The sequence below is a fragment of the Ursus maritimus genome, unplaced genomic scaffold, assembly GCF_017311325.1.
Source record: "Ursus maritimus isolate PB19 unplaced genomic scaffold, ASM1731132v1 scaffold_22, whole genome shotgun sequence".
Taxonomy (NCBI): Eukaryota; Metazoa; Chordata; class Mammalia; order Carnivora; family Ursidae; genus Ursus; species Ursus maritimus.
Window position 1 is genome coordinate 3,422,987 of NW_024424675.1, and position 256,207 is coordinate 3,679,193.

General features: G+C 39.8%; 2 protein-coding genes across 3 annotated transcripts in view; both read right to left on the bottom strand.

Annotated features, from left to right (window-relative positions):
- The window catches only part of XRN2 (5'-3' exoribonuclease 2), an 82,737-nt gene extending 8,400 nt beyond the window's left edge, over positions 1-74,337 (bottom strand). Inside the window, exons 1-29 of one of the 2 annotated variants that reach the window (XM_040637897.1) lie at positions 73,807-74,337; positions 58,716-58,891; positions 52,675-52,802; positions 52,481-52,592; positions 50,457-50,568; positions 48,646-48,704; positions 48,480-48,569; positions 47,277-47,349; positions 47,083-47,133; positions 46,482-46,639; positions 45,400-45,474; positions 45,180-45,313; positions 45,023-45,080; positions 44,832-44,939; positions 40,640-40,684; positions 39,064-39,195; positions 35,268-35,386; positions 33,036-33,171; positions 31,667-31,774; positions 31,488-31,577; positions 30,744-30,816; positions 24,788-24,871; positions 23,406-23,503; positions 22,486-22,565; positions 21,210-21,266; positions 13,236-13,304; positions 13,007-13,138; positions 11,893-12,020; positions 136-199 (exon numbers count right to left, since the gene is read on the bottom strand). In XM_040637897.1, coding sequence (XP_040493831.1) covers positions 136-199; positions 11,893-12,020; positions 13,007-13,138; positions 13,236-13,304; positions 21,210-21,266; positions 22,486-22,565; positions 23,406-23,503; positions 24,788-24,871; positions 30,744-30,816; positions 31,488-31,577; positions 31,667-31,774; positions 33,036-33,171; positions 35,268-35,386; positions 39,064-39,195; positions 40,640-40,684; positions 44,832-44,939; positions 45,023-45,080; positions 45,180-45,313; positions 45,400-45,474; positions 46,482-46,639; positions 47,083-47,133; positions 47,277-47,349; positions 48,480-48,569; positions 48,646-48,704; positions 50,457-50,568; positions 52,481-52,592; positions 52,675-52,802; positions 58,716-58,868 — 2,726 coding nt within the window. In that variant the 5' untranslated portion in view covers positions 58,869-58,891; positions 73,807-74,337. The remainder of the gene's footprint in view (positions 1-135; positions 200-11,892; positions 12,021-13,006; positions 13,139-13,235; positions 13,305-21,209; positions 21,267-22,485; positions 22,566-23,405; positions 23,504-24,787; positions 24,872-30,743; positions 30,817-31,487; positions 31,578-31,666; positions 31,775-33,035; positions 33,172-35,267; positions 35,387-39,063; positions 39,196-40,639; positions 40,685-44,831; positions 44,940-45,022; positions 45,081-45,179; positions 45,314-45,399; positions 45,475-46,481; positions 46,640-47,082; positions 47,134-47,276; positions 47,350-48,479; positions 48,570-48,645; positions 48,705-50,456; positions 50,569-52,480; positions 52,593-52,674; positions 52,803-58,715; positions 58,892-73,806) is intronic. The other variant, XM_040637898.1, reaches the window with a different exon arrangement.
- Positions 74,338-115,747: 41,410 nt separating this feature from the next.
- KIZ (kizuna centrosomal protein) lies at positions 115,748-242,088 on the bottom strand. Its single transcript, XM_040637899.1, has 14 exons — positions 241,865-242,088; positions 233,335-233,397; positions 229,622-229,784; positions 221,283-221,378; positions 199,234-199,879; positions 198,541-198,865; positions 162,500-162,604; positions 155,534-155,681; positions 147,469-147,634; positions 146,100-146,165; positions 131,156-131,260; positions 128,318-128,414; positions 118,258-118,301; positions 115,748-115,897 (listed from the first exon to the last, which is right to left on the bottom strand). The coding sequence occupies exons 1-14, from the start codon at positions 241,951-241,953 to the stop codon at positions 115,794-115,796; spliced, it is 2,217 nt and encodes a 738-aa protein (XP_040493833.1). The 5' UTR covers positions 241,954-242,088; the 3' UTR covers positions 115,748-115,793.
- Positions 242,089-256,207: the final 14,119 nt, after the last annotated feature.

Here is a 256,207-nt window from a genome sequence, read left to right on the forward strand (position 1 = left end):
GCATCTATTTTCCTAAGGGACAAGTACAAGAGAAACTGTTTAGAGAGAAGAAAGTACATTTCGAACAATGGAGAAAGCCCAAACCTCAAATGTTGATGTGGAAAAATATTTAAAAGTCATGCTTGCTTTTATTACCTGTCAAATCTTTGCTGCTGGAAGAGGGGAGGAGGACCCCGCCAAGAATCCTGTGGCCTCATATCTGGAAAACAAACAGGGAAGGGTTAACAGAAGATTTTAAATAATCACAATCATAAAAATCCTAGAAGAGAGCACAGGCAGTAATTTCTCTGACATAGGACTTTTTTCTATGTTGCTATGACATAGCAACTTTTTTCTATATAGGTCTCCTGAGGCAAAGGAAACAAAAGCAAAAATAAACTAGTGGGACTACATCAAAATAAAAAGCTCCTGCAGAGTGAAAAACACAATCATAACTAAAAGACAACCCACAGAATGGAAGGAGATATTTGCAAATGACATAGCTGATAAAGGGTTAGTATCCAAAATATATAAAGAACTGATACAACTCAACACCAAAAAACCCCCACAATTCAATTAAGAAGTAATCACTATTCAGCTATCCATGATTTTTATAATTAAAAATTCTTGAAAAAAAATCGGAGACCGAACACAAACCAAATAAACTAGGGTAATTACACAAACTGCAAATGTAAAAGACACAAAATCAACAGGGTCAGTAAATTTTTCATTATTTTTCCTTTGATAATGAAACATAGTTTTAGGAGTCTTAGTCATTAAACTCCCACTTTTCTCTCTTACTGCCTATGTATGTGTGCATGAGTATGTAAAGGTATATGTTTTTCACATTTTTATTTTAAATGCTGTGCAAAAGAAAGGGATTTAGGTTCTTTTCCATAAATACTACTGAATGAATAGTAACCTCAAAAGAAATCCTGAGAATTTCCCCCTAAGCACGGAAACTGGAAGGAACCCTGGCTTACTTAGCTATAGTTAACAAAGTGGAGGGCACACATCTCTCCAACACAGGCCAGGAAGATGCTAATAAAGGGACTACCCACTTTTCCATTGCTTTCTGAGAGTCAAACCTCCTCCCCTAACACAAAGCTGAACTGGCAACATATGACTCCAAGAAACAATTAAATGGCTGCTGCTCCTGCACATAACCAGGCTGAAAGCAGCAGCCCCAAACACCGGTCAGGGGGGCGCTCAGCAGCTCAGCAGGTCGTGTTAACCAACTGCCGCTCTGATCCAGTCTCCAGTCTTGCAGTCTCACCTTGGCCACCCTTCAGCAGGGTCCGTGTGTGACCTAATTAAAACAGCTGGTTCCAGTTGTCGTCTAATGAGTTCACTGTGTGAGGACAGTAACCTCCTCCAGACTCCCGAGACCCAAGGACAACAAGGCTTACCATAATGTATTCAGGCTCACATTTTAATGGAAACACAAACTAGAAACATGCTTTTCAAAATTACTTTCTCAAAGGAAAGAAGAAACGAAAGCTTATCTCTGGTTAGGAACCAAAAAAACGCAATCTGGATTCACTTAAAAAAAAGCAGGGCGTGGGGAGAAAAGTGGAATTGTGCTTAAAAGAAAGCCTCACAAAGGAGAATATGGAACAAGCAGAGGATCTAGCTGTTCACATGATTCCAGTGTGAACAACCCACTACTACTGCTTTGGGCTCCCCCCACCTCGACAAGGCTAACAATGCCCCCTGAAGACAGTTTCCTAAAAAGACAACCACCCTTGGCCAGGGCAGAGGGGCAGCCATAGCGCACTGCCCCTCGGCCACCACCACGTGCCCAGCAGCCAAACCCACAATAGACGCTTCTCTTGGGAAGGAGTAGGAAGCCTTCACCACCATTACTTTCATGAAGAAACCCATTCTGAATTGAAAGGTGGCACCCCTAGTCAATTTCAATTAAGTCTCTTCCCTTCTCTTAAAAGTCAGACTAGTGGTGGTCAAACTGAGGAACACTGCTGAGGAGTTTTCATGGCGTCATAAGATATTCCAAATCTGAAAGGGGACGCACAAGAGTTATCACCACATAACCCACAGCAAACAGGGCAAGAGGGATCCCTACAGGCCCAGAATGACCTCTGAATCATTACTACAGACTATGTACAATCAGGAAATCTTAATCATGAAATGTAAAACCAGAAGTTCCTATAAAAACAGCAATGATCATCTGTGTGGTTTATTCCTATGGAAAAACATGTGATACACTTACCTCAATACATACATGATTTTCAACACGTTACTATTCATGAGAAAGCAATCTACTGAAAGTAAAATCAACTTTTGGGCCACTTTTTCTTCTTTTTAAGATTTATATGAGAAAGAGAGAGCAAGAGTGAGAACGAGAGAGAGAACATGTGTGTGTGTGGGGGGGGACAGAAGGCAAGGGAGAATCAGACTCCTTGCTGAGCAGGGAGCCTGATTTGGGGCTCTATCCCAGGAACCTGGGACCATGACCTGAGCTGAAGGCAGACACTTAACCGACTGAGCCACCCAGGCGCCCCTCTCATCATTCCTTTGTTAAACATGGAAGTCCACTGGTCTATTCAGATATTGTATACAAGTTAGTTTCATGAGAACTGGTTAAAAGGTTTCCAGAAGTGTATTTTATTTTAGTGTCTTACATATATAAAATTAGCTAATATAACCAAAGTAGAAAGAAATACAGTGAATTTCATTTGGACCTGCCTAGCTCTGTATTTCACATGTCCCAGAATCACTGCAGTCACCCTGGAAACATGCCCCTTTTTACCATGAAAACTTAATTCTGTGATTCTGGTTCCATGGTGTCTCTATATACACGGTATCATCATAGAATACACATTCTACATGGTACTTGCAGAAGCTTCCACACAAGATCCCTAATAAATTTAAAATAAAGCGAAAATAATAAGATACATCTAAATCAAGAAAAACCTTCAGAAATGTTTATCCTAATGTATCATGAAAAATAAAGGCAGAAAAAAACCTTGTATATTTCCTCCTAGAAACAGTACAAATGGAGGGAAAGTCACCATCATCCAAAATACATATTCATTAGATTCAAATACGCTTCACGTTAGATTAAGCACAACAATATTTCTAAATGGAACCGAAATGTAAAGTTCATTAAGTACAAATACTTTCTTTGGAGAGAAGGAATCCTTCTTAAAGTCTACCTCTACACCTGCCTAGACAAATGGCTAAAGTTCCTATTTCCATCATTTTTAGTATGCCAGGTAACTTCGCACTCTATTTTGCTCTTACTATTTCTCACTCGCAGAACAATTATTTTCACATAAACTTAGCACATGCAAAAACTATAGTTTTTTGTTAAAACCTAAGCAAATTTTCTATGACGTAAAAATTCTGTCAATTACTAAAACATCTCTTGCTTTCAACCAATAAAAGAAAAATAAAAAGGATCAAAGAAAACCTTCAAGGCTACTTTTTAAACAAATCTCTTCATGTGGCTCTGAGAAATATATATAACTCTTAAGTACTCATAAAGCAGAAATATTTCCTGGCTGATAAATAATGAAGTAGAAGGTAAAACAAACTTATTATCATTCATTTGTATGGCTCTAACAGAAGATCCATTGAGAGGGAGAAAAAAAATTCTGAGGTAGTGAATTGCACTTCAGAAAGGTACCAGCGAGACAGGAAAAATGACAGTTAATTTTTTCCTTCGGTCTTTAAAAACTTATCCCTTTTCTAAAGCTCTAAGGCCATATAAACCAAGGCTTCGCCAATAGCTCCTCAAGTGACAATTTACCTAATCAGCGTGGCAATCACAGGAAAGATTCCATGTTTACTGATTGCACTAATCAAAAATCACTTTCCAAATGCGGCTAATTGACAAGTTTACCAACTGAAATGAAGAGAAGTGACATACTGGGTTCTCTGGGTTGCAAAAATGAAATGCTTTATTCACATGAAGTACTCAAGGCTGTACTTGACTCCAGCAAGTTATCAGTACCCAGACAATTACTCATCAACCAAAACTGACACATCAAAGACAAGTCAAAAACCAACAGTGAAAAACACCTACAGCAGAGAGTTTGACCAAATGGCCTGTCTTGAGTGTTATTTTGTACCACATGAAGAAAATAGCTATGATGCTACAACATTTAAAAAAATTAAATGGCTTAGATCTTAATTTTACTATAACTATTTCTGACCAAAGATTCTATAAAGAAGAAAGCTAATCTTTTAACATTTATTTAACGCTTTCATAGTATTTACTGTGGCTAGGCACCATTTCCAGTGCTGAATAACTTAACTCCTTTACTATGGATATTCTGTGAGAGGGGTATTCCCAGTACCATTTTAGAAATGAGTCAATAGGAGTACTGACAAAAACCTAGGGTCATAGGGCTCCTAAGTGGCAGAGTAAAAGGGGCTGTTTTCTCTTAACCACTCTACACTATGCTCCACAATGCTACTCCAAGGTTCACAGGAACTTGTGCTGTTGGTAGAGGAGACTCTCCAGGTTACTTCAGGAAGATCAGAGGAGAATCACTACCTTAACCAGGAGGCTCACAAGCTCCCGTGTCAAGAAGGCAGGATTAGGGATTTAAAAACTACTTTCAACATTTCAAAAGTTTAGAATTAACATTATTCCACACATCTAATTAAGAAAGGAAGGAAAAATAAATGTACTTTAACACATGCACTTTGGTTACTATCTTGACACACACAGATTCACGGGGAGAACATAAGGAAAATTTTGGTTAAAACATTTCCCATTTTTTTTTCTAAGTAATCTGCATACCCAATGGGGGCTTGAACTCACAACTCCGAGATCAAGAGCTGCATACTCTCCCAACTGAGCCAGCCATATGCCCCATAATCAGCTCTTTTTAAAAAGGTAATACTACCCTAAAAGATTTAGTATTCAAAAGAAAATATAAAGTATCAAAAATTAGAGTAGGAAAGAGAGAGAAACGGATGGATGGCTGAGTTAACTGACAGGTAAGCAGGGATTAGTTCTGTTTGCATAAATATGGAATCTAGAGGTTACAAGAGACCATGAAATAAATATGCTAAAAAAGTGTTAACAACGATAAACTAAAAGAAAACAAAAACTGAATTATATGCTGAACTACGTATAAAGACTATTGAAGCAAACATCACAGAACATGAGATTTCCTTTCCTGATAGTAGGCAGCATTTGTCTGGGCTCATCATATAATTGTGATCAATATACTACCCTGCAATGACCATTCTAGATTAGGCCAATGATTTGTCCAACACACCTACAAAGGCAGCAGGGAACAACTTATGAAATGACATGGCTGCCTTCAAGGAAGTCTACCCTCACAACCCCAAGCTTTCTGGGTTCTCTTACAACCAAGGGCAATTAAAATTCATGAACTTATCCAAATCTTTCCTGAGCTTTTATAGTTCCGGCTCATACTCAGAAGACTTCCAGTTTTCTCTCTCCAACCCTTTCTTCTCTGCTGAGCAAGAATCAAGACCCATTTTACTAACTGCTGGCAGATAACTGCAAGGTCTTCAGGCATTTCAACCTGCACAAAATTCAGACTCGGCATATTCTTCCATATTCCTTCACCCTTCTGGGTTTCCAATTCTCATTAGCCACCCAGCTGTCCACAGTACACACGTGAGCCTCATCTTCTCTCCCTCAAGTAACATATTCAATTATCCAGTCCTTCAGTTCCCCCTCTCCTATCTTCTCCACTTTCAATTCACTTTGCCACAGATCAGTTCAGACCTTCATTATCCCTCCCTAACTAGAACAACCACCAAATCTTTTCCAAAACCAACAGAGCTGTGGTTCTAGAAAGGAGACGTAACTGTGCACTCTTCTACTCAGAAAGAGTTTTAAAGAGCTCTTATAAATAAAGAGAAAGACTTGCACATAAATTAATAAATCAGCAAGGGACAAGAACAAGCAATTTATTAAGGAAAAACTGGTTAGTAAAAAATATGACTGAAGCAGCAGTTTTAAAAAGTATACCTTAAAACAAGATACATTATTCCTTGCTTATCAAATTAGCAGGAACATTAAAAAAATGGTAAAAATGTGGTCTTGGTGGGAGTTGAGATATTAGAAATTCTCATCTGCTGCTATAGGAAGTGTAAATTGGTATACTCTTACCTGGAGGTTAATGTCGTGATATTCACCAAAGTCGAGTCAGCATACCTTTTGACCCAGCAATACAATTTGTAGAAATCTAGCTTCAGTTAAATTAAGAAAGAACTCTATTTTAAAAGATTATTAGGAAAAGCATACATGCTTAAAAATTAAGCAATCTGCTTCTAAATAATCCATGAGTATATTAGAAAACAAAATGGAGGGGTGCCTGGGTGGCTGTTGTTAAGCGTCTGCCTTAGGCTCAGGGCGTGATCCCAGGGTCCTGGGATTGAGCCCCACATCGGGCTCCCTGCTGGGCGGGAAGCCTGCTTCTCCCTCTCCTGATCCCCCTGCTTGTGTTCCCTCTCTCGCTGTGTCTATCAAATAAATAAACAAATAAAAATCTTAAAAAAAAAAAAAAGAAATCAAAGTCATAAACTAATTTCTCATAGTACACAGATAAAAATACCCCACATACTGACACACAGAAGGTAGTGGCATATAAAAAGGAACGCTATTATCACACTGAATTAGGTTTATTCCAGTAATGCCAGGTTGGTTTAACCACATAACAGAAGGAAAGAAAAACAAAACACTATTACCATCTCAACAGATAGAGGAAACGCATTTGATAAAACTTAATACCCACTAGAAACAAGAAACAGAAGGAAACTTCCCCAGTGTTTCTTATCTAAAAGAAAAAAACCTACAGCAACCTTTTTTTTTTTTTTTTATTAAAGATTTTATTTATTTGACAGAGAGACAGCCACCCAGAGAGGAAACACAAGCAGGGGGGAGTGTGAGAGGAAGAAGCAGGCTCCCAGCAGAGGAGCCTGATGTGGGGCTCGATCCCAGAACGCCGGGATCATGCCCTGAGCCGAAGGCAGACGCTTAACAACTGCACCACCCAGGTGCCCCTATAGCAAACTTCTTATTTAATGGTGAAGTATTACAAGTTTTCTCCTTAAGACTAGGAATGAAACAAGCATGTCCACCATCACCCTTCTATCCAATCACATCAGAGGTCCTAGTCAGTGCAATAAAGCAAAAGAAGACCAAAGGGCATTAGAGTCAGAAAGTCAATAAACAAAACTGTCATCACTTGCAAGATGACATGGCTATGTAGGCAAAAAGTTCAGAACACACAAACTTTCAGAATAAATGAATTTAGTAAGGCTGTTAGATACGAAGTCAATATGAAAAAATCTATTTCTACATACAAGAAAGCAACTGGAAAATGACATTTAAAATACTACTTAAAAACATCAACACACATCAAATATCGATGAATATTTTTGTCCTCAATTTTTTATTGTGATAATTTCAAGACTTAAGAAAAGCTACAAGAAAAGCACAAAGAATTCCCACATGCTCTTCACCCACAGTCCCCAAATGTCGGCATAAACCTCTGTTCCTCACATGGCACCAATTAAAGCGAAAATGCAAGCTATCAAGTGGAAAAAGGAAAGGAAAAGGTACTTTCAATTAAAAAAAAAAATCTCATAACCAGCATTCTTTTGTAGAACCCCTAAGAGACAACCCAATAGAAAAATGGACGTAAGGCTCAAACAGGCACACCACAAAAAAATGTTAAAGGATCAATAAACATGAAAAAAGCTCAATCAGAGCATCAAGAAAATGTTAATTAAATGTCAGCAGGAGACCACTACCCATCCAGTAGAATGGCTAGAAGTGTAAAGACTGACAATACCAAGGGTTGGTGAGAATGTGGAGCAACTGGACCTTCCCTGTACTGCTAAAGGAATGTGAATTGGTATAAACTGAATTTAACTTGGGAAATGCGTCTGGCACTTCTATTCACAAAAGCTGAATATGCCCACAACCCTAGCCTTGCAGTTCTACTACTGATAGATACATACCTACCCGTCAGAGATGTTTACTTATGTGTGCCCAAAGACACATGAATTTCACAGCAGTACTACTCCAAAAGCCCAAACTGGGAACCAACGCAGACACAACTCCAATGAGAGAAATGATGACATAGTCACTGATGGAGCAGGGGAAGCGTGAGAATGAGTGAACTACTACTGCTGCAGCAACAATGAGGATAAATCTCAGAAACAAAATATCAAACAAAAGAGGTTAAATTTTCAAAAAGGTCAATCGTGTTAAGAGTCCATTAAACAAACAGATGAAACAAATCAATGACACTGAGGTCAGGAGAGTAATTACCTTTAATGGGCTGGAGTGGCACCTGGGAAAGAACATAATGGGGAGCTTCCGGGGACTGGTCACTTTCTACTTTTTGGTCAGAGTAGTGGTTACATGAATGTGTTCATTTCATAAAAATTAATTAAACTTTACACTTATGACTCAGAACTTTATATATGCTGCATTTTAATAAAAAGTATATGTGAAAATACATGTATAATAATCAAATTTTCAAAAATTGCACATAGGAATATAATGAAAGAAACTACTGCTTTATTGCAGGACTGTGGGACTATGGGTGTTTATGTTTTATTATCTGCCATGTTTTATTTAATTAACATGTACTACAGTTAAAATCCATTTAAAATGTCACTAAAAATATGGAGGGAAAAAAAAATCAGCTTTCCCACTCTCATAACCAGTTCCCATTTACACTCCCAGAATTTTGTACCAGTTATTCTAAGCTTAATACCACCTGACTTTTGCCGTATACTTCAAACTCTTTTTTTCTCAGCCCAAAGTATCCCAAATTCCCATCTGTAGGCTCAATTTGAATAGCACATTCTTGCTGTTTTTTTCCCATAAACTTTCATTCCTACCATTCCCATCCCCTTTGGAAGTCCCAGCACTAATGCTCAGGTGGCTCAATGTTTACAAGTCACCACACAGAGATGGACACATTTCTTGCTCTAAGTCAATCCCTACTTTACAAAACGTATTTCCTATTTTTTAATGATGTAAATTAAAACAGAGACTCTGACTGGAATAGATAGATTCTAATTAAAGTCACTCATATGACCTGTAACAGCAAATGAGTTACTCAAGGCAATAAAAAGGGAGAGGTGACCCCACTATTTGAAATAAAATGCACAGATACTGATTAAGAGTTGACTGTTTACAAAAAAGACAAACTAAGAATTATAAAATTACAGGCCGTGAAAGACATGAAATTCTTTTTTTTTTAAAGATTTTATTTATTGGACAGAGAAAGACACAGCGAGAGAAGGAACACCAGTGGCAGGGGTGGGGGGGGCGAGAGGGAGAAGCAGGCTTCCCACTGAGCAGGGAGCCTGATACGAGGCTCGATCCCAGGACCGTGAGATCATGACCTGAGCCGAAGGCAGACGCTTAACAACTGAGCCACCCAGTCACCCCACCCAGTCACCCCAAGACATGAAATTCTTTACCTCTGGTGTGACCTTGATAAATAAAAGACCTTCCTGACTTCCTTCTTACTCTTAGTGTTGGAGACGGATCCTGCAGGAGGGAAGGGGATCTAAGAATGAGGCACTTGGATTTACATGAATGCCACATTGAGTGAGTGATTTTCTGTGAAGGCAGTCCGTGGTTTTTACAGATTCTCATATGGGCCTATGATTCCCTAAAAGATCTAGGGAACATTTCCCAAAGTGTGGTATACATACCACAAACTGTACATAAGATCAATTTCTGGAGATTGTGAACAACACTTATCTTCATAGTTAAGTATTCTTATGTATATTTGAAAAAATACAACAAGCACATCAAACTCATAACATCATATACTTTTGATATAATCTTATGTTTAAAATAAATCAATTTAAGTGGAAAACAAAGATTTTAAGTAGCTGTCTGGGTGATAATCTGGATAGATTATGGTGGCAGCAGGCCCAGTGACTGGGCCTTAGGAAATATGAAATGGAAGGAGAACACATGCTTTTTTCACCTTTGCTGCTCAAACCTCTTTCCAAATTTCTCAAAGTTTATTCAATGCAACAACCTCAGAAAAGCCTCATAACCATCATCTTGAGAAATACTAGCTAACCTAAGCCACAAAGATAATACTTGGTTCTAGCATCTTCATCTCAATTTTTTTTCTTCCTATTTGGAAGCTGTGATACCATTATGGATAGAAGTACATATGGATAGAAGTATGGTGAAGAGCCATAAAAAAGGAACTGATAAGGAATGTGTCAATAAACAGCTAGCTTTATCAATAAGCTGGATATACTTTCATCATTTACTAGTAAAATATCAGGGTATAGGTAGCTCTTTCAAAGTGATTAGACTCTTCTGTTGTATGTGGCATGGCTTGATATTATATATATGGAAATACTGAGAAATGTTATTTGCCAAATCTTGGGGGAAAAGCAGCTAAGTAAACTACTGCACCAAGCAGATCCCCATAAGGCCCATTAAACCGTGCCCTTTCTGTGTTTCACTAAATAGAATAAAACTGCTGAACTCCATAGTTTTCGTGGAGTCTTAATAATGCTCCATTCAATGTCATAAAGCCACAGAGAGAAAAAGAGAGACAGACAGAGAAAATACACTGAAAAGAGAGGGCTCTGAGAGAGAATGAGACTTTCAGAGCCCATTTCCTCCTGGGTACTATACCAGGAAAATCTGGGGTGGACTTCAGGTAAAAAAAAAAAAAGGGGGGGGAGTTGTAACTTAATTAGCATGAAAACAGTGGTAGCCGCATAGGATAAATACTTCCCAACAATCTTCACATTAATCTGGTATTTCTTTGACAACTACAACTTTGGTTCAAAAAGATTTCTCAGAGCAGCCCCCTCTGTTTTTGTTAATTTAATTTGCATGAAATATTTCCAAAAATCAGAAGGAAACTTAATAAAATAACACTCAGATTTAACAAATGTTTGGCATCTTGCCACAGTCACGTGTCGTGTCTCCCCCAATGCCATGCTGTCCTGGTTTGGTCCAGGAATGAAGAAGCAAAGGCTTTAGGAAGAAGATGGTTTTGGAACCTGGCACATGACTTGAACACAGCCATAGAGCTCAAAAAATAACAAAATGGGGACACAATTGAAAATTAATACAAAATCTATGAGAAGTCTAACATTTAATTTTTTTCTTCTCCTTTTCCACTGTAAAACAAATGTCATGTAATTATTTTCAATGGGTAACATTTCTGACCCACTTTTTTTTTTTTTTTTTTTTTAAGATTTTATTTATTTGACAGAGAGAGACACAGCGAGAGAGGAAACGCAAGCAGGGGGAGTGGGAGAGGGAGAAGCAGGCTTCCCTGCTGAGCAGGGAGCCCGATGCGGGGCTCGATCCCAAGATCCAGGAATCATGTCCTGAGCCGAAGGCAGATGCTTAACGACCGAGCCACCCAGATGCCCCTTCTGAACCACTTCTATCCACAAAACAGGTTACAAGGGGTCAGGGAAAGGCCAAGATTTTCACAGAACCACAGAGTTAAAGGAGTATTCCTACCTAAAGCAATGCCTGGCTTTATCTTAAGTAGTCCTGAGCTACAATGTGCATCACGAAAGGGATACTACTGTCTTTGAACTGATTAAGAGGTTGCAATTCCTCATCTACTGCACCTGATTTAATTGCCCCAATACTTGTATTAATGGAATAAATAGCAGTTCACTCCACACACCTCCTTCTGCATATGTTCACTGTAGATTTATAGATGAAAATAAGAAATCCAATTCACATTATTCAATTAACTATATACAGCCAAGATAAAAGTATCTGAAAGACTTTACATTCACTTACAATTCTTCTAAATTATGTTTTTAAGTCCACTATCTCTGCCCTGATAAATCATTTTAGCAATGAGATTAGAAACCAACCTTTGTTGTAATATTTAATTTAGCATGTCAAATAATCAATTTGTAAAAACTTACTTGACATAAGTTTTGGAATCTGGGCTTGTCCTCTCAACAGCGGCCTATATAAGTTCCCCTGATACGTTGCAGGTGGTGGTGCAGGGTTGCCGTAAACGCCAGCCCCCGAGCCTCTTGGCATAACATGGCTGTAAAAGAGCCCCACCAACAGAAAAAAATTTATAGACAGATCCATCACATGACAGCTGATATAAATTAAATAAATGCTAGTAGTTGTCTCTTTACTACTAGATCTGATTAAGATAATATAAACTTCAAAGATTTATGATTAACAAAATTGAAAACAGTGCCAATGTAAGGGTGATAGCGTATGTTCGTTTGCCAAAGATTCTTTACTGATAATTATTTAAGTATTAATTAATTACTTCATGTAAAGAGTGAGTCTACTTTTCTTTTTTGTATATTTCAGTTTTGCCCTCAAGGACCCATGCTGTTGCTGTCACTATATATACTTCTGCTCTATACCTTGCTGTTTTCAATTCTATTAAACATTTCCCTATATTTTTCATAGTCTTCATAATTATAGTATGTATACTTATAGAGTACTTTACCACAGTGATGTCTCCTATTAAACCATTCCTCTCATTTAGTACTACTATTATTGATAACAATGCACTACAGATTTGGGCATATAACTTTATGCTCCTCTAAAATTATATTCTCAAGATAAATTCCAAGAAGTAGGAATATGGATCAAAGTTAAGAGTTATCTTCATGTACTGATCATATATTGTATTATGTACTTGTTATGTATTATGTGTCATATATTGTAAAGTACTGATTAACACTTTAAACAAGATTCTGCCATATATTAATTCAGCTAAAACTCTCTTGAAAGTAAAGAGAATGTTTTATTCCTTTGAAAGATCTGTCAGAAAGATAGGAAAACCTTTTAACAGAAGATAACAGAATTCTCAAACACATTAAGCATAAACCACAGAAACAGAAGTGAATTTTAAAAATGAAGAGCACAAGAGTATCAAAATCATTAAAATATTTGCCAAATAGTTTCATTTAATGGTCTCGTAAGTATTTGTAACATAAATTCTGACTTAATGCTTGTGAATGATTCAGAAAAAGCAAAACATACAAAGGATAGCAACCTACCACTCACCCCAAAGTCCTGAATGCAGCCTGATCCAGGTGGACAGGCCGCCGGTCCCGATTAAAGCCAAGCTGGGGCTTCCACTGCCGCCCATTGCTGGACTTTTCCCAGTCACTAGGTTTCAGTACTGGTGCTGGTTTTCTGACCATTTGAAAATACAGTATTTAGTATTGAGATAAGCATTGTGCATACAAAATAAAACTAGATAGTTCATATTTTATAGCCACATTATTGTTACCTTGCTCCTGGAAGCATTACAGCTTTAAAAATGTAGTCTTCAGCAAACTGTGGGTCTTTAAAATTAATACTAGAAGAGAGCAACATACAATTTAATGACTTTATTATATTACCTTGGCTCAATTATTATGTAAACTGAGGTACTTTTCATGTTTAAAAAAAATAACTAAAATTCAAGTCTTCTCCAAAAATTATTTTATTCAATAATTTCACCAAATAGCTAAATATCTTTTTCACCAAACTGCTGCTAATTCCTAGTACACAGCCTTCATGTAACTTTCTCTGTGGGAAAAGCCATGCTTTAGCTAACAGTGGGTGATCAGAGAGAAGCAACAGAAACTGCTTCAAATCTCAAGAAATTCCAACAGGATACTGGAGACAGATGGAAGAGGTTTAAAGAACAAAAAAGAAAAAAAAAAAAACTTTCATTTTGTTTAGTGTGGGGCAAAGACTTACCCTCCAGCATCTTAGGGAAAATTAGTTGTTCTTGAAAGAAAGAAAAGATGCAAACACACTTGCAAAATCAGAAAGTGAATACAAATAATCTATGGGGAAAAACATTAAATTTCCCAGTTGGAGCTCTGTATCGTGCTCTCTTTATGTTTCTCTTATATCAGGAACAGTCACAATTTGAAAACTTCACAAAGGCTCATTTTATTTTATAAGTCTGTACACTCAGACTGTTGAGTATAACCTGGATCAAGCTTCCTTTCTGGTGGGGTTTGTGTGTCCCAAAGGCTGGTAGGTATTTAAGTTTTCCTTCTGATATAGCAATGCCTCTTCTACAACTCTGGATCTGTACCAGGTTTCTACCTAAAGATGCTCACAGCATTTGTATTAACGCTAAAAAACTAAAACCTAAGTGTATGATTAATAGTGGATTGGTTAAAGAAACTATGGTTCTCCCTAAAAACGGAATCCTCAATTGACATTTCAAAAAATTTAGTAATAGAATACCTACTGACATGAGGAAAATACATACACAACAGACTAGACATATATTCATCAAAAAGTTATCAGTGAAATTCTTTGTAACATTGTCTCCTTTCCTTCTTTGTGCTTTTTAAATATTTTCTGAAATTCCTCCATGATTACAGTTGAAAAGTTTAATTCAAGAAGGTTTTATTGAACTGGTTAACATTTTAGATAGCTAATTTTTTCTCTTCAAATACTGCCACTTTAAATTATTAGGGCCTATTTTCATTCCACTGGGATTTAACTATATATTTTAAGTACACAAAAATAACTTCACTTATAATAAAAATGCAGATCCCAAGAGCAGCTGAACAATACTTCATTTACTGAATCCATTCCTCCTATATCTCACTCTTCACTGGCAACCATCTTTATCTCAAATCTCTACTAGGCAAAGTGGCTTAGGGCAGTGTTTACAGGTTTAATAGGGTGACAGAGAAAATGGCAGTTAAGTACAGGGGTTCGTTAGGGCCTTCCAGATACAAAGTAAAGAGAGAAATCAGTAATAAAGCAAGACTTGGAACTAGAACGTCTCAAAGCAGTTATCTTTGTGTCAGCAGGGCTTTTCAGCAGTTTACCAAACAAACTTTAAGAGTTCCCACGGCATACACAGTTTCAGGGTGGACATGGGGGTACAAATGCTAGCCAGGCATCAAGCTTGCCTCCCCTTCTGATAAAGGAAATAGGAAATATTTAATAACATTGGCATAAGCAAGTGGAAAAGACAACAATAGACACAGAAAAGACGCTGAGTCAAAGCATGTGTGTGCACATCTTTCCACACATCTTTGTGAACGTGGGATAAAAGCATATGTGTATGGGGGAGAAAGAAGATTCTTTCACCTGGGCCCAAGGAAAACATAATCCAAGAGGCCATGATATAAAGTGGGACAGGACTGGTTACAGAATGGGAGAGGAAATAAATGTAACCAAGACATGGAAAGGGGTTCCAGGACCAAGGAATAGCTCAGTTTAATTGGAGTAGCCTTCTCAATGTGGATCTGGGAGAGAAGTAAGCCCTATAAAAATGATCTGAGTGTTTACAACCTCAACTCTCCCAAGGAAGATACATAACTAGTCCCATTCTAAAGGAGTAGGACACAAACCGACTGGTTATATGCAATGAATGCTTTAAGTTCTCCGGTCTTTTTAAAAATTTATTTATTTAAAAGATTTTATTTATTTATTTGAGAGAGAGCGCGCACAAGAGGAGGGAGGGTTAGGGGGACAAGCAGACTCCCCGCCGAGCAGGGAGCCCAATGTGGGACCCAATCCTGGGACTCTGGGATTGTGACCTGAGCAGAAGGCAGACCGCTCCACTGACTGAGCCACCCAAACACCCAGGCTTTTTTTTTTTTTTTTTCCTTTTTCTTTTTTTAAATTTAAGTGGAGTTGGGTGTGGAGTTGGGTGTGGAGCCCAAACACAGGAGCTGAACTCACGACCCTGAGATGAAGATCCCAGGCTAGATCAAGAGTTGGGTCGCTCAACCGAGCCACCCAAGCACCCCAAGTTCTCAAGCCTTAACTCCCAAGTGGGACCTCGGTTGAGAAGAGCTAGATCGGAGCAAGCAAGTTTGTGAATACAAGTGGGCAGGAACACAGGCTGGTTGAACTGGGTTAATGTCATTGAGGGCCTGTTCTGACCACAATGTGAAATCGCTTCAGGCAGTCAGTGAAGGAGTAAACAAGATCAAGAATGCAATTCAAAAAGAACCTCCTGGCAGCAGTGTGTAAGAGAATAGAGGGAGAGAACCAAAAGAAGATCATCAATACAATCTAGGTAAGGGCCTTCAATATGCGCTGGAGGTGGGAATGCTGGGCAGGCAAAAGAAATGGCAGGGCTGGATTGGACTAAAGATCACATTCAGATGAGGGCTTGAGATGAAGATCTGCAAGTCATATACAGAAAGATGGAAACTAAATGAAGGAAACAGCTAAGGTAACGAGTTCCCAGGCAGAAGAGATAATCTCTCCTGAAGGACAATGGTTGCAAGAGACATAATAAGACAGCTGAAACCAGTGTTTGAGAAAACAAACCCATTTATTTATGAAATATGTGCAGTTTACTGTCAATTGTTCCTCAATGAAACTGCTTTAAAAATTCCATATTCGTGCTCATGTTCTAAAGGGAAAAATTTTCCACGAAAATAGGAAAAAAATCTCCAACACCTCCCCTACTTACCACCCTCAGAACCCAAACTCAACAGAGTGATCTATATACTTCTTCATAGGGAAAAACCATTAGACAGAAAAGGAGCATCTAAAAATAAGTTTGGAGGTCCCTACTGAAGGGACAAGCGATACTATTTTTGATCTCAAAGATTAAAGCATTCTTTTCCCTTGGATCTTTGAGAACAATTTGAAGACTTATTCTCTCCTAAAACGAGTTAAGCTTTCACTGGCTGAGAGGTTTTCTTAGTAATTTGTTCCCAAAAATATATACTAAGAACTATTATATTTTTAGAAAATAAAGAACAAAAGAAAAGCACAACTCATTTGTACTTTTCCAACGTGAAACACCAGCCACAACTTAAACAAACCTCTCCAAAAAATGAAACACATAAACCAGGCAAGAGCCCGTTAATCAAAGTCCCAGAGGGGAATCTACTGATCTACTGAGAGCCAAGCTTTCAAAGTTCCTTCATTTTTTTCAGGTTTATGTAATTAAAATTCTTATAAACAGAGAAACTAAAATAAAAGAAATTATGTTATTATAATAAAATATATAAATAAAATAGAAATAATAAAGAAGAAAAACGGATTACTCTTTGACAAATTTCTACCACCAGAAACAAAACAGCTTAACTGTGGACTGCGTCAGGGGAGGGAAAGCAGTAACACTGAGATAAGACAAAAGCACCTTCAGAGAGGAAATGAGTTAACAGAACAGCTTACAGATTCAACAGGTGGCCCCTCTGAGGTAAGAGAACTGTGTTTAGATGTATACTGCTTCATCTAGCTTCATCTAACTCTGTAAATGCAAGCATTTTTCACTTCTTTCAGGTGGCACGGCGCTGACTTACGCTCCTATCTACCAGACTAGCCCACCCAGGACTAGCATAATGGGCCTTTCCCTTGGTAGGGAACTTCCCTATTATTTTAATCACCTAACTGTCATCATAAACACACCAAGGACAAAATATAAAAACTGTAAACCTAAGCATGGTTGAAAATAACAAAACTGAGCAGTGCTTTTATTTGTATTACAAGTAGCACTTCAGACACCATTAGTAAGAAGAAAATACTATAGCAAAGTCTCCACAGAAAAGGAATGGAATGTACAACACCTCTTTCCAACTCAATTCACTTTAAGACTTATCCTTAGAAATGCTATTTTAAGTACTATTACTGTTTAAGTGCTAGCACACTTCACAAAGATAGCAGAAAACTCCAAATATCAAGTTACATATTTTTACTCTACCTTTCCCTGATACATTCCTTAATTAATGCTAAATCAGCATACCAATGCAAACTGTTCTTGTAAGAAAAACTTCATGATTCATATACTTGACATTTTAAAGCACTTTAAGACTTTATAGGACTTAATATGTCTTCTGACATTCTATCAGAAGACGTTAACCAGGCAGTGGAAATTAAACCCTCCCAAGAGCTTTCCCCATCAAGTCTGTCACTGACTGTATGTATTCCACTTCTTCTAGGCTTCTGATTTCAAGTTACCTGCTTGCCAACCATGAGTCTTACAGAAACGGTTACATTAAAAATTCACATTTTTAAAAAACCTCCTTGAAGAGATAAAACATTCTACCCCTTGCCTGATTCATACAAAGTCTGAGAAACCCTCCTCTGAAGGAGTAAGGGCTCCTGGAAGACTGGCAAATACTAGGCTTTGACACTATGAACACCTGGGCTTTTACACAGGTTTAGAACTATGCCAGGTGCTATGAGAAAAAAACCAAAAACCAAAAAGAAACAAACCCCCAAAAAACAAAAAAAACAAAAACCCAACAAAAAACTCTCAAAACTTCACAATGCTGATAAAAAAACATATAAGATTATATAAATTCCAGATTATATTTCAGAAGAGAAGAAAAGCTATGAAAGATAGGCTACAAAGGCACTAACATTCCAAACAAGGGAAGGAAGGTACAGAGGTCAATGGGAGGAGGAGGCAGGTGTCCTTGAGGAACTGTGGGGATTCAGGCACAGAGCTATGGCTCTGCCAAACGATGACAGGCCTTGAAAAAGCAAAGAAGTGTAATTCCACTGACACTACAGACCAAAGATTTCTGAGGAGTGGTAGTGTTTAACAAAGATAATCCTCATAGTGTGTGCCAGCAGATTCAGGGGGAAGATGGAATCAAATAAATTAGCTGGGAGATAATTACAGTAATTCAGGAGAAGAAACTACAAAATGAAGGGGTTAAAAAAAAAAACCCACTACAAAACAGGCTCACTGGGAAGAGCCAGATATGAAAAACAACTAGGAAAAAGAACCCAAGTGTAGATACAGAGATTAAAGTAGAATGAGAAGCCAAAGCATATAGTGTAAGAGAGCAGGATATAAGTCTGGGCAACAGGACGGTTAAGGACAGAAAGGGGAGATCAGCAAGGAGCACTGGACAAAGAAGTCTGGAACACTGAGTCTGAGGTAAAACAAAGGTGGGGTGGGTGGGTGTGTGTGTGTGTGTGTGTCTATTCCTCCAGATGAATAGAAAATTGTGCCGCTGCAGTGGGAAGATAACTTCTCTTTAATTTTAAAATCATATGAGGTTTTAGATAAAGTTTTTAAAAAAGATTTTATTTATTTATTTGAGGGCAGGGAAGAGAACAAGCAGGGGAAGGGGCAGACTGAGGAGAGAAGCAGACTCCCTGCTGAGCAGGGAGCCCAACATGACCCGAGCTGAAGGCAGATGCTTAACTGACTGAGCCACCCAGGCACCCCTATATTTAAAGTTAACAATTAGTCTGAAAATTTTACGTCTAAGCAAATTACAATGGTGAAGAGCGGGATGAGGAAAAATAAGGGAGGTGTAGCTCTGTTCTATTCAAAGGTAGGCTACTAATATGGTGACCGATTTATGGAATCAGAATTGGAAAAAAACCATCTAGGTCACAGCTGACTGTATTTTTCTAAGAGTCCTTCTAGGAACTGAAACACTTCAATAACCTCTATTATATGCCTTTTTAACACTTCAGATAAGACCAATGTGATGGGAAAAACCCACCTAAACTCAACTTGAAGAAACAACTTCTCAAATATGGGATGGAATACTAGGTGCATCCAAATAGAGAAGGGGAAAAAATGACGGGAGTCAAAATAGAAATAACCAGCAACTGGCACCAGAACCTGCATTCTCAGATTTTCATTTATAAAGCAAACACAACACTGGGATGAAAAACAGGCCCCAGACACACAAAAATTGCAGTAAACTGGATCAACCTCATTCCCCTCAGAGGAAACAATGAAAATTAGCTTATAAGGTAAACGTTAACGTGGTCTTTCATAAATCTCCAGGCAATTAAATCAATTTTATTATGAAGTTATTTTCAACATATATCTGAATATGCACCTATATCTGGGATTTGTCTTATAAGTTTAAAAATCTTATGAACACAATGGATACCAAATAATACCAAAAGCCTCTTCAGGCTCAGAACCAACCAGCCAACAATAACACTACCATACAAACAGAAGCTAGAGGATTTGTCAATTTTGTAATTCTTCCTTTGGACAAGTCTATCCTAATTAGAAAGTTAAGTAGAATTAACTACTTCTAGAGGGCTGGGCAGAAAGGCTCCTGAAAACATGCAGAAAAACTAAGGAGCACAAGCAAGCACGTGACAATCCAAAGACAGAACCCAGTGGGATTAACTGGCCTGAAGCACCGCTGCAAGGCAGAGACCCCACGGGTTAATACAGTGTCCACACTGGATCTGCCTGAACCAGACTGTTCGTGATGGGTGCAAGAGCTTGGCTCACAATTCTAAACCCTACCCTTCACAGAAGAGCTAAAAGACAAAGAGCCAGAACAAATTACATGTAAAGATAAATTAAAAATGTGTGGAAAGATAAATAAAAGCAACTACTCTAGAAATATTTCCCAAATTCATGACAGTTTTCTTTAAAAAAATGCCCTCCTAAAGTGGCAGTTGCTATCTAAATCCGTTAAGGATAGGAAAATGAACCTGCTTACACTTTACAATGATAAATCTAAATAAAACCTAAAATACTTCCCAAGAGTAACAGAAATAGTAAGAATGACTGGGAACGAAGGATTCAGTAAGTCTTCCCAAGCAGACTTTTACAAAATCTTTGAACTACTAGGATGTGTTTGCCTTAGTTTTGCCTGAAGACTAAAGAAAATGGTAACATAAATCCTGCCATCAAGATTAATAATTACATAGAGGAATTAAGCAAATGAGTAGTAATGTGTTGGTTTTTATTCTAAACAGTCACATTATATTTTACATATACAGAACGCTGTCAGCATGCAAGAAATGAAATAAAAGTACATTTTCCAGGTAGCAGAAATTAGCTCTTGATATAGTTTTAGTTTATAATAATTGTTGGTAAACATTTCCAGAAATTCATTCTATCTCAACCAAAATAAAGTATGTAATAGTTTTGTTTCTGAACTCTGCAGGGTCACACCTGTAAATATAATTAAAATAATCTGTTATACCACAAAGAAGCTGTGTGGGCCTCTGGGGTGAAGAGGTCTGTTTGCTCCTACGTAGTAAACCACTCCTAGGAACCCCTACTTTCTACCTCCCACTTTCCTAATCCGGGAAGAATTAGAGGTTGTCAGGGGAAACCAGAAAGCAGAGAGGCAAGCTTGTTAAATCAGTAACCTTAACAATATACATAATTTAAAGTCAAGAGGCTCTGTTCTGAGGTCTGCAACACAGGGACTCTCCAATCCCAAAGCACTGGTGGAATAATAGCTGCCATTTCCTTGTGATTCAGATGTCTTCTTCAACTTATATGCAAGTTCAGAGCTGTGTTTTGGTCAAACGACATGAATTTTGGAAGACTTACCTGATTGCAGTGTTCTGTGTCAGATCCCGTAACATGGGGACAGGAGAACATACTATTCTAAAGAGAAAGAAGAGAGTAAGTTGTAACCTTCTGGATAAGTGGAATTAAGATGTTGCTTTAGGAAAGAGAAATCATTAAAATGTACCAATAAAAATGACATAACCAATTACATCTTTAAAAAAGGACCCTGTCTTCCTTGTTTGTAATCTCCTTAACAGAAAACTATTACAGGCAAACGGCTCATATCAGAATGTGTAAAGCATACAAACGAACCAAAAAGGGGCACAGGGGAACAAATAACCGAACAGAAGAATAGAACAGGTACTTGATAAATGAGGAAAACCAAATGGTTAACAAATATACCATATGGCATTCAATTTCATTAGTAATCAAAGAAATGCAACTGTAAGCCACAAGGTGCCAATAAACATCCACTAAACTGACAAAAATTAAGGTCATGAAAATCAATTCCAAGGGTTTGCAAGAATGTAGAGCAGTAAGATCTCTCACAAACTGCCACTGAGATTACAAAATAGTGTATTCACTTTGGAAAAACCACCCAATATTATCTACAAAAGAGGAAGACAAAATTGACCAGCAATTCCCAAACTCTTATCTCAGAATCCCTTTAAAACATTCCTAAAAATCAAGGACCTCAAAGATCTTCTGGTTATATTGGTTATGTCTATAAATATTTGCCTATTAAAAATCAAAACTAAGAAATACCTAAAATACTAATTTAAAGATAACAGTAATAAACCTATTACATGTTAACATAAATAATATTTTTTATGAAAAACTATTTTACAAAGCAAAAAAAAAGAGAAGTGTCATTGTCTTACATTTTTGAAAATTTCTTTAATATCTGGCTTAATATCTATCTTAATAGCTGGATTCTCTTATCTGCTTCTGATTCAATCTCTTGAGATAGCTATCACACTACTTTCAGCTTCTGGAAAACTCCACTGTATACTCAAGAGAGAAAGAGAATGAGAAAAGCAAATAATATCATAGCATCTTAGTATTATTATGAAAATAGCTTTGACCTCATGGATCTCCTGTAAGGGCTTTAGGGACCCCCAGGACTCCCTGCACATAGTGACACAGCTAGTAGGCTGAAGAGCTGGGCTCTGACCCCAAGTATTTTTTATAGTCCAGCAGGTTTTCTGTTGTTTTGTTTTCTCGCTATTACTAGAAGATAAAACATTAAGGCAACAAGGAAAAAATGCTAGCTAAACTTTCTCAGTCACCGCAATGTGCACAAATGAATGCTTACCGATCTGGAAGAACAGCTTCTTCATCCAAAGAAAATTTTCCTTGAATCCCATGACATAATTCAGGCGGTACATCCACCGGCTGTGGAAAAATGCATTCCTGATCATATACCCAAAAGAATGGAAACAGGGACTCACACATATGTATGTACACCAATGATCATAGTAACATTATTCTTAAAAGCCAGGAGGAGGAAACAACCCAAGTTTCCATCAACAGATGAATGGATAAAGAAAATGCGGTGTATACACACTATGGTCATAAAAGGAAGGAAGCCCTGATACATGCTACAACGAAGATGAACCTTGAAAACATCATGCTAAGTAAAATAAGTCAGACCAAGAGGACAAACATTGTAGGAATCCATTTATTCCATTTACAAAGAACAGGAAAATTCAGAGACAGAAAGTAGAAGACAGGCTACCAGAAGTAAGGGGAGAGGAGAATAGAGATGTAAGGGATACCCAGTTTCTGTATGGGAAGATAAGTAAGTTCTGCAAGTGGATAGTGGTGATGGTTTCACAACACTATACACAGATTTAATGCCACAAAATTATACACTTTTAAAATGGTTTTTAAAGATTAAAATGGTACACTTGTTTCTATTTTTTTTTAAAGATTTTATTTATTTATTTTTGAGAAAGAGAGAGAGAGAGAGAACGCACGCACGCACACGTGTGTGAGCTGGGAGAAGGCACAGCAGGAGAAGCAGACTCCCCGCTGAGCAGGCAGCCCAATGTGGGAATAGATCCCAGGACCCTGGGATCATGACCTCAGCTGAAGGCAAATGCTTAACTGACTGAGCCACCCAGGCGCCCCACTTGTTTCTATTTTATCAAAATTTAACAAATGTATTTCTGATGAATTAACCAAATAATTACACTGTCTAAAAGCACTTCATGATGGAAAAAGAGACCGTACCTCTGTGGAACCTGTCTGGTAGAGTTCTAAAATGAAGTCATGGAGTGGGTGATGTTTCCCCACAAATAAGATGTCACCTCCAAGACTGTTTCTTTTAGCTGGGGGGAAAATTAGGAAAGAATAAAGATCAAACAATTACATCTGCAAGAGCAACTTTAATGAGAATAAAATAAAAAGGAACATCTAAATTTTAAAAACTTAAGTATAAGGTCTACAAAAAATAATTTCAAAGTGACAGACCTAAATGTGTGAGGTCTCTGTAGAAGAAAAACAAGTTTGACAACAGAGTTTCAAAGATCAATGACTATCAGAAAAAATTATCACTAAAACATATCTGAATATAGCACTGTAAGGGACAAAGTAATTTACATAGAACTCAATTTCTTACTGTAAGAAATATCTAACCATTTCCTGAGCAAACCCAGACAAATTATACCATGTGGTAACAAAGACTATTCTAAGGATGGCTGGCTGACAGAGAAATTATTTCTATAGGTTTATTATAGTGGTGTTAAATACATTTTCCAACAGAGTCTAGCTTTGCAATTTCCCAATACTTTTAACTGTATTTTAAATGCCACTCTTTGTACAAAATAACATTTCAGGTTAGCAATCTAAGAGTAAAATCCCTCTGTTTCAATGTAACTTTTTAAACAAAGTTACTGTTATTTAGAGGGGATGAAGGGAAGAAGGGAGATGGAGGAAATTAATACACTCCCAGCACGGAAAAACACTTTTGTGTATACATGTCATGTAAGAATCAAAAAGCCAAGGGGCAGGCACTGGGTGGCTGAGTTGGTTAAGCGGCCGGCTCTGCATTTCAGCTCAAGTCATGATCTCAGGGTCCTGGGACTGAGTCCCATGTTGGGCTCCCCACTCAAGACAGAGCCTGCTTGAGGATTCTCTCTCTCCCTCCTCCCCTCCCCCTGCTCATGCATGCTTGTGCTATCTCTTTAAAATAAATCAATCAATCTTAAAAAAAAAAAAAAGAATCAGAAAGTCAAAGGATATTCTTGAAATGCTGTTTTGTTTTTTTTTTTTAAGCAGGCTCCATGGCATGGAGGCCAATGCAGATTTGAACTCACAACGGCTGAGACCAAAACCTGAGCTGAGATCAAGAGTCAGATGTTTAACTCACTGAGCCACCCAGGCACCCCTTAAAGTGTTGCTTTTTAGTAAATCTAACAAACACTTGTAAGCTAAAAAAAACTGTATTTCTATTCAATTTGGATAATACATTTTAAGAAACAAAGTTGACTTTTCTTATGAAGAAGTAAAAACCAATGGTTTATGCCCCCTTTATGTGCAATTTGACAAATGGAAATGTAAAGTATGTATGCTACAGACTCAATTTTGAGACCAAGTGGAAGTATAGTTCTTACTCTCTTCTGGAGTGAGGTCTGGATATACCTCTTCTAGAGCAGCTCGCAGCCTTCGCTCATCCACAAAAGGCAACAGAGCAACACCTGGGGAAAAAAATGCACACCAACCACCCAGCTATTAGGATCACCCAAATTCCACTTATTACTGGTCCAAATAAACATTTCTAGTAGAATATCCCTGTTAACATAAAAACACTTTGGAACTGAACTCTATTTATTCAAATCTCAGATGCAAATACTTTCCGTGTGTTCAGAGAAGAAAGAAGTTTCATTTATTTTCCATCCTTAAGATGGCTCATATGAAAAACCATGTTTGCAGAATATCAACTCCGTGATGATAAAATTTTTCAATTAAATGAACAAGTAGCCACCTGGACACCAGTCTATGTTCTCGTGCCTTACTTACGAGGATGACCTTGGGCAAGCCAGTTAATCTGCAAGAGTTTGAGCTTGTCCTTTCATCTTTCTAGGACTTGGTTTTTAACTAAAATATTCAGGTCTGTTCAATGTGAATAAATACACGGAATGTCTTCTAGCTCTAAAACTGCACAGTATTCTGTTTTTTTTACATTTTAAAAACCTAATAACTAATTTAGATACATAAAGTTTTAAAGGACTGGCTTATGTAATTTTGGGGGCTGGGTAGGATCACAGCTGTTCATATTCAGGCTGAAAACTGTCTTGTGGAATGTGCTGAAATTAAAGTAATTGTTTTATTTCAACCCACGTTCATAATTTTCAAAGCAGCATACCAGTAATACAGTATCTATTTCTAGAAAAATATATGAAGTTATTGAACCATATGTATATGTTGTGCTGTATACAGTATAGTCTTTTGACAAAAAAAAAGTAAAATAGCAAAGAGAAATGCTAAATAGAGCTAAATAATTTTGAAACTACTGCAAATCAAAACTGCCATACTTATGATTATTCCCTTTAAAATGATGAGAAATGTAAAGTTCCCAAAGTTGTCATTAATTATTTAGCTATCATATTTTCAAAGTTTAGAAACAGGTTTAATTTCATTACCTAGAAGGAAAATATGCACTTTTTAAAGTTAAAAAGAAACTAAGTTCTAGTGTGAATTGTGAAGGGCCTAAAAAGTGATTTCAAGAATATTAATATCTATCAACTGAGTTAGGCTATTTCATCTACTGGTAAACATTTTACATGGAAAAAAATGTAGGGAGTTGTTCAAGTTTAGTCATACATTTAGATCTAAACAAATTATCAGAAAGACTTTCCTACAATATCAACTCCAAAAGCCAGCTCCCACTGGGAAGCAACTTGCAGTGCTAATGACAGCAATAAGGTTACTAAGCAACAAATCAGCCCTACTGGGCAAGATAGGAAGAAATGCCTTATACCCAGATGTGATAAAGTTAGTGCTTGAGTGAGAGGATAGTAAAAATGACATTAGCAGCTAATTTCTCCTGAGCACTCATTTATTATGTTAACATGCATTAGCTCAACAACACAAGTAACCTAAGTAGTGGTAACACTTAGGTAAATACATAGTGGTCACACTCTCTGGGTCCAGACCTTAGTTGAGCCACTGTGTGACTTCGATCAAATGACTTAAAATACTCTGTTCATATATAAAATATGTAGCATATTTTATGAGTATACTATATTCCTCTTATATATATTAATATAAAAACACAACATTGCAAGGGTTCAATAAATGTCGAAAACATATCCAGATATATTTTAGCTGCTACCATTTTAAGATACACTCAACTTAGGTGAGAAGTATTACCATTACTTTCAACAATTTTTAAAGACATGGGGGAATAACTATAACTCCTCAGAGTACTAAATTTGACCTCGAAAAAGCTGTGTTCTTGTTACAGTCAAACAAATGAAAATACATAAAATATAAAAATATAAAGAACCTTGAAGAAGAAAAACAGAGCTGGAGGACTCCCACCATTTGACTGCAAAACTTATTAAAGCTACAATAATTAAAACAGTTTGGTACTGGCATAAGGACAGGCATATTGCGCAGTGGAATAGAGAGCCCATAAATAAGCCCTCAGATATGCAGTCAAATGATTTTCAATAAGGGTGCCAAGACTGTTCAATGGGGAAAGAGCAGTCTTTTCAACAAATGGAGCTGGGAAAATGGGATATCCATAGCAAAAGAATGAAGTTGGACCCTAACCTTACACCCTACACAAAAGTTAACTCAAAATGGATCAAAGACCTAAATGTTAAGAGCTAAAACTATAAAATTCTTAAAAGACAACAGGGAGGAAGCTTCATGACACTGGATTTGGCAATGACTTCTTGCATATGACACCAAAAACACAGGCAATGACAAAACAGTCCAACAAAAATTGAACTTCCATCATAATTAAAAACTTTTGTGCATCAAAGGACACTATCAAACAAAATAAAAAGACAATCACAAAATGGAAGAAAATAAATGCAAAATCATATATAAGAGACTGGTGTTCAAAATATATAAAGTATTCCTACAATACAACAACAAAAACCCAATTCAAAAATGAGCAAAAAACTTGAATAGACAGTTCTCCAAAGACACAGAAATAGCAAATAACACATGAAAAACTGATCAACATCACCAATCATTAGGGAAATACAAATCAAAAGCATAGTGAGATACTGCTTCATACCTATTAGGATGGCTATTATAAAAAAATCAAAAAACAAACCAAAAAACCCCAGAAAATAGACACAAATAAATGGAAAAGATATTACATGTTTATGGATTGGAAAAATACTGTTAAAATGTCCATATTACCCTAAGCAATCTATAGATTCAGTGCAATCCCTATCAAAATACCACTGGCATTTACCACAGAACTAGAACAAGAAATCCTAAAATTTGTATGAAACTACAAAAGACACCAAATTGCCAAAGCAATCTTGAGAAAGAACAAAGATGGAGGTCTCGCACTCCCTGACTTCAAACCATACTACAAAGCGACAGCAATCAAAACAGTATGGTACCGAAACGAAAACAGACATACAGATTAACGGAATAAAACAGAGAGCCCAGAAAAAAACCCACGTATATATATACGGTCAATTAATCTATGACAAAGGAGGCAAGAATACACAACAGGAAAAGAGTCTTTTCAAGAAATGGTGTGAGGAAAACTGGAAACCTACATTCAGAACAGTAAAACTAGACCATTTTCTTGAACCATATGCACAAATAAACTCAAAATGAATTATAGACTTGGATGTAAGACCTGAAACTATAAAACTCCTAGAAGAAACGGTAGGCAGTAAGCTCTTTGACATCAGCCTCAACAATATATTTTTTTTGGACCAGTTTCTTCAGGCAAGGGCAACAAAAGCTAAAATAAACAAATGGGATTACATCAGACCAAGAAGCTTTTGTTTCAGCAAATGAAACAATCAACAAAATGGAAAGGCAACGTACTGACTGGGAGAAGGTATTTGCAAATCACACATCCGATAAGAGATTGATATCCAAACTATATAAAAAAACTTCCACCACTTAATACCAAAAAAAATCCAATTAAAAAATGGGTAGAGGATTTGAACATTTTTTCCAAAGAAGACATCCAGATGGCCAACAGATACATGAAAAGATGCTCAACATCACTAATTATCAGGGAAATGCAAATCAAAATCACAATGGGATATCATCTCACATATTTAAGACTGGCTATTATCAAGGGGTGCCTGAGTGGCTCAGCCTTAGTTAAGCGTCTGCCTTCGGCTCAGGTCATGATCCCAGGGTTCTGGGATCGGGCCCCACATTGGGCTCTCTGCTAGGCGGGAAGCCTGCTTCTCCCTCTCACACTCCCCTTGCTTGTGTTCCCTCTCTCGTTGTCTCTGTCAAATAAATAAATAAAATCTTAAAAAAAAAAAAAAAGATTGGCCATTATCAAAAAGAAAAACAAAAACAAGGTTTGTGAGGATGTTGAGGAAAGGGAACCCTCATACACAGTGGTGCAGCCACAATGAGGAACAGTATGGACATTTCTCAAAAAGTTAAAAATAGAAACACCATACAATCCAGCAATTCCACGTCTAAGTATTTATCCAAAGAAAAGAAAAATATTAACCTTCAGAGATAAATGCACCCATATGTCCCCTGCAGCACTATTTACAACAGCCAAGATATGGAACCAACCCAAGTGTCCATCAACAGACAAACAGATAAAGATGTGTGTACACACACACACACACACACACACACACACAATGAAATATTACTCAGCCATAAAAAAAGAAAGCTTACTGTTTCCAACAACATCAGTCAACCTACAGGGTATTACGCTAAGTGAAACAAGTCCTGACAGAGAAAGACAACTACCATATGATTTCACTTACATGCAGAATCTAAGAAAACAAATGAACAAACAAAACAAAACAAAACAAAACAGGAACAGACTCACAGATAAGGAAACAAACTGCTGGTTACCAGAGGGGGAAGAGGTTGAGGGGATGCGCAACTAGGTGAAGTGGATTGAGAGGTACAAAATTCCAGTTATAAAATAAGTCAGTTGTGGAGATGTAATATACAGCATAGGGACTACAGTCAATAATACTGTAGTAACTTTGTATGGTGATAGAAGGTAATTAGACTTATCATGGGGATCACTTCATAACGTATAAACGTATCAAATCATCATGATGTACACCTGAAACAGGATATGGTATGTCAATTATACTTCAACTAAAAATACATAAATACATAAAAGCCATTTACTGAATTTAAAAAGTAACAAATGTTGGCAAGGATGTGAAGAAAGTGTAACCATTGTGCCTTGCCCCACTTTTCCTCTGGATGATTTATACTACAATGATATATATAGAAAGCAAGACATCTGCATGTTTACATATTTATTTATTTATTTATTTATTTACTTATTTATCACTTACATAAATACACTTACAAATACTTATATTTTTACTTTACTACCCCCTTAGCCCTCTTCCTCTAATCAAAATATCCTCCACAAAGCAGCTTAAAAACAACCTAAGACTCCAACCCACTTACATGTAACAAAATATGATCATAGAGCACAACCCTGCTAACCTCAATCAGTGGGCTGCATTTCCCATTATCATTCCATTAAAGTAATATGAAATTTCCTTTACTACATAAACCAAAAGTCAACCTTAAATCTCATAAAATGATTTTCAATTTGTAAATTATTATTTAACCCCCCGTCTCACAATTCTCTGAGTCATGTTACTGGTCATCTATCTGCACCACAGGAAATAACCAGACAAAGTAAAAACACGGTTTTACCAAATGAAATTATCTTAGAAAAATATATGGTGAAAGAAAAAGTTAAAGTGATTTGCTGAAAGGGGCTTTGTAATGAAATAATAGTTGACTTACTGTGTGAGAGACTTCTCTATTGTGTTTTACATTCAGTCATCATCACACATTTGCTGAGTGGTAAACAGCATGTTAAATTTAGTAGTAATTTAAAATTGACATTCTTACAAAACTGTAAACAGAAGGAATGAGAAAAATCACAGCTAAATAAATAGGAAATAAGCTTTAATGATTACTGTCAAGTATTTAAAACTAAATTTCTAATACATTTTTTATTTTCAAATTTCAATGGAGTATAAGTGAATCTCCACATAAATGCCATCATGTTTCTGTATTTCTCAGCAACCTTACAAGGTGTCAATGAACTATTAACTGGAAGCAAGTCCCAAGTCCCATTACTTACTCACAAAAAAGACAAAAGAATGATCTGTTTCGACTTAATTTATGGTTTATCAGAATGTTACTATTAATCATTGCTAATGCCAGGATGGATAGAAAAAAATAAAATTTTGACATGTAATTCTTAAAATATTTATCTTTCACAGAAATTCTTTCATCACCTAAATCATGTTTGCTTACAGTTCACCAAACTTTTGTTTTAACAAAAAGGAATAATGTCTAAAACTTTTGTTTTAACAAAAAGGAATAATGTCTAAATTTTACCTTGCCATGCATATTTCTTCCCATTCAAATCAATAGCAAAATCTTCAGGATAGAAGTCAATTATACTAGAATCCTATGTCAAGGAGACAAATAAAGGTTCAGAATAAAAGTCACACAAGTCTGAGTTATAAAGAATTTGACACTTCTTTCATTCGTGTTGTCAGGCCTGATGAGAAAATAAGGTTTCATTCCTTTAAAAAAATGTTAAGACCATCAGGTCATTAATCCCAAAAGTAAAACAAAATTAACACTTTTATTTAAAAAAAAAAAGGCATTATTAGATAGGAATTTTAGAACTGAAAACTGTGGACCCAAGACAGTCAATGAAGAGTTTACTGACTCTAATCCTTCCTACTTCTTGCCTGGCTTTCCTTCTTCCTATCTGGCACACAAAATAAGCTCAGCGATGATTTTAGGTAGGCCAGTCTGAACTGTGGTAGCCACCACGCATGGTTGGAATAAATAAAAATAATGACTTAGAGGTAGGCTGAGAACAAAGTAACTGTTTTAAGAATTGCTCCCAAACACAACTTAATTTCTTTATATACCGTGTAGGGCTCTCATAGCCAAGGAAAGTAGGGGGTAAAAAAAAGGTGAAAAATATACATAAGAACTCAGTACTTTTACTTTGTTTTTGGACTTCACTATTTTAGCTATGAGATGCAAAAGCAACTGTGACTAATGTTAGTGAAATGGATGACAAAAACCCAGTTACCAACACACTCAAAATACTAAGACACTAACGGGATCACTCATGAGCTTCCGCCATGATGGAGGTAGAAAATTACCACTCGCAGCTGGAAAAACTCCCATTAGTTGTTCCAATGGTTTAAACTGCAAGAAAGAAAAAGTTTAAGATAAGACACAATTTTTATCTAAGCCAAAATTCTATGAATTTTATGAATCTAAATAATTAAGCTTACTGGTTTAGTGCCCTTCTCAAAATCAGATGGCATGTCTGCAATACCTTCAAAGTCTGAAGCAAATGGTGCATAATGGAATGGATAATACCACTTCCAGGAAGCACAGCCCTAGAATCATAACAAACAAAAAAACAACAAAAACAAAAATCTACGTTCAATACGGACACAGAAAAGCAAACAAAAATTAGAGTATTAGCCTATAATATTCCATTTATAAAATACATGACTTCCAGTGTACATTTCATATATTAATTTTTTCCCATGAGCCCTAACAGTTGTTTTGATTAACTGAACTTTTACTTTTTATCAATGGCTCCCTGATTTAAAAACTATTGCAAAACGTCTTTAAATCAGTAGTTAATACCAAACTTTGTTAAGTACAATTTGTAAAATACAATTTGGTGAAGATTTTTACCCTTAAAATGTTCTTGGTTATATTTCTTTCCAATTTTACAGCTGCCATCACCAAATCAAATGAAGAGCCGTGGTAATTGGCACTTACTTAGCATATAGATGGGTAAGGGACATCACTGGAACAGTGACTAAATAAAACTTCCAAAAGTTTCATTTTATAATTCCCTATTATATTTTCATTATGACAACCTTCTCTTTATTATAAAAATACTTAAGTAAACCCATCAAAAAGAAAACAGTAAGTTTTACTGACAGAAAGGGAACTCCTACGCCTAGTGAATTAAAATCCTGAGAATAAAAGTAAAACATGAACTTACTATTATACTGTTGATAATGCATTAAATTACTTTCCACTTAATGACAAACTTCATCTTTTCCCAGATCACACCAAATTTAACTTGCTGTGCTCTCAGAGAATGAAACCAGATATCAACTACTAGTGTTACAATCCCCTATATGTCTATCTAATCTCTCACCAATCTGACATCTCAATTATCAAAAGCTTTAAGTCAGATACAAATTACTCCAATTAGAATGCACTTCATGTAACATCACTAACATTACGCAGAGGAAATGGTATCATTCAAATGCCTTTCAAAATCTTACTAGTATTTTCTAGGTTTTCTCCTTTGTTCATTTAGTGACCGTCTATTAATTATTTTTTACTTCCAATTAAAAAACCACCATACTTTAATTATGTTAAAGACAAAGTACACTCAACCCACACTATTTGATGCTGAAATTCTTAAGCACAACAAAAATTATTTTTATTTACACGTGAGAAGCGTCAAAGGCTTTACAAACAAATATTATTTAAGGTAGTGAATTTCTAAACAGGAAGTTTTAAAAAAAAATGAATCTGGATTTAATTTCATAATATAACTCAATAATACGCAGAAATTATGATCTTCTTAGAATGATTAGCTAGGTTTAGAGGAAAGTATTCTCTCTGTACCTGGTAATAATATCGAAGAACCCAGCAGAGCCCCTCAACATAAGACTGTACAACTTTACGACGGAATTTCTCATCAGCTGCATCAACGTCAAATTTGTTCTTGTAGTACCGCTGCTTCCAACCAGCTTCCCATAGCCTAAAATCCAGGCAAAGCCAGTTCATGTTGAATTAATACTTTCCATAATTGTCCACTGGTTTATCACCCAAATCATTTTATATTTAATATCCAGGTGAAATATAAATGAGTTAAACAGTAATACTAACACAGCTTCATTTAATTATTTCTAAAAAGCCCACTTTCACAGAATTTAGTAAAAGACGGTAAAAGACGGTTAAACATCAAAAATCCAAACACTGATTCTAGTAAGACCATTATAAAACTACATTTTGGAAAAGAGAAAATAACTACTTATTAAAGTAGATACTGAACACTTGTTTGTTCAAATTTTAATACTGTTTTATGTTTTTTGATTGTGGACCAATTCTGAAACCACACTGTAATATTCAAATATTGAAGATATTTTATATAAGTTCCTCAGTTTGTTAAAATACATTTAAACTAAACAAAGGAGGCAATCAAATTACTTTAAAAAAAAAGATTTACACGGGTAATTTTTTAAAAGGTAAAAAATGGTTCGTAAAACAATAATCTAGAAGCCAGGCAGAAAATTATGTTTATACCTATTCTCCTATCCTTGGGCCTTATCCCTCTTTCAGCTAGGAGTTGTTGGCTTCAGCGAAAGACAGAAACACACATGTATGTATGCTCTAGTAGAACTTAGAAGCAGGTCAATCGATTCACTAAATTATCATTAATCACTGAAAATACATGTGAAGAACCACTTTTTCAAAGTGTTTTTTTTTTTAAGTACTCATTTTTCATTCTCTAAAAGATTTAAATATTTTATTGAAGGAACACAAAGAAGCTGAAGAACACTAAAGAAACAAATCAGGACAGATCAGAAACACCAAGATGATTCTCATTAAAGGCTATTTTCTACCATGTGCCACATGTTACTAATTAATTACAGTCATATTCCAGAATACACCACACCAATTTTAATTCCCTCCCACTTGCCTCAAGCATTTACAGAACATCAATTAGGAGAAATATCCTCTATAATGTGGCTTATAACTGTTTTACAGAAAATATGAATGAAATACACGTCAGGAGTCTCAAGCATTTCTTGACAGAAGCATTTCTACCTTGACTGTTCTCAGCCCTGGGAATACACAATGAAGTACTAATAAATCAAGTTAACTATTAAGCTGGTAGATCAAGATGGCTACACAATAAAACAGATAACATACTCTAAGAGGAAAATCCAGAGTTGCAGAAACAGAGGATCAGGTAAATGTTCAATCAAAAGTCACCACAGATCTCAGAATCTGACATCAAAGGATGTTAGGAAAATACAGAACCATACATGACACTTGAGAAGTTTTCCATCATTAATGCAAACATACCATCCATGTCCTATAAAAGAAGCATGAGTTGTGGACCACTATTGTTTAACTTTGAAATATATCATTTTGCCAAATTCTTAATGAATCACAATTTTTAAGATTGTTGGCCTTTTGCACTCGGAACCCAGGGCTCAAATCTAGATTTAATTATACGAGAGGCTATTAATCTTATATAATGATCTCAAATTTCAGGATAAAGAATCGAAGTTTCCTATTACAAATTTTAAGTATATAGCTAAAGGGAAACTCCTCTGTCATCAAATATAACTGTATATATGCAAGTTTGTGGTTTTAAAAAATATACATATTTATCTCTTAACTGAATGACTTTTGCATATTTCATTTGATGAAGAACCTTTCCAATTGAGAAGATTAACGCAAACTATGTTAAGTATCCAAGTGTAACTGAACTTTCTATGTTAAGCAGCTTGAAAATTTAATCTCAAAACGGTAACATTCAGATCACATAGTCAGAGCTAAACACCTCATGTCTAGCCGATCTAGTGCCTGGTCTCAGAGGGAAAAGTGGCTTGGAGGACAAAAACCTGCACGCATACTAATCCAGATACTTAGATTTAACAGCTATAGCTTACACATCTCACTGGAATTTACTGACTATTCTAACCCTCCACATTAATTACTGGTGGATAAAAAGATCACAGGCAAGCATCTGAAGGCACTGCTGCTCTAAGCTAAATAGCATTAATTAGACAGCATCTATTTCAGCAATTTGATAACAAAGTGTTATCAAAAAAATGGTTTCACCTGACGTTATCCTCTGGCTCAGGTTCACTGTCACTGTCTTCTGCTTTTCGCTTAATTCCTCCTATTGGAGATGGGGAGCCATCAGAAGTGAAACTCGTATTAGGAGATACTGAAGGACTCTGCAAACAATTATGACATTACAGAGGAAGGATTTAATTATTCATTTCACATAAGAAGTTACATCCAACTGCTATTACAATCATGCTTCATGGTAATACAACTGTTAAAGCTATTAAATAGATATGGCAAATGTATTTAGAAAATACAAAGACTGTTCTTGGCCTACTCTACTCCCTCAAAAAAATAATTATATAGTTCCAAGCTTTCTATGCTTAAACTCAAAAGAATCTGAACATTGTTAGAATAAAAATTACTTCAGAAGAAAAAAGAATTTAATTTTATAGATTTTTAAAAATTAAAGGACTGGACTTATTTTTTTCTTTGGTGGTTTCCTCATGTTATGAATTCGTAATCACTTTCTACCAATCAAACAGCAAAGCTGTAAGGGGGGAAATAAAAGTACATTAATTAGTAATACACAAAACAGTCAGTGCTGGTGAGAATAAGGTTAAACGGTAGATGTTCTACCTCACACAACCATGTGGAAAGCAACAGTTTAACAAGACTCTGCCAGAGTCTAAATTATTTTATAGTTTTATTTATATCTAAAATATTTTATAGTTTCAAAATTCAAGGTCCAAGTAAAAATGTACTAGTAACTTAGAAAAACGCAGATTTATTATTTCAAAGACTTGGATACCACTTTAAATTCACTATTACCTTCCATTTGTACTTAATCTGACGAACACAGTGAGCATCCTACAGTATTTTAATATTTAAGTAAAAAATTAAAATTCTCTGCAACTTCAGTTTTATGTTAAGTGACCAAAACCACAAGTGGCAAAAAAGGTTTTCATAGTAAAGTTTTCCTTCTGTTAGTCACAGCATACCAGATATTGCGATTAAATTGAATTATTTTTATATTGAGAGCTTAGGAGGCTATTTTAATGATACTGTAACTAAAACCTTAGTATGAATGTAGTTCACACCATAGGCCAAAAAAATGCTAGAACAAAACAAAACTGTATTTCTCATAGAGTTTATAATTTCTTTAAAAAAATGTGCAATTTCCATTTTATTCCTGATACTATATGGCCAATACTGTTCAAAAAAATCAAAACTATAAAAACTAAATTCAGGAAGGCACTGTTGTACTTGAAAATGAGATATGGGTATTTTTAGTCAGATCTGAGTTTGAAATTCCAAGTCCAACCTTTACTGACTGTTTGGCCTTGGGCAATTTATTTAACCTGTGTCAGCCTCAACTTAAAATTGGGATAATGTTCTCTCTTTGTTGGTTACTGCGAGGATTAAATGATACAGTATGTGTAAAGGATCAACAGCAAGAGGACGGCATGGCGTATGGTGGCTCACCTTTCAGTAAGTCATCACTATTATTTTTTAAACCAACACTAAATCCATTTGGATTAAATTATGAGAATGATATTCCTATCAATCGTCTAAGTACAGAGAAGTTGGGTAAAAAGCAAACTTTCCCAAATTGAAAAATAAGACACAAACTATCTTTATCTGATTAACAAAAATAATATGCCTGCAAGGGAAAACAAAAAGTGGTTTGTTTTATACTAAATCTCTACTGCTCTTTTCAGCTCTCTACCAACAAAATCTTTCCTGAATATACGACATTCATACCAATTGATTCAAATTCCTTTTTAAAAAGCTCTTTTTGCTATCAAATTTTATGAAATGGCCGCAGATATACTCAAACTGTATTTCATTTTTTTTTTCAAAGATTTTATTTATTTATTTGACAGAGAGAGACACAGCCAGCGAGAGAGGGAACACAAGCAGGGGGAGTGGGAGAGGAAGAAGCAGGCTCCCAGCGGAGGAGCCCGATGTGGGGCTCGATCCCAGAACTCTGGGATCACGCCCTGAGCCAAAGGCAGACGCTCAACCGCTGTGCCACCCAGGCGCCCCTCAAACTGTATTTCAGAATGCAAAATTTAAAAACACGTATTTACGAGGAAACAGAAGCCAGCTAGTAAAGCATTAACAGCCTGGACCATCATACTCAATACTGGACACTAATATGCCCAACAGCTCAAAGAGCAAAAAATTTGCAACTTCAAAGACTCCCTCTAAATGAACTGGTAATTAGGCTTTGTGATTTCCTTAAATTCCTAATATTCTATATAAAAATCCCTCTCTGCAAAGCCTCCAACAGAAATTAATTGTGTCAAGAGGAATTAAAAACAGGATTGACTAAGCAACTAATCATCAATCTCCCTATTCCTACTCCCACGGCAGACATTATTAATCTAAAGTGGGTCTAATCCTATGGAGCCTCAATATAATACTGGAATCCTTTTCAACGCAATCAGAGCTGGCAAAGTTTAAACCTCCCTTTTCCCTGGGATTAAGAAAAAGCATACTATCATGGACATGGTGTTTGACAAGCAAGTCATTCAGTTACACTTTGTGGGGACGGTAACCACCATAATCTTAAAAGAGGGACATCAGCCTTTTCTGTTCTGTTCAAGTGTCTCATTGCAATCCTTTCACTAATCCTCCATATCACACTGTTAATGGTGTAAAGAATAAGACAAGAACACAAAAATCAAACAGAAAAAAAAATAACAAAAACCCAGGCTGCTTCTCTCGGGAGATGCAAATTCTCATGAATTCTCAAATTCCACAGCTAAGTCCTAAAACTTTGAGATGGGAATTTGCAGGAATATAAATCAGTCTCCTGATACAGCAAAAACTCCACATACAAGATTGCTCTGTAATAAAGGACTTGAGCATCAATAGGGTTAACTGTTAGAATAATGAAATATCAAAACTTATACAATTTCCTTGAATATATCAAAACAAAAATTTACATTAGATACCAAACCTTACAAAATATATTTCCTCTCTCTACAACACACATCTCTCTTATGCCTATCAGCCTGAAATAAGAAAAAGCTTTGATTATTTGCTGTACATCAATTCATGGTCTGTTCCCTTACCCCTGTGCTACCCTCCCATGTGCTCTGGTCTTATGGTGTGTTGCCACTACAACAGGAAGCTACTGGAAAGACTATAGCCTTGCTGGCTGAGATGACCTGCTTCTTCAGTCTGGATCACCAAGTTCAAACAAGGAGGGATACCAGGTGGCAAATCCATTCAATTCGAGTTTCAAAGTACGGAGCAACCAGAATCTGCATAGTGAGAGCTAACTTAAACTATGTATTCAGATCTACTCCATGCCTGAGTTGGACAGCAAGAATTCAGGCAGTGAGAAGTACCTGTATTTGACAGACAGAGGAATACATATAATAAAATGCTCACAGATGATCCCTGGAAAGAAAGGGGAAAACCTACCTTCCTCTCTTACCCCCAGCTATGAGATACTCAGATGTCCCCATCATGCTTCTAGCACCCAGTACCTTTAGGAGAAGGGGGAACCACTGTGGCCCATTTGCATTACAGAAACATTGCAGCCACTTAGCTATCTATATTTACATGTTTTTTTCTTTCAGATCATTTAGATATTTACATATTGATAATCATGGATTCAACAAAGTTAAAAATATCTCAAGGGAAAAGAAATGGAGAAAAACTACAAAACAGAACTTCAGGCTGAGTAAAAAATTTACACACAACCACAAGAGACCTCTGATGGTCACGTAAAAGTAAGTCACTTACAGAGTTATTCTGCATCCTTTTCAATGCCACGTAAAAGTAAGTCACTTATAGAGTTTTCAATGCCACGTAAAAGTAAGTCACTTACAGAGTTATTCTGCATCCTCATTTCATAGGCTGCTTGTCTCGGATTACTGGCTACTTGAGAACCTGGTGAATTTCTTGAACCCAAGGCATGCGGGGTTAGTATTCCACCAAGAGAGAAAGCTGGTTGATCTCTCTAACATAAATGGAAACAAATGCAGAAATTAAAATTAAGTCACAATACAGTTAGATGACTGGAGGAAAAGAAGGCAATGGAACAGAGTCCTCACTGTAAGCACTTAAAGGAGGAACCAGATTTCTGTTAGCATTTATAGAGCTATCCACAATTTGATTTGATGGTAACTCACCCTGTAAACAGTTTTAGTAATAACCGTTCTAAAAGTACATATAATACACTGTTCTGATACACACAATCTATTCAAGCCTCAGTAAGCTATTCCATTATGTTTACTGACCATTTCAGAACATATTTAAGAAACAACTTCAGGCACATAAAAATAATATAACTATGAAGGTTAAAAAACTAGTCAAGAGTTTGATTTATACTTAGAAAAACCCCCTTTTATTTACCCTTCACCTTGTTAGAATTTAACTCTATTTCTAATTAGAGCTATGATTACAGCTGTTAATAGGTGACAGTTGTGGCTGACTGGTAAAACATACTTTTTACACAGATACTGACTAAAAGAAAATAATAATACATAAGGTAGAAAGCAGATATTCCCCTCGCAATCTAAGTCGTTTTGAACCTACCTGTAACAATAAATAACTCTACTTTTCTCCCTTCTAAGTTGCCCAACTTGCTCACTTCTAATAAAATACAGTAATAAAAGGCACAACCTAAATTCCATGAGTTTAAAATCCAGTAAAGACAAGAAAAACAAGCACTAAAGAAGTAACTATAGAGCATTGTGCAATGAGGTAAGAAAACAAATATCACAAGCAAGAAGCAGTGGAGTTCAAAGAAAAGGACTGCTCATCCTGGACTAGGGCCAAGGCCACAAGGGAGGCCCCAGTGGAAAAGCTAACATGTGAGGGAGTCGTCAAGTCAGAAATCCACTCTGAGCTAGCAAATGCAAGCAACAGAGTCAGGAATGACGTGGTACATTTAGAAGACAGCACAGAAAACTGGGCAGCTAAAATCGGACTGGATCACAGTACACTCCGCATGCCAGCCTGAGAGAGAAGTGGGCTCTAAGGGCACTACAAAGTCGCTGGTCATTTCCGAACAGAGAAACAAGAGTTTCAGGAAGATTAAACTGACAAAGATATAGACAGAATGCAGTAACTTATAAGAGGATATAAAGGGTTGACTGTTTTTATTACAAAAACAATACCTCTAAATGAACTGGTAATTAGGCTTTGTGATTTCCTTAAAATCACACAAAAAAATCAAATAGCTAAGCACCCTATGTCCATCAAGTGCATCTTTTCAGACTCCAGAGTTTAGAAAAGACTTGACATCAGCACTCTTTCTCCAGGCAAGAAGGCAGCTGGGTAGACATTACACCCCTATCCAACTGCTACTGGATAAGGAATAAAGCTACTGCAATAAACATCTTTTTCCCAAATTGTAAACTTATGCTATTGCCAATCTTATGAAATTAATTAAAACTCACCTTCATTCTCTTTCTTTTTTCTTTCTGTCGTCTTCTAAAACTGTCCTAAAAGTATAAAATCCACATATTCTGTCAAATAATTACACAAAAATGTCAGAGTTAAACATTACCAGGAATGATTTGGGAAACAATTTAAGTTTTAAAGGAAGACCCCAGAAACCTAGGTACATAATTAAACTAGGCAATGGGCCATATATTCAAAGTGTTGTTTATCAGAACTTTAGATGGATAGAGAGCACTCTAAATGGAGTTTAAATATAATTTAATTTTCCTCTTAATATTTTCAGATAGTTTTTGACATCATTTCAGGAAAGAATGCAAGAGTCATGACAAAGACTCTTGGTTTCACCCTGGAGGCTGTCAACATGGAGAAGATACAAGTAAGTAAGAAAAAAATTCCTAAGTTTTAGCTGAACACAGTTAATAACAAAGATGGCCATTTAAAAAAAAATTAACAACACAATAATGAACTTCTGTTACCTAAAAAAGGCTCGATAGTTCCTAATTCTGTAGCATGCACAGTTCCTAATTCTGTAGCATGCACAGCACAAAGTGGGTAAGGACAGAAGTGCGGCTCTGTGCAAACTCTACCCCCCCACCCCGGCCAGGTTCCAAAAAGTCAATCTCATGAAAGGAAGGAAGGAAATTCAGATGTTTGCACTGCTCCTTCTGAGACAACTTAATTCACAAGAAAGGGTCCAGTCTGCACTGATTTTTCCCCTCCACTCATTTTCAAAATGTAGTCATGGTTTCAATTAAACAGATTTGGGACTGATCTTGTTCCCCACTAACTGTTTGGCCATTCAAAGGCCTCCCTGGTCCCAGAAAGCACTCCTTCCATGCCCAAGATTCTGTGAGTATCATGGCACTGGAACAACTAAAGTCCTACAATAGCCCAAAACAGGGGCCAGTAGGTACTATACTGACTGCCACCTGAGTAGCTGTACTTCTATCCCTTCCAGGTCAGTAATGCCAACTGCAAAATAACACCCTTAATAAGATCTGAAATTTATACTTTCTGCCAGAAGAGAAGGTGAATGTTGAATATATGTGAATGGCTACCTTAAAACCTCCTCAGATATGAAATCCACCAACTTCCTTAATCAAGCTTTCCTCTCTATCTTTAATTGAAATGTTTCTCATCTAGGGTACCAACAAGCTACAGACTGTGAAAGCCACTGGTCAGTTTTCAGTCCTTATCTGACCATGACTGGTCGGTCTTGAATCATGCTCTTCACTTGGCTTCCAAGCCACTACACTCACCTGTTTCTCTTTTCACTCTTGCTGCATGCCTTTGCTCCATGACTCTCCAATCTCTCAACGTTAGTGTTCCTCTGTGCCAAACACTTGGACTTCTCTACTCCTATAAGAGTAATCATCTAGTCTCATGGCTTTAAACACCACCTATACGGTGACGAGTCTCCAACCAGGACCTCTCCCCATTCAACATATCCAACTGAGTGTCTCAAACCTAACATGTCCAAAACAGAATCCCCACCCCCAACTTTGCACCTCCCAGTCTTCATCATCTGTTGCTCAGACCATTTTTCAACTGCTCAGACAAAATGCCTTGGAGTCATTCTTGATACTCTTCTTCCTTCTCTCAACTTAGCATTGAATCCATTAGCCAATCCAGTGATTCAACTATCAAAATATATTTAAAATTCAACTACCTCTTACCATCTTCACTGCCACCATGCTGGCTCGCCTTGGACTGCTGCAAAAGAACTTCCTAACTGGGCTCTTGGCTTCTATCTTTGCCTCCATACAGTCAACATCCTGGGCACATGCCCTAGAGCCTCTGCACTGGCTATTTCCTCTCTGCTCGAAATGCTCTTCTTGCAAACACCTGCATGGTTTACTTCTTCACATTCTCCAGGTCTTTATTCAAAGTCATCTGTTGGTGAGGCCTTCTCTAATCACCTTTTCTAGAAATGCAACAATCCCATCTCCACCTTCCCAGACGTTTCCTCACCTGCTTTAATTTTCTTCACAGCACTCATCACTCTATAACACAGTACAGTTTACTTAGTTTTTGTGCTTATTGTCCATTTCTGAAAGAATGTAAGCTCCATGAGGTCAGGAATTTTTTGTCTACTTTTTTTTCTGTTATATCAATGACACTCAGAATACTATCTGGCACATGATAAACAATAAATATTTGCTGGATAAATGAAGGGCATTTGCAACATAAAGGGCAAACATCAAAGCTTACAAAACAAAAAGCATCACCTTCAACTGCTCAGTTTTAGTAACAAATACTGATGTATTCCTTTTCTACTGTCTATTTTGTGCTATGAACTCCTTTGGAAATCAGTCAAAAGCCACAGACACACTTTCCAGGAAAATACATACACCTGGATACTTTTATATTGAATTTCTGAAGGTTCATAAATTTCCACCGATGCCCAACCTTGCTGATAGACATCGTATGATGTCAGGAACACCAAAAAAGATCCAAAGAGCTTTAAAATGCTAGTCCAGCTGGAAACCATATTACTTAAGTCTGAAGCACTTCGATACCTATCAAATCTCATACATCCTGCTCTAATGCCAAATATCACCAATATTTATTAGTACAGAGTCTGCTAAAGCCACACAAAAGGGTTATTCTAATATAAGGTTTTTATATCAAGTAGTATTGTATGTACATACAGTTTTTTTCTTAAGCATAAACGGAAGCAGGTCAAGTGGAGCCAACTCCACTTCAACTGTAACTGTTGAAGACTAGTTCAAAATGGCTATGCTGGTAGACATTTGATATCCCAAAGTCAGTTCTGTTATTGGAACCTTACATGTGAAAAGTACTTGTCACCATAGCGGATTACCAAGTACCAAAGGTTTTGGAAAGAATGCTTACAGTCCACTCACTCTGTTACATAAAATGTTACTGAAAGTTCTAAGAAACAAACCACTAGCTACAGCACACAAAGTTGAAGAAAATATAAAATCCTGTCAGATACAATGACATGTTTTAATCTGTAAGGAAATCATAAAGCAATGTAGCAATATTTGCTCAAAACAGGCATATGAATTTTTGTAAGATCAGTTTCTGAAAGGATTTCCTTCACTCTCTAAGAAGCTACTATCTGTTAAATTTTATCCACTGCTTGCCTCCCTTAACACTCTCCCATAACCACCCTCCAACCAACCCCTTTGCCTCCAAGCTACCGCCCCTCTAAACCCCTGGCCATGGACTAGGGGCCTGTCCATCTTTCCCTGACACCTCAAAGAGCACCAATGGCTTCTCTCTTTAGGGATTTCCTTCCATTTCTCTACAACTAGCTCTTCTCTCTCCTTAAATGTCCATGTTTCTCAACGTTTCTATTGGAGGCACTTTCACTCCACACAGAGTCCCAGGGACTTCAAGTTTACACTGACAGCTTGAAGTATCTCCCATCTACTAATGGTTCTAAAATCTCCTTTCAAAAGACTTCTGCCTGAGCTTTACACAAATCCATCTAATTGCTTCATGGACTTTCTCCTCTCCAGTGTCCTTTACGGTGCCTCAAACTTAGTATCTCCAAAATGAAACTCAGTTTCTAACTGGTCCCCACCCCAACCTCCTATACCCCAAGTGCTTGCTATCTTAGTGAATGGCACCAGCAATCTCCCCACTGCCCGAGCCAGAAACCTGGACTTCTCACCTAAGCACTCATCCTATCATACGTAATCAATTTCCAAGTGCTTTGTTATTTTATTTCCTTCTTTTGTGTATAAATTTCTTACTCAGAGTTGCAACCCTTTGCCTTGGCTGATGCAATCCAACCCTGACCCCCTATACTCTACTACCAGAGTAGAGAGTTCCTAAGTCTTAACCTGTCTTCCAGGGCATAAATATTTCCTATAAAACATGGCAGCCACGAGTTCAATCCCAGCATTCATCTAGCCTTGGCACCCTCATTTCATAGCCCACTGATTAGACAGGTGTTTGGATTTTTATCTTAATTAAGATTATGAAGAGAGAAAAAAATTATAATGCAACTCACACAGGGTGCAATACATAGTTCCACACAGTAAGCATCACCACCTTTATAAAATAATCAAAGCACTGACCACTCATGATTACATTAGTGTTTGATACACTATAATGATAGAACAACGCACTCAAGAGGTTAAAAGTACAATCACAGGATCATCACAGCCTATTAGAGACAGGAGCAATTTAGCTACTGCAATAGAAACACTTTACCTCATCATCCTTTCTCTTTTTAAAAATGCTATCCTCAACTTCACCAACTGCTAACATGATCATCTGTACTCTTTGCAGATTGACATAACCACTTTCTGTAAGGTAACCCTGTAAGTGATAAAATACATGTAAAATGATCTTCTTATAAAAGCAAATACTTCTGTTTTGAAATTATTCAAGAATGAACTTACCCCAGTTTTGTGTACCACATTTTTGTATATGTTAACCAAACGATCAATTGCACCTTCCCTGCCACCAGGAAACAAACATTACGCATTAGGACCAGTGTGCACTGTAAAGGCAAGAAGGCTAAAACACTAGTTTGAAAACCCACACAAACACACGTACCTAATTTCTAATGATGGCAGGTGAGGAAGGAAGTCATTTCCCACAAAGAAGCACATGAAGACCCAGTCATCAATACTCCTCTCGACATCAAATGTAAACGGCAGGCTGGCCATGGTGAGCTCTCTTTCCAAATACTACAACCAAGAAGGAATGCTACCATTAAAGCTATCAAAAGCCACCCTGCTTTAGAATACTGATCCCAATGTTTATTGCTACATACCTCACGAAGAACATTAAGACGAAGGAAGATAAATTCTCCTTCTGCACAAGGAAGACTATCTGCAAGTTCATCATGCTGCAGGGAAGGGGAGTCAAGATTAAACAAGTCTACTCTAAACCGTGTAACTTTTTCCAACGAAATCAATATCATGGCTTTCTCTAAAGCAAAATCCATTTTAATATTACAAGTATTAACAACAACAAAAAAAGAATTCACCAAACCATTTTAAAAATAAAAAATTATTCATAATCCCAATCACACCTAGACCGGGGATCAGCAAATGTTTTTTGCAAAAGCCTAGAGAGTAAACATTTTATCCTTTTGGAGACACATGGTCTCTGTTGCATATTCTTTCATGTTTTGTTTTGTTTTTACAACTCTTTAAAAATATACATACCATTTTTAGCTCATTGGTCAAATCTGGAGGTCTGTAGTTTGCCAATCCCTGACCTACATCCAGCCAATATTAAATTTCAAGGCAGATACTTCTAGACCCTTCTCTATAAACATAGTGTATTTTTTACCTTTTTTCCACTCAGCATGTCTTTTAAAGAGGCAACATATTCTTAAATCAGATGAAAACCCATTCAAAGGGGGCTGGATATAATCAAGTGAACCCAAAATATATAGGAAATAGGAGTAACTTAAAAGTATCAAGCAGAATAATATATTTTATTTATATTCTTTTTAAGAAAAATCATTTGAGATACTTCTACAAACAAGTCATGTGCAAGAGGCATTATTAACTAGGAGACCTAAGCCTCATGTAGACATAAGCTATGTTAGAGGTGGAAAGGAGAAAGATTGAGTGCATGCATGCTTTTGAATGTGTATTCACTTTAAAGGGCTTTGAAAGATACATTCCTGTGAGGGGTACAGAGCAAGTAGGTAAAAATCTAATATAAATACAATCTTCTCTTTACCCATTCTAAAAATGAAGTAACCTGAATATACTTAATGCCACTAAACTGTAAACTTAAAAATAGTTAAAACAGTATATTGTGTGTTAAGTATATTTTATTACCACAAAAAATAAAATAGAAAAATTTTAAATGAGGCAACTACCATTTCAAAGTTCCTACCTTTCCCTTCTTTTCTCTTGGCAAACCTTCACAGTCCTTGACCTCATGTCCAAACTGATTACAAAGTCCACATGGTTTAGGTTTGTTTGGTTTGAATTCTTCTCTAATGATGGTAAAGTTGGGTTCATGTGTAGCAAGGCCGAGCATAATGAGGTCAGCTGTCAACGAACAACGATAAAAACAATGAACTGTGAGCACTCTGAGAAGACCCTACCACAACCAATGATAAAGGACACCACTGTCACACAAGACACCAACACAAAGAAAAGCCCAAACAAGCACATAAGCAGAGGTGGTAAAGCCAAAAAACCTAAAACTTCCTAGTTCTCAGGCAACAAGCTGTCCTCCAGACACATGGGCACAGAAAATCTTCCATTTTAAAGGCATGCAATATCAAAAGGTTGAAAAATATTTTTAAAATATAAGATAAATGAACATGAATCACAAACTAAACAACTTAATACCAGTTCCTTCTCAAACATAAAATGAGCAAGGCATATTAGAATTTTCAGGAAACCAGGAATAATCCACTACTACACACTAACCTATTAACTTGCTATGGTTTAATCCAAGAGAATCAAATCCCAAAAAAGAAACTTACCATCTGCTCCACATAAGCAATGATGAGTGTTTGGGTCATGGTTAGGTTGGGCTAAAGAGGGGGGGAAAGATACATTATATTTATATAAATGTATTTTATATCACAGGAATATCATATTCTACCAAATAGTTTCTATATAATGGCTTGGCTTTTTAAATAGAACATATAATAAAATATTTATAAGGGAGTTTTACCTCTTTGTCTTCTAATATAATCCATGATTTTATGTTCTCCCTCACCAGGAGCACTAGCATCAGATAAAATAACCTATAAAAAATAGTTTTTAACACTGTCAGTTCATCCCCAAATTTCCAGCACAAAAATCAATAAAATTGAATAGCTTAAAATAAATCAGGATAATTCTATTAAGACAGTGTTATTAATTAGAAATTTTTCATAAGGTGTGTGTTAAACATCAAAATTGTTTCACTGGTTAACCTACTACAGGAACAGAAAAAATGAAATGTTTCAGTCAAATTTAGCCAAAAGAAATGATCAGTTCTAGTATTCTTACTGCTACCCAAGGATACAGCCCCAAACCACATAAGCCCTGGGAGTAATCAATAAAAGACAGCCATTAAATATAATTTACCATATCTAGTTTATAGCAAAAAAAGCTTTGAATTTATTTTTTTGATTTTTAAAAAGATTTTATTTATTTGGGAAAGTGAGAGAGAAAAAGAGAGCGCACCAGCAGGGGGAGTGGGAAAGGGAGAAGCAAATTCCCCACCTAGCAGGGAGCATGATGCAGGGCTCAATCCCAGGACCTCAAGATCATGACCTGAGCAGAAGGCACACCCTTAACCGACTGAGCCACCCAAGTGCCCCAACAAGCTTTGAATTTAAAATTACATAAAAGTTCATTTAAATTTTACTTAAACACATAGGAGAACACAGCTATTCTTTAAAGGCCCCCCATGACTTTAATCTTGCTCTATTTCGATTCTAACTATAGAAATTTCCATTTAAAAATTGCTTTCATATATATATATGAATATAAATATATTTTTTCTATATATATGTGTATATATGTATATATATATATACACACACATATATACATGAGGTCAAGGACATACATATATATGTATATATATACATATATATAGAAAAATACGTATTTTTATATATAATACAAAATATTATATATGTATTTTTTTTTAAGTGATGGGTCCCATTTTATAGCTTCATAGTGACGGTAAGAAGACAAAATTGGCACTGAGAGCAAATTCAGCAGTCTAAAACTGGACCATGCAGGGCACCCCATCTCTAATAACCCTGGAAGCTTCTCTTTCCTCTGACAGTCAACTAGCATTTTATGGGGTTATCAGTCATATCAAAGTACAGCCTAAAATGATCACCCTTATCTTCCTGAAGTACCAAAATGTGAAACTTACTGTCAAGTTTTTCCACCCAGGGTCATTATTTAAACGATCAGCTATGTAATAGCGAAGGCATTTAGCAAGATTGTCCATGAACTCGGTTCCCTAAAATGACAGAAAGAAATAAATTAACCTACCATTTAAGAGTTAGCAATAGCTGGCAAAGTATGAGACTACTTACTGGTGTAATACAGTTGCTGTCGAATCTTTCTTTTATTTCTTCTGGAGGAAGAAAGCCACCTAGAGGAAAAAGAAGCAATGTTCTGTTCTCCCCACAAAAAGTCAGGTAAATTACTCAGTATTAAGCCAGAACAACAAAAACAAATCCAAATACTAAAGAAAGGGAAATATTGTCATCTGAGGAACAAATGTTCCCCCTTTGGGGAAGAAAATGAGATTTATCCTCTCAAATTTTTATTTTATTTTAATTTTTTTTCATCCTCTCAAATTTAATATAAGCTTTAACATGACCATCAAAATGGTATACAAAAGATACGAGAGTTTACCAAAATATGAAAATTATGACATTCTTCATAATGCCCTCTGCAGCACAACACACACACACACACACACACACACAGGTTAGGAGTTCTCATTTTGATAATAATTCCTGAGATAAAGGTACCTTAGAAAAACAAAATTAAAGTGCTGACTTGTTTGTTATCTAAAGATTTTTATTTATTTATTTGAGAGAGAGAGCGTGTCCGTGCATGAGTGCATGCTCACGAACGAGTAGGGGAAGAAAGAGAGGGCCAAGCAGACTCCCCACCGAGGAGGGAGCCAGACTCAGAGCTCGATCCCAGAAGCCTAAGATCATGACCTGAGCCAAAGAAAGATGTTTAAGTAACTGAGCCACCCAGGTGCCCCTAAACTACTGAGTTTATTACAGCTTTATATGGTAAGAAATAAAATTATCAGCTGTGATATAAAAGTCCTATTTGTCCTCTATATCACTGATTAGTTTTTTTCAAGACAAATATATTTCAAAACATCTTCAAGAAAGAAGACATCTTTAAAATCAAAGACTATCTTTTATAAGTACAAACAGGTTTTAAGCATATTACAAGTTGCAGCTAAAGTAACTATATAGTTGCACACTTCCAGCAAATTAAAACAACAGAAAATGTATCATAATTGTAGGCTTGAGTTGACTACACTATGATATCCTCTTTAACCTACAAACAACAGTATTTTGAGCCAATAAATTGTTGCTTTCCTGGTCTATCATACCGCCCTTGTAATAAAACATCAAACAAACCACCCTGCTACAACCACACCCCATCTCACAGACAGGTGTCTTGGGAGAGAACTGGTCCCATGGAGTATCTGGACTCCTTGACCTTCCTCCCCCTCTGAGACTTTGTTAACTTCTATCTATGTACCCAACAGGAATTTCAAGCTCTGGGGAACTGCAAAGATGATCACACCCCACCCCTCCCCCAAATCAAGGGAACCCTGGGTACTTCACTGCCTCAGTGCCTACTGCATCCACCTCTACTGAAGTGTGTCTGACTTAGTGAAAGCCTGTAAATATGGACTGCATTATCCCTGTCCTTCTCTTACAGACCTCTGAGTTCTAAGGGGAAGTAACAAGCAAGCTACCCAGAGTGATTTAAGGAAAATGTTTACAGAACTGTAGCTTTCTAACAATCCCCATAGAAAAGTAAGAGGCACTCTCCCTTACAGATACATCAAAGTTAGCTGAGAACCGCACTTGCCTGAAAAGGGCTGACAATATGCTCTCCCTACCAGAATTCCCTCCTTTTATTCCTAAGTTTCCTTTTTACTACAGAGTTGGGAAAAGAAAAAAGCTTGTTAGTGGGAATGAAGGATTCCATTGACTACTTTTTGACAGTGAACATAAATTTTCGTCAGATATTCTAGATCCTAATTAAATTAAAACCATACCTACTGTGAGAGAAAGTTGACAACTCTCCCCCCATTCTATATACATTTAATAAGAAGTGCAAGTTCAAGATGCACATTCTTTACCTTTGGCCAGTATTTCTTCCCTGACTCGCTGCTTCTCCACTGCTGCTTCCATTCCTTCTTTTGATGCTCTGAACCTTCTGGAACGCTGCTGGTTCATTTTAGCACGTGGTGCCTGAAAACAGTATTTCATAGTTATGTAATACTATTCAAAATACATATAACGAAATCTGTACATTACTTTCAATGTTGTTCTTATAAAAATAGTACAGTAAAATGGAAAAGTAATGCATCTAATAATCCTTTCATGAAAGATACTAGAATCAAGAACTTTAAAGCTGACCTCAGTCAGGTAAGTGAGTTACATGTCAAATGGACAAACATCCTAAGAAGCCACTTAATTAATACCGCAGAGCCCAAAACCCAATGTCACTTCTCCTGGGCTATGATCCTTCAAGGAACCCAAGAAGGACAGCTCACTTTACTCAAAGACCCAGCCAACATGCAATGAATAATTACTAGTACAAAACCAGGATCAGGAAGACCTTATGTCTGTGACTGAAAGGAAGGATGGTCTCCAAATGAGATTAACCATGCCCCATAAAAGCAAAAGAAAGTGACTTCTTAATCTGTAGGACTTCAAGGCACTTCTATATTGTATTTCCCACAATAACCACTCTGTCTCTACAAGAAGGCAAAGCAGGTAGAAAGGGAACAAGGTTTTAATTGAAAATACTTTTGAATTACTCTGACCAAATATAATTTAAAATCACTGGATAAGCTTGAATGAAATGAACTGGACTCTAAGGTTTTGAAATTCCTGAACTGAGTTTTGTTGTTGGAAGGGACTCAAGCATCCTGTCTACATAAAATAAGTTACTTTAAATTCTCTTTTAAATAGTTCCCTTTCCTGTAAAATAAAACCACCTAACCTAACTTTTTTAAGTACCAAGTTCTTTGATCCACATTTATATTTCGACAAAAACATGTTACACACCTGAGCATACAAACACACAGACACTTACACAGGTACGCAGTTTATACTTGATCCAGCAGTAAGGGCACACTGGATGTAAAGTGACAGATTTTCTTCAAGAACTTTCACTATGAATTGAATATGCTCCAAATAAGCTATTCCTGTTCCCTCTACTCTTCACTGCACTTTAACTGCAACTTACCAAGTTATCAAGTAGCTAAAATTTTTCATTGCATAGAGAGAACCTTACAGAAAAGTTAATCTTCTTGGACCCAAACTTTTCTAGACTTTCAAAATCATTCCATTAGCCACTAGGATTATTAAATCTAAAAGAAAGAGAATCTATATGTATATAGCTAAATAAATTTTAGGGTTATGATTTACCTTAATTTTCCTTGAATGCTGATATATAATTTGCTGTTATTTATAAGCTAAGCTAGTTGATAGCTGACATGTAATCCTAGGTCAGTAAGTTATTGCCCTCTTAAAGCATTCTGAGGACTACTCACTGCCCATAGGAGAAAATCCAAATTCCTAAGTGTGGCAATAAGGCCTTCTCAAGACATTGCTCTACTTCCCTTTTCAATCTAAAACACCCGTAATTGCCCAGATGTGTTAGTGTGGTCAAAGGCATGGGAAGTGTATTTATTGGGTCCATCTGAGAAATCCAGGTCTTCCCTCTTCCTATCAATTCCACTGATCCCCCTCCACCGCCCACCAATCTCCTGTTATTCTTTATGCTTCAAGAAATGGGACAAAAGTCACCTCCTAACTCCTTTAGTAGCACTGATTTCCTCTTCCCTCAGCACGCTGCATGTGTTATCTAGTACCTATAAAGCCCACAAGTAACTACCTTGCTCATTTATCTCTGTCCCATTAGTGGTAAGCCCTTCAAAAGAAAGGGCAGTCACCATTATCCCCAGTATGTCACACTATCTGGCAAAAACAAGGTACAAGAAATGTCTGAATGAATGACTGAAGGATCAGGCTGCCTTTCTCAAGTTCACCACAGTCAACATTTTTCGTTATTTAGTTGACTTTCACTCTAGACACTCGGAACAAAGCAGAAACAAAAATGGAGGATTTTAAGGTAACTTTTTTTAGCACTTACCACTCCATCTATTGCCATGTAGAGAAGTCGTCTTGGTCTTACAATATTGAAAAGTCTGTCAATGTACTCAAAAATTGCAACCATCATTTCATCCTCATTTTTTGGTGCTGGTCTAAAAGGACAAACAAACAACGTAAAAGAATACAGTACTCCCCTGTAACTTCTGCTATCAGTGACAAAAATGGGTTACGTACTTGTCTTCAGGATGAGTACAGGGATGGATGATTCCATTCATATCCAAATACAGATTATCAAACTCCACATCATTTGGATTTGGTTTACTGGCATCAACAGGAATCTTTACACCATTGCATTCTTTTGGCTGTGAGAAAGTGACAATAATAGTTGGACTGTTCAAGTCTAAAAGTAATACATCCTAGGCTCAGTATGAACCCATTTCACTTCTGAATTGGAAATAAAACACTTTAAGTCATCTTTAAATTATAAGAAATGATTTTACTTCTTAAAGCAAACTAATGCAGATATTTTATCTGTGGAAAGCAGATAGCTTCCAACACAAGTTAATCTCGACTCTGTGAGGGATATTTATCAAATTCTCAAATCGTTCAGTTGTCCAAGTAAGAAACCGTGGGAGTCGTCTTAGAATCCTCCCCCCATTATCACTAAGTTCATCACTCTAACCTCTCCAACTTCATTTCCTCTCAGCCCGACTGCCATGACCATCACTGCAACATCACTCGCCTCAAAGATCGATCCTTTATTAGCCTTCTGTCCTCCCACAATATCACTCAGGCCAACCCCATTTCTTCTAAGTTCCTTAAAAACCCTCTTCCATCTCCCAGTGCCTCTGCACACTGTTTCTCCTTCCTCCTTCCTGCCCATACCCACTTCCTGAAACCTTACTAATTTTCCACAGTCTAGACTGAGATCAAATGACACTCATTTTATAACTCTTCATACACATCTCTCAGAAAACTAACTGCTCCTCCTTCCGCATTTATTTGAGAGCGAGCACAAGTGGGTGGAGTGGCAGGAGAGGGAGAAACAGTCGGCCCGCTGATCAGGGAGCCTGACATGGGGCTTGATCCCAAGGATCATGACCTGAGCTGAAGAGAGACACTTAATCGACTGAGCCACTCAGGCACCCCTCAACTGTATTTTTGTAATGAATATTACCTTTGTTTTTTCTTCCAGAGCTTCAGTGAATGATAAGAATATGAAATCAGAGTTTTACTGTTAGTAAAAGTCATTAAAAAAAAAAGTTCCCTAACATACATAAAGCATATAAAGCATCATGTGTAAAAGCAAAAAATCGTGAACTTAAAAGCCATCGTGTACATCATGGATGAGCCTCAAAAACATTCTAAGTGAAAGCCAGTCACAAGACCAGAGAAGATCCCGTTTATATGAAAAATCCAGAACAGATAAATCTATAGAGACAGAAATAGATGAGTTTCAATTTGGGGGTAGGGAAGGGAAAGGGGAAGGGTGATAGGAAATGAATGCAAATGGGTGCAACATTTCTTCTTGGGGTGATAAAAGTGTTCCAAAATTAGGTAATGGTGACACTCTGTATACAAGCTACTGAATTTTACACTTTAAACAAGTGGATTTTACAGCATATAAATTACATCTCAATAAGACTATTAAAAAAAAGAGAAATAATGAAAGGTCAACGTAATAAGGGGGAAAAACAGCCCAAAAATGGATTAATCAACTGTGGATGGCCACATACCAGAATGCCAGACACAAATGAGAGTCAAAGAAATAGAGCAGGATAGTCACAAATACATTATTGAGCCAAAAACAGACAAAAAACAAAACCAAAACCCACCAAGCTTCAGAAGAATACATACAGTACCATTTATAGAAAGTTATAAAACAGACAAAATAATAACAGGTATTGTTCAGGGCTGAGTACATACACAGTGAAAGCATAAAAAAAGCAAAGGAATGATTTCGTGACCCTGTTGTTAATCTCTGAAAGAGGGAAAGGAATGAGATTGCATTTCAATGTACATTTATAATTGGGAGAAAAGGGTATCATGAAAGGGATTTAAGGGCAGAACAGGGAAGCAGCTTTCAGACAGTGCTTTGTACAAATGTGCTTGTGTATCAGGAAAAAGGGGCTTCATCAGAAGCAGTGAACGGGATAAAAATGGTAAGGAGAGCAAAAGGTCAATTTTGGTGGTGTCTATTTCAATAGAGGACAGCCTGATAAACTCTCCCCCCAAAAAACAAAACAAACTCTATGAAGGCACGAGGCTCTCCACCTCTCCATCTAGTGTCTACACTCCAAAGTCCACACATTTCTTCCTCTCCACCGCCCAAGACACCACACTCAGGAGAATCAAGACTCATTGTCTTTATGCTCCCCAGGAAGTCAGGTAAAAAATACTTTAGACTTGGCCATATGATCTCAGTTCCAACAACTCATATCTGCTTTTGTAGAGTGAAAGCAGCCATAAACAATATGGCTATGAATGGGTATGACTGTGTTCCAATGTGATTGTATGTATAAAAACACGAGGCCACTGGCTTGCTAACCTCCGCCCTTAGTCCATAGTACACCACTAGGCATACTGCAGCTCCTCAATGAATGCTGAGTGTAGCTGCATGAGAATTTCTATTTATACTACCTAGAAAGTGTAGTGTGGTGCAAGGAGGCATGGGGGCGTGGGAGGGCGCGTCAATTAAAAAAAAAAAAATTCCAGGAATTTCCAATAAGAAGACTGTGAACATATTTTCCTCTCAGAATTACTGTAGATATATTCAACATGCTAATTATGTAAATTTAGAGCTTCTTCAACAGAAGATTTTGATGCTCAAAAAAGGAACTCACTCCTCAAGAGCCTTGCCAAATACAATGCCAATGTGTCTCTCGCTGGTTAAAAAGAGATCTTTATCAATCAAAGGGCAGATAAAAGGATAGCCACTCTGAACCCCAAAACCAATTCATTTCAAATACGTTTTCATTATGTTTTGGGTCTTCCAAATCATAGAATAAGCATACACTGCAGCCTTCCCTTTCTAACCTAAGACCACAAGACTAACAACAAACAAACATCCACAACTGGGAATCTGTGACAGAAAACCAGAGTCCGCTGTGGCTGGAAAATTGTGAGGGATACCTGAAATGTGGAAAACTAGTACATCTGACAACCTAGAACATGCAGAGAGGAACCTTACTGCCAAGAAGTGGGAAAACACAAGAGGGCTCCAGGCCCAGAGAGGGACGGGGACAGCCTCTTGATGATCCATCAGCACCAGCAGCACTAACAGCTAGGAGGGTCAGTCCCCTGCATTCTCCCCCTCCCTTGCCCCTCAGGCTCCAAAGGGACTAAGCAAGACGGGTGCTTGAGGAGGAAAGGCAGTGCAGTACTCTGGCTGACTGGCAGCTTCCCAGAATAACAAGAGCACGACTACCCAGAAGGCTGGCAGTCAAAGTAGTTCTGCCTAGCAGAAAGTCCACTCCTCCTCCACTTCATGGAAAAAGGAGTATTTATATCCCAAATAGGCAATTTGAGAAATCATCCTATTTGTGATAAAGATGCCAAGGAATCAAGGTAAAGAAAATATTTTAAAAAGTAAAGATAGTACAAATACACAAATAGTCTGTATGAAAAGATACTCCACAGGTTTTAACATAAACCACTCAAAACTAATTTCACACCAATTTAGTGTTCTAGTCAACCTTACAAAGCTTTCTGGCTCCTCCAACATGAGGCAGAAACCACTACTTTTAGTAATAGGTAAGTAGATGCATTTCTGTTTAAGCTTGCCTAGTATTTAACAGCAGCATTAGAAAAATCATGAATCCTAGCTGAGGTTCCTCTGTAAAGAGTTCCCACTGTTGAAGTCAAATACCAGACTAAGGTTAAACTCAGTTTTAGATTCCCCTAGTTAGATTTCTGGCCAGCTAGTTTGCAGGAGAGAACCAGGGAATGAGACAGCTGGGAAGCACCCTCCTTTGGTTGGAACAAATACCCAACATTAATCTCAGAAACTAATCCCTGGAAGGAACCAGTTTGACTGGATTAGTGTATAGAGGAATTTATGTCCCAGGGCACTAATGAAAACAACAAAGCAAAGCGCCAAAATCAGTGGAGTTTAACTGCTGGGTGTGATCAGAGAGAGTGGGAGAGAGCCGCACCTGTACCACAGTCACCCACTCACCCACGGTGGCTATAGGCAGGCCCCAAACTGCACCTCCCTAAGGAGCAGGATCAGAGGCATGTTACACAGTGAGAAAGAAACATAGTTCACTACGATAATCTAACGGATAAATAAACTAGAAACACATAAGCAGCCCTGGAATGTGGCAGGGAGAGGGCACTAGCACCCAGCAATGCTATAGTATATTATCAAAATGTCCTGTTTGCATCAAAAAACTACTACGTACGCAGAAAAACAGAAAAGAATAAACCACAGACCAGAAAAAAGACAAGCAACGAAAACTACCTGTAAGTGTGTCCAGATGTCATATTGAACAGAAGAGATTTTAAAGTAGCTATTATAAATATGTTCATAAAACTAAAAATAAGTATGCCTAAGGAAAAAAAGTAAGGTAGCATTACAATCTGTTTCAAATAGAGAATGTCAACAAAGTTAAAATTGAAAATAAAAACACTATAATTCTGGAATTGCAAAGTACAATAACTGAAACAAAAAACTCACCTGAGACACCCAACAGTAGATTTGAACAAGCAAAAGAAAGAATTAGAAAACTTGGATAGATGAATAGACATTACACGAGCCAAAGAGTGGAGAGGGGGAAAAAAAGAAACCTCGAGAGGAATATGGGACACAATGAAATGCACGAACAGACACATAAATGGAGTACCTACTGGAAGGAGAGGGGAGAGAGAAACAGAAAAAGAGGGAGAGGGGAGAGAGGAACAGAAAAAATATTCAAGGAAATAATAACCAAAAAACTTCCCAAATGTATTGAAAAACAATAGCCTAAACATGCAAAAGCTCTAAGAACTCCACCTAAGATAAACATAAAGAGAACCACAAATGGACACATCAGAGTAAAAATGCTGAAGATAAAAGATAATGAGAAACCTTTAAAAGAATCAACAGGAATGAGTCACTTAAAAGGGAACCTCTGTGAGATTAGCAGCTGGCTCCTAGCAGAAATAACAGAAGCAAGAGGGCAGTGCGGTAACATACATAAAGTGCAGAATGCAAAACTGGTTAGCCAAAACTCTTCAACCGAGGAAAATTACTGTTCAGAAATGAAGGTGAAGGGGCGCCTGGGTGACTCAGTCTGTAGAGGATGCCACTCTCGATCTCAGGGTTGAGAGTTAAAGCCCCATGTTGGGTGCAGAGCCTACTTAAAATAAAAAAATAAATAAAAATAAATTTTAAAAAAGGTGAAAAAAGACTGCCAGATAAAACTTGAGAGAATTTGTTGGTAGCAAAACCAACTTAAGAAAATACTAAAGAAAGTTCTTTAGGCTGAAGGCAAGTAACCACAATAAAGGTAAACATGCATATTTTTAATCCTTTTCTTAACTGATTTAAGAAGCAATTGGATTAAACAATGCTATAATGTATTGTGGCTTATTAACACAATGTAATGTAAGTACAATATATTTCCCAGTAACAGCACAAACGGAGATGGAGTGGAAACAAAGTTGCCATGGGCTAAGAAAGCTCCTGTAAACAGTAAAGTAATAATTATAACAACACACTGCTGGGTTTATAACATTAGTAAGTTCAATATGTAAAACAGCAATGCCACAGAAAGGGGAAAATGGGAATCAAGCTATGTAGCAGTAAAGGTTCTGTAATATTACTAGAATTAAACTACTATAAATCTAAAGGTGGTAAGATGTACAGTTGACCCTTGAACAACATGGGTTTGAACTGCGCAGGGCCACTTATACACGGATCTTTAAGAGTTAACAGCAAAAGCCACAAGACATTTATTTACAACTGCCCACCCCAGTCTTCATGGGACCAAACTGAAGGTGACCTCCTGGCCTCTGAGTAGTGGAAGAGGCCACCTAAGGCTGTCAGCAGCCCTCAGAGAGCCCCAGGACCAGGTAGGGCTGCAGGTCACCACATGTGCTGATGGGGTGGTTGGACTGAGGGTTCAGGCCTGGCAGGCAAGAGGCCAGGCTCAAGCTGAGGAATCCCCCCAAAGGGTAGGAACGGTACTGCACAGGGAGCAATCTTAAACCCTCAGGCCCCTCCTGGGCCGGGCATAAACTCCTCCACAGCTGTGCCCCAAGCCTGTGGCCTCCCCAGATGTCAGTACACTCACACATGGCCACAGCTGTGGATGGCCGGCCACAGGCTGCTGGTACACCTCCAGGCAGATGGGGCAGCTTTTCTGAGCTTCCAGACCATTGTTGCTGCCCATAGACCTGGCTGGTGGTTGCTGCTCCTGAGCGCAGGCCACCAGGCTGCAGAACATCAGTATCCATGGGTCAGGCCCACCTATATGAAGATTTTTTTCAGTAAATACAGGTACACTACTATAAATGTATTTTTTCTTCCTTATGATTTTTTTATTAACATTTCTTTCCTCTCACTTACTTCACTATAAGAATACAGTATACAGTACATACACAAACTATGCGTTCTTTGAGTCTTTATGTTATCAGTAAAGCTTCCAGTAAAGAGTAGGCTATTAGCAGTTAAGTTTTGGGGACTCGAAAGTTTATAGGCAGATTTTCAACTGTGTAGGGGCCAGTTACCCTAACCCCCATGTTGCTCAAGAGTCAATGGTATTTGGCAAACCCCAGAGAAACCATTTAAAAAAACACTCAAAAAATATAGCGAAAAAAAGGTCAGTAATGAAAATTAAGTTCTACATTATAAAATACATATGGAAAACAGAAAGTAAAACAGCAGATATAAATCCAACTATATCAATAACATTAAATGTAAATGGATTAAAGAATGCAATCAAAAGTGAGAAATTGTCAGACCAGATTTTAAAAAATGATCCAACTATATGTTGTTTATATTTATATGTACAGGTGTTTACAGGGGACATACCTGTGACTCAGAGATAGAAAATGAAAGTAAATGGATAGGAATACCATGCAACAGCCACCACAAGAAAGGCAGAAGAACTGTTATACCAATAACAGACAAAATACACTTAAAAAAAAAGTTACCAGAAATAATATTTTATAAGAGGATCAATCCATCAAGAAATTATAACAATTAAAAACATACATGCTCCCAATAACAAAGCATCAAAATACATGAAGCTTTCCAAAGCAGTGCAAGAAAGGAAATGATAAAGATTAGAGCAAGAATAAATGAAACGGGCGCCTGGGTGGCTCAGTCGTTAAGCATCTGCCTTTGGCTCAGGGTGTGATCCCAGGGTCCTGTCCTGGGCTCGAGCCCCGCATCAGGCTCCCTTGCTCGGCGGGAAGCCTGCCTCTCCCTCTCACACTCCCCTGGCTTGTGTTCACTCTCTCATCGTCTCTGTCAAGTAAATAAATAGAATCTTTATAAAAAAAAAAAAAAAAAAGATTCTCTCTCTCCTCTCCCTCTGCACTTCCCCCCACCCCAATACTTAAAGAAGTGTCAACACCTGTTCTTCTCAAACAAGTCCCCCCCCCTCCAAAAGGAGGAAGGAAAGCTTCCAAATTTATTCCAGGAGGCCAGCATCACCCTGATACCAAAAGCAGATAAAAACACTACCAAAAAATAAAACTACAGGCCAATATCTCTGATGAACATAGATGCAAATATCCCCAACAAAATATTAGCACACCAAACCCAACAATACATTTAAAAAATCATTCACCATGATTAAATGGGATTTATTCCAGAGATTCAAGGATTCAAGGGTACTTTAATATTCATAATCAATATGATACATCACATTAACAAGAAGATATAAACCATATGATCATTTCAATAGATGCAGAAAAAGCACTTGATAAAGTACAACATCTACCGATATAAGAAAAGAAAACACTCAACAAAGTAGACTTAGAGAGAATACACCTCCACATAATAAAGACCATATGGGAGTGCCTGGGGTTGCTCAGTGGGTTAAGTGTCTGACTCTTGATTTCGGCTCAGGTCATGATCTCAGGATCTTGAGATCAAGCCCTGTATTGGGGCTCTGTCCTCAGTGTGGTGCCTGCCTGGGATTCTCTCCCCCGCCGCCGCCCTGCCCCTCCCTTGCTCAGATAAATAAATCTTAAAAAAATAAATAAATAAAGACCATATATGAAAAACCCACAGCTAACATGATACTCAGTGATGAAAACCTGAAAGCTTTTCTTCTAAGATCAGAAACAAGACAAGGATGGCCACTCTCACTACTTTTCTTCAACACGACACTGGAAGTCCTAGCCACAGCAATCAGACAAGAAAAAGAAAAAGCATTCACTGGTAAAGAAACAAAACTATTACTGTTTGCAGATGATATTATACATAGAAAACCCTAAAGACTCCACCAAAAAACTACCAGAATAAATGAATTCAGTAAAGTCACAGGATACAAAATTAATATACAGAAATCTATTGTATTTTACACACGAATAATGGAGTGGCAGAAAGGGAATTTTTTTTTCATTTCTTTACAGTTGCACCCAAAATAATAAAATCCCTAGGAATGAACTTAACCAAGAAGGTGAAAGACCTGTGCTCTAAAAACTATAAAATACTGAAGAAAGAAACAAGATGACATAGATATTCCATGCTCAGGGACTGAGAAAACCAATATTGTTAAAACGTCCATACTATCCAAAGCAATCTACAGATTTAATGCAATCCCTATCAAAATACCAATAACACTGTTCACAGAACTAGAACAAATAATACTAAAGTGTGGTATGGGATCACAAAAGACCCCAAATAGCCAAAGCAATTTTGATATAGAAGAACAAAACTTTAGGTATCACAATCCCAGATTTCAAGATGTACTCTACCAAGCTGTAGTAATCAAAACAGTATGGTACTGGCACAAAAAAAGAGACACAGATCAGTGGAACAAAACAGAGAGCCAAATAAACCCATGCATCTATGGTCAATTAATCTATGACAAAGAAGGCAAGAATATACAATGGGGAAAAGACAGTCTCTTCAGCAAATGGTGTTGGGAAAACTGGACAGCTGCATGCAAAAAATGAAACTTGACCACTTTCTTATACCATGCACAAAAATAAACTCAAAATGGATTAACGAAGGACCTAAATGTGAAATCTGAAACCACAAAACTCCTAGAAGAAAACACTGGCAATAATTCTCTGACATTGGCCAAAGAAATAGTTCTCTAGATATGTCTCCTCAGGCAAGGGAAACAAAAACAAAATTAAATTGCTGGGACTATACCAAAATAAATGTTTGCACAGTGAAGGAAACCATCAACAAAATAAAAAGGCAACCTAGAGAATAGAAGACATTTGCATATAATATGTCCTATAAGGGGTTAATAATCAAACTATATAAAGAACTTACACAACTTGACACCAAAAAAACCAAATAATCCAATTTAAAAATAGGCAAAGGCCCTGAATAGACATTTTTCCAAAGAAGACATTTAAATGGCCAACACCAGAGAAGATGCTCAACACCACGAATTATCAGAAAAATGCAAATCAAAACCACAATGAGATATTCCATACCTGTCAGAATGGCTAAAATCAACACAAATAACAAGTGTTGGCAAGGATGTGGAGTAAAAGGAACCCTTCTGTACTGTTGGTAAGAATGCAAATTGGTGCAGCCACTGTGGAAAACAGTATGGAGGTTCCTCGAAAAATTAAAAACAGAATTTATGATCCAGTTAATTCCACTACTCGATATTTACCTGAAGAAAACAGAAACACTAATTCAAAAAGATATATGCACCCCATGTTTACTCCATTATTTACAACAGCCAAATACGGAAGCGCCCCAAGTGTCCATCCACAGATGAATGGATAAAGAAACTGTGATACACACACACACACAATATTACTCAGCCATTAAAAAGAATGAGATCTTGCCATATGCAACAACATGATGGACCTAGAGGATATAATGCAAAGTGAAATAAGTTAGACAGTGAAAGACAAATACAATATGATTTCACTCATATGTGGAGTTTTAGAAACAAAGACAAAAAGACAATCAAAAAACAGACTGTTACACACAAAGAACAAACTCCTGGTGGCCAGTGGGTGGGCGGATGGGTGAAATGCATAAACGGGATTTAGAATGCATTTATCCTAATGAGCACTAAATAACGTACAGAACTGTTGAATCATACTGTACATGTGAAACTAGCACTGCGTACATCTAAATAACACTGTGTGCTAATTGTACTTGAATTTAAAAATAAAAAGCTGTTGTAAAAAACTTTTTAAAACACAAACCTTTTAGTAAATGACAGAAATGAAAAAAATACACAATTCAAAAGTAATAGGTAGAGACTTCAATACTCCACTTTCAATAATGAATTAAACTAGACTGAAGATCAATAAGGAAATAGATGACGTGAACAACACTATTAACCAACCAGATCCAACAGACTTCTATAGAACACTCCACCCAACAACAGAATATACATTCTCAACTCCTTATGGAACATCTTCCAGCAGACCAAACACCAGGCCATAAACAAATCTCAAAAATTTTAAAGCATAAAAATAATTCAAAATATGTTCTCCAAACACAATGAAATGACATTAGAAATAACAGGAGGAAATCTGGCAAAGTCATAAATACATGGAAATTAAACACACTCATGAATGAATAACCAATGAGTCGAAGAAATCAATAAGAGAAATTAAAAAATGCTTTGAGATGAACAAAAATCAAGATACAGTATACCAAAACTTATGGTATAGAGTCAAAGCAGCGTTCAGAGGAAAACTTATAGCTGTAAATGTCTATATTAAGAAAGACCTCAAATCCATAACCTAACCATGCATATATGCACCTTAAGATACTAGAAAAATTACAGCAAATTCAACCCAAAGCCAGAAGATATGACATCAGAGGAAAAACAAAATAAAAAATAAAAAGAGAAAGAGAAAAAAACCTATGAGACCAAAAGTTGGTTCTTTCAAAAGATTAACAAACCTGTAGTCAGTCTGACCCAGAAAAAGAGAAGATTCAAATTACTAGAATCAGAAACAAAAGAGAGGACTAACGTTACTGTCAACTTTACAGAAACAAAAAGGATCATGAATAGTACACCAACAAATTAGATAACTTAGATGAAATGTACAAATTAACAGAAAGACAAACTACAAAAATGACAAAAGAAATAATGTGAATAGACCTATATATGAGGCAAAACCAGTTTAAAAAAAAAAAACACTACTCACAAAGAAAAGCACAAGCTTAGGGATGCCTGGGTGGCTTAGTCAGTGAAACATCTGCTTTAAGCTCAGGTCATGATCCCAGGATCCTAGGATTGAGTCCTGCATTGGGCTCCCTGCTCAATGGGGAGTCTGCTTCTCCCTCTACCTGCTACTCCCCCTGCTGTGGGCACCCACTCGCTCTCTCTCTCTTTTTCTCTCTCTCTCTCTGCCTGACAATTAAAATCTTAAAAAAAAAAATAAAAACAAAAACACAAGCCTAAATGGTTTCTCCACTAAATTCTACCAAACATTCAAAGAAGAATGAACACCAATTCTTCACAAAATCTTCCCAAAAAAAGAAAAGGAAGAAACACTTTCCAACACATCTTATGAGGCCAGTATTATCCTGATAACCAAAACTAGACAAAGATGTCACAAGAAAACAAAACTACAGACTCTCTTATGAACATGGATGTAAAAGTCCTCAACAAAATACTAGCAAACTGGATCTGGCAATACACGAAAAGAATTATACAAGCAGGGTTTATCCTAGCAATGCAAAGTTGGTTCAACATCAAAAAATCAATTAATGCAATACATCACATGAATAGAATGAAAGAAAAATCACATGACCATCTCAAAAGATGTAGAAAAAGCATTTGAGAATATCCAACACTCTTTTGTGATAAAAACAAAAACCAAACAACTACTCAATAAACTAGGAATGGAAGATAAGTTCCTTACATAAAGGGCATCTATAAAAAAACAGTTAACATCATACTAAACGGGATAAAGTAGATGGTTTCCCTTTAAGGTCAGAACAAGGCAAGGATGTCCACTCTGTCATTTCTATTCTAAATTGTCATGGAGGTTCTACCCAGGTAAGCCAAGAAAAAGTAAAAAGCATCTACATTGTAAAGGAGGAAGTAAAACTCTCTATTTGCATGACATGATCTTGTATATAGAAAATCCTAAGGAAGCCACTAAAAAATTATTAGAATATATGAGTTCAGCAAGGCTTCAGGACACAAGATCAATATAAAAAAACCAATTTAATTTCTATACACTTGCAATGAACAATTCAAAATTAAGAAAACAATTATGGTCATAATAGTATCCTGAAACTAAAATTAATCAAAGAAATGTAAAATCTATACTCTGAAGTGGACTGTAAAATTCATATGCAATTGCAAGGAAGCCAGAATATATAAAATAATCCTCAAAAAGGAATAAACTAGAGGACTAATACTTCCTGACTTCAAAATTTACTACAAAGCAATGGTAATCAAGACATTATGGTACTGGTACAAGGATAAACATATAGATCAACAGAACAGAAATGAAAGACCAGAAATAAACCCATATGCCTATAGTCAACTGATTTTTTACAAGGCATCAAGACCATTCAATTAGCAAAGAACAGTTTTCAACAAATGATGCTGTAACAACTGGATAGCCACACACCAAAGAATGAAGTTGGACCCTAACCTTGCACCATATGCAAGTTTACTCAAAATGGATCATGCACCTACATTTAAGAGCTAAAAGTATAAAGCTCTCAGGAGAAAACATGGACATAAATCTTCACGACTTTGGATTTGGCAATGGATTGTTAGATGTGACACCAAAAGCACAAGCAACTAAAGAAAAAATAAATTAGATTTTATCATCAAAATTAAGAACTTCATGCTTCAAAGAACACTGTCAAGAAAGCGGAAAGACAACCCAAAATAGGAAAAAAACATTTGCAAGTTATACATCTTTTAAGGGGCTTGTATTCAGAATATGTACATTTTTAAAACTCTTCCAATTCAATCAGAAGACAACCCAATTTAAAAACAGGCAAAGAATATGAATAGACATTTCTCCAAAAAAGACATACAAATGGCCAAGAAGCACATGAAAAAAGACAGTATAATTCAGTCCTAAGGGAAATGTACATCAAAACTACAATGAGATATCACTTCACACCTATAAGGATGGCGAAAATAAAGTCAGATAAGTGTTAGTGAGAATGTGGAGAAGCTAAAACCCTAAGACACTGCTGGTAGGAATTAAAATGTTGCAGCCACTATGGAAAACAGTTTGGCAGTTCCTCAAATAGTCAAACATAGAGTTACCCTATAATTCAAGATTTCCACTTCTAGGTATATACCCAGTAAATGAAAACATGTCCACACAGAAACCTGTACGTGAATGTAGTACCATTACTCATACAAGTCAAAAAAAAAGTGAAAACAACCCAGAAGTCCATCAACACACAAATGGATAAACAAAACGTGGCATATCCACACAATGATGCATTATTTAGCCATAAAAAAGAATGATGTACTGATATATGCTACAACATGGATGCACCTTGAAAACATAATGTTAAGTGAAAGAAGCCAGCCAGATAAAAAACACACTATATGATTCCATTCACATGAAAGTCACAATGGAGAAATCTATAGAGACAAAGTAAATTAGTGGTTGCTTAGGGGCAGGGGATAGTGGGTTGGTAGCCACAGGGTACAGGTTTCTTTCTGAGGTGTGAAAATGTTCTAAAACTGACTGTGGCGACGGTTGCCCACATCCATGAATATACAAAAAACCATTTAATTCTAAACTTTAAATGGGCGAATTGTACGGTACATGAATCATACATCTCAATAAAGCTACCTAAAAATGTAGTAGCCATCTCCCCCCAAAATATTATACTGATCAAAACTGAATAAAGAATCAGAGACCAACAGCCTCCTTGTTCATTACTGTCCCTCCTGCCCTTAAATTAGTGCCTGTCATAACAAAGTACTCAATAAAATAGAAGGAAAAGAGGGGGAAAAAGCAGGGTAGGAAACCTCGATTTCACCACATGAAAACAGAGCACCATCTTATACTACACGATATTAACAAAAGTTAGACACAAATATATCCCCAATTTTACTTGGACATACAAACTCCTGAAACTTAAGTTAGCAATAAGATTCTGAAATATCAAGTGTTTGTACAAAGCAATGTCTGAAGAACTTGCCTGTATTAATTGATTTAATTCACACAATTACCCTGTGTGGCATATATACCACTGCTCTTAATTATTCATGAACTCCATATTTGCTAATTCACCTACTTAATAAAAATTTTTTGGTAACCCCCAAATCAGTATTTGCAGCACTCTCACAGTCATTAACAAACATGAGCAGAGCAGTGAAAAATTGAGTGCACCAACATGCACACTCCCAGCTGAAGTCAAACAAGGCAACACTGCCTTGTTTCAGCTCTCACACAGAAATAACCAGAGAATAGAGACTGTAGAGAGAAGCACAGTATAATGCAAGAAGCGCTAGTTCTTTAGACTTTAGCAGAGTTTAAGGCATTTTCTTTTTCTAAAGGTTTTTATTTATTTGAGAGAGAGAGAGAGGACAAGCAGGCTGAGTGGCAGGCAGAGGGAGATGGAGAAGCAGGCTCCCTGCTGAGCAGAGAACCAGACATGGGGCTCAATCCCAAAACCCTGGGATCATGACGTGAGTCGAAGGCAAACGACTGGGTTGAAGGCAAATGCTTAACCAACTGAGCCACCCAGGTGCCCAAGGCATTTTTCTTAAGAATGGAAAGCTAATGAATGGAGGACTATATAAGCCAAGGACACAAAGTGAAAAACTGAGGGCTGAATGAATAAAGAGTAGTTAAATCAAAAGGAGATAAAAATGAAATCATAAAAAAATACTCAATCCAAAAGAACTGGAAAATGGAAACAAAGAACAGGTGAGACTGAAAACAGCTGATAAATTTAAATCTAACCATACCAATACTCACATGAAATATAAATGTCCTCAATGCCCTGCTTACAAAGTGGAGACTAGGAAAACAGTCTGGCAGTTCCTCAGAGAGGTAAACAGAATTACCACAAGATCCAGTAATTCCACTCATAGGTATATACTCCAAGAGCTGAAAGCAGGGACTACTCATACGTATATACCCTAAGCATTGATATTAATACAGATAATTATACACCAATGTTGACAGCAGCATTATTCACAGTAGTCAAAAGGTAAAAATGACTTGGGTTCAAGTGTCCAAACAAAAAGATGTGATATATACATACAATGGGACATGATTAGCCTTACAAAGGAATGAAATTCTGATACATGCAAACATGGGTAAGTCTTGAAAACGTTACGCTAAGTGACAATCCAGACACAAAATGACAAATATTATATGATTCCATTTACATCAGGTCCTTAAAACAGGCAAATTCACAAGACAGAAAGCAGAGGAGGGAGCACAGAGAATTATTGTTTAACGGGTAGCGTTTGTTTGGGATGATGGAAGTTCTAGAAATGAATAATGGTAATGGTTTCACAATATTGTGAATGTACTTAAGGCCACTGAATTCTACACTTAAAAATGGTTAAAATGGTAAATTTTATGTTACGTGTATTTTGCCACAATAGAAGAGGGAAGAGATCATCAAACAGTATAAAAAAACAAGACCCAACTGTACATTATCTATAAAAACACTCTAAATATAAAGACACAAAAAGAAACAGACCTAGTCAGAAGACCTACTATCTTAATACTGAACAAAACAGATTTCAGAGCAAAGGGGCAGGGATACTGGGGATAAAAAAAAGATAATTTTTTAAAAGATTTTATTTTATGAGAGACAAAAAGAGTGAGCAGGGGAGGGGCAGAGGGAGAGGCAGAGAACCACAAGCAGACTCCACGCTGAGCACAGGAGCGTAGAACCTGACGAAGAGTTCAATCCCACAACTCAAGATCACAACTTGAGCCAAAACCAAAAGTCAGATGCTCAACTGAGTCATTCAAGAGCCCCCCAAAAAGTTAATTGTAACAATAAAGGAGCATATTCTTCAAGAAGACATAAAAATCCTAAGCATTTATGCACCTTATAAAAGAGCTACAAGATGCAAGGAGCAAACACCAACAGAACTGAAACAAGAAACAGATGTATCCAAATAATTATATATAATAGATTTCCACACCCCTATCAGTAACTGATAGAAGAAATAAAATCATATGATAACATTTACAAAACACTCCACCCAACAGAACTTGTATCTCTTTTAAGGCAAAATGACATTTACCAACACCATATTCTGGGCCATAGAACAAATCAGGTCAACTTTAAAAAGATTCAAATTATGAAAAGTATGTTCAATAACAAAAAAAAGTCTAAAATCCCCAATATTTGAAATATCAGTAAGTAACAGTTATAAATAACCAATGGGCCAAAGAAGTCAAAGAGTGTATTAGAAAGTATTTGTTACTGAATAAAAATGAAAACACAACATGTCAGCATTTGTGGGAAGTAACTGACACAGTAGTAGCAGGCATTCCAAACCTACATGAGAAGAAACAATGTATCAAAGCAATGACCTCAGCTGTCACCTTAAGAAATGAGGACGGGGCGCCTGGGTGACGCAGTCGTTAAGCGTCTGCCTTCGGCTCAGGGCGTGATCCCAGCGTTCTGGGATCGAGCCCCACATCAGGCTCCTCTGCTAGGAGCCTGCTTCTTCCTCTCCCACTCCCCCTGCTTGTGTTCCCTCTCTCGCTGGCTGTCTCTGTCAAATAAATAAATAAAATCTTAAAAAAAAAAAAAAAAAAAGAAATGAGGACAAGAAAAGCAGCTAAACCCAAAGGGAGGATAAGAAATAAGTAATAAAAATAAGGGCAGAAGTCAAGAAAAAGCAGAACAAACAATAGGAAAAAAAAAGATGAATGAAATCAAAAGCTAGTTCTTTGAGATCCGTCTAGCCAGTCTGATAATGAAACAAAAAGAAAAACTAGTATCAAGAATGAGAAAGATGACATCATTACATTTTCTACTGCGAGCAAAAGGATAATAAGGAATCCTATGAACAACTTTATATCAACAAATTTGACTACCTAGATGAAATGGACAAAATCAAGGAAACACACAAACTCATTAAAAAAAAAAGATAATCTTAATAGCTCTATGTTCACTTAAAGAAACTGAATCTGTAGCTAAAAAAATCCTTCCCAAAAAACTTCAGGTTTGGATGGCTTCACTGGTGAATTCTACCAAATACTTAAGGAAGAAATAGTACCAATTCCACAAAAACTTTCCCAGAAAACCGAAGAGAACATACACATCACAACTCAATCTGACATCAAAATTACTCTGATACCAAAAGTGGACAAAGATCTAAGAACTCTGGAAGACAAATACCCTTTCTGAGCATAAAGGTAAAAATTCTCAAGAAAGCTTTAGAAAATTGAATCTAACAATACATAAAAATAACACACCATGATCAAGTGGGATTTAAGGAATGCAAGGTGGGTTTAACAATTAAAAAAATCAATGTAGGGGCACCTGGGTGGCTCAGTCAGTTAAGCAGCTGACTCTTGATTGTGGCTCAGGTCATGATCTCAGGGTTGTAAGATTGAGCCCCACGTTGGGCTCTGCACTAGGCAGGAAGCCTGCTTAGGAGTCTTTCTCTTCCTCTCCCTCTGCCGCTGCCCCTTTCTCCCTCTCCATCCTTTAAAAAAAGGGGGGGGGGGAGGACAAAAGATCTAAATAGACATCTCACTCAAGAAGATAGATGGAAGGCAAATAAGCACCCAAAAAGATGCTCCACATCATTTGTCATTAGAGAAACGCAAATTAAAACCAAGAGATAAAACTACATTAGAAGGACTAAAACCGTAAAAAAACTAACCATAACAGGCGTTGGCAAAGAAACAGAGCAACTAGAACTGTCAAACTACTAGTGGCAATGCAAAATTGTACAACCACTTGGGAAAACAGTCTAGCAAGTTTTCTTTTGAAATAACCATACATCTACCATACAATTCAATCATTTCACTCCCAGGTATTTTCTCTAAATAAATGAAAGCATACATCCACACAAAGGCTTGGACACCAATGTTCATAGTTGTTTTTTGTTTTTTGGGTTTTTCTGATGATCCAAATTGGAAGCAATCCAAATGTTCCTCAGATGAATGAATAAACAAAATGTGATATACGCACAACACAGAACACTATTCAAAAATAAAAAGAAATGAACTGCTGATACACGTTAACATGAATGACTTCAAAATAATTATCCTGAATGAAACTGAACCAGGTTTAAAAAAAAAAAAAGGAGTGCCTACTATATAATTCCACTTACACACAATCTTAGAAAATGAAAACTTATCTACAGATTCAGAAATGTACCAGTGGTTGATTAAAGATGGGCAACAGGGAGGGGCTTTAAGGAGAAATAACAAAGGGGCAGACAGAATGTTTTAGAGTGATGTTTATTATCTCCATTGTGGTAATGGTTTCATGGATGTACATATATGTCAATATCTATTAAATTGTACACTTTAAATATGTGCAGTCTGCTGTAGGTCAATTACATCTCAATAAAGCTGCAAAAGGGGAGGAGAGAAGGGAAGAACAGAGAAAAAAGAAAAATAAATCAGTCAGAGGCCCAGTATCCAGAATTCAGAGGACAGAGAAAAAGGTCAGGGAAAAAAAAATCAAAGAACATTCTTTAGAACTGAAGAACACAAGTTTCCAGACTCAGAGAGTCAGCCAAGTACTGATAAAAATGAATTTAAATTTTTTAAAAAACCTATACCTAAGTACACAATCATGAAAGCTTACACTACCAAGGACATAAAGATCTTTAAAAAATTCAGAAAGAAAAACAGATCAACTACAAAGAATGAAAGCAGAACAACACAGAAATTAAGAGCATGGTCTTCCTGGTTGACACTGGCTCTAACATTGGCTGAGTGACCTTAAGTATATTACTTAACCCCTCTGTGCTTCAGTTTTCTCATCTGTAATAGTAATAATAATAAGCACTAATAATCATATGGTTATGAAGATTTAATAAATTAATCTGTAAAGTGCCTACAACACTTGGTACATGTTAAACACTACATAAGCGTGTTGCTTAAATAAATCACATTAACATCCAGCTTCTCATCAACAACACTGGATGACAGAAGTCAAAAGAACAATGCTTTCGAAGTTTTGAGGGAAATGTAGCTTCAAACTCAAACTACGTACGTTTAGCTAATGATCATTCATGTGTACAAGGATAGAACGAACTCAGAAAACTCACATCCCACATAGCACTTAAGAATTCGACTGAAAATAAAAACCAAGAATTTAAGCCAAGAAAGATGATCAGAAAACAGTACCTCCAATTGAAGGAACTGTTAAAAATCTCAAGAAACAGCTTTCTAGCAAGCCTAAACAACCAGGTGTGACAGCAATAGAAATAAAAAAACTCCAGAAGCAGTCTCCAAGAAGAAAGAAGACTTAATAGAATATCTGAGACAAAAAGGAGTTTGGACCGGGAACAATGTAAAGAGGAAAAGAGAAAAGCAAACCAAGGAAAAGACAAAAGTAGCATGTAACCTGAATTGGCATAATGACAATAACTAACGATACTATTTGATTTTTTTCAGCTTTCATTATTTTTCAAAGATTTTATTTATTTATTAGAGAGACAGAACGAGTGGGGGGGAGAGGAGGGCAGAGGGACAAGCATACTCCCTACTGAGCGTGAATCCTGACTGGGGGCTCTATCTCAGGACCCCAAGATCATGACCTGAGCCGAAATCAGACGCTTAAGACTGAGCCACCGAGGGGTGCCTAATTTTTTTAGCTTTTAAAACAAATCAGTATTGCCAACATCCTGACAATTTAATTTTGGATGCCAAAAAGGGAAAAGTGTAGCTGACAAGCTGAGGTGAAGAGTAAGGGCAGCCAGAGTAGAAAAGCTAATACCTAGGCTTCGACAGTGAAAAGTCAAGGGATACCTTATACAGGAGATCCAGTAAAAAATAAAGGCATATTAAAATTATCAAGTTTGCCCTCAGAAGAAATAAAGATAGTGATGTACTATTTTGTGTGTGTGTGTTGTACTATTATTAGTAAGACTGGTGGTGGGGGCGGGGGTTTACATGAGCGACTAAATCCTCTTCTATCATAGTGGAATTCCACAGCTAGATCCAAAACCAATAATCAGGTATAAGCATGATATTCAGAAATAGAACCCGAACAGTTAAAAGTGGTTACCACTAGAAAGTAAAAATGGAACGAGATGTACGTTAAGTTTGATAAAAGTTACAAAACACAAAGGAAACGAGGATTCAGTTTAACAGTTTCTTTTTGGAAAAGAAAAAAAAAAACAAGGAATACTGGGAATACCATCAAAACAAGGCTTTCAATTTCCCCTTTGGATAGCAAATAAGCAAAAATCAAGATCTCACCACCTCTAGCAAAAGAATAAGTTTTCAGTGACGGCTGGGTACTTCCTTCAAAAACGAAGGGGTGGGAGGCACGATGTGCCCCTGAACCTTCCCAATCCAAAAATTCTAATTGAGTACAAAATCGAACTCGGACTGGAAACACGGAAACGTTAAATAACAAAACTGAAGAATGGGCAAAAGTCTACGTATGTATTAACAAACTAACAACAAAAAGTGTATTGTTCGAGCGCATCCAGGAATTCCGAAAAATTTAACAAGCAAGCTGTCCAATAGTAGGGCACCTAGACAAGGGGGCACTTATCAGCCTTCTATCTTGTCCTAGACGGCTGCTTTCGCCGTCGATTCTAACTACAGCAACAAATGGCCTCTCGCACTAGAAAACCTTTCAGGCATGGACAGTAAACAACAAAAAATCTCGCCGCCAGGTATTACTTTACAAGGTGTTAAAGGCCAGGCTTAGCATCTGCGCATCCCTAACCAGGTAACTCTGCGGACCGGCTGGAGTGGCTCAACAGACTTTAAGACTCTTCCGAAAACCAAACGCGCGGTGCCGGGAGGAAACAAAGCCGTGGGCGGGGCCTTCCGGTCCCGGAAAAAGCGGGCAAGGGAGGAACAGCCCTCAAGCGACTTCGTACCCCTCTCGGCCCTCGCCCCGCCCCGCCTGCTTTCCCGGGCCCCAACTCCGGGGGCCACTGCCCAACCGCGTGTCGGGCCGCCGCACTCCGCGGGGCCGACAGGGCGGCGCGAGATCCAACACGGTGCCCCGGGGGCAAGCGGCGGGCGCTGAGGGCCGCGGCCTAAACGCGCCTTACTGCCGGGCTTTAGCCGGGCGGCCGTCAGGCGCCTCCTCACCTTCTCTTCCACGCAGTTGACAATGATGGACGGGTACTTGCGGCTGAGCCAGCGAAAGAAAGCCGGGACTCCCATTGCGGCTGCCCAGCTGGAGGAAGCTGCCCGGCCGGCTGACGAACGTAACCAGAGAGACAAGCAGGAGCGGCGGCCGCGGGCACCGACACTTCCTCCCACGTGCGCGCCGGCGACAGGAAGTGACGTCACGACTGCGCCGCCGCGGACGTCCACGGGCCGGAGGTCGGGGGTGGAGTTCAGCTGCCGGCGGAGTAGTGAGGGCTAGCGGGGCCTGGCTTGGCGTGCTCTTTGTAGGTGGGGCCAGGCCTGGAGTGCGTTCTCTTGCGCCACTGAGTCGTGTTAAGGTGCTTTTTGTTCGCCGCAGCTTCCCCCGGGTCGCGGAATCCCAGCACTCCTCAGGTCCCGGGGAAGCTCTTTGTGGGTTTGATCACCTGTCTCTCACCTGTCTCAGTTCACAAAATCAGAGCATCTAAACCAACTCGTTAGCTCTGCTTCCTGGTTTCTCCCGGTTTTGTGACACTGTACTTACCTGGACTATTAAAAGGAGTACTTTTAAATATTTGGCGCTCACGATGTTTGGTTTGCATAACGAGTTCACTCTAAAAACTTAAAAAATGGAATCTAGCCGGCGTTTAGCATTTAATTCAATTTTCCAGCTACATTTAAGAGCATAATTGCTGCTATATAGCGGGTTTTTTAAGCGTTTACGATGTGTGAAAGCATTAGCTAAGGGATTATCTCATTTAATTATCACTTGAGCCTTAAGTTACCATTCCCATCTTAATGTAACAAATGAAAAAGTCAAGTTGTAGGGGGATTTAGTCACTTGTTTATTCACACAGCTTGTGTTTCAGTCCAACTAAAGATCATTTAATCCTCTATCCTTGCACTAGAAGGATACTTTTATCCTTTGTTTTGTGGTGGCTTCAAATACATTTTTCCAGAGTATAAAAAGAGAGATCTGGAAGAGGAGGTATTTATGTTCATTTGCTCAAGCTTGGAAGTCTCTCTCCCCGGAATCCCCTCTTGGCTTGACAAATCACACTCAATCCTAAAGGCTCACCTCAAGAGGCCTCTGAAAGTATTTCTCCTTGCTACCTGGCATGCAATTTTCATTGCCCCCTCCTCTCTGATCTGATGGCTTTTTGTTTAAACTGTTGTGGAAATTAGAGAAATTGTTATCCAATATTTAACTTAAGGACAGCTGAAATTATTAACGTCTGTGGTGAAATCCCTCATTTCTCCTGGAAACAGTTTCTCCTTCGCAAGTATTTGGTTTCCTTGGGAGGTGCTGTGTTCTTATAAGAACGCACACACATTATATGGGGGAGATGGACAGCTGGGTAAGTTAGGCCACTGAGAGTCCTTGCCCAGCATTTTTGAACTTTGAGCCATAAGGAAGCTAATGGTTGAAAGCTGAAAGATAAGAATGGGACTTGTTGCCAGTCTGCAAGGAGAGAAGCAGATTTTAGTTACTGATTGAGTACAGCTAAGTCCCTCATTCCTGCAGTTTGGTTGCTAAACCTGTCCTTTAATTCCACGAACCAATAAATTCTCCTTTTGCCCTAAGCTGGTTTGGGCTAAGTTCCTACCCCTTGCAAAGGAAACAGTACAAACAAACCAGTAACAACATTTGAGGAGAAAACAACTAATTCACTGGGTGCTAAAATTCCTTTGCATGAAAAAGTTACAAAAATTGAAATTTTGGGCAGAAAAGGGGAAGGTAAAAGGTAGAGGGGAGAGGGAACCTGAAAGTTGGGAGGAGGATATGAGCGGTCTTCTGAAATACCTTTCTCAGCCCAGTGTTTCCAGTAAAATCTATCAAACTCAAGCTGGGTGTCAGTTTTGTTTTGTTTTGTTTATTTTGTTTTTTTTTAAATCAAAAAAGGATGAGTCTCATGTTGGGGGTCACTGTTGTCTAAAACCTTAGGGCTAGGCAACATAGCAGAGTTCTAGAAGCAGAAGTGAGGAGAATTTATAAGCATTGGAAATTAGCAGAAGTATTGAACCAGGCTGTGAACTTCTAAAGGCTGGGAATCATTAGGTTTTGAAATATTTTTGCCTAGACCTGAAGGGGGCAGAGAAAGGCCTCCAGCTGACATCTGGGTTATATTAGTATGAAGAATAATATGAAATATATAGAAACCAGTGTTTTTTAAACATTCATAAACTATGTTAAAGCCCTATTAACATTGTAATTATAGAAAAGAATCTTCGAGAAATTTTTGCCTACTATTGCTCTCTGGATTACCAAGTGCTTTTCCCTCATTGTCTTTATAGAATTCATTTTGAATAACATGATATGTTTGAAATAATAGTTGTGATGGTTAATTTTATGTGTCAGTTTGGGCCACAGAATGCCCAAAATTTGGTCAGATTTAATTCTGGGTTTTTTTGTGAGGGTGTTTGCATATGAAATTAGCATCTTAATTGGTAGAGTAAAGCAGATTGTCCTCCATAATGTGAGTAGGCCTCATCCAATCAGTAGAAGGCCTGAATAGAACAAAAAGACCAGCCTCCCTGAGCAAGAGGGATTTCACCAGCAGACTGCCTTCAGACTCCATCTGCATCATCCATACTCCCCGCCCTGTCCTGTGTCCTGGGTTATCCAGCTCACACTGCAGATTTGGACTCTACAGTCTCTCTAATTGCATGAGCCAATTCCTTAGTGTGTGTGTGTGTGTGTGTGTGTGTGTGTGTGTGTGTGTGTATTTCTTTCTCTCTGGAGAACCTTGACTAATACAGATTTTGGTACCAGGAGTGGTTCTAGAGGACTAGAATCTTAAGGATGAATTTTCCAAATTGGTTTTCAGGCTTCTGGAATTGGCTGTCTAATCTGATTAGACTTAAAGACACTAATTACTGTTCCCAGTAGTAAAGAGAGCACTGATAGCCCAGGGCATGACCTGGCAAAATATCACCATTGGCTATCCTAATCAACTCAATCAACTTGTAAGAAGCAAGGATCTGGGTAACCGTGTATATCGTACTTCAAACATTTTTGTCAAACTAGCAAATGTATAATGAGATTGGCTGTTTGCTCCTAACATCACTGAGCAAAGTAGGGGAAGAAAAGGATGAGCTAAAGGATTCAATTTCCCAACTCAAGCATCACATATATGACCTAACAGTGTCTATGTCTGCCCTGAAAGAGACCTTTATCACCTACAGCAGGGCTGAGATTGCTGAGAGCCAAACTTAGAACCTCATCGTGGAAGTGGCTGATCTACAGCACACATTGCATTCCCAGCCTCACAGGGTGTCTCCTATTAAGGTAAAGGCACTAATTGGGAAGGAATGAGATCCTGGAAATTGGAATGGGGACATGTGAGAAAACTGATGGAGTTGGGGGCCTTAAGACCATTAAATCTGGTTTGTCTTTTCTAGTAGAAACAGCCTCTCCATTTCCACCTGCGAGAATTTACTCTGAATTACCTTCGGAAACTGTAATGGCCTCCCCTCAGGCAGTTCCCTGAAAGACAATACTGATTCTCCTCAGACCCACTGTCACCACCTCTTTGCTTCTAGGCAATGTCTTTAGTCTGTATGGGCTGCCATAACAAAATACCTTAGACCGGGTGGCTTATAAACACCAGAAATTGATTTCTCACAGCTCTGGAGGTTGGGAAGTCCAAGATCGAGGAGCTAGCAGGCTCAGTGTCTGGTGAGGACCTGCTTCCTTACTGACAGTCCTCTTCTCACTGTAATGTCATGTAAAAAGAAAAAGCGAGGGATCTCTTTAAGGTCCCTTTTATAAGGGCACTAATTCCATTCATGAGTAGCCGCCTCCCAAAGGCCCTGCCTCCTAATACCATCACCTTGGGGGTTAGGATTTCAACATATGAATTTATGGGGAGCACAAACATTCATTCTATCTATAGTGACCTGTAATCAAACACAAGTCCCAGCAAGCCACTAAAAGTGAGGTGCAAAGTGTGACCTATGAGGTGCACTACCTTCCAAAAGAACTGCTTGAGTTTTCGAATTTATATAGAAGTCCACAGAGTATGCGTAGGAATAGATATTAAGTGTGTGAAGTAACGGTAGAAGAAACCTAAAGTTGGATCAGGCCACATTTATTGAGATGGGCACACTGAGCAGGGATTCTGTATTGAATGTTGCAGCTCAGGGGGTTAAAAAGGACTCTGACAGTTTGGTTGGCTAAAACATGGATAAAAAGATGGCCCACTGGGAGTGAGTTAGAAATGCTGGACCTACCATAGCTAAATTGTGGAAGGAGCCGAGATGCCCTTCAACAGATGACTGGATTAAGAAGATACGGTCCATATATACAATGGAATATTACTCAGCCATCACAAAGAATGATTATCCAACATTTGCTGCAACATGGACGGGACTGGAGGAGATTATGCTAAGTGAAATAAGTCAGGCAGAGAAAGACAATTATATGGTTTCACTCATTTATGGAACATAAGAAATAGGAAGATCGGTAGGAGAAGAAAGGGAAGAAGGAAGGGGGGTAAACGGAAGGGGGAATGAACCATGAGAGACTGTGGACTCTGGGAAACAAACTGAGGGCTTCAGGGGGGGGGATGGGGGACTGGGATGGGTATTAAGGAGGGCACATACTGCATGGTGCACATCATACGCAAGTGATGAAACATGGAACACTACATCAGAAACTAAGGATATACTGTATGGTGACTAACATAACATAATAAAAAATTATTATTAAAAAAAATGAAATGCTGGACCTGCCTTGGTTTAATGTAAAAGAAGAGAAAACTCAGGTCTGGTTTACAGATGGTTCTGCCTAATATGCAAGCACCACCCAACAGTGGATAGCTGCAACACTAGAGCCGCTTTCTGGAACATCCTGAAGGACAGTGGTGAAGGGAAATCCTTCCAGTGGGCAGAACTTTGAGCAGTACACCTGGTTGTTCATTTTGCTTGGAAGGAGAAATGGCAGATGTGCAATTATATACTGATTCATGCATTGTGTCCAGTGGTTTTGCTGGGATCAAGGACTCGGAAGGAACACAAGCAGAAAATTGGTGACAAGGAAGTCTGGGGAAGAGGTATGTGAATTGTTCTCTCCGACTAGGAGAAAAACATGAGGATTTCAATAATCAATTGGATAGGATGACCCATTCAGTGGATAACAGACTCTTTCAAAGCCACCACTTTCATTGCCCAATGGGACTAGGAGAAAAACATGAAGATATTTGTGTGCCATGTCAAAGGATAACCTTAGCAGAGGAGGATTTCAATAATCAATTGGATAGGATGACCCATTCAGTGGATAACAGACTCTTTCAAAGCCACCACTTTCATTGCCCAATGGGCTCATGAACAAAGTGGCAAATGGGGGCAGGGTTGGAAGTTATGCATGTACTCATTTTGTTCCTAATGGAACAGACACACCTGGATATGGATTTGCCTTCCCTTCATGCAATGCACCTACCAAAACTACCATCCATGGACTTACAGAATGCCTTATCCACCATTATGGTATTTCAAACAACATTGCTTCTGATCAAGGAACTCACTTCATATCAATGAAGTGCAGCAGTGGCCTATGCTCATGAAATTCACTGGTCTTTCCATGTTCTCTACTATCCTGAAGCAGCTGGCTTGATAGAACAGTGGAATGACTTTTTGAAACTCTGTTACAGTATCAGGTGGCAATCAGTACCTTACAGGACTGGGACAAGGTTCTCCAGGAGCCTGTATATGCCCTAAAACAGCATTCAATATATGATGTGATTTCTTCCACAGTCAAGTCTTGCTAGTCCAGGACTCAAGGGGTGGAAACAGGAATGGTACCATTCACTATTACCCATAGTGACCCACTAGCAAAAATTGTGCTTCCAAATTTTGCTTCCTATTTTTGTGACCTTATACCCTGCTGATCTACAGGTCTTAGTTCCAAAGCAAGGAATGCTCCCACCAGGATACACGGCAAGGATTCTATTGAACCAGAAGTTAAGACTGCCGTCAGGTCATTTTAAACTCAGGCAAAGAAGGGAGTTACTGTGATGGACCATGACTACCAGGGTAAATGGGACTGCTACTCCATGGTGGAGGTAAGAAAGGGTGTGCTCAGAATATAGGAGACTTCTTGGGGCATTTCTTAGTACCACCACACCCTGTGAATTAAAGTCAATGGAAAACCATAACCCAATTCAGACAGGACTGCTAAAGGGCGAAACCCTTCAGAAGTGAAGGTTTTAGTCACCCCACCAAGTTAAGAACAAGCCCAAATGAGGTGTTTGATGAAGGCAAAGGAAATACAGAGTGGGTAGTGGAAGAGGGTAGTTATGACTGCCAACTACCCAGAAATGAGAACCGTTAAGTGTTATATTTCCTCCTTATTTTGTTATGAGTGTTTGTGTGTGTATAATATCTTTGTCTTCTCACTTCTTTCCATATAACATAAAAGGCATTGACTGTATAACACAGTATTTAAGTACTGTTGATTTTATATAGTGGTATTTAAGTGATAGGCTATCTAGAAGAGTAAACATGACCCAAGGATTTTGCATCCTCTTCTGGTTAAAGGGTTAGTAGGTTTTGGTTGTACGCAGGGTAGTTGGATTGTGTTAGGAGAAGTGTGAGCTTATTATTGTGTTTTTTTTGAAGATGCATATGCATGGACCTGCACATGAATAAACACTTGAAAAGTGACAGAGTTTGCATTGGAGAGAAGTGGGGCAAGTATATTTTAAAAATAGTGATGCTAGAGGGGCACCTGGGTGGCTCAGTCAGTTAAGCCTCCAACTCTTGATTTCAGCTTAGGTCATGATTTCAGGGTTGTGAGATTGAGCCCTGGATCGGGCTTTGTGTTCAGCAGGAAGTCTGGTGGAGATTCTCTCTTTCCCCCTGCCCTTCCCCACCTCTCGCTCTCTAAAATAAATAAATAAATCTTTAAGAAATAATGATACTAGAATAATTCCTTATCTATATGGAAAAAATGAAATTGGATATCCTACCCAAAACTAAAAAACAAACAAACAAACAAACTCCAGTTCGATTATAATCCTAAATATGAAAGGAAAAGTTAGAAAACTTTTAATATAGGAAAATATCTTTATGACATCTGGATGGGGGAGACATAAAAAGCACCATAAAGAGAAGGACATAAAACTGACTACACTATAGTTAAGAACTCTGTTCTCCCAAAATATGATAAAGGCAGTAAAAAGACAAACCCACCAGAAAATTAGGAAAGATCACTGCAACACTCATAACTGACAAAGCACTAACACGTAGAATATTTAAGGAACACTTACAAATCCATTAGAACAAGGCATAAAACCCAACACAAAAATCAGGTGAAGGTTTGAACAAGCCTTCCCCAAGAGGAACTCTAAATGGGCAAGATACGTGAAAAAGTGCTCAGTCTCAAGGCAATCAGAGAATTGCAAATTAAAGCCCAGTGAGATATCATTATGCATCCAATAGATTGGCAGAAATTAGAAAGTCTGACGATACCAAGTATAGTAAGAATATAAATTCCAAGAATCTCTTGAAAAAAGAACTCCATGTGATCAATTAAAGTTGAAGATACACATACTCTACTGTCCAGCTGTTTACTCCTGTAGGAATGTAAGACTTTGCATAGCACCAATGTTCAGGCTAGCTTAAAGCTGGAAACCACTCTAACTTCAACAGTAGAACAGATAAATAAATTGTAATTCTGTAAGGAATACTCTACAGCAATGAAAAATAATGAACTGGAGCCTCACAAGAAAATCGGGATCCTGATTCACTCCACAGTTTCAAGCATGCATGGTAGGGTCTGTATGTTACTTGTCTTTTGCATTTTTCTTAGCACTTAACTACTGTTACTCAAACATTTCTTTGGCAAACATTTGTTGAATATCTACTGTGTGCCATTGGGAGGGCAAAGATAATTTTCTAAAAGGAAGAGGGGGAGACAGAAGGGGTTACATTACCAGCTGTTTCTCTAGGTCCTCCTTCCCCACCACCTTTGCTCTTCCCCATGCCAGGCATCCTTCCCAGCTTCCCCATCTCCCCACCTCCAGCTCCAAGGGGCTCATTGACTGCTCTTTCCAGATAACTTGGCCTTGCTCCAGCTTCTCTGACAAAGTGCTCAGAAAAGCGGGAGACTTAATTTTGTTGTGAAATATAACAACTTTTCATTCTTTTGTATAAAGACCATCAACTGCTGAAAAAGAGTTGCCCTTCTTAAGACATATTATGAAAAGTCCAGTGTTCTCTTACAATATTTCAGTAAAAAATTAAGCTCCTAGAAAAGTCCAAATTGAAATACTTTAACAAAAGAGAAACATTCTATTCCAATTTACCCAGTTTAATACCTCTGCAGGATACTGTTAAAGTGACCATAGTCACATCGTTTCCTCTTTACCTTTTAGTGACAATATTCTGTCTATATGTGGTACACATTTCAGAAAACATCTTTGCACCCTTGGACCTAGAATGGGGATCAGGACATTGCCCCCCATTGGAGTTGAAATATTTTCTGACATGGACTCAGTTGAAACCTAAAATAAACCTTGGTCTGTTAAGAGTCTTTGTGGATTTGGAATCAGAGAAACTTACGGTGTAGTCCTGGGGTCTTGAGTGTGATGGTTGATTTTATGCATTAACTTTGTTGGGCCGTGGTGCCCAGATATTTGGTCAGACATTATTCTAGATGTTTCTATGAGGATGTTTTTTTGGATAAGATCAACATTTCAACAGGTAGACTTTGAGTAAAGCAGGTTCCGCTCCTCATGGAGTGGACCTCATCCAGTCAGTTTAAGGTGTTAAGAGAACAAAGACAGAACCCATTTGAGCAAGAGAGAATTCTGCCAGCAGACTGCCTTCAGACTTGAACTGCAGCTCTTTCCTGAGTCTCCAGCCTGCCAGCCTCCCCCATTAGATTTTGGACTTGCCAAGTCTCCACAATTGTGTGTCAATTCCTGAAAGTAAATAAGTCTCTTTCTCTCTCTCTGTCTTTCTCTCACTGTTTCTCTCTGTCTCCCTCTCTGTCTCTCTCTCTCTCACGTACACCCTGTTGATTCTATTTCTCTCAAGAACCGTGACTAATATATTGGCTGAGATGCCTCAGTTTTCTACACCTTCGTTTTCCCAACTGTAAAATGAGGATTATATACTTCACAGGATTTCTGTGAAGATTCAGTGATCTAACACTCAGAGCACAGCCCAAAACATGCTAAGCACCCAGCCAGTTTTAGTCATTGAATGGTTATCTGTTGGGTTTTTGCCTTGAAGAAGCCTATCAATTTTATTCATGAGGTCCACTTAAAAGATTTTGGACAATTTAATAATGTAGTAGAGCTTCATTTTTTCCATCCCCCACCTAGTGTTAACTTCCTAATGTCAAGGCTGTCTTCATCCTCTCTCCCTTGTATTTCCTACTCGTTCCCACCACTTTTCTGCCAATTCAAATTCTACTTATTCTCTTTCCTCTTCTCCACAAATATCTCCCAGAATGTGAGCCCAAACTGTTTCCTGCCCTCTCTCATCTTCTATAGCACTCTCCTGACTTCCAACATGATATTCCATCTTCCAATTCATTATTTCTCTTTCCTATTTCATTAGTGAACATTCCCTTTAATCTATCAGGATAAGCTAGGCTTTGCTGCAGTAATAAATAATGCCTGAAATCTCATTAGCTTACCATATGTGAGGTTGGGCTACACCCCAGAGATGTCCTCCGTATGGTGACTCAGGGCTCCAGCTGCTTTCTTCCTGTAATTCCGCCAGCTCGACACATGACCAACACCATTGCTACCAAAAGGAAAGACCTAGCAGGAGGGCAATCTTGGGTGTTTTTAAAGGCCAGGCTTGGTTGTAGCTTATTTATTTCCACTTTGGTCCATTTGATCAAAACCCAGTTATATAGTCCCAACCCAACTGCAGAGGAGATAAGGAAATATAGTCTTCCTGAATACCCAAGGATAGGAAAAGGAAATAGGGTTGGTAAAAACATAACATTATTTCTGTCAATAAAGTTGCAAATCAAATTGTCAAATAGATATTTAAGGTCCACAGTCATTGCTATGTATGTTGGGCACCATAAACAAAATAAATGATTTCTCTCAAAGACCCTACCATGAGTAGCAAGGACAAAATACAGCCACAAAATATGAAATTATAAGGGATGCCTGGGTGGCTCAGTCCATTAAGCTTTGGCTTAATCGAGCCCTGTGTGGGTTGAGTCTTCTTGTCCCTCTCCCTCTGCTCCTACCTCAACTCATGCTCTCTCTCTCTAATAAATAAATATATAAAATATTTTAAAATATGAATGATGAAATAAGTCACAGTTTGACCAACAACAAACAAGTCTCATACCACAGTGTATGATTAAAATTCCAAATGAACTGCACAGACAATAATTGCTACAGACATCTAGAAAAGACAGAGATCTAGTTATCTAACAGGGTCATCAGGTGATAAGGGGGAAGTGGAATACACTGAGTATTGAAATAACAGTAAGATTTGATTGAAAATAAGTAGGTGTGCAAGGAGACACTCTAAGTTCCCCAGAGGCCAGTTTGTGTCTTTTCATTTACCTTGAGGTGGGCGTCTAGTAGATTCAAAATAAATATATTTATTGACTTGAATTCTTAGAGCAACAGTTCTCAAAATGTGGTCCAGAGACACTTTGGGGGGAAGCACAAGGTCAAAACTATTTTCATAATAATATTCAGATGTGATTTTCTCTTTACTCTCATTCTCCAAGTGTAGAGTGGAATTATTCAGAGGCAATGGGATGTGGTATCTTAACAGATTGAATATCAGGAGCAGATGTGGTGGTAAGCCAGTTGTCCTCTATGAGGCCAGACACTGAAGGATTTCAAAAAATGTAAAATAATGCCATTCTTCTCACTAAATTTCTTTTGTTGGGGAAATATATTTTCATAAAATATGTTAACATGCACGGGGTTCTTGTTATTTTAAGTGAATTGATAAATAAGTATTTTAGAATTTTCTCAAGGTTGATTTGTAACATGGTAAACATTGATAGATATAACACACCTAAACAAAAGCTCCTTGGGGTGCTCAATAATTTTTAAGAGTATAAAGGAATCCTGAGACCAAAAATTTTGAGAAACTGTGTCTGAGAACATAAAAATAGAAATGGAATCTACATGTTTCTGCTCTGAGAACCAATGCAAAGCTTGTTTTTCACATTTCCAAGATTTTTATATATCCAGATGTTGTCTCAAATGCTCTGTGCTACCTAAAACACTCTGCAATCATTATCACCATGTATAATTCACAGTTACAAATGAACATGACATTGGTGAACAAACACACAAACATGTTTGCTTATATGTGCTCCTATCTTCATTGAACTTCAGAATTTAGCTCAGAAATATAGGTACAAAAAGGCAGTACAGGACAGTAGATAACGAAAAGATATATTTTTAAGGCCTGAATAGGTACACGTTGCTAAATTTATTCATAAAGATTTTTTAACTGTGAACTTTCCCACTATATGTTCATACCTTAAGTTAACCAAAGAGATGTGACAATGAGTAGAGCACCCCAAAGTGTGTGAGAAAGAGGATCTATGTCATATAACTTGGGGAGCATTGGGTTAAATTGAGCTAAGCAGACCACATTTCTGTGGCCCTTTTAGAGCTTTCTTGTATGCCCTGTCTCTAAATTTCTCTAACTGTGGAACCCCCCTGCTTTTTCTTGCAAGGCATTATGCAGGCTCTGTACCCCTCAGAAATGCAAGGAAATGATGTTACAAATGTTTAAATGTGTACAGGCTGCTACTGATGTTTTAACAAGCTTCGGCTGCATGTACTTAGGTTGCCAAGAACAGGATTTGACCAAAACCATGAATCTAAATCCATACTTGTTATTACATGGATTTAGATGACAAATCCCATGCTCTAAAATATAACCCCAAATAGTCAAAGCCTGCTAGAACATTATTCACTTGTAAAGCAGGTATAAGATGTCCTAGATCCAGCACTATGAAAGAGTCCTACTGCATTTCATTTCCTAATATGACATCTGAGAAAACTCTGGCGGATTTCTGTTTAAGGCCACAGGTTGTATTGTCTCCTAAAGCAAAAGACAGGGAGTTGACAGAACGCACATATTTCAAAGAGTTGAACGGTAATAATTCCTTCTGGGGGTATAAATAGGGGAAGCTGGATGGAAAAGACCTTGTTTAAAGGATAATAAAGTGTAAAGCACTCAGAAGTGTTGAAGGTAAGACCTCAACCCTACAAGCTGATAAGCAGACCCAGACTTTTATTTATAGTGACATGAGTGACATTTATCTGCCTTTCACTAGAACATCTAATCCACTTGTCAAGGTGTGTCTTGAACGGAGACCTGGTTTCTGGCCACAGTTGGCAGGCTTCGCATACAAATGTGACTACCCTGGCTGAAATTCCCAATTGAAAAATACATCAATGGGATGTGAAATTATTGGTAAATGTATCAACTCAATTTCAATTTGCCTCAGAGAGGACACTGTCTGAAAAGGGTCTTGGCATTGTGATAGAAATTATAGCCTGTCCATGAAAGTAGAAGTGGAGATGAATTACCAAGGGGTTCACAAACCCCAGTGTCTCCCTCCTTAGTCCCAAAGTACAAGCATAATAAGGCATGGATGTCTCTTCCTTACCCCCAGTTGTTAACACAGTCCAGTTTTAGGAGCTGAAAATCTGGATGAATCAAGAACACTTACAAAAACTGCCCAGCTGCCATGGTTAAGGGAACTGTCAGAGATCCTGGTTACAGTGCTCTCTTAAGGAGCTTGTTATAGATGATAAGATGAGGCATGACCACATTTAAAATAAAGTAGTGATAAGCAATTTGAACGGCAGTTCAAAAAAAAGAAGGCCATGGTTATCTCCAAACAAATTAAGCACACAGAACTTACTAGAAGACTTCAGAGGAGGGAAAGAAAAAATGGTTGCTGTGGGTTGTTGGTCCAGCATGTATTTATGGAGAAAGTGGGAATGGAAGCAGATCTTGATGGAAGAGTGAAATAAACAAGATCTTCAGCAAAATTGACATGTTATTAATTCCAGGCCATAGTGATCCCTTCACACACACACACATACACTCACACATGCATGCACACACTCTCTGCTCCTCTATTTCTTCTTCATATCCATACTGCCATCTGTTCTTCAGTATAGGGTCTGTGTTATGGGACTTCACCTCATCTTCATACTAGATGACAAGCACCTTAAAAAGTCTCTTCTGTCTCCTCTTTGCCTTGTGTAGAGCTGTACCCAAATATAGTTTTTCCCTACCCATCAACTTTATTGGAGTATAATTTACATACATTAAAAAACATCCATTTATATGTATAGTTCAATGAATTTTGACCAATGTATACACTTGGATAACCACCACTACAACCAAGATGTAGAATAATTCCATTGCCCCCAAAAGTTCCCCTGTGCTTTTGTGCTATGGCAACTCCCTCCTCACCCCTGGCCTCAGGCAACCTTTGATCTGCTTTTCGGTAGATTTGTTTTTTTTCTAGAGTTTCCTATAAACTAACTCATATCACTTACAGTCTTTTGTCTAGATTCTTTTACTCAGTATGATGTTTTTGGAATTCATCCATGCTGTGTGAATCCATCATGTTTTTATTGCTGTGTGGTATCTCATTGTGAGGAGGTACCATAATTTGGTTACCCATTCACCAATTGATGGATATTTGAGTTGTTTCCAGCTTGTTGGAATAAAGCTCCTGTGGACATTCTTTACAAGGCTTTTTTAAAAATTTTTTTAGGAAGTACATTTTTATTTCTTTGGAGCAAATTTTATTTTTTTAAGGCTTTAAGTCCTATTTATTTATTTATTTTTAATAATAATCTTTTATTATGTTATGTTAGTCACCATACAGTACATCATTAGTTTTTGATGTAGTGTTCCATGATTCATTGCTTGCATATAACACCCAGTGCTCCGTGCAATATGTGCCCTCCTTACTACCCATCACTGGCCTATCCCAGTCCCCCATGCCCTCCCTTCTGAAGCCCTCAATTTGTTTCCCAGAATCCATAGTCTCTCATGGTTCATTCCCCCTTCTGTTTACCCCCATTTCCTTCTTCCCTTCCTCTAAACATGCCAAACATGCATCTAGGATTTGAGAAATCCTTTTTTTTTTTTTTTGAAAAGGAGGGGACTACAAAGGAGATCCTCTCTTCATAGACACAGTTTACAAACATTTAGTGAGCATCTACTACGAGCAAAGCTTTATGGAAGATACAAATCTGTAGTGTCTCTGCAGGATTGGTGTGAGTCACTGCAGCAGTATATAAGGGGGGAAATAGCAGATGGCTCTTAGAGAGCCTAAAGTATCTAAGTGGGCTGATGCGATTTGAACTGAAGCACAAACTGGAAAATTGAAATGTACGGTTCATGACAATTATAAAGAGGAAGAGAAAAGAAAAAGAGAGCAATGCAGCCCACCCTGCCTCATTATTCATTCATTGCTTAAGCAGATAAACTTAAAATCATCCATTTGGTGATGCTGAATTTGAATGAAGTCTATTGCTATTAGAAACATCATCATGGGCAAGATTTGGCCCCATAATGTCTCCAGGGCTCAGCTTGTGGTTTCTCCAAGGTAATGCTAATCATGAAGATGGGGACTAGGATGGAAAGGAGAAGAATCACATATTTTAAAAATCACCGATAGCTGATTCTGCTTGTAACACAATGAGATCAATTTGAAAGAGAAAATACGTTAGTAATTTAGTGTATAAAGTGTGCAAGCACCATTTCTCATTTCTTGCCTCTTTTTTTTAAAACCTGATTCACACTGTTCTGTGAATCCTCATATTCTTCTCTGAAATGAATCTTCCACCTGAACTAGTGTGTTTCTTTGTCCTAACAGATGTTACTTAAATAGAATCATTCAAGAAACTTGAATAAGAGCTAAAACATAGAATCGGACTCTTGTGTTATGCAAAAATGAGTCATTATTTGGCTTACGGCTGCACAATGTGTGCTGCTCATACTCCAGATGTGGTACAGCATAATAGCAGAATGCCTTAAATTAATTAGCACTCTCAGAAACGCAACAAAGGTAGGGATCCCAAAGCTTTTCGGTGAGTGAATAGCAGTAAACATGTTTCTATCTTTCTATCATGGAATCACTTTCTTGAGAATTGGCTCAGAAATCTCTAGCTTTTACAGAAAATGCTTTAGCTTTTGCGGGGGAGGGGGGGAGAAGATTTTATGACACTAAAGACCAGGAATTTTTTTCCTACAGCTGATCCGACTACCCAAGGCAAATCAAATGACTGAAAAACTCCAAAAAGAATGCATTGTCCTTCCGTGTAGTACATAGAAATTCTGCCAACATGTGAGCGTGAATTTTATTGTCCAACTCATAGTCTCATTTCTAAAATCTCAATCATTTTTATCCAGCCAGCCTTGTCAGGCTAGGAATGATCCTTTCTGTAAAGGTGCTACCCTAGAGAGAGGGGCTGTCCTTCTCCAGAAGAATAAAACACCTGGAGCTTTAACTTTACCTAGTGACCCGAGTCATAGGCCTGACTCCTAAACCTGCTATTCTGTGACCTTGAATAAACCTCTCCCCTCCTTTGGCTCCTACCTTCCTCCCCTGTAAAATGAGGAGCTACACCAAGTTACCTCTAAGGATCCTTCTTGCTCTAACGGTTCAGAATTAGATGCTCCTTCCTGTGACAATTGTGATCTGCATTTAATATGTTGATATATATGTCCTTATTGCCACTTGTTTTCTGCTGTGTGGGTCTTCCCTTCCTGGAGCCATTCAACACAGTCAACAATATTTGACAAACTTTGAGCATCTGATGTGTGCTGGACTCTGTTGTAGGTGCTGAGTGTTGGGCACAAAATGCCTGCTCTCTTAAATTTTACAGTCTTATCTGGGGTGGGAGGTAGAGTAGGAGAGAGAGAGAGTAAATTAGTGAAAAAACAATGTGCAATATTGTGTTGGGCTGTGATAAGTGTTTTTATTTTACTTTAAAACAGGACAAAAGGATGGGCAGTAATGGTGAGGTGAAGCCTCTATTCTAGGGTCAAACAAGATCATTTTTCCATTTTTAAAATTGAGGTATAATTGACATACCATAGATGAACAGTTCTTAAATGTTCAGTCAATGGGTTTTGGCAATCATTCAGACCTGTGATTGTGTTAGAACATGTCTGAAAGTTCTGTGGCCTTAGTGACTTAATTCCAGTGCATAGAATGTGACAGAAGGGACACAGTATGACTTTTGAGGCTAGGTTAGAAAAGACAATACATCTTCCACCTGACACTCTCTGTCCTTCTCTTTCTCTCTCAACCTATCCACCATGCTCTGAGGAAGCCAAACAGCCACATGGAGAGGCCAATGTAGGTGTTCTGGCCAACAGCCCCAACTGAGGTCCTGGTCAACATCAATGTCAACTGCCAAATATATAAGTAAATGAGCCTTTGGATAATTCCAGCCCCCGGCCTTCAGGTTCTCTAGCTGAGGTCCCAGACATCACAGAATACATTGCTCCTACTGTGTCCTGTCTAAATTCCTGTCCCACAAAAACTCTCAGAGTTAATAAGTAGTTGTTTTACCTAGCTGAGTGTGGGGTCAATTTGTTACACAGCAATAGAAAACAGAAATAACATCCACGTGGGAATCACCATCCAAAATAAAATACAGAACATTTTCATTCCCTCAGAAAGTTCCCTTGTGCCCCTCCAGGCATTCCCCCCTCCACCCACAGGCACCTCCCTCTAACTTTCACTGTCATAGATTAATTTTGCTTATTCTAGAGAGGGAAGGCCCTCAGGATGAAATGAGTTTTGATTAGACACCCTCAGGAAGTAAAGGAGTGAGTGATACAGGCAAAGATCCATGGGATGTAGGCAGAGGGAACAGCCAATGCAAAGGCCCCCAGACAGGAATATAACTGGGGAATTTGAGAAACATCAAAAACTAATGTGGCCTGAATGAGGTGAGTAGGAGATGGGAGCTGGGAGAGGGAGCAAGGATCAGATGAGGCAGAGTTGACAACCATAGTGAAGAATTTCGGTTTTAGTCTGGACAAGAGGAGAAGCTACTAGAGAGTTTTTAGAATAGGAGAGATATGGTCCGATTTATGTTTTCAAAGAAGTCTGGAAGTTATGTGGAGAATTATGAGGTGGGAAAAGTGGAAGCAGAGAGAACTGTAAGAGTTAAAAATGACCACAAATTCTTTGCTGCTCTTCCCATCCAGAGGTGGAGTTTATTTCTCATTACTTGAATCTGGCCAGTCCTGTGACTGCATTGACTACGGGAATGCACAGCATTAATTCTAACTGCCAAGGCTGTGATTTAAGAAATCTCCATTTTCCTTTCAGTGCAGCTCCCTCGTAGAACCCGTGTTGTGTGGCAGCCTAAGCAGTTACATGGAGAGTTGAGGTCCATGTGGAGAAGTTGAGGCCAGTATGGAGGCCACTGGCTAATAGTTCCAGCGCAGCCCCCAATTGGGCTGTCATCGCAAGCTGCCAGCCATGAGAGTGAGGTCAAAGTGATCGTAGCTATCCCACACCCCAGCTGACATCACATGAAACTGTAGAACTGCCTGGTCAACCCACAGAACCATGAGAAATAATAAATAGACTGGTGTTGCCTTAAGCCATTAATTTGGTTCATTACACAGCAATAAATAACTGAAACAACCTGTTAGTAGACTATTAGTCTGGGTGGGAAATAATGATGGCATGGCTGAGGGTAGTTGTAGAGGAGACCATAAAAAGAGAGATGACAGGATTTGTTACTGTGGAATAAGAGAGAGAGAAAAGACATGGGAAATGCCAAGGATTTAAGCCTGAACACTTGGAAGAATGGAGTGGTCATTTACTGAGATGGGAAGAATGCTAGAAGAGCAGGTTTGGGGAGAAATCAAGATCAGATTTGGACATGTCGAATGTGAGATGCTGATTAGACTTCCAGGTGGAGATGTTGAGTAGGCAAGTGGATCTGTCAGTCTGAAACCCAGGGCAAGAATTTGGGCTGAAGACATAAATTTGGAAGTCAGCAGTATGTAAGTGTTATTTAAAGTCATAAATATGGATGTGATTACTTTGGGCTAGTATTGAACAGGAAGGGAAGAGTTGTGAGCACTGAGCCTCCAGAGAGCTTCAATATTTACAGGTCACAAAGATGAGGAAAAATTTCAAAGGAGACTGAGAAGAAGCTGTCAGTGAAATGAGAAAGAAATCAAGGGACTGTGTCCTAGAGGCCAAGAGAAGAACATGTTTCAAGAAGGAAGAACAACTATACCCAATGCAGCTGAATGCAGCTATGAAGTCTTCTGTTGTACCAATCATTTTGTATTTGTTGAAACTTGCTCTGTGGCTGAGTATGCAATTAATGTTTATTAATGTGTCTTCTGCAGCAGAGGGGTGCAGTATTCTGTACAAGTCAGATAAAGCCTGCTAATTGTATTCAAATCCTTTATATCTTTCATTATTCTTTTGGTCTGTTTGATCTATCCATTACTGAAAATAGCTTGTTAAAATTATCCACTAATGGGTAATTTTATATATTTCTCTTTGTAGTTTTGTCAGTTTTTTTCCTTTATATATTTTGAGGCTATGTTATTAGGGGCATTCAGATTTAGATTGTTTACATTGTTACAGTGTTACATCCTTATGAAGTGATTCTTTATTTTGAGAAATGCTTTGTGTCATAAAAATCTAATTTGTATAGCACTCATACAGCCAAACTAGCTCTCTTTTGATACTTGTCAGATACATAATTTCCCATTCTTTTTCTTTCACCCATTCTGTATTCTTATTTTTTGAGTGTGTTTCTTTCAAATGAAAAATAAGGTGTTATTTTTTTTTTTAATCCAGCCATCTCAGTCCAGGTGCCAGACAGAGTAAAGTAGCCATCCTGGACGTTCAGCCCTAGTAAGCATTCAGATGACACCAATTTCAGCCATGGGGTTACCACATGCAAGATCCCAGGAAAGCACCACCAAGCTAATCCCAGTCAACCCAAAGAACTGTGAGAAATAATAAATCATTGTTTCAAGCAATTAAGTTTTAGAGTGGTTTGCTAAATATCAATAGGTAACTGAAGAGAGAACTTTCTAATATCAGAATAAATAGAATAGTGGAAATAAAAAAAAAGGAGCACTAATAACTTGACTATATATAAAATATTAAACTTTTGTATGTTAGATTAAAAAAATATAGAAAGATAGTGGCATATTTGGCTCCCAGTGTCATGAGAAGCCAAGGGCTCTAGGCCCCTTTTAGCACCACAACAGCTAGATACTACACACTTTCGGAGGCATTGCTAGGTTCACAAGAAGTTGCTGAGATCTTCAGGGCCCTTTCTCCTTCCTTATCCTCCAAACAAACTACAAACTAGAGTTGAGCCTAGTGGATCTGGGAGCCAGGGATTGGGCAGCCAAAGGCCAGAGCAGGAATGCTTGAGGGCCCAGGCACAGAAGCAAGGTGGAAGTGGGAGAGAGTGGTGAGTCATGTTGCAGCCAGTGATGGAGTCTAACAGCTACAACCCATCAGGAACAAATCTAAAGTCCAACAAAGTTAAATTTGATAGCATGCTATAATGAGGAGAGTCCCTCACCAACAAAGGAAGAGGCAGGGATATTCTAGGTTTGGGGAAAAATGGACTTTAGGCAAAATCTGAATAGAGTGGTATTTTGATAGGCTCAAAGCAAAGCCAGGTTGTGTATGAAGGAGTTTATATTAGTCTGGACTGAGAAGAGGGCCCAAGATCCCATTTACTTGGAAACCACAAAATTAAGGTAAATGGTACTGTTGTATAGGGTAGACGTGGTGGCTGCTTGTCTTTGTCAAAGTGACCCACGATGTTCATCCTCAGAGCCAGACAGATGCTATGTTCTCAGTGATAAAGATTCACGCAGCAGAATTTATTTTTTGGAAAAGAACAATTTTAGAGAACAAGGTTTCTTGGCACCCTGTCCTTTTTGTTGGTTAGCAAATTGGCTTTTGTAGGTTCTCACCAGAGTTCTTTAGCGACTGTTTGTTGGAACAGCAAGGAGGGGACGCTGAGATCATTTTTGATCTAAACCCTCCATGGGGGCTGAAGTAGTAGGTAGAGAACATTTCAAGGCAGTACTCTTTGTAGGAAAAAGGAGAAGGGAGAAATGATTAGACAAAGATGGTATATTGATATAAAGGAATACTGTAGCAATTTAAAAAGAGGTAGAGTTCTAGGTAGCAATATTTTGTCAACTGTAACACTTTTGTAACCAAAATTCCTAAATGTAAGGGCATATTTGTAAATGCACAGCAAAACATCTCTAAGGATACTTACCTACTTACAGTTTGAATATTATAGAATGAGAACCTATTCATGTGTTACTTGGACAATTAAAAATTTTATAGGGAAACTAGAAAGAAACAAAGCTAAAATTTCTACTGCTTTCTTGGGAAGCTAAGGCTATAGTGTTTATTTTCTTCTGTGTTTATATGTCTACATTTGGTAGATTTTTAGATATTTTTATATGGTAAATAGGGCAGTGTTGGAATAACAATCAAAATAAGAAAAGAGATTACCCAAAATGAAAAAAAACCAAATAGAACATGTTCATTAAAGGGCATGTGAAATTGTACAGCAAGTTCTCCTGAGCACGTTCCAGACTCTTCCCCTCATTGAGTATAAATACTTCCCAGGGACTGTGTACATGGTGGTGAGGGCAGAGAAGGCATGAAGGACCTCTGGAACCATTGTTCTTTGGAGACCCAGAATTGGCATAGTAGCCTAAGATGGATGGCCAAGAGGTCCTCTAAGAGGTACAAGCATCTCCATGGGGTCCAGCTGGCTTGATCCAGAGAGAAAGCAGTTTCCATGGAATAACAACTGTGTGGCCAGGACCAGTCTAACTTGGATGTAAGTTGTTTGCCACAGTGAGGACCAGCTGTAACCACTATTCTCCTTTCCTTCTCTGCCTGTTTCTGCTCCTGCTCAGCTCCTTGGCTGGTGGCAAGCTGGCAGGGTCAGTATGTAAGCCAATTGACCAGCTGCAGCTGCCCAAGTGTGACATACCCTATCTCGGTTCCCTCTTTGTATGACTGATCTTCTGAGAACAGAAGTAAAGCCAAGGCTTCCCTCAGACGAAGGCTACTCGCTTTTCTGCTAATACTAGAGTCCAGGCCTCTCCACTCCCCCCTTTGGCTTCCTCAACCTCTGGATTCTAAGAGTCCTGATCAGTGTTAATTGGCCAATGGATTGGACCTTGGCAGTGCCCAGAAGTCAGACCAGGGCTTGTCTCTGGGCAGCGTAAACAGAATGTGAGGTCTGAGCATTAACTTTCCATTTGTTAAGAGTTCCTTCCTGCTCCAGGCCCAAGACCCTCATTTGGACCAAGAGAAAGAAATCCTGAGAGACTAGACAAGAGAGTACACTCAAAGCTAGAAAGATTCAAGACAGAAGGAGTACAAATAATGCCCCAGGGGAAGGCAAAAAAAAATTGCTTTGCCATCTAAGTAAAACCCCTTATAATGTTTATTCTATTTGGGACTGAGGAGATGACCTCTGAGCACAAGGGTTAGTGGTGCCCAGTATCAGAAAACAAGAAAACTTAGGTTTTTAAAAACTTGTTTCATTTTTAAATAATCTCAAACTCTCAGAAAAATTTCAAGACTAGTACAAAGAATCCCATTTACTCTTTATTCAGATTCGTGACTGGTCCATATTTTGCCACATATGTTTTAGTATTCTTTCTCTCTTTCTCTCTCTCACATGCACGTTTTTTTCTGATCCCTTTGAGTACAATTTACAGATATCATATTCCTTTACCCCTTGATATCTGAGTGCTTTTTCTAAAACAAAGAAATTTGCTTAGACAATGATCAAAATCAGGAAACTATCAACACAGTAGTTTTATTTATTTTTTATTATGGAAGTATAGTTGACATGCAATATTTTATTAGTTTCAGATGTACAACACAGTGATCTGACAGTTCTAGACATCAGTGTTCACCATGGAAAGTATAATCACCGTCTGTCACCGTACAATGTTATTACCACATTAATGACTTTATCCCCAGTGCTGTGGTTTTCATATCCTTGACTTATTTTATACCTGGAAGTTTGTACCTCTTAATCCCGTTTACCTGTGTCACTCACTCGCCCACCCATCTCCCCTCTGGCAATACCAGTTTGCTCTTTATATTTAAGAATCCATTTTTTGGTTCTTTATTCTTTTGTTTTGTTTTTTAGATTGCATGTATAAGTGAAATTGCATGGTATTGTCTTTTTCTGTCTGACTTATTTCACTTAATATAATGCCCTCTAGGTCAATCCATGTTGTCACAAATGGCAAGATTTCATTCTGTTATGACTGAGTATTGTTCCATTGTAACAATATCCACATCTTCTTATCCATTCATCTATCGATGGGCACTTGGTTTGGATTCAATATTAACCAAACAGTCATCATTTGAATTTTGCCCTCAGTCCTAATAATGTCCTCCATGGCAGATTTTTTCCAGACTGGGACATAATTCTGAATCACACATTTGCACTTAGTTCTTGCCTCCTTCAGTCTGGGACTGTTCCTAATTCCTTCTTTGTCTTTCTTGACCTTAACATTTTTTGGAAATACAGGCTAGTCCTTCTACAGGATGTGCCTTAGTGTGAGCTTATTAATTTTTCCTCATGATTAGTTTTGGATTACACATTTTGGGAGGAACAGCCCAGAACTGACGTTGCTTTCTTCTTGGTGCATCAGAGATCGGAGACAATTGTTGGTGATGTAAATACTGATCTCAAGTTTCTCCACTGTAAAGTTAACTGTTTTCTCTTTGTAACTAATTAGTAATTTGAGAATGAACATTTTGAGAATAGATATCACATTTCTAATCAAATGTTCATACACTATTTTTAGCATCCGTTGATGATTCTTGCATCACTATTAATATTATGATGACTGCAAAATGGTGATATTTCTAACTGCCTCATTTCTTCTACATTTATTAGTTGTCATTCTATGGAGAAATAAATGGGAGAGAAGGGAAAGTGCTTTTTTATAGTAGAATGCCAGCTAATGTGTACTATCTGTAGGCATACACATATATACATATACATAATATACTAATAATGTATGTGTATATATACTTTCTATATGAAGTTTACACTATTAATTGACATTCTAATATCTAAAATTTACATATGCATGTGTATGCTTACATCCATACACACACATATATATGCAGTGTGTATATAATAACCATGGGATGGTAGATTCTTGTATTTATGGGTTATAATCTATTACTGTCAGTAATTATTTTGATGGTCAAATTGTTTCAAATTTGGTCAGTGGGAACCTCTTCAAGATAGTTCCTACATCCTTTTGATATATTTCCATGATTTTTAGAGTCAGTCCTTTCTTTCCGGCACAAGAAGTTGTTCCCAGCTCTTCTTGAAATTTCCATGCCCCAGCACTAGAATCAGCTATTTCTCCAAAGTGCCCTGGAACCTTATATGTTCAGAAATGAAACTAGGTCTAATGGAGGACCAGAATTGTCTATGTCTAAAGCTCTTGAAATTGTCCCAAATGCTCCATTGGGATATCCACGAAGCATCGCATCTTGTTACAATAAAAGTGGAAGTATCCTTTCATTCAGCACTAACATTCCATGTAAAACGAAATTTTATCTAATTTTATTTTGTGTCTTAATTATTTGTAGTATAACACACTGAAAAATACTTATTAAAAAGAGACTTTTGATGTACTCTATATGTTTAAATGTCTTATGAAATTTAGAACAAAATGTAATATGGTTTCCTACCTTTTGTTTTTGGATAAAATGAATATTTTCGGGCACATAATGGAATGAGTAAGCTTCTATAGGCTCATCTGAACATTTTCCTATCCATTATGTAGAGTACTGTTTGTATGGGAAAATGCTTTCTGACAGTAAAAACAACCAATTCGTAAATGGACTTTTTAAAAAAGATTTTATTTATTTATTTGACAGAGATAGAGACAGCCAACGAGAGAGGGAACAAGCAAGGGGAGTGGGAGAGGAAGAAGCAGGCTCACAGTGGAGGAGCCTGATGTGGGGCTTGATCCCATAACGCCGGGATCACGCCCTGAGCCGAAGGCAGACGCTTAACCGCTGTGCCACCCAGGCGCCCCCGTAAATGGACTTTGAAAGATAAATGATTCATAAGATAGTTTCAAAAGGCAGTTGAACTAGCCAGTGAAGTTTAAATTCTCCATTACTCCTGAAATTCTTTTGCTTCTATTCGCCTGTAATTACCTTTAATTGTGAACCAACACAAAGCTTGACTCTGAGTGGAAGCTGTAGGTGGAAGGCAGCCTTTTAGCATATGACTCAGCTCTTCTGTTCTTTTCCACGTTCTATCAGGGGTCAGTTCAGAAAATACTTGTCTAATGAACTCAGGGAAAAAAGGGATTTTCTACCATGCCACATAGTTTGGAGACTTAGTATGTCCAAAATGTGAGGAAGTGCAAAGAACACAAAGTGAGAGAGGGTAATTGATGTCACAGAGATTTTAGGGAATGGTCTCAAAGTGTGACCCTCAAAGCAGCAGTAACAGCATCTCCTGGGAACTTGTAAGAAACGCATATTCTCAGGTGCCTGGGTGGCTCAGCTGGTTAAGCGTCTGCCTTTGACTCAGGTCATCATCTCAGGGTCCTGAGATTGAGCCCTGCATAGGGCTTCCCACTCAGCAAGGAGTCTGTTTCTCCCTCTCCCTCTGCCCTTCCCTCTGCTTGTGCGCTCTCTCTGTCAAATAAGTAAATAAAATTTTTAAAAGAGAAAGAAAGAAAGAGAAAGAAAGAAAGAAAGAAAGAAAGAAAGAAAGAAAGAAAGAAAAAGAAAGAAAGGAGAAGAAAAGAAAAGAAAGAAAAGGAAGGGAAAGAAAGAAAAAGAAACACATGTTCTCATTCCACACCCAGACCTCTGGATCTGAATCTTTGTGATGGGGCCCAGAAGTATTGGTTTTGACACTCACTCCAGAGGATTCTGATGATTCTGATGCCACTCAAGTTTGGAAATCAGTGTTCTAATAGGAGTAGGGTGGGAGGTCAGAGCTGCACTGCTTAACAAGCTAGCTGGTTTTCCAGTGGATACAGGCAGGCAGCAGGTAAGAGAAGTATTTAATGCTTAAGGGGGCAGGCTCAAACAGCTCTAGGTTTGTCCAGATCCAGGTGTTCAGGTGAACCAGAACCTGCAGGAAAAGCTCCAAGTAGAACGTTTTCTATGTTTACAGAAAATCCACATTGAACTTTGTTTTGAGATAAAGTGAGGAATATTAAAAATTATAAGTTAATTTGTGGGGTGCCTGGCTGGCTCAGTCAGTGGAGCATGCAACTCTTGATCTTGGGGTTGTAAGTTCAGGCCCCGTGTTGGGTGTAGAGATTACTTAAAATATTTAAAAAATTATAAGTTAATTTGAGCAAAATTTGATTTGAATCAGGGAACACCAAACAGGAAGTGATTAGGAACACTCCATGTACAGGAGGTAGGGAAGGACTTGGATAGAGAAGAGGCAGAAGCAAAGCAGAGAAATTATTTGATTGGCTGAAGCTTGAGTGGTTGCCTTATTTGGAAAAGTCTAGTTGGCTGCAATTGGTTATCCTTAGGTTTTGATTTCTAAACTTTGAAAGATTTACAGGCCAAGGTTTTGGTTTGCTTACGTAGGCTACTAAGGCATTAAAGCTACCTCATTGAGTGGCCTCCTTGTTTAATTAATTTAACACCAGTGAGACCAAAAATAATTTCTTTTTTTTTTTAAGATTTTATTTATTTATTCGACAGGATAGAGACAGCCAGCGAGAGAGGGAACACAAGCAGGGGGAGTGGGAGAGGAAGAAGCAGGCTCATAGTGGAGGAGCCTGATGTGGGGCTCGATCCCGCAACGCCGGGATCACGCCCTGAGCCGCAGGCAGACGCTTAACTGCTGTGCCACCCAGGCGCCCCCAAAAATAATTACTGTTTGCTATCTCTACTGGCTCCCCAGCCTAAACTTGATTCTGTTTCAAAGCAGAGTTTTTGGGATGTTGGTTTTCTCCTTGTTGAGTCTCACCTGACAAGTGAGAATGTGGGGGTTCCAAGGGAATAGCTATGGGAAACCCTAGCAGAATAATCTTATGTGGACCGAGGGCTGGTAGGTGGGGATGAAGGTGGAGGGAGCTTCTCCCTGACTTTGTGGTCTGCCGTTCACAGGCTGAGGAGCATCCCCCAACTCCATCCCCTCAAATGACAATGTGGCCAATTCAGAATCTTTGTTCATAACCATGAGGATGGAGAAAGAGGACCATAATCCCAAACTGAAGCTATAATAATATTTGACATCTATTTACAATTTCAGGATTAAGCATTCTGCTGTCCTAGAAAAAGGGACTGGTGTGTCGGCAGATGGATGCAGAGTTACAATGGAAGGGCCAGGAATGGTCTTGAAAAGCCTTGCAAATAAGCTGTGCAAACAGGACCCAGTGTGCTATTCTGGACTCCTGTGGGCCAACGTCATCTCCCACTTTCTGCAAAGAGAGGCTCAGAGTGACTTAAACCTTAGGCTTCTTCAAGAAATTACAAAACTAGGAGTTGTGACAAATGCTTTCCTGGCCAGGGCAGCACAAGCAGCATAAAGATCCAAATGCTGTGTATCTAAAGATGAGTTCAGGCCAAGACGGGCCTCGGAGGGAAAATCACTGAGTCTCTTTCTGCCCACTCAAAGCCGGGCTTGAGAGTCCTACTGGGCTGAGAGGCTCTTCAAGGATCTCAAGTTTGCCCAGCAGGGATGATGTTGACCTTCCGTTTTAATCAATGGTTCTTCCCCTGAGGCCACACAGAAGATGGAGCCTGGAATCTATCCTTTTGCCTTCTTTTCTCTCTCTAAAGCCCTTCCTCAGGTCTTGCAGAGCTGTTTCCTTAGGAAGAAATAGGTAAACATTTATATCTGACTTCCACGATCTTAGGAATAGTCTGGGGTGGAGGATGGAGGAAAAGAGCTGTCCAAACCAAAATTCATGGACCCTTTTCCTGCAGGTAGAGGACTCAAAAGAAAGGGACTACACCTTAGAGAACTGAGATCACAAACAAATCTTTCAAAGTCCTTGTACACATTCTGGCATCTATTAGAATAAAATAATGACTCCCTCACATAATGTAAAGGTAGTAAAAGCTCACCAGGAACCTTCAGGATCCTTCCATGCAGTATCAATAAGAAGCTTGTGAATTTATTTGGCTTTGGGCTAGATAATGTATAAACCAAGAAGAATTATAAGAATGTATGTCTGGTTCTTCATGCAAGAAAGATATTTCTGTTTAGTCCCATGACTAGGGTTAATAGATTCTTGTATTCTGGACTGTTCCCTGTGTCTGGAGATGTGTTACCATATCTTCCACCAACAGAGGCAGAAAGGCCCTGGGTTTATTTACTTTCACTCTCTTGATACCACTTTGCAAAAACTGTTCTTCCTTCCTCTTTTCTTCCCAACCACCAGGTCTTACTCTTTCTAAGCATCACCCAGAGTGATTTGTTTCTACTCAAAAAAGGTATACTGAAGTAAACATGAAGGGGCGAGGGATTCACGTAAGGGAAATGCACAGCTTTGAATTACTATGGAGAGAAAGAAATGATCCACCAAGAAATAAAATAAGAACATGAATAAGACCCATGAAGAAGCCAAAATACCAAATACCAAGGACAATAAGTGTTTATGTATGACCATAACTGAAAATAATATATGTGAAAGTACTTGATAACCTAGAAATGACTAGGTTAGAATAGCATTCACCACAAATGATAGCTCCTATTAAAACTTAGGACCTGTGAGAAAGGTAGAACAGGTGTTGCTCCCCATTCTGAGAGGAGCAAAGAGCTTCCCAGATAATAATCACAGTAGGATTTCTAGTTATGATCTTTTTCTTCAGTAATTTCAAGAATTCATCATGTCTATAAAAACCAAATGCAGTAAGCGCCAAGTAGCTTCTGCAGCTTAAAAAACTGGCTATAAGAATTTATCTGGGTACAGATAGCAAAATTCAAATGTGGACTGTATGTTGAATGGCATTGTTGAGTTAAATGTTAATTGTCTTAAATATAGCAATAGTACTGTGATTAGGTAGGAGATGTCCTTATTCTTCAGAGATGCAGGCTGGAGGATGTAGAACATCAGGGAAAATGGGTGCCATAGAGGAAAGGGAGAAGGAAGATATCAGAAGCCCCCACTGGTCTGCTCAAGACTCCACTCAGTCAGATGGAAAACATACTGTTTTGCACATCTCTTGCTGCATAAATAAACCAGTCTGAAACATGGAGGCTTAAAGTAACAATTGCTTGTTTGCTTCCAATCTGCACTTGGGGCAGGCTGCTAACTTCTGCTTCATGTGGCATCACCTCCTGTGCTCAAAGGGTAGAAAGCTGAATAGAATGACTTGCTGTTGTCAGGTTCCTCGGTTCTGCTCCTCAGATCCTCTCATGTGGTTGGCTTGGGCTGCCTCACAGCATGATGGTCTCAGAGAAGTTAGATTTCTTAGCACAGCAGATTGTTCCCCTAGAAGTGCAAAGCTTCCAGACCTTGATAAGTCTTAAACCTAGAACTAGCACTGTGTCATGTCTGCTGCAGGTCATAGGGCCGAGCCAGGCAAAGACCAGAGGGAGAGGCTCATTGTGGGGAACAGTTTGCCACAGATAGGGATCAGAAACTGTGGCCAGTGAAATTTCCTGTAGGCCAGCAACTGCAAGAGTAGAGCACATGAAAGATGACGATGTTTCAAAAATCTTTGGCTCCTTGATCACTGTTGAACAGTAGTGACCAAGCCGTTCCATGAAAACAGGGGGAAAAGTTATCCTTATTGCAGCTCCTGACAATTGAAGAAACTCATATGTATTGAAATATAAAGTGTTTCCCAGACCTATCTGACCATGGTGCACACTTTTTATCAGAGTATCATTTGGGACATAAGGACTGTACAGACTCCAATTTGGATGACAGTAAATTTCTTTAAATTTAATAGCACTTAAAAAACTATGGTAAAATACACATAACATAAAATTTACCATCTTAACTATTTAAAAATGAATAGTTCAGTGGTATTAAGTGCATTCCCATTGTTGTGCAACCATCACCACCATCTATCTTCAGAACTCTTTTTGTCTTACAAAACTAAAAGGCTATATTCATTAAACAACAATTCTCCATTTCCCTCTCCTCTCAAGCCCCCAGCAACCACCACTCCACTCTGTCTGTGATCTAAGTACCTTATGTAAGTGGAATCATACAGTATTATTGTGTGTGTGTGATTAGCTTATTGATAGCCNTTCCTGCTCTCTTTTGGTTACTATTTGCATGGAATACATTTTTCCATACTTTCACTTGCAACCTGTTTGTGTCTCTAGATTTAAAGAGTCTTTTGTAGATGTCATAGAGTTGAACCATGTTTTCTTTTTTAAATCCATTCTGCCAATCTCTGTCTTGAATGGAGAGTTTAGTCCACTTACATTTAAAGTAATTACTGATAATGAGAGATTTACTTATGTCATTTTGATGTATTTTATATGCCTTGTAGATTTTTTGTATCTTATTTCCTGCATTACTGTCTTCTTTTTTGTTTAGTTGATTTTTTGCAATGAAATGTCATTCTTTTCATTTCCTTTTGTGTATATTCTATAGCTATTTTTTTGTGTTACCATGGGGATTACTCATCCTAACATGATAACATTCCAATTGGAATTTATACCAGAATAACCCCAGTAGCATATAAAACCTCTCAACCACTTTCAGTTATTGGTGTTACAAAATTACATCTTTATACATTGTATGTCTAAAACCATAAACTAGTAATTGTTTAACAACACATCAATCTCTAAAATTATGTAGAAAACAAAATGTGGAATTATAAACTGAAGTTACAATAGTAGCTTCTAAACTAATAGTTTTAGAAAATGTATTAGTCTCTTAAATCATGTAGAATACAAAAATTGGAGCTATAAACCAAAGTTAAAATAATACTAGCATTTACAATTGTTCATGTATTTATCTTTACTGACATCTTTATTTCTTCATACAGCTTCCACTTACTGTCTAGTGCCCTTCCATTTCATCCTGCAACATTCATTTTAGCATTCTTGCAAGGCAGGTCTAGTGGTAATGAACTTTCTTAGCTTTTGTTATCTGGAAATGTCTTAATTCCTCCCTCCCTGGGACAGTTTTGCCAAATATAGGATTCTTACTTGACAGTTTTTTTTCTTTCAGCACTTTTAATATAACAGCCGACTGGCTTCTGGCCTCCAAAGTGTCTGATGGGAAATCCGCTAATAATATTGTTGAGCATCCCTTGTAGGTGATGCATTACTTCTCTCTTGCTGCTCTTAAGATTCTCTCTTTGTCTTTGAACAGCTCGATTATTATGTGTCTATAATAAGATCTCCTCGAATTCATCCTACTTGGAGTTTGTTGAACTTCTTGGATGTTCATATTAATGTCTTTCATTAGACTTGGAAAGTTTTGGAGCATTATTTCTTTAAGTAATCTCTCTGCCTCTTTCTCTTTTTTCTCTTCCTGGGACTCCCATATGGATATGTTGGAACATTTTATGGTGTCCCACATGTCCTTTAGGCTCCATTCACTTTTCTTCAGTATTTTTAATCTCTGTTCTTCAGACTTGATCATTTCAATTGTCCTATCTTCAAGCTCACAGACTTTTTTCTTCTGGCTGCTCTGATATACCTTTGAATCACTCTAGTGAATTTTTCATTTTAGTTATTGTAATTTTCAGTTCCAGAATTTCTTTTTAGTTTCTTTTTAGGTTTTCTATCTCTTTATTGATATTTCCATTTTGTTCGTATATTATTTTCTTGACTTTCTCCCTGTCTTTCTTTTGTTCTTTGAGCATCTTTAATACAGTTGTTTTAAAGTCTTTGTCTAGCAAGTCTGTCTTCTGGTCTTTCTTGGTGATGGTTTCTGTTGCTTTCTTTTTTTTCCTTTAAATGGGCCATATTTCCCTATATACCTTGTGATTTTTTTGTTAAAAACTGGACATTTGAGTCTAATAATGTAGTAACTCTGGAAATCAAGATCCTCCCTTTTCCTCAGGATTGCTGATTTTTGTTTTTGTGTTTTGATTGTTGTAGGCTATATCCATGCTGGGGATCAGCTTGAGGCATTAACTTAAGGCCTTCTCAGGTCTTTTTCAAAGCCTGTGACTTTCCCTGGCCATGCATGGTGACTTTTTTAGTTCCTTCATATATGTTGTTCCTTTTGAAATTCCTGGACTTTATTTTATTTTTTTTTAATAATGATTTTTTATTATATTATGTTAGTCACCATACAATACATCCCCGGTTTTCGATGTAAGGCTCGATGATTCATTAGTTGTGTATAACACCCAGTGCACCATGCAATATGTGCCCTCCTTACTACCCATCACCGGTCTATCCCATTCCCCCACCCCCCTCCTCTCTGTAGCCCTCAGTTTGTTTCTCATAGTCCATAGTCTCTCATGCTTCATTCCCCCTTCTGATTACCCCCCCCTTCTTTATCCCTTTCTTCCCCTACTGATCATTCTAGTTCTTATGTTCCATAGATGAGAGAAATCATATGATAGTTGTCTTTCTCTGCTTGACTTATTTCACTAAGCATTATCTCCTCCAGTGCCGTCCATGTTGTAGCAAATGTTGAGAACTCGTTCTTTCTGATTGCTGAGTAATATTCCATTGTATATATGGACCACAACTTCTTAATCCAGTCATCTGTTGCAGGGCATCTCGGCTCCTTCCACGATTTAGCTATTGTGGACATTGCTGCTATGAATATTGGGGTGCATATGGCCCTTCTCTTCACTACGTCTGTATCTTTGGGGTAAACACCCAGTAGTGCAATGGCTGGATCATAGGGTAGTTCAATTTTTAACTTTTTAAGGGACCTCCACACTGTTTTCCAGAGTGGCTGTACCAACTTGCATTCCCACCAACAATGTAGGAGGGATCCCCTTTCTCCACATCCTCTCCAACAATTGTTGTTTCTTGCCTTGTCTATTTTTGCCATTCTAACTGGCATAAGGTGGTATCTCAGTGTGGTTTTGATTTGAATTTCCTTGATGGCTAATGATTTTGAACATTTTTTCATGTGTCTGTTAGCCATTTGTATGTCTTCATTTGAAATTCCTGGACTTTAAATGTCTGGCTCTCAAAAAGGGGAAAAGGGAAAGGAGAAAAATGAAGGGGATAAAAAGAGGGAAAAAAGGGGTACTGGCCCTCGAATTCTCCTGGAATTTGCTTCAGCTGGAGGGGGATGGTCTTGCAACATTGTGAGGAGAAGTGCAACAGTGGTCACCTGCCTGTGTTTCTGCATCTCCAAGATCAGAAGCAACAATCAGCAGTCAGAACACAGATCCTCATTTTTGGAGGACAAGGTCCTTATTGCCCACCCTGGTTCCCAAAAGTTGACTGAAGCTGTATGCCATATGGCTGAGAGTGGGGAGGCGGGGCTACCATGTTGGGAGCTGAAGTTGACCAAAATTAACTGCAATAGGCATTAAAATCTTCCTCTGGAAGTTGCAAGCCTTGAAACAGACTTCAGAGTTCCAAAATAGTTACATCAGTCAGATTCTGCCAGTGCAATCACTGCCTAGGTCAGGGACAGATTCCTGGTGCTTCCTACTCTGTCATCTTCCCAGAATCATTTCTTCTCTTGTTTGGATTCTTGTCCTCCAAACATGGAGGATGACTTGCTCTTTGGATAACTCTGGCTTTTCTGCTGCCCATCTTCAGTGCCAACATAACACCTGTCACCTGAGTCTCATGATGTATGTTGATAATCTCTCTTCTCCCACATCCTCCTAAGGGAATCTGAGGTTCAGTGTCAATGTGGAGTCAGAATGTGAGACTCAGGAGCCAATATGAGCTCTCTTGGTATGAGAAAATTTTAATTGCTCACAGGTAAAACAAACAAACAAACAAACAAACAAACCTGGTCATGTACTTCCTTTGGCACATGTGTGCCCAGAATAACTGAACTCCCACTTGTCCAATTTCTATTCATCCTTTGAGACTCAGCCAAAGTTTACCCCCTTACCTAAGCCTGATAGGACCCACTCATAGGCCATATATCTAATTTTTTGGCTGTATTTCAATGGAATGGCAAATAATAATCTTATTTAATACTTATTGGGTACCTACTAAGTGAATGATATTGTGTTGTGTACTGGCATTCAAATATAGGCTTGTCTGACTCCTGAACCTGGGTGTTTAACCATTTCATGATTTGGGCTCTCCAGAGATGTTCCTCTAACAATATTCAGCACATAGTATTGTGTGGGAAAGACTGCCAGGTTTCCACCAAGTTTTTTCTCTCTGGGAACATGGCTGAGCACCTGGAGATTGTTTCCCAATCTATTTTATAGCTAGGTATGACTAAATAAACAAACATTCACTGACAGAATGTGAGAAATACCCATGTCATTCCTTAAAAGAAAATTCCCTTCCTAGGACTTTCATTCTCTATCTCCTCCTGTGTCTGCAACTCAGTTTCGCCATGCAGACCAGGATGATGACCTAGGGATGGTGGAGGAAAAAAATGGAAGGGACCTAGATTTCTGCATGTGTAAGAGAAGAGCCACCTGCCAATCCTGGGTCTGTTAAGGAGAAAGAAATAAAATTCCATATTCTCAAAGCCACTGTATTTGGGGGTCTATTTGTCACAGCAGCTAAAATCTCACCCTAAACCATTTGCATGTAGATGACCTGTTTCTTTCCTATGAGTCAGGGAAGTCCTTGATTCATCTCTCCATATATTTGGCCTGGCACAGTGGCTGGGGCATAGCAAGTACTCCAGAATGAATGCTCTTGTTAAACAAGTGATTGAATAAATTGTTACTTCTTATATTATTGCAAAAATGCCTATGAGAAATGTATAAACATTGAGACTGGAAACAGGCATATCTGAAAAGGGAGAAAAAACTGGTTCTTGGCAAGAACTGAGACCAGGATGCAAGACTGACAGCATTCTTGTTGCACCAGAGGGAGGGATGTAGTTTGATTTCAGTTGATTTCATACGGTTGCCATAAGTATGCTCCCAAGTACTACGAAAACCTGGCCAGCAGGGTCCTATGAATACCATTTAGTAAACTACCATGGTGATTAAACCACAGGATGCTGCACAGTGACTTCCTAGCTCTTTTCTCCAGCACATTCCCTCGGTTGAGAAGCATCCAGCTTTAAATTTGGGAAGGCAGGAGATGGCAGCCGTACTGTCCATCAGTATCATCTGTCGCCATCTTTGAGCTGCCAGCGTGACAGCTGGGGAAGAGCAGGATCAGGTTGACTGGCAGAATGTTTTACATCTAATGAGTTTGTGCACAATAATAGTATAATAAATAAGGCTCTAGAGGAACTCGGTTATCGCTTGCATTCCAAAAGTGAGATATGGCCTTACCAGAAGCTCACAGAGCCATCTGTCATCAAATATTAGTCTTTGTGTCAATGGCTGGACTGGCCTGAGGAAATGGAAAACATCAGTGCAATGAGGCAAATGACGACACCATGTCGTTCAAAAAGATTTAAAGGGAGCTACCTTAAGGAGCCAGAGATTTCCAGATGATTCTGAAATAAATACACAGAACCACTACCAGAAGCAGTTAGACTTGAAATCTTGGCTGCTGAATGTTAATGAGTGTTTCCACTGGATGAGTTCAGTTTCTGTCACTCGGGGTAAGTTCTTGAGTAATATAATCCTTATCTGCTTGGATTTGGGGCTGGAATTATTGCAATCTTCTTTAATGTGTTTTTGCCATTTTGATACATCGAAATCTGATCGTCACCGAAGCACTCTGCTGATGACACAGCCATAGTGACAGGAATATTGAAAGTGGACGAAAGCTTGAGAACTGGATAAAAGCTGTTAGGATTCATAGTTGTTCGGTTTCCTCAGTTTTTCTTGAGGAAAAGGAGGAGGGCACTCCTCAGCTGTCACCAATAGAGAATTTGGCCCTAAACAAATCTTGTCGGTCAATAACACAATTATATTCTGAGAGTAGCAAACCACATGATAATGAGAGGAGTCTGGGAGGATGCAGTGGCAACCAACCATTTAAAAAGGAAGTGCAATTAGAAAAGCAATTCACTGAGATGAAAGGTTCAAGGACAGCCAAATCCCAGTGGCAGCAAATGTCAGGTCTTTTAGCCAGGACTGGCCTTGATAGGATTTATGCCAGAATTGTGATTTCTCACTGTTGTTGGAAAACTCTGCATAGGCTTCTGTTGGGAGTTACAGGAATTGGTCCCGGGGGACAGACTTCATTGAGGTTGATTTCAGTCATTCAGACTCAACAGAATTATCCCCTGAATTTGGCTTCCCTGTTCAGAACAATTCTTCCCAAGTGTATTCCAGGAACAGTACTGGTAGATATTTACAGTAGGTATGGTAGGTTGGTGCTCAGCAACCATTCCAGCTCCTTGTGGTATGCTTGCTATACTGGAGAACCTGAAAAGCTAATAATTACATTTTCTAGATTCCCTTGAAGGTGGAGTTCTTTGTGATTTAGGCAGGTCCTACCAATCAGTTGTATGGGATTTAGACAGCGTTTTCTTTATACTGGCTAGGATTGGGGTTTGGTGGCTAATGGGCACAGAGTTTCAGTTGTACCGGATGAAAAGAGTTCTGGAGATGGATGGCAATGATGGCTGTACAACAATGTGAATGTCCTCAATGTCACTGAACTGTACCCTGAAAAATGGTTAAGATGGTAAATTTTATGTTATGTGTATTTTACCTGAATTTTAAAAACCTTAAAAAATCATGCCACTCTTGTGCACATATGAAAAGGCAAATATCAACCAATTAAATATGTCAATGCTTTCCTAAAACTCCTTCACATACAGAATGTGTGCCTTCTAAATCGTATTTTGATTCAAAGTTGTTGATGTCCAGGATTTTCCCTGTTTTCTTTCTCTGTGCCATGAAGCGTGTTGGCAGTGTAACATTTAAGAGTGCTCCCCTAGAGTCCCCATAATTTCATTCAAGTGGCTGACAACTGGCATTCTGTATGTTGGTGCATCAGCACAGGCAACGACGCCTATGCCCCGAGTGTTGACTGGGCAACATGTCACATGCCAATTGCATAGTTGTTCAAATGTGGAAAAAAAAAAAAGCATGTGCAGTAGCAATGAAATATTTTTCCTGTTATTAGTTGGGCTGGATGAGCTTAAGATAAGAGTGCAATATGCTCTCTCTAGATGGTAAACTCTTCCTCTATTTAAAACCCTTCAATGGCTTCCAAACACTGGTCAACAGAAGAAAGTCCAAACTCCTCACCATGGGATACAAAGCTCTTCATGACTCTTTTCTTTAAAAAATTATAAACTATTTGCAGAGAACAGCGTAACGTGAAGAACATGAAACCACCACCCAAACTGGACAGCTATTTGACAGGTGTTAACATTGGGCCACATTTGCCTAGAATGCGTTTTAATCTAAAGAAATAAACTGTTACTGATACATTAAAGTTCACTTCTCTTCCATAGTGTCTTCTTTTCTTTCCCAGAGCTAATCGCTTTCTTGAAGATGTCATGAACTCCTTGCATGCATGTTTTTGTACTTTCACTATATACAAACCTTTCCCTCTCTTTCTGTAAACAACACACTGAATTGTTTTATGTTTTTCCACTTTTACATTTATCAACTGAATAAATACTTCAGCAATGTGTTTCTTATTGTTTTCCTGTTGGTGGGCACTAATGTTTCCAAGTTTTTGCTATTTCAAACAATACTACACTTAAGTTTTTGTCTCTCTTTGTACAACGGTGAGAGTTTCTCTATAGCAGTTTTGTTCCATAGAGATGTCAGAGAGCCACAACTGTGAGTCATGCAGTAATTTTACATTTTCTAGTAGCCACATTAGAAAATGTTAAAAAAACCCAAAACCCTGGTGAAGTTAACGTTAACAATATATTTTAACTCAGCATATGCAATGTATCCATGTCAACCTATAGCTGATATAAAAGTTAATGAAATAATAAAATAATGAAAAATATAATGATTTTACTTATATGTGGAATCTAAAACCCAAAACACACAAATAAGCAGAAACAGACCCATAAATACAGAGAACAAACTGGTGATTCCACAGGTGGGAAGAGAGGGATGGGCACAATGGGTGACGGGGAGTGGGAGGTACAAGTTTCCAGTTATGGAAGGATAAGTCATGGATGAAAGGCAAGCATAGGGAATATAGTCAATGGTATTATACTAGCATTGTACGGTGGCAGATGGTAGCTACATCTGTGGTGAACAGAGCATAATGTATTCAAACAATTAATGAAATATGTTATATCATTTCTTTCATACACAGTCTTAATTCAAAATGAATTTCTCAGTTTGGGCTAGCCAAACTCTCAAGCGCTCAAGAGTCACACATGGCTGGTGAGAACGGTATTGGACAGTGTGGCTCTAAATATTTAGAGAGGGAACCATAGGGTCACAGGATATGATATGCCATCTGTAACCTTACTTGATAATGTAAATGTGTTCTTCATAGTTTATGAAAGTCCCTCTTTCCTGCTCTCCTTCCCAATGCTCAGAGTGATCCACCTCCAATCTTGGCCAGTCATGAAATGGAACCTCACTGTACTATTTTTCTTTTGCTGTTGCTATACTAGTAAGTCTAAGTACATTTTATGTTTACTGATCATTTGAATTTCTTTTTTTATGAACTGCTCATTCTGAACCTCCATTTTCTACTGAGTTGTATTTTTTTTTTTGATATGTGGTTCTCTATATATTCTCTATACAGATCTTTGATAGGCATATATCCTACATATTTCATCTTCTAGCCCATGATTTGTCTTTTCATAGTGTTAGTGCTTTGGTTATACAAAATATTTTCATTCCAATGTGGTAATTATCAATATTTTCTTTTGTGAGTTGGTGCATTTTTCACTTGGGCTAAGAAATTCTTCCTTGTTCTGAAATCATAAATTGCCTATTGTTTTTCTTTAAGGGTTTTCAAGTTTTTCTTTTTCACATTTGGTTCTTTATTTTATCTGGAATTTCCTTTGTAAGAAGAGTGAGGTAGACGGGGCGCCTGGGTGGCACAGCGGTTAAGCGTCTGCCTTCGGCTCGGGGCGTGATTCCGGTGTTATGGGATCGAGCCCCACATCAGGCTCCTCCACTATGAGCCTGCTGCTTCCTCTCCCACTCCCCCTGCCTGTGTTCCCTCTCTCGCTGGCTGTCTCTATCTCTGTCGAATAAATAAATAAAATCTTTAAAAAAAAAAGTGAGGTAGAAATTTAATTTTACCACCTCACACCCCTTAGGATGGTTACTATTGAAAACACAGAAAATAAGTGTTGGCAAGGATGTGGGGGAAGGTGGGACCCCTATGTACTGTCCTTGGGAATGTAAAATGGTGCAGCCACTGTGGAAAGCATGCATGGTGTTACAATGATTATTAAACAAACAACCCCCCCCAAAACAATATGACGGTTCCTCAAAAAATTAAAAATAGAATTGATAATCCATATGATCTAGCAATTCCATTTCTAGGGATAAATCCAGAACAGCTGAAATCAGGATCTTGAATAGATATTTGTACAACCATGTTCATAGCAGCATTATTCACAATAGCTAAAACATGGAATCAAGACAAGTGTCCATTGACAGATGAATGGATAACCAAATGTGGCATATACATACAATGGAATATTATTCAGCCTTAAGAAGGAAGGAAATTCTGACATATGCTACAGTGTGGATGAACCTTAGGAGATTATACCAAGTGAAATAAGCCAGTCACGAAAAGACAAATACTGCATGATTCCACTTATATGAGGTACTTCGGGTGGTTAAAATCACAGAGACAGAAAGTAATATGGTGGCTGCCAGGGGTTGTAGGGAGAGGGCATTCAGCATTTTAGTTTTACAAGATGACAGAGTTCTGGAGATGGATGGTGGTGACAGCTGCACATTGTGAATGTATTTAATACCACCGAACTGTACATTTAAAAATGGTTAAGATGATACATTGTATGTTACATATATATTTTGCCACAATAAAAAACATTGGGGAAAAATGTACTGGGGGAGGTGGAAGGTCATCAGATGTTAAGTGAAAAAACGAATTAATGGTGAGAAAGAGTGAGGCAGGAAGAGAGAAGGGCCTTTTCTTTTTTTTTTTTTTTCATCTGGATAGAGAGAAGATGTTAGCCATGAAGAGATGGCAATGAAAGGAAGACAAGGGAGCTTATACTTCAATCTCAGCAAACTAGCAATCTTAGCAAACACAGCCAGGGGAAGAAAGAGGTTGAGAAGGGCTGGGGTGGTTAGCGTGCTCTCCTAGGGAATTGCCAAAGGGTCACTGAGGATGTTCCGAGGCACCGAGAATGAAACATGGCTGAACAAAGAGTTTATGAACTTACACCATCCCACTGCCTCTACTTGGGGAAACAAGACCAGCCATGGGCCAGTGCGTGACCCTCCAGAAGTTGAAGCCCCTGGAGACCTCAAAATGGATCAGAGAGTTGTCTGGTGAACACAGAAGAGCAGAGCTTAGCCATCCACTTAGCCAAGCCCTCCTATCCCTTGCACTGTTATTTTCTTTGTGTATTTTAAAAAGTCGATTATCTTCTTTTCCCTAAAATGTATATAAAAAGGAAACTATATTATTTCTATTCATTTTCAATCAGGGTCACTTGATATAAATAGAAACTAACCAAAAAAAGAATATTAAATTTAGCTGGAAAATTTGCCTGCAAAAGGTGTCGGGCCCCAGGCCCACTCTACCACTATTCAGAATAAGTGTTAGCGAAATGGCGGACCAAACCGAGGCTTTCTCCTGTATCATCATCAGTACACACGATATGTGATCTCCAGTAAAGGTGTTCAGATGTAGGACCCTGTGCATTCTGTCAGCACTGCTGACACATACCTAGTTAGTGTCCTGGCTGAAGGGCTGTTTTATTTTCTGATAAGATTTAGAATTAAAAATAGGAATGTTTAAGATGATTTAAAAAGCAAACGTTTATACACAAAGACAGTCTGGAAGAGTATCACCCACTTGTCAATGTTTATTGCTGGATTTTTGTGTGTAGAGTAACTTTAGATTTATAGAAAAGTTGCAAAGATAATACAGAGTTCTTGCACTACCTGGCTTCTAATGTTACACCCCCGTGATCTTACGTTACCATGGTTCATTTGTACAAACTAAGAAACCCACACTAGTACATTACTGTCAGCTAAACTCCAAACTTCCTTTGGGTTTCCCTAAATTTTCCATTAATGCCTTTTTTGTTTGTTTGAAGATCCAACCTGGGATCCCACATTGCATTTAGTTATCATGTCTCCTCTGGTTTGTGACACCGTCTTTCCTCGATTTTCATGACCTTGACAGTCCTGAGAATGGGCCAGGTATTTCGCTGAAATGTCCCTCAATTGGAGATTGTCTTTTTTTTTTTTTCCAATGATTAGACTCTGGTTATGAGTTTTTGGAGAGAACACCACACAAAGTGTCCTTCTCGCCGTGGCATAGTGGGGGCATGACAAGCACATGACCTCTCACTGGCGATATTAAACCATGGTGACTTGGTTAAGGTGGTACCAGCCATATCTAGTGGAAGTGAGTTACCAAGTCCAGCCCATGCTACAGGCGGCGGGTGACGGAAGAATTACGCTCCACTTTCTGGGTCAGAGGATTGGAGGAAGCCTACTTATTTCATCTATTATTTTCCAGATGGGATCTATGTAAACACCCAGAGAACTGTTCCAGATGCTGTGCCTGCTGTCCAGATATCCTGCTGGGCTTCACAAGGGTTGGGGTAACAGGGGGATTTCCCCAATAACTGCCTCCCACCTTTTGGTCCTTTTGCGGAATCGCCAGTGTTTTCCGAAGTTGTTGCACTGTCTCACATCCCCACCAGCAGTGTGGGAGGGAAAAGTTTTCTCCATATGCTCACCAACACCTGTATGACCTGTCTTTTTGATTCTGGCCATCACATGGGAATGAGGATACCTTGTGATTCTGACTTGCATTTCCCTGATGACTAATGATGTCAAGCATCTTTTCACGTGCTTATTGGTCATTTGTATATTTTCTTTGGAGCAATGTCGATTCAGATCCTTTGCTCCTTTTTAAACTGGGTTAGTTGTCTTTTTATTATTGAGTTATAAAAATACTTTATATATTCTGGATACATGTCTCTTTGTAGATATATGATTTGAAAATACTTCTCCCATTCTTTTTGCTTTCCTGATGGTATCCTTTGCAGCAAAAAAGTTTTAATTTTGGTGAGGTCCAATATATCTGATTTTCTCTGTTAAGGGCTTTTGGTATCATAACAAAAAAACCATTGCCTAATGCAAGGTCACAAAGATTTACACCTATGTTTTCTTCTAAGAGTTTTATAGTTTAGCTCTTACATTTGGGTCCTTGATCCATTTTGAGTTAATTTGTACACAGTGCGAACTTCCTTCTTTTGCAGGTGGCTCTCCAGTTGTCCCAGCACCCTTTGTGGAAAAGATCATTCTTTTCCCATTGAATTTTGGTGCCTTTGTCAAAAATTAAGTGACCATATATGTGAGAATTTATTTCTGGATTATCAATTCTAGATTATATATAAATTGATATTTCATTGATCTATGTATCTATGCCAGTCCCACACTGTCTTCAATTACTACAGTTTTTAAGTAAGTTTCAAAATTGGAAAGTGTGAGTATTCCAACTCTGGTGTTCTTTTTTAAGACTGAGCTATTCTAGTTCACTTGGATTTCCATATGAATTTTAGGATCACCTTGTCAATTTCTACAAAAAAACCAACTTGAATTTTGATGGGCATTGCACTCATCACTTTGCTTTTTGATAGCACTTCAAATGAATATGCTAGTTTATGTTTATGCCACAAAATTTTGCTCCAATAGCAATGCGGTCCCAAGTTTTCCCGTCAAACAATTAGAAAGCTTGAAAAGACATGTTTATTTAGGATATCACATACGGACACAGGGTTTTAGTTTGTTTAATGACTTTATTTCCAACAGTTGTTACTGCTTATTAGTCATAAAAATCATCAAAATCATCGGCAGATGTGTTATGGTTTCTAGGACGTAAAGCAGCTTCAATTTCTGAGTTACTGTCATCAGACTCACCCCAGAAGGCTGGAAGAGAAAACCAGACAGCTATTTAACATCTCTCCACTCTGATCAGCTGGCCTTCATCAGCCGGACAGGTTAATCGGACTGCTGGCCTGCAAAAGGCCTACCAGGGACACCAAGGGGTGAGCCTCACAGATGCCTCTGGAATCTGTGTCAGTACTGCACAGAGTCACACATTTCAGTATGTTCCAAGAAAAACACTGCAGAATCTTTCCTTCCCTTTTTGTGCCCAGCTCCTTACTGCAGGATGGGGCTTTAAGATCAGGATTACCATGGAAGCAGGGTTAGCTGGGTGTTTCATCAGGCCTGGGACCACCTCAGCTCAGCTGCTCCTGCACTTCGATCCCCTCTGGTCTCCACAAGGGCAGAGGGGAGAAGGGAAGGCGTGGTGGAGGAAGAGCGGTGAGGTGTGTGCTGAGACCAGGCCGTGGGTGCACAGTTTACTTGGGAGGTGATCCTGGGAACGACGGGAGGGGCTGGAAGAGTGACGCAGAAGAGAGGAACCCAACAGAGGGTGTGTTAATGAGGAGGTGGGCAGTGCCCAAGGGGGCTCAGTCCTGTAGGGCACCCTCTGAAAAACTCAGAACTCTCCTGAAACTGTCCCAACAAAGAGTAAGGAGGTGGGGTTATTTACTGATCAACTTCCATTTTTCATTGGTTGAGGGTTATTCTCAAGCAGGGCCTCCACTCCCTGGCACTCTGGGAGGCCCTGTGGGGGCTGGGCATGCTCCGGTCGCCAGACAAAGCCCTCAGCAGATGCGCAGCTGCCCACCGCCGAAGGACACAGGCACGCCCAATGATCTCCAAGGTGGCTGGACAGGATGTGGGGGGACCCAGTCCACTACACTGACCATCTCCATGATATCTCCGTGGCACTCACTGCCTGCCATTCTGTGATGATTTCTTATATCCAGCCCCATTTCATTCTTGTACCAACCTGGGAATGCCTCCATCTACTGAGAAAACAGGCTGAGACTGGCCCCAATCACAACATCAGTGGGTGCTCAAGCTACCAGTCCCACCCGGGTTGTTGGACTCACAGCCATGCTGTCAATCACAGCCCACTGGGAAGGGGGTCTAGGCCTACAGGAATAGAGTGAGCCCAAGCTCTGCAGGGGACGTGCCGCAGCGTTGGCATGCAAGGTGGCGGACAGCCTCCCTGTGAGCTGGGGGTTCAAAGCTGAATAGGAGCTCCCAGGAAAAGGGAAGGTACAGCATGAGCAAAGGCACAGAGGTACAAGTGTGGTGTCCAGGTACATCTCATTTTCCGGTGATTCGCAGAGATTGTGTTTTTTACAAATGGAAGGTCTGTGGCAACCCTACATCAGGCCAGTCTATTGGCGCCATTTTTCCAACAGCATTTGTTCACCTTATGTCTCTCTGTCACATTTTGGTAATTCTCTCATTATTCCAAACTTTTCCATTACTATTATATTTCATACAGTGACCTGTGATCAGTGATTATGACTTGCTGAAAGCTCAGATGACAGCATCTTGTAGCAATAAAGTGTTTACTTAATTATTCTTAAAGTATTTTAAATTAATTAATGTTAACTAACATTTTTTAAAGACATAATGCTGTTGCACACTTAAGAGACCGCAGTATAGTGTAAACACAACTTTTATAGGCACTGGGAGAGCAAAAAATTTACTTGGCTTTATTACAATCATGGCTTTATTGCAGTGGTCTGGAACTTAATCTGCAATACCTCCAAGGTATGCCTATATTTGGAAAAAGCTGGTTGTAACTTGACCCAAAGAGGACAAGACCTTGGAAGGAACTGAGCTGGAAAGTAGGGAAGGGCCGGACCACAAAGGGAGAGAGTTACAGACTCTATCCAGCACCTAGTGAGGGGCATTAGTAATTTTTCACCAGAAAGGTAGAAGGTTCAACGAAGTTTTAGATGCTGGTGGCCAGGTGGAGGGCAATCAGGACTTGGGGAGGGGCTGGATGTGAGGAAACCAGTTAAGGAGCCCCGTCATGTCATGAGCAGTGAGTACTTGTGGGGCATTAGCTGTGAGGTCGGGGACAGAGGCAAAAACCATTCCATAAGTAGAATATACCACTGCTGGCAATCAGTTGGATATGGAGGCCAGGATACCCTGCAAATTCATACTTGCAAATTAGAATGCTAAGCCACGGTGCCCCACGGTACCCCCGTGTGTTTTTGGGTCCCAGCCTGTCACTAAAGAAAGGGGCCTCAAGCAGCCCTCTGATCCCCTCAGAGACTACACCACCCCAGGGGAAGCTGCAAGGACCCCCTGTGATCACAGGCACCTTCACAGTCTTTACGTGAGGGTGCAGAAAACAAATAAAAGGTTCCCAACAACTCTCGGTTAAAACACAAAATGAATTCTCTTACCTTTAGACTCTAAATTGGTAGTTAGTTTCTTTTCATTTTCATGTCTGAAAAATAAAGACATAGCCTAAGTCCTGAAAAAATATGACAATCAGACTGGTATTTTTACAATGAGCACATCAGTGAAGAAGCACGTGTGATGCGCTGAAAGGCCAGGCATTTTATGCATGCTCCCCAAGTCTTTTTTTTTTTTAAGATTTTATTATTCATTTGAGACAGAGAGATAAATATAGAGAGAGACAGAGCATGAGCAGGGGAAGTGGCAGGCAGAGGGAGAAGCAGGCTCCCCACCGAGCAAGGAGCCTGACGTGGGGCTCAAACCCAGGATACTGGTATCATGATCTGAGCCCATGGCAGCCACTTAACTGACTGAGCCACCCAGGCGCCCTCTCCTACTCCCCAAGTCTTAAGAGCAAGAAGAAAATGTCAGGACTGCAGCGGCCAGAGGTATTTGCTGATGCCGTGGTGCGTAGGTCCCTACTGTGACAGCATCACAGGGTCCCTGGGTGTGTTCCATGCTGGCTCTGCAGAGACCAGGTCAGACTGCTCCCTCCGGACGCCGCTTGCAGCGCTGGACAAGGAGCACGCAGTCAGTGAGGCAGAGCACTGACTTCCTGTCGACAGCCCTCTCAAAAACACGAACATGCAAAGCTTTGGCACTTTGAGACAAGTTAAAAGTAAAATACTTCAAGTAGAGAAGCCAGGATGGAACACAAGGAGAAGCTGGTGAGGAAGTTAAGACTCATCTCCGTCAAGTCAGTGATGGCGATCCTTGACAAGGGAGTTCAGAATAAACTCTCAGCATGCTTAAGTAAATATCCTAAGGCATGGTAGAGAAAATCCGAAGTGTCCTGGACACTGCTGTGCAGGCTTCTGGGTATCCCATGCACAAAACACTAGTGTCTCCAGTATCTAATACCTGGCAACGTGCTCCTGCCAAGGTATTTGCTGGCTTTCAGATTTACAGATTATTTCATTAAAATGGATTCTGTCCAGTCTTTTAAACAAGTAGAATGAAGGAAAGACAGACCCAATGTGCCCGGTGCCTGCTCCTGGCCGGGGCCGTGGTCCTTTTGACATAGGAAACCCTGTGAACTCAGCTTCTCCCTCCCTATGGCTAACCTATGGCTTAAAAATCTGCCGTTTGCCATAGCTGCCATAAGGTATGGGTTTGTTTGTTTGTTTTCTGTAAAATAAGCTCCACTCAGGCATCATTTTTCTAGCCTCAGTATCTGTCAAGCTTCCGTTAAACTTGGTGCCTGTTTCATGCTCTGCCATGGGACCACCTAGCAGCCTGCAGCTATTTCCCCAGGCAGAGGGGGCAGCCCCACGGCCATCTGAGAGGGCCTGGTGCTCAACAGCAGTCATGGAGGCAGCAGGGAAGGTGGCCACCGCCCACATGGGTCCATCTGACATGAAATATTAGCGCCCCCCCACACACTAAATGCAACTACTGGGTAGTTTGTCTACTGTTTACCTACTTCCCATTCCATGAGGACACTGGTCCAGATGTCAGGGGCAGAGGTGGATTGTGACAATGCTGGTGGGGTACAGAGAGGCTAATTTTCCAGCTGTAGTCCAAATAATGAGAGCTGCAGGGGTAGAGGGCGAGATCGCCAAAGGCTGGGAGAACTGGGAGCACAGGGTGAGGGATGGGTGGCTGTAGGACCCCTGAGAAGGCAGGGCACCTCCTGGATTCTGCTTTGAAAGCTGGAGCAGACCTCACAGGCCAGGATGGAGGAGGAGGAAGAGGTGGGATTTGGTAGCAGGGATCCCTTGGCAAGAGCAAGGGCATAATGGCTGGTGAGCTCAGGCCAGATCCCAACGGCCCCCGCCACTTTTCTGAGCTCCAGAAACGTGGCCCGGTGCTCATGTGCTAACTCTACTTGGCTGCTTCCAAAGTGCTCTGTGGTCAACATGCCCATCCGTGACCAAATTCACGATCTCCCCAGTGTGGTTCCCTTCCCCTGCCAGGCCAGGCCCCTCCTGTCTCAGCCAATGGCACCTGGACCTTCTGTTCCCTCCCCAACCCTTTCCACTCCTGTGCCCTCTTGCATCCAATCAGCCCCTAGGTCCCGCCAATGTGTCTCCCAGTACTTCCTGAAGTCCTTGCTCTTCCCTCTGCACTGCTGTTACCCAGCCAACTACATCAGCATCTCTTGCTTGGACTTTGTAACAGCCCCTAACTGGTGATGCCACAAACACTGTGTCCCCTACAGCCCATTTTCCACTCAGGAGCAAGAGTGAACATGTCAAAACACAAACCTGATCACTCTACTTCCTCCCTAAGGCCCCTCGATGCCTTCCCATTGTTTTTTGACAAAAGCCCTAAATCCTGAACAGCACCTCCAAGGCTGATCCAGACTTGTTTGGGCTCGTCTGCTGCAGCCTCCCCATCCCTCGCCTCCCGCACCGCCACCACTGAGTCCTCATCCATGCTGCCATCTCACACGTATCTGTGTAACTAATGCATGTGTGACCACTCCCCTCCCGACTGTGAGCTCCGTGAGGGCAGAGACCCTACCTGTTTCGGCTCTTGTGGGTAACCCACTGCTTTGCACTTAGTGGGTGCTCGGGGATTATGTATGGAATGAAAAGAGGAATGTTACCAAGAGCAGGGCCCTGCTTAAAGACACTTGACTGATATTTGCTGACACAGTATTTGATTTGCAGGTTTCTACTTAGGGGACTTCAGAATCAGGTTGCTCAAATTCCTTACCGGAAACGTGCAAGAAATACGTTGCAGAACTAAATGTGTGTAGTTCACCCACTGAGAAAGGCAGATCATGCTTCCAGGTGTTTCCTAGTCCATCCCCACATCTTTGGGGCAATTATTTTTCCCTGTGGGAAACCATCTCTGCACGCCCATTCCAAAGTTGATTTGAATCACACATACAATTCTTCAGGTCAACAGTTCTTTCAGAGTCGCACCTAATGTGTGAAGCTCAGATGAGGCCAGTGGGCATGCTGGGAGAACTTTCCCTGGAATACTGGATATGGCCAACTCGTTTAGCTACTATAGCAAATAAGAGAAAAAATCATTTTCACTTTGGAAAATGTAAGAAATGGAAGAGTTAGTCTTACAGGCCATGAGATAGGGTCACCACAGTCCATCATATGTGCTTGGAATCTGACTGCTTCATCTTCCCTGAGAGCATGCAAATAATATTTCCATCTTACCAAGCCCAGGTTGGCAAAGGTTGGCTGTGAAGAGCCAGAGAGCAAATGGCTTGGGTGTTGTGGGCCATATGGTCTCAGTCACAACTGCTCACTTCTCTGGTTGTAGCATGACAACAGCCATGGTCAGTGTGCGAATCGGTAGACGTGGCTGTATTACCATTCAACCTCACTGACAGGCACTACAATTTGAATTTCTTAGGACTTTCACGCAACATTATTCTTCTTTGGATTCCCCACAAGCATTTACAAATGTAAAAACCACTCAGCTTGCTGGAGTGGAGAACCAGGCAGTGGCCAGGCCAGTACTTGGCCCTAGGGCCACAGTGCATCAAGCCTGTGGCATGGGTGACACATGCCATACTTGCAGCCCACCAAAGGGCCTGCCTTTCCTCTGCATGGTCTTTCATGTGTAACTCTTGGAATTCAAGATAGCAGACTTGACTTTTTTCCCTGGAACTTGACTTTAGATTTTAGACTTTACTTCTAAATTCTGCAGAATTTCCCAGTAGGTTTGGCTATTTCTCCCCTTAGCTATATAGTGAAGACCATGTACCCATGAAGGGGATGCTTGATTGTTAACCTTCTGCCATATTGGCTTTATCACATAGCTTCCTCTGTCTATCCATCAAGCCGTCTTATTTTGTGATGCATTTCAGTAATTGTTTATAAATTCCCCTGCCGTTGATAAACCAGATTAGGACAACTCTAATCAAAGTCACTTTTGTGCTCATCCTTGCTAAACTTAAGAAGTTAAGGTTGGCCAGGGTCTTAACAGGTTTTATTCTAAGAGCAGCACCTGGCACTACATATGCAATCATGACACAGAATATGAAAGAAATAGTTGAAATTACGTGTGTCAACTGTTCATTTTATAGAAGCAAAAGGCCAACGTAGTTAGAAATAGTTACTTAGTCAACACAGTCAACATCAACACAGCTAGATGGCAAGGCCTGTTCTAAACATGAAGTTTTGCTTTGTGGAACCAGCAAGTAGAGACAAAAATGAGACGTGGAAAACCAATGAGTTTCTAAGAAATCTATTATTAAATTATAGCAGAGCATTTATGCATTATCAATCCAGCGCTTTCACTGTCTGGGTGGTGGGGCCCAGGGAGGCTGAGTGAGGGATGTGTCGTCCCAAGACACACAGAGCCAGCAGATGCAGGGGCAGAAGTGGGACAGAGCTCCTCCCGGCACACTCATACTTCCCAAAGGCACACGTTGCAAACACCTATCCCCACAGACACTGGTGAGAAGTGGTCACACAGCAGGGTGGGGAGAGCCTAAGTTGGGACAGCTGACCAGTGCAGGACTGCTGATGGGAGACACTGTCAACTCTGGCGCCAGACAGCCTCTACCCCCAGTGCTCAATTCTGCTCTCTGTGTGGCCCTGGGCAAGTCCCCTGTCTCTCTGAGCATACATTTTCTTCTGCAAAATGGGGGTAGTAAGACCTTCCTTGCAGTGTCCTGGTCAGCTTCGAGACAATCGTGCTCAAAAGCCCACATATGGCAGACCTCGGGGAGCGGGCCTGTCACATGGTCGCAGCTTATGGGTGAACAGGGGCTTGTGCTTGTGTAGTCACAGGGTCTAAGCAGAGATGACAGGTCCTCTGGCACAGTGGCCAAGGAAAGGGAAAGTCTGGGGACAGACTGAAAGGAAACAGGCCTGAGATGCACGAACTCTCCTCTTCGAGGAGCCTGATGGGCGGGAGGCCTGGGGACGGGGGAGAGACAGGGAAACTCCCTCTGCCATGCCTGGCACACACAGGTGGGCAAAGCATCTCAACCCCTATGGGTTGTTCATTCGTTTGCTCACTCACTTATTCACTCTCTCATAAATCCCATACAGTTGACACTACACATCAGCTCTGTGCTGGGGCTGCAGCAACAAACAAGACACATTTCACCTCTGCCTGGGCCTCTCATGCTTCAGTGGGGAGACAGTCACCAAAATAAGAACTGTGACACAAGCCAAAAAAGGCAACTGCGGGTGGGCTGAGAATTGACAGCAGTGAAATTAGGGGACAACATCCAGGCCCCCAACATGTACCAAGAGCCCACGAGCCCTTGTCAAATTCAGGGCCAGGAGCCAGACATCTTTTCCCCAACGGACAGGATGGCAGTCAGGTAAGGACCCCAGGAAGGCACTCTAAGTGTGCACACCCAGTGTGCTTCCTGGAAGCCAAATGCAGAGTGTGTGAGCAGAGAGCATGAAGTCAAAACTGACTGCAAGAGTCTCCCTTGGGAAATGTGCACATGCACATGGCTTTCCCTCTTCTACACGCTCCTGCAGAGATATCTGTGGAATGCATGATTCCCTGGGGCTAGCGTACATGATGCTGCCCAGAGGCGAGGGCATCTAAGACAAATGCCTGACTGAACGGTGGAGCTATATACAGATGTTCACTCACTCAGCAAGTCCAATGGTTACTGAGCACTGGTGACCGAGAAAAGTCCCTCAAGCCCCAGTGAGGGGCTCACCCTGGGGACAAGGTACCTGCAAATGGCTACCACCCCTATGCTACAGATGATGTTAGAAATAGCCATTGGCCACAGGACAGGCATCTTGTATGACCAGATCCTCTGCGTAGGAAACATTTAGAAGGTTAGTAGTTTTAATCCTTGACAGTCTAATAGGCATCGGCCAGGTGAAAGAGTGGGGCAGAAGCATTCCCGCAGAAGGGCAGGACTAGAAGCCGGGGTACATGACCCAGCAGGTTGTATGAGGGCATGATGTGAGGCTGTCCAGTGGGCACAGGGACGTGGGGGAGCAGGCTGGGGGGCACTGCAGATGAAAGGACACGCGCTGCTTGAGTGCAGGTGTGGACAACGGGAACCCTTGACGGTTCAGCAGCAAACCGTCAGGCTAGGGTGTCAGACACTCAATTCTTGGCCCTGTGGGAGGAGGAATCTGGAAAACAGACCTGGGGGATGCCCTAATATTAGTAACAAAAAGACTCTCAACCTCATGGTCAATATTGTTTTAAAGGAAAAAAGTGTCCCGGCCTGTTAACAAACTACCCAAGTTATTGTGACTTGGAGGTCATGTCCGTGGAGTCTGCCAATGAGACTAGGATCCCGCCAAGGGCAGGGTCTATGGTGTTGGGGACAATGAGGAAGGGCTCCTAGTGGGAAGTGCCCTTCCAGTTCTAGGCTCTTACCCTAAGACTGAAAATAACTAACTAATGAGAAGACGTGATCTCTAGACTCTGAATTCTAATTTTTAATGATTTGACTGTTAGCTAGAATCAGTATTAAAATGTTTCAAAAAGCATCTTCAGCTAGAATTTTCCTAAGAGACATATATTTCTGAAAAATAGAAGGCATAAAATAATTCAGAAAGAAAAAACCCCCATGAGTATGCCAATAAATCTCTGTAAATAGTAATTTTAAGTTTTAAGAGCAGACCCGAGGCCAACAGTTTTAATTTGACAAAGTCCGAGCGCCCCCTGATGGTTAGCCAGGGCATCCGCAGCAGACGCCATTTTTTTTTAGCTGCCTGGGGTCAACTTGTTAACTCCTTCCCTTAAGCTAGTCAAGCAAGTGACTGTTCTTCCGTGCTCTGTGTGGAAAAAATAAAGTATGTGGGTTTGCGAGGAGAAACATGTAGGATATTTAGGCAGCTGCTTATTCAGTAGAATTTAAGGAGAATGCAGATTTGTTAAGCCAGAGATGGAGAACAGGGGCTTTAGTAAGAGAACCTAAAGGACTTCCAGGAAAACTGCATTTTTATTTCACCGGTACCGATTCCTTGTGATCCTTCTATTATGCCAAGGGAAAATGGCATAGTGACCAGGCAAGAAGAGAGATACCACGGTCCCCACCAGAGCATCAGGTGCAGCCTGGCGCCCTCCACTGGCCATGCCTGTGGCTGCAGGGTGGGCACAGAATGCCACCCACAGCGGCCCTGCCAGGGTGCCGCAGCTGGGTGACTTCTGCTACCTTTCCCCCAGGCAATTATGTGGCAAGCACATATCCTTTTCTTTCCATAAAATGTTATCTCGATCCAGCCGGTAAACTGAAGTTACACGGCAGGCTGTTAGAATATACTCTCCATTGAATAAATGGATCCCGGAGCGTGAAAACCGCTTCCTGGGGAAGGTAAAGCGAGACAATGTTTGCAGAGGAGAGGAAGCTCTGGCATGCACCCCTGAACAAAAGGGAACAAGTGGTCTTTACTCGGAGAACGGCTTCCTATTAGGACTCACTCCTTCGTACATTATGCCTTTCATCCCCACTCAACCACAAAATGATTTTGCTGAAGCAAATACAATGGTAGAAAAAGATTTACACTGAAAGAATCTTTAATAATAAACTGTTGCCGATCTGCCTACTTGCCCGTGATTTATAATACAATAAACATCGGATTCTATTACGGCTCATGCACTGAAGCTGCTGCTCTGAAAAACGGAATATGAAAGCACCCGGATCCCACCACCATCACAATGAAATGAGCATGTATAAATGTGCTAAGAGTATCTCTTTGCATCTTTTATAGCTTGTGTGTATTAATCTGTAACGCTTATTAAGAAAGTCATTGCTATGCAAAGCAGCACCCAATCCCTTTCTCTGGCTTTTCAACAGAGTGCACTGTTTAGCCAATAGGACGGACCCTCTGGCCCTCATTCTGCATTCATCACAGGCAACATTTGCACAATGTATCTCTCAAAGGCGGCTGAAAAGAAGGCCTTAATACTCATGTAAACAACTGCAAACCAATTACTTAATGAATCAGGCCCACACATAATGAGGTGCAGACAAAGAGCTATAAATGCATTTTTGCACCCAAGCCGCTGCTTTAAAGTAAAATCCCTCAGCTGTAGTTTGGGCTTAACTAGCACATCATAATTATTGTCTCTAGGACATCAGAGGAAGCCATTTTTTTTTTTTTTTAAGGTCCAGCAGGGTCTTTTTTTTTTTTTTTTTGAGGTTGCTCATCAGCTCACTGACAAAATAGAGCAAAGAAGAATTTTTAAAAGTGCTACAGCAGCACTGCACTGTTATGTTTATTCTCAAGTACTGGGTTTCGAGACCACTTGTAAAAGCAATAAAGCACGAGGAGTGACTGCAGTAAGTGGGATCCTTAAATGTAAGCCTCTAAGAAATTTCAGTGAATCCAGGCACAAACAGCAAACCTAGAGCTCTCCAAAGCCCAGGGTGCTGCACTAACAATACCAAACCCAGCACAGGAACCATACTGCGACAAACAGCATGCCTAACCCACACAATCAACACCCGGGCCTTTTTATCACTGGGTTATTATCAAGGGTCTAGAACCAAAGGTTCCTTGAAGACTTTTTTTTTTTTTCTTTCCTTCTTAAAGGGGGGTGATGAGACGACTTGTAATTTATTTAGAAAATTAATTTCATGCAGGAATGATAGGTCCCTGCCTCAGAATAGTGGGGGAAGAAAGTGTGAATTTACTTTAGTGAAATACAGACACAAGACTGAGGAAATGTTCTTGGGGCCCAGCTGCTTTTTTGAATGTATTTTAAAACTGCCTCAAGTGTGTATACCTATAAAGACAAGTTAAAGAAGAATTGAGCTTTTTCGTGCCCCTAAGACATAATGGAAAAGAGCACTTCTAACAATCCTTAACAACTACAGCATGTATTATTGAGCCAAACGTAACAGGAAGCCCTGAAACTACCTGTAGAACTCACTACATTTACCATTTCCTTTAGAAAAAGACCCAGAACTTGAATTTACAGTATAATCCAAAAAATATAACCCTTTAGTACTCTTCCTGTCCCATGATTCATTTCCTCCCACTTCCTTCAAAAACAAGGATGAAAACCCAGGTATTACAGATGCTAATTTCTGAGAACTACGTGAGTGATTTTCTAAAATTGAACTTGTCAGGTTTCTAAATGCAACAATCTAATTTTAGAAAATCAGTCTCATTTTGAGATATTCCAAGTCCTAAAAATATTACGATGTTTTTCAAAATATAAGTGAAAGCAGGAATTTTTTTTTTTTTGCATTTTAAAAATACTAGATTTCTAGGTCAAATCACTTTATCTTATGGGATACTATATGTGACATTAGAAATGTAAAGTTTCTGTTTTAAAATTTCATCAGGGTAAGAAGTTAATTCAAATGTAACAAAATCATCTAAAGGACATTGCTTTAATGAGAACTGTTATCACAAAAGGAAATTTGTGCGGTTTTAAGCAACATGCAGCTCGAGGCCAAAATGGTAGGTATCTCCTCAGACAACTGCTTCTATTCCCATTGATAAATTCTTCCTGACCCAACACCACTGCATGGTCAGTATTTCATGTCGACGACAAATCCAGCACACAACTCACCAACTCACTTACTGTTGCCTGGAAAACTGATGAGAAGCGCTACAGTTTCCACAGATGTGAAAGGATAAATTTTGTTTTTTATGGACAATAAGCAGGGAAGTCGCAGGAAAGGAAAGGGTAACCCAGCGCAAAGGCCTGGTGAAAAAGAGGAATACGAAAACAAATCCCTAGCAATTGCCAGTATATATGTCAGCCGCCTCAGGAAGAAGAAACAGGCCACTTTATTTCTTTTAAGGCCCGATGTTTTCTCTCTGCCCTTTCCCGACACCCTCCATTGTGTGGTCTCTAAGCAGCCCTACTGCGAGCAGCTGTAGACGCTAATTTGTGGTTCACTGAGGTGTCAATTGAGTCTTAAACCAACGAAACAACAGCTGCAAAACAATGCTTGGCTCTGGTGCAAATATTTTCAAAGGTAGACTGAAGTTTCAACTGTTATTTCAGATCAACAAAAACCCAAACCGTAAACTTCCCTTGAGTCACACAACAAAATAATATGCAGCCAGAGTTTCATTCATTACAGAGTGACATTTCTCATCTTGTTGCTGCTGTTCAGAAAGGCTTTCACGACTTTACCTTGACAAAGGACTTCCTTCGGTCGATGAAAAACTAGCCTCCGAAGCGATTTTGTTAGTTGTCTTTGTCTGGAATGTCCCGCTGCCAATGTTCAAACCTGTGATAAGCACAAACGTGGAGAGTGAGTGCTGGCTGCCATGCAGTGAAGAAACGCACTGAATGGAGCAGCAGCCGCACAATAACTTTGGTGAAACAAAAGTCCACGGGGAAAGATGCTGTTCAAGCCACAGAAGGCAAGGCAGCTTCTGAGGCAAGAAACAACATGTTGGCAGAATACTGAAAGGAAGTGTGTGTGTGTTTGTGTGTGTGTGTGTGTGTGTGTGGTGGGGTGGGGAGGTGTGTTCCTGGGACACACAGAAGCCACAAAAAGTAAAAATCTCTCAAAGAACTCTATTTTAAATGACCAAGATACACGTGTACACGCATGGATCTCTCCCCTGGCACTAAGCACTGATAATACACCTTGCTGTAACACGTGGACACCAGCAGTGAGAGATCACCGAGATGACGGTGCTGGGAACCAGGTCTCAGAAATCACTGACACCCCAGGGTGACAGTTACCCCTCTGCCGAATCCCCTTTTTTCCATCTTGTAGAGGAGAATGAACCTTCACTGAAAGTCATCAAGGCTACTCTTTAACCAGCCTGAAAATATTGATGGGGAAGATGCACAATCCACCTCTTCCCTGGAGGGGGAACCAGACCTCCCCCCACAGGGCAGGCCTGACCTCCACCTCCTGGGCACCCTTGGATGTGTTGGCTACCAGTCTGATTCCGAACCGGGGGTCATTGGTGTTGCAGATGGAGAGTGCACAGGCATGGCCGAGAAAGGCACTGGACAAGTTTCTGACCTGTAACCGGCTTGCCTCACAGAACCTCCACAGCCAAGTGATGCTCTTAACAAGGTGTCCATGTGCGCCCGAAGAGAGTCCCCACATGCTTAACAAGACAAAATCTTTTCAGACATGAAAACGAAGGCATAAGGTTTAAGTGGCTTGCCTTAGTGACAGGTCCAGAGACACAGCCTAAGATATCTGACACAAAAAGTGACTGAAATCTGCACTTCTTCCACAGTTAGATGTAGGGGTGGCTCCCGAGTTCAGGGCGCACACCCCTCCCACTACCTGTAACAAGCCTGTGAGGTCTAACACTGGTGCATAGCTTCCATTTCACTCTGCCCTCCCAGCTCACTTTCTGCTTTTCTTTGGAGCTCAGCGAAGTCCCTGGGATCAGAGTGGGTGTGAACATGAAAAAGTAATCGTCACCAAAGGTAAAATAAATACCAGAAGCAGCATCTACCTACAACGATAGCCAGGACCATGAGAAGCGCTTCTGTGATCCCAGTGCTAGGAAATCTGGAATCTTGCAAAGCACAGTGTCATTTTGAGGATAGTGCCAGGAAAATGAATGCAGGGGTTCCTGATGATACAACCTATCACTTCACTTATGAATAGGTTAATTAATCAACGAATATATAATTATTACTATATTAACAGTACCAACCCGTTTGATAATACATCCAAGGGACTATAACTTATGTCGAATTTACTTATCCTTTGAACCTGTCCAATGAACTATTGCAAATATACTTACCACGAACAGACTTGTGGAGTCACCTTCCAAACGTGTGTGTCTACTGATGGACTCTACTGCTCTGAGAGAGGCCTCACTCTCTTGGAGCCCCATTTGTAAAATGAGGGGTTACAGAAATACTTCCTAAGATCCTCTGGACTCTAATTCTGTGACTCAAATGTGAAGAAGGCGATGAAACGCCCAGTTGAGGGCTCACAAGTGCTGTATCTTTTCAAAGTGCTGAAGACCTGCAGAGGCAGAGGCCCTGCTTTCTACAGCAACAGTTGCAAGGTCTCATGTTTGCAGAGATGAGATCATCACCACCACCACCGCTCTCTGAGGACTTTTCTCTAACAGATGCTGTGCTGGACATTTAACCTGCAGTGACTCACTGAATCCTCAAAACAACCAAAATAACTGAACTTTGTAGCAACTGATTCTAACACTAATATTGTCTAGGAAATAGCTCTCCAAAGACAGCGAAGTCTGATGCACCGTAAGTATGTCCCTCAAAAAAAAAGGGCTGTCTCATGAGATGACTGGGAAATCTGGATATGGACTGGGAATTACATGATTAAAAAAAAAAATAACCACTTATTCCGGTAGGTGAAATTATGACATGGTGGTTTATGTAAAAATAAGAAAGTCATTAAAGCATACTCTAATGCATTTACTTTCACAAAGGGAGCTGAGGTGACTCACACACAAAAAAAGGTGTAATAAGAGAAAAGCCACTGAAAACAATAAAAATACAATAACAGAATGTATGAAAACAGAAAATTACTGTTCCAACAAAAATCTTAGGTTGAAGGATCTATATTTAAGCTTAAAATTTAGCTTTACTGCGATTTAGAGTATTTTCATTTAAAGAACCCGAAGTCCCCCAACATTCTGGGGAGGGAAGGTATCCCGGCATGATGCTCCCATTGGCAATTAAGGAACTGGGAGATGTAGAGAAGAGAAGGAATTTGGGGTGTTTCCAGTGGTACTTGGTGACAAGTTACTATCACGGCATAACAGGTAGAATCCGAGGGTCTGTTTGGGCCGTTGCTATGCTTGGGGCTCCCACATATCCAGGAGGGAAGACTTCAAACTGTCGCTCATTAAGAACTGAAAAAGTACTGGTTTATTCTGACCTGGTGACAGCTTGTTACAAAGCAATCTCCAGAAACCTTCAAAGGATGACCGCCCTTGCCTGAACACAGCACCAGCTGCCCCCCTAGGTCCCCTGGACATTGGCTTTAAGTGCTCAATATGCCCTGCTTACCTGACAGTTGTAACACAGAAACATCCGCCTTTTGGAATCCGTCTTCAGTGTGATTTATATTATCCTGAAGGGTAGACTGCTTCAGCAACTGGTAGGCTTTTGTTTCTACAGATTTAAAAAAAGGCATAGATAACTGAATATCCACATGCAAAAGAATGAATTTGGACCCTTGCCTTACACCACACAAAAATCAATTCGAAATGGATTACAGACTTAAACACAAGACCTAAGACTATTAAATCCCTGGAAGAAAACATAGCAAAAAAGTTTCAGGACACTGGACTTGGCAATGATTTCTTGGATGACACCAGAAACCTAGTTGACAAAACAAAAAATGGACAAGTGGGACCCTAACAAACTTACAAACTATTGCATTTCAAAGAAAAAAATGAACAGAGTGAAAAGGCAACCTACAGAATGGGAGAAAATGATCAAAATAACATATTTGAGTAGCGGTTAATATCCAGAATATATAAGGAACTTCTACAAGTTGATACCACCACCACCACCAAATGACCCAGTGAAAACGTGGGGAAATAACTTGAACAGACCTTTCTCCAAAGAAGACATACAAACAGCCAATAAACACAAGAAAAGATGATCAAAATCAATAATCATTAGGGAAATGGAAATGAAAACCACAATGAGATAATCACATCTGACCCACCAGGATGGCTACTATCAAAAGAACAGAAAATAACAAGCGTTGACAAGGATGCAGAAAAGTTGGAACCCTGTGCACTACTGGCGGGAGTGTAGAACGGGGCCGCCACTCTGGAAAACACTACAGAGGTTCCTCAACAAGTTACAAATAGAACTGCCACATGATCGAGCAATCCTACTTCTGAGTATATATCCAAAAGAATTGAGAGCAGGATCTTGAAGAGATACTGGCTCACCCATGTTCACTGTAGCATTATGCACAATAGCCAAGAGACAGAAGGAACCCAAATGTCCACCAATAGATGATAAATAGAGTGCAGCATAGACATACAACTGAATATTAAGCAGCCTTTAAAAAGAAGGAAATCCCGACACAGGCTACAACATAGATGAACTTTGAGGGCATGATGCTAAGCGAAATAAGCAGTCACAAAAGGACAAATACTGTATGAGTCTGCTCAAATGAAGTATTGAAAGTAGTCAAAATGATAGAAACAGAAAGTGGAAAGGTGGGGCGCCTGGGTGGCGCAGTCGTTGAGTGTCTGCCTTCGGCTCAGGGCGTGATCCTGGCGTTCTGGGATCGAGCCCCACATCAGGCTCCTCTGCTGGGAGCCTGCTTCTTCCTCTCCCACTCCCCCTGCTTGTGCTCCCTCTCTCACTGGCTGTCTCTCTGTCAAATAAATAAATAAAATCTTAAAAAAAAAACAAAACAAGAAAGTGGAAAGGTGGTCACTAAAGGCAGGTGTGAAGGGGAAGGGGAAATCAGTGTCTAGTGGGTATAGCAGTTTAGTTTCAGAGAGCTGTTGCACAACAATGTGAATGTATTTAACACTACTGAACCGTACACTTAACTTGGTTAAGATGGTAAATTTAATCTTTATATATTTTTTATCACAGTTAAAAAAAAAAGTAGAGTGACCAGACATCCCCATTTGTCCATGATGATTCAGGTTTATGCCTCTTGTCCCAGTATAACTATTAATAGAATCCCTTTTTTTACCAAATGTTTCCTTGTTTGGATAGTGACTTATCTGGTCACCCAGACCAAATGCAGCATGTTGGCACAGCACTGACTAAAGAAAAAAAATACGTAAAAAACATTAGAATACTGATTGGATAGATGATGATACTGATAAATTATTATTAATTGTTTTAGTTGTGGGAAAAAAGACATAAATACAGAGTATTCTTTTTTTTAAGTTATTTATTTATTTGAGAGAGAGTGACAGAGAGCATGAGAGAGCAGGGTGAGGGGGTGGGGGGCAGAGGGAGAAGCAGGCTCCCCGCTGACCAGGGAGCCCAATGTCGGGCTTGATCCTGGGACTCTGGGGTCATGATGTAAGCGGAAGGCAGATGCTTAACCGAATGACCCACCCAGGTGCCCCAATAAAGAATATTCTACCACCCAGAGAGAAGTGTCTTAAATTCTTCCTATGATGTTAACACTTTTCAAATGCATGCAAATTATTTGTCTAAAAACTGTCACTCTTTAGAGATTCTGAAAACAAACAAAAAACAATTCTGCAAATAAACAAAAAACAATTTAGTTGAACCTAGGTTTCAAGACTTGAAGACAAGTTGTAGGAGTTAATCTGAAGTGGCCAAATTCCAGCCATTATTTTGAGTGGGGCTGTGGGTAAGGCTCCACATCCTAGTGAAATGGTTTCTCTCTTCTCTGGGCCTTGCAGAAGCCACTAGAGGAACGAATCCAAGAGACAGCACTGATTTCCTTGGTCTCCTGGTCCCTCCAGGGCACCCCTGGCTCTGGAGGGCAGTGAGGATCGAGAAAGGGCTGGGTGAGGGCAGGAGGGCCAGGAAGATCAGCAGCCACAGGATGTGCGCAGAGGTCCGCAGCTGAGAAAATTGAACTAGGTTTATTGTAGGGACGGAGCAAAACCAGGTGCCCCAGAGGGATCAGCAGCAGCACGGACCTGGCCCAGGTCCACAGGACAGGGGGCCCTGCAGGGCTTCTAATCATGTCTGCCTTGAGTTAACGGGGGAAGACTGTTGGGAACAAGCATGAATAAAAACTACGTAAAGGACCCAAGTGACACAACCTTCCCTATCACCTCAAGTCTCCAGGATACCTGAATGAAACTGACAGCATAGACATAACAAAACAGGATCCGTGGCTGTATCTTCAATGTGGCCACAAAAATAGAAGGATTCCTGCTGTCAGCACCAGGGCTGCATTCCTGCATTTGCTGGCTCCATTTAAGAACTTAACCATGAGCCCCTTATTACTGGATTAAAAGTACCATCACAGTGAAGAATAAGAATACAACTTCTCTTGCCCTACTGAGACTCAATCAAGATAAAAATAAGTATTGAAAATGAGCATCATATTTTAGAATGCTAAATGATGTATAATTAAAATATGTACAGGGGCGCCTGGGTGGCTCAGTCGTTAAGTGTCTGCCTTCGGCTCAGGGCGTGATCCCAGAGTCCTGGGATCGAGCCCCACAACAGGCTCCTCCGCTGGGAGCTTGCTTCTTCCTCTCCCACTCCCCCTGCCCGTGTTCCCTCTCTCACTGCCTCTCTCTGTCAAATAAATAAATAAAATCTTAAAAAAAAAATATGTACAGATCAAGGACTCTTAACTCCGAAAATAATAAATTCCAAGGCAACATTTTTAAACACTGTTGGATTATGAAATCAGTTTGGCACATTGGAACCAGATTTGTAAAAATTTTAATACAGAAAACACCAGATGCAGTGCATGCAGAATGGGAAAGTACTGTTGTGTGTCCTCTGTGTGTGTGTGTGTGTGTGTGTGTGTGTGTACACATGCTGGCCTGGGACAGAAGGAGTTTCTTGCTGTAGATTAGTCTCATTGTCCTAGGGTGGCTCCAATAGGATGGCATCATAATACTCTCTAATTAATCCTAATGTCCATATTACTTCAGACTTGTAAGGTTATTTGGGGAAAGGGGAGATATTAATAACATCAAAGACGAAGCCTCTGGATTCTAAGTAGGTAAAACATCACTGTAAAGGAAGTGAAAATGCACTGTTTTGTTTTTATTTGATAAAAACTTTCCAGCTTTTAGGATCTAAGTCCAGAGCATAATGACCCTGTGCTATTTCTGCATTCATTCAATTACACTTAATTGGTCAAGGAAGAGATAGCAAAGACAGACATTTAACAGCAACAAAACACACAGGCTCTGGGCAGCTGGAGGCTGGAATTGGGGTTCGTCTCCTCTATTATCTTAAAGTAAATCATTTCACTCTAGTGGGCTGGGTCTCCTGCTTCTCAGAGACCAGGAAGACATGTGCCTTTTATTTTCAGGAGAGGGTTTTTGCGAAAAATGGCATGCTGGTAGATGAAAGGTAATTTCAGATTTGGGGGGATTAAATGTTCCATCCAAATATTAAACAGTACTGATATTGTTACTGGTCTAAGTCTAGCAAGGGAGAAATGTGAAGTGAGTTCACTCTTAGCAGCAAGGGACCATTTTACTACTCTGGAAAGATCAGTCATTTCCTTGCTCTACATACTTTGTATTGTTTTCCTTTCCTTCTTCGTCTTTTTTCAAATTGAGGTATAATTGACATACACCATCATATTAGTTTCAGGTATACCACATAATGACTCCGTATTTGTATGCACTGTGAAATGATCACCACAATAAGTCTAGTTACCATCCATCACCTTAATAGTTACATTTTTTTTTCTTCTTGTGATGAGGACTTTTAAGATCTACCTTCCCTTTCCCTCTTAAGGGACTTGGGTTCTATAACTGGTCTGTGGCCTTTCCCTGCAAGGCTGCTCCAAGTCTGCTTTGAGAGATAGCTCCCCTCTCCTGTTCCATTCAACCAGAGCCCAACCCCCTTCCCAACCATGGATCCTCACTAGGGTTAGGTTTACTTCTGTGGCCTTTCTCTAATAAGTCGCTGAAGCCTACCCAGACACATTTTATCTGTAGCTGCCCTGACCTAGTGATAGAGGGTTTTGGCAAAATCAAGCTGAGGATTGCTGGGCACATCGCCTGCCCCATCCCCATGCATGATTCCTTCAACTGTTTAATGGCAAAGTGAAGCTTAAAAGGTAAAAGGATTAAATGCATTCACTTGGAGGAATAAACACTAGTTGAGACAGGACCAGAGAAACCAAAACAGCTGGAGGAGTTGGAGCAGACTGTTCTGTTGGTCACCAGGATGTCTGTGTTGGGGGTCAGGTGCTCAGAGCTGGGAGTCACTCTCCCATGGAATGTCCACACCCTTATTTTAGCCAGTAGAGCCTCAATAAACAACATACGAAGGACTGGGAGTTGACCCAAAAACGGTTTGGTAAAAAAAAAATAATCAGGGGAGGCTAAAGGCTACATAGCTTGTGCAGAAACAGGGGAAGAAGGGTTCAAGTACACAGATAACTGCAAACAGACTGGACAGGCAGGACTGTAAAAGCAGACGCTTTCTGGGGCCAAGCAGTTACCGCACATAAGGGACTCTGGCGGTGGGAAGGGGAGCCCTGTAGCAGGCTGGAGAGCCCATGCCTTATCCAGAGAAGACAGCTGTTCTCTGCTAACAGCCAATTGCTGCCAGATGGGAAAAAGGGACAGACTTCTTTCCAGACTTCTATCTTTTTTTAAAAAATAGGCCAAACAGAACATACCTGCAACCTCAAAACTTGAAGGTGGTGAGCAATTTTTTCTGTGTTCACTGTATAAACACAAGAACCCTTAAGAAAAACTTAAGCCAAGGGATAACAGTTGGATGTCGGGAAAAGCTTCTCAGTTGAAAGTTGATTATTTTCAAGGGGGGGCTGCAACAGCTGTGTGAATTCTAAATAGCCCTCTGTATCAAGAGGGCCAGGCTGCACACTCTTTGGAGACAAGGGCACAGTTTTTGCTAGGGGTGCTCCAATATTTCAGATATTCTCCTGGAAGGGCTTAGAAGACTAGGATGTCAACTTTATAAAGCCAAATGGCAAAGCTATAGGCACGAGGTTTATGGCCACTCAGGCCCAGGCTTTTCTGGAAGGATCAATCAGTAAAGAATCAGGCTGTTAAGGGGCACCTGGGTGGCTCAGTCGTTAGGTGTCTGCCTTTGGCTCAGGGCGTGATCCCGGCGTTCTGGGATCCAGCCCCGCATTAGGCTCCTCCACTGGGAGCCTGCTTCTTCCTCTCCCACTCCCCCTGCTTGTGTTCCCTCTCTCGCTGGCTGTCTCTCTCTCCATCAAATAAATAAATAAAATCTTTTAAAAAAATGAGAGAAAAGAAAAGAATCAGGCTGTTAAAAGTTGCACTGTGTTGCCCTCCAAATTCATAGTTATTTAATGAATGATTGAACAAAGGAGCAAGAGTAACAAATCTAGAAGTTCAAGTTAGTCTGCATAAACAAGGTAGGGGCGAGGCTCATGTGGTTCCCAGGGAAAAGACTTTAGGGGCGCCTGGGTGGCTCAGTCGGTTGAGTGTCTGCCTTCAGCTCAGGTCATGCTCTCAGGGTCCTCAGATGGAGCCCCACATCGGGCTCCCTGCTTAGCAGGGAGTCTGCTTCGCCCTCTCCTTTTGCCCCTCTCCCCTGCTCATGTGCTCTCTCTCTCTTTCAGATAGAAGGGTAAAATCTTAAGACAAAAAAAAAAAGAAAAAGAAAAAAGAAAGGCTTGCGTTTTCCCAACTGCAGGTTAACTGAAGTCCGCATACTGAAGGCCTGGGTGGCCCCTTAAGGCTTCGCTTTCTATCCTGTGTCTTGAACTCCAGGGAAATGCTTCCTTCTATTAGTATTGTCAGACTCTCAGAACATTATTGAGTAGTGCAAATAATTCAATAAAACAAATATTTCTAAAGAATATAACTCTTTTTGATCAGAATGTTCTGGTGTATACAGAAACAAATACACACAGGTGCTCAAGCGTTCTGTTTGGGATCTCTCAATTAAGCATCCATTATATACTCAAATCTGCGTCGAGCTTTAGTTTAAAAAGTAGAAAATAGTGGAGTTTAAAACAAAACAAGGCAAGGGGGCATAAAAAAACTATCCCTGGCTATTAATTCCAGACCAGTGACACAACGAAATAAATACATTTTTCCCTACTTTGTTAAATAAGCTGGCCGAACTCAGTCATCTGTCTTCCTGCAAAGTGGGTGAGGGATCACTGAGACTGTGTTTTTCTTTTTGATATGCATTTTGTGTCTAGAAAATGGAACAGCCAGGGAAAGAAAGAGAAAACATGCTGAATAAAGGGAGGTAGGAGAGAGATGATGTTGGTGAGAAGGGGCGAAAGAAAAAGCCTCAACTTCTTATCTTTCGTTCTCTTTTATATGCAAATGTACACCTGCTAAAATACTTCTAAATCTACAAATAAAGAGAAAAAGAAAATATCTGATGAACAAGTGCTTTTAACAACCCCTTACAAGGGCCAGATAAACGTGGGGTTCACCAGCCTCGAAGGGGTGTCTCCAAGGCAGAGGCGGCCCAGGGCTTTCGCAGAAATCCCTCATGAAAAAAGGGAAGAGCTGGGCCCGGAAAAGGAATAACAAAGGGGGATGCAAACAATACTATCACTCCAGCTAGGAAAAAACGACCTTGAACTGACAAAGAACTGAGTATCCTGGAGTACAGGAGGATAATTACTATTCCTATATGAAGTGTGCAGTAATTTTAAAATGAAATTTGAAAAGTATTTTCTGTCCGCTGAGTTTCCCAGTGCTGTTACCCTTCACATCTGTCTACACCCACGCTTTCCCCCCCCCCGACACTAACCTAGATGTGTGGCGGATTGTGGCAAACCCAGTTGTTTTTGCAAAAGAAAATAAAAATTGTGGGATATATTTCTAAAAGTAATTCTAAAGATAAAGATTATTGCTAAAAATTCAGAAATCATTTGTCTAATAATCTGCTCAAATGAAAATGAGAGAATATTAGGATATGGATGCTTTCATGGTCAGAAAATACAGAAAACTCATCTATATTTAGGATTTTTAAAATTAAAGGCCCTAAGTGTATGTGAAGGTGAGACACACAGGTTGGATCCGTAATGAGAATCGCTTTTCACGTCCAGATTTTCTGCAATAAACCCCATTCCACCAGTCATCCTGGGCCCATAAATCTATCGCCAAGGAGAGGACCGATGCATACAGAAGAGATGAAACACCTGATCCAGGTGAGCTGCCTGGAACTGCTTCAGAAAATAAGTATTTATATCACATTCTTAATTTCTATGGAGCAATTCAACAATTACACCTGAAAATAAATGGTAGGCTTGTAACCACCCTTTAACAAACATTTCAAAACCAAACTGAAACACTTCTGGGGGTATTACCTCACATGTAAATTTATAGTCTTAGTGCCTGCCACTTAACGCTGTTCAGTCCTGGGAGGTGAGTGTTCAACTCTTAAAGTCATGGAAGCTTCAACTTTTCAAAGACGGAATAATCTGATCAGGAAGCTGTATTTTATTGGCATGCAGAACAGGATTTTTAGCAGCTTTGCATGCAATTATTTGTAGAAGAATCAGAAATAAAGACAGTAATATTATCATTATCATTTATGGTAGGGCCAGGAATAATCACTGTATATCTAGCACCTGGGTGCTAGAAATGTAAAATATGTAGAAATCCTTCCTCATCCACTGTAGTGGGTTGCAAAGTATCTCCCCCCACCCCCAGGTTTATGTCCCCCCAGAACCTCAGAATGTGATCTTTGGAAACAGGTTCCTTGCAGATGTCATTAGTTATGGACCTTAAGATGAATTCATCCTAGATTTATGGTAGGCCTTAAATCCAATGACCGGGATCCTGGTAGGAAGAGGAGCAAAGAGAGACACAGGAAAGAAGGCAATGTAAACACAGGACAGAGACTGGAGTGGTCCTGCCACATGCCAGGAGCCACGAGAAGCTGGGACGGGCACGGAGGGATTCTGCCCTCGAGCCTTCAGAAGGAGCACAGCCCTGCTGACACTTTGAGTCTAGACTTCTAGCATCCAGAACTGTGACAGAATACATTTCTGTTGGTTTAGGTTTGTGGTACTTTGTTATAGCAGCCCTGGGAAATAATACACTCCCTGAGCCCCAATTTTACTGAAATATCCAGCCCAATCCCTTTTCTCCGTTTCTCTTCACTTGGGTCTCTTGTGTAAAATGAGGGTATTCCACAACATGACCCACAAGGGCTCGCTCAGCTGTGAGACTCCATGGTTTGAGCTCCACGGTTCTCAAACCTGGGGAGTCACCTGGGTATCTAGAAGATTGATGCCTGGGTCGTACCCCCACAGGTTCTGCTGTGACTGTCAAGGGTGGACTGGGGCATGGACATGTTTAAAAGCCTGCACAGGATACTACTGCACAACTACTGAGGAGACTTTCTCTAGGCACCTAGGAGTTGTTTTCCTCAAACACAGGAACCTCCGATCAAGAGCACTCTTCAGAAAGATGCCTTTCATTTTTGCTGACCACTTTGAATCCCCATGACCACCCTCAATGCCATGAGTGAGGAATGCTTCGCTGGAGCAAGCAGTAGGCAGTAGGCCCCATGGGTGAAGCCCCAGCAGCCTGACCCCCACTACAGAGACGGGGCTGTGTGGCTGCAGTGGACAATCCAGCAGTACATGGCGGCTCCCTTGGTTTTGCATGAGTTGGGGGTTCCCGGTCCCAAGTACAGCAAGTCACATGTCTTTACATGATTCTTGCACATTTCTGGGACAGGACAAATGAGACACGGTCTTAGAAAAGTCTTAGTGGTGGAGGTGTTGTGCCACTGTTCTCTGGCCGCCAAAAGTTGTCACTGCAGTCTTTTCTCCCAGGATAAATCTAGTCGCCAGTGACAACCTGGCTGATGTAGGTTTTCAGCCCTTTTGTAGTGTGATGAAAAACTCAAGTAATCGTGTTTGGGGAAGCACTGTCCAGAACCCTAAGTGGCAACCTTCAAATCTATGCTGACCTCCCACAAAGCTTTTAAATGGACGTACCTTAGTATGACCTTGAATATTTCAGCTCCCAAAGAATATCAGTGAGAAATGGCACAGTCAGGCAACCACTTTCAACACAGCTTGACCAAGAGAATTGGTGTCAAAAGAATGAGAGGCTGAATGGACATTCTTAGAGGCTTAATCCTCTTGAGATAAAAGCTGAGAGGCCTTTTCACATGGAGCTTAAGGAGATGAGTTTTGCCAGGATGGGCACGTGGGGTGGGAAAAGTACTGGTGGAGTGAATGACTGAAAGAGATAGTATTCTGGCCTGAATCAACAAGCATTAAGGGAACTCCTTAATACTCTCATTTTTATTCATTCGTTTGACAAAATGAGTGCCCACTGTGTGCGGGATACTGTGTTAGGTGATGGCTTTTTATGACATTTAGTATAAGCTGCAACACTGGCTAAAACGAAAACTCACTTACCTCTCAAAGGTAAATTTAGTGTGAATACAAATAAAATTGCCAATGTGGGAAATTTTCCTTGGGGGTAGTAGTTCAGAGGGGGACTTTCTCTCATCGGCTAGGTAAGTATTGCCTTAACCCTGGCCTACGTGTTTCAGGGAGACACTGACCCAAATAGCCTACTGCTTGCACGTGGTCTTGGGCCTAACTGCACTCAGGCTTGCCCCTCCTTATGAAGGGCAAACCTCTGGTACAATCTGAACTCGGAAATCCTTGCAAGCTGCCCACCTCTCTAGGCCTGACACAAGGGAAAGGAAAGGTATGGCTTTGTTCATCATAGCTCTCAAAGCATCCTCGCAGAGCTCATCTTTTGTTGGGATACACACTGACACTTCACTGATCCAGACATCCTGACGTGGTTGTCTCTCCTGTCAGATGAAAGGGGAAGGGTGGTGGAACAGAAGGAAGCGAAGGCTTAAATCTTGAAGTTTGAGTTCAAGACCCAAAACAGCAGCAACGTGGCCTTGATCAGGAATCTTAACCTTTCTCAGTTTCTGTTGGACTGTCTGTAGAATGAGTTACTGATGTTTACCCCACTGGGCTGTTATGAAGATTGGACAGGACGGGGGCTTAGTGAGGCCAGGGTCGCAGGCTTTTGCTGTCCTGGTATTTCCAGGATGCAGGCCAAGTAAAGGTGAAGCATACACGCACAGGGTATACTATTTATCACACACAGAAAACCACACATTCATAGACATTCAAATTAATCTTTGATTCGTACCTGGATTCTTTAGTGTGAACAGTCAGACTAATAAAAGGAGTAGACTGTGTTAACAATGGCAGATCATACAGGCTGTGCACATGCATGGGTGTGTATGGAAGGATTTCTGTGTAAATTCTAGCACAGATTGTGAGAGTCAGAGTTATGAAACTCACACTCTCCCAAACGATGATTAACAAAGCAGATGCCTTTCAGAAGATGAGCCCCTCTGCCAGGAAAACCTATGTTTGGGAATGATAAGCAAATAAAGGGAGAAAAAGAAATGAGAATGTTGGAGCATTTCACTCCTTTGCTATGGACTGAGAATCACAGACTCCCAGCATCTGAAGGAATGTTAGCGTTCCCAGAAACAAGAATTCCTTCCACCATGCCCCTCTAGAGGGGGTTCCTGCTATGGTAGCAACCAGCCAGCAGCTGGAAGACACTCACCTTGTTTTTGCTGGAATGCAGAGCTAGAAAGGTCTTCCACGACCCAACTGTGAATTCCTTCCTTGCAACACTCACATACAGGGCCCCCTGACCTACACTCTGCAGTTATACTTGATAAATGTTGGTATGTGGCAGCCCCACAAATATTTACAGATAGCTTTTGTGCCCTTTTTGGGTTAAACTTCCCCAGGACCCTCATCATTTGAAAATGGTGTAGCTTCAGGGCCTCCCACCCATCCTGCCCAGCTTCCTGGTGCCTGGCCTGCATTCCACCTCAGCCTCTCTCTTTACTACATCTCTCCTGAGATGGCTGTAAAACACATGATGTCACACAGAGGACCCACACTGAAGAGGAGCACTTTGGACTGTCACAAGTTACTACTGTAACCTGCTGGTCATCAATTGGGGGAGCAGCTTTAACATATAACTTTCAATCATGACATCATCTGGGTTTAGTTACACTGCAACAGCCCAGGGTCTATAATATTATAAAGCTGTCTCATCCATGAGGGATGTTCCCACAAAAAGGACCCATAGGAAAATGTTGAAGATAAATTTAGACTATTGAGAATCCTGGTGCCCTCATTAGACTTCAGGTTTTTGTTTTGTTTTGTTTTTTTTTGAGAGGGGGAGAGGGGTAGAGGGAGAGGGAGAAACAGAATCCCAAGCAGGCTCCACACCCAGCATGGAGCCCAATGTGGGGCTTCATTTCCCAACCCTGAGATCATGACCTGAGCTGAAATCAAGAGTCGGACGCTTAGCTGACTGAGCCATCCAGGTGTCCCTAGACTTAAGGTTTTAATAAACATTCCACATGTTTGTGTGTATATTCCCAAAACGTGTCCCACAGAATATTAACTCCATTGGCCATTTATAGGAAGAATTCCATTTTCAGATAGGAGATAAGTTATTTGAAACTCTAGGTTCACACTTTTAAATGGTTCACTTATTGGAAGTTCTGAAAATTCTTTGACATGCCTCAGCACACTGTGCTGGCTACAGAGGGAAAGAGGGGTCACGTAGGGGGAAAGAAGTATCTTCTGGGTGGAGTACTGCACAGAACAGTTGGGGGGAAATGCTGCATCAGCCCAGCAAACTTTGTTAGAGCATACCAGGGGAAGACTCGCCTGGTGATCAGGTGCCCTGCAATGTCCTCAACTGTGGGTATGTCAGGCAGGTGGCGTATGAGCACTCACAGGCAGAGACGTGCAGCCTCCACCAAGGAGACCTCCAGGAATCACTTCATCAACTTCTGCTATTCCTCTTAAATGGTTTTTTCATGGGACTAATTAGAAGTTCCTAAAATATCATGAAACTCTCCTTAAGATTCCTTTTTGATAAGGTAAACTTCCTTCTGGATTCAAACCATCCATTGAGTTTTCAAGTGGAAATTTCTTGCAGAAACTAATTTAGTGGTACTACTGGGAAGCACTGTCTATGAGGAATTACGGCAGCACAGGGCTTGGGTGGGTCTTGGTCCCAAGTGCCTACTGCAGATCAGGAGGTAGCCTTCGTATACTGAGCGTGTAGTACATGCTTGGCACCTTCACACACACGATCTCATTTCAACTTTAAGACCACCTTGCTAGGTAATATGTCTGCTTTCTCAATAGAGAGGCTCAGAGGGGTGGAGAAACAGAGCAGGAAGGAAAGAGCCGACATAGATGGCTAAGGCCAAAGACCAGGGAGAGCCTCCATATCTCCTCAACTCCCAGAGGACAGCCTCTGGAATATTCCTTTTCTTTGGAATACTCTAGAAGGAATGCAGCTCATACAACAGGAAAACCTCAACAAAATTATTATGAAGGAAGAGGCAGAATCTATCCTAAATCAAATGATACACCTGCCCTAACCAAAGTCCAAATCTCCAAATAATTATGCCAAAAGACACAAAGATTTAATAAAAAGATGATGGTCAAGAACTTGGAGATTGAACTAATACAATATAATATGACAATTATATCTCGCAAAAAAAGCGGGGGAAAAAAAGAACTTAAGATTAAAGTAACCTCAGTGACATGCACTACAATAGTATGAAGCAGGGCCAAGTGCCTGAGGCCCTCAAACATTAACTTCATGGGAGGTCTGGTGGGTGGGGAGCACAGAAATGAATGTGGTAGCCAGGATGGAACCGGCAAGGCTCAAAGTCATTGGCTCTGAAAGTGTTTTTGGTTTTTTTTTTCTCATATACTTCCCGAGTTAGTTTATATGTCTACTACTTTGGCATACAATAGGCACAAAGCATTTTTTTTTTAAACTGCCAACTATTGGTGGGTCAACGGCAGGCTGTTGGAACTGCAATTTCTTTGAAGATCCTAATCAAATAATCGTTGTCAGGCTCCTCACACCTCTTTCTGCACAAAGAGGAGAAAAATGTGAAAGTCCAGTACTTAACTATCTCTTCTACTCTAAAGAAAGTCTATGGAAAATACCCTCTGCATTACTTTGGGGGAGAGACATCTACTTGCAAGGGATGACTGGAGAGAATACTGGAAAAGTGAGAATGGACAACTGGGTCATTTCCTGGTTTCCACCCAATAAGCCTTTGTCATATTTATTTTATTTTAACTGAAATAAATTCAGAGGTCATTAGATACTGCTGCATTCAAAGATAAATTGCAAAGGAAAAGCGTCAAAATAACTTCTTGGTTATTTGCAGCTTGGGACCATCTATACTTCTATTAATTAAAAAAAAAACAGAGAGACTCTAACAGAGTTTTCTCAAAATGAAGAATAAAAATGCAATAAACTATATCACTGGGCAAATGTTGAAAAGAAAAGAAACCTCTGTATTTTGGAGTGAAATATTATCTGATGCAGAATATATGCAATAATTGCTCTACTATAAACTCCTTTTTCAAAACCAGAGTTCATCACAGAAACATGGGTTTAAAAAATTAATCATCAGGCCATGAATTGTACTGCCATAAAAGAGAGCCATTCTTTTCTGCTTATAAACAACAAAACTACCACATATGCAGATGCATGCCTCAGTACCTCGGTGCAATGGTGTATTTACTTTTATAAATATTTAAAGTCAGACCTTTGAATTTCTAATGAAGTAGTACACCACTTTACAAAATAAGGTACTAGTAAATTTAGATGTACGACAAATAGAACTCTGTTCAGAATACTAATTGCTGCTGTTGATATTCTAAAACTAAAAAAAGTAATGATATTCAGATTCCATCTAAACAAGCCTAATACATGTGCAGAAATCTTAATACGTCTTGATGAAACCTTACTGCTAAAATTGTTAAATTATCAGATGAGCTAACCACCTCCTATTTTTGGTTTGTTTTAAGTTATTGGAGGTACAAGGCAAGCTTCCTGTCTGGCACTTTCCACCCCCACCCCCCAGCTCTTGTTTTAATGATACACATTCAATTATCACAGGCAAGAAAAGAGTCACATCAGAAACATCTGTAGTTTGCCATATAATGACTGGGTGTTCCCCATGGAGACTGACCTTGTCACCCAGACGCAGGTGCTGAAAGGCTGTGTGATGGGGTGCTCACACGTGTAAATGTATGACATGATTATGAAGAATTCAATAGACACGGTTATTTTCCACCTTAGTTTATGTTAACGTAAGCTCACATGTTGTGCTCTTATGATTAATCGCCTGCTCCAGCCTGCAGCAGTTAAATATCCTTGCTCTCAGCGGAGTCCACAAACCACTAACCTAGAAGGTTCTGATTACGTGATAAGGTTGAATCCTGTTTGAAACTCGCAGGTGACCGTAACTTTACCTGTGATCGGGATCTTCGCTGCCATGCTTTCTTCCCTGCTCTCATCTCCACAGCCACTGGAAACTTCTAAAAACAAAACACATGATGATAAAAGTGTATCTCAAGGACATATTTATGGAGTGGACCTTTGTTTGCCTTTTTTAAAAAACTGCCATTCTTTTTATTTTCACTGCCTCCCCATGTCCCTTTCTGTGCGTTAATTTTTTTGTCTGAAATTGTACTGTTTCTAAAAGGAAACCTATTCTTTTTAAAGATTATTTATTTATTTGAGAGAGCTCAAGAGAGCATGAGTCAGGGGAGGGGCAGAGGGAGAGAGAGAAGCAGACTCCCTGCCAAGCAGGGAGCCTGATGCGGGGCTCCACCCCAGGACTGGGAGATCATGACCTGAGCCCAAGGCAGACCCTTAACCGACTGAGCCACCCAGGCACCCCAAAAGGAAACCAGTTCTAAATCTAACGTATCTCTATGTCGCCTTTAAGCAAAATACTATAGTCCAACATCTATCTAATTCAAATAGGGCTTAAAACAAGTGAGCTCTGAATTCTGCACATGTATATTGACCTCTGGGTATACCCTGAGCAGCTCGTGGTTGTCTTAGAAATGCCATTACAGCAGTTTCCTGGCATGCCTTAACAGGACTACTAAAATAATCATAATTTCTGGATACTAAAAATTGGCTATTAAATTTGGGGGGCATAAACTTATTGATTCTTAGTCATCTCTTGAAACTTCTGTAAGGTTCCATTACAATTAAAAAGAATGTTTACAAATTAAGAGTAAATTTTACTAAGTGATATCAAAAACTTCACAGTATTTTATGGAATCATTTTAATGGAATCACCTTCATCTTTGTGACATGATCAAAATCACCTATTGTCAAGAGATTCATTTTGCTAATATTTCATTACTTATAAAAACTTATTGGAGGGGTGCCTGGGTGGCTCAGTCAGTTAAGTGCCTGACTTCGGGTCAGGTCATGGTCCCAGGGTCCTGGGATGGAGCCCTGTGCCTTCAATCCAGCTCCACATTGGGCTCCCAGCTCAGCAGGGAGTCTGCTTCTCCCTCTTCCTCTGCCCCATCCCCCACTTATGCTCCATCTCTCTTTCAAATAAATAAATAAAATCTTCAAAAAAATTTATTGAAAATTCAACAGAACTGCAGACCTATGATTAGGTCTTCCATTCCTGTTAGACTAAACGAAAACAAATATATTTCCTAAAAGGTGGTATAAAACAAAGACATATCATGCATATTAAAATCAGAAGTATTCTCTAGTCAGCCTAATTTTATAGGTATACCTTGAGAAAGAGGGTGTTGTGTTGAGTCTGAATGCATGTTTTCTGTGGACAGAATTTATAGCAATAGTTACCTTGTTCCTTTGTACGAACACTGTTGAGCCACTGAGCGGGTTTGGCTTCCTTTATTCCACTATTGTCATTCAGAATAGATGGCAAGCTGCAAGATGATTCATTACTGTGAATAGCTGACCCATCGTCACACTCTTCTGTAAGGGCTCTTTTCAATAATGCCGTTGCCTACAGTGTTTAAAAGAAAGCACAAAGAAATAAAAACAAACTCTAACCACATTACCCTTGGTTTCAAAAACCCAGCCTTCAAATGTAATTTTAGGTTAAGCTTTACTTGGGATTTAATTTGCTTCCTGACATTTAACTGAAATTAAAATGTCTTCAAGATGAGACAACATCTGATTATTTTCCAGCATAATTTTTTTACAACAACTTGCACTTGTGATACCTTCTTTGAGGACTTATAGAATGCAGAAGTGTTCTTTGACTCGTGAAGTATGTATATGAGATGTGACCACCTCCGTTAATCTGGGCTGGTTTATCCAAGATTTACCTTTCACTGCATGAATCTGTTTTTCAGGCACGGAAGACAGTTGATTTGGAATGAGAAAGAGATCCAGGAGAATGTGACCTTGAGGTATCCCCAGGCTTCTAGAAATGATCCCTGAACTTCCCCAAATGGGAAGATTGCAGAAAAACTTTGTGGCTGAGGAGGATACAAGAAAGCAAAAAGAGAACTAACCTTATTCTAAATCATAATCTTCAATCAAGGATAAAGACACTCCGCACTTTGCCACTCAATCTGCTGGGAGCTCAGGAAACTGGCCTGCCACACTGCCTATCTGTTTTCAAAGGGCCCTGAACTGTCTTACACATATCACTGCATGTCTCACGGGCAGGCAGGTGGACACAGATTTCATCACGGCCAACTTGAGAGGTAGAAAACAAGTGGCAATTAACAGGACAAGTTAATACTCATGTCTATTCATTTCCAGGTCAGTACTCTCCTGACAAATTCAAATATACTGGTAACAAGAGGTAACCAATGATGACATCACCTCCTTCCAGAGTGTATGTTTCTCTCTCACTTCCTACTTGTAAGTGATTTGCCCAGGCTTTTGGCAGAGAAAACCTAGGTGGTGGTGCTGACCTATCACTGGTATCTAATGACAGGAGTAAATGCAGGGCAGTGTCCAACCCAACCCGTGGGAAACAAACATGAGACTCTATAAGTTAATATGAAGAGTGGGACTGGACAAAGCCTCACGGGTCATCTTTAGTCTAAGCACAAAGCAGTAACACCATAATTATCCGGGGAAGAAGAGGGAAGACTATAATCTTTCCTTGGGATTACTATGAAAGAAGGTGAAGATGCCCTGACAGGGAGAATCACTGAGGCAGAATATGGAAGATCTAGCCTTGTTGAGTTTGGTCTGGAACATACTTTGAGGTTACTGCTGTGGACCTTGACATCCCTGCAAGGCTCTTGCCTTCTGCCCTCCCTAGGACTGGCTGGCCTCTTGGACTCATGCCCATCCCAGGAGCTGTAGCAGCTGACTGGAGGGGATTTAAGGAGTTCTAGTCTCCTTGGCCAAGGGACTTGGCATCACGTTAGACTTGCAGCCAAGACTTGTCTGTGGTCTACTTCTAGTAACCAGGTGCTTTTCTTCCATTTGTTTAAATTAGTCCTGGATCTTACTCCAATTGTAGTACCTCTATATTAGGATGATCTGCACAGTATCCCTGCTTCTGCAGACTAGGGTTTGGGTATAAAGTCCTGCCTCTGAAGTTCGGGCCAAGGCTGGTTCCCGTCACTGGCTGCCACAGTACCCCAATCCCACCTGCCTACATGGACCACGGCGCTGCACCTGCTTCCAGAATCTGTCCAGGAAGAGAGGTACGAAGAATAGGACCGCATCCTTGAACTGCCATCTCTCAACTGTCAGTATGATCTCTGGACCATCCTGGCATGTCTCATTTCTAGATCTTCCCCTATCCCGATCTAGTCTCTTCCCACAGAGAGTTAAGCACCCATTCTGTGTGCTCAATAATCCTGGCTATGTGAAAAGCATTTTAGAATATGAACAAAAAGAATTGGCCCAGATTTTGAAATGAAAGCTGTAGTTTTCTTTTTCTGATAGTTAAAATATCCAAACATCTGAAAGACCCTCAAAGATGTATTTCTTCCACATCTTACCTTATGCAATAGCTGTAGCTAATGATTTCTTGGCATGATTTCATAATGGACTCTGTCTTCACACATATCTTAAGAATAAAACTGTTCAAGGACTGCTACAGCTTCCTGCACTTTGTGCTGTGGAATTTGCAGACAACAGAAACTGGGGTTGCCAGTGACTCAGATTACTTCTCACTAGGCCCTCAATGATGACACACAATTTACCTTACTGTTTTGCGCATCCCTTTTCATACGAGATCCTATTTTGCTTTAGCTGGGTTCCAACTGGGCCTCAAAGTAAAATCCTATAATAATATTGCAAATATCTTTCTACTAAGTCCTTCAATGCTTGATACCCATACCACCCCTGCCACCAGTTCTACACTGAGCCTTTTTTTTTTTTTTTAGGGTGAAGTAAGTAGAGTGGTGGGCACACTGCAGGCCTTTATTTACTTCGTATACTTCATAAATGAAGATAAATGATCTTCACTACTCGAAAGTCCTATCTCTAGGATTTCTCTTACTTTTTTGATAGGGACATTTATAAAAGGACTCATCTTCTAAGATAGTTCTATAGATAATTCCTCAAAGATGAGTTTTTCTATCTGTAAGGACTTTGGTAGAAGGTGAAATTATTACATGAGAATGGCTGGCTTGGCTTTATTGAACCATGGAGCCAACAGAGAGTAGCAGATGTGCCCAGTGGGTCATCAGTAAAGGAATCCACAATATAAGGCCCTTACAAGCAGGGAATAATGATAAGCAGGACAGAAAGAAACGTCAGCCTCAGACAAAGGAATCATCAGTAAGTTTTGAGTCAAAAACAACTTCAGTAGAGTCCGGAGAAACATCTGTAATACATTCTCAAGCTGTATTGTTTGCAGACCTTTTAGAAAGGCGTATTTTTAAGGAAGCCCCCAACTTGAAGGAGCTTGCAGCCTGAGGCTACAACACTAACCCATACCTGCACAGGAACAAAAGCCCAGAGAAGAGTGAACAAGCTGCTTTACACAGCTCACGCTGGGACTGAATGGGCTTTGCAAACTGGAGCTCTCTATGTGAAAAATGCCACCAGACAACAACTTTTCCTACTGGCCTCCTGATGGTGCTTATGAATGGACTATGCTTGGATTTCAACTTATCCGTTAGCTAATAAAGGCTCTCTTTGATTTCACACATTTTGAGCCCAGGAGGGGGATGAAGACTTTCTCACTGTTCTCAGCAGTCTGATGCTTAAGTCAATACCAACAAACTAGTCTCTCAACTTTTCTGCCTTCCCCAGAGCCAGAAGAAAGGGAAATTCAATGCCAAGGCACACACTGTTTGCAGAATGACTGATGGTGATATCTCCACATTTCAGATCTTACGAAAGAGAAACCATCCCATGAATTATATTCAGCAGGACACCTAGAGTTTTGGTTCAATCTACTAGAATTTTTCTCAAAGTTCAGCTTAAATAGGATCCTGCTAGGTCTAGAACCCCAAGAGTCATCTTTTTTTTTTTTTTTAAGATTTTATTTATTTATTCGACAGAGAGAGATACAGCCAGCGAGAGAGGGAACACAAGCAGGGGGAGTGGGAGAGGAAGAAGCAGGCTCCCAGTGGAGCCCGATGTGGGTCTCGATCCCAGGACTCTGGGATCACGGCCTGAGCCGAAGGCAGACACTTAACGACTGACCCACCCAGGCGCCCCCCCAGAGTCATCTCTTAATTTATATCCAGAAACGATCAATTGTGATATTCACATGCATAGATAGATAAACATATTACTGGAAAAGACATCATGTCCAAAACACTGTTAAAAGAAATGAAAGGAGAAAATCGAATGCTCAAAATATTGCAACAAATTGTACCAATTTATAGGCAAAAAAAGTTCTTACAAGACAATGAGAAAAAAAATTACTAACCTAATAGAAAAATGAGCAAAGAACATGAACCTGCAAATTATTAAAGAAAAAATACAAATGGCTAACAAATCGGAAGGGGAAAATTTGACCTCAATTGTAATATAAAGGTCAAATGAACAAAAAAATTGGATGTCATTTGTACTTCTCATTCTTGGTGCTCAAAAAAAAAAAAAAGTCCACAGTATCTAGTTTCATAAAAAGCTCAGGGAAATTATATTTTCATTCATTCCTCGTAACTGATGACCCTTCCAGAGTGAGACTTACTGGTGTAGAGCTACAGCGTTAGAGAGGTACATACTTTCCGACCTGACAATTCTACCTCTAGAAATTCATCCTAAGGAAATAGCGTGCACAGCTGTAAAAATTGAATTGCTTAGCTGTTGTTTGAAAAAAATTTTTTTAACTAGAGGAACAATTAAAAACAAACTTCAACAACAGGAGCATGGTTAAAGAGACTGGCATATCCATGCGGGGGTCTCTGTACAGCCATCTGAAATGATGTAGAACATGGGTTGATATGATGGAAAGTCCACTTGCAATAAGTGGGGAAAAAAAGCGGTTTTGTACACCAATAGTACAGCCCATGTTCGTCAATATATTAAATAGTAAAAACCACACACTGCAATGCCAATGGACAATTTTCTTTTATTCTTTTTGTTTACCTTAATATTCCAAATTTGGAGAGTTTTTTCCCTTTTTTTTTTTAACATATGCTACCGGTAAAAAAAAGTCTGATTTCTGTGATGGGCAGATAAACAGAGAGTGAACGTGAAAGCATTTAGTAAAATTAAATTCTCTTCTATACGTAAATCAGTGTTATTAATGCAGATACAAAAAAGCAAGAGAATTATGGCTATAGACAGCAGGTGAAATTTTCTCCTAATACACAGATTTAACTGACCTTCCTCAAGAACCTTCCTCTCGCATACCGGAAGTAAATTTTCACAGCTTAAAGCAAAAATGCTCTTAAGTTATATCTAAGTTATAGGAGTGGAAGGGAAAGGAAGAGGGAAAGGGGTTTTTAGCTATGTCACAATTAAAAGAAACGGGAAAGTATTCATATGAGCCACCAAACGAGTATTCAAAAGATAAGATTAAAAAAAACCAGTCCATCATTTAGAGAGAGGAGGAGGGATTTCTGCGACCAGTCACATGTCTCTCACATGTGTGGTGGGGGAAAGACTGACCTACTCTGTGGTCACCATCACTCTGTGGACCAGCAAGCCACTCTGCTTTGCCTGCAGAAGTTCTCCAGGGCAGACAGAGACAACACGTGGGAGAAAAGGAGTATTAAGGCACTTTGTGTTTTAATGAAGCACCCAACTCATTTTTTTTTCCCACATAAAGTAATTAGAAATTTTTCTGATTTAAAAGCATGCAGCTCAATTATGTAATTACCTAATAGGTTATGCAGGTGCTGTGGATCTTATCTGGTCTCAAGGGGACATAATCCGAGTTTCGGAGGCTTTAATGATGTATTTACTCAAGAGACGGATTGACTCCAGCTGACAGCAAAGGGACCCACAGGTAAACATCATTTACATGTGGCTGTTTAATTAGCCATTTACCCAAGAGATCAAAGTAAATATTTCTGAGCTTCATTAGATTCTTCACCAAGTAATTTCTAGTAGAGCTTTCTTAAATTTTGAAAATCTCTTAGTTTTATGATTTTTATCTATGGAGAAATATTTAACCCATACTATTTACTCAATGTGTATATTGTTTCAGTGCAGAGAAACAACTCAAAGACACTTCATTTTGCTCATTGGACAGGATAATTGTGTAAACCAAAGCAGTCCTAGAACCCACAAAAGCATTTTGTTGTAAAGTTCACGAGGCTTGTCTCGCTCATGTCATTTTGGTAACATGGTTCTTTAGGAACGTGCATTTCTTCAGCCCCAAACTAACAGAAACTCCCCGCTTACTTCTACTTTTAAGGACAGACTTCATCATTAATTTGTTGGTAACTTTTATGATTGTCACTAAGATGAGATCATGATTTAAAAAGGAATAAAAAATCTACTAGGGGAGGCAGAATATCATGTGATTCCTAAGTTCTTAATCAGGCAGCCCCCTTCCCATTAATACTGGAGTTATTATTTGAAAAATTATGAGTGAGTTGGTAGTCTGGAACTTGGAATAAGTGTTCAACTATAAACAACTTAAATAACGAGATGATTAGATAGCAAAGAGCAGTAGACCAACACTTTTTTCACCCTTGATGTGGCTGAGATGGGAAGTACTTGCAGTGAATGCAATGAATGGGAAACAATGTTGTTATAAAATAGTACTGAATAAAATGGGCAACAAAACCTGAGAACAGAATCCTTCTTAAGAACTACATTTATCAACAGATATGCAAAGGACCTAAGAAACACGGGTTCTGTCTTTCCTAAAGAATATCGTTCTTTATTTACTGAATCACACAAAATGCAGTAAAATGCAAATGTGTGTGGGAAGGATACATCCAAGGTTATCTGTGAAAAGGGAAACGGGATCCATGAGAGGCACATGGGGGCTGCATCTATAACTGCAATAGCTGACTTCAGAAGGAAGCAAGTAAAGGAGGGAGAGGAGAGGTCGGGTGATGGCAGGGTTGGGGGGGAGAAGGAAGCAGAAGGTGAGGTCTGAAACAAATCTGATGCAATGGTAACAACACACATGAACTTGGACAGGCATGGGACTGTAAGGTTCATTACATCATTCTATGTGTGTATGTCTGAAATCCTTAAAAAAATCTTACTCTTCTCTTTTAATTAAAGAGGCAAGGAAGAGGGGCTCAGGAAGGACTGAAGGTGCTCTGAAAGGCCTGGCAAAGGGAGCGATGGCAGAGACTCTGGACCACACAGTGACACAGGCGTGTGACTTCAGTGCTGAGGTGGCAAGGCTTGCCTCCAAGGGGAGCACATGTCAAATCCTTGAACTTTGAACAGGATACAAATACAAACTTAAAAAGGATCAAAGCCAGAAAACCCTACATTACAGATAAAGATGAGAAAACACACTTTGAAACAAGACACAGTGACAAGACATTAAACTTAGAAGAAGCGCCATCTCTATGAATAGATGGCCTTCTAGAGAATCACAAAGACTACACTGGGCACACTCTAGACCTAGGCTCCTGGGTCCTCCCTTGCTCTCCTTGGGGATCAGCTCCATTTGTTCAGTATCTTCACACTCCCCCTCGGGTGCCTCCTTGCTTAAAAAGCTCTCAGGGCTTTCCAGGTCTGCTAAACCAAACACAAACTCCCTACTTGGGCTGGATGGATGCTGCGCACAGGGCCGGTGACCACCCTAGACCTTCTTATCCACCATCCCCAACCTGGAGCCCGCCCTCCAGCCAGGAGGACCAGAGCTTGGCTCTACTTCCTGGGTCTGTTCTTTGGCTCCCAACAGCCCTTCCCTGTTGCCCCCACCATCGCCTGCCTGATGCACCCCCTGCACTCTTAGCCCGTTAAAATTCTGTGTCTCTTTTAAGGGTCACCTCATACCTCTCTACTCCCTCCACTGTAAAGTCTGCCCTCACTGGATCTCCACATGGCTTGGCTCCTTTTTCTGAAGGCCCATATCCTTTGCTATTTCCTTATTGTACACATCCCACTATGCCATTCCCCAGAAGGAGATGCCAAGTTTTCATTTATTTGTCTCTCTCCAATGGATCTGTGTTAGTGCCTGTGTACAGAGGTGGGTCAATACGTATTGGCTGAATTAACATTTATGACTGTTCAGTATTTTTAAAGTATGGAGTGGAGAAAGAAAACCAGAATGCTACAAGATGCTTCTAAGTTCCTTGAAAAATGTTGTGGTTGTTATGTTTAATTAGGTTACCTCTAGGATCTGAATTAACTGTATGGAGGGAGTTGAGATTCCTACACAAAACTCTGTGCAAAAGGCCTGAAGTGCAAACAAACCAACCACAAAACCTCACTTATTATGTAACATTTTTTTGAAACAATTTAACCATTGTCAAGAATGTGACTATTTCCTCAAATAATCATTTGCATAAACTTGAAATTTATTTTTTTAAAAATAAATATTACTGACCCTTATCGTCTGGTTCATGTTTCTGACTGGGAAAACTTCAGATGGCTTAGCTATCTCTTCTCTGATAGAATTATCATGTTCTTGCAAGGTGGCAACATGCTGATCCAATTCTGCCCTCAATAAGGCTGCTGCTGGTGCTTGTTCAGATCTACAAAACAGAAAGGGGAGACACATTAAAGATTGGCAGTACTGTGTTACCTAGGAGTTTCCTTCATTTTTAGAGGTGCCACAATCAAGTTAGCAAAGGACAGTTTATCCAGAAGAGTCTGGAACCTAGTACATTCGGGAGTAAGGTAATTTCCAGCGTCTAGGTATCTTTTTTTTTCCCCCCACTTATTTTGGTTATGAGGTCACTGCTAAATAAGCACTCTCAACTTTGATTGCCTACTGGAACCACCTGGAGAGCTTTGCAAAATCTAGGTGCCTGGTGCTACCCCTAAAGGAGCTAGTAAAACTGGACTGGGGTGTGGCCTGACCGTTAGGATTTTTTTAAGGCTCACAGAGTGGTTCTAATATGTAGCCATGGTTTCAAATCTCGGCATAGATGGTCAGACTCCTCTTACGTGTGGTTAATAAAAGAAACTGATCACATTTTATTCTCAACAACACTTTATCCTTGTTATACTCTTACTATGGTCTACTTGTAATTAAAAAGCATTAAGATAATATTAGGAAAGAGTTAAAACATGAGCCTAAGTTATATGCCCAGACTATGGCATATTGTACACCTCTGGGGTAGGAAATGGACAGATGAACCTGGAACACCTTGGCATCACAGAGGAAGCTCTCAGAGACTACTGAGTCATGTCTAAAGGCCTCAGAGGCTACCATGAAGGGGATTCCACTGGCCCAAGATGAGACAATTTGAACACCAGGAAGAATAATGACTGCAATGGACTGACACATAGCAGATACATGAAAATCATGAGTTCATTTAAAAAATAAAGAACAAAAAAAGTAAGGAAGCTTTTAAAAGAATAAAAACCCTTGAATTCAGCCTTTAAAAGGAAGCAAGTCTTGCCACATGCTACAACATGCATAAATCTTAAGGACATTATGCTAAGTTAAATAAGCTAGTCACAAAAAGACAAATACTGGATGATTCGATTTACATAAGGTACCTAAAATGGTCAAATTCATAGAAGCAGAGAGCAGAAGGGTGCTTGCCAGGGCCTTGGAGGGAGGGAGAAATGGAGTGTTGATTAATGGGTGTAGTTTCAGTTTTGTAAGATGAAAAAGTTCTGGGGATCTGGTGCCCAACATTCATGTTGAATGTCCTCAATGCTACTGAACACTTGAAAATGGTTAAGAATGGGGGCGTCTGGGTGGCTCAGTCAGTTAAGCGTCTGCCTCTGCCCCTCCCCCGACTCATGCTCACTCTCTCTCTCTCATTCTCTCTCTTGCTCTCAAATAAATAAAATCTTTTAAAAAATGGTTAAGATGGTAACTTTTGCTGTGTGTGTTTTACCACAATTATTAATAATATAAACCAACAAACCAACAAACCTTTGGAGGCTGCTAGGGCAACAACTCATTCTGAAAATTGTTAAGTAAAGGGACAGAATCATTTATCCCACCTTGGTGGTCAAAAAAATGCATTTCAGGATTACCAAGAAGTTGATGAGCAAAGTTCTCCCAACTAATAAACACACAAAAAATGAATGAATGAGTCACCATTCTCTAAGTCCAAATTATTGAATGCATTGAAGAAATGATAATTTTGTGAAAATTGCATTGTGGTAAATGTCATACTGAAGGCATCAGTGTGCCAACAGTCGAACCCACGGATCAGTCTTAGCACCACTAACAGTGGGACAACCAGCCATCCCGCGCTGCCTGCGGACATGTAACAGAAGGACTAGTGCCACCTATGATGTTGTCTTGCCACAGTAACTAGTCTGGAATATAATCTTGTATCTGGATTGGACCACCGGTTTATGGGTAACATCATTTGGATCCTTTTTCAAACAAATCAAATGTAAAAAGACTTTGAGACAATCAAGGCCAACTAGCAAGAATAGGTATTAGATAAGGAATCTTGTTAAACAGTAATGTATTAAATGCTTATCTGTTAGAGAGATAAGCATTTGTATTTGTAAATGAAATCTGTTGTCTGTTTTAAATGACTCAAGAAAAAAGGGTAGGGGAGGAAAAGAGATAACACAAGACTAAAAAAATGTTGACAACTGGTGGACCGTGGTTATAAATACATGGGATTTCATTATGTTGTTATATTTGCTTTTGTGAATGTTTTAAAATTTCAAAGTAAAAAGTTAAAAAAACTCAGTGTACTAATGTCTGTAATTACTTGTAAGTGCATAAAAATAAGAGATTGAGATTGAGAGATAGATGAAAGGACAGAAAGACAGATATGGTTGTGTAACAGCATGTCAATGGTAGATCTGAGTGGTGGATATAAGGATGCTTACTATACAGTTCCCTTTATTTTTCTGTATGTTTGGAAATTTTTATTATAAAATATTTGGGGAAAAAAGTAAGTCTCTGTGCAATTCAGAACCTTCTTTAATGCATCTTGATTGTTATAATCTTTGCTTGACTTAACCATGACTTGCATAAAGTAGGATGTGTCATGGGGATCCTTGAACTTTAAAAACTTCCCAGAATGATTCCAAAGTTTCTGGCTGGTTTGGCAGAAAGCCCCTTCAGAAACTTGAATTTCTTGGTTTCTTCCAGACTTCATTGAAGTTATAATGCCATACAATTCCTTTGTTCTGATTCTATATAAATGAAGGAACATCCATCTGCATTTGGTTTCACAATAGATTTCCCTACTGGGAAAATGCACTCATAGGACATGAGCAAATTCTAGTCTATTCAGCTGTTGTATTTCTCATAATGAGTAAATCAATTGTGTTTCTGGTCTGAAAGCATGTTTAGTTAGGTTGAATTAAACTTGAAAACAAGTTGAATTAGGATGAATTACATTAATTAAATTAGTTGGGATGGATTGAATGATCACAGACCTGTCTCTCAGGTGATTGATACACATGATTTCTGCAGAGGCAAAGCCAAGGCAAGACTCTGGCTACTAATATCGCCACCAACTATAACCATCCTTCGGGTCCTGGGATGAAGAACTAGCTAAGGTTTCCCACAATCACTGTACAAACTTTACAAAAGGACAAAACCATTGATCAACCTGCACGGGGCCAAATAGCAAATGAACTACTGAAGGAGTTATCTAGAATCTGTGACCTGGGAACAGCTAAGCCAACACTTAAAGCACAAAAACAGGCTTTTCTGCGGATTTATTTCAGGATCAATTGGGCAAGGAGCGCAAGAGCCACAGCTGTCTTTGCATGAAGTGTTGCCCATGGTTCTACATAAATACAGAAAATTAGAAAATTTGCAAAGTGGTACAAAGGCCTTTTTTCTCTTATGTTCACTTTCACTGGAAGATCTGTAACATCGGTACCACAGAGAGAAAACAAAGTTTGGTGTCAATTAAATGATAAACGCGTCTAGTTAAAAACATAACAAAAGAAGAGACCCGAATTTACAATTAATTTCATATATTTGGAATGGCTTCCAGTCAGAAAACCGCAACTAACACAAATGTACCAGTGCTTCCCAACCACAACCGATTTACAAGATTGGTAATTTGATCAAAGTTTTAAATGCAGACAAATTAACAAACATCTTGATTTTTATTCTGAATACAGGCAGAATAAAATAAAGAGGTTTTTACATACTATAATCCAAACAATTATAAAGTGACTCGATTTTTCAGCCTGAGTTTGAGAGCAAAATTGGGAAACTGTATTTGAGAGTAGCCACTAAGGGAGACAATTAATTAGTTGTACCTGGAAAAAAATGATAGTCTCCTGCTAGCTCATCATATAAGACAAAACTACTTATTAAGTAATCATTTTTATCTTAAAATATGTTTTCCCAAAGGCAATGATGAACAAAATTTTTTATCAAGTACCCCAAATGACATGAATTGTATTTTAGTAGTTCATAATTGTTTAAAATAGTGACTTGGTCCTTTACCTAATAAAAAGCCTTTTTTTCAAATGAAGGTCTTTGAACACTTAATCCTTGATATAACAAAAATCAATAATGATGATAGTAATGGTCTTTTTCTTTTTAAGATGCTTCATTTTATGAGCAGGAATTTGGAAGTCTTCACATTATCTTTTAGAGTATGCTATGGGGCACGTGTCCTATTCTACAGATGAGATTAAAGAGACAGATGTCAACTGCCATGGTTTGGTCAGGGGCACAAGCAGGACTTTGGCCACACCAAACACGGCTCTATTCAATGGGCTTTAAGGAGTTTACAACTTGCTGGAGGCTTCCCACTCTGCCTGGCTTAGACTTCTATGACATCAGAATTATTAGCAATCGAGGAACAAAACAGATCATTCTCTCCAAATCTGTTTCTGGAATGGTTTATCAAATTGACTAGTTTGGTCCAGGGGAGATCACCAAGAAGGCAGGAATATTTCACTTAGGGGAGTACCCAGCAATAACTACTGGGTATTGAGGGGTGTAGGGGGTGGATAGAACAAGGAGGGCAGGGGGAGCCAGATGCCATGGTTAAACCAGTTAGAAAGAACATGTATTTAAAGACCCGACTACTTGTCTCTATCAGGTCCTATAAACACTTGGCACTTTTCCAAGGCTAGAAAATGACACGGTGACAATAAGTGCGTATTAAACACTATCCCCAGTCACAGTACATGGGACAATTCTAATTGTAACAGAACATAACACTGACATTAGTAACCATTCCTGACTTCTTTATCTGGCTTTAAAAAATGTTTGTGGTAACCAAACAGTCTTGAAACCTCCAGATATTAATTTTAAAATTTGTGTTGGTCATAAAGAAGGATCATTTCTTAGGGAAGGCTGATTTATAAACAACTGTAGATCACTAGTCGTGTAAAATGCAACCTTTCATAATGGAAATCAATGCTCTATCATGCACGTTGAGAAACTATAACAAACGTTAGTCTAGTAGATGCAGATATTATATCTTCTCACCCACAATCACGGTTTGGCAGCCTAGGTTAAGGGAGTCAAACAATGAATCATTTAGTCTAACAAGTCAGTTTGCACAGAGAATTATAAATGCATACATGCTTCCTATGCCACATGCCACAACTGTGGTTTATGCTGAATAGTATACCAACAGATATAAAAGGCAGTGAAAAAGAAACAGGGGCCGGGTCAAAGAGCCTCATGACACACAAGCACCTAACGACCTATAGAGTGCAGAAAGACTCCTCCCAGGCAGCTTCTTCCACCACCTTGTAAAGGAGTATTTTAAGACTGCTGTTTTTTATTTCACATGATACATACACGGAAGAGGATTTTCTTGCCTTTACTGCTTTAGGTTGAAAAGCTACTGGTTAGGAAGGTCATTTCCAACATTTCCCATAGTTTGGGGATCACTAGTGGAGATGCAGAGGGTAAACACACTTAGAACTTGTGAAGTTCATCATGGTATGTGAAATGGAACCATTCGATTGGCCAAGTTTTTTTGTGATAAGGCCCTTTTAGAGACTGTTATCCTGACTTCTCATGCCTTGATGGGATCCAATACACACTAGACTTAGGCTGAATTCTACTCTAAAGAAAGTAGTGAACTGAAAACAGTGTACACAGTGCATTAAAGGTAGAGAAAATTATGTTGGAGGTAAGATAACCAGACCCCAAGAGCCCCTCTCCTGCTCTCAGCCACACAAGGTCCTTGCAGATGGGCTTTCACAGACACCCATCGGCTGACCAGGCTTGAATAATAATCTGTTCTCTGCTAGTAAATTGTAGGACATATTTTTATAAGAGTATATATAGTCAATCCCCAAAATACAAATCAAAGTTAGAACACTGGCAATATTTATGACATACGAATTAGGCACCTACCAGATGACAGTACTGGACAAACCATTACACACATTACACATTTGTAATTCTATGAACTCAGAAAGTAGCCCAACGTCACAAAACTTCTGAGGCCAGGAACAGAAACCAGATTGACTAAAAGGTGGGTAGAAGGTATGGAATGGATTTCTGATTGACTTAGGAAAAATGTACAAGTGCTATATATGGTTCATATGTGCCAACCACTCTGCAAATAATTAACTCCCTCTCTCTTACTCTCATTCCCAGATTTATGGCCATTTAAGGTGTATCTTTGGAATGGTGGCTCTCAAACTTGAAGAAGCAGAGTTCCCGTTAAGCGTTTACTGAAATCCAGATGGCACACCCCATCTCCAGGTTCCTGATTCAGGCGGTCCATGGTGGGGCCTGAGAACACGTGTTTCTTTCTTTTTAAAAATTTTTTTAGAAGATTTTATTTATTTATTTGACAAAGAGAGAGAGAGAAAGTGCACACAAGTAGGCAGAGCGGCAGGCAGAGGGAGAGGGAGAAGCAGGCTCCCCACTGAGCAGAGAGCCTGATGTAGGGCTTGGTCAAAGGACCCTGGGATCATGCCCTAAGCAAAAGGCAGACGCTTAACCAACTTAGCCACCCAGGTGCCCCAGAACACGTGTTTCTAACAAGCTCCCAGGTCTTGTTGATGCTGCTCCAGCGACCACACCTACAGATTGGAGACCTGTGTAACTAGCATGACCTTGGACATTAAGAAATGCATCCCTCTAGGTGGTGGTTATACTGGATCATATCCTGGGTTGTTTTCAAGGTATGCTAATATGCCAGACAAAGGCTACCTGTGCTCCCTCCCCCCAAGTAAGCCCTTAAAACACTGCTATGAGCAGGGACTGAGTGGATATATCCAATTAACACTTAGAAACAAATACATTTACAAAGAAGTAAATGTGTTGTGATTTACAGTATGTAAAAAAGTTAAACTGATAACTACAAGCATCTACCCCAGTGGTGACCATGTGAGCTAGGGGTCTGCAACTCTGTGACCCTTCATATTTGGAAGTGTCTTGGAGCAAGAATAGCCATTGCACCCCAGCAGCAATTAATACCTGACTTGCTTTCCATCGCGGCCACCCCCAGGTAAGGGTCTTGGAAGCTGGTGAAGGACAACTGCTCCGCAGGCTTCAAGGTCTTCTTTCAGAAGATTATAGAGCCTATAAAATAAAACAGGTGCTGCATGAGATGTTTATTTAAGCACAGAAGGCCCGCTTCTAGAATCTATGGTGGTTCTTCGTGGTTTATTGAAATATATCTGTAATATAATCTAGACATAAAAATGCAGCAACTAGACTGTCTCTCGACAAAAATGTAAAATGGGGCAGTTTGAAAACTTGTTTGTGTGTATGTGGCAGTTTTAAATCCATCAGAGAAAGCAACTTTTAACCCTTTGAAGACTTTAATGTTGTTCAATCTTCAGCTGTGCAATCTCATTCCACATTGCACCTGACTGATAGGAATGCTAGATAATCTTAACAGCAGAAAAGACTAATTTTATATTGTCAATCATAACAAAGTTAGAGCTCCACAACTCATGTGAAATTTACTTAAATTGTCACTGCTAAGAAATTGCAAACTGCTGGCTGAAGTATAGGTTATGTCCTCTATTTCTGAACACGGAAAAATGACTATTATTTCTTCATTCAGATCCCACTACAATAAAATTTTCTTTATTCTTAGTAAGAACAGGAAGGCGTGGGAAGAGGGACTGAGCCTTCATTATCTACTTCCAGGATACTGGGGGACCGGCTGAGTCTAACCATTTGGTTACTGTTTTTAGTTAGGTCTGTCATCGTACCATTAGCCTCCAAAGAGACTGGCTAGTAACTTCCTTTAAAAAATTGTCTATTTTAACTATCATATGATTTCTCTCATCTATGGAACATAAGAACTAGGATGATCAGTAGGGGAAGAAAGGGATAAAGAAAGGGGGGGTAATCAGAAGGGGGAATGAAACATGAGAGACTATGGACTATGAGAAACAAACTGAGGGCCACAGAGGGGAGGGGGGGGATGGGATAGGCCGGTGATGGGTAGTAAGGAGGGCACGTATTGCATGGTGCACTGGGTGTTATACACAACTAATGAATCATCGAGCCTTACATCGGAAACCGGGGATGTACTGTATGGTGACTAACATAATAAAAAATCATTATAAATAAAAAAAAATTGTCTATTTTAGGGAAAGTATGATTCTAAAAAGCTATTTGAGAGGATATCAAAAACAAAACAGTATTTCTACTTTAAAGGAGATGATCACACTTGGGAATGTTTGATATATATCCCCAAACGAAAATGAAGCAACTCTTAAAGCAATATGTTAATTAGCAAAGTATTACTAATTTGTAATTACTTCTATAGTTGGTTAAGTTACTGGATCCATCTGACAGCCCTGCGCCTGATATCACAGGGATAAAGGAGATGTGCTCTGTTCTACGGGAGGGTGAGAGACAACTGCAGGCATAGTCTCCCTCCCTCCCCTGATCAGGTTTTTACTCTGGGCAGGAAATAAAAATGGATCCCCTGGATCTGGAACCTATTCTGGGCTCTGGGCCACAATGTCGGTGCCCCAGCTCCTTGCCAAGTCCTGACCTCTTGTCCAGACTATGAGTTTGAATTCTTAGTCCCTATGGACCAGACCCTGGGTTGGGACCTTCACTCCTGAGCTCTGCTGCTAGAAACCTTCCAGACTCCTGGCCTGTGTCACTTAACAGTACCTACAAATACTTTTTTGGGGCAAAATCTGGGTCTTAATTGTTCCTGAAAGGCTTTATCTTGCCACCACTCGATTTCCACAATAACACCTGCTCTTAAGAAGGGGAAGATACCCAAAGAGCCAAGGGTCCATTTCTGGGTTCTCTATTCTGTTCCATTGGTCCATGTATCTGTTTTTGTGCCAGTACCATGCTGTCTTTGTGATCACAACTTTGTAGTATAGCTTGAAATCCGGCAACGTGATGCCCCCAGCTTTGTTTTTCCTTTTCAACAATTCCTTGGCGATTCGGGGCCTTTTCTGGTTCCACACAAATTTAAGGGCTGTTTGTTCCAGTTCTTTGAAAAATGTCATTGGTATTTTGATCGGGATGGCATTGAAAGTGTAGATTGCTCTGGGTAGCATAGACATTTTAACTATGTTAATTCTTCCAATCCATGAGCATGGAATATTTTTCCATCTTCTCTCGCCACTATTATTCAACATAGTACTAGAAGTCCTTGCTACAGCAATCACACAACAAAAAGGGATAAAAGGTATCCAAATTGGCAAAGAAGAAGTCAAACTGTATCTCTTCACAGATGACATGATACTCTATATGGAAACCCAAAAGAATCCACTCCCAAACTACTAGAAATTATAGAGCAATTCAGTAATGTGGCAGGATACAAAATCAATGCTCACAAATCAGTTGCATTTCTATACACGAATAATGAGACTGAGGAAAGAAAAATTAGAGAATCAATCCCATTTACAATAGCACCAAAAACCATACGTTACCTTGGAATTCACTTAACCAGGGACGTAAAGGACCTATATTCTAGAAACTATAAATCACTCTTGAAAGACATTGAAGAAGACACAAAAAGATGGAAAGATATTCCATGCTCATGGATCGGAAGAATTAACATAGTTAAAATGTCCATGCTACCCAGAGCAATCTACACTTTCAATGCTATCCCGATCAAAATACCAATGACATTTTTCAAAGAACTGGAACAAACAGCCCTTAAATTTGTGTGGAACCAGAAAAGGCCCCGAATCGCCAAGGAATTGTTGAAAAGGAAAAACAAAGCTGGGGGCATCACGTTGCCGGATTTCAAGCTATACTACAAAGCTGTGATCACAAAGACAGCATGGTACTGGCACAAAAACAGACACATAGACCAATGGAACAGAATAGAGAACCCAGAAATGGACCCTCGGCTCTTTGGGCAACTAATCTTTGACAAAGCAGGAAAAAACATCCAGTGGAAAAAAGACAGTCTCTTCAATAAATGGTGCTGGGAAAATTGGACAGCTACATGCAAAAGAATGAAACTTGACCACTCTCTCACACCATACACAAAAATAAACTCCAAATGGATGAAAGACCTCGATGTGAGACAGGAATCCATCAAAATTCTAGAGGGGAACATAGGCAGCAACCTCTACGACATCGGCCAAAGCAACCTTTTTCATGATACATCCCCAAAGGCAAGAGAAACAAAAGATAAAATGAATTTATGGGACTTCATCAAGATAAAAAGCTTCTGCACAGCCAAGGAAACAGTCAGAAAAACTAAGAGGCAGCCCACGGAATGGGAGAATATACTTGCAAATGATGCTACAGATAAAATACTGGTATCCAAGATCTACAAAGAACTTCTCAAACTCAGTACACGAGAAACAAATAAACAAATCAAAAAATGGGCAGAAGATATGAACAGACACTTTTACAATGAAGACATACAAATGGCTAACAGACACATGAAAAAATATTCAAAATCATTAGCCATCAGGGAAATTCAAATCAAAACTATATTGAGATACCACCTTATCCCAGTTAGTGTGGCAAAATTTGACAAGGCAGGAAACAACAAATGTTGAGAGGATGTGGAGAAAGGGGATCCCTCTTACACTGTTGGTGGGAATGCAAGTTGGTACAGCCATTTTGGAAAACAGTGTGGAGGTCCCTTAAAAAGTTAAAAATTGAGCTACCCTATGATCCAGCCATTGTACTACTGGGTATTTACCCCAAAGATACAGACGTAGTGAAGAGAAGGGCCATATGCACCCCAATGTTCATAGCAGCATTGTCCACAATAGCTAAATTGTGGAAGGAGCCCAGATGTCCTTCAACAGATGACTGGATTAAGATGTGGTCCATATATACAATGGAATATTACTCAGCCATCAAAATGAACGATTTCACAACATTTGCAGCAACATCGACAGGACTGGAGGAGATAATGCTAAGTGAAATAAGTCAAGCAGAGAAAGACAATTATCATATGGTTTCACTCATTTATGGAACATAAGAACTAGGAAGATCGGTAGGAGAAGAAAGGGAAGAATGAAGGGGGCTAAACAGAAAGGGGAATGAACCATGAGAGACTATGGACTCTGGGAAACAAACTGAGGGCTTCAGAGGGGCGGGGGGTGGGGGACTGGGATAGGCTGGTGATGGGTAGTAAGGAGGGTACGTATTGCATGGTGCACTGGGTGTTACACGCAAGTAATGAATCATGGAACTTTACATCAAAAACCAGGGATATACTGTATGGTGACTAACATAACATGATAAAAAATTATTATTAAAAAAAAAAACCCACAAAAAACAAAAAGAGAAGGGGAAGATAAGCCCACCAAAGGTGAGCCAATTTTAGAGATGTAAAGGGGAGCTCGGAATCAGTGGGCACACAATCAGGAATGGTGAGGAGGACCCTCTGCCAGGCAGCACTTAGACAGAGGGGAAATAACGTTTCACGCTTAGGAGCGGCACAGGCAAAGGTGACAGGAAATGCCAGGTAAGAGGGGTGTGGGGACCAGCAAGGAAACAGGAAATGCCAGGTAAGAGGGGTGTGGAGACCAGCAAGGTGTGGCCACATAGGGGCTGCTGTTGGTGGCTCCGGAAGAACACAGGGGTTATGGGCACCGACCCTCCACCCCCAGTCAAAACTTCATACATAACTTGTATTTATTTATTTTTAAAGCTTTACTTATTTGAGAGAGAGAGAGAGAATGCATGAGTGGGAGGGGCAGAAAGAGAGGGAGAGAGATCTCAGGCAGACTCCACACTGAGCATGGAGAACCACTCAGGGCTCGATCTCATTACCCTGAGATCACAACCTGAGCCGAAAGCAAGAGTCGGACACTTAACCGACTGTGCCATCCAGGTGCCCCCATACATAACTTTTGACTGCCCCCAAACTTAGCTACTAATAGCCTACTGTTGACCTGAAGCCTTACTGATAACATAGTCGGTTAACACATATTTTGCATATGTATTATATATTGTATTCTTACAATAAAGCTAGAGAAAAAAAATCGTTAAGAAAATCATAAGGAAGAGTAAATACATTTACAATACTGTATTTATTGACAAAAAGCCACATATAAGTGGACCCGTGCAGTTCAAACCTGTTGTTCAAGGGGCAACTGTAATGGGAAATAAAATTCGACATAAAACTCTGGTGAGAAAATAGCGATAAACCTTTCCGATTTCTGAGATATAGCTGGTTTCCTGAAAGCAGTGTTTTTGAGAGGTTAGCCTCGCAGCCATGGGCTGATGCTACTGATAATGCTATTGTGAAGGGAGAAACCTGAGGCCCCAAACGAGCCAGGAGACTGAGCTTGTGCTCTAGCCGGCAGGGGGAAAGCATAAAAGTGTGAGAGCAGCAGTGGGGCTGGCAGGGGAGGCAGCAAGTGCCTACAGTGGGGTGGGACTGTGGAAGGCTTGGGACCATGATTCCAGCAAAAGACTAGTCACTCACAGCTCCCACTGTGGTTCTCAGTGATGCTGATCTACCTAGTGTTCAATGGAAGCCAGAAATCCACCATCGCAAGGTTTATTTTCATAGGACAGCTCCCAAATTTACAAATGTGGCCATTAATTCAAAAGAAGGTTAAACACTATGCTAGACAAACAGAGCCCTCCTGCAAGTGTGGGGTCTCCAGCTTAGAATGCCTTTAGTCTGACTCCCTGAACCAGGTGGTACACCCGGAACAAGGACCACGGCTCGATGTTGCTGTAGCTTCTCTAGAATGCCAGCACGCTAGTGGAAGTCAGCAGACACTTGGGGATGCTGGTGTACCAGGGCAGGCTGTGTGCGGGGTGTTGTGGTGGGAACAGCCTCCCGCCAGGGAGGAGTACTTTACCCTTGCCATTCTTAGGAAGGGTGATAAGAGAAAGCAGACAGTTTTTTATTATTGTTTCTAAATTCTCTACTGACGATGCACGTTGCTGCCACTGCATCTCCTCCAGCCTCCAGCCCTGTGTGCCAGCGCTTCATGACACCTGACTGGTCACATAACCTCTGTCCTTTTCCAAATTGCGCAATCCAAATGTTGGCTCCCTTAGACTAGCTGATCTCACACTTACCTAGACCCCTCTCTGACCAGCTCATTCAGGGCTCTTTTTAATCCCTGACTTCCATTAGCACTCACTGTATAGACAGCATCCTTCATTGTATGGAACTGTCCTGTTGTTATGTCCTGTCTGCTTAGTCTGCTCTACAAAACCAAAAGCTTGATAGGAACAGCAACTGGACTTGTGGATTTTTATCTTAAGTTTCACGTAGCACTCAGCATGACACTGAAGACACACTTAACAACACTGTGTGTTGAGTGACAGGCCAAGACTTAAACCCAGATTAGAGAAATTTATGACCCTATTTTGACAGTATGTTTTTACCAGTGGTTGTTACACCAGACCGGCGCTTCCAGGGCTGGGCAACAAGTGATCAGTAAGATGGCCGCGAGTACTGTCTGCACAGCACTTGGGTCTACTCTAGATAAACTCAGGAGCTTCTCTGGCTAAAAGATGAGTTGGTCTGTGCTGAGGATTTCTAATAGCTTTAACTAGTTTTAATTGACAAAATATCCATCAGTCCTTTGCTAAAAATAACTCTATTCACGAATTCAAACACTTTGGAGGTAAAGATTAAAGACTATGTCTTATGGAAACACCGTCTATGTTGGAATTCAAGATCTCAACTTCTTTTGTGTCTTCCATTTGCATTGCAACCAAAATAATTCCCACTGGAGGGACATGCGTCTGATGAGGACTGGGTCCACTCTTTCCTGGGGAATGTGTGGACTGGCCTGGCATCAACACACAGGGCCAGTTCATTTTCTGTGAAGTCCAGCAAGTGGACAAACCTGCTGGTTGACCAGGAATCGCTACAAACACAAAATGAACTTTAAAGAGGTGTATTTTATTTTACCCAGCAATGGTTAAAGCATACAATGCATAAAATTTTGGGGGTGTCAAATTTAAAGTAATTGCTTCCTAGCTTCATTTTCATCTTTTAGTTGCACAGAATTTTGGAGATGATTTGAAAGAAAACAACCACATTCCAGGCTAATGCAAACACTCAAATTAATNCTCTTTCTAAAAAACAAGGAAGAGAGAAAAAGCGCTGTGCTTTTTCTTTCGGTATCGCAAACTAAGAATTGCTTTTTGGCAAAACAAAAACATCAACAAAAATAAAAACAAACCCTGCATGAGGGCAACAGAGTGTCAACTGTTCCTTAAATCTGCTGGGTAACTGTCTCCCATTCCTGTGGGTGTTAGCTTTTCCGGGACTTAGAATTTAAGTGTTTCAGCTGCAGCACTACAGGCTCGACTTTCACGTTTTATTTTCTCTAGGGAACAACAGTCTCAGAATAGTATGGTAATCGCTGACCATGAATAGTAATGAGTTGGCTTACAACATTTACATAATCTAATGTTACTTTTAAAAAGTTCTATGATATACATTTACTGTGCTTTTAATGTACTGAAGAATCACAAAGCACCCGAGCGGGTCACATCTAGAACAAAGTTTTAGGGAAAGATATCTGCATTCCGAAATGAGCTACAAAGTAAAGGCATCATCTGAAGAGGTGGTCCACAGGTTAGGAGTGTGTAATTTAGGAATAACCCATACCCAGAAAGGTGGGAAAGGGGCAACACAACCGGCTTTTGTTTCCAATTCCAGTGCCTACAGCAACACTGGCCGGGGGAAACTCGGCTTCTTCCTCCTCACGGGTCTGACCCACCTTCCCTCCTAAACACAAGAAGGCTTTGATCTTTAAGCTAAGAACACAGGGTCTGGATAGAAAAGATCACTTTTTAAAACCATCATTTTATCCAGTTCTGGTTCTGGTTTTTTTACATTTCATTCCCATGGGCATTTGTTGATTATAATGAATGTTTAAAATCCTCCTAAGAACGCTGAGGATTCTTAAGTTTAAACAGAACTAACAGAGTGCACATTCATGTACCAAACACTCAGACCACAACTGCTACAAAATATAACTACCGAACCAAAGCCGACTGTTGTCAGTCAAAACCTGAGACGCTAATTCAATTTGTGTAGATTACTGGTCATCCTGAAGCAATTTAGCACCTTCACCAATAAGAGAAAACCTCCAGTGACCTCCCACCCATAGGTACACAAATACAACAGAGAACCAGAGAGGTCTCTAGAAGCTCTACCTCCATAAAGATGCAAATTAAGATTTAAACAGTGTAACAATCGGCCAGAGCTAATCCTTTTACAGAGGTGTAAATGGCTATTGAGAACAGAATTCCGGGCTGCTAGCTTTTGTTAAGTAGTATTACAGACAAATTTCATCCAAGAGCAACGCCAAGCCACCAACTCTGAGGACTATTGATAAAATAGTTCCATAAGGCCAGTCCAATTTGTTTGCTTTGATATCAAATTTCCTGACCATAAATCCAAACATGTAAATATAAACTGCATCAAGAATTAGTGGTCTGGGAAAATAAACTGGAAACGACGATCTCCAGCCTGACACCCGATGGCTGGAACAGCTGTATGTGCAGCCACAGTGAAGTTTGTATATGGGGTTTTGTTTGCCACACAAAACAGTTGTAGAAAGGACAAACACATACATAGTTAAACAGTATTTTTCTTTTAACGGGCTGTCTTACAAAACCTATGTTTTGGTGACTACCTCGGTCCCCATTGTGCAGCCCCCTGGGTGGTCCCTTCCAGGGGGCCACTTGAAGGGAGCACAATGCCAAAAAGGAGGCAAGGAGGGGACAGCGACACAAAGGCCAACAGAGCGGGGCGGTCTGCGGCAGGCTGAGGACCAGGGGTCAGCAAACAACGCTCCTTCTCTTTACCCAGGAAACAAGGGCTCCTTCTCTTTACCTGGAAACAGTGTGATTAAGCTGACAGTTTGAATTATGGGCTACATTTTGTAGGGTACCGTTTGTCTGTATTAAGGTCCTCTGTATTGTACCAGAGGCTCACAAGCAAAACCCTTGCCTTTTCCCCCACTTTGGCCTCAAAACAGACCTCATCATTCTGTTCCACTTTAATTCGCAGAACTACTCCCTCTCCCATGCTTTTTGTCCCCCAAGTTCCTTAATGAGGCACTGGACAGCCTGAGAGAATTTGTAATGGGTGTTTTCTCTACCCTTAAACAGAGATAAGCAGCCTGAACCTATAAAGGGTTTTTAGTAGCCCAGAATCATGACTTGTAGCTGCGGACATCCTTTGTGAAATGCGTAAGTGTTCCAGTCTATTTTCTCCTTGGTAAGCTATGGATCCCAATCTTAACACTCTGGTTGATAAAAATCCTTGCTAGAAGGGTGAATACCAGAAACATTACTCTTGCTCCCTGGGTTTCTTTTAAATCAGCACTGACATGTCGCCAGCAGGGTGTCATCATTAAGGTCCTGGCTGCGCTCCCCAGTCTGAGGCACACAACAGATTTATGGAGCTGGTCCCCTAAAGCAACCTGGCTTTGAATATCTGCTACAAAGAAGAACACAGAGGGTGAATGTCTTACTAACATGCAACTTTGAAAAATGGAATACAATCAGACCCTGCATTTTGGAAAAGTTTTTAAAAATATTATGAACGTAGGGGCGCCTGGGTGGCTCAGTCGGTTGGGTGTCTGCTTTTGGCTCAGGTCGTGATCCTGGGGTCCTGAGATTGAGCCCCACATCTGGCTCCCTGATCAGCAGGAAACCTGCTTCTCCCTCCCCTTCTGCCTGCTACTCCCCCTGCTTGTGCTCTCTCTGTCAAATAAATAAATAAAATCTTTTAAAATATTATGAACATTATAAATTTTTGCTTATTAGACATTATCATAATCATTAAGATCTAGGGGGTGCTTTTGGTAAAAGGGCATCTGTATTGTCAGCGTGGAACCATCTTCGCTAGGCCTTAATGACTGATAGCGGACCATAAAACAAAACATCAGACTTTTGCCATGCTGTTACATGTCTGCCTGTCTCTGTACATGTGTGTGCATCTGTGTATCCACATGTGAGTGTATGCATGTGTAAGAGGGGAGGTGAGGAGCCTTAGACTGGGCTGGCAAGGGCTACAGCATGTGAGGGGATCCGGGGAGAAGGGAAACCAGATGGGGTGGTGGGTGGGCTTATGGAGGGCTCTTGCCAGGTTCAGATCCTGTAATAAGTTAAGATGCCGCTTTTGTGGGATAGGTGAGTCTCCTTGGAGGCCAATAACTGACGAATAGGAATGTGGTCAAGTGCAGACACCCTCACTGAGGGGGAGTTGAGATGAGTAGGCCAGTTCCCTCTCTGGATTTGGACTCTAAGTTCTGGGTCTACCTCCATGACGACAATGAAATGGGAGTGGCAGTTCCCCGGGGGGGTGGGCACCTGCCAGAAAGAGGGTGAACCTTTGACTATTAACACTTGCCTTCTGCTGGGCAAGTATGGTAGAAGTCAAATGCAGGACTGCTGAAAAGATGGCGCTGGTTTGCCTGCTGGCCCTTCACAGGGTCGATACTGTATGACAATGAAGAAGGTGAGTCAATTATTTATTCAAATGTGCCTTCACCTAAGAAGCTGCTCAGAGGAAGCCAAAGACAAAAAGAGAAAATAGGAAATAAGAAAGTAGAAGATGCCACCTCATCCTTATGAATGAATAAATGGGTTAATTGTGGAGGAGAGGCAGGATGCATGCAAGAAAACAAGGAAAGCCAACTGGCCCTCCTGGGTAGACCCTGGCAACCAGGTGAAAAGGCTTGTCTCCTCAGTGTCAGAGTTCAGGGGCGTCGGGCAAGCACATTCCTGATTCCTGCTAAGTACACTTTCCAAAACAGCGGGAACCAATTCCAAGTGTGCTCATGATTACAGATGCAATAATGCTCCCAAACCACCGTGTCCAGAGCATGTTCTTGTAATATATAACACAGCTGATCAGTAAGGACCATCAGTCCCATGACTCCAACCCAGAAATTCTTTCAGGGATTCACTTGTCCTGGAAAGTGGTGCTTTCCAATGTTTAAGGTGGCACAATACCTGGAATACGCAGAACTTTTTTGCAAAACAGCATAAAATATTGGGATATTTTATTTCATCATATACATTAGAAACATTTTTTAAGCAATGAATATAGGTATGCAATATAAAAATCAAACCACGAGTACATATACCCATGATTAAAAAAACAATCTGTCAAAGCTAACAAGATCAGCAGTTACCACACGGTTCACTATTATACATCTGCTACTCTCATGCATTTTATCTTCAAGTAGGCAGGCAGTAGCAGGTACCGAAGTTTTAGTAAAATGATATTGAGAAAGTTCTCGAAATTACAAAGATTCATTCTTCTACCAACTTGGAAAAGATCATTTTACTCAACTGCAGAATCATTCTACCGAAATATATCTGAGAGCCACTGCAATAAAAAAAACCCAAACAGCATTATTTAAGCAGCAGATTCAAACACACTTCCTGTCCATCAAAATGACAAGTAAATCAAAATAAATCTACACTGACAAAGGAAAATAGAAAAAAAAGTTAGACAGCCAGTTGAAAACCATGAAAGACAGGATTCAGAACTGCTCCTCACATCTCTCCCATAGGTTAAGGCAACAGTGTCCGTTTCCTGACTAGGACTCAAAATGGTGAGATTAAGTATAAGAGTACAGGCAAACATATCAAAGTCTCACTTTTTGCTTAACTTTTGAGTTTGTCTTTTCTGCTTGTCCTGTTTGCATACACTTCTCAACAAAGGCCTTCACTGAAGGGAAGCTTTTTTGCTCAGCTATCAGGCCCAAATGTTCTTTTTCAAATAACACCTTAAAATGCATTTGTTTTTTCCAGAAGCCTATGAGAAATAGAAGTTTAAGAGAATAAAAAGAGGGGCGCCTGGGTGGCTCAGGCGTTAAGTGTCTGCCTTCAGCTCAGGGCATGATCCCAGCATCCTGGGATCGAGCTCTGGCATCGGGCTCCCTGCTCTGCTGGGAGCCTGCTTCTTCCTCTCCCACTCCCCCTGCTTGTGTTCCCTCTCTTGCTGGCTGTCTCTCTCTCTGTCAAATAAATAAATAAAATCTTTTAAAAAAGAAAAAGAACAAAAAGAAAGATGAGCCATAAGGAATCGAAGGAGGAGGAATAAAATAGGCAGCAACATGCAGAAGTGAAGTCAGGGATGGACAGAAGGAAGTGTGGCGGTTTGCCACCCAACACCCTGTAACATCTCAGTTTTGCTCTGATGAACTACCACTCCCCCATCCTAACCCACCTACCTCGGATGGGGCTCAGGGTGAAGCATGGGGTCCAGGTGCAAGCCAGAGGTGCTCTCCCCTTGCTACAGTGACTGTGGAGGGGGTGGGCCAATGACAGGGTCAGAGCCAATGAAAGACTCTGGCTCAGCACGCCAGGACAAAGGCCACTAGGATGCAGGGCCTGAGAGCTGAGCCAATCCAGGAGAAATGGAACCAAGAAAAAGAGAGAAGTCACAGCCTAGTAGCATCATGAGTCTTAGGTAAAGCCAGCCCGCAGACCATCTACCACTGGATGTCTTGCTATACGCCAGTAGAGTTCCCTTTGACTTAGAACAGTTTAAAATAAGTAAATGGACACAAGGAGTAAATAAGGTTTAAAATACGTGAAAAGGACAAAAATATTCAGTAATTTCTTGCTTCTGCCTCAGTTTTATTTTTTTAAAGATGTTTATTTATTTTAGCGAGAGAGTGCAAGCATGGTATGAAGGGCAGAGAGGGAGGGAGAGGAAGAGGGAAAGAATCCCAAGCAGACTCTGCACTGAATGTGGGGCTCGATCTCAGGACCCTGAGATCATGACCTGAGCTGAAACCAAGAGTCAGACGCTTAACCGACTGGGCCACCCAGGCACCCCTGCATTGTTTTTATCTTCATTATAAGCATGCTAACCATTTGATTATGAAATATAAAATATTTTCTACAGCATGAAGGATATTTAATACAGACGTCCAAAAAAGTGGTCCTTAGAAGCATCCCCACTATAGGAAAATTTTCAAGGCCATCAGTGAAAGCTATGAAACCAACCATATAAACAAAGGTGCCCTTGCATCCACAGGGCAAACACCACAGAGCTGCAAGACATGTCTTTTAAGCTCTGGAATTTGGAAGATTAAAAAAAAAAAGAAATAGCTTTACTGCAATAGAATTCATAAAACAAAAAACTCAATCATTTAAAGTATACACTCAATGTTTTTTTATTAATATACTCATAGAATTGTGTGACCTCACACAATCTAATTTTAGAATTTTTTCAAAAGATAGTTTTGAGGGCTTGTTTTCAGTTTAATTATTTTTCTGATTACAAAAGTAATACTTATTCATTATAAAAAACTTGGGTTCTGCCTTGGACACAGCTCCTTTGCCTGTTTCCTGTATCCACAAACTCTTATTTTAACCAAGTGTAGCAACACTGTGGTTGCCTATTCAATGTCCAGCTCCTTTCTTTCCTTTCACAGAACCTCAATTTTGTTCAGGAATCAAGCTCCCCCTCAAATAACCCCAGATCAGGAGTAAATCACAATTAGTCTAAGCCAGGGATGATGGAATCTAGCCACAGCCTGCTTTTGTACAACCCTTGAGCTAAGATTTAAAAAGAGGAAGGGGGAGAAAAGGGGAGGGGGTGGGAAGAGGAGAAGCAAAGCCTGAAATATTTACTGTCTGGCACCTTACAGTAAAGGTTTCTCTCATCTCTCATCATTATAATAATCCTTGCTAGTGATTGGCTTAGGAATAGGCATGTGACTGAATTTTAGTCAATGAGATATCAGGGGAAGCATACTGAAGACTTTCCTTGCTCCTAACAAAGAGACTGGAGAAGAGTGAGTGTCTTTCTATCTTTGGTATCTCTTTATCTTTGTGGTAAGATGAGGTTCTTGGTACTTGTATTCATCAGCTTGGGCTGCTGTAACAAAATACCACAGACTGGGTGGCTTAGATAGCATATTTATTTTTCATAGTTCTAGAGGCTAGGAAGTCCAAGATCAAGATGCTCTTTGACTGGGTTCCTGGTGAGGACCCTCTTTGTGGCTTGTAGAGAAGCCTTATCCCTGTGTCCTCACATGGCAGAGAGACAGGGAGAGCTCTCTTATGTCACTTCTTATAAGGGCACTAGTCCCATCATGAAGGCCCTACCCTCATGACTTCATCTAACCCTAACACCTCCTAAAGACCCCATTTCCACATACCATCACATTGGAGGCGAGGGCTTCGAAGGACATGACTTTTGAGGGGACACAATTCAGTCCATAACACACTGCAGCTGCCATCTTGCTCCTGGCCTTAGGATGAGGCCAGCACTGAGAATGACACAGCAAGGAAATGGAAAGGACCTGGGTCTCTGAGGACAAAGCAAAGGGCAGTAGCAACCAATAGCAGGGCCTGCTTTACTCCTGGACTTCCAGAAATAAGAAATAACAAGTACATTTATTATTTAAGGCAGTTTGAAACAGTGTTCCTGTTATTTGTAGCCAACAGCAACCTGATAAGATAATTTATAGATGTATGTTCAACAAGGCCAAAAAACTAACTTTGAAAAAATAGCCTCTTATGGATGACTTTTCTTTTTTCTTTTTTAAAAAACATTTATTTATTTATTTATTTATTTATTTATTTATTTATTTATTTATTTGAGATAGAGACAGCATGTGCAAGCAGGGGGGGAGGGGGCAAGGGGAGAGGGGGGAGAGGAAAGAGAATCTCAAGCAGACTCCCTGTTGAGCACAGTCTGATGCAGAGCCTGATGTGGGGCTCAATCCCATGATCCTGAGATCATGACCTCAGCCCAAATCAAGAGTTGGCCACTCAACCAACCATACCACCCTCTTGAATGGGTGGTACGCCTGATGAATGACTTTTCATAATTCAGATTCATATTTCATTGAAAAGAATGTAAGGAGGTGTCTTAAAATGACAATCTTGCCCTGTCATCCTGGCCCCCACCATCTCTCCTTTTTATAAATATGAGCAATAGCAGGATCCTTGCTCTTGGAGTGGCTGGCCATTGGAGGCAAGACCAGTAGCTGTCCCTGTGCTGGCACTAGAGGGATGAAGCAAAGACCCTTGCAGCTCCTGAATGTGTGCCCTTGACCTGAAGTGGGTGCTATACTCTGCCACATGAGCCACTTTCAGTGGGAGTCACCAACAGTTCCCTAGACCTGGGCTGCAATGGCTTTTCTCTGGGCCTTTGCTCACACTTTAGCCCTCCCCACAGTCTGGAATGGCTAATTTCCTTCAACCAGCCAAACCAATCATCACCATCTTCTGGTTATCTAGTGTTGTGTTACAAGTTAACCCAAATTCAGTGGTGTAAAACAACAACCAAAAACTTTTGCTAGGTTCATGCTTTTCTGCGTTGGGAATTTGGACAGGGAGCAGTGCAGGTGGCTTTTCTGTTCCATGGTCTGGGACCTCAGCTTGAACATCTAGGGGTGACCCGGAATTCGGGGGACTGTAACTGTTTGGAAGCCTCTACACTCACACTGAGAGCCTGGCTGGGATGACTTCAGGCTCAGCTGGGCCTACTAACTGCCACGCCTACATGCGGCCTCTCCCCGAGGCCCGTTTGCTATTAGCCCCATTTTCTTGGAAACCTGGCCATGTTCCAGTCTCTCCTACCTTATTTGGGTCTTAAACAACTAGGGCGTGACTCCCAGAGTTTCCTCTCCAATATCTGAAACCATGGTAAATTTGTCCCACTCAGAATAAACTACTTTCAGATCTCAAATTTGTATTGAAAGAGATCTAGTTTTGCTAAACTCCTAGAAGGATTTGGCCTGACTGTTGTTTCCTCCTTGACAGAAGTGTAGGTCTGCTACATTCTTTCACTAGCCTCCCTTCTCTGCCTCCTCTCTCCCTTCTTCCCACCTCTTGTTTGGCTCTTGTTTGGCTCCCAAAGAGCTGGGGCACGGCACCTTATCACTCCATTGGGTAGTTGTAATTTAATATCAAATGGTAAAAAGAAAATAGTACAACATAGTCCTTTTTTTTTTTTAATCTCTCAGAATTCCCTTCTAAAATGAAAAAGAAAGAGGACAACTAGAAGAGCAAACCAAAAACCCATGGGTAACATCTATTACAAAAGTAGATGACAGAATGTGAGGGAGTGTGACTAACTCCTGATAGCAACCCAACCCATTACGCCTGCAACTGTGCAGAAGGAAGTGGAGGGACAGCAAAGGGATATAGGATGTCTCCCAGAACATGAGAACCTCCACATTGGCAGGTGGTTCTCACTGAAGGACAGCAGCCCATCTGAAAGGGGGTCTGCTGGTCCAATTTCAAGGGTGAGAACACAGGGGCTACAGTGGGGGCAGGAGCAGCAGTAGCACGGGCCCTGCGGCTCTAGGACCTCACTGGTCTAAATGCCCTCTCAGCGGAGAGTTCAGCCCTGAGAATAAAGTGCTGGAAGTGAGCTCTAAGTTGAACTGAGACAATAAGAAAGAAAGAATCCTTCCACTTAAAGTGGAAGAGGAGAAAGAAGGCAAGAGATCCAGAAAGTAAGAAGCCACACTTAGGAACATTATGGGAGAACCACAGAAGAGGGAGCTCTGGAGCCATAAAAGTAGAAAAGCTGGCCTGGCTCACCTGCCCTTCCTGAGTGCAGAAGGCACCAGAACGCAGCCCCTGAAGACATTCTGGGTCCCCTTATCAGTAAAATGCAGGTAATGACACCTCTACTGCATAGGACTGCTGTCATGAATGAGATAATGTGTATAAAGTGGCTGGCACAGCACTCAAACAAAATAGAAATTATCACTATTATTATAAATATTATCATATCAAGTTTATAGAACAACCTTAAGCCTAACCCTGACAAAATATTAAAGATTTCTGGTAGGCCAGGTGAAGTGTGGTAAACCACCGCTGTCCCACTCCAGGGGACACCTTGCAAGTTTTTGTCCCCTGGACTCAGTGCCTCTCTCCCCACATCAGTACTGGATACGGAACTACCCTGCTCTGCCTGGAGTCTTCCCCTTCCTGGGCTGCAGGCTGACCCTGTTCCAGCTGCTCACACGTCCTTTGCTTCAAAGACACTCCTACAGCTGCTTAGTCTATGATTTTCCTTTATGATAACTTTTCAGCCCTGATTAGAGGCATAACTCAGAGATATCGTGGACCAAGGTAATAAAGACAGTATCTCAACAAAGTGAGTATTGCAATAAAGCAAGTATCACAATAGAGTAAGTCAAATGAATATTCTCATTTTCCAGTACATATAAAAGTTATGTTTATACTATACTGTAGTCTATTAAGTGTGCAATAGCATTATGTCTAAAAAGGCAATGTAAATACCTTAATTTAAAAATATGGCTAAAAAATTCCAACCATCATCAGAGCTTTCAGTGAGTCATAATCTTTTTGGTGGTGGAGAGTCTTGCCTCCATGCTGATGGCTGCTGACTGATCAGGGTGGTGGCTGCTGAAGGCTGGGGTGGCTGTGGCCGTTTCTTAAAATAAAACAATGAAGTCTGATGCACTAATTGATTCTCCTTTTCACAGAAGATTTCTCTGTAGCAGGCGATGCTGTTTGATAGCATTTCACCCATAGAAGAACTTGTCTCACGAATGGGAGTCAATCTTCTCAAATCCTGCCACTGCTTTATCAAATAAGTTTATGTACTATTCTAAATCCTCTGTTGTCATTTCAACAATCTTCACAGCATCTTCACCAGGAGTAGATTCCATCTCAAGAAACTACTCTTGGCTCATCTATAAGAACCAACTCCTCATCTGTGAAAGTTTTATCATGAGATCACAGCAACTCAGCCACATCTTCAGGCTCTGCTTCTGATTCTAGTTCTCTTGCTATTTCTACGACATCTGCAGTTACTTCCCACTGAAGTCTTGAACTTCCAATTTGTAAAAAATGCAGAATCTGTGAAGTGCAATAAAGTGAAGCACAATAAAATCGAGATATTCCTGTATCTTTTTTCTGGAAAGTATCCCATTTTTTAGGAAAACTTCTGGTCACACCCATTTGGATAATGATTTCCTGGTTGAACTCTCAGAGTTCTGGGGCTTTGCAGTGACCTTATATACTGATGTTAAGTACAAACTATACTTACAGTGAGTGCATCATACCCAACGCTTCTCAATGAAAGGGGTTAAGTAAAACAAAATGCCCATTTTGTCATGGTTCTGATTCTTTGATGCTAGAAACTAAATTTACCAAATTGCCAAGAGTCAGAAGTAAGTGAGACAGAAGCCAGGTTCATTTCTAACTTAAAAATAAAAAAATGTTGGCTATTCCCGTTTCATCTCATGTATGTCCCTGCATCTTGACTTCCAGAACCATCATGTCAGATTACCTTTAACTAATTAAGTATCAAATGCCAACATGGGCCAGCCATGGTAACAGGTGCTTTAGCTAAAAAAAATTAATCTGATGAAGATGGTAAGAACTAGAAGTTCGATTCGTCAATTGTAATACTGGCCAAAAGGAGATCCAACATGACAATCACAAATGGCTCTGCCATTCCTCCTGTGATTTTACAACATGTCTAGAGCAGGCAGAGAGCAAGAGAACATTCTAAACCAAATAAATGCATTCCCGATTTGTTTCTTATGATCATCTCTAGTTAAAGAAAGGGGATTAGAGAGGCATTAACCTGATGGGAGAAATAAAAGTAAGGCAACAGGTTCATATTCTGGATGATTCTTTTAAATGTGTATAAAACACAACAACATTCTGAAACAGCATATTGTACATGTCAGCAGACAGTCATGGGTTTAGAAGGCTCTCTAGTAACCGCACACAGCAAAACAAGAAAGTATTGTGTGCAATCTAAAGAGACAAATTGTTAGAAGACTTGAGAGGGCTCGTACAGGGAAAAAAGATGAAATGGAAGGGGAGAAAACCTTCCAAGTAACAGATTAAAAGGAGAAAAGGCAAATAAATAAATAAATAAATAAATGGGAAAAGGCAAACCAAATTAGGAAGGCCTTGGCCAAAGCAACGCATTTCATAATTAAAACTGAAAGGGACCAAATGATATCTGGTTTCCTTGGTCTTCAGAAAAGAAGCAGAAGTCAGTGGAAGTGATGATGAAGGAGAAGGGAGAGGGGAAACACGGCAGGCTTTGGGTGCTGATACCATCTCTTGACAGGGTGGGGCAACCAGGGGTGTTCACTCTGTGATAAATAATCAAACAGTATATCATGATTTGTTCACTTTTCTATGTGTATGCTATACTTCAATAATATTTATTTTTAAAAGTGCATATGGCAAGGACTTCAGCTTCTCCTAATGGCATCCTAGGTAATGCAGGTGAAGCCTTGCACCAAAAACATGTATTTGGAAAATTTCCTTGATAGCATTAGAGAGAGAGGTAATGAAGAATTACAGGATCAACATGTAGAAAAAAGGAAATTCAGAGAAATGAACCTAATATGTGGGGCAACTTTTCTTTGAAGGGCATGTGCCAATTCCAGAACAGGGGATTGAGAGACTGAGAAGCTGAGCAGAGCTTTAGACAACCCCACAGAGTTGGAGAATAAAAACTGACATTCAGGTTTACTAAAGAAGGGAACCCTAATAAATCACCCACACTTTGAACTGGAACCTCAAAGGGCTACTTCCTGCAGATAAGGGTGAAACAGAATAGTCTGGTGGTCAAAGGAACCAAAATCTGGCTCCAAACCATCAAAATCCTCATACCTGGATGAAAGAATCCAGGATTGCTTCTGCCCCAGATACCTGCCAGAAGTATTCTGCCTCTTCAGAGGAGGAGAACTTCCTAGGTCTGAAATCACTTTGAAAATGCTCCTATACAATAGCCACTCAAAAATTACTAGAGATTTGAGAAAAACAAGACAGTGATTAAAAACCAAAAGAAACAAAATAAAATAAACCTGCAGGGAGTAAATGGGGGTACAGTCTAAGGTACTTACACTGTCCAGGAAGAATGTAAAAATACAAATTAACAATAGATTTTGAGAGGTCAGAAACTTATAGACCAAAAATTAGTGGATACACAGGTTAGAACTATGTAATTAATAAGTTTGAGCTACTGGAAACATACAGAACTCTACACCTAACAAAGGGTTGAATATACTTTCTTTTCAAGCACACATGAGCATTTATAAAAAACTGGCCATTACTGTGACCAATCAACCAAGGCCAAGAGTAGATGCTGTTCAGAGTACATTCTCTGCCAAAAATATGATAAAACTGGATACCTAAAATAAAAAGATAATCCCTCTTTCTCCCAATGTTTAAGAACTTAAAAAAAATCACTTCTAAATAATGTCTGTGTCAAAGAAGAAAGTTTAATACTTATTTACATTTAGATAATTAAATTAAAATATTTAAAACTGAATGACATTGATAGTGTTATTTGTCAAAACCAGCGGGGCTGGGGTGCCTGGGTGGCTCAGTCGTTAAGCATCTGCCTTCGGCTCAGGTCATGATCCCAGGGTCCTGGGATTAAGCCCCACATCGGTCTCCCTGCTCAGCGGGAAGCCTGCTTCTCCCTCTCCCACTCTCTGCTGGTGTTCCCTCTCTCACTGTGTCTCTCTCTGTCCAATAAATAAATAAAATCTTAAAACAAAAACAAAAACAAAAAAGCCAGCGGGGTCCAAGTAAAGCAGTACTTAGAGGGAAATTTAAAGCCTTGGCAAAAGAACCACATAATAAAACCAAAGAAAGAAATAAAGGAATAATAAAGATAATATTAGAAATGAATGAGATTTTTAAAAAAGCAATAGATGGGATCAAATCTGATTTGAAGAAATTAATAAAATAGACAAATCTCATGCAGGGTTGATTGATAAAAAAAATAGGGCAGATATAAAATTATGAATGAGAAAAGGAGCATAATTATTGACACAGTAGAAATTTTTAAAATATAAAATAGGCCCACATATTTGAAAACTTAGAAAATGGATCTATTTCTAGCATAGCATACATTTGCAAATTGACTCAAGATGAATGAAAACATAAATATACACATGAGCATTTAATAACTGGAATAAGTAATCAAACAAAAATTGATGGAATCTTCATTGGAGACCTGTCTTGCAAAAAATGTTTAAAGAAGTTCTTCGTGCTGTAACCTCACAAGTGCTTCTCAGTATTCCCCAGGCCAGTCTTCGCTACAGGTCACTCACCTCTTCTGACCCAGGCCAGCAGATAGGATGGGATGGCTGGCAAGGGCTAAGGAATCAGGTTCAAGATAGCCAATGGATTTTTTTTTTATTTGTTTGTTTTTAATCTCCTGCATAGATACCAAGTAACAATGACTGTGATTAATGATCAGGTATCAGAACTACTGCCCTCTTGGAAATCTGATTCTGGACTTCTCAACTTTTAACTAAAGTAGGGCTAAGGGAAGTCTCAGATTTTTCAGACCAAAATAGATTAGCTAAAACAAGAGGCATAGGCATAACTGGAGAATGATGTGTCAAGCAGAACATGAAGAAGATACACTGATGGCCCCACCTGCTGGCACTAGGTTATTTTTCCAGAAGTGTAATGCACAACCTTACTTTGGGAACAAAGGCCAGAATCTGTGGGGTAGCGAGAAAAAGCTCAGGGGGCCACCTGCACTGAAGGTTAGAGGTCATGTCCAGGAAAAACAAGTGACGGTAGTGAAGAAAAAAAGCAACCGAGATATCTGAAGGCATCCTCACATCTGAAGCAATGCTGAATTTATAAGTATGTTTCCAGTTCCTCTTAAAGTGAATCTAGGATAAATTCTAAAGGAACACAGTTATAACCTATGACTCCTGACAATGTGATTTCCAGTAGCAAACCTTGTTCAAGAGTGAAGAAAGTCATAGCACTTCAGCAGCTTATTTGAGACTGGAAGGCACAAAAATCAATGTGGACAGAGCAAAAGGTCAAATTGCCATGGTTTGGTTTTCTTTTCTTTTTCTAATTAAAGAAACTAATTTGGTTCCTGAACTTCTTTATTCAACCTTATGACGTATTATCCTTGGTGACACTCCAGTTATTTAGGCAGGAGAGGATTACTGGGACACAGTCCAACGTACCACTTAGGACTGCAGACTGTGGACCTAGGCAGCCGAGTTCAAGTGCACTGAGACACTTTGTGACTTTGAACATAACCTGTCTATGTCTGCTTCCTCCTCTGTAAAATGGCAGTGATAATAGGAATAAATGGATTACAAAGCTGTTATAACAGTGCCTGGCACAGAGTTGGTGCTATTAAAGGATACCACCGTATTTATGATTGTGATTTGGGTGATAGAGCACAGAAATTAAGAGCATGAATTCTGGAATCTATCAGTATGGATGCTAGCTGTACTTCTGACTAGCTTTGTGACCTGGGAAGGTTACTTGATCTTTCTAAATGCTGCCTGAAACACTGCACTTGGCACCTACAGCACAACTTCTCAATTCTCCTTGTTCTTCCCTGCAGGCTGTCTTAGATTCCTTTGCTGGTTCCCGTTATCTTCCTGACCTTGAATATGGGCCAAGCTTGGGCTGTTTTCCTATTTATAATCACTCCCTAATGGTTTCAGGGTATATGATTTAAAAATGCATTTATACTCTGATGACTCAGTAAAGTTGCATAATACAAAAACAAAATACAAAAAATCAGTTTTGTTTTTATATAACACACAACTCAAAAAGGAAATTAAATAAACAACCCCATTGACAACAGAATCAAAAAGATAAAATACTTAGAAATAAACTTAACCAAAGTGGCAAAAGACCCATGCACTGACATCACAAAACATTGTTGAAAGACATTAAAGGAAACACAAATAAATGGAAAGACATCTCATGCTCATGGATTGGAAGACTTAATATTGTTAAAATGTTCACACTACCCCAAAATGATCTACAGATTCAATACGACCCCTATCAAAATCCTAAGGGCATTTTTTACAGCAATAGAAAAAACAATCCTAATTCATATGGAACTACAAAGGACGCTGAACAGCCAAAATATACTGAGAAAAAAGAACAAAGCTGGAGGACTCACACTTCCTGACTTCAAAGCATATTACAAAGCTACAGTAATCAAAACAGTATGGTAATGGCAAAAAACAGATACATAGCCAAATGGAATAGAACAAAGAGCCCAGAAACAAATCCACACATATGGAGTCAACTGATCTTTGTTCAAGAACATACAATGGGAGAAGACAGTCTCTTCAACAAATGGTGATGGGAACACTGGACATCCACAAGCAAGGATGAAATTGGACCCGAATCTATATCACACACAAAAGTCAACTGAAAATGTATTGAAAATGTAAACATAAGAACTGAAACTGTAAAACTCCTAGAAAAAAACATAGGGAAACAGCTTCCTGACATTGGTCTTAGCAATTACTTCTTGGGTATGACACCAAAAGCACAGGCAATAAAAGCAAAAACAGAAAAGCAGGAATATATCGAACTAAAAAACTTCTACATGGCAAAGGAAATAGCCAACTGAGTGAAAAAGAATCCTATGGAATGGGAGAAAATATCTGCAAAACACATATATGATAAGGGCTTAACATCCAAAACATATAAGGAACTCCTATAACTCAACTGCAAAAACCAAATAACCCAATTTAAAAATGGGCAAAAGATTTGAATAGATATTTCTCAAAAGAAGACATTCAAATGATCAAGAGATATATGACAGGATGTTCAATGCCACTTATCATCATGTAATTGCAGATCAAGACCACAATGAGACAACACTTCAACGCTTGTTAGAATGGCCATTATTTCGGAGGGGAGGGGGAAAGCAAATAGAAAAAGCAAGTTTTTGTGAGGACATAGAGAAACTAGATCCTTGTATACTTTTGATAGGAGTGTAAAACGTTGCAGCCACTATGAAAAACAGTATGGAGGTTCCTCAAACAATTAAAAATAGAACTATCATATGATCCAACAATCCCACTTCTGGGTATTTATCCAAAAGAACTGAAATCAGGATCTCAGAGAGAGATCATCACTCCAATGTTCACTGCAGCATTATTCACAATAGCCAAGAGGTGGGAAAAAACTAAATGTCATAGACAGGTGAGTGGATAAAGAAAATCTAGTATATATACAGAATGGAATATTATTTAGCCATTAAAAGAAAGAAATCCTGTCAGATGCTGTAGGATCTGAACATGGATGAAGACTGAGGACTTCTGCTACATGAAATAAACCAATCACAGGAGGACAAATACTGCATGATTCCATTTATATAAGATATATAAAGTAGTCAACTTCAGAAGCAGAAAGTAGAATGGTGGCTTCCTGGGCCTTGTAAGATGAGCATAAAGTTTCGGTTATTCAAGATGGAAAAGTTCCAGAGATATGCTATATAATATTGTACTCAGAGTCAACAATACTATGAACTTAAAAATACAACTTTTCAACAAATGATGTTAAAACATCCATATGCTAAAAAAGGGGGGGGGGAATCTAGAAACTTGATAAAAATTAGCTCAAAATGGATCACAGTCCTAAATGTAAAACACAAAACTATAAAACTTCTAGAAGATAACATAGGAGAAAACCTAGATGACCTTGGATTATGGCTATAACTTTTTAGATACAACACCAAAGGCATGATCCATGAACGAAATAATTGATAAGCTAGACTTCATTATAATTAGAAACTTATGTTCTACGAAAGGTTCACAGAAAACTGCCAGGGAAAGCTGCCAGAGAACAAAAGCCCGGAAATACCAGCTCACATTGTGGCCATCCCCATCCCTCCTCACAGGGGACAGGGCAACTCTACCCAAACAGGGTTGCCTGAGTATCAGCGCGGCAGGCCCCTCCCCCAGAAGGCAGGTTGAAAAATCAAGAAGCCCACATCTCTAAGGTCCCTATAAAACAAGTGCACACTGCCTGGGTCCTGGTCAATAATTTGGGCTCTGCGCAACCCCGCAACCTCTCCTCATCAGAATGATGAGAAGGAGAAACCCTCAGCAAAGAAAAGAGACAGAGACTGTGGCCTCTGCCACAGAAATGATGGATATGGATATAACCAAATTGTCAGAAATGGAGTTCAGAGTAACAATGGTAAAGATGATGTGTGGGCTTGAAAAAATTATTAACGAAAATATTAATGAGAATATAGAATCTCTAAGGGAAGAAATAAGAGTGAATGGGGCAGAACTTTAAAATGCTATGAATCAAATGCAGTCTGAACTAGATGCTCTGACGGCCAGGGTAAATGAGGCAGAAGACGAATTAGTGAATTGGAGGATGGGATGGTAGAAGAGAAAGTTAAAACAGAAACTTGGCTCAAAAGAATCCAATCTCAAGAATGTAGATTATGGGAGATTACTGACTCAATGAAATGTTCCAATGTCAGCATCATCGGCATCCCTGAGGGGGTGGAGAAACAGAGAGGTCTAGATGAGATATTTGAACAAACTGTAGCTGAGAACTTCCCTAATCTGGCAAAGGAAACAAGCACTCGCATCCAAGAGTCACAGAGGACCCCTCCCAAGGTCAACCATGGCAAACCTACACCACATCACGTCATAGTGTATTCGCAAATATTAGACCCAAGGATACAGTATTGAAAGCGGCCAGGGCGAAAAGATTTCTCACGTACAGAGATAAAAATATCAGAATAACATCAGACCTGTCTACACAGACCTGGCAAGAGAGGAAGGGTTGGCAGGGTATTTTTAAAGCTCCATCCGAGAAGAACATGCAGCCAAGGATCCTTTATCCAGCAAGGCTGTCATTCAGAATTGATGGAGACATAAGGACCTTCCAGGATTGGTAGACACTGACCAAATTCATAACCATGAAACCAACCCTACAGGAGATATTAAGGGGGGTTCTATAAAAGTAAAAAGGCCCCAAGAGTGATACAGAACAGAAAGTTACAATCTACAGAAACAAAGACTTCACAGGCAACATGACATCATTAAAATCATCTCTCTCAATAATCACTCTCGATGTGAATAGCCTAAATGCTCCCATAAAACGCCACAGGGTTGCAGATTGGATAAAAAGACATGACCCATCCATTTGCTGTCTACAAGACACTCATCTTGAATCTAAAGATACATCCAGACTGAAAGTGAAGGGATGGAAAACCATTTTTCATGCCAATGGACCTCAAAAGAAAGCTGGGGTAGTAATTCTCATATCAGACAGATTAGATTTTAAACTAAAGACTGTTGTTAGAGATACAGAAGGACACTATATTAATCTTAAAGGATGTATCCAACAAGTGGATATGACAATTATAAATATCTATGCCCCCAACAGGGGAGCAGCTAGATACACAAGCCAACTCTTAACCAGAATAAAGAGACATATAGATAATAATACGTTAATAGTAGGGGACCTCAACACTCCACTATCAGCAATAGACAGATCACCTAAGCAGAAAATCAACAAAGAAACAAGAGCTTTGAATGACATATTGGACCAGATGGACCTCATAGATATATACAGAACCCTATACCCAGAACAACAAACACTCATTCTTTTCGAATGCACATGGAACTTTCTCCAGAATAGACCATATACTAGGTCACAAAACAGGTCTCAACCGATACCAAAAGACTGAGATTATTCCCTACATATTCTCAGACCACAATGCTTTGAAATTGGAACTCAATCACAAGGAAAAATTTGGAAGAAACTCAAACACTTGGAAACTAAGAACCATCCTGCTCAAGAATGATTGGGTAAACCAGGAAATTAAAAATCAATTTAAACAATTTATGGAGACCAACGAGAATGAAAACACATTGGTCCAAAACCTATGGGACACTGCAAAGGCAGTCCTAAGGGGAAAATATATAGCCATCCAAGCCTCACTCAAAAGAATAGAAAAGTGCAGTTTTTATATTCTCACCTCAAGAAGCTGGAGCTGGAAGAGAAGAACAGACCTAACCCACACACAAGAAGGCAGTTGATCCAGATTAGAGCAGAGATCAATGAATTAGCAACCAGGAGCACAGTAGAGCAAATCAACAGAACTAGAAGCTGGTTCTTTGAAAGAATAAATAAGATCGATAAGCCACTGGCCAGACTTATTCAAAAGAATAGAGAAAGGACCCAAATTAATAAAATTATGAATGAAAGGGGAGAGATCACAACCAACACCAATGAAATAGGAAGGATCATTAGAAACTTTATCAACACTATATGCCAATAAATTAAACAACCTGGAAGAGGAAATGGATGCCTTCCTGGAAACCTATAAACTACCAAGACGGAAACAGGAAGAAATGATTATTTAAACAGAACCATTAATTTGAAATTGAAGCAGCAATCCAGGGGCTTCAATGAAACGGCTCAGGATCCGAGATGCCCTCAGCTAATAGCTGTCTCATCCCTGCTGCCGCTCCTACGTTAATAAACCCCCCAAAACAAGAGTCAGGGCCTACGATACTCCCGGAATATTCTACACAAACATTCAAAAGAAGAAATAATACCTATTTCCTGAAGTGCTTTCAAAAAATGAGAAGCAAGAAGGAAAACTACCAAACCTATTCTATGATGGCCAGTATTACCTTGATCCCCAAACCAGGCAAAGAACCCATCAAAAAAGGACAATTACAGACGCATATCCCTGATGAATATGGACTGCCAATTCCTCCAACAGATCTAGCTAATAGAATCCAACGTAATTTACTAAAAGGATTATCCATCAAGACCAAGTGGGATTCATACCTGGGATGCAAGCGTGGTTCAACATTTCAAATCGACACGTGTGATAGATCAATCAACAAGAAAGAGTCAAGAACATATGATCCTCTCATTTGATGCAGAAAAAGCATTTGACAAAATACAGTCCTTTCCGATTAAAACCCTTCGAGTGTAGGGATAGAGGTACATTCCTCAATTTCATAAAACCATCTATGAAAAGCCTACAGGAATATCATTTCAGGGGAAAAGCTAAAGCCTTTCCTTAAGATTAGGAGACAACAAGGATGCCCACTCCATTATTATTCACATAGTACTAGAAGTCCTTGCAACAGAATCAGACAACAAAAGGATAAAGGTATCCAAATCAGCAAAGAAGAAGTCAAACTTCTCTCTTCCAGATGACATGATAACTATATGGAAAACAAAAGACTCCACCCCAAACTACTAGAAGTTCATAGAGCAATTCAGTAATGTGGCGGATACAAAATCAATGCTCGGAAATCAGTTGCATTTCTATACAGCGAACAATGAGACTGAGAAAGAGAAATTAGGAATCCATTCCATTTACAATAGCACCAAAATATACTTATCTCGAATTAACTTAATTCAAGACGTAAAGGATCTATATTTTAGAAACTACAAATCACTCTTGAAAGACATTGAGAAGACACAAAAAGATGGAAAAATATTCCATGCTCATGGATCGAAGAATTAACAACAAGTTAAAATGTCTATGCTACCCAAAGAATCTACTACTTTCAATGCCATCCCGACATCAAAATACCAACGAGCATTTTTCAAAGACTGGAACAAAAGCCCTTAATTTGTGTGGAACCAGAAAAGGCCCCGAATCCCAAGGAATTGTTGAAAAGGAAAAACAAAGCTGCATCACATTGCCAGATTTCACATACTACAAAGCTGTGATCACAAGACAGCATGGTATTGTCACAAAACAGACAAAGACAATGGACAGAATGAACTTCAGAAATGGACGCTCGGCTCTGGGCACTAATCTTTGACAAAGCAGGAAAACATCCAGTGGAAAAAAGACAGTCTCTTCAATAATGTGGTGCTGGGAAAATTGGACAGCTACATGCGAAAGAATGGAACTTGACCACATCTCACACCATACACAAAGATAAACTCCAAATGGATGAAAGCCTCGATGTGAGACAGGAATCCATCAAAATCCTAGAGGAGAACATAGGCTAACCTCTTTGACATCGGCCAAGCAACCTTTTCTCATGACACATCTCCAAAGCAAGAGAACAAAAGAAAAAATGAACTCTGTGGACTTCATCAAGATAAAAATCTGCACAGCCAAGGAAACAGTCAAAACTAAGAGGCAGCCCAAGAATGGGAGAAGATATATTTGCAAATGACACTACAAATAAAAGACTGGTCTCAAGATCTACAAAGAACTTCTCAAACTCATACGCAGAAACAAATAAACAAATCAAAAATGGGCAGAAGATATGAACAGACACTTTTCCAATGAAGACATTCAAATGGCTAACAGACACATGAAAATGTTCAAAATCATTAGCCATCAGGGAAATTCAATCAAAACTCCTGAGATACCACCCTAGCCAGTTAGAATGGCAAAAATGACAAGGCAGGAAGCAACAAATGTTGGAGAGGATGTGGAGAAAGGGGATCCCTCTTACCTTTGGGGATGTTGGTACAGCCACTTTGGAAAACAGAGTGAAGTCCCTTAAAAGCATTGGTATTCTTTACCTGCCTTGGCTCAGGTGTGATCCCGTGTTATGGGACACAGAGCTCCCTCTGCTGGGAGCCTGTCTTCTCCCTCCCTCTGCTTGTGTTCTCTCACGGTCTGTCAAATAAATAAAATCTTAAAAAAAAAAAGTTAAAAATTGAGCTACCCTATGATCCAGCAATTGTGCTACTGGGTATTTACCCCAAAGATACAGACGTAGTGAAGAGAAGGGCCATATGCACCCCAATGTTCATAGCAGCATTGTCCACAATAGCTAAATCGTGGAAGGAGCCAATATGCCCTTCAACAGATGACTGGATTAAGAAGATGTGGTCCATATATACAATGGAATATTACTCAGCCATTAAAAAGAACGATTTCTCAACATTTGCTACAACATGGACGGGACTGGAAGAGATAATGCTAAGCGAAATAAGTCAAGCAGAGAAAGACAATTATCATATGGTTTCACTCATTTATGAAACATAAGAAATAGGAAGATCGGTAGAAGAAAGGGAAGAATGAAGGGGGGGGTAAACAGAATGGGGAATGAACCATGAGAGACTATGCACTCTGGGAAACAAACTGAGGGCTTCAACGGGGAGGGGGTGGGGGACTGGGATAGGCCAGTGATGGGTATTAAGAAGGGCAAGTATTGCATGGTGCACTGGGTGGTATACACAAGTAATGAATCATGGAACATTACATCAAAAAGTAGGGATGTACTGTATGGTGGCTAACATAACATAAGAAAAAATTATTTAAAAAAAAAAACAAAAAATACTGGGCAAAAGAACTGAACAGGTACCTCATCAAAGAAGATACACAAATAGTGAATAAGAATATGAAAAGATGCTCAACATTATACACCAGTAGGAAACTGCAAATTAAAACAATATATCATTGTATACCTATTAGAAGATTTAAAATTTTTAAAAATTGACAATACCATAGGGTGACAATGATATGGAACAAGAACTCTCATTCATTGCTCGTGGGAATGCAAAATGGTACAACCACTTGGGAAGACAGTTTAGCAGTTTCTTACAAAGCTAAACACAGTCTTACCACATGATCTAGCAATTACACTCCTTGGTATTTACCCAAATGAGTTTAAAACATGTCTACACAGAAACCTGCACACAAATGTCTACAGCAGATTTATTCATAATTGACAAAATGTGTAAGTCAAAAAGATGTCCTTAAGTAGATGAATGGATAAATAAACTGTGGTATATTCAGGTAACAAAAATATTCAGCACTAAAAAAGAATGAGTTACCAAGCCATAAAAAGGCAAGAAGGAATTTAAAATGCATGTTGTTTAGTGAAAGAAGTCAATTTGAGAAGGCTACATACTGAACAATTCCAAGGAGATGACATTCTGGAAAAGGCAAAACTATAGAGACAATAGAAAGATCAGTGGTGACCAGGGATTTGGGTGAGTAGGGAGGAAAGAGAGATGAGTAGACAGAGCATAAGGGATTTTCAGGCAGTGAAAGTATTCTCTTTTTTTTTTTTTTTAAAGATTTTATTTATTTATTCGACAGAGATAGAGACAGCCAGCGAGAGAGGGAACACAAGCAGGGGGAGTGGGAGAGGAAGAAGCAGGCTCATAGCGGAGGAGCCTGATGTGGGGCTCGATCCCGTAACCCCGGGATCACGCCCTGAGCCGAAGGCAGACGCTTTAACCGCTGTGCCACCCAGGCGCCCCAGTGAAAGTATTCTGTATGATACTGTAAATATGCATATATGACATTATGCATCATAAACAAAGCAAAACCAAGAAATCCTCAATACATTGCTTTATTCACCAGAGAAACACCGTTTGCATGAGAAGCTGCTTGTTAAGTAATGCAGATGTGCCCACCCACTTTTCTAGGTCCCTACCAGTCTACCATGTTCCATCCCTGCTTACCTGCATGTGGCCATGTGTTAAAAATGCACTTGCTCAGATGGTGAGAGTATAGGGCAAGAGAAAGCATAGGTCAGCAGCTGGGCTCCAGTCCAGATGGTTCCTGGGCCACTCACTTTGCCACCCCAACACCATATGTTCCCACACTGGACCCTGAACACATCTCATTCAGCCTGCCTTGGGTCAATATGGCTAGTGACTTCTACCCACACAATTCTTGCAAAGATAGAATCTTTGATTCCAATTCTTCAACTGGATTGTATTAATTTTCTATTGCTGCATAACAAATTTCCATAAATTCTGCACCTACTACAAACTTATCTCACAGTTCTTGTTGGTCAGATGCCTGGGTCTAGGTTAGTGGGTCTTTTTCTTTAAAAGAGATTTATTTATTTGAGAGAGAGAGTATGTGGGCGTATAAGTGGGTGGAGGAGCAGAGGGAGAGGAAGAGAGAGAATCTCAAGCAGATTCCCCCCTGAGGGCAGACTCCAACACAAGGCTGGATCTCACAGCCCTGAGATCATGACCTGAGCCCAAACCAAAAGTTAGATGCTCAACCGAATGAGCCACCCAGGCGCCCCTAAGCGAGGGCAGTCTTATGCTCAGTCTCACCATGCAGAAATCAAGGTGGTGGCCAGATCTGCAATCTTGTTCAACTCTGGGTCTCCTCCAAGCTCACTGGCTGTTGGCAAATGAATTTCCTGGAAACCACTTCCTGCCATGTGGCCTTCTCCACAAATGGCAGTTGCTTTTTCAAGACAAATAGGAGAGTATATCAGCTGCTTTGAATCTCTGATTTCATAAGGACCCTTTTAAAGGCTGATCTGCTTACGTCAGGCCCACTCTGGAAAACTCCTTTTTGATTAGCTCAAAAGCAACTGATTTGGGACTTTATCATATTTGCAAAATCCTTCAGGTCTGTCATATAACACAGACGAATCGTGGGAGGGAAATCCATCAGATGCAAAGTCCCACTCACTCTCAAGGCAAAGGGATTATACAGAGTGCACGCCAGGAGGCAGGACTCTTGGGAGCCACCTCAGAATTCTGCCAACCTCATAGATGATTAGTTTTCTGATGAAACTAATCATGTCAGATTAATTCTCCTAAGTGAAGTTACTCACCATACTACCCTTCAGCAGTTGTATAAAAGGTAGAAAATGAGCTCTAAATTCATTAACCTGATATTCTAGACCTGTTCCTGGCTATGCCTCAGGCACCAGTTTAAGTTTTTACTTCAAGGAGTCCTGTTCAGTGAGCCCTCCCTTGCCTTCTGTGCTCTCTGAATCTAGACTCTTCCTCCAGTCCTAACTTGCCTCTTTCCACCTCCTTCTTACTCAAGGCCTCAACAGCCTTCAAGATGCTGCATCAAAACCTGTGCAAAACCTTTCCTGCCCTTTGGACTCACGCTGAGCTTATCTTCATTCGAATTTATCCTAAAGTACTATGGTCACTTGCAAAAAGTGACCATAAACTGCCCTTCCCTATGTGCACCCCCCCCCCTTTTGTAATGTGACTCTGCCACTTAACCTATCAAGAGGTGGACCTCTTCACTTTAACACCTGTTGACTCTGGGCTGGGACCTGTGACTTTCTTTAGACACAGGACACTAGCGAATGTGACTCAGGCAGATACTCTAAAAGCACCCAGGCCCTGGGGCTTGCTGTCTTGGGAACTCCGCTACCACCACCAGGTGACAGGGTAAACTACTCTCCTGGATGAATAGGGGCACATGGCCAAATTATCCCTGTGGCCCCAACTGACGGTGGGCCAACCACCTGACACATGAAAAGTAATAAATGTCTGGTGTTTTAAGTCATGGAGCTTTGTACCAATGTTTGCAGCAAGCACTTATTTACTCTTAAAGAAGAACAAGATTCTAGGTCGTCCTTTTTGACAACATATTTTTTCCCAGCTTCATTTTAGTATGCTTTCTTGTGAGAAGGGTTAATTATAACTTGTGATGAAGGAATTGTGCATGAAGCACAGCCTGGTTTTCAATATCTGGAAGTATCCACGGGACTGGGTCAAGAAGCTTCTCAAAAACACTTGGCTTTTAGGTAGAAGCAACCCCAGTGTTCATCAACAGATGAATGGATATACAAAATGTGGTATATCCATACACTGGAATATTATTTAGCCATAAAATAGAATGAAGTTCTGATACTTGCAACAATATGTATGGACCTTAAAGACCTTATGCTAACTGAAATAAGCCAGACACAAAAGGTCAAATATTGTATAACTACCAATAGAAGAGACAAATTCATAGAAAGTAGACTAGAGGGAGAGTTACTGCTTACTGATTATGGAGTTTATATTTGGGGTGAGGAACAATTTTGGAAATAGTGGTGACGGCTACACAGTATGGTGAATATCACTAAATTATATGCTTAAGATGGTACCTTTTAAATTTTTTTCATATTATAGCACAATTTCTACAAATCAGTAATGTAATATGCCCCAAACCCTTGAACTGTACACTTCAAATGGGTGGACTGTATGGTATGTGCATTATATTTCAAAAAAGCCAATTTTTTCTAAAGAAAACAAACAAAAACCAAACAACACAAAAATAATCCCTGGCTTCGTTTTTCCCCTCAGATGGAAGCTATTAAGCATACTGCACTCCTCTTTCCCCCTTTATTGCGAGGAAGCTAAAGACCAAGTTTTATCTCCAAACACAGCAAGTCAGCTGGCACAAAGATGTGCTAAAACATAATAACTATCATTATCAGAGGTGCCAGTCTTCTGTTCGTATCTTCCTATGTGTCTGCCTTTGTCCCACCTCCTCATCTTTGTTAACGAAAATTCATTCAAATGACTTTTCTCCAAGCTCTCAAAAGACCCTGAAGTAAACTGAGATAATAAACCTTTGAGGTCACAGTGTCAGCTCTGTAAATACGATTATAGCTCCAGATTAATAATTAACCCTCAGAGCAAAGAACAGTAGCTCATGCAAAGAATAAATAAGAGAAAGTAGGGCCTCAAAAGCAGTGGGAATGTCAGCAGGTTAACCAGCATCATTTAAAACCACTTCCAACCTATCCGTGGGGGGTACATTCACTACAAAAAATCAAGAGGCTCAAATCTGATAGCACAGACATCAACCAGTGCTGACTGACCTTTCATTTTGGGGGCGTTCTTTTAAGGTAAATATCTAAAAATTCCCCAAATGCCCATATTTCCCAATAAATTTTGGAAAACCATATACCCCAATTCCAAGGAGGTTGGCTTTAAGGTCATAGGAAAAAAGGCATTCATAAAGGAAAAAAGGAGATAGAATGCTCTTACTTCCACACACATACTCAATGTTTTTCATCTCAGAAAAAGACTGAATCCTGAGTAAGTACACTAGTCCCCAAGTTAGCCTACCAAAGTACTAACTTGGCCAATGAATTGCTATAAAAAGAAGCCTGTGAATACAAAACCTAAAATAGATTATTTCATCTCTAGTAATACAGTTTCTGATGAGGTAGTATGTAATACCTGTACCTCTTTGATGGGAGAGAAGTATTATAACTAGAAAAATCCATTTGGCTTGCCTCCGCTATAAACCAGGACATGAAACTTCTCAGTTCTTCCACCCGTAGTGCAAGTACTTTGTACTTTGGGGTGCTCTTAATAAATATTTCTTGAATGCCAGCTTGGAGTCAATCAGCCTACAATTAAACTTTTCACATAAGTAGATTATGAATGGTAAAAAGCAATATATTGAAAAGGACGACAGTGCTCTAAAAGAGAATATATACCCTGATATGCAAGAATGCCCACTTAGCTTTTCAATGTTGCTGAGATGGTTGAAAAGAAAGAGTGATACCATTGCAGTATAAAAGAAAGTTCTGGAGGTAGTGTGGAGGCTGCGGAGGCAGGCTGTATAGAAGGTCTGCCCCAATGCCTCAAATGTCACGCCTATGTCCCTCGTCTTGGTTTCTTCATTTTTAAAAGACGAAATCTACCTTAGGTTGTTTACTTAGGTTCCTTCTACCCCTACAAGAGATGTAATGCTATTTTTTTATTGCAGAATTGGTTTTCTAACAGTGTCCATACTCTCTATACAAATCAGTAGTAAAAAGTCATAATGAACTTTCATGAGTTGGATATTATTTTTTTAAACATTGATTTATTTGAGACAGAGAGAGAGTACATGCGTGAGTGGGGGGAGGGGTAGAAAGAAAGAATTTTTCAAGCAGACTCCCCACTGAGCACAGAGCCCGAAGGAAGCTAAGCCGGCTCTACCTCACAACCCATGAGATCACGACCTGAGCCGAAACCAAAAGTTAGACTCTCAAACAACTGAGCCACCCAGGCGCCCCTATGACGTGGCTATTGTAAGTGCTCAGAATGTATAACACTGATGTTGTTCCTATTTAACATTATAGATTCCAGTGTCCTCATATTTACATTCAGAAAAGGAAAGCTGACTTAGAAATACTCTTAGCAGAACTCGTAAACTCATATTTAACCGTAAGACACCGTGGCAAGGAATAGAAGGATTAAGCAAATTAATTGGATACAAAGTTCTTAGCCTCTAAAGCTGAACTCCTAGTAAGTTTAACTATTTGTCACCTTCTGTGTTACCACAACTTCAAAATGATTTATTTTCTAAAAGGCTGGAAAGCAGGATGTGGGGGGAATGACTTATAAATTAACTAGGGATTGTCTGGATATAATTATAAACTGCCAATCACCATGATTCAATGATATTCAGACTTTTCAAGCTATTTCATTAAAAAAAAGAAAAGAAAGAAAATTAGACCTTATCTAAAAGACTGTTTATGAGACTTAAGGAACTTACACATCCATGGCTGAGGGTTCAATAATACATTCCCAGTGGAATGGTCTCTAAAAATGTCTATAATTAAAAACAGAAGAGTAAAAAAAAAAAAAAAAGAATGGCTTACTCTTTTGTTGGTGAGTTAGTGGAGGATTCCTTTTCTGAATCAGGAGAGCTTAGGGTTTGCAAAATACAATTATGTTTTTCAGTGGATAGGGCCTCTCTTTCTTGCTCAGAGTGGATTAATTTTAAGGCCTCTATTCCATCTTCTCCCTCCATCTTGTCACTCGGATTTGGCTGTGGTTCTGGACTCTTGAAAATGAGATCATCTTCACTTACAGAGACTGTGAGGTCACTACTGCTGCTGCTGCTGCTCAAACTTTCCTCCTCCTGCTCTTCCTGCATTTTTCTGGAGGGTTTCTGTGACTCTGGGTACCCGGGAGGAAGATGATCTATAAGAGGGGATATGAATAGATTATTGATCACTAACTTCAGGAAGAAGTGAGGTAAACATGTTCTGCCTCCCAGGTGGAATTACTCAGCTAAAAACATGTAGAAACAATCCACAACTAATTATAGTATGTGAAAAATCATTAAAAATATCACAGTAGGTTTTAAAATCAGCAAATTAGCTTGCAAAAATATTTCCATGCCTATATTCAAGAATTCATTAGAATGGAATTTGTTGGCCAAGTCACTGGTTTGCTTTTTTGACAGAGAGAAAATTAAAGAGTATATGTTGTTTTTACATAAGACCACTACCACCCCCAAAACTAAACACCAACAAAAATCAGCAAACAATATCAGCCTCTCACCCCACCTGAGATACCTTCCCAAGCAGAATCCTTCTCTTGAGAACACTTATTTTCAGATGCACAGTATTCGGAGACTGATATCGGAGAGACTGGCGGTCTGGCTCTTTCTTCCTTGACTTCAATATGTTCCTGTGTCAGTATTTCTCCCTCTGATCCCTCTGATCTGCTGGAACTGTCACACTTTAAATCAGTGGTTCTGTTCTCTGGACTTAATCTTTCCTGTAACGGGGAATGGAGTTCAGCAGACTTTTTGCCTTCAGATAAACTACTCTCACTGTGACGTGTGTTGCTTCCTATCTGCAAGCAATGAGTTTGCTCCTCCTCAGACAATGCGCTGGCTGTGACTGGCGTTTCCTCACCAATCTGAAGAGATGTCTTTCCATCTATTTTGTCAGACTTATTTAAGCGCTGTGTGTCACTATTAGTCTGTACTACATAGCTGTCTGTCACATTACTGCTCTGGGCTGTCTGTCGGTGTGAATGTGGGTCAGGAATTGAAAAGTTCTTTGTGGGCTGGGGAGATTTCTGCTCTGTACTGAAACCTCCAATGCTTGAGACAGCTGACATCTGGCGGCCCATAAAGATTGTTGCTGGTTGATACAATCCTCTTGACATGGCTGTCCCCGAGTTAATTCCTGCCTGCCTTGCAACCTGTGACACCAAAAGACATGTGAGTTAAACATCTTGTGAAAAAACAATTAGGTTGTTTAGGTCATTCTCAGAAATGAAATGAGGAAAAGGAAGCATGACCATTGAAACCAACACCGACCTCGTTTTCTAAAACTCACAGCTTCCACAAAATAAGTCAGAAAAACCGTACAGTCCATACTAGTTAATTTTAACAACAATATTGGTTCACAAAACAAATATTGTCCAGTATCTATGGAATCTTTATTTTTCAAAAACAGATGCACACATCGTACAACTATGTGAAAGTACTTAATGCCACTGAGTTTTAGCCATGGCTAAAATGGTGAATTTTATGTTATATATATTTTACCACAATTTAAAAAAAAAACCTGAGAGTTCTAACCATTTTTCACAGAGAAGCTTGGATTTAATAGAGCTAGGGAGATACTAGCCAAAAGAAGAGAGAGAGGGAGGGAGGAAGAGATACATACAAAGGACTATAGGAGGTTTCAAAACTATTTCTAGCATTATGTGTAATATTAAAAAAAGTTCAAATAATCACATTCAGGATTACATTAAAATATACTCCATTTGTGCAAAATAATCCTAGTTGCCAAACTGCAAATAACAACAGTTTTTCCTGAACATCTTCAAGTAATTTTAAACACATGTAAAGCAATTTAAATTTATTGTCATGTTATATGCAATTGATGAATTACTGAACTCTACACCTGAAACTAATGATATACTATATGTTAACTAATTGAATTTAAGTAAAATAAAAGAAAATGAAATAATAAATTTACTGTGTATGGGGGAGAATGAGCATTGTCTCTTCCTTAAAAAGAGAGGAGGCTGGGATAAAAGGGGGGAGGTGTTGGATGTAGCCACAGAAGCAATTGGTTCAGTGGCTTGATCAAGGACACACAATGGGAAGTACAACTGGAAGTAACAATAATGAAGCCTTGAGGAAGTTAAGTACTTTTCTTCTAAAGGGACCAAAGCATCTCTACATACCCAATAGCGTTTAGTTCACAGAGCCCTACAGAATAGATAGGGGAGATGTATTTGCAACTCTTCTGTGGATGGGAAAATCTGAGGCTCAAATTTTGAGAGAAAATGTTACACACACAACTGAAACAGAATCCAGGTCTTGCTTCTCTTCAAATATACTGTCCCTCCCTGAAACCATAAAACTTCTAGAAAACACAGGCAGTAATCTTTGCCATGAGCCTTAGCAACAGTTTTCTAGATATGTCTGCCTCCTCAGGCAGGGTAAACAAAAGCAAAAGTAAACTACTGGGCCTTAGCAACAGTTTTCTAGATATGTCTGCCTCCTCAGGCAGGGTAAACAAAAGCAAAAGTAAACTACTGGGACTATACCAAAATAAGCTTATGCACAAGTGAAAGAAATCATCAATAAAACACAAAGGCAACCTACTGAATGGGTGAAGATGATATGCAAATGATATATCTCATAAGGGGTTAATATCCAAAATACATAAAGAACTTCTACAACTCAACACCAAGAAACCAAATAATCTGATTAAAAATGGGCAGAGGACCTGAACAGACTTTTTTCAAAGAAGACATACAGATGGCCAACAGACGCATGAAAAGATGCTTAGCATCACTAATAATCAGGGAAAATACAAATCAAAACTACAATGAGCTATCACCTCATACCTGTCAGAATGGCTAGAATCAAGAAGACAAGCAAAAACAAGTATTGGCGAGGATGTAGAGAAAAAGAAACAATGTAAATTGGTGCAGCCACTGTGGGAAATAGTATGTTAGTTCCTCAAAAAGTTAAAAATAGAAATACCATATGATCCAGTAATTCCACTACTGGGTATTTACCCAAAGAAAAAAAAAACACTAATTCAAAAAGACATATGCACCCCTATGTTTACTGCACCATTATTTACAATAGCCAAGATATGGAAGCAACCTAAGTTGTCTATTGATAGATAAATGGATAAAAAAGATATAGTGTGTGTGTGTATAAACGGATAAAGAACATATAGTGTATACACACGCATACACGCGCACACACACACACACATACTATGGAATATTATTTGGCCATAAAAAAATTAGATCTTGCCATTTGCAACATCACTGATAGACCTAGAGGGTATAATGCTAAGTGAAATAAATCAGACAGAAAAAGACAAATACCATATGATTTCACTCATATGTAGAATATAAAAAATAAACGCACAAACAAGCAATTTTTTTTTTAAAGCAGAAATAGACCTTTAAATGCAGAGAACTGATGGTTGCCAGAAGGAAGAGGATGGAGAGATGGGTAAAATTGGTGAAGGGGAGTGGGAGGTACAGCTTTCCAGTTATGGAATGGGTAAGTCATGGGGATGAAAGGTTCACCATAGGGAATATAGTTAATGATGTTGTAATAGCATTGTACGGTGACAGATGGTAGCTATACTTGTGGATATGAGTATAGCATAATGCATAGAGTTGTTGAATCACCATGTTGTACACCTGAAACTAATGTAACTAATGTAACAATGTGTGTCAACTATACTTCAGTTAAAAGAAGGGGAGGGGCACCTGGGTGGCACAGCGGTTAAGCGTCTGCCTTCGGCTCAGGGCGTGATCCCGGCGTTCTGGGATCGAGCCCCACGTCAGGCTCCTCCGCTATGAGCCTGCTTCTTCCTCTCCCACTCCCCCTGCTTGTGTTCCCTCTCTCACTGGCTGTCTTTATCTCTATCGAATAAATAAATAAAAAAAATCTTAAAAAAAAAAAAAGAAGGGGAAAAAAGAAATAAATAGCACTAATAAGGGTAACTGCACTGGTAAACATAAAAGACAGCATAACTCTTTCTTTCTTCTATATGATTTAAAAGACAACTGCATCAAGCAATAACTATATGTGGATGAGCAGCATATAAGATATACAGATATAGTTTGTACTACAATTACACCACAAAAGGAGTGGAAAAAGAATGGAGTATACAGGAGCCAAGTTTTGACATGCTACTAAAGTTAAGTTGATATTAGTCTGAACTAGATTATTATAAGCTAAGATATTAATTATAACACCAGGAAATCCACAGTTACAGAAATGACAGGGAATTAAAATATCACACTAGAAAAAATATATTTAATGCAAAAGAAGGGAGAATGGAGGATTAAAGGAATGAAAAAGATATATAGAAAACAAAGTACAAAATGGCAGAATCAAATTCTACCTTTTTATTATTATTATTTTTTGAGATTTATTTACTTGAGAGAGTGAGAGAGAGGGAGAGGGGGTGAGTAGGGGGAGGGGCAGAGGGAGAGGGAGAGAGAGAATCTCAAGAAGATGCCCCACTGAGCACAGAGCCCGATGTGGGGCTTGATCTCAGGACCCTCAGATCATGACCTGAGCCAAAATCAAGAGTTGGATGCTTAACTGACTGAGCCACCCTGGCACCCCTAAATCCTACCTTTTTAGTAATCACATTAAATTTAAATGGATCAAACACTACAATTAAAGTCAGAGACTGGCAGAATAGATTTTCAAAAAGCCATGACCCAACTATATGCTATCCAAAGTGACTCATTTTAGATTCAAAGACACAAACAGTTTGAAAGAACAGGAAAGGAAAATGGTATATGAACAGAGCCTCACGAAAAAAAAAATATACTATGTAGATAGTAACCAAAAGAAAGCTGAAGTGGTTATACTAATATCAGACAAAACAGACATTAAGATCTAGACAACTAGACAGAAGATCAATAAGGAAATGGAAGATCTGAACAATTATATACCAACTAGACCTAATGGACATATACAGAAACCTCCATCTACTACCAGCAGAATCCATATTCTCAAGCGCACATGGAACATTCTATGGGATAGACCCATATTTTAGGTAATAAATCAAGTCTCGATACATTTAGGGGGGTTGAAAGTATGTTCTCTGATGACAATGGAATAAAATTAGAAGTCAATAAAAGAAGGAAATTTGGTAAATTCACAAATATGTGGAAATTACAAAACACACTCTTAAATAACTAACGGGTCAAAGAAATTACAAGGCAAATAAGAAGAGTTTGAGTCAAATGAAAAGGAAAATACAACATATTAAAACCAACAAGAAGCAGCACTTAAGAGGAAAATTCATAGTTGTAAAAGTCTATATTGAAAAAGAACTCTAATCAATAGCCTAGCTTTTCATGTTAAAAAATTACAAAAAGAAGGGGCACCTGGGTGGCTCAGTCAGTTGAGCATCCAACTCTTGATTTTGGCTCAGATTGTGGTCTTAGGGTTGTAGGATCGAGCACCGTGTTGAGCTCTGCACTCCGCACAGTCTCCTTGAGATTCCCTCTTTCCCTCTCCCTCTGCTCCCCCCATGCTCATGTGTGCACTCGGGCATGCATGCACTCTCTCTCTCTCTCTCAAATAGATAAAATCTTTAAAAAAAGAAATTAAAAAAAGAAGAGCCAATTAAATCCAAAGCAAGCAGAAGGAAGGAAATAATAAAGATCAGAGTAAAAGTAAACAAATTAGAGAAGAGAAAAGCAATGTGACAATCAACAAAACCAAAAGTTTATTCTTAGAAAAGATCAACAGATTGACATACTAGACTAAGAAAAATAAAAAGAAGAATTTAAGTTATCAAAATCAGAAATCAAAGTGAGTACTTTGTTACCAATCTTACAGATATAAAAAAGATTATAAGGGAATACTATGAATAATTGTATGCCAACAAATTAGACAACCTAGATGAATTGGACAAATTCTTAGAAAGACACACACTACTAAAACTGACTCAAGGAGAAAGAGAAAATCTGAATAGACTTGTAGTAAGAAATTGAATTAGTAGTCAAAAAATTTCCCACAAAGAAAAGTCCAGGGCCAGAAGACTTCACTGGTTAATTCCATCAGAGGTTTAAAGAGTTAACACCAGTCCTTCACAAACTCTTCCAAAAACAGGCAAGGAAGAAATACTCCTCCACTCATTCTATGAGGCCAATCCCTAACACCAAAACCAGACAAAGATGTCTCAAAAAAGGAAAACTACAAACCAATATATCTTATGAATATAGATGTTAAAATTCTCAACAAAATACTAGTGAACAGAATTTGGCAACACATAAAAGGAATTATACATCATGATTATGTAGGATTTAGGCCGGGAATACAAAATTGGTTCAACATATGAAAATCAAGTAATGTAATACACTATATTAATAAAGGGGAAAAAACCCAAAAGATTATCTCCATAGACAAAGAAAAAGCATTTGACAAAATCCAACACATGTTCATGATAAAAAGCACCATACAAACTAGGAATAAAAGGGAACTCCCTCAAACTGGTAAAATGCATCTATGGAAAACACATAGCTAACATCATAGCCAATGGTGAAAGACTGAAAGCTTCTCTCCCGAAGATCAGGATTAACACAAGAATGTTTGCTTTCACCATTTCTATTTAACAAGACATGCAGATTCTAGGCAGGATACTATGGGCAAGAAAAAGAAATGGAAGGCACCTAGATTTCAAGGGAAGAAGTAAAACTATCTGTATTGGCAGATGACACGATCTCATATAAAGGAAAACCTAAGGAATCACAAGAAATAGTTAGAGGTAATAAACAAGTTCAGCAAGGTTGCAGGATACAAGATCAATATACAATTAGAAATAATGTATTTCTATATATTAGCAATGAACAATTTGAAACTGAAATCAGAAAACAATTCTATATACAATAGCATAAAAACACAGAATAAATTTAAAAAGAAGGATAAGACTTGTACACTGAAAACTATAAACCACTGATGAAAGAAATTAAGGAAGGCCTAAATAAATAGACATTTTGTGTTCAAGGAGCATAAGACTTAATGTTGTTAAGATGACCAAATCTTACTCCCAAATTGATCTACATATTCAATGCAATCTCTATCAAAATCCCAACTGGCATTCTTACAGAAATTGGCCAGCTGACACTAAAATTCATATGGAAATACAAGGAACCCAGGATAACCAAAACAATTTTCCAAAATAAGAGCAAACTTGGAGACCTAATATTTTTCCACTTTCAAAATTTACTACAAAACTAGGGTAATTGTAGACTCCACTGGCATAAGGATATACATAAAGATCAATGGACAAGAATTCAGAGTCCAGAAATATCCATACATCTACAGTATACTGCCTTTCTTAGAGACATTTTTATAGCGTAGTTTTAAAAGTTCAAGGCTAGAAGGGGCTGGAATCGATTATTTCCCTTCCTCCACACATAGATAGAACCTTCTGAGGTTGGTATTTCCCTTCCTTTAGGTCAGTTAGGCTCTGGTCAGTTTCTCCTGAGGGTAGATCTTCTTAAGAACAGAATGCTCTCATGTATTTAAAAAATGGTTACTTTTCCCCTGCCCATGCCTGAATTATAAGGGGATTTTTCTCTGATATTCACTGTGCAGACCTGTTAAAAATCCCTGGAATTAAAACACAAAAAAGTGGGGGAAGGAGGACTATGACTAGGTCTCCCCCGAGTTTTTATCTCTCAGACCTGTCTATGCTGAGCCTCTGGCAATTTGTCAATTACAGTGCGTTTCTCTATCCTGGCACTGATTATTATAGTGGTTTCAGCTCTGCTCTAATAAGCTGTGACTCTCTGTATTCCCTACTGGTCTCTCCAAATTTAGAGGCAGCAGATTGCTCCATAACCTCACTTCTCTGAGAGATCTAAGAAGAGTTGCTGATTTTTTGGTTTGTTCAGCTTTTTACTTGGGAGGGTGGTGTGGTGACTTCCAAACTTCTTATATGTTGGACCGGAAATCAGACTACATCGTAATTTCAGCCACTGAATATTATCCTATTCTATAAATGTACCATAGTTTATTTAAGCAGTCTTGTTTTGATGGACCTTGGTTTGTTTCTCACCATCTACCATTCGAAATCATGCTACAATGATTATCATTGAGCATATGCCTCTAGGCATACATACAAGTACATTAACAAGACAGCTTTTTAGAACTGAAATTGCTGGGCCAAGACTGACTTATAGGATATTACCATTTCACCATCCAAAGAGGTCATCATGCCATTGTTAAGAATTCTCCATTGAACCATACTGTTTAAACAGCAAAATAATAGTAATCAACATCTTGACTCATCGATATAAATATTTGTGATTTCTGTACCTTTTATAATCGAGAAGCTGATATAAATGAACAAAGACAAATTTTAAAACAGGCGAAAATCACCTATTACCATTGTCCTAATCTAACAACTACTCTCATTTTTCCTGTGCTCAAAAAAAAAAAGTTTCTAAATACATGGCTTTAAGTGATGGGCTACTGTGGAGAACTTGAGGTCACTTAGTGAAAACTCAAGGCAAGTCAATGATCAGACTTGTGAGTTGGGGAGGCCTTTGATTTTTCACTTTCAAGACCCATTTAGGGAATGTTAATGAACCAATACTAGAGTGATTACTAACTCAGCACAGGGAGCATACACCTCCCTCTTCGTTGGTCTGCTGAAGGCCAAAATGTAAAGCAAAGGAGTGGGAATGTCTTAGAGATGAGAAAGCCACTTAGGGAGGGCCAAAGGAAGTGCCCCTGACTACTACTTTCAACCAGTAATTCTCTAAGTCCTCTGACATACTAAGAGACCAAAGACTCCACATCCATTCCCACTGAACAAAGAACCCCAAGAGAACAACAATATTTAAATAGTAACCCACACAATCAACAAAAGTAGCATGTAATAATGTTTTAACTTACAGTAAAACCTTCTAGAACCACAATAAATGAAAAACAGCAACAACAACAACAACAACAATTCAAGATAGCACTGTTAACAAAGGGTACTTCTTAAAAGCGGGAGAAATTATAAATCCCTACAACAGCAAATGGTTATAAAGTGCCAATTTTGCCAAGCCTTCCAGGCTTTCTAGAATATGGAACAAATATACTAATTACTGATATACTAATTAATGAGAACATTACATTTTAGTGGCCTATAAAAATCAGGAGTTATGAAAAGGTGGCCCTTAACTACGCACAAAATCAAAATCTATGGGTTGGGGCATTTTTTCACCTGTAGGACCAAAACAGACAACTTGCATTTGAGGACATGTTGAGACCCAATAGGAAGTTTTTGCTGCTATATTTCTAGTTGTTGTTTTTTGGGGAAGGAGGGTTAAGTTTTTGATATAATTTCAATGTTGCAGGAATCATAAGAAAAACTCCCCTTATATCTTTTAACTAGATTTATCAATTGTTTACATTTTGCCCATTTGTTTTATCATTCTCTTTCCCTCTACATATATGAGAATGTTTATACACACACACACACACACACACACACACACACACACACAATTTTTTCCTGAACCATTTGAGAATAACTTGGAGATACCTGGCCCATCTCCCCCAAACATTTCAGTGTGTATTTCCTAAGCATAGGGACATTCTCCTTCATGAGCAGACACAGTTCAAAAATCAGGAAACTTAACATTGATAAAATGCTATTTTCTATCCCACAGTCCACATTCAAATTTTGTCACTTGGCCTAATAATGCCCCTTATATAGCTATCTTTTTTCCCACGTTCAGGATCCAATCTAGAGTCATGTCTCTTGAGTCTCCTTTAATCTGGAACACCTCCTTAGTCTTTCTTTGTCATTCTTGACCTTGACATTTTTTAAGAATACAGGCTGGCTACTTTGCAGACTGTCTCTCAATGTGTATTTGACTGATATTTCCTCATGTTTATGTTCAGGCTATGCATTTTTGGCAGGAAGACCACAGAAGTATGTTCCTAGTTTTTCAGTAACAGGAATAATACTCTGATAAAGCAAGTTTATTGGGATGGGAGTTAACCCCCCAATCCTCCCACTATCAAGCATAATAATTAGAAATATTCCCTTAAAAACCTGACATCTTGGGGCATCCGGGTGGTTCAGTCGGTTAACTGTCTGATTTTTGGTTTTGCCTCAGGTCAGTGTGGAGTTTGCTTGAGATTCTCTCTCCCTCTCCCTCTACCCCTCCCCCTGCTCATGCTCTCTCTCTCAAATAAATAAATCTAAAAAAACCCACAAAACTTGACCTCTTTAAAAAAAAACAAAAAATTAAAAAAAAAACCAAGACTGACAACAACGTAATGTCATTTTAAACCTATTATATTAAATTTTAGAAATTAAAATTATTATACCCAATTCTGGATTGGGTCCTAGAACAGAAAAAGGACATTGATGGAAAAACTGGTGAAATATGAATAAAGTCCGGAGTTTAGTTAATAGTAATACAGATTTTTAGATTTGGCAAATGGGGCACTGTAATGTAGGTTGTTGACAACTGTGTGAACTGGGTGAGGGATCCAAGGCAACTGTACTGTCTCTGTAAGTTTTCTGCAAATCTAAAATTATTCTAGAATAAAAAATTTACTTAAAAAATAACCCCTGGGAAGTGGGGTGTTGGGGATATCACTTAAGGGTACAAACTTGCAATGAGTAGGAAATAAGTCCTAGAGACCTAATGTACAAAATGGTGAATATAGACAACGATATTATAATCACCAAACTTGCTAAGAGACTAGAACTCAATTATTCTAACCACTGAAAGGAAATGGTAATTATGTAATGAGATAGAGGTGCTAATTATCACTACAATGGCAATCATATTACAACATACAAATGTATCAAATTAACCTGTTATATACCTTAAATTTATACAATATGTCAAATATATTTCAATAAAAAAATAAATAAAACAACAAAAACAATAAAAAATCCCCGGTATTGATGAAGGTTAGGGGAAACAGAAGCTCCTTTATTGTTGATAGCAAAATAAAGAGGCAAAATCCTCTGACAGCAAACAGGATAAATAAACATCCTTATTGCCTTTGATTCTGTAATTTTACCAGGAAACACCTTAAGGAAGTAAGCCTAACAGGGGGGGAAAAAAAGCAATGTGATAATTCATTTGCAGCATTATTTACAATCATGAAAAGTTAGAAGCAAACAGGGCAAGATTATGAAGTCACAAAAATGAGGCAAATGAAGACTATGGTATAACGACGGAAATGCTTAGATATGGCAAGTGAAAAAAATCCAAAATTATATATTCAGTATGCTTATACCTATGTAAAGAAAAATCTAACATAGGAAAAAGAAATTAACCAAAATGTGCTTTTTTAGGATTATGCCAGGAAAATGAACATTGCTCTGCTCAACTGTTTCTTTTTCCAATTTAACAAGTTTAAGTTGACTTAAACTGTTAAAAATAATTTCATTGAGCTATAATTCACATACCATAAAATTCATCCTTTTAAAGTATACAATTCAGGAGTTTCCGTATAGTCATAGGTGTGTAGCCATCACCACAATCGATTTTAAGAACATTTTATCACCTCCAAAGAAACCCTGTACCCTTTAGCAATCACTCCCCATCCTCCCTGACCAGCCCCCAGCCCTAGGCAACCACTTATCTATGCACCATTTTACATTTCTACCAGCAATTATATAAACTTTTATAACAAAAAAATTTACAAGAAACCTGTAAAAATTAACTGCTGCTCGCTATTAGGCAATGTTACATTTGAACTGGCTCGACGTTCACAAAGTAAAATAGTGGCTCCAGTAAAATCCAAGCTGGGCTTCTGCAGTTGGCAGCTTTCCCGTTCGCTAAGGTCAGGCAGTGAGACAGGTGCCTCTTTTCTTTTTAAAAATAGTCTGTCATTTTGTTTGCTTAGCAACAGGAAATAGGGTGGTCTTTAATCTTAAAATTCTGACATTGTTATGTGTCTCACAAGCAGTTTTTAAGCCAGGAAAGCTGAAGAAAGAATGCTGTGTTTCACATTATTGTTGACACTGATATAACATTAGGAATTGAAAAGTCTTTGAGAGATAGATGTTATTGCCAAAAGAAGGGGTGCGTATCAGTATTTAAGGATCTAACATAATGATCAATGTTTCTCCGCCTTCCTATTACTTTCTGTAGCTCAGTGCTTGATGTAAATCTCTAATCCAGGATTTCAGTTCAGTTCTTCCTTTTCCCCTGACACAGTTACCCATCTGTAGTTTCTCTAAAAATTTTAGGAGTTGCAGAAAGTGATAGCAAAGCAAATGAATACAACTGAAAAATACTCATGAGTGAACAGAAGGTAACTTTTAAAACCAGGACTTCATCTTTACTGGGAGAAACGGGAGGGGACATACACAGGGAGAGATCAACAACTTTAGAATTACTGTAATGATGAAAAATAAAATAAAAACAGAGAGGGAGGCAAAAACAGAGAGGGAGGGAGTTAAGAGACTCTTAACTAAAGGAAACAAACTGAGGGCTGCTAGAGGGGAGGTGGGATGGGGATGGGGAAACAGGGTGATGGGCATTAAGGAGGGCACTTGATGGAATGAACACGGGTGTCATGTGCAACTGATGAATCACTAAATTCTGCCCTGAAACTAATAATGCACTATATGTTAACTAAACTGAATTTAAATAAAAAAATTTTTAAAAATTATTGTAATGATGACTTAGTTAATAATTACTAACTACAGTTGTCAAAGCAGGTAGATCTTAACCATTAGTGTATTTTGAAAAATACATTTATGTTATATTTCACACTTTGCAAAATGCTGAGAAAATCTTAATTTTTTTCTTACTATATTATTATTTTTTGCACAGACAAGGCAATTGAAAAGTATCAGGATGAATACAGAATGGAAATGGAGCTATCAGACCAAATTTCCAGTTTTCACACAGTACAATGATAACTTTTAGTTTCTATGTAAGCAAGTCCTTAAGTCACATTGAGATTTTTTTTAAGGATTTTATTCATTCATTTGTCAGAGAAAGAGAGAGAGAGTGCACACAAGCAGGGGGAGCAGCAGGCAGAGGGAGAAGCAGGTTCCCTGCTGAGCAAGGAACCCAGTTCAGGACTCAATCCCAGGACCTGGGGATCATGACCTGAGCAAAAGGAAGACATTTAACCGACTGAGCCACCCAGGCGTCCCAGTCACACTGAAATTTTTTAAAAATCCCTTAATAAAAACTTACATATTGGGGCACCTGGGTGGCTCAGTCGGTTAAGCATCTGCCTTCAGCTCAGGTCATGATCCCAGGGTCCTGGGACTGGGTCCCACGTTGGGCTCCCTGCTCAGCAGGGGAATCTGCTTCTCCCTTAACCTCTGCCCCTGCTCATGTGCTCTCTCTCTCACTCTCTCAAATAAATAAAAATCTTTTTTAAAAATTTACATATAACAATTCTGAAGGAATTATTTTACTTTACCAGGTGTTATAAACTATTCAAAGACAGGACCTTTAAGGTAAGAGTGATTGAGGTTAAATGAGTTCATAAGGGCAGTGCCCTAATCCGATAGGACTGGTGTCCTCCTAAGAGGAGATACTAGAGATCTCTCTCCATGCAAATGCACAAAGAAGAGGCCATGTGAGAACACGAGAAGGGGCAGTCATCTGCAACCCAAAGAGAGAGAGGCCCTATCAGAAAGCACTTCTGCTGGCACCCTAACCCTGGACTTTCAGCTTCTGGAATTGTGAGAAAATAAATTTCCATTATTTAAGCCCCCAGTCTGTGGTATTTTGTTATGGTCACCTGAGCTAAGACATCATGTCAACACTTAACACTTCTTTCATTTTGCCACTGTGATAAATTATGGACACAATCAAATTTTTACAACTGAGGCCACAAAGAGGTATCTCTGGCCATTAAATCCAATAGTCATTGGATCTGTCTTAATTTTAAAATGGATCCATTAAATTGAGGCTTGAAAGGTATGTTCTGGAAATAATTTTGTTGGGTAAATCACTACAACATCAATCGATTACAAGTTATTATCACTCAGTGGCTTTATGTCTCATTTCTTTAATTCATAGGTAGCCTCTCCATCCCCAGAGCTGGTGTCTCCGCCAGCCTCGATGAGTAGCAAGAAGTCAGCACAAAAGAATGACTACCCTGGTGTAGAATAAAGATAGAGATGATGGGGACAGTGGTGAGAGTGGTGGCAGGATCAGTGAACATTCGAGCATTTACCAGATGTCAAGCAGATTTATATTCATTACCTTTTTTTTTTTTTTTTTACGTTATGTTAGTCACCATACAGTACATCATTAGTTTTTGATGTAGTGTTCCATGATTCATTGTTTGCGTATAACACCCAGTACTCATTACAACACGTGTCCTCCTTAATATGCATCACGGGCTACCCCATCCTCCTACCCCATCCCCTCTGAAACCCTCAGATTGTTTCCTGGAGTCCATAGTCTCTCAGGGTTCGTCTCCCCCTGATTTCCCCCTCTTCAGTTTTCCCTTCCTTCCCCTAATGTCTTCTGTGCTACTCCTTATGTTCCACACATTCATTACCTTTTCTTATCCTCAAAACAACCATTACTATTTCCCTGCTCTTATGGAACTTAGTTAGCCAGGCTGAACAATTTGCTCTTGGTCACAAGATTCAGACCCATACACGAGGACTCCAGTGCCAATCTCTTGCGATACAATACTCAAAACGAAATCAGTGAGACTCAAACTGTGTTACTGAACCACAGCTTTTTTTGAAAAACAAACAAATACAAAAATCTCTAATAATAAACTGGAAGTCTACGAGTGATTTCCTACTAAATTCAACCAGTACAAAATCAGACCTAAAATAGACTCTAAATGGAACCTCTACATAAAAAATACAATTGAGTCTACGTACAGTAAATGGGAAGAGTAGGAGAAAAGCAGATAGAAACTTCAACTGAAATTTAGCAGTCCTAAATTGTACCAAGCGGTGATTTTCAAAAAATAAACACATACACCTCAGCACCATCCTTTCCCCCATTACCCCCAGGCCTATGCAACTGCTGTGAATAAAACAGTACAAAGTCACGGTTTTCAAGAAGAGAAGCCTAACAAGTATCTGAGACTATCAAGACAAGAGCCCTTTCTTAATATGCCTTGTGTATGCTCCATGGTTCCCACACAGGGTGACTCAGGACACAACTGTGTCTCTTAGAGTTTTCTGTTCAAAAAGAAATGTGCAGAACTACATCAGAAAGGCAGAACGCCAGCTCCAGTTTCTAATTTTGAGAGATGTGAGTGAGGACAGAGGCAACTCACACACTACAACTAAAAGAGCGATTCCATCCGCAGGCAGTCTTTCTTCCTAAAATGCTCATGCCTTCCTCAAACTTTTTTTTATTATTGTATTAACATTATTAAACTAACTAAGCTTCTATTTCTTTTTTTTTAATTAATCAATTAATTTGAGAGAGAGAGCAAGTGCGAGCAGGGGGAGGGGTAGAGGAAGAGGAAGAGAAAGAATCTCAAGCAGACTCCTTGACAAGCACGGAGGCCGACTTGGGGCTAAATCCCACTACCCATGAGATCATGACCTGAGCTGAAATCACTAGTCAGACACTTAACCTGCTGAGTCACCCCAGTGCCCCTGGAACTTTTATTTCTTGAGGACAGATTACCGAAAGTTGGACTGCTAGCACAAAGCACATGTGTACAGCCAACCCCCTGCACAGTCAAAAATCTGTATATAAGTTTTGACTCCCTTAAAACTTTAACTACTAATAGCCTCCTGCTGACCAGATGTCTTATCTATAACATAAACAGTCGATTAACACAATTTTTGTATGGTACATGTGTTATATACTGTATTCTTAAAATAACACAAGCCAGAAAAAAGAAAATCATAAGTACATTTATAGTACCATACATATATTTTTAAAAATCTGTGTATAAGTGGACCTGTACAGCGCAAACCCATGTTGTTCAAGGATCAACTGTATATTTGTGATAATTATTGCCAGGTTCCTTTCCAAAAAAATTCTAGCATGAATTCATTTTTTTCAGACTACATGAAAAAGACTATTTTTTTCTAATACACTATTTCATAGAATATAAGTATATGAAGTTTGTAAAATCTTCTAAAGAATAAGAAATCAATATTTGTTCTCCTATGGAGACTTCTGTAATCCCTTGTACTATCGAAGGGAGAAAAGAAACAGTGTTTTCCACAAAATTTGTCTTCCTCTTGCTAAGTTGACTTATGTTTCCTTTTCCCCTTCTCCTTCACTTTTTCTCTTTTCTCTATCACTCCACTACAAGATGTGTACAGATATATGTGTGTGTGTGTGTGCAATTTTCTCACTAATAAGAGCCTTTGACACATAACACACTTGTCACATAATTCCACCACAGAGAGAGCAAAGGAAGATAGTTGTGTAGCCAAATGTCTCCACAAAAGGAAAGTTTAAAAATATGGTTATTTTCATTCTTGACTGTGAGAAAGAGGCTAAGTCCCTTTCAGAGAGGCTTCTTTCTATGATTCTCCTAAGTAAAACCTTTCTTCCAGTAATTGAGAAACAAGTTGATGTATTTATTAGTTAAGGCTCTGCCACTGACCAGTTATGCAATCTGGAGACAAGTTACTTAATTTCTTTGGGCCTCCATCTCCTAATCTGTAAAATGGGTATAAAAATAAATCTTATTTTGTAAAGTTGTTGTAATGAGTCTGTGTATATGTGTATATTTACATATATTTATAGATGTATAATATAAATCCTTAGAACGGTACCTGAAACAGAGTAAGATCAATGTAAGTGTTAGATATTAATCTGAACCATATTACCCACTTGGGAGGTACCCTCGAAAGAAAGCAGGATGTGGGGGCGCCTGGGTGGCTCAGCTGGTTAAGCGTCTGCCTTTGGCTAAGGTGATCATCCCAGGGTCCTGGGATCAAGCCCCGCTTCGGGCTCCCTGCTCAGCAGGGGAGTCTGCTTCTCCCTCTCCCTCTGTCCTTGCTCATGTGCTCTCTCTCTCGCTCACTCTATCCCTCAAATAAATAAATAAAATCTTAAAAAAAAAAAAGAAAGCAGGATGTGGAGAGCTCAAACTTCACGTGCCTTTGAAATCCAGTAGAGTGGGCACACATCTCATTCAAGAAGAATGTCTCTCTCCTCTTCCTTACTGAGGACTGGCAGCCTGCTACCTCTCATCAGATGGAGCAGTGGACGGGGTCTAGACCCTACCGTGCAGGAGCTCATGGTCTAGTAAGCCTGGAGAGAAGAGCATTTTCTACCATCTCCTGAAAAAAGACCTGCAGATCTAGTTTTAGGGCCAGGATTTGAAAAACTATTTGTGTAATTCGGTTTAATTTTTAATTAAGACTAGAAACACATACAAATAAAAAAGCTACTCAGATCAAAGAGGTCCAGCTGAACACCTTTGGACTTGTCATTGCCCTAGGTCAAATAAAGTCATTAACTTTGAGGATGGCAGAGCTGAGGGTGGGTCACCATCCCAAGCAAGGTACAACATCCTGGTATTAGAAACCTGGGCACCACTCAGTGCCCCACTTTAGAGACAGTCTTGCATTCTTTCTAATTGAGAATGGTTCAAGGAGACTGCTGGTGAATGAAGCATTGTGGGCCACTAAGGATAAGAAATTGGGGCTTATATAGATAACTTTAAGCAATAACTCAACTCCTTTACCCCCTCCCATGCACTGCTCTTTCCAGTAGTAGGTATGACAGGGCCAGACCCGTATCCATGGGAACCTTACCACCCCAGTACATGCCCACAGTGTCCTCCTGGGCTGGGAACCCCCCTCACTGCTGTGCAGCAGCCAGGAGTGGAGCCAGGCACAACATTCAGTCAGTGACAGGAGCTAAGGAATAAACCCCTCTCTTTCCTGCTCCCAGGTGTGAGGACACGGAGGCATGTGTGACAGAGTCTTCCAAGGTTCCCTGATGGGACTGAGCTCCAGCTGCTCACAGTGGTAACCTCCTCAGTCACACACTACTGGCCATGCGGTTTTCCTCTCTATTCTGAGCTTCCTGGAACCACCTCCCAAATAATCCACCTACATTCCAGTCCTTATCTCAAGACCCGCTTCCAGGAGATTCCAACCTAAGTTATTTACTCTTTAAATATGAATACTTCAGGAAAGTCTTATGACTCCTTTCCCCTTGCCATGATGTTTACTTCAGTCATGTGTCTCCTCCATGACACTGGTCACTTTACCCCTTGGAGATAAGCCCAGGCCCCACAGTGGCTGCCTTGGTCTTACGAAAACTGCTCAGATCCCGGGAGCTGCAGTCTGTCCTCTGGGAGTGGAACCCTTCCCATCATGAAACACGGGGGCGTCTGCCCTGTCTGGTGCCTCCCCTGCAGCGGGGCTGCTCCCAACTACAGCTCCACCACCTCTCCTGACACGGCTCCTACATGGCAGCAGGTGCACATCTGTCTTCTCACTTGGAAGTTCCTCTTCAGTAGAACTTTCAGGTGTTTCTTCTGCCCCACCAAGCCAACTCAAGCAGATGCTCCTTTTATTGGAAACATGTTCAGAGACAGACACTCCACCTTCCTTGGCTCACCTGACATAGCTGGAATATTGAGACCATTTCACTCTCTCCCAAGGTTAGGTAAAAATGCAGCACTGGGTAACTGGGTAACTGAAATATTTTGCATGATGTGGCCAGGGTGTTTTAATTGGACCAGGAATGTCTCCCAACTTTGGAAGATCATTTCACCCACAATACCCCTAGATGGCAGGGCAGCAAGATAGCTAATAGCATGGATGCCAAAGCCATATGGTCTGGTTTTGAGTTTTGGCTCTGCCTCACTGTGTAGTCTTAGGCATGTTAATTAACCTCTCTGAGTCTTCCCATGAAATGAAGATAACAGTACTTCCAGGATTGTTGAGAAGATTAAGTGAGCTGATGAATATAAAGTGCTTCATGTAGCAGCTGGCACAGAATATGTGTGCAGTGATCATTACCCATTGTTACTATTAGTATCAGAAGGGGAAGTAACAATTTGCATAACCATTTCTCCATGTGACCCTTGCAGGAAGGTTTACAACAGTGAAGTGGAACTCCCCAATTTGAACTTTAGCCCTATGCTGAGATTCCCTGGCCCTCCATGGCTCTCCAGCCAGGCCTACCACAGTACCATCCTGCTGTGAAGTATCCAGTTCACTTCTACTTTTAGTAGAATATGTTTCACAGTACAATAGTTCAATGCAACTTCACAACCCCTACCCCAAAATTTATACTCTCATTCACAAATGCCATCTCCATCTCTCTTGGTACGTAAGATTTGATGTGTTCTTATGTATAATCTTTAGTCATTGCTCATAAGAAAAACTGAGCAACTAGAACATGCCTAAAGACCAACAGAATTAAAGTTTACCCCCAAAACAAAAAAATGCAACGAATAATAGAGGAAAAGGATTATTAAATTGTAGTAAAATCTGTTAGGACTCAAATGGGGGCTTTGTCTTTTTGCTGTTAACCAAAAAAAAAAAAGAGTTTATTAAGTAAACTAATACAGGCAGCAAGCTTGGGGAATGAGTAGACCAATTATTAATTCTCTTTAGAGAACACATGACCCTGAAGAGTAGCCACTGGATGCGTGAAGACTCTGGATGTCTTAGTATGAAACTGAGCTAGAATTTTACCTTGAGAAGACGGACAACCACTACTTCATGACTTTTCTTAGGAGAGTATCCCAGTTACTGCTAAGATTGAAAGGTACACAACCACTTAAAAGACATATCTTTTTGTAATGCAGAATTATCACTAATTTGGTAAATCCTCTCCCCCCTCATTAGTGTTTTCCACCTCAGTGGCAACTCCCAATTTCAGCTCTTAACTCTTCCTGTCTGAACCAACCCTGATTTCTTCAGTTCTACCACCTCCTTCCCCCAGTTCCCCCTGCAGGCACCACCAGCCTCATCTTCCTGCAGCTGCACACTGGTGGCATCACCATTCTGTCCACAAGTCCTGCTGTCACCTGCCCCAAGACACACAGAAACACACACATACGTACATGCACACATGATTCCAGGGGGAAATCTCAATCCTTAACCTGGTACTTACAATAATTAACTGCTAGTACCTGAAGACAGACAACTCTGGCAACGGAGATGAATTCATTTGACTGTCTAAAGAAGAGATGTGTGGACTTCCACTGGAAAAAAAATGTAACTCATATGATAAGGAATTGTTCTCGAAATAGTACAGAAGAAGGATTAACTAATTCATGATTTTACTGAAATGGAACTAAATGGAACTTAATGTTCCATAATGTAACTTTCCAAGCTCATTGTCTACCACTTCCCTACAAGAACATCAGATGTTAGCCAGGCTGAACAACTAACCACTGGGCTTTCCTGCTTCTGTTCCTTTACTCATAACATCTCCGAACCTTAGAATTTCTACCATATTCCCACTGACTGACATCCTTTCCATCCGGCACACTAGTTCAAACACCACCTCCTCCACCAAGCCTTCGGCTACTCATGCTAGTGGAAGCATGCCTTTTTTCTTCACACAGCACATGGCTAGCCCATGTCACTGGCATTTATCACATACTATCCTGTGCCTTAGAAAGGACATCTCCTTGAAGGCAAACACTGTGGAATTCATAGGGGGACCTACTGTGGCTTCTCATACAAATCTCTTGCTCAAAACCTATTTATTGACTTCAACCAGTGACACTATACTGTGTGCTTCAGGCCAGTCCCTGAAGACAGACAACTCTGGGAACAGAGACAAATTCATTTGACTATCTAAGGCAGAGATGTGTGGATTTCCACCAGAAAAAAAATGTAACTCATATGATAAGGAATTGTTCTGGAATTAGTATATAAGAAGGATTAACTAACTCATCATTTTACTGAAATGTATTTACCTTTTAATTGATGGAACATCAATAGGAAGTTGAAAAAGGCAAGATATAAATTTCTCAAAATGTTACCTAATTGATTCTTACATACAGTCAATAATCAAAGCTTTTAAGGAGATGACACTTTTCAGTATAAAGGGAAATACTTCTCTTCTAATTATTATATGTAACATCTTTAAGGGGTTGTCAGCTGCATGTCTCTTGTCCTAATTTTAAATATAACTTAAAAGGAGACTACATAACTGTACGTAAGGTAAGGAATCAGTAGTGCAAATAGAAAAAAAAAGGTCTCCCGTTTTACTTAAGTACCACTGACCCTGTCGTACTAAGAATGCATTTATCAGGAATGGCATAGAAAGAACAAACCGGTTTATAGATTAAAAACACGTCAATTATTTCATGACCTAATGTCAAACAGAAAAACTGCCTGCATGGTTTAGAAGTCTATCACATTATACCACATTTGGCGTACATCTAATGGCACAGAAATCATTTAACATTAAAGGCCTTTTTATCTAGGTCAAGGTTGCTGGGATTTGGTGTTTTGTATCTTACGGTTTAAAGAATGCTCCAAATTCTAGGTTTTTTAACTTTTTAATCTTTGGGAAGGAAAACTAAAACTTCCTATAAACTCAGATTAATGCCTGCTAATGCATGGAAAAAAGGAAAACTAAAACCTTCCTCCTACTATAAAAACAAAATAGTGTGGCCTCTGTTTCTTTTCTGATAAGAGTCTTAAATACCAAACAGTTAACTGCATAATAACATTTACTGGCAGCCAGGCAGCCTGCTTAGCAGATATATAAAGCAGGTAAAAGGAGAAAAAGTTAATTTCTTGGCTGAATGATTCCATCGGTAGCTATAGGGCAAACCTGAAAGTCTTTTAGTAAAGTAGCAGTTGGTTCTTCTATCAATCTGTAGCACACATACTCTTCCAAGGAAAGCATTAAATATGAAAATCATATCCCGTTATCATCTGTTTCCAGCTTTCAGCCCAGTAAGCTTTTCTTAATGAATGCTGCAGCCTAAGGAACAAGCACGCTGTTGGCTTCTCTGAATAATGGAGTGATGCTACCATTTTTGCTTATTACAATATCGACTGGCTGAGGGGGTTTCACACATAGTCACAAGTGACTACTCTTGCCAGCATGCTCCAAGTTATTACAAGATGTTTTTAGACATTTCATCTAAAAGAGCTTTACTGCTTTTAGTGAAGAAAACATCTATGGTCTTGAACAGAATCATTTATATGGAGATAGGCTGCAGGATTAGAAGCCTGTATTACGCCAGATACATAGCAGAATTTATTTAAGTATTCCTTGCCAGTCTTTTTGTCTGTTGCTTAGATATGCAATCTTTTCTTTCCACTTCCTCTGTGAAAAGGTTAAAATGTACAAAATTATATATACAAAGAAGAGAAGCAAAAGGCCACATTTTGTTTATCTTTTACTTAAAATATTTCTGGAACTAAGAAAAAAAAAAGCGGCTACAAAGCATTATTTAGACAAACATAATTTCACCTGCTAACGACACTAAGGTTTTCTTGGGAATCTGTCTCTTTTAAACCTGCCTTGACGGCCTTTCAGCACATTTAACTGAATTAGACATTAAAGCATACTCTATAAGGAAAAGTCTTTAAATAATACTTAAGAGTTAATCAAAAAGATCTTTGTAATAAGATGATTTTATTTAAAACATTATTGCAAAAGAGGAATACTCCAGAAATCCTCTGTCAACAGGTTTATAATTTTAATCCATTACCTTTCCTCTGTCTTCGTCTTTCAGTTTGCCTCTTGCTCCCAGGCTCTCTTTCGACAGTAGCTCCACCTTCTTCTTCATTTGAGCCTCATATTTGTTCTAAACATAAACAAAGTTTTGATTTTGTGGTCGCTCTTATGACAACCAGCACCTGCCTGTATTTTTCAGTCTTTAGAGAATAAAAAGAACACTGAAGTAGAAAGTAAAAGCTGATGTTGCCAAGAAATTCAACTTATCTTAGAAAATAGATGATTTCACAAATAAAATGTCAAAAGCTGAGTTCTATAAAATGCTATATGTTTTTAAATAAGATTTGATAGGTTCTCATTGTCTGTCATCAACATAGGGAATAAAACCTTGGCATATTAAGCTCTCAGGAAAATCTAGTTACTTTATTATGAAACCAACACACTGGACAGTGTTTACTCTGAAAACTTTTGTCCTAAAGGAAAAGAAATCAATCCTACTGACTTCTTATCTGTATGATATCTACATTAGTATCATGGTCCTACTAGTCACAGCAACACAGTATATTATTTGTTAGATCATCTACTTGAAATGAATTCCATTTTCTATGAATAAAAATATAGTAGACATCAGTGATCAGCACCATAGAAATGAAGTTTGCTCCGGCAGTAGTAACTACATAAAGATGTCTGCTTCATTATCACACTATAATTGATGAAAGTGATTCCATCATAAAATGACTTTTTCTTAAAAGCAAGGCATAAAAGGTGCTTTGATTCAGTGTTAGTAATTAAAGCCTTAAGAAATTCACTGATGGTGGTCCATCACAGATAAGTATCAGAACATTTTCTAAATTAGGCTGTGATGCACTGCAATTAGAAATAAACCTATGAGAGAAAAAAAAAGAAATACGCCTATGTGATAATCAAATTAGAAAACTGTTTCCTTAATTCTCAGTCTGAATATGAAATTGGCCTCAGTTTGTTTTGACATACCAAAAAAACTGATCAAAATTTATTTGCTTCCCTCAAAATATCTCAAATTATATGCTTTCCCATTTTTAATAACAGTTAAGCAGGGAATTTTTTTCTCTCTCGGAATATTAACATGATAGATGACAGCAATGATCTAAAGAGATTCCTAATTAAATAAAAGTTTTGTAAGGCCAGTAAACATGATAAACCAAGAAAAGATAAAGAAATACGGCAATTAAGATAATACAATTTACATCTCTCTATTCTATATCTACCCTTTGGACTCAGAGATATTTACTTTTAACCCCAAGAGCTTTCAAAAGGCATACATTACAGAGTCTAAGGGAAAGTATCCTTAAAAAGGGACGGGGGAGGGGGGTGAATTATAAAATAAACATCAAGCTTTATTAAATAATTAGAGGTTAAACAAAAATTCTTCATTCCTGTGGCTGCAAATATTTTCTTAGGTTCTTTGAGATCAGTTACAAACATGCAACAGGCATTGTACCTGATTTCCTCATTATGGAGGGATCATTTCAGAGCCACATCTTCCAAAGGCAGAATACTTTCTCATGGAAACATGTGTTTTGTTTAATTCAATTTGCTGCAGCAAAAACTGATAACTGCGTTAGGGCTTTATAAAGAACAGTAAGGAAAGTCTCTTCACTAATCCAATTTAGACTGTTCTCAGTGCATCCAAAAAATTTACGGAATTTACTAATTTCTAAATTAGTGATGTAAATAAAAACCGAACAATGTATTTGAAATCAAAAGTTGCTGTGCATGAGAGACTATGGACTCTGAGAAACAAACTGAGGGCTTCAGAGGGGTGGGGGGTGGGGGAATGGAATAGGCTGGTGATGGGTAGTAAGGAGGGCATGTATTGCGTGGTGCACTGGGTGTTATACGCAACTAATGAATCATCGAAAGTTACATCAAAAAAATAAAAATTAAAATTAAAAATTAAAAAAAAATAAGGTTGGACTCTTTCAAGCCAAAAAAAAAAAAAGTTGCTGTGATAAATGGATAATTGATACAAACTATAACTCTACATCCTCTAGGACCACAGACTTGCACCTACAAATGCTCTTTTTCTTGCCTTTTATTTATACATAGCATAGGACATTTGGTTACTACTCATCAAATCCATCTTCTGAACACTGGAGAGCAAGGGTTTTCAACCCCCACCTCCTATTCTATCTGCATACAAACAAAGGGTTGTATTATGTTTAAAAGTTTTTGAAGTTTGGAAAACTGTATAGATGAATCTTTCCAAAGCTTCCACAGCTACCAATGTCTGATGAGACAGCAGAGCACGCGTCCTAGTTTTCCAGCCATCAGTCTTTCGTGTTTCATTTCCCATTTCCTCTCTGATCAGGTCCCATTATATTTCCACGATACATAGGGCTTGTATTGCATCCTTTCTGTCTTGTGCTGACTCAGGTCCCTGTTCCCTCCCTTGTGTGGCCTAGATTCCTCACTGTCAGATTTGCTGCTTTGGGGGCCGAAGTTCGCATGTCCTGGTAGCATCTCCAGTCCACAGCCTCTCTAAGGACAGTCCCCTCTTCCCCCAACTCCCCTAGGGAAATTTCTTTTAATAAACCCAAGAGCACAGAATCAATCCATCAGGTAACTTGTTCTGTCTGTTATCATCTTGCTTCACAGCGCTGGGCTGGATGCTGCCCACTACATTTAGGAGGATTTTTCTATTCACTTCCTTACTGTGCACAAACGATTTCATCTCAGCTCAACAGATGAAATCTGTTGGTGGTGGTCTGGGGTGGTGGGAAGAGGAGATGAAGGTCCTGGCGGGTCTTTCAGGTCTCTAGGATATCTCTCCATGCTCATGACATGGATCATTTTCCATTCTTTCCTTCTTCTGTATCCCCACTTCCATTCCTTCAGTTTCCCCTCATCACATTAGCACTTGCCTGAAAGTACCACCACTACTTTTTATTTAAACAGGCTTCCTTTTTTCAGTGGTCTTTGGGATTATATAAATATTTGCAGTTACAGAACTGAACAGACATTTAAAATCTACTGGCCCAGACTCTTCACATTGGAGTTGAAAAAATGGGTACAGAGAGTTACACAAACTGTCTGATTTGACCCTCAGGACTGCGATTCACAATCTTTTGTTTTCTCTTCTATTTTTTCCAGTGTCTGGGTTTCCTCTTAAATGCTGAGTTTTTACAAAAAGGTATGGAGGAACACTTACCTATATGCAATTAATGCATATTAACAAGTAAGGCACTCTGGCTGATAAAAAATAAAAATAGGATAAGCTACAGACTGTCTTCCAGGAGCCTGAAGGTCATGCCTTGTCCACAGTGGCTGTCACAATGCTCAGTAGGAAGTGAATGAGAGGTCAAAGATTTGTTCTCTTCAAATTTTATCCCCAGTGGGCATACATCACCTAAGAACTGAATTTTTAACAAGAATCACATCTTTAAATAGTGACATTATATCTTTAGAGTGCCTCTGCCATTAAACAGAAATGCTCCTGGGAAGGTATAACACAGGATAGAACCAATACCACATTAGCTCTCCCATAGTTGCTCATGGTTCATAAGAGAGAACGATGAAAAATATGGAAGAATCAACTTTCAGTCAGAGGGGGAGGGAGGGAGTCTCAATGCCTACTGAGTGCTTCGAGTCTAGGGAGGTGTTCCTCAAAGCTAACTGAGTGCTTATTATGTGCCACATTCAGGGTCAGATACTGACAGCACTGAAATAAGATGAGGAGCCCACAGTGAGGTGGGAAAATGTAAACAATGACAATCCCACAAAGGAAGTACTTACAGAGATAATTATGGCACAGACCTAAGGCAGGACAGAGGGAAAGAGGCCTTCTACTTAAAGAAGATAGGAGATAATGTGGTGCTTTCAAGGAAATACAGGTTCTGCATGTTTAAAATTCAGTGGGTGCGTGTGAGTACATGTGTAAGAGAGAGAGAATGCGCACATGTGTGGGAAATAAAGATGGAGAGGGACGGTGGGAAGATATGGGGATGAGGGAATATTGCATGAGATGGGGGTACAGAGGAGACGCGTGGGGAGAGGGAGTGAGCAGAGATAGGAGGAAGAGAAAAGGAGGTGGAGGGGGGCACGCGGGGAAGAGAAAATGTGCACATGTCTGTGTATTTGTGTGAGAGGGACAGCGAGAAGGAACGTGTGTGTGTGTGTGTGTGTGTGTGTGTGTGTGTGTGTGTGTGTGTGTTAGGGGTCATAAGGTTGAGCTGTGGAGTGGTATGCAGGCAGAGAGTAGCATCTGGGCTTTATCCTAGAAGGCTGAGCAAGCACTCAAGGCTTTCAGGCAGATGAGAGACATAACCAGGTGATGATTCTCCTCAACTGAGGACCCCCCTTGAGTGCCCTGACATGCCAGCTTTATGCCTGGCACTTGAATAGGGGAGGCTGAAACAGAGCTGGCAATACTCCACACATGTCCCTGGGACCCTTTTGGGTGCTCCTAAGTCCTAGCATCTCTGTCTCTGTGCCTAAGGAGCTCACAATTATTTCCCCTCACCTGATTCTCTTCCCCATCAGTCCTCAATCAGTGATGCTCAGGAGCCATGTATGCATATTCCAAATGCTCTGAACCCACTCACCAGGGTTTCCCTGTGGGGTTAAGTTCCAGATGCCGACTATGGTAGTTGGCTCAGTGGTACACCCTGTTCCAGCCACCTGTCCTTCCCTGTCTCATCTGCCTGCCTGCCTACACACCCTCCCTGCACTTCCCAAATAAACCACTTACATTTGAATCCTTGTCTCAGGGTCCACTTCAGGAGAACCCAACTTGAGATAAGGGCAAAGGATACCCAAGGAAAACTGCTCTAAGGACCAACTGGGGCTCTTCTACAAAAGCACTAATGCAGGGAGCGGGGGCTGGAGGGGGGACAGAAAGAGGGAGAGAAGGATACAATCCTCACAACACTACTAATATTTACATACTTGAACAGAGTTTAGTCAGGCTCTTTATCTGACAAGCATAGCCACAACACTGTATTTTCAAATCTACATGACAGATCAATAGTCTTTAAAAGCCCTGAATATGATCACAGGCCCCCAAATAAAATAGTATAATTCATAAAATCTGTTGAAAGGGTATTTTGTTAGCCTTTATCCCATTTAAAAAGATCTTAACATTATAGTCCTACAAAGTGGAGAGAAATGCATTTAATATAATCTGGGCCAAATGACCACTTCTTGCACGTTGCTTCACTCTGTTTCACTTTCTGGAACTCTACCAGTTATTAATTCATTTGCATTAACTATATTCTATTCAAGGGGAAATATCCCTGGCACTTTGGGGTGTGTCGGCAATACGCCCCATCAGAACACCTCTCTCCTAAGACTTACACACGGTCAGCCAGCAGAGGAGGTAAAGATCTGATACCTGAGTGGGAAGGGATTAAGAAGAGACAAGTTGTTCTAGCCTTCCTAAGACCACCACTGGACACCAGGACAAAAAGAAGAGGCAGAAAGGCAGGAGAACACAGCAGGGACAAACATTTCCTTCTCTGAAACTCTGCTTACACACAGTTTGCTGAGGTAAGTGGTGTCACTGGCTGGAGTTTCAAATATCACTGCCTGGTTTCACAGATACATTTCAAGTATTCAGCTTTGGGTTCAGGGTGACTCCCAATGTACAGTTCTCCACGGAACTCACATCTTTCCCAATTGTAGCTACATGGTCTGCTCTTCTATGCCGTCACAGATTGTTTTCACAAGGCATTCCTTACCCAAGACTCAACTGCTTTCAATATAAAAATATTTACAAAGGATCATTCCCCCTTTCAAATCCCTCCCTCTCACATTTGGCTACATCGTGAAATCAACAACTAAATAAAGCATCAATGTGAAAATAAAAGGAAAATTTCTATTATTTCTTTTTTTCTAGTGGGAAGGCAAAATTCCCTGCTTTGTCTACCACTTTTATTTTCTCTGTGAAATTTCTGAACAGCAAAGAGATTTACATTGTTGATATTAACAACTGCTTTTTCTTTTTTAAATTATGTTCAGTTAGCCATCTAAATTAGGCATCAAACTCAACCTCACTTAGTTCAGACCACCTGACATCACAATTCATGAGCCTCCTGATGGGATGCAATATGTAACCTCAGCTATGACTATTTAACTAAATAAAATTAACAAAGTTAAGAACTCAGTCCTCAGTGTCACAAGCCACATTTTAAGTGCTCAGCAGCCATGTCTGTCTAGTGGCTACTGTATTAGACAGCAACAGTACAGACAGTGAACATTTTTATCACTAGAGAAAGTTCTATTATGCAGTGCTGGTCTAATCCAAATTTTCAGTTAAATGATACCTCAAAGAAATAACCAGTCAAATTCAGATCATTCTACAGGCAATTAGACTACCTTCTTCAAAAAGCCAGTGTCATGAAAAAAAAAAAAAAAGGAAGAATGGTAGGAGACTAGATTTACAGACCAAAAAAGACACAACCAAATGTAATGTGCAAACCCTACTTGGTCTGGAAAAATAAAGAGAATCTTGGAGGGAACTGGGGAAATTTAAATATTGGGTGGATAGTAAATGACATTACTAATTTTCTTAGGTGTGATAAAGGTAGTATGATTATGTAGGAGACTTTCCTTGTTCTTAGGAGATCCACACTCAAGTATTTAGGGGAGAAATGTCATGGTGTCCACAGCATACTTTCAATGGCTCAGGAAAATATGTGTATACATACACACACACACACACAAAGCGAATATGGTAAAATATTTACAACTATTGCATCTGGGTAGAGAGTATATGAGTTTTCCTAGTCCACTCAGGCAGCTATAACAAAACACTACTGACTGGGTGACTTATAAACATCAGAAATGTATTGCTCACGGTTCTGCTGGAGGCTAGAAAGTCCAAGATCAAGGTGCCAGTGTGGTCACCTTCTGGTGAGGGCCCTCTTCCTCATTCAGAGCCACCGCCTTCTCACTGCATCTTCCCATGGTAGAAGGGGCTAGGGAGCTCTCTGGAGCTTCTCTTAGAAGGCATCCTATGTCATCCACCTTCATGACACAAGCAACTCTCAAAGGCCCCAGCTACAAGTACCATCACATTTGGGGGTTAGGACTTTGAGATATGAATTTCAGGAGGACACAAACATTCAGACCACTGAATGAATGTTCATTATAATAATTCTTTTCATTTTTGTGCATACTTGAAATAAAGGCTCAGTGGGGGAAACTCCTAGAGAAAAAAAAAAAGAAAGGGAGGTACTGAAGCCAACCTCTCCTGTAACCAGCATGCAGTTGTGTTAACTTGAGCAACAGCCCTTGGCCAGCACAAATCGTGAGGAAAAAGGGCCTAGCCCTCCACACCTGGTATAATGTGTGGAGCTGAAGGTTGCCCAGCACCTTAGGGGAGTGGGGTCTCAGAATCAAAGAAGGCTACGGAGAGCAGTTGCTCTGGGTCACACAGCTGAGGAGCATAAAGGTGAACTCGATGGGGCCAGTTCTACCCTCAGTCTCTCCTCAACATACTGCCTGACCAGAACAGAGGAGCCTAGATGCCAGAAAAAAGAACCCTTTAAAGAAGGAGGTAGTCCCCAAAAAGAATGAAATCTTGCCATCTGCAATGACATGGATGGAGCTAGAGTATATTACGCTAAGTGAAATAAGTCAGATAAAGAAAGACAAATACTATATGATTTCACTCAAATGTAGAATTTAACGAACAAAACAGATGAACATATAGGGGGTGGGGGGAGAAGAGAGAGGGCAACAAACCGTAAGAGGCTCTTAATGACAGAGAAGAAACTGATGGTTGAGAGAGGGAGGTGGGTGGGGGATGGGCTAGATGGGTGATGGGCATTAAGTAGGGCACCTGTTGTGATGAGCACTGGGTGTTGTATATAAGTGATGAATCACTGAATTCTACTCCTGAAACCAATATTGCACTGTATGTTCACTAACTAGAATTTAAATAAAAATTTTAAATTAGTTAAATTAGTTAACTTGATTAATGAAAAAACATCAATAAAAAAAAATAAAGAAGGAGGTAGTCTCTAGAAGAATCCCTAATGCTGCCCAAATTCAATCATGAGGCCAACAAATACCATGTGCCAGGTCTGTGCCAGGTGGTGGCTAGTGCCCGTGCCTGTTACAAGTTAATTATTTGTGTAGTATAACAACATACAGATATTCCATTAATTCCTCAACTAAAACAGAAATCTGAGAAAATGCAATTTCAAGTTCCCCAATCAAAATTTGGACACATAGTACTCCACAGAAAAATGGGCAGTTAATCTTATGGATGAACAACTGAACATTAGTGACCACCACTGATCTGACACGTATTGCTATTACTTCCTTCTAATTTTGGCAAAAGAGATGGAGAAAGAGAGAGAGAGAAATAAGTACAAAACAAGATGTTACCTTCAGTTCTTGAAGCTTCTCTGTATTTGTGGTAAAATGTCCAACATGAGCTTGGACATTCTCAAACCGCTTTAAAAATTCTTGGTTTCGAGTATGAGCCTTCTTTTCTGATTCAGATATTTCCTTCAGGTATTTCTTTAGTTTAACATACTTCAGCTTAACTCTAGAAAAATAAAAGCAGATTTTTAAACAATACAGTTAGACTCTGACAAATCAAAGGAGGAGAATTTTCTTTAACAAAATTGTTAATGAGACAATGTATTCGGAGATATTTTACCCAAACACTGAAAGCTAAGGGCAGAATGTACATGCATTTTTAGAGAGAAGAAATTAATGCAACATCACTGAGTATCACACCCAGGCATAACTCTCCTGAGAAATGTATACAAGACTACATTATAACATTCATACAATAAAGATTTATATGGATTTCTTTCTCAAAATTAAATGTGATTTCAAGAGCGGTGTCTATGTGGCATGATCGGATGAATAGCCCATTAGCATTCTTTTTATGACAGACCATTTCAAAACTACCGCTTAGATGGAAACAGACTCAAACTATAAACCATAATCCATAAATATTAAGAAATTCCAAAATTTAAAATACCCCAAACACTCTCATTTAATTAATATTAAAATTTTAATTAGGAACTGTAACAATATATTTTAAAAATATTTTATGATAATATATGGGCTGTAATTCAACTTGAATTGTGAAAAAACCTTTAGAGACTCTCATCCAAAGTGTAAAATAAAAGGCACACTACTCTTCCCACAGAACCAACGCTGCTCACTCTAGCTCTTTCTTCTTCACAACTTTTACATGATAAGAATACCTGGTATGAAGCATTTCTACTGTTAGTTCAATATGATAATTCACCATTCTTTTTTATTAAGTTTTTTATTTTAATCCCAGTATAGTTAACTTACAGTGTTGTATTAGTTTCAGGTATATAATATAGTGACTCAACAATTCTATATATTACTCAGTGCTCACAATTTTTCAACATTCTCCTATCGAGCAAAACCAAGTTGAAAATTACAAAGATGTTCACCCTCAAAAACAGATTTGCAAAGATGCTGGAGATGTTAAAAATTAATCAGTAATAGACCTTAAACTTCTAAGCCTAGGTCAAAAGTTTTCAAGAAATTCTTTATCGTGCTAATAATTCTGTGCTTTGACTTTGGATGGCCGTCCGCATTTTTTCTTCTGAACAAAAACTTAAGACTTTTACTGCTGCCCACGTCTGCCACTTGCAACGCAAGCGACAGTAACAGAGGTGGAACATAAAGCACTGTCCTTCACAGGCAGCACTTGGTGAAGCTGCTGGTGGTGGCCAGTGTCCAAGTGGAGTGGGTACAACAGTAACCATGCCTTTTCCACCCAAAGTCTAGTTTCATTCCTGCCCCCGCATTACCCTTCAATGCTGACCACAGAAGTCACCCACCCAGCCATGCAGTCATTCATGGATTCAGCACTGTGAATAGGAAAGCCACTCAGCTAGTCAACGGGGAAAACAAAAAATTAGATAAGTCCAATACAGTGTGATAAATGCTAAGGGGGAAACTGCCAGGGACTCTTACAGACTGGGCAACCTGACCTAGTTGAAGGGGTCAGGAACGCCTTCCCAGTGGAAATGAATTTTTAGCTTAGACATGATGAAGGATGGGTAAGAGTTAACCCAAAACTGGGGAAAGCCAGGGTGAGAAGATGAGGGGAAACACTCAAGCAGGGGAAATAGCATGTTGGAAAGCTCAAAGGCAATAGTTAAGAACAACAGTAAAACTGGTCAAAGCAGTAACAAATAATATATTATTGCCTCTTACACTGGGTCAAACACTGCTTTAAGGCTCTGTTAAGCTCTCATAACCACCATTATCCTCATGTGACAGATGAAGAAATGGAGGTACAGAGTGTTGAAGGACTTGTCCCAGCATCACATGACTAAGAGCTGGTGGGACTCAGACTGAATGGAAGCACCTGGCAACAAAGCCCACCTGCTTACTCGATACTACAAAATTCCTGTCGTGTTTCAGACACTGAAAGATTCTGTCTAACATGTAATTGGAGGCTGGTAAGAGAGGGTGATGATGAAGATTACCCAGGGGCAGGTAACAGAGGGTCTGGTAAGCTGTTGTGCCAGATACTCTGCAGGCCCTCCTCACACCCTCCTGGACCAGCGCTTCCTCTGCCAGCCATGGCTGCAGCCACCTGGTAGCACCTGTCTCAGCTGCATCTGGTATCTTGCTTTCCCAGAGCTACTCCTCTGAGTTCGCAACATGGATACAAGAAAGAGTTAATGCCTCCTGGGGCAGCCCTGCCCTATGCAAGGTTACCAGCAGGTAAATGGCTCCCCTTCCTTCCTTGAGTGGACACTTGTGAGGAGCAGGGAGGCGGGCTACATGGCTCCTCTGAAGGTCTGGAAGGATGGAGTCCCAGGTGCCCAAGCAGTGACCGGCTCCTACTTAATTCTTCCCAGCTCTGCTCGCCAGTTTTATGTGACCACTTCCTAAAATAAACTATCATCTACACACAAACCCTTGTCTTGGGCTCTGCCTTCTGGGGTGGTGGGGACAAGATTGAAATAGCCATGTTAGACAGTTTGGATTTTTATCCTGTCAGGCAGTCAAAGAAAGTGTATTTTTAGCAAATCACTCCCTCTGTCTTCCAGGTAGTGAGAGGCTAAGTAAGAGAGGGGAATAAACTCGGCAAACTGATAGCTTGGTAAAGGTCCCCAGGAAGCCAGGAATAGGCTGCAAGAGAGGTCTCCACCCCTTCGGCCACTCCCTTAGCTGTGTGCTACAAAAATGGCAGCTGCAACGATGCTCTCAGACTTGGGCCCACTTCTGAGGCCATGGCATCCACAACACTGCTATTTCTTCCACCATCTCACTGGCTTTTTGTCTCTTCTAGAAATACTGGGGACATATCGCTGTCCACCGTGACTGGTATCCTTGGAGGTACCCTGAATCCTAAAACCATATGAGGAAACAAATGGACCTGGTGGGTGGTTTGGTTTTAAAATTTTCTCTCACTTCTGAATGACATATTTTCATTTCTCACTCGTAGTATGAGGTAACTAAATAAAAAAATTAATGCTATCATAGCCAGAAATCTTTCATATGAATAACCTTGGCAGTAATACCACACATTTGGCTTAAGGATGAAGTTCAGTTTCCATAAAATAGAATTAAAAATATTAAAAGTTGGCTCTTCATATTAGAATAACCCAGAAAGGATAATATGTATTTTATCCATTGCTCATAATAATTTTCACAGGCATTGTCAAATATCCGTGAACAAATGAGACATCATGTAACCCTGTCTTCAACAGTTGGTTGAAAGGCCAGCTACAGTCATTATGCCTTAATCATTACGCAGGCTCAGTGTGTTTAAACTGTGATAAAAAAGATAAGACTAAATGCATCTTATTCTTCAGCTATATAAGCCACAGAGATTCCTGAAATACCACAAATATCAAATAGTGAAAATAAAACAATTTTTATCTTACACAAATTTTAACGAAATTTATTCCTACATTTTATAGTGATTATATTAAATTTCAGTGTTTACTGGAAATGATTACACATTAGATATAAGAGAACAGTAAAAGTACTGCAATTACGGTATCTGTAACATACATTAGGGTTACATTTTTATTGACTAACACACACCACCTGGTTTAAAAAGTGTTACCACTGTCACATCTTACCTGTATACATCAGATTGATTATATTCATAAAGTTTCTTTTCCAGCTCCAGTCTCTTTTTTTCACTACAATATAGAAAGAAAATGTTTTATGAATAAGTTACACTGATAAGTAATAGGCAGTTGGATTTAGAACATGATCTCCTTTGAAATTACACCTTTGTGAGAATGTGTCTCTGGTCTTTCTAAGAAGCAGAAAATGCCAGTTGTTTGAAACTCAAGACACAAAAATATTTGGCAGTTACTATGGAAATCTAAAAAGCAAAATGATACCAGTATGAAGCAAAAAGAATAAATTTTCAAAGTAAATGGGAGAAAGGCACTAAAAAAAGACTGGAAAGCAGATTCATTCATTCAACAAGTACTTCTTGAGTGCCATGATGAACCAGGTCCTGTTCCAGGCCTGAATACTATCATGGTGAACAAGGCAGCTGACACTCTAGAGGGAAGGACAGACAATAAACAAGATAAATACGTAAAATATACTATGGCCAGATTTTTCTGAGATAGTGGCATTTGAGCGATGGGGGTTCTACCAGGTCAAGACAACATACTTCCACAAATGCACCTTGGACTGAAGACTGGTGGCTTGCTCTGCTCCCAGCCAGACAAGTGTGGGCAGAGCCAAGTCTGTGAAAAGTACACCTAGCTCCATTCACTTTTAATGAACACCAAGTCCCCAAACACTATTACTTCAAATTTGGAGGAGTTTCTTTTTATAACTTTGTGACATCACCATGATTTGTCACTGACTGCTACTCTCTGGAGCTACTCCCAGTAAAGACTTAGCTGGTGAGTGCTGGCAGTAAGCTAGAGGACAAAGCTTACCCTGCACATCTGTACACCCAAGCCTGGTAAGAGGTAAGGGAAACTGAGCAGCAGCGGAGGTAATGACAGTCAAAACCAAGGTGTTAGGGGGTAAAACTGTTGAATGGGACTAGCCATCCCAGTCCCAGAAAGAGCCCTTGGGGGGTTTGACCACAGGGGGATTAACCACGGGGGTTCTACTCCACCACCAAAGTACTAGCTTCAACTGAAGCCAAATTGCTAATCTAAATTAACATTAACGAAAGGCCAAAAGAAAAATCACATAATGTCTGCAAGAAAAATGCCAGGGGAGAAAAAAAAACCTGTGATTCAAAGACAAGGAGTCCAGCAGAAGGTAACCTTCAGTGGCCTGCTGAGGGAAAGGGGCTGAACTCATGTTCCATCTGGGAGCTCTTAATTATTAGTTTGTTTTTCTTCAGATATGTTTTCCTTAAAAAAAAAAAATCCCAAAAGTTATTCTGTTAGCTACATTAGAAGTTAAGTAAATTTCTTAGCTTAGCATAATCTAGAATGGAAACTGCCATTTATTTTTTTTATTATATTAAGTTAGTCACCATACAGTACATCCCTAGTTTTTGATGTAAAGTTCCATGATTCATTACTTGCGTATAACACCCAGTGCACCATGCAATACGTGTCCTCCTTACTACCCATCACCAGCCTATCCCAGTCCACCACTCCCCGCCCCTCTGAAGCCCTCAGTTTGTTTCCCAGTCTCTCATGGTTCATCCCCCCTTCTGTTTACCTTTAACCAAATTCTTTTAATGGGAAAATGGGGTCCAAAATCCAAACACCAAATCTTAGCTTGGGGAACACAAGGTCTATTCTTTAGTTAGGGTGTGCCTATGTTTAAAAAGGAAAAAAGATTCCAACGGAAAAAAAAAAATCATAGAGACGCCATTTTTTGTAAGTAGTAGCATCACACACATCTTTACTTTGTCATTAGTGAGAGTGAACTTATGTTTGTGTATGGTGTAAAAAAATGGTCCAGTTTCATTCTTCTGCATGTGGCTGTCCAATTTTCCCAACACCATTTTTTGAAGAGACTGTCTTTTTTCCATTGGATATTCTTTCCTGCTTTGTCGATGATTAGTTAGCCATAGAGTTGAGCGTCCATTTCTGGGTTTTCTATTCTGTTCCATTGATCTATTTGTCTGTTTTTGTGCCAGTACCATGCTGTCTTGGTGACTGCAGCTTTGTAATATAGCTTTAAGCCTAGAGTTATGACGCCACTAGCTTTGGTTTTCTTTTTCAACATTCCTCTGGCTATTTAGGGTCTTTTCTGGTTTCATACAAATTTTAGTATTATTTGTTCCAGCTCTGTGAAAAAAGTTGATGGTATTTTGATAGGGGTTGCATTGGACGTGAAGATTGCTCTGGGTAGCATAGACATTTTAACAATATTTGTTCTTCCAATCCATGTGCATGGAATGTATTTCCATTCCTTTGTGTCTTCCTCAACTTCTTTCATAAGTGTTCTATAGTTTTCAGAGCACAGGGCCTTTAACTCTTTGGTTAGGTTTATTCCTAGATATCTTACGGTTCTTGGTGCAATTGCAAATGGGATCGATTCCTTAATTTCGCTTTCTTCTGTCTCATAGTTAATGTATAGAAATGCAACTGGTTTCAGTGCATTGATTTTATATCCTGCCACTTTGCTGAATTCCTGTATGAGGTTCTTACCCCACACACAAAAATAAACTCAAAATGGATGAAAGACCTAAATGTGAGACAGGAATCCATCAAAATCCTAGAGGTGAACACAGCCAGAAACCTCTTTGACCTTGGTCACAGCAACTTCTTGCTAGACACATCTCCAAAGGCAAGGAAAACAAAAGCAAAAATGAACTCCTGGTACTTCATCAAGATAAAAAGCTTTGGCACAGCAAAGGAAATAGTCAACAAAACCAAAAGACAACCTACAGAATGGGAGAAGATATTTGCAAATATCTTGTCAGATAAAGGGCTAGTATCCAAGATCTATAAAGAACTTATATCAAACTCAACACCCAAAAAACAAAAAGTCCAGTCAAGAAATGGGCAGAAGACATGACCAGATATCTCTCCAAAGAAGACATACAAATGGCCAACAGACACATGGAAAAAAGCTCAACATCACTCGGTATCAGGGAAATACAAATCAAAACCACAGTGAGATGCCACCTCACACTGGTCAGAATGGCTAAAATTAACAACTCAGGAAACAACAGATGTTGCCGAGGATGTGGAGAAAGCCTCTTACACTACTGGTGGGAATGCAGACTGCTACAGCCACTCTGGAAAACAGTATGGAGGTTGCTCAAAAAGTTAAAAATAGAGCTACCCTAATACCTAACAACTGTGCCACTATGTATTCATCCAAAGGATACAAACATAGTGATTCAAAGGGGCACCTGCACCCCAAAATTTATAGCAGCAATGTCCACAATAGCTAAACTATGGAAAGAGCCCAGATGTCCATCAACAGATGAATGGATAAAGAAGATATGGTACACACATACGGACACACACACACACACACACACACACACACTGGACTATTACTCAGCCATCAAGAAGAATGAAATCTTGCCATTTGCAATGTTGTAGATGGAACTAGAGGTTTTTATGCTAACTGAAATACGTCAGTCAGAGAAATACAAATACTGTATGATTTCACTCATCTGTGAAATTTAAGAAACAATAGAAGAACATAGGAGAAGGGAATGAAAAATAAAATAATATTAAAACGGACAGGGAGGCAAACCATAAGAGACTCTTAACTATAGGAACAAGCTGAGGGTTGCTGGAGGGGTGGTGGGTGGGAGGATGGGGCAACTGGGTGATGGACATTAAGGAGAGCATGTGATGTAATGAGTACTGGGTGTTATAAGCAACTGATGAATCACTGAACTCTACCTCTGAAACTAATAATACACTGCATGTTAATTACTTGAATTTAAATAAAGTAAAATTTAAAAAAATAAGAGTGAACTTAGAAGTGAAGGAAATATGGCATAATTGCTTCCATGTTAGAAATTTTTATTAGTCACTTTTGCCTCTTCTAAGATTTCATGATTAATAGGATACTTAGTTCATGAAGAATGAATGGCTGGACAGTGAGCTGTCATTAAATTACAAAGACAGGGGCGCCTGAGTGGCTCAGTCATTAAGTGTCTGCCTTCGGCTCAGGGCATGATCCCGGAGTTCTGGGATCGAGCCCCACGTCAGGCTCTTCCGCTGGGAGCCTGCTTCTTTCTCTCCCACTCCCCCTGCTTGTGTTCCCTCTCTCGCTGGCTGTCTCTCTCTCTGTTAAATAAATAAATAAAAATCTTAAAAAAATAAAAATAATAAATTACAAAGACAGAAAGACCCTTAGGTGAATCTATGACCTATTGCCCCAGTATCATGCTTCACTTTTGTGCTATTCCTGCCAAGAAAGTGCTATCAGAGTCTGGTCATGAGGAACCATTAGATGGACCCAGCTTGAGTATCACCCTCTAGAATGAAAGTTGTACTCTATGAAACTGTCAGGAACACAGGACAGAGAATGACTACGGAATAGCTCCAGACTCGGGGAGACTGAAAAGACATGGCAAATGGTACACAGATGGGATCCTGGACCAGAAAAGAAAAAAGACAGTCTTAGGACACTTGGCAAAATGGGTAGGTGATGAAATTTGATTGGAGTCTGTGGAATTTATCAATCAGTATTGATTTCCTCACTGGGGGAATTCCAGGGTGCATCCATGTCAGGAAGCATCCTTGTTTTTGGAAACAGACACTTGAATTTTTAGGAATAATGGGGCACCGTATCTGTAGTTCTCAAATGGTTCAGAAAAGACTAATGATTTTAGACAGATGGGAAGACAGACAAAAAAACCCACAAAAAATATAATGAAATGTTAAGAGTTGCAGAATCTGGGGGCACCTGGGTGGCTCAGTGAGTTAAGCATCTGCCTTCGGTTCAGGTCATGATCCTGGAATTGAGCCCCGCATCAAGCTCCCTGCTCAGTGAGGAGTCTGCTTCTCCCTCTCCCTCTGTGTGCTCTCTCTCTCTTTCTCAAATCAATCAATCAATCAATCAATCTTAAAAAAAAAGAGTTGGGGAATCTGGGTGAGGGGAATACTAGAAGTCTTTGTCCTATACTTGCAACTTTTCTGTAAGCTTGAATTTAATTCAAAATAATTTTTTATTTCACCTATGATCTCTGGTGAAAAAGGTCTTTTTAGGAATCCATCACCTCCTGTGTAGCAGGTTCTTTTTAATCATGAACATAGAACTTCTTCATTCCTGCTCTGTCTTCAGTAGATACACACCTGCCAGTCACACTTATCTGTTATGACACTTCATATGGTGAAAAACCACAAACCCCCCTTGGCCTTCCACTGTGGACAACATGATGCTAATCTCATTAACTCTTCAACACAGGCCCTTTTCCCAACCTCCTTATCCACACTGCAGAGCTTCTGAATGCTGTCTTTCCTTTCTGTTTTAAATTTAAGACTTAAAACAAGATATTTACCCCCAATAAAAAGCCAGAGAAAGGCTTATGGGAAGGATTATCTTGCAACCCCTACATACTAAATCTTTGTTTCAGAATCTCTGAAACACCCAGCCCTGGGATATATACCCATAGTTCATGGTTTCCATCACCTGCACCCCTCACCTGGACCATTCAAAGGTTTACACAGATGGGTGTTCCTTAAGAGTGTAGCCACATGCTTTGCTTTTCTCCTTTTAAGCCACTTATTATTCTGTTTTTGTCTCAATACCAACTTCAGTTTTACTTAACTAGTATCTCAGAATCAATTTCTGGACTATTATGATATCTCACTCTGAATCAATACTGGCATTGAAAAAACTGGGGCTGGTTAATGGGCCTTTTAAAGGGATGTTTTTATATAATTGTAAGAGTCAATTCCACTCACATGTTTCTACCATGCTTGTGGCACTACACACTCCATAACGAGTCACTCCAGCAGGCTATTTAAGATTCTATGATTGATTTCACCAGAGTGCAGAGAAAACACCATACGCAAAGAGGAAAAAATTAAGAATGTACAAGTACATCTATGTGTGTCTACAGCTGAAACAATCTGGGCTAGAAATACACCACTTACAAGGGAAAGGCCCCGTTATTAGACCAGCTATATTAGACCAGCAATAAGCCAGCTCTAAGAAGGCCAGGCAAGGGCAGATTGCTTTTATTTCCCACCCCCAGGAAATCTCTGGACTGATAAAACAGCTGTGATGACCCAGAGACGCAGCCTTTAAAATGACTCTGAAGTTTTGGAGTCCTTGTGGTCACTGAGATTGGTTAAAAAACAACACTAAACAAAACGATAAAGCAGGTACATTCAAACACTCAAACAGGATACAAACAATGATATTCATTACTTGTTGCTTTGCAAAACTACAGCTTTCAACTTCTTTCGTTTGAAGCTCATTACTCTACTAGAGAAGAAACAAATCTGTGGCTTTACCATACATATAATTCAGTGCTCCTCATTTCTGGTGAAGAACCAAGGTTCAGAGAAGCGGAACAACCTGCTTAAAGTCACACAACTGTTTGTAGAGCAGAACCCAAGCATCCAAAGTTATTTGCCTCTGTACTTACTATGCATTAGTTATGGAATTTAAAAATGAAAAATAAGGATTGCCTGGGTGGCTCAGTCGGTTAAGCATCCGACTCTTGATCTCAGCTCAGGTCATGATCTCAGGGTAGTGAGATGGAGCCCTATGTCAGGCTCTTCACTCAATGGGGAGCCTGCTTGGGATTCTCTCTCTCCCTCTCCCTCTGCCCTTCCCCCCTTCTCTCTAAAAAATATTTAATAAAATGAAAAAGATGAACACACACAGCAACAGATTTGTATCAACTTGATTTTTTTAAAAAAACTCCAAGTACAAAACCAAGAATAGGCTATTAAGTTTGACCTGAATTCTTTATATAATTTCAACAGCCTCATCTTGCTTAACAGTTAAAACATTAAGTGTTAAACATAAAGTGAGTACTAATCATTACACAGTTATTATACCATAAGGACTATAAACAGCCAAGTGTTCCTAGCATAGGAAGCAAAAATGATAACTCATGATGAACTTAGTTCAAAAAGAATGCCATTTGAACCAGTAACATTTTAAAATCAGAACATGGGCTAAGAGATATAAATACCTAAAGGCCTGGGGGTAACTAAGCTACTCTTCTAACAGAACAGAGTCAAAAGCACCTCAGGCATGCTGATGTACAGAGCAGTGTCTTGTCTTTTAATTATAAGGTATGTGCAGAAACTTAATACTGTCTTAGAAATACCATACTGTTCACTCTCCCTGGTTGACTGGAAAATCATCATGATTTAGCAACAACGTGTGGCAACAGTGTTGTATACAAGACATTTGTAACTCCTGGACCCTGGCTGGTTGGCTTTGGGATTTCTGCCTTTTACTTAACAAACATTTGTCAAGCCCCTCCTCCCCTAAGGTACTCTAGTACCAGCTGAAGATCTAGCTAAATATGGTTCCTGTCCTCCCCGAATTCTCCCTCTAAGCAGGAAGTAAGTCACTTAAGCTATTTATCTATACTGCTATAAAAATAGAGATCACCTAAGTTAGAGAATAGTTTGATCAATACTTGATATAGGGAGGGCACTGCAGGAAGTGATTTTTTTAAAAGCTGGAGGTGAGGAGGTCCGTGGAGTGGGTGAGTGGCAGTATGTCAGAAAGAAAATAGGATACAGAAAAGGATTAAGGGGTAAAATATGGTGAGGACAATTAAGGAGGCCTGTTGTGGATGCTCTATAAATACTGACAAGAATTAAATCTAGGATAAGATGAACATAATTCCTCTTCATAAACACTTCTGCCTTTACCTTACATGTAATTATTGTTGTCAGTTTAGAATTGTCACACACAAAGCTCTCCTCTTCACTGAAATGATTTTGTAACTTTTAACATTCATTAAACGCTTTGTTTATCAAGAGATCCAAATATCTATTTCCTTTCTTGTCAACTAATGAGATTTCCAACTGCAATTAATTTAGCAGCTAAATATTAGTTCCAAAAACTTATCTTTTACGTGGTTATTTATAGCAAATTGCTTTATAATTTTCTCTCTTTGCTCTTAGATCTAGCTGTTATCAGTGGCTCTCATCTTTCATGTCTTAATCAAAGTATCATGAACCCTCCGGAAGCTGGACTTCTGTAAATTTCATCTCTTTGCTGAAAATCTGGTCAGCCCTCGTTCCCCTCCGCAAAAATGTCTCCTGCATTTAAATAGGGCATATGTTATACACACACACACACACACACACACACACACACACGCACGCACTCCCGCCTGCGTTCTCGGACCTGTCATCATTGATGCAGTGCAGCTGTCAGGGTGGAATGACAATTTGAAGAGAGACAGGGGAGGAGGCGTGTAGAAGGGAGTAGAGAAATTCACAAGGCGTGACTGAGAGTGACAGGCAGGAGAACTCCCACTCTCACTTCTGGGCAAATTCAGTGATGCGGCCGGATCTTCCGGCAGGAAACCTCCAATAAGGGCGATGGGGCATGGTATTTGGTAAACTTTGTCCTCCAGGCCCCACCGGGAGCTTAGGGGGCGTCCCGAGCGGACCCGGGTCCAAGGGAAAACGGCGGGGGGAGTGGCAAGGAACCGGAGTTAGGGCACCGGCTAACCCTCGGCCGGGCTCACTCCCCGCCCCCGCCCCGGGTAGGCCATACCTGTCCCGCAGCCGGCGCTGGAGGTGGCCCAGCCTCTCGTAGTAGTCGGGACTCGCCAGAGCCGCTGACGAGGTGGAGGCCGGACGCATGCCGCCGCCGCCGCGATCGTTCTGCACCGTCAAGGGGCGACCACCGCGGGAGGCGGGGGGGGGTTGTCCGAGGCGACGGCCCCACCATGCACCGCGGGTAAACAGTGCGCCAGCCGCCGTGCAGGGGGCGGGGCCGAGGCCCTGCTGGGGCGGGGTGGAGGCGGGAACACCGTGGGGGGGCGGGACAGACGCCGCGGAGGGGCGGGACGTAGGCGGGGTGTATTGTGAGGCGGTGCAGACCGACTCCAAGAGGGCGGGCGGATTTTTCGCGCTGGTGGCAGTGCAGCAGGCCTTGTGGACACGGTTCCCCGGCCTCCGCCCCTAGTCTGGCGTCTCCCTTTCCCCTCACCCTTCAGAATTTTCACGGGAGAGACCCTGGCCCTCCCCGAGGCAAGCAGCCCCACCGAAAGCCAAGTCGGAAGCCGGTCCTGATTACTCCCCCCACCTCGGTGGAGGCTGGGGGAGTGGGGGGAGCGCGCTGGGCGGGAGCAATTCACTTGATCATATTTGCCTTTAGCATCAAACTACATTATTTTTCCAAGGTTCATTGTGTCCTTTCTCCTACCACTTCTCCCTCCCTTCTTCCAGGATTTCTGAGTGCCGGCACTGTGCTAAACTTGTTTTCCTACCACACTTACAAGCAAAACAAAACACCACAAAAAAGACAAAACCCAAAACAGTAAGCAACTGCGCTCAGCCCTGACATTAGAACAACCCCTTGCTTTAAAGTCTGTGCTGACCCAAGGATGCGGTTAAGGCTGCAGGTGACTTTACTGGTTGGTGAAGAGGGAAAAGTTGCTAACTAGTTACTTATGAAGCAGACATTTGTGCAGACGTGGCTCGGTGGGCAAACGCCCTGCAGAATTCTTCAGCAGGCACTCTGGAGCCAGACCGCCTGGGCTCAAGCCCCCTGCCCAGCTGTGTGACTACAGGCAGATCACCCTCTTGATGCCCAGACTTCCTCTTGTAAAAGGGAAGGCTGTTAGTGCAGGACCCACCTATGCCATTGTTATAATAACTAATTAATGTGTGTAATGTTTATAAGAGGGCCCAGCACATAGTAAGCATCTGTTTTTATCATCATCATCATCATCGTCATCATCATCACCTTGGAGAATAAGCTTCCTGAAGAAAAACATATTCCAAAACCCAAAGAGCAGAAGAAAAGGAACTACAGTATAGAGTTTCTTTAGTCTCGTATTCTTTTTTCTTTTTTTAAGATTTTATTTATTTATTTGACACAGAGAGAGACAGCCAGCGAGAGAGAAGGAACACAAGCGGGGGGAGTGGGAGAGGAAGAAGCAGGCTCCCAGTGGAGGAGCCTGACACCGGCTCGATCCAAGCTCGGCCCAGAACGCCGGGATAATGCCCTGAGCGGAAGGCAAACACTTAACAACTGAGCCACCCAGGTGTCCTGAGTCTCTTATTCTTCACTTAGTTTCTTTTCTCAGCCATTAATTTCACTTATTCTCTTGGGCAAAGTGTGACTTAAGGTAGTAAATTGATCATTAGCGAGACAGATGGACCACTTAAAGGTGGGCAATATAGAATTATGATGTTACTCAGCCTGCTTTTCATATTTGCCAGGCGCAGGGCAAGAGTACTTGGAGGCCTTAGTGCTATCTGTTGAAGTATTAAACAATTATAACTCATGATGACAAGTTGTAGATGAACTATGTTCTCTCCTCCCACCTTGACCAATGTGTCTTCATAAGAACCAGGAAAGCCGCAGGGGAATTTAGTTCTGCGATTCCTTCCCCTACTTACCCTCTTATTTGTCACATCCGGCTTAGTCCTGCACTGTGAGGAGCTTCCTACACGGGTAGGGATATGTGTATTCCCCACCCCAGTCCACAAGTGCCCACTCCATCCTGATCCCCACCTTAGCGTCCTCTTGGCCACACACCAAGTCTAATGGTGAGCAACCAGTGATAGTCACCCCTGCAGGAATGATCCAGGAAAGAGGTCTCTATAAGCCTTGGAAAGGAGCTTGGGCCCCTTTGAGCAAAGAATGTCAACGTTGTAGGTACCCAGAATGTGTACTAGAAGGGTGTGTGTATGTGTGAGCTCAAGGCAAATATGTACCCTGGCCCTGGGGCACTCTTTGCCTTGTATGGAGTAGCATGTCCAGAAAAGGGACAGAACAGGCTCTATAATATACAGAAGCCACAGAAGTGGTCCTCTTGCCTGGGCCTAAGGATAGTACTAATGTTATACTTTTTAGTTGTTATATCAAATCATTACACCAAATTTATTCCACGGTCATGTACAAAGGTTTATTTTGCTGATTTTGGAGCAAACTACATTTTACCCACCATACTGGCAAAAATAATGCATATTTTTAGCATATTTTATTTAGGTTCACCCTCACCTAGATAAGTTTTTTAAGGGAAAAAAATTCCTCGATTAATATAACTAATTATTTTCAGCAAATACACAAAGTAAGCAGATGAAGCAGTCACTTAGCATCTCAAATTTTTATTAGGCCATCTTAGGGGAGCCTAAGCTTAAATATAAATAAACAGAAAATAGATAATTCAAAATAATTATAATTTGCATTTTATAGCTGATTTATTAATGACATATGACAAATCTAGATGTAAGGCCTTCTTTATTAACAATAAAACATAGCAAACTAAGTGAATATTTCTAGAGTATTTATGCTAAAATTATGCATTCTAAATGTTGACACTTTTAATAAATGCAGTGTTCTTCACTTTGAATATTTAATTTGCCTGAGTACTGTTTTTTCATACTGCTCTTAAATCGCTTTATAGTAGCATAACTGATTTCTATAGGCAGCTCTGTTTTTACTTACCTGCACTACAGGCCAGCAAGTCTGCCTGGATCAGCAAGGCTTCCTATGAGCTACAGAATGTCTTAGGTGGAAGTTAGAGTCTAGTCACCCCTTTATTTTTTAGAAGAAGAAAAGGATTTAGGGTAGGTAAGGGACTTGGCCAAGGTCACACAGCTGGCAATCTGTGTGATAGCAGTGAATTTAGTTCTAAATATGGGTCCCCAGGAGCCTCACTAAACAAACAGCAAGGAAAGCCAGTGTTTTATCCCTATAGTCATGGATCCTAGGGTGACCCATATGAAGCTGCTACTTTTGTAAGCTCAAGAACAGACTGATGAATGAAAAATTGATTTTGGAAATATGTTGAAATTGGAATTTTGCAGTTTAAATTTTACACTTTTAAATGTCATTTTATTTTTTAAAAAAGATTTTATTTATTTATTTGACAGAGAGACAGCCAGCAAGGGAGGGAACACAAGCGGGGGGAGTGGGAGAGGAAGAAGCAGGCTCCCAGCGGAGCATGGAGTCCGATGTGGGGCTCGATCCCAGGACCCCGGGATCATGCCCTGAGCCAAGGGCAGATGCTTAACGACTGAGCCACCCAGCCACCCCTTAAATGCCATTTAAAAAATGGATCCTGTATATTTGAGTCAATAACTGCTTGGATATTATGTTTGTTTGCTCGGGCTGCCGTAATAAAGTACCCCACATACGGTGGCCTAAACAACAAAAATTTATTGTGTCACAGTTCTGGAAGCTGTAAGTCTGAGATCAAGGTGTTGACAGGATTGGCTCCTTCTGAGGGCCATGAGGAAGAATCTGTTTCACGCCTCTCTTCTAGCTTCTGGTGGTTTGTTGGCAATCCTCCTTGGCTCATAGATACATCATCCTGATTTCTCCCTTCATTTTCCTATGGTGTTCTCCCTGTGTGCATGTGTGTCTCCAAATGTCTCCTTTCATAAGGACACTAGTCATATTGGATTAGGAGCCCACCTTCCTCCAGTATGACCTCATCTTAACTAATCATTATATCTGCAATGACCCTAGTTCCAAATGAGGTCACATTCTGAGGTATTGGGAATTAGGACTTCAGTATATGAATTTGGGTGAGGTGGGGGGCACAACTAAACCTACAACAAACACAAGCATGTAAAAATATTTCATTTTACAATCACTATACAGAAGTATTAGATATCGTAGCCTATGTTATTAGAAAATTCAGTTTGTAAGAAGAAAGGACCCAAAAGTAGAAGGTAGGATGAAAAAAAAAAGAAAGAAAAGAAAAGGTAGGAGAAAAGGCTGTCATATGTATGTGTGCAACTCCTCCTGTCACTGAGCATTTACACTGGTGTAAGTATTTATCGTCTCATTTAAACCCCATGACGGTCCTTTGAGGGCACCATGAGTTTAAGTGTCTGGCCTAAGATTATGCTGCCAGTATAATCTTGGTCAGCTAGCAGTAGTGCTAGAATTCAGACACAGACCTTTTCCAATTCCCAAGCCCTTCCTTTTTTAACTGCCATTCTATATGGCCTTAAAACTCACCATTTTCTATTCATTGATAGCTACTGATATTTTTATTTTCCTGTATAAGATGTGTAAAATATAATATATGCAGGAAGGTTTTTACATATACATGTGTCACTGTTTGGAAGAATAGTATTCACTGACAGAATGTATTTTTCTACATGCTGTGATACAGCACTAAGCGTTCACCTTTCTGTTCATTTTTCTCTTTGGCACTATTTCTCATCCTTTCTAGCAGTTAGATGGGTCCATATGGCCCAGTCTTGCCAGTGAAATGGGAATGGAAGTGATGCAGCCACTTCTAGGCATGGCCTTCAAAAACCCTATACTCTCTTGGGGCGCCTGGGTAGCGCAGTCGTTAAAGCGTCTGCCTTCGGCTCAGGGCGTGATCCTGGCGTACCGGGATCGAGTCCCACATCAGGCTCCTCCGCTAGGAGCCTGCTTCTTCCTCTCCCACTCCCCCTGCTGTGTTCCCTCTCTCACTGGCTGTCTCTCTGTCACATAAATAAATAAAATCTTTAAAAAAAAAAAAAAAACCCTATACTCTCTTCTCCATTTTCCATTTGTTGGCCCACCACATGCAGGGATTCCAATGGAGAGAACTCCATGGCTCTGGAAGAAGATAGAATGACTGTGAAGAGCAGAGGATGTGACTTGGGCAAGAAGTAAGCCTTTATTGTGTTAACCCATTGATATTTGGGGTTGTTTGTTTCAGCAGCTGGCATTACTTAGCCTGATTAATACACAAGCATTCTGCAGAACAATTACACAAGTGCATCAAAATGCCTCTCCACAACATTCTTAAAGAGGATTTACAGGACTCTCCAGATGGTCAAGGAGACTGCAAACCTGGACCTCTGAGGTTAAGAGTCAATGTCCAAGGAAGAAGCATCTAGAATAGCTCTGTTAAATGGGACTTTCAGCAATAATAGAAAGGTTCTATTCTGTGCTGTCCAATATGATAACCACTAGCTACATGTGACTATTGAGCCATTGACTGCAGCTAGTGCAAATGAGGAATTGAATTTTTAATTTCATTTAATTTTAATTAATTAAAATTTAATTTTTGCAGAACATGTAATATGATTACATGGATTATAGGACAGCTACTATATTGGACAGTGCAGATCTAGAGAAAAAGTGATAAGATGGATAAGAACAGGAGGAGATCATAAGTTCCTGGGAGGTAGAAAGGTAGGAATTAGAATGTGAGTTGCCATCCTTGGTGGGAGGTGATGGTGGTCGAGAGGGGAGGTGTGATTATTAATTTTATGCGTCAAGTTTGCTAGGCCATGGTGTCCAGTTGTTTGATCAAATACCAGTCTAGGTGTTGCTATGAAAGTATTTTTAAGATGTGATTAGTATTTAAATCAACAGATTTTGAGTAAAGCAAATTGCCCTCCATAATTGGACAGACCTCATTCAATCAGTTGAAGGCCTTAAGAGAAAAGACTGAGGTCCCAGAAAAAAGAATCCTGCCTCCAGATTGCCTTTGGATTCAAGACTGCAGCATCAATTTCTTCTGAAATGTCCAGACTGCAGGCCTGCAGGCCTATAGACCTTGGACTTGCTAGCCCCTATGATTGTATATGCCAATTCCTTAAAATATATCAATCTCTCTCTCTCTCCAAATTATCTATCTATCTATCTATTTATCTATCTATCTATCTATCTATCTATCTACCTATCATCTATCTTACAGGTTCTGTTTCTCTGGAGAACCTTGACTAATACAGGAGAGCATGAGGTTACTAAGAGCATTTTGATCAAAGGCATTTATAACAGATAATTTGAAACAATAAGAATTGAGTGCAAAGTCCAATATACAAAGTAAAACCATAGATTTCCTCATTTTACTTCATATCATGTAAGCCAAGCTAATATGTGGGTTTCTAAAATACACAAGTTCTGTGAAAGCTTAATAACAGACAGAAATAGAATAACAGAGCATTTAAATGGTTCTAGATAGAGACTTCTCCTTCCTCCTCCTCCTCTTCCCTTTCTCCTTCTCCTTTTTCCTCTTCTTCTTCTTCTTCTTCTTCGTCTTCGTCTTCGTCTTCGTCTTCTTCTTCTTCTTTTTAAGTAAGCTTCATGCTGGGTGTGCAGCCCAACACTGGGCTTGAACTCAGGACCCTGACATCAAGACCTGAGCTGATATCGAGTTGGATGCTTAACCAACTGAGCGACCCAGGTGCCCCTCTAGCTAGAGACTTCTTAAATGAAATGGGTTCACTTTGTCTCACAGCTCTTTCATACCTATGATTTCCATGGAAGTCCTTGAATTTACTTCCATGAGGTCTTCAGGATTATCCCTTTGTTGACAAAGAGGAATCCTCAGAGGCAGTAGACCTGCAATGCCAAGTCCTTGTATGTATTCTTTTCTCCCTGTAGGACTGGATGGTGGCTTGGTTCTGCCTGGCATGGACTGCTCTGCCACTGTGAATCCCTGGCTGCAAGAGCAGCTGCCCTGCATCCCTGTAGGTGTTGATGTCATGTGTGAACAATCTTTGAATGCTGCAATTCTCCTCAAAAATCATTTGGTGGATTTCATAATTGTTTGCCACTTGGATGCACTTCTCATCAGGGTTCAACAAGTACTCCTAACTAGAAGGATTGGAAACAAAAGGATACTCCGGGCCTGCTCTTACAACTCACACACAGATTGAAACCAAGAGGTTTTGCATAATAAATACCATTTAATTTGATGGCTTTGTGTTTATGTTCATAAGGTGACAGGGCGACAGGTGAAAAAATGTTCCACTTCTCGTCTGCAATTATCTATAGCATGTGTCTTTGTAGAAATGTTGACTTCATTCATTCCTGGGGCACTTGGATTGTGGCTGCCACACAGAGCACCCTCCCCGCTCCAGCAAACACTTGCCATCGTGTCCTAGAGAAGTGGTAGAATACAGAGGTTGGGAATTTTGGTTCGGGTCCCCCTCTATGTGGGATACTACCACCTCCTTTTACAAGCTATGCAAACTTGGGCAGATTATTTAAACTTGCTGTGCCCCAAATTCTTCAGGCGTGTTGAGAGGATTAAATGCGGTGTCCTGTGTGATGCACTTACACTCATGTTTGGTAGAATCAGCTCTCAATAAACATAAGTTAGCATCACTTTTTCAGAAGGCAAGAAGAATATCCCTTTGGGAGATGGAGAGAGCCATCAGAGGTAAGGGCCCACATTTTGCTTCTTACTATTTGTCTGTTTCTCAAAGGCATTTCCCAAGCTTTCTCTCCATCCTCCTTCTTCAATCCTCACATGCCCACCAGCGGGGTCAAGTCACTTGAACTTATTACCAAGGACTTAGTAGGTGGTGTTCAGTTGGGAACCTCAATCCATGATTCAGTTTCAGTCCTGGCAGTTGGAGGGATCCTCGCCCACCACGTGTCAAGAGTAGAAATCAAGGGCGCAGGAGGAGGAGTGTAGCACCGCATTTTCAGAAGATCACATACGTTAACATTTGAAGACCTGAGTTCAAATCCGGACCCTGCTTCGTACTAGCTGTGTGAACACATTTCTTAACATCTTGAATGCTTCATTTGGCTATTTCAAAAATGAGGGTAGTGATATATTTTTTAATGAAATTACTGTGAGGTGTGAATAAGGTATAATTTGAGAAGCTTTTAGCACAGGCCTGGCCCAAAGACACCATGCAATAAGCAAATGGTTCCAGCATCTCCCTGAGGACAAGGAGCATTCCTAATTTCTTAGGACTTTCAAATGTAACCAGAGAGGATGGCAACTGTTTCATTTTGTTAGTGGGTGTGTGTGCACACACACCCATGCACCAATAAATATCATCAAATAGCTAACATTAATGGAGCCTTACTTCATTCCTAGCTCTTGATAAGCATCACCCCCCCTTTTTCCAGATGAACAATCTGAGGCACATCAAGGGTACACAATCCATCTGAGGCCACACAGCTCATAAGAGGAGTAGTAATATTATAACCTACATGATAGAGCACAGAGCCCAAACTCTCAACTGCTACGTTCTAGTGCTCCTCATACTGGCAAGTGTTTGTTGGATCAGGGAAACCGAAGCATAAGAGGTAATGCATGACGAGGGTGGGCGGGCCACTGCAGCTTGAGCAGAAGTTGGAGTGGGCCCATGGAGGCATTACAGAGGTGTTGCTTTCTCTGGCTGGACTCAATCTGGAATCTTGGCAGCTATTTAAATAATGCACTGAGAGTATTTTAAAACCGTGTTTCATTACCACAACCCAATTGTAAGACTTCTGCAGGGAGGAAGACTGGTAGATGTTTCTTTGGTGTTCTTCAGCCCAGCTCCAGGATAAGAACCCAACCCAAAAGATTACCCCCAAAATGCCAACTGATGGGCAGATGTAGCAACAAGAAGCCATTTTTAAAAAATTGCAGTATAGTTTACATATTATAAAATTCGCCCTTTTAAAGTGTACAATTCAGTGGTTTTCAGTATATTCACAAAGTTGTGCAACCATCGCCACTCTGTAACTCCAGAACATTTTATCACCCCCAAAGGAAACCCTATACCCATTAGCAGTTACTCTTCATTGCCCTGGACATCTAGTCCCTAACAACCGCCCATCTACTTTCTGTCTCTACAGATTTGCTTATTCTGGAAATTTCATATAAATAGAATTATACTATATGTAGCCTTGTGTCTGAAGAAGCCATTATTTTTTAAGTGCAACAAGATGGTAAGTATGCCACTTAGCTTCCACATTGACCCTTGCATTAATTTCTGGGGCTGCCATAATAAAGTACTACAGATGGATGGCTTAAACAACAGAAATTTATTATCTCACAGTCTGGAGGCTGAAAGTCCAAGATTAAGGTTTCAGCAGGGTTGGCTTCTTCTGAAGCCTCTCTCCTTGGCTGCTCCCTGTGTCTTCACACAGTCTTCCCTCTGTACCTGCCTATGTCCTAATCTCTTTTAATAAGAACACCAGCTGTATTGGGTTAGTCCCACCCTAGTGACTTCATTTTAATTTTACTACCTTTTTAAGGAGCCTAGCTCCACATAAAGTCACATTCTGAGGTACTGGGCCGTAGGGCTTCAACATATGAATTTGGGGGGGAGGAACACAACTCAACCCATAGCAGCCCCTCAGTGTTCCTTTCTACCAGATATTCATGCCCTTGTATACTACCCTCCCACACTTAATCAAGGCTAACTTGTGTGATGGTGGTGACATCCAAGTATGGTTCTTCTCGAGGTAAACCAGCCACCATACTGTGAGGACACCTGAGTAGTCCTTAGGAAGGGGCCACTGGGCAAGTAACTGAAGCTTCCTGCTAACAGCCAGTACCAACTTAACAGCCATGTAAGTGAGTGGGAGTGGATCCTCTAGCCCTGTCTAACCTCCTGATGATGGCAGCTCTGGCCAACATCTGACTAGAGAGAACTGACCAGCCAAGCCACTCTTGAATTCTGGTCCACAGAAACCATGAGATAATAAATGATCCTTGTTATTTTAAACCATTTCGTTTTGGGATTATTTGTTATGCGGCATCAGGTAACTGACAAAGTTGAGGTGGATAGCAGTGGTTAAGAAGCTAATGATGATTGCACACTCACTATCTTCCAGCCACAGAATCATCTTTGGGAATCTTCTTTGTGCCTCACAAGAGCTTTGCAAAGTGTGTGTTATCGTCATGGTTTCATCGAGGCTCAGGGGTCAAGGAGATTGCTGAGGTCTTAAATCTATATGATTCCCACTGTATCACTGGACCCTTACAGTAGAATACCTTCACCCAGGACTGGTGTTGTGTACACAGTTAACTGCTTGCTATTGCTTAGCAGCAATGAAAGTGAGATAAAGGTGTCTCGTAATTACCTTAGAATTCTACTTTGGAAAAGTGACTCTTTTGTACTCAACGTTTTCTTTTTTTCCCTCCCATATGTCTTTACTTTCTTTTCTTGTTGTGTTTGTGTGTGCATTTAGTGTTTTCAAAGAAAAATGACTTATTTTCCCCATGAATCTGTGACTTGGCTGGGCTCAGCTGGGTGATCTGGGTTGCATGTTAGGCTGCATTCAACTAGGAGCTCAGCTGAGGCTGGAATGTCCAAGACGGCTTCACTCTTATATCTAGGTTTTGGTATAGCTATTGGCTAAACCTCTCTTTCCACATGGTCCTGCATCATTCAGTGGTTTAGCTTCATTCTGCAGTGGCTGGCTTCCAAAAGAGCTCTCCTATATTTCATTATTTTTAAAGCAATATGTCATGCAAAATTCAACTGAAAAGATATAGAGTGAAAATATCCCTGCCACCAGACCCTCCTGTTTCTTTTCTCAGAGGCAACCAGCTACCACTTTTTAAACCAGACTTCCGGAGTTATTCTGAACACATATGTCTATATGTATATCTATATAGTTTTACCTATGTAGCTATTATATCATTTAAAATATAAATGGTATTATTCTTTACACACTTCAGCATCTTGCATTTTTGCTTAACATATCTTAGAGATCTTTCTATATTAGTATATGGAGAGCATAGATCCAGCCTATTCTTTTTAAATAGCTATACGATGTTTCATTTAACGATATTACATGAATCAATTTAATCAGTCCTCACTCAATGGACCTGTTTTATTTTATATACTATGATACTGACATTGGTGGCACTTAATGCAGTAACTATTTATTTTTTAAAAATTGGCTTTATAATGTCATAGAGATAGGCATCTTTCTGGTACATCACAGTGTCACCCCACTGTGGCACTATAAGTAGGTCATCCATCAGATGTATACACGCGCCATGCTTATGGAAACCTGATCCCACAAGTGCTGCCGATTGATACCTCTGGGGTTTTTAAAACTTACAACATTAAGTCATACTTACAGATCTGCTCTACCACTTTAAGGCCCTATTCCCCAATTTCTATTAGATTTTTTTAATAGCCCACACCATTTCTACTCCATTTTCTTAGAGAAATTATCCCTTCTTGGCTTTAGTGACCTACACCTGAGCCCCACCTTCAATCATTAGCTGTTTCTGTTGCTGCTTGAAACTACATAGAGTCAGATCTATTACTTTGTAATAATAGCCTTAGGAGAGAAGCAGAGTCACCACTGCATTGTTAGTTTCCAAGTACATGCTGCTCAACGTTGTATCATCACTCTTTCAAGTGTATACTCCCATATTGAGTAAGATGAAAGGACATAATCTAGAGCCAGAAGACTGGAGTTCTAACTCTAGCTCTGCTACTAAATAGCTTGATCGTTTGTTAAATGACCTACCTTAGTGTGAGTCCCAAAAGCACATCTCAAGGCAAGGATTTCTTTGGCACAATTTGTTTGTTTAGGGGGGTGATTCCAGAAAGCAGTTGAGAAAGAGGGGGTGTGACACAGGGAAGGGAAGGAAGCAGGTATAAGGTGCCTTAATGAGCAGGTTACCACTATGAGCAGCTATGACTCATTCAACTGGGACACCTCAGTGACTGTGTAGAAGAGAACAGAATCATCCTGATTGAAGGATGAGGAAGTAGGGTTTTTATTATCTACCTACTCCCATCACTCACTGATGGAAAGTTGCTCCTGTTATTTCCAATCTTCCATGCACTCTCTGAGGCAGCCCCGGGACCAAAGAACACCTTCAGGCAGAGAAGATGCAGGATGCCCTTGGCTGTACAGAAACTGTGAAGGTCACTGGGGGAATCTGCTCTGTTTGGAAACAGCATATACATTAGTTAAGAACCTAGCCTTTGGCTTCTTCAGTACCTCATGGTAGGGCAGCAAGTAAGAACTTTTTGAGCACTTACTCTGTGCCTAAAGGGTGTTTAGCACTTGGGGATGCAAAAGAAATTTCCATACAGGGCTAGGTGCATGGGTGGCTCGGTTGGTTAAGCGGCCGACTCTTGGTTTATGCTCAGGTCATGATCTCACAGTCATGAGATCAAGCCCCATGTGGGGCTTCATGTAGTCTGCTCCAGAGTCCCTCTCCCTCTGCCCCTCCCACCACTTGCTCTCCCTTCCCCGCCTCTCTCTCCCTTAGATAAATAAATAAATAAATAAATAAATAAATAAATAAATAAAAACAATCTTTTTTTTAAAAAAAGAAATTTCCATACAGGGCTTAAAATATCAGGCATATACTGAGTGTTTGCCCTGGGTGGGCCTTTAACATTCGTGATCCCATCAATCTAATGTAGTGTGGCAAGTTAAGCATCATTATCCTGAGGTGCAGAAAAGTTGAATTTCTTGTTCAAGATCCCACAGAGAAATAGAGGTCAACCCGTGGTCATCTACATGACAAACGTCCTCTAAGCTGGCTACAAGGAGCAGGGACACTAGGCTATGGCTGACCTCTGTTTTCTGCTGCCTTGCTGAGACCTAGTAAGTGAGTTTATTAAGGTAGTAGGATGAAAGATCAATTTTTTAATAAATTTTTTAAATTTAAGATTATTTATTTATTTGAGAGAGAGAGAGTGAGCGAGAGAGAGTGAGCACGAGCAGGGGAGGAGCAGAGGGAGAGGGAGAAGCAGACTCCCTGGGAGCCTGATGCTGGGCTTTATCCCTCGACCTTGGGATCATAACCTGAGCTGAAGGCAGACGCTTAACACACTAAGCCACCTAGGCACCCCAAAAGATCAATATTTTTTTAAAAAATCTGTGTATTTCTATATACCAGCAACAAGCAATGGGAGATTGAAATACCTTTCTAAACTTTAAAAATACTGTTTTTGATAACATAAAAGATGAAATACTTAGAGATAAATCTGACAAAATATGTGGAAGTTTTATACAGTGGAAACTGTGAGTATTGCTGAGAGAAATTAAAGATCTAAGTAAAGGTAGAGAACCTTGGGTCAGGAGACTCAATATTGTTAAGATGTCAGTTCCCCCCAAATTGATCTATAGATTCAGTGGAATTCCATTCAAAACCCAGCAGGCCTTTTTTTTTTTTTGGTAGAAATTGACAAGCCATTTCTAAAATTCATATGGACATGCAAAGAACCTAGAATACCCAAAACAACTCTAAAAAAGAAAAAAGTTGGGGAAGTAAGACTGATTTCAAGACTTATTACAGGGCTGCAGTAATCTACTACCTGCCTTAAAAAGACACTGTTCACCTGCCCCCATGTGATTTGGGTAGAAGAACTTGGTGGCTGCACTCAGAAGCTGGAAGGTGGAGGGGACTGAGCTTGAGCGGGTCTCATCTTGAGCCTAAGTCTTGGGCTGGTTGATTGCCTTGTGACAGTAAGAACTCCAGTGCATTCAAGAAAATGACTTTTTTACTTGCCAGTTATATATTCGCTGATTTTCTGGGTTTTGTTGTAAGATTGGGAACAACACTCTTTCTAGCTGTCTACATCACCAAGCAGAAACTGTAGATCAATCGAATGAATTTTAAATAAAAAGAAGGGATGAAATGACTCAGTGGTCTAGAAGTGACAGTGTGAAATGAAAAGAGGGCCTCAGGCCAACTGGCTGTTGAAAAATTGTCAAAAAGCTCTAGAGCACAAAGTCAAGTTTCTCTATCACTTCCCCATTTTCAACACCACAGGAGATTCCTTCTCCAACATTCCCTAAATTACTTACCTTTTTAAGCTTCCATGAATATCTCAAAGCTGAATCTCTCTATAGCAATAACTTTCTAATGAACATGTTGGAAATTGTGACATCATTGTCTTTGAGCAATAAAAGAATAGAAAGGGAAAGAATTATCTGCTATCACAGTAGAAGAGGAATACAAAGAGTTCCCATGACTTACCAAATCTCAGAAAATGCACCTGGCATTCCAAGAGTAGGAGAATAATTTGACCTCATGTTATTTCCATTAAGATATTCAGCTACATCTCTAGAATATTTTGGCCACGTTATTGACAAAAATGATTACCTCTTGTTCTGTAGAAAGCCTGTAGACAAGGTCAATATCATTGTGTTTTACAGAAGCATCAGATAAGAATTCCCTCATCAAAAAAAAAAAAAAAAAAA

Coding starts and splice junctions, on each gene's coding strand:
- KIZ (XM_040637899.1), bottom strand. CDS start 241,953: ATGCGTCCGGCCTCCACCTCGTCAGCGGCTCTGGCGAGTCCCGACTAC. Junction 147,635..155,533: donor ACATGAACCAGACGATAAGG/GTCAGTAATATT, acceptor TAAACACTGTAG/GCAACGGCATTATTGAAAAG. Junction 131,261..146,099: donor AGCGAAGATCCCGATCACAG/GTAAAGTTACGG, acceptor TTAAATCTGTAG/AAACAAAAGCCTACCAGTTG.